Source organism: Canis lupus, chromosome 9 (genome assembly GCF_003254725.2).
Source record: "Canis lupus dingo isolate Sandy chromosome 9, ASM325472v2, whole genome shotgun sequence".
NCBI classification, from domain to species: Eukaryota; Metazoa; Chordata; class Mammalia; order Carnivora; family Canidae; genus Canis; species Canis lupus.
In genome coordinates, this window is record NC_064251.1 from 27,226,264 (window position 1) to 27,479,890 (window position 253,627).

Below are 253,627 nucleotides of genomic sequence, written 5' to 3' on the forward strand. Positions count from 1 at the left end.
TTTTCAACTCACTGAGCCAAGACATTTGTCCCAACAGGATCCCAGGCCTGGGGAGGGGACGGGGGGCAAGAGGATATTTATGAGACAGAGTTGGCCTCTCACTCACCTCTATGGAGTTCTCTGTTTTAGGGCCATAAAGAGAATGTGGCCAAGTGGATTCGGCTGGACATGCGGTGGGCGAAGACCTCCCATGTCCGAGGGACTGTCATGAGTGCTAGAAATGCAGGTGTACTCAACAGTGAGCATAATTACCACACAGTGAGGGACTTCTGGGCCCCGGTTGTGCTGTGTTCCCACAAACCTGTGAGTCTGGTATCTATAATCACACTGCAAGCCCAGACTAGAAGTCATTGTAAAGGCTGGAAGATTCGAGAATGACTGCGTGTCACCCCCACTGCGCCCCCCTCCCGTTGCCCCACAAGCACCAGCCCTAAGATACAACACGGTGCATGTTTAGGTTGTTTACATGTGAGAGCTCTCCGAATGTGGGGTCAAGATGAGAGCTCGGCCTCCCCGAAAAATGTCCCACTTCATCTTGGACACCCCTGGGGGTCCTCAGCTCTGTGCCTGTACGTAGTAGGGTGTCAGTGAATGTTTGAGGCTGACGGATTCTGAGCTAGGGACTGGGCGCCTGCCCTGTGGTATCTAGGTCACAGGAGAAAGGAAATCTGATAAACCCATTCATGCTTCACTGCTCCTCCTTCCCTCCTCAGTAATTTGCATTTGCGGATCAGAGATAGTGACCTGAGTCTTAATTCAATAGCAAAGATTTGGTCCTACTTGGTTCAACAAATCTTCAGCGCCCTGGGACACACGGGATGCCGGCTAGGGAATAATGAGAACTCACATCCAGCCCTTTCATTGCACAGATGAAGAAATCGAGTTTTGGAGGAGGAAAGTAACTTGATGAAGGTGAGAGGGCCGAAGAGAGCCTGCACTCAATCCACAAGGCACGCCGATTCTGCTCCATGTTTCTTCTCCAGCTCCCTGTGCACAGCCCATCTGCACTCCGATCTTCCTGTGAGAAGTGAGGGAGCAAGCAGTGTAGTTCAGGGCTCCTGGAGACTGAGATGTGGGTGGCGGTTACTCAGACGAAGGCTGATGCAAACCTAGCAAGCCCTGAATAAACCGAGGCACCTTTACAGAATCTTGACGTTACCATTATTGTAACTGAGAAAACTTCACCCCAAACCAGGTCCCAACTCTTCTGCTTTCTTCTCTCCCTCCGTTCTGATATTCTCTCTCCATCTTGCTAGTCCTTTCCTTCTCCCTTGTCTGGATACTCCTCCAAGAAGCCTCCCTGCCTCCACAACAGAACCCACAGTTGGCTTGTTGTCACAGTCTCCTGCAGAAGCAGATGGACCCCACCCAGGGTTTTGCTTGATGTCAAGACTGATGACGCCACACATGCCAGGAGGGTATGAAAAAGTTTACTATTTACATAATTGAGGTCTCTGGGGAGAGCAGGGCTGGCCTTTTGAGCAAGGTCTGAAATGGTGTGAGAGAGCAAGAAGAGATTGCTTCACTGTGGCTAGGGACTAAGCAAGGTGAGCCTTTATGCAGGAAAGGGGTTTGAATCCCCCTTGGACACCAAAGGAGGGAACATGGCCCCAGGCTCTGTTATCAGCTGATCCAGGTGTGGGGCCTAGAGGGAGAGGAAGAGGTGGGGCTTACGGCTATCAGCAGTCAAACATAGAAAAATGGACTCTGATTCCTTCACACATGTTATTCCATGTGCCCTTGTTTCTCTCTACCTTTCTAGGTGAGGCTCTTCTCCATGGAGAAGAGTTGACACAATAAAGTCAGCTGATGGACGAGATGAGGCTGTGGATGATTTGTCACTGGAACCAGGGGACTTCAGACCCTTGTCATGAACTTTGAGGTTTCTCCTGCATCTCTTCAGCTCAGAGACCTTTCCAGGGTCCACATCTCCCAACATCCCTCCTCCAGCTCTGTCTCCCCCCACCCCCATCTATCTGACACTCCTCCACATTCCTTACCTCGAGCCCTCCCCCACTCCCGGGCGCCCTGCTCCCACTCCACATTCCCTCAGGATACTCCCCTGGAGTGGAAAAACCATCCCTCATCCCTTTCCTGCTCCCAGCCCTGGGATCGGACATGCTGGTCATTCCTGTTTGGGATGGCCCAAGAGATAATGGCTGGCATACAGCCCATCTGTCATCACAGGATTCTCAAAGCTGTTTCAGGTAGGACCCCTTGCCCACACTGAGCATCCACCCTGGCCCCTGCTTTCCTTGGCCCCTGCTGTCTCCCCTTCTCCAGAAACAAGGTGGAGGACCTGGCAGCCAGCCCAAAGGAGAATAAGGTAACTTCAGGGTCAGCTTTCTATGCCTTGCCCCCAGATGTCTCCTAATCCCTGCACACCCTGGGCCACAAGGCAGACCACGGGGAGAGGTTGGGTGGCTCTGGGAGTCACAGCTCAGGAACGTATGCTGTCCTAAGGGCAGATAGGGATGAGCACCATAGACCACGCTGTTATGCAGTTGCTTTTGTTCAGATGCATCTGGCTATCTAACCAACATCTGCTCGGGACTCGTCTCTTACAGACACAGGTGTGGTCAGTAGCTTCCAGTGCTAGCTCTGCCTGCCTCGAGCTGCCTGACCTTGGACATCCAGGTTTCCTCATAAGTCAAATGAAGATGATAATACTGACCTCGCAGGGAGGACAGGAGGATGAAATGAGTCTTCACATGAAACAATTCATACACTATAATGTTCAAGTCCCCCTCCAGGTTCTCAATCTAATTCTGTACTCCAGAACTCCTTTTTCTTTTCCTTAGGGAGGGTGCCAAATTGTACAAGTTTAGGTCCCCCCCCCCAAACTTAGACCTGCCCTGAGTAGTGTACAAATGTTAATGATTAGCACAAGTGGTCAAGAAGGACTCTGAGGTCAGATAATACATGATGAAAATCCAAGCTGTGTGGTCTTAACCAAGTTGCTTAGCCTTTCTGAGTCTCAGGTTCCTCATGAAGCAGATAATCCTCAAAGATTATTGTGAGGTTTGATCTAATAATCCTCGTAAAGTACTTAGCATAGTTCCTGCTGCATTAGCACTTTTTCCTTTTTTTTTTTTTTTTAGCATTTTCTACATAGTAGTTTTCATTTTATTATTATAAACTTCCAGAAACAGGGACTCTAAATCAAACTGCAAGAGAGTGAGGGCTGAGGGCTGAATTTCTGGGCCAAAAGAAGAAAGTTCCTTCAGCCTGGAGAAAACAATGTTCAGGGGAAGTGGGTCTTTGTACTTGCAATATGAAAAATCTGAGTTAGATTCAAGAAAGTACATAGTGACCTCTTGAAGTTCCCTTTCAATTAGATTCTTCTGAGGATGACCGGGCCTTTGGGCCCTGCCCACCTACCTCCACCTAGTGCCACTCACTACACACCTACGGAGGCTGGCGTCCCCGCCCCATCTCCAAACACTCAGGCTGAGCCCGGGTAGGAGGAGGAGGAGACATTTGGGATTCTGCTGTGCCGGGCCCTGAAGGCAGGAGCGGATGAGATATGGGTGCAGTCTGGGCCCAGTTCCCTGGCCACACAGTGCATTCTAAGGAGAAGGGACTCATTTACACGCCGGAGGGTGTATGAGGGATACCAGAAGGCGGAGCCCTGTGGGGGAAGTGCTGTCTTGCTGCTCATTACAATTAGCAACGCTTGGTTAGTACCACTGCTAAATATCTGTCGGGCTTTGCCGAGGGAACATATCCAGCCCGGGTCAGGGTGGGTGGGTGCGGGCGGGCCAGAGAAGCACATCTGGACAAGGACAGCGAAGGGCCTGGGTGCGAGGAAGAAGGCCCAGAGACCGCCAACCGCCTCTCAGGGATTCACAGCGCTGCGGAGGCGAAGCCGGCATTGCCCCGAGCGGCGCGCAGATGTGGGCTCCCAGATGCGCCAACGCCGGGGCTCTCCAGCCGGCCCGCCGAGGTGGCCGCGCCGGGAACGGCCTTGCCAGCAGCAGCAGCGGCCGGAGCCCAGCCTCCAGACAAATCCCACCCCCGGCCCCGCCCGGCCAATCCATCTTGCTCGGGAGGTGACGCTTCCTAGGAGAAGCAAGGGGCGGAGAGGGGAAACCCAAGCCTTTGGGGGCTCCCGACAGGTGTTTGGGGGAGAGGGCGGAGCCTGGTCGGGGAGGATGAGGAGGGAGGGGCGGTGCTGCCCCTTTAAGAGGCGGTGGCGGAGCCGGGACCTTTTCTCTTTCCCCGGAAGGAAAGCGGAGCCCCGGCTGGGCGCGCAAGGTGGGGAGGTGCGGGGCTGGGCGTGGAGGCGGGGCGCGCGCGGAGAGGACCGCTCCCTCCCGTCTTCCTCGCGATCCACGGGTCTGCGTTCCCAGATCCGCCGCGGAGCCCAGGGCGAAGGGGGCGCGGCCGGGACGAGCCGGGGGCAGTGCCCGGGGCGGGGGGGCCGTGACCGGCGGCTGGGCAGGCGGGACGGTAGACCGGCGAGCCTCGGAGAGGAATCGGGGCGCGCAGACCCTGGGCGGACGTGACACCGACGCGGCTGAGGGCCAGAAACTTCGCAGCGCTGCGGGGCTCCGGGACGCGCCCGCCGGAGCGGTCTCCGCGGTCCCCCGCCGAGCGCGCGGCAGGTGGACGGGTCCTGGCTCCCAGCGCCGGGCGCCCCGCCCCGCCCCCGCCCCCGCCCCCGCCCCCGCAGCCATGGGCCCGCGCGCCCGCCGCGCCGCCTGCGTCCCGCGCCCGGTGCTCTGCGCGCTCGCCTTGATGGTGGCCGCCGGCGGCCGCGTCGCCTCCGCCTTCAACCTGGACACCCGATTCCTGGTGGTGAAAGAGGCCAGGAACCCGGGCAGCCTCTTCGGCTACTCGGTCGCCCTCCATCGGCAGACGGAGCGGCAGCGGCGCTACCTGTAAGTGAGGCGGGCGGGGCGGGGCGGGGCGGGGCGGGGAGACCGTGCGCGCGCCGGTGCGGATCCGAGCCTGGGCGCAGCCTGGCTTCCAGGCCCGCGGGCCGCCGGCTCTAGTGACCGGGATTAAGGGGGCGGGGGCCTGGGCAGCCCTTCTGCGGCCGAGGTCTGGCGGCAAGTGGAGGGAGTGGGTGTGGGATGGGGTCAGCAGTCATTAGCAAGTGCTGACCGGCCGGAACCTGCCTAAACTCAGCCCCTCAACCCTTTAAACCTCTCTTGAAAGTGGAAGTGGGGTCCCCGTTTCCCAAGCCCCCTCCCACTCTGTCGACCTAGTATCTAATCTATGAATACTTCTCTCCAGGGCTGGGACCTGGGGAAAACTGCAAGGTTAACACTCAGTGGAACCCTCTATCCCCTTTCCTGGGAAGAACCTGTGGGCATGTGTGTTTAACACCTCCCCCCTCCCGCCCGCCGGCCTTTACACCTTGCGTTTAGTCTGCCTGCCTGCGGGCCATGCCAGCCACACCCTCTGCAGAGCCAGACTGGAGGGCCTTCTAAGGGGCTTGGCGCTTGGCGGTTGCAGGGTGAGGTGATGGGCGAGTCTGGGCATTTGGAGCTGTCCGGGAGCTCCCTCTGACCCCTTGAAGATGGGGAAGTAGAGGGAGCTGTCCGGACTCCTGCTTGGTCTCCTGCCCCCACCGCACCCCCAGCAGGGACGCCCTCCCACCAGACATCTTCCCCACATTCCACAGATTCATGTTGAATCTTCAACCCTGAGTGTGTTTGTTTTGGTTTGAAGAGGGAAATGGTGTTTTTCTCTTCTGTTAGACTTCCCCCTCCCTGACAGCTGTAAGGAGAAGGAGGGGGGGAGAGCTACCCACAGGAGAGAGGAGAGAAGGAGATTGCATCCAGCTGTTTGTTTCCTACCCTGCTTCCTGCTTCCCGCTGCCACCGGCACTCTCCTGCCTAGAGTCCAGGTTTCAGGGATTTTTCTTCTGTAGGCTCCGGTGCTGAGGTTGACAGCCAGGGGAAGAAGGCCGCTGGGGGAGGGGAGGGGAGGCTACCCCAGGAGAGAAGGTGTTAGGAAAGGTCAGGCAGGCCCCACCTAAGTCTCTGGGCTGGGGGACCTACCAGACAGCTATCCCTACCTGGTGTCTCACTCCACTGAGCAAGAGGACATGGTCTGATACAGGGTGTATTGTAACCTTTCTCAACTCTGGCTGGAGCCTGCAGAAACTTGAGGAAGCTTGGAATGTCCAAAGTCCAAACTCTGCCCCAGCCTTGGCCTCTGCCCTGTCGGCCCAGCCCCTGCCCAGTCTACCTATCTACCTGGGCCTCCATCTAGCTTCTGCAGAGGCTAAGGCCACCACATCCTTCCCAGCGCAGCACCATGCCCCCGGCCAGCCTTTCATCTTTTGCAGACCTTAAAAGTGACCATCAGCACAAGTTTCTGTATTGGCGCTTTTTCTGCCCCAGCCCAGAAAAAGATTTTCTGACTTTCCAGACTGACTCTGCATGATATAAAGCAATGCAGTGTAAAAAGAAGATCAGGAAAGCAAGAGTAAATAATGAAAAGCTGGAGTAGATAATGGGCTCTGTAAACCCCGCTCCCCATCCCCCCTACCCACCATGTGACCTTGAGCAAGACATTTCCCTTCTCTGGGCCAGTTTTCTCCAAAAAGGGGTTGGACCTGGATCTATAGAGTCCTTCCTGCCTCTGTTGGCCTATAAGAGGCAGCTTGCGATTGGAGAGAGAGAAGAGGCGAGGCGCCGGAGTCCCACTGCCACATTCCAGTCTCGGAACTGTCACTAATACCTGAGTCTTAACGTCTCTACATGTTGGCGGAAGGAGGCGGGGCAGCATGCCTTCTTCATGAGGTGCCAGTGGGGCTCTCTAGTGAGACAGCGTGTGTAAAAGGCTCTGTACATGCCTGTGTCTCCGGGGAGCAGTTAGTGCTCTTGTGCTGAAGCCAGGCTCTTACTACCCATGTGCCTCACCCAAGATGGCTGAGCAGAGGGGCTTTACCTTTCTTCCTGGGTGGCTAGAGATGGCATTAGACCTGCTAAGAGCCCAGGAGGTTCTAAAGCTAATGACCCTTGGAGAGGCAGGAAGTTCTAAACAGAGGTCTGGGCCATTCTCTTGGGTATCCTGTCTTTCCCCAGGGTAGTTCTATATCTTGGTTCATCTCCTCTTCTTGCTGAATTTTGCCCCTTGGCCCTTTGGGAGAGCCAGCTGGGCCATCTGGTCTTAGTTGCAGCCAGCTGTATAGCCAGATGTGAACAGCTGCCTGAGTGCACAGCTTAGGGCAACCAACAAGTCAAGTCTTATATTCTGTTAGTCTACAAGTCCTTTTGGAAGAGGGGAGAGGTTTCATGGTCATGAATAAAAACTCTTAGCCTGGGGCTCATAGAAGGTTTGCAGGAGGTGCAGGGACCCCTGAAAATACATGTAAAATCATGCATCTGTGCGTTGTTCTGCGGGCAGGAGGAGGGGAAGAGCACAGTTTTCATCATATTCTCAAAGATGACCTTATTCTAGAAATGGTTAGAAACCCAGGTGTGGACCCTCTTTGTTCCCTATCTCTTTTGTCTCTGGGCTGGAGTTCACCCCAACCCAGGCCCCAGCTCCCCTGGCTCTGGAAGCAAGAAGTGAGGAGCAGGCCCAAGGCCCCAAGAGCTTTGGGCTTCTGTGAGAGGCGTGAAGAGCCCTGGGGAAGCAGAGGGACTGTTCCTCTGGGCAATGGTCCTTGCCCCCAGCCCCTAGCCCATGCTCTGTAGCTCCCTCCTGAGAATCCAGTTGTCCTGGTTTGGTCTGATGCTGTGGGCTAGGGAAGATACCACTGGAGCTTTCTCTCCCCTTTGCCCTAGCCTGGAAATGAGGGTGTCTGCGGAGCCTGGGGCGGGGGTGGCTGTGGCTCCCGGCAGATGAGGTCATATCTAAGGTAGGTAGGAACCGGGCTTACCTGCTGTGCTCTCCTAAAACATGTTTCCCTGGGCAGGGCAGGCGCCTGGCAGCCTCCAAGGCTCGTGCTGGAGGAAACAGACAGAGCAGCTGTGGCTGCAGGCAGAAGGCCTGTACCCCGAGTGCCCTTCTCCGTTCCCTCCGGTGACCAGCCCAGGCCAGGGAGCTTTAAATTGGGGAGAAGGCAGGGGAAGACTCATCTAGTAGAAAAAGAAGTGAAAGGGGGTTGGCCGGAGCTGAACAAAGGAGGAAGATGTCTGTTGCAGCATGAGGGATTGAGGCTAGATAACATGAAGAACGCCCCAAGGGATCAAACATGGAAAAGATACTAAGGAGCCAGCAAGAGGGAGAAGAAATGAGAAAAACAGCCTTGTTTGGGGACATGGCCTCTTTCTCCTGTCCTCTCTCATTCTCTTGCTTCCTCCAGCCTGTTGCTCTGGTTCTAGGGCTGAGTCACCAGTGGGGAGAGGGGGCTGGGTGGGCAGAGTAAGGGCGATGTGGGGGGAGGATGGAGAGGGCTGCGGCTCAGCTCACTGGAGCAAGCAGCCTCTGGGGAGTTGGCTAATTCGGGCAGCAGGATGGGCACAGAGCTGGGATCCAGCATCTGAGAGCTGCCCCCACCCCCACCCCTGGACTCAAAACTGTAGCAGTGCCCTGCGCCACTGCCCCCCGCCCCCGCCCGGCCTGAGGAGTAAGGCATGGGGCGTGTGGTCTGAATGCTCCCCCCTCTGGCCCCCCCACGATAACTAAAAGCTTCCCAGGCACCTCCCTGATGAGGATCCTGGGAAGTTGAATCTTACAGGCAATTTCTCTGAGCATCACCCCACCCCAGTGTCCCCCAGGGAGCCTTCTTCTCTGCAAGGAGAGCCAACCTGGTGTCTTGAATGCTCCTTAGCTCCATTCCCCAGCCTCCTCCCATACTGCCGTTTTCAGCTTGGCTGTTGCATTAGCTTTGAACACCAACCCCCACAGCCCCCCACCCAAGGAAGAGTGATGGAACCGGGTTGAGGAAGTGCTTTTATGGAACTTGGAGTTCAAGGGGCTCCCCAGAGGCCAGGATGAGCTGTCTGGCTGGAGCCAAAGAAGAGGCTGAGAAGCTGTCAGAAAGCCCTTGAGAGGTCATTTCATCCATCCCCCTAGCTCCTGGAGGGGTCCAACCCGGCTCCAGGAGAGGGGAGGTCAGATCTCCTTTCTTCTGTGCTTCAAGAGCTGGGCAAAGCATCCTACTAGCCTCCCTTCTGACCACAGCCTGGAGGTTGGACTCCGTGGCGGTCTGGGAGGGGTCGGCTTCTGGACTCACTGATCTGGACCAGACCCAACGGCAGGCAGCAGAGGTGCTCCTTTGCATATATGTTTTACATTTCACTTACATGCCAGCAAGGTCTCTCCCACACCTGGCTGCAGCTTAAGGAAGCTGGACCTGACCCTCTGCACATGCCTTTCCCCATCTAACTCCCGGTCCTCTGGCTGTAGACCCATTGGATCCCGGGCTGGGAGCCAGAGGGCCTTAAAGGGCCTCTGAGCAGGCCAAGTAGAAGCTAAAAATACTCCAGGGGGGCTGGAGGAGGGGGGCTCCTTTGGAATCTCTGGGGAGGGAGGGGCCTGGGATGTGGGGCTGGAATTAGGGCACTCGCCCTGCCCCATAACCCATCAGTGGGCACAAAGCTGGAGCAGGGTGAGGGCTGAGTGGGTATAGATGGTAAAGGGGTTTATTTTTTTTTAATATTTTATTTATTGATTTATTCATGAGAGACAGAGAGAGAGAGAGAGGCAGAGACACAGGCAGAGGGAGAAGCAGGCTCTATGCAGGGAGCCCGACGTGGGGCTCCATCCTGGGTCTCCAGGATCAGGCCCTGGGCTGAAGGTGGCGCTAAACCGCTGAGCCACCCGGGCTGCCCAAAGGGGTTTATTTCAACCCCAGTTGCCATTCTTGTTTGGCTTTGCCTGCTCAGTACCCCAGGAGGCTAAGAGGAAGGGTCCCTCAGCCCACTCCCCCTGAGATGAGCAAAGCTGAGAGGTCATGGCCACCCTGCTCCTGAGCTGTCTCATGCCCCAACAGCTTGGTCAGGGCTGCATCTGGGGCAAAGCCATACTTGCACTGCATTTCACACCCTGGAAAGCAACCAGGGCTCCCCAGGGACTCCTTGCCACCCGCCCCCTTAGGCCTGGACCTGTCCCTTCAAATTCATGATAGCCAACACTCAGCCTCTACCTCCAGCCAGATCGGGACAACGACGCTAGAACACACCCCGCCTCAGTGATTCCACCGCCACGAAGTACTGCTTAGGTCCCCTCCTCTGCTCCCTGTAAATAGCTGAACCAGTCTGCTGTTTGCCCTCTGCTCTAGACTCACTAACCTGATGGGGCAAAGATTCCTGGGTGCTTGGAGGAACACCTGGGGGTGAGCCAGGGCCAGTCCCTGATGCCGCCAGAAACTGGACAGACAGTGCTCACGTTGGCCATGACTTCGGAGTCAGAAAGCTCTTGTGAAGAATGAACCTGTTTGTTCCCCTCAACAGCCCTGGAGGTTGATGGGACAGCTGCTGTTCCCATTTCACAGATGAAGCACTTACAGCTCAGAGACGGAAAAAATTGCCCCAGGAGGCAGAACAAAGCCGAGAACCAGGCCCTTAGGTTCCTTTCCCACAGGCTCTTGCTTCCCTCTCTCACCTGTCAGTGGCGCCGGGGCAGATGTCCATGGGTGGTCAGGCAGCGGACTCACCGAGCACCCTCTCCAGCCGGGCAGAGGGTGACTAATGGGGCCTGGCTGCCACCCTGGTGCCCTGCCAGCTTTCCCCCAGCCCCTCCTAGCACTGCTCTGCTTGGAGAAGCTGCACCCTTGCCCCCAGGGATGCTTCCCAGGGTGAGCTCTGAGCTGAGATGTGAGGCGCAGGCAGAGATCCCACCCCTTCCCAGCACCCCAGGCAGTGCATTCCTCACAGCCAGTGGGCGGAGGCACCCCAGGTCCCGGCATGCCCAGGCCCTGCCCTGCCCACTCCCTGGAGCCCTCACTCACAGGTCCCAGGCAGGAGTTGCAGGCGGGGCCGTTGCTGTGTACCTCCAGACTCTGGCAGGAAGCCCAGAGCCTCGGGGTGATAGTGTTGCTGGAGCTTGATCGAGGGGTACCTAGGAGGTACCTGCCACCCAGGAGGCTGTGTCCATCAGGATCTGGCTGGCAATCCTAGCAGAATGTCTAGAGGCTACCAGGAGGTGATATCCCGAGAGCAAAGGGTGGTAGAGCTGTCTTCTCAAACTGAGGTGCACAGTACTTGGGATACATGTTAAATATGCAGGTTCTAGGGCCCTACCCCCAGATGCAATGCAGATGGTCTGTGGTAGGCTGAGGAATTTGCCGTTTTTTAACAAATATGCTGGGGATTTCTCATACTGGTGGGCCAAGGACCTTGTCTTCTGAGATACTGCTTCCAGGCTGATCTGCCTTCCTCTCCTCTAGCCACCTGTCTGGGATGGGGTGGGTGGCGAGGGCCCTAAGCACCCTTGTAGGAACTTGCTTTGCAGTCATTTTCCCCAAAGATGGGTGCTGGGCAGGTTGGGGCCAATCCCCACTCTCGTGCCCACCTGCCAAGAATGTGGCCCTGTGGCCCCACTGTCCAAAGGGCCAGGTACCCAGCACTCCCAGCCCTTGTATGCCTGTCTCAGGGTAGTGGCAGTGACGTGCCAGGGAGAGTAGACCTCACGCAGGTCACTCAGGGGCCTTGCTGGCTGCAGCTCATGCGGCTCCAGTTTTGGGGACACCCACTGCATTCAGTTGTCATCTCCTGCTGCCATTCTTCAGTGCTAGCCCCTAGACCTAGGAGGGACCCAGGCCTCCAGCACTGCCCCTACCCCCTTCACGTGTTCTCAGGCCGCTCTGGAAGTTGATCCCTGTGCGGGGATTCCCCTGGTCATTCTCTCTTCCCGTCTACCTTCACCTCAGAGGCCAAAGCATTCCTTTCAAAACCCAGATCTGACCATGTCATTCAGATGCCAAACATTCCTTTCAAACCCCAGATCTGATCATGTCACTCCCTTGCTTAAAAATCCCTTCCCAACCTGCCCTTCTGGGCTCCCCTTCCACCCCCCACCTCCCCCCACCCCCCGCCCAGGTCCCCCTGCCCCCTGGGTCCCTCCTCCATGTTCCCAGCTCCTGCTGTATAAAGAGCCTTGCAAATCCTGAGTCACCCTGCTTGCTCATGCTTCCTGCCCTTGCACATGTCATACCTTTGCCTGAAGTGCCCTTCCTTCCTTTCTCCTGGTGAGCCCTGGTCATCATTCTCAGACTCTGGCCAGGTTCCCCTCTTACGTGAGCCTCCTAGACTACCCCCCCAACACTGGGTCTGGGCAGGTTTGCACCCTGCTTTCCTCTCCCGAGGCCCTCACTGCAGATATCTGTTTTCTTGCCTGCCTCTCCTGCATTGGCCACTCCTGGAGGGCAGGGGCCAGGATCCATTCATCTCCCGATACCAGAGCCTGGCACACAGCCTGGCACCAGGGACGCAGCAGACGCTCAGCAAACATATTGAACAGAAAGTTGTTTGCAGCAGGCTTTGGGAAGTCTGAGCCCAGGCCCACCAGCCTCATTGCCCCCCACCCCCCACCCCAGGCTCCTGGCTGGTGCTCCCCAGGACCTCGCTGTGCCTGATGGCTATACCAACCGGACCGGTGCCGTGTACCTGTGCCCACTCACTGCCCACAAGAACGACTGTGAGCGGATGGACATCTCAGAGAAAAGTGAGGGAAAAGGCGCTGAGGATCAGCGCGGGGACAGGAGCCTGGTCGGGGAGGGGGGCAGGTAGCACAGAGGGTGACCTGGAGGAGCTATCAGGCTTACCTGGGTTTCTAGTCTTCTTGTCCAGCTGGGGGGAGGGAGCTCTAGGGGAAAGTGGGACTACATGGGATTTGTAGAGCTGAGATTCCTGGTGAGCTGGAGGAGGGCAAGGGAGGGCTGCCTACAGTAGTGGAAAGCCAGGAAGACCAACTCCTGCCCACTGGAGGCTCCAAGCACCAGGAAGATGGGTGCCCTGGCTCATGATCCCTCCCATGCCCACAGGTGACCCTGACCATCACATTATTGAGGACATGTGGCTCGGGGTGACTGTGGCCAGCCAGGGCCCTGCGGGCAGAGTCCTGGTAAGTGGGCACTTACTGTCCGCTCCCCCCACTCCTGCCCTCTCCTTCATTTCCCAGGAGCTGGGGAGGGAAGCAGAGGGTGGGAGAGGAGTCTTTAGTGAGTGAGCTGGGACCTTGCAAATGTCCATTTATATGACTGTATGTCTCCATGGGCCCAAGTGTCCCCTTGATCCTTCACTTATGGCATGCTTCCAGGGCCTGGCATGGCTTGGGTCCTGTCTGAATCACCCACTTCCTTTCCCCTCCTGGGGTGCTCACCCTTCATGGGAATGAGCTGAGGGAACTGAGGAGAAAAGGGCAGAGAGAGCCCGGGGCAGCGTGGCCTGGGCCCGCTCCTTCCTGACAGGCTGGCCCGCGGAAGAGGCACAGCCCTTCTGACCCCAGCTCACCCCCTGGGCTTTGGGGGCCACTCCCTGCTGTCACTTGTCACTTCCTGGCTACATTCTTCAGTGTCAGCCCCTGGGGTCTCAATTTCTGAATCCCAGATAGGCGATTTTCCTTTTTTTTCCCCCCCACTTAAAAAAAAGTGTGATGTGAAATTTACAGATAGCAAAATGTACTGATATTGAGTTTTAATGAGGTTTGACAAATGAAACACCTGTGTAACTGACACTCATTAAAGAAATATTTACATTACTCCAGAAAGTGTGCCCCCCTTCTAATCAATCGCCACCCCCATGGTCATCCCTGTTGCATTTCTTTCACCTTTGAACACTGTTTTAAGCTCCAGGGGTTTGCATCAGTTCACTGAAATGCCATTTTTAGAACCATGTTATGGACAGCAGGTGGTCTAGCATTCCATTTAAGGCAATTGCAGGTCCCAGGCCCTTCAGCAGTTGTCTGCTTACCCAGTTCAACAAATGTCCAGGGCAGCCTGGGTGGCTCCGTGGTTTGGCTCCGTGGTTTAGCACCGCCTTCGGCCCAGGGCGTGATCCTGGAGACCCGGGATCGAGCCCCACATCAGGCTCCCTGTATGGAGCCTGCTTCTCCCTCTGCCTGTGTCTCTGCCTCTCTCTCTCTCTCTCTCTCATAAATAAATAAATAAAATCTAAAAACAACAACAACAACAACAAAAAAAACAAATGTGCAGTGAGCCCCTACTGTGTGTCGCGCATCTGCTAACATTGGAAGCTTAGCAGTGACTCAGGCCTGCTGCTGCTGGAGCTCACAGCTGGCAGGAGACACAGAGAGCAAGCAAGCAAGACCCAAGCCCAGTTCTGGGTTTCGCCTGCCCCTGCTGTTTTACAAATGCCCTGTTCTGCCTGATTTGTCCTGCAGCTGTTTGTTGAACACCTCCAGTATGTGGGGAGAAGCTACCAGAGAGGTGGAGCAGCCTAGCGCTTAGGAGCTCAGACTCAGGAGCCTGACAGCCTTGGTTTGAGTATTCTCCGCTTCTCTCTAGATGTGAGATCTTAGAGACTTAGTTCTCTGTGCCTCAGTTTTCTTATCTAAAATGGGGGGGTGGTGGTAGAAATTGTCTCTACTCCCCAGGGATATTGGGAGGCATCCTGGAGGCAATATGAGAGGAGTTTAGACTTCTGTCCAGCATACAGTAAAGACTCAGTAGGTGTTAGCTGTTATTTCTGCTGTCATTGCTATTATTTTAATAATGGCCCATCCATGAAGAGGGCACAGCAGAGAAGTAAGTTCCTTAATCTGCTTTGTATCTAGGTTTGTTTGTTTGTTTGTTTGTTTGTTTATTTATTGAAAATATTTTATTCATTCATGAGAGACACAGAGAGAGAGAGGCAGAAACATAGGCAGAGGGAGAAGCAGGCTTCCTGTGGGGAGTCTGATGTGGGACTCGATCTTGGGACTCCGGGACCACACCCTGAGCCGAAGGCAGACACTCAACCACTGAGCCACCCAGGCGTGCCCCTAACTAGCTCCTTTTAGACCCAAGAGCCTGGACCCACATTCCCTCATCCTTTCCCCTTTTCCTTTTGCCAAGATCTGTAAGGCTCTCAAATCCAGGACCTCCTGGCCTTCCCCAAAAGTGTTCCCAGCCTTCAGCGCAGATTTCTGAATCCTGGAAAGGAGACACAGGTCCAGGTGTCACTGTGGGAAGAAAGAAAAGCCCAGAGACCTTTTCCAGCTCCTCTCCAGCAAAGCCAGAGGTGCAAAGGGCCAAGGAGACAACTGGCCACAGGCTCAGGCTGTGTGTGTTGGGGGGGTGTGTCCCCAGGTCTGCGCCCACCGCTACACCCAGGTGCTATGGTCAGGATCGGAGGACCAGCGGCGCATGGTGGGCAAGTGCTATGTGCGGGGCAATGACCTCGAGCTGGACCCCACTGATGATTGGCAGACCTACCACAATGAGATGTGTAATAGCAACACTGACTACCTGGCAACAGGCATGTGCCAGCTGGGCACCAGCGGCGGCTTCACCCAGAATACCGTGTACTTCGGTGCTCCCGGTGCCTACAACTGGAAAGGTAGGGGCCGTGGGGGATGGGGGGAGGAGGATGGGGAGGGTGAAGGAGGAGCAGAGACCACCCACTCCCAGGTAGCTACAGGGACATCTGGCTCAGACCCTCCACACTAGAGGGCAGAAGAGACGTCTTTGCCCACATCGCTTCAAGCGCTTATTATGTCTATTAATCTTAAAAGACTTTTATGAGGCAAGTGTCCTTGCACCCGTTTTATAGAAGACTGAGCCTCCGAGAAGTGAAGTCAATTGCCCAAGGCTGACAGTAAGTTACCAGACCTGAACTGAAACACACGTCCATCTGACTCCACCTCAAGCACTTAAAACCTTATTAAAGAAAAAAAAAAAAAAAAAAAAACCTTATTAAAGTAAAACATGCTCCTGGTACAACTACTAACTGGGACAGTAGGATTTGGAGAAACAAAGAGTAAAAGTGCCCCTCTTCTCCCACCCACCTCCCTTGTCCTGTTTCCCTGTGCAGACTGCCAAGTGTCTTGCGGAGCCTCTATTTTAGAATATATAGATATCTTTAAAACCACACACATACACAGAATCACATTAAACATGCTGTCCTGCTACTTTCTCTTCCCACTTATCAACAAGTTGGGGCATTTGTTCTCGTCAATACATACAGGCCAATCTTTGAGGGGACCTGTGGAGTATTTCTTTGTATCAAGAACCATGCTTGTAGCTGCATGGCCACACTACCACTCGGCGGGGGGCTGGGGCTCACCCCGCCATCTCTGCCTTTCTCCACCACACAGGTTATAGCTACATTTGAGCCTTCTCTCCTTACTGCATCCTTCTTTTTTTTTTTTTTCTATTTTTAAAAAATATTTTATTTATTTACTCATGAGAGACACAGAGAGAGAGACACAGAGACACAGGCAGAGAAAGAAGCAGGCTCCGTGCAGGGAGCCCGATGCGAGACTCGATCCCCAGACTCCAGGATCACGCCCTGGGCCAAAGGCAGGCGCCAAACCGCTGAGCCACCCAGGGATCCCCTGCATCCTTCTTAATTGCAGAATCAACAGGCAGAGGGAGCCCTGAATCATCTCCTCTTGACCAACAGGTAGCCTAGGGCATAGTTGTAGCTCCAGACTCACTGGAGGCAGAGGCCTCTGCTCAGTCCTCTGATCCTGCCTCCCCTACTCCTGGTCCTTTAGAATCTCGCCAGGGCAGGGCAGGGTAGCAGGTACTCTCCAGCAGCAGCCCCAGGGCACAGGGGCAGGTACGCAGCCCAAGCTTGGGGGCAGGATCAGGAGATAACAGCATGGAGTCTGGCCTCAGTGTCTCCAGTGAGGGAAGTGTCACTTAGTAACCAGGAGCCTGGATGACCAGATTCCAGCCCTGGCTCAGCAACTATCCCCTGTCCCTGAGCCTTGCTTTCTTCATCTGCAAAATGGGCATTATCATTCTACTTCACAGAATGACTAAGATAAAGTGGATGTGATTTGCCAAAGGCAAAATGCTCACAAATAAAAGATGTTGTTATATTTTTCTTGGGTGGGGGCGGCAGGGGGACCTGGATGTGGTGGTTGAAGGGAGTGATTTCAGCTCCTCCCTTTCCCCTCCTGAAATTCTTGTGAAGGAAACAGCTACATGATTCAGCGGAAGGACTGGGATTTATCCGAATTTAGTTATAAGGACCCAGAGGACCAAGGAAACCTCTATATTGGTGAGTCCAGCTGTGGTGGCTCCTTGGGTGGTGGAGGAAGAAGGTGACCCCATTCCCAGCACACTGGCCTCTCACCTTCAGTGCCTGGTGGAAGAGTGACACCATGGCATATGTGTGACTAGTGGCATTTAGTTCAACTAGCACACACTTGTTGAGCACCACCTGTATGCCGGGCCTGTTCTGAGCACCCAAAACTCATCCAGAGTCCACTTTCTTGTCCAACTTGGAATAGAAGATATTTGGGGAGTCTGAGGGGCTGGATCCAGAGTGGAAGGGGCAAAGTTCACTGGGCCTTGATTGACCACCTTTCCCCCATCCCAGGATACACGGTGCAGGTGGGCAGCGCCATCCTGCATCCCACGGACATCACCATTGTGACAGGTGCTCCCCGGCACCGACATATGGGTGCTGTCTTCTTGTTGAGCCAGGAGGCAGGCGGAGACCTGCGGAGGAGGCAGGTGCTGGAGGGTACGCAGGTGGGCGCCTATTTTGGCAGCGCCATTGCCCTGGCAGACCTGAACAATGATGGGTGAGACTCCAGGGACATTCTCTGGGACCAGGGAGAATGGGTGAGGGGGGCAGGCTTGCCCAAGAGAAATGCTTTTTTTTCCCAGAGAAATGCAAGGTTGTGATTGTTCATTTGTTTGCATGCTGTTTACAGGGATTTGCAAGTCTAATTTGCATATTGATTTGCAATGAGACTTGATGCGGTTCTGGGTATTTACATGTCAATTGCATGACACCTGCATCTCCTTTTGTCATTTTATGGTTCTAGGGGATATGGGTTGTTTGGGTGTGATCTGCCCTCCATGGCTTCTCCATGACCTGTGTTTCCTATTAGATGGGTCATGTTAGCATTTCCATGTCCTTCCCGTGAACCATGGCCAGAGATGCCATTTGTATAGCCTTGTGCCCTGGCACAACTGTGTCTGCTAAACAAGAGTTATGTTGTATATTGGAGGCTGACCCCACACTCCTGTTTCTCCCTCCTTCTCTCCTTTGCAGGTGGCAGGACATCCTGGTGGGAGCCCCATACTACTTTGAGCGGAAAGAAGAGGTAGGGGGTGCCATCTATGTCTTCATGAACCAGGCAGGCACCTCCTTCCCTGCCCACCCCTCCCTCCTTCTTCAGGGCCCGAGTCGCTCCGCCTTTGGCTTCTCCGTGGCCAGCATTGGTGACATCAACCAGGATGGATTCCAGGGTACGAGCCAGCACTCCTAACCCCAGCATACCCACTAATGGAGTGTCAGCTGCATACCAGGCTTGACATGGCCCGAAAAGGAGACGGGATGGGGCCCGAGTCCAAGGAGCTCACAGCAGTAATAGAGAGAGGCTGTGCAAGGGAGCCACGAGTGGTGAGCTCGGTGGGCCTCCCGGAGGACTGGATATACCACTCCTCCCGGCATCAGGGGCTGGGCTGAGTGTGCACAATGAGGGGCACAACATGAGTGTGGGATACTTGTCTGATCTACCCAAATTTAGTAGATGTAGGGTGTTCACATTAGAGATGCATGAGGCTGGAGGGGCAGTGTGGAGATGGAGTGGATGCTTTGAAAGCCAGGCAGAGGAACTGGGGCTTTACATTTGGAAAATGGTGGAGGGGCGTCCAGAAAAGGTTTTGCGCAGGGATGTGATATCATAGCTTGGTACCTTGAAAGCTGATCCTGGAGGGTACATGGGATAGCTGGGGACAGCAAGGCTGGAGGTGTTAATATCAAGAATGTATTATATCAAGTACGGGATTTAAGGGCTGGGATAAAGTGGGAACCCCAGATATAGAGGATGTCCAGTGCTCTGCAGGACTTGGGGACCAGTCAGACCTGGGGTATCAAGGAAAGAGATTTAGGAAGAGCCTGGTTGCCATGGGAGCACCTGACTTATCTGGAAACCACTTTTTTGACCACCTCAATTTCCCAGAACATACCTGAGAACCAAAAGGAAGGCAGAGGAGTCTCTAAAGAGCCAAAGTAGGTGCTAGAAAGTTCAAAGTTCAGTTAGCAAAGCCTAAGCATTTACTGATAGAAGAGGCATCCGGTTTCTACTCAGGACCTGCTTACTCTTTCCTTTACATACTTTTCTAACAAGCTTGGCTTTCTGGTTACCTAGGCCCTATCAGATCAAAAGCAGTGAACTAGCAAGAGTTTAGTAAAGTTTAAGAAGATAATAAAACATTTGGGGTTTATTTGTGGCAATGATGGTTAGAATTTTTAGAAGTCTAAAGTCTAAAGAGTTTTAACATGGAAAGTTATAGTGTGATTAAAATTCCAGCCCCTGGTGTTAGATATGGACTCAACTATCCTCTTTTCTACTCATTAGCTGTGTGACTTTGGTTTCTGACTCTGCTTCCTCACCTTTAAAATGGGACGGCAGTACCTACCCCCAGCAATCTTGTCAGGATTAAGTGAGATGAGTGCTTGATAACTGCCTGGCAAAGTCACCAGTGGGGAACACTTCCTTTTGTGGCTCTTCTGGTAAATGTCATTAGAAGAACTGGGTGTCTGAAGGGGAGGTTGGTGGTGGGGATGGAAGGTACCATAGTAAGGGAAAACAAACACTAGGCCAGTGGGCAGGCATCTGGAGTTTAGGCCTGCTTGTGATATTAACCGGCTGTGTGACTTTAGGTAAATCACTTGCCTCTCCTAGACCTACCTTCCCACATAGAAAAGGAGCAACTGGGCTCACAGTGGTCCCAGTTTTAATCTTGAGCCGCAGAGCTCTGTTCCCTGATGTTCTGAGCACTGTCTGGCAGTGTGAGGTCAATTTCCTGCTGGACCCCATGACCTGGAGTGCAAGGTCCGGGGGACTTGGGGCCCATCATACTCAGGGTGACCTGTCCTGCCTCTCTTCCCCAGACATTGCTGTGGGAGCCCCGTTCGAGGGCTTGGGCAAAGTGTACATCTACCACAGCAGCTCCAGGGGGCTCCTCAGAGAGCCGCAGCAGGTATGAATGGACAGGAACAAAGGGAGCTTTGCCTCCTTCCCCTCACCCGCCCTCTCCCTGTTACCACTAGGCCCCACTCCCCAGGGCTCACCCTGAGCCTGTCCTCACCATTTCCCCCTTTTCCCAGGTAATCCATGGGGAGGAGCTGGGACTGCCTGGCTTGGCTACCTTTGGCTACTCACTGAGTGGGCGAATGGATGTGGATGAGAACTTGTACCCAGACCTGCTTGTGGGGAGCCTGTCAGACCGCATTGTCCTGCTGCGGTAAGCCAGGGGCCTTTTTCTCTTCCAGCCCTGTCTGCATGCAGTCCCATCTCTGCCCACCTTCAACACCAGGCCCATGCAAGCCTGAGCCACAGTCCTGTCCTGACAGGGGGCAGGCAGGGGGCACTGGTATATGTGTGTTTTCTATGTAGGGCACGGCCTGTCATCAACATCCTCCACAAGACACTGGTGGCCAGGCCATCTGTGCTGGATCCTGCACTCTGCACAGCCACCTCCTGGTGAGACTCTCAGCCCTTGTTCTGTCCACGCACCCCTCCTTATGTATGGGCATGCCAGGAAGGACCTTGGCTCCCAGCCCCCTCCCTTGGCTGCTCCTGATATGAGATGAGTGCTGGGGTAAGCATTGCCCCTCCTACCCAACCTTATTAAAAAAGCCAACTTCCTTGCAGGAGGTCATGGGCAAACTGGAGGGATATTAGAGCATGGTGGTTAGGAGTAGGGGCTCTAGACCACCTTGTTCAATCCCAGCAATTCCCATTGCAGTGGTAGCGGTGGACTCTGGGGAGTGAGGTCCTGGAGGAGGAGGGAAGAGGGAGATAGGTGGGTGGGAGAGAGAGCCACCTTGAGCAAATTGTTAATCTGAGTCTCAGATTCTTGCCTGTAAGACAAAGTTAATAATAATAATGAATTTATAGGATTGTTATAATAATTTAATGAGATAATGTACAAAAAGACCTTCACAGTGGTACCTTATACACCCAAAGTGCTCAGAATATATTAGTTGCTAAGATAGTGTCAGTAATGAGGGTGATGACCCTGAGGCCTTTGTGTGAATGAGGCCTGATCAGACAAGCAAAGGGACCCAGAGCAGAAAGCAGGGGTGAGTGGGAGAAGGAGATCTAGACAGTGCATCCTGTACAAGACTGTGCAGGGCACCAAACAACTGATGACTTCAGGCAACTCCTTCTGAAGGAGGGAGCTTCAGTTTCCCCATTGGTGACCTCTCACCCCGCTGAGTGCAGAGTCCAGTGAGGGGCTAGATTTCATGATCCTGAGCTTATGACCCAAGCCAAAACCAGGAGTCCAGCACTTAACCAACTGAACTACCCAGGAGCTCCTCTAACCTGTTTTCTATGGCTTTAGTGGGAGTGGGGAGGGAAGAGGCCCAGGACACCCCCAAACCAGCTGTGTGGACTCCCCAGGTTTGCCCCTGCCTTTCTGCCTAAGGGCCCTGGTTTTCCCTTGCCCAGTGCAGGGGTGAAGGCCAGGGCCTGGATGACTGGGTTCCCCTGTGACCTCCTATGTGTCTTCTGATTCCCAACAGTGTGCAGGTGGAGCTGTGCTTTGCTTACAACCAGAGTGCTGGGAACCCCAACTACAGGCGAAACATCAGTGAGTGTGGGGGTATGGAGCAGGGAGGGGCATGCTTACCTGACCACTGGATAACACCCCATCCATTTCTAGCTCTGGCCTACACACTGGAGGCCGACCGGGACCGCCGCCCCCCTAGGCTTCGCTTTGCACGCAGCCAGTCAGCTATCTTCCACGGCTTCTTCTCCATGCCAGACATGCACTGCCAGAAGCTGGAACTGCTCCTGATGGTGAGAGAGGGGCAAGGGGCAGGACACCTGCTCCAAGTTCTCTGGAGGAGGTATCCAGAGTCTGTACAGGGCAGGGGTGAGGGACTGGAGTTTCCCCAAAGACAGATGTGGGGGACGTTGGCCTGGAAGACCATAGGGTTACAGGAAGTATAGGGCACAGTATGTGGTAGGAAGAGATAGAGAGCCTCGGAGTGGGGATAGGCGCCATAGGGCTCATCACCTCTGAGATAAGTGAGGGGTGTGAGACTCTTGATTTAGTTGATGTCTGGGGGGGAAAGAGGTTCGTGAGTGGGGGACCAGCTCAGCCCCTCTCTAGGATATCATGGTTGAAAGAGCTGATCCTGGGGGCCACAGGGATAAAGGGAGGCTCAACAATCCCCCCTTTCACCCCCACCCCCATATCTGGGGAGGAGTCCCATCACCTCGCTTGTGGATCAAAGTTGTGGGAAGGGGGTCAATTTTATGACAGGACCAGAGGGGGTTCAGTCTTACTGGGGTTTTTCAGGGTGGGGGGACCTCATCTCTTTGAGGGTCAGGGCGGTGTGAAGAGTTAACCTGTGTGGCGGGGGATGGGAACGCATTGCTGGGTTCAGCTCCCCCTCATTTCCCAGGACAACCTCCGGGACAAACTCCGTCCCATCGTCATCTCCATGAACTACTCTCTACCTTTGAGGATGCCTGAGCGCCCCCGGCTGGGGCTGAAGTCCCTGGATCCCTATCCGGTCCTGAACCAGGCGCAGGCTCTGGAGAACCACACCGAGGTGGGTGGGGCCGGAGCCGGGAGGGCGGGGGGGGGCCGGGAAGGCTGTGGGGCCAGAGGGCGCTGTGTGTGTGTGTGTGGGGGGTCCTCACGCCTCTGGCCACCCCCAGGTCCACTTCCAGAAAGAGTGCGGCCAGGACAACAAATGCGACAGTAACTTGCAGATGCAGGCGGCCTTCGTGTCCGAGCTGGGGCAGCCGCTGAGCAGGTGCGCTCTGGGCCTCGCTGATTGGCCAAGGGCAGGGTGGGGCGGGCCTTCATTGGCCAACAGGAGGTGAGGGGCGGGGCCCTGGACGATCTGAGGGGCGGGGCCGCAGGGAGAGGCGAGTTGGGGGCAGGGACATTGACTGGCGCGGGGGGGATGCTCCCGGCGGCCTGTGCTGGCCAGGAAAGGGGCTTTCTTCTCCAGGGGAGGCTAGAGGGCTGGGCCTGGCTGTCCCAAGAACGGACTTTCTTCACTCAGTAGACCTGAGGGGCGGGGCCTAACTGACCCGGGGCGGGGCTCCGGGCTCAGGCCTGGGGTCCTGCCCCTCAGGCTGCAGTACAGCAGAGACGGCCGGAAGCTGTTCCTGAGCATCGACGTGACCAACACCCCGAGCAGGGAGCGCGCTGGGGAAGATGCCCACGAGGCGCTGCTCACCCTGGCGGTGCCTCCCGCCCTGCTGCTGTCCTCAGTGCGCCCCGTGAGTACCTGCCCCCGCACCCCATTTGTCCTGTGCCCACCCTACCCACTTCCTCTCGGCTGGGCTTCCTCAGGCGTCTGCAGTATCTCTAATGCTACGAGCACCCAGTGCTCGAGCCCCTAGGGCATCAGATCCAGTGCCACAGGAAAGGGGCGGGAGATGCCCTACTCTGACCACTCAGACCGGATTCTTCTTTCCTCAGGCTGGGATGTGCCAGGCCAATGAGACCATTGTCTGTGAACTGGGGAACCCCTTCAAACGGAACCAGAGGGTGAGTGCTGGTCCACACCTTCCCAGACCTGTGGATCCCAGGCTCTTACTCTGATGAGCCCCTTAACCTTGGGTCGGCCTGCCTGCTTCCCAGGCTTCCTTGAAGCAAAGAGCCAGGGTGGGGGACAGGGAGATACAGGAGGACATGGGGAGAGACCCGGAGACTAAGAAAAATGGGGCCACTAGGGAGCACAAAGCTAGAGCAGGAGGAGGTGAAGAACTGGATTTTGCTGAGCACCTACTATGTGCCAGGCCCTGAGTCCAATGCTCACGCTTTTTTTTTATGCTGTTATTCTCACAACCTTATGAGAAAATAGATGATTTTCATAGAAAGAAAATATAGATTTAAAAAGTTGGAGTAACCAGGACACCTGGATGGCTCAGTCAGTTAAGTGCTTCACTCTTGATTTCAGCCCAGGTCATGATCTCAGGGTGGTGAGATCAAGCTCTGCTTGGGGCTCTGCATTCAGCAGGGAATCTGCTTGAGATTCTCTGCCTCTCCCTCTCCCTCCCCTTTTGTCCCTCCCCCTAGCCTCTTACACACTCTCACTCACAAATTAATAAATATTTTTTTTAAAAAAAGAAAAGTGTAGTAACTTGCTCAATGCCATGTAGTTGAAAGCAGAGAGGGCATGGACAGAGAAGAAGGGGACAGGGAAGCAAGAAGAGGCTAACAAGGTGAAAGAGTGGACACAGGTGGGCAGGTGGAGACTCTGCCCAGAATGGGGTGGGAGGAGGAAGCTGGAGAACCAACTCCCAGCATAATGTTCAGCCCCTCTCTCCCCCATGGCATCACCTCTGCCTGGCCCCAAATGCCCCTCTCTGCCTCCCTGGCCCTCATGGCAGATGGAGCTGCTCATTGCCTTCGAGGTCATCGGAGTGACCCTGCACACAAGGGAGCTCCAGGCGCAGCTGCAGCTCTCTACGTGAGTGACCTCAAGAAGCCAGTCTGCGGCAGGAGGGAGGCACCCTGGGACTTCCTCCAACCCAGGCCTCAGCTGATACCTCTCCCCTACTTCCTGCGCTCCCTCCCCAGGTCAAGTCACCAGGACAACCTGTGGCCCATGACCCTGACTCTGCTGGTGGACTACACACTCCAGGCCTCACTCAGCATGTGGGTACCACCCCTACCCCAGCCTGCGTGTCTGTGCTACGGCCTCTCTGTCCCCGTGGCTCCCAAGCTCCTTGGACACCTCTCTCTAGGCCTGGTATCCTCAGGCCTCTGCTTCCCCTGGGTTACACTTTCCCTTAACAACAAGCACTATCATTATTGTTGTTACTATTATTCCCCTTGCGAGGGAGGTAGCAGTGGAGGAATCAGCCACCCTGGGGCCAAGATGTTGGTGTGGCCCTACATTTCTTGAGAGCTCATGGTGCTAGGAATTTAAAAAAAAAATATTTTTTCTATTTATTTGAAAGAGAACAAAAGCATAGGGAGGAACAGAGGGAAGAGGTAGAAGCAGACCCCCTTGCTGGGCAAGGAGCCCAACATGGGACCCAAGATCATGACCTGAGCTGAAGGCAGATGCTCTACCAACTGAGCCACCCAGGTGCCCCACTAGGAATTTTATATACAGCAGTCCACTGACTTCCCACAGCAGCCCCATGCTATGTATGGCAACTGCTATGAACTCCATTTTATAGATAGAAAAACTGAGGGTCTGGGGGGATAAATAATTTGCTTGAGCAATAACTAGCACACAGATAGTAAATGCAAAGCAAGGATTTATCTCAGATCTTCCTGATATAAGAAGAGCTGGAGTTGGCCTGCCTTGATGTCCACCCCTTCTGGCCGGGCCCCTCCCACCTCCTTAAACTTCAGCATCTTTCTTACCCTTAGAGTGAATCACCGGCTACAAAGTTTCTTTGGGGGGACAGTGATGGGTGAATCTGGCATGAAAACTGTGGAGGACGTGGGAAGCCCCCTCAAGTATGAATTCCAGGTAAGGGGGCTATGGGGACCCTGGGTGGAGACTCCTGGGAAGGTGGGGATGGGTCTGGGTCTGAGGGTGTGAGGGTTGGGGATGGGTGAGATGGAGGGCGTTTTCCAGGAGGCTGTGGCCATGACACCCCCTTGTGCCCACAGGTGGGCCCAGTAGGAGAAGGGCTGGCAGCCCTGGGGACCCTGGTCCTAGGGCTGGAGTGGCCCTACGAAGTCATCAATGGCAAGTGGCTGCTGTACCCCACAGAGATCACCATCCACGGCAATGGGTCCTGGCCCTGCCGACCACCTGGAGACCTTGTCAACCCTTTGAATCTGACTCTCTCTGTAAGGACACCATTTCGGGTTGAAATACATTTACATCTCATTTGCATTATATCTCATTTGCATGCTGCAGGGCAGACCAGCCAGTGTCTTGCCCTCCCTCTCCTCATATACCTTTAGGAGCCTGCCTCTCCCCTGACTCTGCTCCCACTCATTCCTCCCAGCCAACATCATCTTCCTTTCTCAGGTCCCTGAGGACAGACCCCCATCTCCACAGCGGAGGCGGAGACAGCTGGACCCAGGGGGAGACCAGGGCCCCCCACCAGTCACTCTGGCTGCTGCCAAAAAAGCCCAGTCTGAGCAAAAGCTGGTGAGTGGCCAGGGCAAGGTTGGAAGGGATTGTCACTACCAGCATAGGGTGTGTGGGCACCAGGGGGCACTGAAGGAAGGGAGATTGTGTTCTAGTCACCAGGAGACCCTGGTTTGATGAGATGATGTGACCTCTGTGCCTTTAGGAGCCCCTAGTCAGAGGGAGGAAGACTCATCTCCTACCTCGGTGGGTATCCCCACTGCTCTTGCCCTTGGGGAGCAGTCAACACATTGGGCCAAAGGAAGAGATGCTGGCTTATTCCTGAGAGCCCCATCCTGTTGGGGGTGATATAGCTGCTCAAAGTCTTGGACATTAGGGCTGGAAAATGGGAGAGGCAGGATGAAGGGGAGGCAGGGAGACGTGGGAGGTGTAGGAAGCCCCTGTGGGGAATGAGAAAGGAACAGGCCTGGGAAGCAAGTTGAGGCCTAGCTGGGTGGAGAGGTAGGAGGTGGTGTCCAGATGGCAGGAGCTGGCATGAGCAAAGGCTCAGTGTGGGGGGTGTGAGGTGCTGGGCCCCATTTATACCAGACTGTCTCACATCCTATATTCCCTGCCCCCCTCAGACCTGTGGCAGTGACCACACGCGCTGCGTGTGGCTGGAGTGTCCCATTCCTGATACCCCTGTCATCACCAATGTGACAGTGCAGGCGCGAGTCTGGAATAGCACCTTCATTGAGGTCAGTGCCTGGGTCTAGAGGCCTCCATTGCCCCACCTTCCCGCCAGGGTGGGGAGACCAACAGGGAGAGGGTGGAGCCTGGGTCACAGCAAGGCCTCACATGTGTACGTGTGCCTCTGTGCGCATGCGGGTGTCGGGGACAGCATCGTGTTTTACATGGGAATTATTGTATACCTGTCACAGTATGCCCGTCCTTGTTAGCTTGTGTGCCTGGGTGCCGACGTGACGTAATGCTCATCTCCAGCCAAACGACCTTCTCTCCTGTGTCCATTATTTCTTCATCATCTGTTTCTTTCCCACCTCCATGTCTTTGCAGTGCTGTTTCTTCCCCTGGAATGCCAGCTCCCCTCCTGTTATCTCTGCATGTAAACTCCTAATCAGCCTTCAAGCTCTCCCCAGCCGCTTCACCTCCAGTGAGGTCTTTTCTGAGATTTCCAGCTGCAAGCACCCTCTCCAGACACGGAACTTTCTCAGAAGCCGCGCATACCACCTATCATGCTCTGCTCTGGGCTGCACTTAACTGCCAGCCTTCTCGTGCCACCTAGACCAAATTTTTCTGTAAATGACTAGATAATAAATCTTCTCAGCTTTTGTGGGGCATGTGCTGCCAAATCCCCAGTCCTGCGATTAAGCACAAGCTACCATAAACAGTATAGAAACAAATGGGCGTGGCTGTGTGCCAAAAATATCTTATTTACAAAAGCATGGGACAGGCCAGATTTAGCCCAGAGACCTGACCCTAGACCGTGACCTTCCTTGTCTCTGCTGTCCCCAACATCCGGCCTAGAACCTGATGCATGAATGATGTGCATTTGTGTGTGGAGATGCCTGGCTCTTGGATCCCTTGGAGTGCTGCTTAAAGATGCTATGTGGTGGGAGGGTGCCCTGGGCGGGGATGCTCAGGGTCAAGAGGGAGGCTCACAGGGGTTCACCTGCTTCTTTTGACCCTTTCCCCCCTTTTCCACCGCTTACTGTAATCCAGGATTACAGAGACTTGGACAGAGTCAGTGTAGCCAGCTGGGCTACCTTGTTCCTCCGAACCAGCATTCCCACCATCAACATGGAGAACAAGACCGTGTGGGTAAGTAAGTGTATTAAGGAGCAGCAGCGCCTGGCCAGGGCATGGGAGCGCAGGGTATGTTTTCAGAACACTCTCATAGGCTTTAGCGATATGGTTCTCAATCTTGGCAGCACATGGGAATCCTCTGGAGGACTTCCAGTGTCTGGACCATACCCCTAAGCGATTCGATCTGAGTCTGTGGAGGGTGGGATCCAACCAGGTTGGGTATTTTTACAAGTCCCCCTGGTGATTCTAAGGTGTAACCAGGACTGAGAGCCTCTGCTTGAGCTTTTTTGTTTTTGTTTTTGTTTTGTTTCTTGCTTGAGCTTATTTGATCCCTACAACTTCTCTGTGAAGTTGTTCCATCTCCGTGGAAACTTGAAAACAAAGTTCTCAAAATTGATTCTGAGTTACATCTGAGAGGAAAAAAAAATGATAAAACTGTTCATCATTTTTTGTGAAAAGGTAGTGGAGATATGGAGGACATAATACAGGAGACGAAGGGAGGGTTGCTTAAATATATTGTGGCACAGCTCCTAAAATAAATGAAGGTAGTGGAGGAAGGGCCAGAAAGACCAAGGGAACAGAATAGAAATTTATTATATGGATGGCATTTTAAAAATTTATTTATTTATTCATGAGAGACACAGAGAAGCAGAGACACAGGCAGAGGGAGAAGCAGACTCCCTGCAGGGAGCCCAATGTGGGACTTGATCCCAGGACCTGGGGATCACGACCTGAGCCAAAGGCAGACGCTCAACCACTGAGCCACCCAGGCGTCCCTACAGATGGCATTTTTAAGCAAAGGGGAAAATTAGATTATGAAGTGGTGTTGGGAGAACCCATTTGAAAAGTAAAGACAGACCTTTACCTCCCATGATAACCAAAACTACAGTGGAGTTGGATTAAATATTTAAATAGGGGAAATAAAACTTAATATACCAGAAGAAAATTCAGAAAATAACTTAATAGTCTTTAATTATGGGAAGAGGGAGTTATTTTACTAAACCCAGAAGTTCCAAAGGGAACATTTGACCAATTAGATGGGATGAAATTTTAAATCTGTATATATAGCAAAAGAAATGATCAACTAGAAGGGCAAACGAAAGATTGCTTTTAAAAATGTTTCTAGGGGGATCCCTGGGTGGCGCAGCGGTTTAGCGCCTGCCTTTGGCTCAGGGCACGATCCTGGAGACCGGGGATCGAATCCCACGTCGGACTCCCGGTGCATGGAGCCTGCTTCTCCCTCTGCCTGTGTCTCTGCCTCTCTCTCTCTCTCTCTCTGTGATTATCATAAATAAATAGAAGTTAAAAAAAATGTTTCTAGGGCACCTGGGTGGCTCAGCGGTTTAGTACCTGCCTTCAGCCCAGGGTGTGATCCTGGAGTGCCAGGATCAAGTCCCACATCAGGCTCCCTGTATGGAGCCTGCTTCTCCCTCTGACTGTGTCTCTGCCTCTCTCTGTGTCTCTCATGAATAAATTTAAAAATCTTAAAAAAAAAAAAAAAAAAAGAAAGAAAGAAAGATGGGGCAGCCCCGGTGGCGCAGCAGTTTAGCGCCGCCTGCAGCCTGGGGTGTGATCCTGGGGACCCTGGACCAGTCCCACGTCAGGCTCCCTGCATGGAGCCTGCTTCTCCCTCTGCCTATGCCTCTGCCCCTCTCTCTTTCTCTCTCTGTTTCTATGAATAAATAAATAAAATCATAAATAAATAAATAAATAAATAAATAAATAAATAAATAAATAAATAAATAGATGTGTCTTTGCTTTAAAAAAATAAATAAAAATAAAAATGTTTCTAGCTTATATGACAAAGGATTGATATATATTTTTAGTATGTCAAGGTAAACGACAACATAAACATAAACAGGCAGTTACAAGACAAACTAGAAACAGTCACCTCAATAGTAAGGACAAAAATAACAGCCACAAGATTTTTATTTTCCTATCAGATTGGAAAAGATTAAAAACAATAATGCCGCCTGGTGCTGATGAGGCAGAAGGAAATGCTATTGGCTAGAGTATAAATGGATGGATTCTTTTCGGAAATGAATTTATCAATATCTATTAGGGTTTAAAATGCACACTTCCTTTGATCCAGCCCATGATAATATATCTTAAGGAGCTAGTAGGACAAATAATGTGAATATAAATATATGGAGATATTTTAAAGTGTGGTTTATAATGGCATGAAATTGGAAACACTCCACGTGTCTTTCGGTAGGAGATAGGTTCAATAAATTGTGGTACATTTTCTAGAATGACTATGCAGTCATCAGAGGACATTAGGTTGATCTTCCTTAATTGACATCAAGAGATGATTATTATAGATGAAAGAAGAAGCAGGTTGCAGGAGGGTTTGTGTAGCACACAGGGACCCTGTTTATGTGGAAGAAGAAAGGATGTGTTACATATGCATTAAAAAATATGGAATGAGATTCACTGAAATGCTGAAGAGTTATATCTAGGGAGTAAAATTACTGGAACCTTTCATTTTCTTGATCTTATTTATTTAGATTTTTTATTTATTCATGAGAGACACAGAGAGAGGCAGAGACACAGGCAGAGGGAGAAGCAGGCTCCATGCAGGGAGCCCGACTTGGGACTCGATCCCCAGACTCTAGGATCACGCCCTGGGTTGAAGGCAGGCGCTAAACCACTGAGTCACCCAGGGATCCCCCATATCATCTTATTTAAACAAAAATAATAGTCAAAATATTTAAAGAGGGATGCCTGGGTGGCTCAGTGGTTGAGCATCTGCCTTCAGCTCCGTGTGATCCCAGAGTCCCACATTGAGCTTCCTGCATGAAGCCTGCTTCTCCTCCCTCTGCCTATGTTTCTGCCTCTCTCTCTCTCTCTCTCTCTCTGTCTCTCATGAATAAATAAAACCTTAAAAATGTTTAAAGAAATAATCACATATAATCATAAAAAATTTTTTCTCTCAATATATATAAAATATACTATATGTAATATAATCTTGTTATAATACACATGATTTAAAAACTACATATGATATATAACATATACTATGTATGTTACACATTATAATAGTATATAATAGACAATATTGTATAATATATCATAATTATATTAATAATATATATTATATGTATTTTACATTGTATATATTATAATGTATGATTATATATGTTGTAGTGTATGTATTATAATTTTATAATGTGTGTGTGTGTGTGTGTGTATCCATTGTAGGGAAGAAAAATAATGGTACTATATACTCTGCATTCTTTGTTTTTATGTAAATATTTATGGAGTGCTGCTTATGTACCAGATATTGCTCAAAGGAGTTTACTGACATTAAACACATTTAATCTTTACCAGCAACCTATGAAGTAGGTATCATTCTGATAATCCCCATTTTACAGGTGAATAACAGAGAGGTTAAGTGACTTGCCCAAGGTTACACAGCTGTGAATAGCACAGTGGAGGCTTGAACCCAGGTAGTCTAACTCCAGAACCCACTTGGCTTGGTCTAGCTCTTGACCACTTGGCTATACCATAAGGTAGGCGTTATAATCTCCTTATCAGAGAGCATGAAATGGAGATTCAGAGAGGTGACCTTACTTGTTCAGGGCCACACAGCTCATCAAGGATGGAGCTGGTACTCAAGCCCCAGTGTGTGGGTTTCAAGGCTGCATCCCAGATCTGAAGCTGGTCCTTTGGAGTCAGGTCTGCACCTAGGGAAAAGCAGAGGTTGGAGGAATCTGCTGCTGTCTGGTGGCAGGCAGGGGCTTTTTCTGGTCCCTGAGTGCCCCCTGCTGGTCATAGGTCAAACAGCAGCAGGGTCCTGGGCCCTGCTGGGACAGGATGGATGAGCTTGGGGTCTAGGGGTGGATACAGGGCTGAGCCTCTCCTTACTCCTGCCAGTTCTCCGTGGACATTGACTCTGACCTGGTGGAGGAGCTGCCAGCGGAGATCGAGCTGTGGCTGGTGCTTGTGGCTGTGGGTGCCGGGCTGCTGCTCCTGGGGCTGATCATCCTCCTGCTGTGGAAGGTTAGGACCCCCCCAGACCACCACTGAGACTTCCACTCTAGGACCTCTTGCCAGTGGACCCTCACCAGCTCTCCCTTCATCCCATTCCTCACTTCCACCCCACCCCCACCCATCTCCCATGTTGACCGTACCTTCTCCCCAGCTTCCAGTGTCCTGCCCCCCACCTTCTATCCTCACCTCACCCACCAGGACATTCCTGCTTGGTTAATGGGGGGACCTGCAAAGCTGAAAGGGAAGCCAGGAGCTCTGGCTGCTGGCCAAACCACCAAGCAGGGCTGGGACCCAGGTATCCAGGCTCCCCAGCCCTCAGCCCCAGCGCCCCCCTGATGGCCCATCCCCACCTCCTCCCCTCCGTAGTGCGGCTTCTTCAAGCGAGCCCGCACTCGCGCCCTGTATGAAGCTAAGAGGCAGAAGGCGGAGATGAAGAGCCAGCCGTCAGAGACAGAGAGGCTGACCGACGACTACTGACGGGGGACAGCCCCCTGCCCCCAGCCCACCCGGGTAACGCGGCCTCCGGGCCCTCTCCCCTGAGCTGCACAGCTGGCTGGGGCCTCTGACTCTGTCCTATCTGCTCTTCTTCCTTGTGGGCCCTCTCTGCACCTCACTCTACCCTGCCACCTCCCCAAAGAGCAGGCCACAGTCTCCTTCTACGCCCTGGCAGAGTTCAAGATGTCTCAAAACTGCCTCCCCTGGAGAGATCTGGAGCCCAAGAGGGAGCCATAAAATGCTCTCCATGCCCCCCCTTGCTTTTTGGGGATCGGAAAAGAAGCAAAGCCCAAGCTAGGCCCCATCTCTAGGTCACACAGCAAATTTCCAGTGATTCTGTGCTTCCATTTCCACCTCCAGAGATGGAGGCCTTCTCCTGGAACTAGCACCTTTGCTCCTCGGAGCCCCTCCAGGGTGACACACTGACCCCCCCTGACCCCCACAGTGTGGTTGGGTCAGCCACCACGCTCTCTAGCCATCCTGTCCACAACCTCAGTGACCGCCCCTCTGTGTCCAGCTACCTCCCTTTCTCTGCCTTCCTCAGCTCCTCCTTCCTCTGGGGCCGAGGGTGGGCAACCTGGCCCTCCCTGTCACAGTGCAGGGAGATGGCACATGCTTGGGTCAGGGGTCCTGGCTCTGGCCTCTGGGTGGGAGAGGAAGGGGCTAGGCACATCTTCCCACAACCTCCAGAGCTGGATACTGATGCCCCTTCCTCGTCTCCCCCTACCCCCACTCCAGTGTGACTTCTTTAAACGGACCCGCTATTACCGGATCATGCCCAAGTACCACGCAGTGCGGATCCGGGAGGAGGAGCGCTACCCACCTCCAAGGAGCACCCTGCCTACCAAGAAGCATTGGGTGACGAGCTGGCAGACTCGGGACCGATACTACTGACGTCCTTCCTGATTTCAGCCCTGCTCCCCCCATGCCCCTTCTATTTATCATAAGTTATGCCCCTGACAGTCCACAGGGGCCACTGCCTTTGGCTGGCACCATCAGGTGCGGGCACACACAGCTCTTCAAGCACGTGTATGTGCTGTTTGGCCACAGGCTTCTCCCCACAGGAGGGCTAAGGCCATGGCCCCACAGTGCCGAGCATACCGAAGCCCTGTGCCCTGGACACATGGGGGTCCCATCACTTGTGGCCTATGCTGTGCACTGTGGATGGTGCACGGATGTGTGTCCCTGCCTCTGCCTGTGCCAAAATCAAGCCAGAGGCCTCCACCAGAGCCAGGAGGAAAAGGCCTGCACTGTGGTGACACCCTCCCCTGATTCACACTGGACCCATCTTGAGCCATAGTCACTGGATTGACTCTGCTATTAAGACTAAAACTACTGACAGGGAACAGGGCACCAGGCCCCCAGTCGAAGCTCCCGGTAGTCGTGCCAGAGTGGGGGCCCGCCTCAGGTTTGCCCACGGTGGCGTTTGCAGGACCTGGCATTCTCAGACCCATGAGCAGAGTGAACTAGAAGGAAGGTCCTGGGATGGCTTTCCTTCTCTGTGAAGCTTCTCCTTGGAGGAGATTGCATTCTGGCAAGGAATGCAGTCTGAAGGAAGAAATACAGACAAGCCACCGGACAGCCTGGCAGACTGCAGCGGGACTTCCCTGGGAGCACGGTGGGATGCTCAACAGAGGAGAGGACCAGTCCTGGACCAAGGAGCTGTTGGAAGGCTAGAGGAGATACCACTTCTCACTGACCACTACCATCCAGGCCCCTGAAGGCCCGGAGGGACCACCCTTACCCCCACCCAGACAAGATCGTGGAGGGAGCGACGCTTGAATGTAGAACAGGGAGGGAGCCCTGTTCCTGCGCCATCGGCTGGAACCTATTCCGCCCTCACTGACCATGGGTAGGGGACCTAGAAGTGGAGTTCTTGGCTGTCCTTGGCTTTCAGAGCCAACTTAGCTCTGCCTCCTCCCCCACTGGCTAAGTTCTAAGGCCCATTCTAGAACTTGAGGCTGGTTCCAGGAAACCTCTCCTGACCCCTGCCTTTTGGCAGTCCCCCTTTCCAGTCCTTCCATGGTACTGTAGCAGGGAGCTCCCTCCCCCTCCTTGTGCCTTCTTTGTATATAGGCTTCTCACAGCAACCAATAAACAGCTCCCGGTTTGTATACTCTGCATTGGCCTCTACTCACTGCCCCCACTTTGTTCCAACCCCACGTCAGTCTGTTGGATAGTGATGCCATCCACCTGACCCTAGGTGGACAATGCTGGGTGCAGGGATCTTAGAGATGGGGAAAGTAACGATGTATACAGGACATACCCATCCCTGCTTTCAGGGATGTCCTGATCTACGGGGTGGTTGTGGACATATACCTGAGATCCAGAACATAAAGTCAGGGACGAGACCTGAGTAGATTGGATAGAATCCAAAAGGCCTCCTTGGTGGACAAGGAGGTGATATTCAGGATCCAGAAGAGGCAGGAAACTACTTTGCTATAGAAGTGGGTAGTCCTGGATAGTGGTGGAGGGAGGCTGGGTGCAAGGGTGGAGAGCCAAGAGCCCTTATCCAGTGGCTCCAGTCAGATAAGAGCCTGTTTTTCAATGGCTCAATTCCACCCCCATCCCTGGACACCACGATGAGTGGATCCAAGGGTAAACCAGTGACCTAAGACTGGAAAGATTGAAACATCATGGTATCCCCCAGTGTCCGGGAAGGAGTACCTGGAGTCCTAGTCTTGTGGCCTTTCCTCTGGGAGTGCTTCAGTACCAGCCTCCATAGCCCACTGCACTGCACCAAACCCTCCACTTCCTAAGGTCACCCTTCCACACAGGCCTGGGAGGATGAAGCAAGGCTGCTGTCCCCATGACTTCTTTGTCCTAATTGTGACATAGGTCCTTCTGTTAGTTGTCCTCAAAGCTATGACCTTTGGAAGACTTCACTGAAGGCTGAAAATTACTACTCAGAGAGAAGCCAAGGCTCAGATCCTCGATTCAGCTGCTCTGAAAGTCCATGGACCCAGGCTCTTCTCCCAGGAGCCCCTCCTGATGTCTGCCTGGGTGTCCTCCAACCTGCCTCTTAGTGGCAGTGTCTGCCCTCTGCTGCCCCTCACTTTCTATGCTGGGACTGTCCTTTCCAGGGTTGATTAACGGTGGAAGGTCCCATTCCTCCAGGAAAATCCCAGCCTCTACCTGGAGCTCTCAGAACCAGTAATGGAAACCCCCAATTCCTGCCTAAGAAAGATGGGATCTAAGGGATCTGCACATCCCTCTGGCCAGCTTCACAGGCTCAGCACCTAGTCCTTTTTTAAAAGATTATATTTATTTATTCATGAGAAGCAGAGACATAGGCAGAGGGAGAACCAGGCTCCCTGTGGGGACCCTGAAGCAGGGACCCCAGGATCCCAGGACCCCAGGATCATAACCTGAGCCAAAGGCAGATGCTCAACCACTGAGCCACCCAGGTGCCCCACAGCCCCTAGTCTTTTGTGTGTGCTTGAGTGTATGGGTGTGTGACAGTTTATGCTTGGATAAGAACAGTCTCTCCTCCCCACCCTCCCAGTATAAGTAGTTGTTTCCAGGACTGGTGTTACACTGTTATGAAAGAAACATAATGGCAGAGATGCAGCAATACCCACTTATATAAAAGGGTCCTCAATAATGTCAAGCTTCTAGAGCTCCTTGGAGCTGTAGGACCTCCAAACTGTTCCCAAAGAAGGTCTTGGCTTTTGTGTCACTAAAAGGACCCATAAGGTGATTCTCCCCCTCTAGACACAGAGCTGGAATGCACTTCCTGGGCCCTCCTAGTTGGGTAAGGTCATGTGACTAAATTCTAGCCAATGAGTTGTGAGCAGGAGAGAAGTGGCTTAATTCTGGGCTCATACTGTTAATTGCTGGGTGGGAGTCTCCCAGTTTTGTTTTCTCCCTTCTGCCGCTGTAGAACCCTGCCTTGAGATAAAACGTCTGCCAATCTGAGTCCTTTTTTTTTTTCCCCCAATCTGAGTCCTTGAGAGCAACCCCCAACATTCCTTGTACATGTAGTGGGAAATTAGGGCCATGGTGGGGTGTGGGATGGGAGGTTGGTGGGAGTTTAACCTCAGCATCTTCTAACCTAGCTTGACCACCCCATACCACTCCCATTATCACCCTGCAGCAATCTCTGCAGAAGGAATTTTGATCCAAGCAGAGGCCACAATATAAAGGTCCAGCACTAAGGAGAGGATCAGAAGAAATCTCTCTCTCTCCTCTACCTTGCCTCAGAGTTTGCTGCCTTTTCCTCGTTACTTAACAATTTTTAAGATTAATTTTTAAAATTTATTTATTCATGAGATACACAGAGAGAGGGAGAGACACAGGCAGAGGGAGAAGCAGGCTCCATGCAGGGAGCTCAATGTGAGACTCGATCCCAGGATCATGACCCGATCCAAAGACAGATGCTCAACCGCTGAGCCACCCAGGCGTCCCATATTTATTTATCTTTTTATTTATTTATTTGAGAGAGAGACAGAGAGAGAGGGAGAGAGAGCATGCACACGGAGAAGGGCAGAGGGAGAAAATCCTCAAGCAGATACCTTTATGAGCTCAACATGGGGCTCAATCTCATGACCCTGAGAACATGACCTGAGATAAAACCAGGAGTCCAATGCTCAACCGACTGAGCCACTCAGGTGCCCCTCCTTGCTTAAATTTGGACAACAGTAATAGCTGTTATTGATTATTTACTATGTGCCAGGTACAGGACTGGGCTTTTTACACGCAAGCATCCTGTATGCTCCTCTGGGCAACTTGAAGACTGACTCACCAACATAGTGCATGATTTAATTGCTTGCTGGAAGGATATTCGGTGGTCCTCCCTGATAACTCTGTGGCATGCCTCCCTGGTGGTCCCAATTCTTTATTCATGCTCTTTTCCCTTCTATGTGCCTGGTGCTGGAGATAGAGCAGTGAATTACACAGACACAGACAGCCCTGCCCTCCTGGAGTTTAAAGTCTAGTGGAGGAGACAGATGAGTCAGCAAACGATTTCCAGATTTCCAGATTTGATAAGAGCCAAATGGTGTTAAGTTTGGGGAGGTCTGGGACACCTGGGTGGCTCAGTGGTTGAGCGTCTGCCTTTGGCTCAAGGAGTGATCCTGGGATCCGGGATCCGGCTCCTTGCATGGAGCCTCCTTCTCCTTCTGCCTGATCTCTCTCTCTCTCTCTTTCTCTCTCTCTCTCCTTCTGTGTCTCATGAATAAATAAATAAAATCTTTAAAGAAAAGTTTGGGGAGGTCTAAGAAGCCTTTAGAGGGAGCCCATAACCCAGCCTGGCAGGGTCAGAGCCTTGAAGAATGGATAGGCAGTGAGGAGAAAGAATTATCCAGACAGAAGAGACAGCATTTGCAACGGTTTGGAGCCTGGAGGTTGCTCAAGGCGGTAGATAAGTATGGCTGGGAGTCAAGCAGGGCGACGTGGAGAGAGGAGGCTGGAGACTTAAGCCAAAGCAGATCGTGCAAGAGCTGGAAAGCCTCCAGTAAGAGAGCCCCTGAAAAAGTCTGTAAACAAGTTCAGATTTGCTTTTGAGAATGATCCCTGAGCCTCAGTTTCCTCATCTATATAATGGGGATAATAAAGCACAAGAGAGACACCTGGAGAATTAAAGGAGCTAATGTATGCAAACAGTGCCTGGTACGCAGGCTATTATTCAGTTAAGAGTCCCTTCCGTGGCAAAGCCTTGGGCACAGCTGGTGTTGACCGTAATCACATTCTGTTACACAGTAACGACCTATTTACTTAGGCCGCTACCTCCCAAACTGAGAAAACAAATGGCTGAGGGAAAAAACTACTTCCTTATCCTTTGTGGTTTTCCTGTTCTCAGCACAAAGCCCAGCACATATCGGGCACTTGGTCGGTGCGGCCCAGGGAGCGAACAGGTGAAGAAGGGGGGACATCAAAGGGAAAGGCGGGGGTCAGCACGTACCACGTTCCACCGCAAGAACTCGCGCTCCTTTCCTGCGAGAGAGCCGGAGAGCGCAGGACGCTGGCGCAGGAATGGCTCCCAAGTCCCCCGCGCAGATCACCTGCCAGGACCTCTCTCTAAGGAACCCCAGTGCGAAGATGGTCGCTTTCTAAGGTCAAATGATTAGAGAATAATTAAAGTGTTGAGAACTGCACTCCCAGCGCCGATGTTAAGGGTGCCCCCGCCGCCGCCAGGCCTGCGTTGGGGTTTCCACTCTGGGCGCCGTGTTTTCCGGAGCCGCTTGGATCTTTGTGGAAGTGCTGGGGTGCTTGTCTACACGGAGGGTTAGCACGGGCGTGCATCCTGACCCCGAAGTTTGCAAACTTTCCCAGTCTGGATGACAGTGACCCGTCCCCCCAGGGAGCGCAAGCGGGGAAGAGCAGCTGGAACAGGTCCCTTCGGGAGGGAAGGGATTCGTTGAAAGCTGCCCAGACGATCGCAGGGAAGGCGAGTCCCGGAGATTTGGGGGCGGGGGGCGCGGGAGAGGCCGGGGACAGGCAGGAACGACCGACGTCGGCGGAGCCTGGGGTGGAGCGGGGCTCGGCCGGGAGGGGGCACGGGCGGAGCGAGCGCGCGGGAGGCGGACTCTCCGCGCGGCCTCCCGAAAACAACAGGCCGCCCGGGCGAGGACGGGGTTAAGGGGGCGGGCCCAGGGGAGCCACGTGCCGGGGCGAGAGGCGATTGGCTCGGCCCGGGTTGTTTGTGAGCGCCCATTGGCGCCGCCGGGGCGCCGCGGCAAGCCGATTGGCCGGGGCGGGGAGGACCGCCCGGGCCGGGGCGGGGAGGAGGCGGCGGGTCCCGTGTGCCGGCCGGGCTGGGCCGAGCCGAGCCAAGCGGCCGCGCCGCTCGCGGGGGGGACCGGACCCCGAGCCGGAGCCCGAGCCGGAGCCCGAGCCCGAGCCGCGGCCGCCGCCGCCGCCGCCGCCGCCGCCATGCGCTGGGTCCGCGCGCTGCTGAAGAACGCGTCCCTCGCAGGGGCGCCCAAGTACATCGAGCACTTCAGCAAGTTCTCCCCGTCCCCGCTGTCCATAAAGCAGTTTCTGGACTTCGGTAGGGAGTGGGCGGGGGGTGGGGTGGGGTGGGGTGGCGGCTGGACTTGGGGGCCAGCGGGGCGCGGGGGGGGCGGTGAGTGAGGGAGACCCTGGTCTTGAAGGATCAACGCGGAGAAGAGAGGCCCTGCGTGACTGGGAAGGGTTGCTGGGAGGGGTCCAGGCAGGGAAGGGTTAAGGCGTGGGGTGGGGCAGGGGCCGGCCCTGAAAGGGTTAAGGTACCCTGGGGGAGAGCTCTCTACCGGGCTGTCAGTGGGAAGTGGGGGCACTGAGAAGGAGGGGTCCCAGTGTCTTGCTGGACTGTGCAGAGGTCTTGCAGAGTAAGGGACAGTCAGGCAAGGTGGTGATGTTAGGGCCAGAAGGGAGTGGGGTATATCCAGACAAAAAGGGTTAATGGTGGTTGTCCTAGTGACTCAAAGAGTCTGGAGATGGAGAGGAAATGGGGTGGGGATGCTGGTGGGAGTAACAAGGCAAGATTAGTAGATGCAGACATCTGGAAGGAGATCTGGGCTGGGCTGGGCACCCCGGGGTCAGGTGGGGACCCCGCTCTTTCAGAAAATGTCAGCAGGAAGGAGGTCGATGATCAGTATACCTCCACCCCCTGAAGGAGCGGGCCCCGAGCTGTCCCAGTAGGCAAGGACACTTGAAGAGCAAATCTGTTTGGGCCTGGCTTCCTGTCCCCAACTGGGCGCAGGCCTGGAGCACCATGAGGTGGAGTCAGGAGGCTGGCAGCCTTGGCTGCCCCTAGCTTCCTGGGCCAGGATCACCCACCAGCAACGCTCTGGGGGGGCCTCTGGAGCAGAAGCAAGGCTGTGCCAATGTAGCCACTGAAACAGGCATTGTGTGGGCCCTGTCTGTCTACGCGGTATTTCCACGGTGCCAGCTGGGGATTAGGAGGGGGTGCCCAGGTCTCTTAGGAGTTGAAGAGACAGTGCCTGGCTCAAGTTACAGCTGCGTCACTGATGGGAGGGGGGTGGGGAAGTGACAGTAGGACAGAGGGCCCCTGTTCCCCAGGACTTGTCTGCCTGTCCCCCTGCCCTACTTGAGCTATTCCAGAGTAGGAAAGCCCCCAGGGCCCATTCCTAGCCACCAGTAGTTGTCCGGTTTAAACTGGACCCTGCTTATATAAATGGGCCAGGTGGGGTTCACAGTAGCGTTTGGTCCACTTGTAGTACAGTGGGGGAAAGAGATCTTCAGAAGGGTAGTCACATGCCCTAGGTGGCAGGCTCAGAAGCAGAACTTAGACTAGCATCTAGGTCTTCTGACTCTAGGCCATGGCCTCAGTCTACCACCCCATCTTCATCTTGAAGCCAGACCAAGGACCAAGGTACTTGGGTTCTCATTCTTGGGCCCTGTGTGCCTCACACATGAGCATTAACATAAGGACAACTCTACAGTGGTCATCAAGACCAGCCTGGGTAAAGATGGACTGGGCCAGAAATGACACTGGGTCCCTGTAGCTGCTGTGGTCGAGGCATAGCATCCCTTAGGCAGGCCCAGACCTGGGAAAGGATGGTTTTCCCAGGCTCCTCTGCCCACCCGGATCCACCTCTCCCCTTCCACTCCACAAAGCAAGTATTTGCTAAGAGAGACAGAAAGTGAAGAAGTGAGGTAACTGAGGCCAGAGGTGGCTCCAGGTAGGCCTGGAAGTGGCCCTATCCCCTGCGGTTGAAGGCCAGCAGGGGGTAGGGGAGGGGACACAAGGCCAGGCCTGATTAGGCAGGGTGGTGTGGAGGTGGGAGCACTACAGGGGATTAGGAGAGCTGCCTGGCTCTGTGCCCTGATCACTTCTCTGAACCCTCAGGAAATGAAAGATTTAATTGTCCTGATCCCTGAGATGACCTCTGGCTCCAGTGGTTTGCAGCTCTGTTGGCTCACTTCTCTCTCTCCCTCCAGGGTCCAGCAATGCCTGTGAGAAAACTTCATTCACCTTCCTCAGGCAGGAGCTGCCTGTGCGCCTGGCCAACATCATGAAGGAGATCAACCTGCTTCCCGACCGAGTGCTGAGCACACCCTCGGTGCAGCTGGTCCAAAGCTGGTGAGACCCCTGGCCAGGTCCCTGCACCTCCTTTCATTCTACTGCTAGATGCTGCTAGGCTCCCAGAATCTCTGTGCTCCTGGCAGCCTTGAGGGAGGTGGGCACAGAGGGGAGTCACAGGGGCTCTAAAAGGCTGAAGAGTTGCCCAAGGCCAAGTGGAATGCTAAGCCAGAGCAGGGCCTGAGATAAAGTTCCTAGCCTCCATGCCTGTGGGCTAGCCCTATACTTACCAGTCTTCTTTCTCTAGAAACCCAGAATCCCAACCAAAACAAGGCAACATTGTAGACAAACAGAAACAGGGAGAAATGAATTTTCAAATTATATGATCCAAGCTACCAGTCATGTTGGAAAACAGACACAAAGATGGCACAGTACCTGCCCCCGAGAACTTTGGAGGGGCAAAGACCAAAAATCACAGCAGTAGCAGCAGAAAATCCTCTGTAAAGGTCACTCTAGAACTCTGTCCCAGGTTAGGTAACTAGATGACATTAACCAACGGCTGGTCACGTGAAGAACAAAGAGGAGTTTGCTGTGTGACTGGCATGCAAATGGTTAATCTGGTTGGCCTTTGGTGGCACCTGTGCAGAAACCCTTTGCTAGTTCTTCTGGCAATGGTGTGGTATAACTATGGTTCCCTATGGATTCAGGAGCAGGGGCCTACACCTGCCATGAGCCAGCTCCACGCTGGGAACAGTAAAGCAGTAGCAGTGGCTACCCTCGGGGAGCCTGTGATCTTGTGGGGAGCAGAAGGGTGGGTAAACTGAGAGCCCAGGATGGTGGATGGTGGTAGGAGCAGTGAGCTGCTAAAGAGCTACTTTTACTTAAGAGTCAAACTAGTATTTAAAAGTAACAAAATTGGGGTTCTTTTCCTCCTCACTGTGGAAGTGTAACATGTCCCCTTTGATACTTGGAAAACATAGGAAAACGGAAGAGAATGCCAACCACTGCCTTCCACCCCATGACCAAACACTTAGAGTTTGGTAAGATTTTATTGGTGCCCTTCCAGCGTTGTTTCTATGGATGAATATGCATATGCAGGACTTACTCTGACTTAATGAGACACGGTAAGAAAAGTGTTTTGTGCGGGAGGCCAGGCACATAATAGGCGCACAGTGAATGTTAGTTGAATCGGAGAGTTGTAGGGAAGTTGGAATGGATGCATGGAGGAGGTGGCATGTCTCTGGGCCTTACAGGGTGCCTGAGTGAGCCTAGACCTAGAAGGAAAGGATGGGCATTCCAGGCCTTGGAACTGCTTGTGCCAGGGTGTGGAGGCAGGTAAGGGCCCAGTGAGGGCCTCCACAACCTCACTCTGTGCCTGTAGCGATTTCGGTGCGAGCTGTGAAGGGGATGGGGTAGTGGGCAGGGCCTGGCATTCCTATAGCTCAACCAGGTCACCCCCCGCTGGGCTCTGGCCCTCAGAAGTCCAGGACATCTGAGCCAACCAGCATTTCCCACTGCAGGGTGGTAGGGAAGTCACGGGGAGGAGACAGAAGGTGCCATCTGTTTGCCCACTCCTCCTCCAGCTCTGCTTGGCTGACTGGCCTGGCTGCCTCTCCAGCGGGCCCCTGACTCCAGGACAGGCCCTCTCGGGCCCCTCCCTGGACGCTGTGTTCCTAGGAGAGCCAGGGGATGTGTGTTGGGGTGTGGGGGAGCAGGGAGCTGCCTAACTGCCCATGAAGCCCCAGGCCCCTGCAGAGGCCATTCCTGGAAATCAGTTACATGTGTGTGGGATTGTGTTGGTCATTACTTCCAAGCTTCGAGGGAGGAAATGTCCAGCAACAGCAGGATGGAGTGAAGTTACACAAGAGAAAACACTTCCCAGTGGATTCAGCTTAGTGGAGAACAGGCCGTGGAATTGCTGGAGTGTCCTGATGCACTGACCAAAGCCTGCTGAAGTTGTTTCCAGAGAATGGGCATCATGGGCTGCAGCAAGAGAGTGAGGTCTGAGAGGAGGAGGGACTTTCTGATGGGGACAAGGTGGCCGCCTGTGAGAGAGTGCAGACCTCCTCCAGGAGAGCCCATTGCCAGCTTGGATGTAGAGGTGGTACAGGTGGGTAGGGTTTGCACGAGAGGAGGGGGGACACCGCACCAAGGAGCCCGGCAAGAGGACCACTACCCTCAGAGTCTGATGAGTAAGTAGCAAATGCTCCCCTTTGGAAAATGGAAAAGTCTGGTACAAATGCTATTTGCAGTAGTAGCGATAAGATGTGCTGATGGCTAATGGAGTTTTTCCTCAGCTGCAGAGAGGCTCTAGGCAAGACTCACTGTGGACAAGTTGAGCATTCCTGGTTTTAAATAAGCCTGATAAATTGTTTCAACCAGACAGACCTGGTGCGGAGGGAGCCTGTTTTGGAAGTGACTGGAAGATAGTAGGAAGCCCTGGCCATTGGTGGCAGTGTCCACCTGACTTTGAGGCTCGACTTTGCTGCTTGCTGGACACTTAATCCTTAGCAAACCCTCTGGCCTCCCTGAGCCTTGGCTTCCTCACCTGTAAAATGGGCTCCATTCTGTTTCTAAGGGCAAACACCACAGTTAGTGCATGGAACTGTCAATACAAGCGGATGGCAGTGCCTCCAGGCCACAGATCTGTGACTGTGGCCAAGGTTCTCTTAGACAATGTGGTCATCATAGCGATGGCAATGGCGAAAGCAAACAGACCTGGAGGGCCTGCCGTCCTCCAGGAACTCTTCTTGCCATGTCCCTGTATTAACTCAATTGCTGTCCCGACAGCCTTCTGACGTAAGCTTTGTCATTACCTCCATTTCATAGATGAACAGACTGAGGTTCAGAGAAGTTAGAATATGTGTCTGAGATCACTCAGGCATCAGGTGGGCAAGCTGGGACTCCAGCCTAGGCTGTGTGATCTGATGGCTGCGTTTGTGAGGGGAGAGGAGTAGTGCTGTGTTCTGGGGCAGTGACCTGGATCAGAGATTGCCAGGCTCCCCCAGCAAGTGCTCAAGACAGTAGGGTTCACCTTACTGGAACGTGCTTGCCGGCTAGGGATGCTGGAGCACAGAGCAGGGTAAACAGCCAGCCTGAGGAGGGCCTGGAGCCGGTAGGAGCGTGTTTCCAGAAAGCGTGTGTGGGGAGGTGTTAAGTGAGAGCTGCAGAGTAGAATCAGATGACAGTGAGTCACTCCTCTCACTAAGAGCCTTTCAGGGGTTGTAGGGAAAGGGGCAGGAGGCAGTATGGCTAGCACTTCCTGTTGGTGAGGAGTGTGGACCCCAAATGCAGCCTGTGGGGGACCCACATCCCCACCCTGTGGGAACCACAGACTTTGAAGAGAACCACCACCATGGTAGAGGCTCTAGGCACCCAGGGCTCGAGCCACACCAGGCACAGGACCAGGGCTGGAGTCAAATCTTCACCAAACCCCTTGGCCTCTCCTTCCATAATCAGAGTTGACACTGAGGATGTGCTTTGAACCCCATTTTAGAGCCAGAGACCTGAGCAGTTCAGTGGCCTCTTGGCCACAGGACCCAAGTCTGCCTGGCTCAGAGCCTGCACTCAGCACCCCTCCAAAGAGCAGCTTCCAGGTGCAGGACAGATCTGTCACCTCCCCTCAGATGGCCATTGCCTTGTTCATACTCTTTATTCCCAATGGCTATGGATAGTAGTGCAAGGTACACGCACACACACACACACGCACACACTACCAAGCACACACCCCCTCCACCTCTCTACACTTTCCAACCCCTGCCTCCCAAATCCAGGGCTCTGGGCAGACTAGAAAGCCCTAGAAGGCAGGAGTCCTGTGTGGTCTGATTTGCTGCTGAGGTCAGCAGGCCCAGGCATTCCCGAGGGCAGCCTATGCCGGGGGCAGTTGGGCCCCCACTGCCTGCTGGGCCTGCTCTGTCCGGCCGAGGGGGGAAGTAAACCCCGCATCTCTTACTGCACTGCCATTTCAGGCCTCCCAAGTCCAAGCCCGGTTCTTTTTCTGTCCCTTGCTGCAGTGGGCAGCCGATGAGCCAATGTTACTCCTTCCCCAGTATCTCTCCCTTTAGGACCAAATTTTGCCTGCAGATAACATCAGGGGTGCCAAGCCTCCGCAGGCTTCAGGCCAGGGTCAGGGTCCTCTGGGAAGATCCTTCCTGTCTTCTCTCCCTCCCAAGAGCAGAGCTGGGACCACTCTCCAGAAGGAATGGCCCTGCGAGGGACGCGGGCAGGGGTTCTAAACTAACCCTGCTTCATAGTCCAGGAGACCGGGGCCTGAGGCTGGCCACTCTCCCCGTACTCATGGACCTGTTGCCAGTCCATCTTGGCACCCTACTCTACTTCACTGGCCGTGTGACCAGGCCCCACTGCTGTTCCCTAGGGTCCATTAGGCAGCCTTGGAGGGGTGGTGCCAGTAGCTACAGCCCTGGCCTTACCCCTGCGTTGGGACTCTGCCCACCCCTTCACCTCCTGGCCCAGCAGGCAGGGCCTCCTATCTCCTACCCCTTCCCTCCCTGCCTCCCCCTCCACCCCCACCCCCATCTTTGGAAGGGGTTCTGGGCCCCACTCTCCAGTTGGCTTCTTCCCCTTGCTCTATCTTCCCCAGCCTTACACACTTGCAGGTTTTCTCCCCAAACCCCCTCTCCTTCCCAGAATCATGAGCCTGAAGCTTAATCCTGGGCGTGGGTGTGGTGGGCAGGGATTTGGAGGCGCACGGCCTGTGGGCGAGAAGCCCAGCTCTGTACAGTAACTGCCTTATCTGTAGAATGGGGCCAGCAGGAACACCCACCTCACTGGGTATTAGGGGAGCAGGCAAGCACAGAGCCGAGCCCTGTCCAAGGCTGGCGACAGCCATCACATTGGGCGCAGCACCGTTAGGACCAGTGTAGATGGTGAGTGAGCAGTTGGCCATGTGATGTGGACTGGGAGTCAGATAGACATGGGTTTGAATACCGGCACAGCCCTTTGCTGTGTGGCCTGGGCCATGTCACCTGCTTTCTCTGGGCTGGTTTCCTTGTCTACACAAAAGGGAAATACTGCAGGCTCCTCAAGCCTGCTGGGAGATGGGAGACCCTGTGTAGACCCTGGGCACAGGCAGGCACTAGCAGTCACTCCTTAAGTGACTTAAGCCTGACTGTCATTCCTCTCCAGGGAGCCTGAGGCAAGGCCTTTGGAGTGCTTCTCTGATTATCTGCTGGGGCTACAGGGATGGGGTGGGGTGGGGGGTGGGGTGGGAAGCTGGTCTCTTCGGCTGAGTGGGGAGGGCTGGCAGGGAGCACCAGGCCTGGGACACCCCATTCCTGCCATCCAGAGCATGGTGGCTGTCCAGAGCTTGATTAAAACGAGACTCAGAACCAATGCTCAGTACGACCAGAGGGAGGGTGTCAGATGTCTCATGGGGGCTCAGAGGATGCGCTCAACTGGGACCGATGTTCAAACCACCATTCATAACAAGGGCATACATCTAGAGAGTGCGCACTGCATGCTGGGCACCGTGCTAATTATCACCTTTGACCCTCACTGAAGGGCAGTGATAGTGGTAGGTACGAAACCTTCTACTTTCCTGAGGAGGAAACTCAGGCCCAGAGAGGCTCCATGACCCACCCAGGCCACACAGCCCGAGTGAGACTCAGCAGAACCAGCACCCCAGCCAGCACTCCCACCCTCTCCTCTAATGTCCGAAGCGAGAGAGGGAAGAGCAGCGGTTCGTGGGGGAGGTATTTTGGGCGGAGGGACCCTGAGGGACATGGAGATGAGCATTCTGAGCAGACCCAGTGCTTCGTGGCAGCAGGAGTGCTGGAGGATTGAGTCTTCAGGACTCCCCCTCCCAGCCACATGTAGGACTGCTCTGGGCTTCCGTTGAGGGGCCTGTAAAATGGGGCTAATCGCTGTCCTTCTTACCTGTCAAGGTCAAAGCACCTTGACACAGGGATGCTCCTGCCCTGGAGGGGCCTTTTCTAAAGAGACTGTTAGGCCACAGAGCCCTCTGCCCCAGGGCTCTTGGCACCCCCTCCTTCCTGCTGGCTCGAAGTGTTTCTACCAGAGACAGGCTCAGCTTTTTGGCCTTCCCCAGGAGAACAACCTGTGGACCTGGGCATGTTAGCAGGGAAACCGTGGGGGTCCTGGCTTATGGGGGCAGGGGGACAGTGGCTCTAAGTTGGTACTGTCTGCTGCCACAGGTGAGCCTGACCCCCTTGGACAGGCTGGCCCCCCTGCTGCCCCAAGTTTAGAGTTTCCCAGCACCACTCCACTGGTTACCCAGGTTCTGGGGAAATCAGCCTGCCAACCACGCCTGCAGGTGGGGCATGCAGAGGAGGGCCACACGCTTCTGCTGGGCCTTGGAGTGGCAGGGGCTGTCCTGGTTCTCCGCGGGCTCCAGCCCCACCTGTGGTCAGAGCTGGGCATGCCTGCCCCAGTCCTGTGTCCTTCCCACCTGCCATTTAAAATCCAGTTCCCTGGGCAGATTGCACAGCCCCTGGTACCCAGCCCAGAGTGTCAGGCTACAGTGCTCACTGAGCCCCTCATCTGTGACAGGCCCTAGGCCAGCCACTCTGCCAGCCGTGCCCCATGGGATGCAACAGTAACCTTACAGGACAAATATTAGGATCTGTTTCCATGAAGGGGTTCATGGAGGTTAAGTGACTTGCCCCAGCTTCTCTCACTGTGAACTCTTGGTCAGTAATCCACGAGCCCCTGGGGATGGGATGATCTCCAGTGCCCTCCTAAGGCTGCTATTCTTAGATTCCAAAGCAAAGGTGCCATGAGGGGGACCAGCAAATGAGAGATGTTCTTACATAACTCACTGTGTTGTCAGGGAGACTTGCATACAGATGAAATGAATTGAGAAAAAGTGTGGCTTAGCCTGTCAAACAGGGCAGCTCTGTGTGCTGCTGCCCAGGGTAGGGGCAGGGCAGGTGCGGGGGTGGCTGAGTCAGGTGGGAAGAGGGCTGAGCTTGGCCTGGAGCTGAGGTGATGTCCCCTTCTCCCCTGCGCACAGGTATGTCCAGAGTCTCCTGGACATCATGGAGTTCCTGGACAAGGACCCCGAGGACCATCGTACCCTGAGCCAGTGAGTGAGGGCCCCAGTTGGGGGCAGAAGGGCAGGTGCAGACAAGGGGCACTGGGTCACAACCCAGAGGCAGAAATGTTAGGAAGATGAAAAAAATGATCCCTAGCCTCAAGGATATCTAGTCTGAGGAGGAAGTTAGCCCTTGGCCTTGATGTCCCTGAGTCTGATTGAGAGTTCCAAGCTCCTGCTCCTGCAGAGCTCCCAGCTGTCGGGTTGGCAGTGGGAGACTCAGGGTGGGCTCTGGAAACAGTGGGGAGGGCACTTGTGTCCGTCAGATTGGGAAGGGTGGAGTGAATGAATACCCGTGGAGGAGTCAGAAGTGGGGATGCATCTGAGGGCACCCCAGGGTTGGGCCCAGGTGGGGCCCAACGCTGCCACGTCCTGCAGGTTCACTGATGCCCTGGTCACCATCCGGAACCGCCACAATGACGTGGTGCCCACCATGGCGCAGGGCGTGCTGGAGTACAAGGACACCTATGGCGACGACCCAGTCTCCAATCAGAACATCCAGTACTTTCTGGACCGCTTCTACCTCAGCCGCATTTCCATCCGCATGCTCATCAACCAGCACAGTGAGCGGGGCTGAGGGGGCTCCGGACCTGAAAGGGCATCCCTGGTTCCACGGCAGGAGGAAGCAGGCAGCAGGGTTGAGGTGTATTGGTGTAAACGCTTACAGAATGCGACATTCTGTCGCCTCTTACCAAGTGTTCGATGTGGTATTCGTCAGAACTCTGTTGTATTCAGAAATAGTTTGTTGTTTTAAGTTTCCTCATCCCGGAGTATTCACTGTGATTGTTGAGAAATTACAACCAATTGAAAATTATACAAGTTCCTCACGCTCACATAACTTCAGATGCAGGATGGTAAAATTATTTTTAAATGGTGGAGCAAAAGGAAGTAGAAATGGAATGTGGGCTGTGTGGGGGACGAGGCCCTCTGAGAGGAACACTTCAGGTCTGCAAACAGCCCAGACATGGCCCAAGTCTGGGATGGAGGGGCCCTAGTGGTGGGAAGAGAGGTGGAGTTGGAGAGCTCTGAGGGCAGGGGATGAGCCCCACCAACAGCACCCTTCCTTCCCCCCACAGCCCTGATTTTTGACGGCAGCACCAACCCAGCCCATCCCAAACACATCGGCAGCATTGACCCCAATTGCAATGTCTCTGAGGTGGTGAAAGGTAAGCCGTCCCCACCATGCTGGCCCACGGATGAGCTCCAGAGACTTCCTCCAAGCTGCCTGGCCAGAGGATGAGCCTTTCCCCACTCGTCCACTTGGGTTTAATATTGGTGATGCCCCGTGCCAGTACCAAGAGAACTGCTGCTGGGTGGACAGCCCCATTCCCTGAATGTCCCTCTCTTTTCTCAGATGCTTATGATATGGCCAAGCTCCTGTGTGACAAGTATTACATGGCCTCTCCTGACTTGGAGATCCAGGAGATCAATAGTGAGTGAGCAAGGCTCTGTGTGTGTGTGTGTGTGTGTGTGTGTGTGTGTCTGTCTGTCTGTCTAAGGGGCTTCAGAGAGAAAGGAAGGTGAGATGAGGAGTCAGGAAAAGAATTGGATGGGACAGAAGCAGAGCTATTATTGACTTATTATTAGCAGTATTATTACTAACTTATTTGCTAAGTATTTATTAAGCAGTAAACACACAAGGGAAGGTTCCTGTTCTCATGGAGGTTACATTCCTGATGCCAGGGAGGTTGGGGAATGCTTCAGTTAGCCAGTGAACAAATAATAAACAAATTGATTTCAGAAGGTGACAAGTGACAGGGAGGAAACAAGACAAGGTCACATGACAGGGATGGGGCATGTATTTGATAGGGTTTATTATATTATTATATATTATTAATTATTTATTAATATTAATAATATAATTATTATAATAGTAATTATTATATATTATTATTTATATTTGTTTGGCTGCCTTTTCAGAATCCAGATAACAGTGGCTTAATGAAAAGAGAGGCCTCCCTCTTTCCAGCCCCTAGGGTGGAATAGTCAAAGCTGGCTACCCACCCTCCTGTCTCAGATACAGCTGGAGAAGAGGAAGAAGATGTAGAAGGCAGGGCCCAGGGGTGGGACAGTCACTCCCTTGTCACCTGGCCATGCCTAGCTGCCAGGGAGGCTGGGCATTCAGTCTCTAGCTGGGCGGCCACGTGCCTGTTGGAAGTTTGGGGAAGGGGGTATCTATTACAAAAGAGGAGGGGAAGAATGGATAGGAGAGGATGGCTGCGGCGGTCCTACTTTGGGTGGGCTGGGTGGTCAGGGACCAGCAGGACCTGGTGAGGGGTCTGGGAGATGGGTAGGGAGGGGTTGGAGACAGGGGCCGAGGCATGCAGAGCCCGTGGGCCACAGACAGGAGCTGGGATTTTGTGTGCAGCAGGAAACCCATTGAAGGATTCTAAGCCCAGTGATGCCAGGGTCTGACTTACGTTCTAAAAATATTTAGAGGAAAAAAAAGAAAATAAAAAAATAAAAAAATTTAGAGGTTGGAGGGGGTGGGCGAGACCTCAGGAAGGCCAGTTAGGAGATCACTGGAGGAATCCAGGGGAGGGGCAGTCAGCAGAGATGGAAAGAAGGGGGTAGATTTGATAAATATCTTGGAGGTAGAGAGGTCAGGACCTACTGATAAGCCAGGGGCATAGGGGAGAGGAGGATCAGGGATCTGAAAGTTTCTCTACCCTTCCCTTCCCCCTACCTGCTGCTCGGCCATCCCCAGCCTGTGCGCCAGAAACCTGAGGTGATTCATGCCTGGAAGTCACGATGCCCACGTCCTTAAGGCCCAGTTCAAGTCCAGGTCCTCCAAAAAGCCTTCCCAGATTTCCCAGAAAACACAGTTAAGCACCCAGCTTCCTGGGGTGTGCCTCTGTAATGCACTGTCTAAATTACTTGGGGGCAGAGACAGGCCACTTTACCTCAGTATCCCTAGGGTCAAGTGTGGAGCCTAGCATGCACTCCGGGTACAACATGCAACATAAAAGTCAGTTGTGCGTTTGTCTAGACGCTAATTTCTGAGAGGGTAGGGCGGAATTTTAGTCCTCTTCATGCCCCACTCCCAGTATAGGCGCTGAGATTCCTTCACTCATTAATCCGTTGCAGTTATTGAGCTCCCGCTACAAAGCCCTGTGCTAGGCAACAGGAAATGACATGCAGGCCCTAACACCAAGAAGCTCTCCAGGCTAGAGTGATCCTTGAGAGGCAGAGTGCTGGTGTCGGGTGCAGCACCCCTCCCCTCTCCCCACTGTCTTAAAAAGCTCTCCAGGGGATTCTGGTGTCCAGGTGAATGCTAGTAGGCTGCATATAGGCTGGATAGGTGCTTTTTGAATGGATGAAGGGGCTAGGTAAACAGCGGATGGATGGAAGGCTGGATCTGTACTCTGTGAATCAATGGGTCGATGGGAAGGATAGATGTTTGAACAGATACATAGTTGAGGGACAGTTGGATGGTTGAATGGACCCTGGATGGGTAGATAGAAGACTTAGTGGATGTTGAATGGATACAGTGGTTGGATGGATGGATGAACGGATGGATGGATACTGTATGGATAGATGGTTGAACGGACACTGAATGCATGGATAGCTAGATGAACACATGCCAGATGAATGGCCCAGCAGATGGTTGGAGGATAAATGGGTGGTTGAGTGCTAGGTGCTAGGTGCTGAGTCAATGAATGCTGAATGGTGACCTCTTGACAACTTCCTAATCCTTGGTCTTGACTTACAGCAGCATCCAACTCCAAACAGCCAATTCACATGGTCTATGTCCCCTCTCACCTCTACCACATGCTTTTTGAACTCTTCAAGGTAAGGGGAATGGTTCTCGGCGGTGTTGGGGGGTGGTTAGGGCCAGGCCACCCTCACTCGTCTCTTCTGCCTTTCCCTCCACAGAATGCCATGCGTGCAACTGTGGAAAGCCACGAGTCCAGCCTTGTCCTCCCACCTATCAAGGTCATGGTGGCCTTGGGTGAGGAAGATCTGTCCATCAAAGTATGTGACCCTTTGATTCAGGAGCCAGAGAGCAGTGGGGTGGGGACTTGCCAGGAGATGGGCTCAGAGAAGACCCTGGGGTGTCAGAGGGTAGGGGGCATGAGCACTGAGGCCATGTCTGTCTCTCACAGATGAGTGACCGAGGTGGGGGAGTCCCCCTGAGGAAGATTGAGCGACTCTTCAGCTACATGTACTCCACAGCACCCACCCCCCAGCCCGGCACTGGAGGGACCCCGCTGGTGAGATGGCTTTCCTCCAGTGCCCCCCACCTCCTATAGGATGCATGTCTTCTCAGCTCTTCATATAAAACCGTCACCGCCCTCCCCTCTCACCTCCTCACCTTCCATGGTCTTCGTTCTTGTGTGACCGTATGTGGTGTCCAATCACCTATTCTGGTCCAGGCCCCCTGCATCTGCCACCCGCCCACACACACCTGTGGGTCTGTCACCTTTCCTCAGCTCTCTCTCTCCCCCTAGTGCCTACAGATGCCACTCATGAGCACCTCTCTCTCATTCCCAGCAGAGCAGGTGGGGCCGGGCTTGGGAACTTGAGACCCACAAGCCCCAGGACCCTTCCAGACCCACTGGCTCCCAGGGCTGAGCTCCTCTGCCATCCCTGCTTCCTGCCACCCCCCAGCTGAGACTGTTCAGCCTTTCTGGCTCCATCTGACTGGTTTCCCTCACCCCTGGAAGATTCTAGGACTCCCCTGGTCGGACCCCAGCTCAGCACGTTGGTGCTTTAGGAGCACCAACACCAGCTTTAGGAGGCTCAGCACCAGCCTCCTCATGACGCTCCCTTCCTGCCCCCTCCCCCACCCTGTAGGCTGGCTTTGGATATGGGCTCCCCATTTCCCGCCTCTATGCCAAGTACTTCCAGGGAGACCTGCAGCTCTTCTCCATGGAGGGCTTTGGGACTGACGCTGTCATCTATCTCAAGGTGAGTGTCCCTGCAGGGCCCGGCTTGCAGGAGGTGCTGGCAGGTTAGCCTGCTGTTAGGTTTCTTCTCCAGCCCTCCACTCGTCTCCTGACTCCAGATGGAGAATCAGAGCAAAGCTACTGTTCCCTAACCTGTAGACATTTCCCAACTTGGCAGGCAGTTTAAGGAAGTCTGTGGCCCATGGCTGAGCCCCCTGTTCTGGGGGCCTTGGACTCCTTAGACCCAGAAGGAGGGGGGATGCCATAGAGAACCTATCATTCAGCTCAGGGCAAGACTGAGGCTCCAACTTGGTGACCCTGTTCAAGGTCACGGCCCACCTTCCATCTAACTCCCTGACCTCGTGAGTGGGTAGCTTTCCTGAAGGTGCAGGAGCAAGACACGGAAAGGACGGGTCCCCCCATGGGTCCTTCTGGGCCGGGGCTGGTTATCTCAGCCGGTGGCTGGCACCAAGCTGGGCTGACTGGTCAGATACCACCACAACTCACCCTGGGCAAAGGTTTGACCAAAAAGTGGGTAAGGCCCTGGGCAGCAGGACAGACTGACCCTGGTGCTCTCTAGGCCCTGTCCACGGATTCAGTGGAACGCCTGCCCGTCTACAACAAGTCAGCCTGGCGCCACTACCAGACCATCCAGGAGGCCGGTGACTGGTGTGTGCCCAGCACAGAGCCGAAGAACACGTCCACGTACCGCATCAGCTAGGGGCCGCCCCAGCCCCCTGCACTGGAGAGGATGGACTGCTGCCTCTGGAACTGGCCACCATGGTGACCCTCCCCGCCCCCCCAGGTGTGGGGAGGGCTCTCCTTGATGACCAGCTTCTGTCTCTGTGGAAAGCGCTGCGGTAACCAGTCTGTGGCGGTCCCTAAGTGCCAATCTCTGTCTCCATGGAGACCCCTAGGTGGTCTCCCTGGTGTTCAGTCTCTGTGGGCAAGGCCTACAGATGGGGGGATGTCTCCAACCTGATGGGGTGTCCCAGACCTATGTTTCCATGGCAGTCCTCCTCCTGAGACCAGAGCTGCCACTTTTCTGCCAGGGGTCCTGGGTCTCCTTCCCGGCCCTCCACAGCCTGGGCCTTCCAAGTGGATACCCTGCTGGCCTTACCCCCCGCCCCAGCCCGTGCACCCCAGACCTGGTCCAGCGTCAGCGTTAGGAAGGGGCTGGCTATTCCTGGGTAGAGAAAGGGGCTGCACCCTTGGGCCCCTGGGTGCGTACCTGGTCCTGCAGCTTCTCCCTCCACCCAAAGCTTGAAGGTCAAGGTTAGGAGGAGCCCATTCTCACCCCAATCTCTTAAAGTGGAGGAACCTGGGAGGACCCAGAGACCAGCTGTCTCCCAAGCCCTTCCCTGGCACGTCCTCACATGCACAATGCTCACCTTCCCCCCCACACCAACACAGTCCCACCTGGGCTCCAGACCCCCACCCCCACCGTGCCTGCACATGCACGTGCTTGGGGTGGCTTTCTCCTGGAATGCTCTGTGTACATAGCTAGTTTTATAGCCCCAAAGGCCCCTACCCTTCCCCTCGGTACACAGGGGTTAAAGTTGTGTGCCCCTCCACGTGGCTGTGATGATGACCGTGACATCCACAGTAAAGAGGAGATTGAATGAGACCGTGGCCTGGCTGCTTTCCTGGTGGGCAGGGAGTTCCAGAGGCCAGGCACACGCAGACCACAATCCCTGTGACTACCGCGTGACTCACTTGGGACGCCCAGCCCCAGGCATGACTCAGTGCACCACACGCACACCATTGGGCAGAGCCGTCCATTCAGAACACCTGACAGTACAGCCCCTGGTGACAGACATGTCACCTCTCTGTACTCAGGGCACAGCACAGCCTCCCCACCCACCCCTCACCCCTGGCTGGGGCAGACAGAGGTCACTGGCACATCATAAGTGTTTATTGAAATAAGTTGAGTACTGCCCCCCCTTCACATGCAGGTGGGCACCCATATAGCTCCTGATAGTTTCAAAGGCCTGGGTGCCTTCTAGCCTCCTCACCAGCTCCTCCAGCAGGCCCAGATGGTGCTGGTGCCCCATTATCTCAGTTTCCTCTGAAGCTCTTCTCCCCACACAGCAGAGGGGGGTAAAGGACCAAGTCCCAGGGACAGGGCCCTGATCACAGCAGGGATGGCCTTGAAGCCACAGCCCCTGAGCGGGAATGAGGAAGGTTGGCATGCATTGGGTCCTGTCCACCACTCCAGACAGGTGGAGGGGGAGGGGGACTTCTAAGTAGAGGGCCCCCAGCCACACTGATAACTGGCCCATCCTCCAGAAGCTAGGCCAGCTGGCTGGCCAGTCTGCACCTGAACACTCCCTCCTCATAAGGATAGATGTCGTCCCTGGGCTCCTGGGATAGATGCGTCCCCCACCCAGGGGCCTGGCCTCACCCTTCCTTGTGGCCCAGGGAACCACACCCGCACTGTCTGTCAGTTCTGGAACCCACTGAGGCCCCAACAGGGACCAGAGCCGATGGGGGAAGGCTGATGAACCCTTCCAGGAAATTCCAGGGGAATTCCCAGATTTTACCCCTCTACCAGGCAGGGGGTGAGAATTCACCCATTCAGTGCCACCTAGGTATTGGCGGGGGTGTCCTCTGTCACCCCCAGCTCCCGAGTTTGCTCTGTCCCCAGAGAGGGCTCTCAGCTGTCCTCTGAGGGTGAACAGAAGTGGGTCCTATGTTAGAATGCAGGTCAAAGACCAGGCCTTGGGCGGATCCCAGGAGGGGCGGACCTGTATGGATGTCATCTCACCATTGGGACCCACAGGACAGGGAAGGGGAAGGAGGCGGTTTTCATCCGCCCTTCCTGCTCCTCAAGTCCTGGCAAAGATTTCATGGGATGACCGTGCCGCCCTCTCTCCTCTCCTGCTGAGTGCAGGCCAGAGTCTACCCTGAGTGCAAGTTGCCGTGGTGCCTGCCAGCCTCCCTTGGGAGCACAAGAGCGCTCTCTCAGCACGCAGCCACCTTGGAGAGCCAGAGAGAAACCACTCCATCCACCCACCCTTGCTGAGAGGCTTCCTATCTCTCTAGGCCCTGGGACCCTGCCCCATCTCAGGACCTCTGGAAGGCAGGCAGGCAGGTGTCCTACTCCTTGCCGGCCAGCGCCGCGGTGGCCTGAGGGTAGAGGGTCAGACTGACCCAGGTGCCTCAGGGTTCCCGGACTTGCTTCAGCCCTGGCCTCTCCATCCTCTGCCCATCACCTGCCAGTTCCCCTAGGAACTCTGTGCCAAACAAGTCCTTAAAACTGGATTTATTACTGGGCCTCTCCTGGGGTCTCCCTTTCTGGGGGATCTGGGCCCAGACAGAGCGACAGGGTGAGAGAGGGCATGTCCCCCCTGAGTGGGGCCCGGCTAGCCCAAGCTTGGTGCCCAGGCCCTGCCTCCCGCTGAGGCCTTTGCCCACCGAGCCCGGCGGCCACCAGCGCCTGGGTGCCAGTGCCTGCCCCCCGCCCTCCCCTAGCTCTTCTTGGCCTCCTGCTCCCTGCGCCGGAGCTTCTCACGCTGCCGTGCAGCCTTCTCCTGGGCCTTGCGCTCCTTCTCAGCGGCGGCCGCCAGCTCCTTCACCTTCCGCTTCACTAGCGCCCGGTCATGCGAGTTGCTGAGCCCCAGGCTCTGGGGAGGAATTCCAGGGTGAGGGCAAGAGCCCCAGAATCACTCGGGCCCTGGCCAACCCAAGCCCTGGGTTCTCTGTGCCCAGGTGGATGCTGCCTGGCGCTCTGCCAAGTCCTCCCGGAAATGTGGCCTCCACCTCCCAGACTGGCCCGTGGATCGGAACCCTCAGGGCAAGAATTCTGAATGGGAGCATTTGGGAAAGATGCTGATGAAGGGTACCAGACTTTATGCCCTCTGGCCCCACCCCTGGTTATCCTCAGCCCCTGTTCTTCACTCAGGATTTCAGCCTTGGCACCATCCTGCCCATCCCCTGAGGCCCCACAGATAGACAGTGACTTGCCCAAGGTCACACTGCTAGTCAGTGGCTGAGGCCCCTCCCCGCTCCAGAGACTTCCTGGGGGACTCTCCTCACCACCTCTTGCCTAAGCAATGTAGTGGAGGGTGGGGAACGGGCCAGGAGCCTCCCAGCACAGAGATCCAGGGCCCCCACTCCTGGTCTCCCCTGACTACCAGCAGCCTCTAAACCTGAGAATCAGGCAAGGTGATCAGGGAGGGACCTGGTTTCTTGTGACAGTAGGAGACTCAGAATTAAGAGTCAGGTGATAGGACCATCCTAGAGGTCAATGTTAACCCGGGCTGGGGCTTAAAGGTCAAACTGAAGAACCAGGCTCAACTTTCAAGTCAGATGGGGACCCATGCTAGAGTAGAAAGGTTAGGCCAAGGACCTTGCCCAGAGGTCAGAGGTCAGGGCAGCGGCCTTAAAGGAAGTGAAGAGATCAGGGTGGGGGGACCACAGTCCTGGAAGGTGGTTCAGGCTCAGGCTGGCTCACGGCTCTCCCCCTCTGACCCACCTTCAGTTTGCTCCCATCCAGCTGCAGGAGCTGGGGCCCGTCCACCTGCCGCGCAGCAAACTCTGCGGCATACTGCTCCAGGTTGAGGCTGTGCAGCCACTGGCCCACCTGCTGGCTGGTCCAGTGGTGGACAGTGGGGAGAGGTTCATCCAGGAACTGGGGTACAGACCAAGGACAGTGAGGGGGAGGACATGGCCTGCAGCCTGCACACCCAACATCCAGAGGTCAGGGCTTACTTACCTCATCTGAAGACTGGGACAGCGTGTGGTAGGGGTAGGAACACTTGGTCTCCTGCCGGGGACCACTTGGGATCTTGGGGCTGCTGCTAGGGGGTGTGGAGTCATCGCTCAGGGTGGATTCCTAGAAAGGAGGGGTGCGTGCCGCTGAAGAGAGCTCACCCTCTAAGCCCAAGGGAGTCCCCCCACCCAACCCACCACTCCCCTTTGGATGGGGCTGAAGTTGGGGACTGGGTACCAGCAGTTGCTCAGTGACTCATGGGAGGTATCAGGATGTAAGGCTCCTAGGAGGACATGGGGCTAGAACAGAAGCAGAAGAGTTGGCAGGGATGGACTAGGTGTCACTTCCTGCAGGCAACTGGCCAGGATTCCCCCATGCTAGGTCAGGCCCCCCCCGCTTTGTGTCTCCCCATTATAGCCTGTAGCACCCTGGCTTATAAGTGCCTGGGTAGAGATCAGAAGCTCTATGAGCCCTAGCCTATCTGTTCACCATATTATCCCAGGGTCCAGCACAAGGGAAGCAAGAGAGGGGAAGAGAGGAAATAAGGAAGTCTCAAGTCAAGAATTCTTTCTCCCAGCTTTCTGATCTCCTCAGCCCCAGCAGCACATAAGGAACAACCACAGAACAGGCATGGAGCCTGGCAACTAACCCACGCAGCAAGTTCCTTCTCTCCAGCCTTCATTCATTCATCTCTACAACTGGGGTACGCGCGCCTGCGCTTTGTGTGTAAAGCAGAAGCACGCAGTAGGAGCCTTGTCCACGGTAGAGTGCAGCAGGAGCAGGAGCAGACCCTCAGGACTGCCTCTGATCCCCGTCTCACTTCTCCCACAGGGCTGCAAGCTTCCTGAGCACTAGCTGAGCACCCTAGTATGGGTCCCCTTCATCCCAATTTCCCCCAAGCCCCACCCCACCACAAGGTAGCCCCACTCCTATGACAGGACATCGGGAGCCAGGCAGAAGAGCCAGCACGAATGGAGGTGGCCTTGGGCTGGGTGGGTAACACCTCATGATCAGTGACGTGAGTTGAATGGAATGAAGGAGTCCACGGAGCTACTCAGAGTACGAGTGAGTGAGCAGTGAATGAATGAGCTCAGAGAATGGATGAACTAACGAATCACTGAATGACTCCATGGATAGAGGCCTGGATCCCAGCCCGAGCCAGGGGGAAGTGTGCCCTCACATCACCTGAGTCTGGGGCCAGTACAGGGGCAAGAAGGCCATGGACTCACCTGAGAAGCTGACTTCTTAGGGCTGAAGCCCTCGTGTTTTGGGGAGCACGTGGGGGAGGTGGTGCTGCCAGAGGATGCCGAGCCCTTGCCGCTGTCAGTGAACCAGGAAAAGGGCAGGAACGGGGAGCCCCCTGACCTGCCAGACCCCTCCACTGACTCCCTGTAGAGAGAGCACCCTGCATGGGTGTGGGCACCGAGGGGGAGGGCCGGGCTCACAGGGAACTATGTGCAGAAGCTGTGGGTGAGGCGTGGTGGGGACCACTCACCTGCTGCCCATGGATAAACGGTTGCTGCCCTTGTCCTTCCGGCTCTTGCTAGTGGATGCTCGGCGTAAGGTGACCCTGTGAGGGAGGGCAGGGGGGAGTGGGGCAGTGCTGCCCACTGGGCTACCCTGCACCCCAAAGCTCCGAGCCTTTGCTTCTGCGCCTCCTCTACTCACCCCAGGTCCAGGAACTTTCGGCGAGTCTTCTTATCCAGGCCGATGGTGGGGCTGGCAGGCTCCGGTGGGCTGGCATCCCGGCTGTCATCTTTTGGAGAAGAGAGGGAAGGAAATGGCCCTGCCTCCTTCAGCTGCCGCGTTAGGTGGTAGAAACTCTTCTGACTTAGAATCATGCAAGTTGGCTCTGGTGCCCTTGACCGGCTGTTGGACCAATCACTCTACCTCTCTGAGCTTTCCTTCGTCTCAAATATAGGGGTAACACCTGACCTACAGTAACACCTCCTTTTTCTATTCTTTTCTTTTTTAAAGATTTTATTTATTTATTCACGAGAGACACACAGAGAGAGGCAGAGGCATAGGCAGAGGGAGAAGCAGGCTCCCCGTGGGGAGCCCAATGTAGGACTCAACCCCAGGACCCCGGGGTCACGACCTGAGCCAAAGGCAGGCACTCCACCACTGAGCCACCCAGGCGTCCCAACACCTGCCTATTTCACGGATAGTTACGAAAGCCTTACACAAACCATGAAAAAGTAGGGACCGCTACAATTCACTGTCCATCTTATCCTGACCATTTTAACCAGCCTTCCGATCTTGGCTTCCGATCTTGGCTCACACGTCACTTCCTCAGAGAAGCCTTACAGGATGCTCCCAACTAGGTCCTTTCATCCCGCGGTGGGTCCCCCTCCCCGCCGTCGCCCCTCGCCCCTCGCGCCCCGCCCCCCTGGGTCCTGCAGGGGTCGCTGCAGTCCCGGCGCTCGCCAGCAGGGGGCGCCGCGCCGCCCGCCGCTCACCTTCGCTGTGCGGCTCCGCTCGCGGGTGGCGGCGCACGAAGCTGGGCGAGCTGTCCGAGGAGGGCGCGGAGCGCGGGGGCGAGCAGGAGGCGGCGGCCAGGCCCTCGTGCGAGGCGGCGTTGTGCAGGGGCCGGTAGCGTGTGAGCGGCGACGGCGGGGGCTCGTCCTCGTCCAGGCTGCGCCGCAAGCCCGGAGGCTCCAGGCAGAAGGAGCCCCCGGCCGGAGACCCGGGGCCCGAGTGCAGAGGCGAGCGCAGCCGGTGCAGGGGGCTCCCGCAGCCGTCGGTCACCTGGCGGAGGGGGCGGCCGCTCACTGCCAACCCTCCTTCCCGCTTCCCCGAGGGGCTGGGAGCTGGTTTCACCCCGCAAACTGCGAGGGAGCCTCCGGCGCGAGGAGCCACCAGGGCTCGGGTCCTCCCGGGACCTGGAAGGGAGGGTCTCCTCCTGCCTGGGGCCCAAGGGCGGCTGGGCAGTGAGAGGCGGGCGACGGGGCGGAGGGCCTTCAGTCACGTAGGCTGGGCTTGAATCCCACTTCCCTCATTTCCTAACTGTGTGGACTTGTTACTGAACCTCTCGCATCCTCAGTTTCCCCACATGTAAGATGGGAATGATAATACCTTCCTTAAAAGTTTGACACGAGCCAGAAGTGAATGCAGGTGGTCCTTGTTGGCATTACTATGTCAGAAGCCTGGGAGTGTGGTTTCCCTGGAAAAGGGTTTGGAGGGATTGTCTGGGGGCAAGAGGGTGAGTAGGGTAGGTGTGATTGCGTGGGTTGCCCCCACCTTGCCTCCGGGCCCATCGGAGCCCTCGCCGTCCTCTGCAGAGCTGGCACTGTCCCGAAGCCTGGAGCGGGAGGGCCGGTGTCTCCGGCCCTTGGCCAGGAGTTGGGCTCGGGCCTTGTGTAAACTGCTGTCCAGTCTGACGGTCTCTGGCACAGCCAAGTCCAGGTCTGGGAACCAGGTGAAGGGGGCAGAGACCAGACCGTGAGGACAGCAAGTGCAGAGGCCGAGCTCAGGCAGCCGCCAGCACTCACACGCCAGACAGTCGACAGATGTTTCTGAGTGCCGGGGGCTAGGGGTACAAGTGAAATGGAGAACGGGGTCGCTCACAGTCCCCCAGAAAGCCAGACATGTCAGCACAGAAACACGGCAGATGGTGGGACCTCTCACAGGCGCAGAGGAGGACAGGACAGGATGGTCCCGTTTGGATGTGTCGGGGAGGAAGCACCAAAGCTGTCTAAGTTCTGGTTGGGAGTTTACAAGAGAGGGGGGGCGTTGGGGAGCTGGTATATGCAATGCTGCTAAGTAGGGAAGCGTGGGGGGAGGGCAGTGTTGTGGGGGGGGATTGTTGGGAGGGAGGCCTCCAAGGCGCTTAGAGGGTAGGTCTGTGGACAGGAGGGCTAGGGAGGAACAGACGGATCATAGTAATGAGCTACCATTTAAGAAGCACCTACTATGTGCCAGAATGTTCATACAACACCTCATCCACTCAAAACAACCCAGTGAGCTAGGACAGCTGGAATGCACATTTTACTCTTTTTTACAGCTGAGCCTCCAAGAGGTTCAGTTTCTTGACTGAAGCCCCCAGCTAGCCGGGGTCCGGGAGCTGAGCCTGACTAGTCTGGCTCCAGAGACTGGCTAAGCTGGACACTGGCTTGCTGGGCCATGCTCAGGGCTGCTCTCAGATACAGATACTGCTGAGCTGGAACATAGCAGCGGTATCAAGGAAGACGCGTTCCCCAGGAGGCCCATCTCCCATCCTGGGGTCAGTGGTGTGGGGCTGGGTCCCGGATGAAGACATGAAGAGAAGGTAAACCCAATGGATCATGCATAAACCCAACTACTCCTAGTTTCTTTTCTTTTTTGCTCCAGCCAGGAATGAAGCCTTCACTCTGCAGCATCCCCAAGCTTGGGGTCTCTAAGCAGAAGAGGTTTTTCCCAGACCTCAGAATGGGTTAAGACCTTTCTTCCCCACTCCCCTGCCCCATGATCTTGGGGTTCCCCCATCCCATCACCCATGCCTGCCCTCCCTTGCCTGCTCCTCGTTCCCTTGTCAGCAGATACCCCCTAAGCCACCCCAGGTGCTGGCCTGGCTTCACTACCACCTACCAGCTCAGCCCTGACCCCTCCCTGAATCCCAAGCCCAGGCACTTCAGCACCTGCCAGGGAACTTGTCATGTCAAAGGCTCCCAGGCTCCTCAAATAATCCATCAAAATGAATCCACCACCTTAGCCTCAGCCTGGCTTCCCCTTTGCTCCTCGGTTCTGTGAAAGGCCCCATCATCCACCCAGCTACCCAATTCAGGCAGCCCTAAGCTACCCTCTGCCCTCAGCCCCAGCCGGCAGTTCACGTGTCCAGCTGCCTCCTGGATGTCCCGCAGCTAGCTTCAGCATCATGTCAAGCTGTGACTGGCAGCTCCAGCTCTCCAGCTGCTCAGGCCAAGCCCTGGAGTCGCCCTTGGCTCTCTTTCCCTCCCACCCTACCAACTGATCTAGCCACAGTTCCTGTTAGCTCTCCTTTTGAAATACATCTGGACATACTGAAATATTTATGGTGAAATGATGTTTTGGATTAGGTTCAAAATAATCCGGGGGGATAGGAGTGGATAGAGATGGAAGGCTGGCCACGAGCTAATGATCGTTGAGGTCGGGTGACAGTACAAGAAGAATGCATGATGGAATACATGATGCTCCTCCACATGCTTCTCGTTTCCCACAGGAAAATTGTTATCTCTATGTGTCTGTGTGTGCACACATGCACATACGTGCATACACATGGAGAGGAAGAGGAGAGAGAGCGGAGGAGGGAGGGAGGGAGAGGAGGGGAGAGAAGCGTGGGATGCATAGCCTCCCTGGTCTAGGTCACTATCACCTCCTGCCTCAATTATTACAAAAGCCTCCCAGCTGGTCTTCCTCTTTCCTCCCTTTCCCACTTACAGTCTATTTTCAACACAGCAGCAGCCAGAGTGATCCTGATAAAACATGTCAGCCCTTGTCACTACTCTGCTCAGAACCCTCTGGGGACTTCCAGCTCACACAGAGTAAGTGCCAAGTTCTCCCAGTAGCCTTCCAGACTCAGTCTGGGCTCCCCTTACCTCTCTGAACTTCTACTTCTCTCCCTCCTGCTCCCTCCACTCTGGCCGTCCTAGCCTGCTGGCTCTTCCTCACCCAAGCCTCACTGTACCTCACTCAGGGCCTTTGCACTTCCTCTCCCTGCAAGGCTCTTGCCATAGATTTCTGCAGGGTTCTCTCCTTCACGGCCTTCAGGTCTTTGCTTAAATGCTTTCTATCACTGAGGGCTTTACTGACCACTCAATGTATAACTTCCCCCAGAACCCCAACATGTTATTTCCTTATGTCATGAGTCATTCTTTCACATGCTGTATATTTTACTTAGTTTACTGTCTCTCCACTCATTAGAACGTCAGCTCCATGAGGGTAAATGTTCCTCTATTTTGTTCACTGCTCTAACCCAGAATGGGGTCTGGCATATAGTAGGTGCTTAGTAAATACTATTTTAATGGAAAAAGCAAACAAACAAACAGATCCCACACAGTTCTGCAGATTTGCCTTTATCACAGCCCTGGAGTCTGGCCTCTTTCCTCCCTCGGGACTGAGCTGCCTTACTCAGGTCTTCACAGCCCTTTGCCCAATTCCTGCTTTGAGCCTCTGGTCTGCCTCCCTCCCCATGTCCTACCTGCTAGAATAAACTTTCTAGAACACATTTCTAACTGTGTCCCCTAATTGCTTGCTTTTGAAACCCAGGGCAAGGCTGAGGTTTCGGTGTAGGTCAGAGCAAGGGGGGTGGGTCCCAAAGCCATTAACATAAAGTCCATGCCCCTCAGCCCTCCAGTCAAGGCTGGCTGGCGCCACTCACCCTTTCTGTGTTCCCCACTTCCCTCCTCGGCACAGCAAGCTCTTATATGGACCCTGGTTAGGAGCCGGCTGGCCCAGGGCTGAATCCAGTTCTGCCACTTGCTGGCTGGGTGACTCTGGGTAAGTTACTGACATTTAGGGATTGGCTTCCTTATCAGTAAAATGGGGTCGTTGGAGGGTTGTGTGTGCATTAACTGAGATAGCCATATAAAGTGCTGCACCAGAATGCCCATGGCTAAGTGCTCAGCAAGCACGAGCTGCTAGTGGCGGTGGTGAGAACGGTGCCAACTTGCTGACCACACCTCGATCCGTCTCCACCTTCCCTTCCTGCCTCTAACCCTGCACTCTGGCACCTCTCTCTGCTCCATCACTCCCCCCACCCCTTCTTCATCTGGCTGCCACTCAAATCCCTTGTTCCACCTGCCCTGAGGGACAGCCACACCTCTCGAGGCCTGGCTCAAGGCTCTGGTCAGAAATGACAGTCCTGTGCCACACTGTGCGCTGTGGAGGGCAAGGCTTCGTCATCCACTGTGTCCTGTGAGAGCCTGGTGCCGGGCCTGGCAGAGAGCAGGGGCTCAGTGGGTGTTTGACGAACTAAACCCAGGTCCCACTTCAAGGGCCAGCGCACAGCGAGGCAGAGATGGCCTCAAGGTCCAGGGGAGATGATGGTGCTCGCCCTCCGCCACACTGGGCACTTAAATCGTCTGCGGAGCCCTCCTCCCCATGACTTGTTCCTCCTCGTCAAGGGTGCTCTGGTGTCAGTCCCCCGCTGGCCCCTGTATGGGAACTCAGACTCTCTGGGGGTGGTGACTTCGGCTTGTTTAGTGCTGCCTCCCTGGGGCCTAGCGCAGAACCTGTCACACAGGAGGGGCTCAGTGGTATTTGTGGAGGGGATGAAAGAGACAGGCAGGGGCTGGGGGCTCTATTTTAGAGTAGGTAGTCAGGCTGTGGGCTGGGTGACAGTAAAACAGCCAAGGTTGTAGGAAGAAAAGGAGCTTTGGAAGGAGAAGGAGTGGGTGGGCCAGTGGAGCCCAGCAAGGCCTGGCCCCAGGGGAGGGTGGACCTCCAGACCTGCTACGTTGTCCAGGGGCAGTGGTGGGGGCTTGGCGAGGGAAAAGGTCCTGTCACAGGCCTGCTATCTGGGACCCCAGCCTTGACACCACTCCTCTGGCTCCTTCCCTGCCCCTGGGCTGAGCTGGGGGACAGAGCCCTCTGACCCCTGCTCCCTGATGACACAGAACCTCAGTATTATCTGCAAGCAGCAAGGATTGAGGGTGGAGCCACAGAACAATAATTGCTAATACTTACTGTTCTCTCACTGGGCTAGGCACCAGTTCTAAGTGCTTTACAATTACTAGCTCATTTAAACTCTCCACAACCCCACTAGGAAGAGATTCCAGGAATCCCCAGGGCAGCCTTAATTTGCCTGAGGGCATCTGGGGTGCTAGAGAGAGGGGCCAGGGTTACAGGCAGTCTGCCTCCCAAAGCTCAGTGTGGAACTACCAAGCCTGTATACATCCTCTGAGGAAGAGATGAGAGCGACCTGTGAGTCCAACCCCTCATTTTACAGGTGGGTAAACTGAGGCTCAGAGAGGAAGGGTTTGGCCAGAGGTGGAAAGGGACTTAAGGACAGCATCCAGGCCTTACAGCCATCAGAATCTTGCTGTTCTGGGCAGGGCAGGGAGCTGCCACCAGACATCCTCTCCATCTCCAGTGCTCACCTGGTGCCCAGGCCCCCAAGGGCCCCTCGCCCCTGACTAGGGCCACATCAGGACTGCAGGGTGGCTTACCTTGGAGGGATCAAAGGAACTCCTAGGGGGCTGAAGTGTTGAGGCAAGTTGGGGCCTGCCTCACCTCTGGTCCCTGCTCTACCTGGCCTCCTGCCTCCCCCTCCATCTCCATGTGGGTCTGTCTCTCAGTCTTTCTCTCCCCAGCCCTGGGCAGTGGGGAGTCATGAATATTTAATCACCTTTCACATCAGGAAGCAGGCAAGGGCAGGCCAGCTACCTCAGCAGGTCAGGGAGAAGAAAAACAGGAAGACATGGGGTTGAGGGGGTGGTGGAGGCCCAGAAGCCTAGGAAAGGGGGAGCTCACTTCCATCAGGCCAGGGCTGGGTACAGAGGGTGAGACCCAAGAGTCTGAGGCCCAGAGGCAGCTGGAGGCTGGAGGAGTCCCAGAGGCAAACCCTCCATTCTAGGGGCCCCAGGGAGGCCAGGAAAGCAGTGTTCCCAGGAGCCGGGAGGCAGCAGTTCCTGGCATTGCCAGGGCATGTGGCCACGCAGGGGAGAAGAGGGTGAGCTGGGGAGGGGAGGGAAGATAGAGATGAGGAGAAGGCTGGGGAGGAGAAGCTGGGAGCCCCCCTAATGCTGCGCACACCAACCTGAGAGTCCCAAGGGCCGTGCACATGCTGCAGGCTTCAGGGGCCACCTGTCTCCCCCTCTCCCTCCATGCTCCCTGTGATCCTCCCGGTCCCTTACTCCCTGACTCCTCCCTTTACTCCCTGACTCCTCCACCAGGAGGAGGGGACTCCTTTCCCCAGCTGGGAAACAGCCTTCCCACCCAGTGCATGCTGGGAATTCTGCCCTTTCAGGTCATCTTTCCCCAAACCCTCAAGAGAAAGACTGCAGGGGGCAAATGATGGTGCCAGCAGGTGTGTGCCAGCACCCCACCCCAGTATGTAAAGAGGGGGTCAGCCTGGAGGTACTGAGGTTGTATGTTCTATGCATTTGATTTGCATGCACATCCTGCGGGCCGAGGTCCCCCACCATGCGATGTGGAGGTAATGGGTGTCACCTTTGCTGGGAATCCAAGTGTATAGCAGCACAGTGACACAGAGCAGGGATTAGGCAGTCCAGGCTTCTAGTCCCAGCTCTGCCACTAACCTGCCCTGCAATCTTTAAAGCGAGTCACTTTAGCACCCTGTGCTCTAGGCTCCTTGTCGGTACAATGAGCACGCCTCTTGGCATTATTGTGGGGATTAAGTGATATTGCGAGATGGGGGTGTTAGCCTAGTACCTGGCATGAGACAGCACTTCATAAATGGAGACCCTTATTGTTGTTGTAATTGGCAGAGAGTATTATGACAAAGACTCAGGCTGCCAGGCCACAGTATACACACACACACACACACACACACACACACTAAAGTCCCAGAGAGAATCCCCCCTCCCAAGTGCTGGTGGTTTTGGCAAATAGAACTTACCAAAAACCTCATCCGCAGGTTCTCGTAGCTTTGAAGAAGCCATGACTCAAGAGAGCTGAGGAGAAGGGAGGGAGGGAAAGAGAGAAAGAGAAAGACTGTAAGAGGTTCAGGTTGGTGGAGACAAAGGAGCTGCCACTGGCTGCCTGCTCCTGGCCTTCTGGCCCTTCACCTTCCCTTAGAACTCTTTCTCCAGCCCCTTGGAAAAGAAGTTGTCTGAAGCATCCCCCAGATGGTGGGAGGTGGGGCAGGAGGCAGAAGTAGAAGAGTAAGGGCAGAAGGAAATCCAGGGTGTAGGCACAGGCTGAGTCCTCTGGTTTTGGTCCAAGCTGATTTGCTGTGAGCTTTCACATGGTTCACTGAACTCTCCCCCCCTCAGTGTATTGGGCTTTCCATCAGCAGCACTCCCTCAAAACGTTTGATCGTCATAAATTGTCCAACATCGAACCTGGGAGAAATCTTGGGAGATTATTAAATCCAATCCTCTCATTTTCCAAATAAAGAAACAGAGGGGAGAATGTGACTGGCTTAAGGTCAATGGCAAAATCAGGAGCAGAATCCAGGTCCTTCCATCCATCCATCTACCTACCCACCTACTTAGCCATCCATCTACTTGCCCATCCATCCACAAATCCATCCATCATTCCATCCATCCATCCACCCATCCATCACCCAGTCCTGCCTGTCCCCCACCCCCCAGCACTGGTGTGCTCACCACCTGCCTTCCTGAACATGAGCTGTTCAGGAAGCTGGCACCATCAACAGGGCCCCTGTTCTTGACAAACTCGCAGTTCTCACAGTTCCAGACAGACTCACAGATGCAGAAGGGTATGAGGAGTACTCACAACAGAACAGTGGACAGCCAAATCTCTGTGATTCAAGTATGTTCTGGAAGGAAGTGGGTTGGGTAGGGGTTTGGTTTAGTTTTGCTTTTTTGGTGGGAAGCAAGAAGGGAGGCAGGTGGGAAGGCAGGATGTACACCGCTGAAACAATTCAGACAGGCTTCCTAGCAGATGTAGGATGGCAGCATCCCTAATCCAAGGCCTGGGTGTTAGAGGGGAAGGGGAATACTGAACAAGGGGATGGGGTGGGGAGGGGATGCCCAGTGGCAGGGGCACACTGTGTGGCTGGGACATGATCTCCAATTACTGTTAACACTCAGGTGTCCATGAGTGAGGCAGGGCACTGGGATGGAAATGTGTTTGACAGGCATGGGAAGGCTAGGCCTCATGCTTGCTGGCGTCTTTTCCAACATTCCTCTCCTGTTATTACATACACACCATCTCGTGGTGAGCTGTCCAGGTTTGAGATTCTTAGCATCCCCACTTTACAGATGGGAAAACTGAGATACAGGAGACAAGAGACAGAATTCAACCTCCGCCTGTCTCCTGCCCTCCAGCCCTATCCTGGGGGATGATCTGCAGTTTTGGAGGGTGCACATGAGGAGAGGACCCTGCAGAGAGAAAGGAAAAACACAGAGGAAAGGGAGCTGGCCCACACTGTCTGGGACTGGGAGAAACTTCTAAACCACCTCCACCCCAAGTTCCACTGGATGCTTGGGGCTGAAAGCAGGAAATGAGGTAGGAGAAGGGGCCAGAGGACATGAGTCCTCCAAGAACTCCCTTGCTATTCTTCAACTCTAGGTGCCAGTAGCAAAGAAATTCTAGAACCTCTCTTCCTGCCTGAAGGGCCATCTTGGAAGGGAGGCTGCCCCTTAGAATAAGCAAAATTCCCTCATTCAATCACACAGCCTCATCTGACCAGGATTGGGCTGCCCCTAAAAAAACCCTCCTCCTCCCATTTGTCCACACAATTTCTAAATTCCCCCTTCCCCAACCACTGGGAATTAGGGGTTTTTCATACTTCACTGATTCCCTAAATGGGTTATATCTCCCCTGCATCAGATGGGAGCTCCCTGAGGAAAGGAGAGGGTATTCCCCATCCGATTAGGGACTCTCTGAAGAGAAGAACTGCCTCTCCCATCAGAATGGAGGCTCTCTGAGGTCAATAGTGGTGTCTCCTCTTCGATTAGCTGAGAATGGAGATCTCGTGCATTCTTTATTCAAAGTCCCAGTCCAGGGTGAAGACGTCCATAGGGATAGTCCTCTTTCAGGGGTCCTCTGGGACAGGCTGGGCCTTCCAGCTCACACCTGTGCCTAATCCAACCTGATTCAGCACAAATGGCTTTCTTTCCCTTCCTTCAACAACTAACTCCTTGGTGTGTGTGTGGGGGGGACAAAGTCCCATGGGGAACTCTGGGAAACAGGCCATCCAAGAGGTCACCAGGCCTCCCTCACCACAACTGAGCTTTGGAAAACACCCCCCCCCCAAGACTTCTACACACACACACACACACACACACACACACATTCATATGCACACATTTAACCAGGAACTGCCACAAGATGGAAATGAACCTGTCCCTCTGGGAACTGGAGCTACCAGGTCACTCCTTCCTCCCAAAGCTTCCAATTCCCAGAGAAGTAGCACTTATGACCTTTGACTCTTCTCTGGGAGTAAGGGAGGCTTCCTGGGAGCCAGAGAAGAAGAAAGAGAAAGGGTGCACAAGCCCCAGAGGGGAGTGGGAAGTAGGGACAGGGACAGACAGGTTGGTGGAGACTGTCCACAGAGCTGCAGAAAGAAGGAAGAAAGAGCAGGAAAGGGATGAGTGGGGCGGGGGAAGCAGTGGTGGGGGCCGGGTGCCCTGGTCCCGAGGGAGGCCCCTAGGAGGGCTGCCAGGAGAGATCAAGGGGGGCTGTAGAGAGAGGGGCGGGACCCAGCGAGGCAGGCAAGAGGGAAGGAGCCCGGGAAGAAGAGAAAGAGACCAAGACAGAAGTGCCACCGAGAAGGACCGGGGAGAAAAGGCCTGGAGGGGAGGCTGGGGGCAAGGGGGCAGTGGGGGGCTGGAGAAAGCGGCGGCCCCTGCCCTAGGCTCCGGCGCCCCCAGCGCCGCGGAGGCCGCGCACCTACCGCACCCCGGGTCGCGGCCGGGCGGCTAGTTTCTCTCCGCTCCAGCCGTCCAACTCCGCGCCGGGTAGGAAGGAGTTAAGCCCTCCCCCCTCCCCCCACGCCAGTTTTTTTTTTTTTTAATTAATTTCTCCGGGAGGGAGAGGATTAGGGGCACAAATCCTACCTCCGCCCCCCTCCCCCGGCAGCCCAGCACCCAGGGATGGGGAAGAAAGGCCCTATCCGACCCCACTCAGGGTCCCGCCGCGAGTCCCCGGTGACCCCGGCTCTGCTCCCGGTCCACGTCGGGGTCCTCACCTCCAGCATCAGTCATCTTCAGCGTCGGGCGCCGCGGGAGCCCCTCGGGCCCATGGTGCTCGCGGCGCGCGCCAGGCGGGGAGGGGCGGGGGCCGTCACCCCGGCCGCGGGGGGCTGCGGGCGGGCTCGAGCCGCTCCATCCCGGGAGAGGGGCGGGCGCGGGCGCGGAGGGTCCGGGAGCCGGAGGCGATGAGGAGAGCGGGAGAGGAGGAGAGGGTTTGCGGGGACCGGGAGGCGCGGGCGGGGCTGGACCAGAGCCCTGACGGGAGGATGCTCCGTGCGCGCGCGCGTGTACGCGTGTGCGCGTGTGTGTGCGCGCGTGTGTGTGTGCGTGTTTGTGTGTGCGTGTGAGCGAGGGAGGAGGCAGAAGGGAGGGAGAGGGGGAGAGGGAGGGAACTACCTCCCCGCCCCGCCGCCCTCCGGCCCGCGGGACGCAGGCCCCCAGCCGGGCAGGCAGACACGCGTCGCGTCGCGTCCGCGGGGATCCGCGGGGTCTCCCGGGAAGGGCGGCGCGGGGGGCGCGTGGCGGGGAGGCCGGCGCCGGGAGACAAAGAGCGGGAGGGAGGGAGAGGGGGCGGAGGCGGCAGGACGGGAGGGAGGAGGCGGCCCCGCGCGGCGGCCCGGCGAGGGGATTCCGAGTTGCCAGCTACTACTCGGGCCGCGGAAGTCCGGGGGAGGGGGGCTCTGGGGGGAGCGGCCCCGCCTCTGCACCCACGGGGCCTCCGCCTCCACTGCGAGGTCCGTGGGGGCTCGGGATTCATCCAGTCTCCGGACGTCCACCGAGCCCTCGGTGCGCCAAGGCCTGAGGGCACCGCGGGGAACGGAACCACCGGGCCAAGCCGTCGGGGCTCGTCTGGATGTGTCGGGGGCGTGGGGGGGGGGAGACAGACCAGTGGGGGGCCCCAAATAGCCCAGGTGCCCCGAGCCCGGGTTCACAGAGCACCGGAGGACGCCGGCGCAGCCTAGGGACGCGGGGGGTGGGGGTGGGGGGTGGAGGTGATCCTGGGGGCTTCCAGGTAGAGGTGGTGTGTTGGCTACCCCAGCCGGCCAGGGCTGGGTAGAAGTGCTAGTGGGGCTGGGTGGGGGTGGCGGGCTAGAGTGGAAGAGGAAGCTGCGAAGGTGCAGGGGTGGAAGAAGTGCTTGCAGTTTATCCTGGAAGCCATAGGGGAAAGGAGTGAGGGGCTCATATTTGCTTTGAACCCTTTGGCTCCTCTGTGGAGAGTGGACTGGAGAGGGCAGCGCGAGGCTGGAAGAGCCCTGGTGAGGCTGATGAGATGGAGGCAGTAGGCATGAAGATCACAGATCAAGCTGAGGGCTGTCCGGGACATAGAATGGAAGAAATTGACCAGATTTGGGGATCGCTGGCCACTGAGAGAGAAGGAGGCCTTGGCCCGAGGCTGGAGTCCTGGAGGGGGCTCTGGGATGAGATCACACTTGGAGCGGTGAGCCTGAGGTGGTGGCAGGCCAGGGCAGATAGTGTAATAATCAACAACTAGTGGCCATACTGTGATGGCATAGGAGCCAGGCACTGTACATTCCCCTGATTGTTAATGTCACCTCACAATAAACCTGGTTGTTTGTATTACCCCCATTTTAAGAGAGGAAAACAGAGATCTCGAAGAATGAAAGTTTTGTTCAAGAGCAAATGGTGAGGTTGGATAGAAGGATCCAGACCTGAGGGGGTGGGGGGAGAGGTATGCCACCTAGGGATAGAGTTCCCTAAGGGCTGGCTGGAGTCTCTGTAGTCACGGGTCTCCAAGGAGCTGTGGGAGGTGGTATGTTGAGCCAGGATGGTCTTCGGACTGTGGATGAAGACCAAATTAATAGGCTTTGAGGGCTGAAGGTATTCTAGGAAATCTGTGGGAGTTTTGGGGTCTCTGTGTGTCTTTAGAATCTGCTGGCAGCCATGGAATGCTGGCTAGATTGTGGAGATCTGGGGACCCAGTTGGGACTCTGGGTGATGTCCTACAGGGCTGAGTCTGGGGTCTTTAGAGAAGACATGGTTTTCAGGCATCTGGTGAGATCTGAGTGGGGGCCAGGGGGGTTGATTATATAGGCCCTGTCAGTTCTGGGTGCTGGGTGCAGGGGGCAGGTTCTATGGGAGGGTGTCTGCTAGGCTACAGGACCAGGGAGGACCCCTGTTTCTAGTGATGCCTAAGCTTCTGAGAGTTCAGAAAATGCCCTTCATTTGATTTCTCTCCCCTAAGGCAAGTGTTGGGGTTGTGGCAAACCTGCTCAAGCCCCTAAGAATGGGGCAGGTGACAGGGCAGGGCTGAGGTAACAAGCCTCACACAGACCTCCCCATAGCCACTTGACATAGCCCCAAATGTGGACATGGCTCATGGTCATGTCACCTCTTCGGCCTGAGAAACTCAAAGCAATGCCACACATAACACCTCCCACCATACAATGTACTCAGGCTTAGGCATGGGGAACCACCTGGCCCACATTTTGGAACATACTATGTATAGGCCCCTCACATAATACACAGGAAGATGGGGGAAAGGCAGCAGGACCTCACCCTGGAATCAGCCCCAGTCAGACCAGCAGAAGTTGCCACAGCCCCTATATCTGCCTTCCCACTCAGATTGGTCTGGCCACTTCACTTAGAATTTCTTGGCTAGGTTTCCTGAGCAGGGTCCCAGTGACCATGACTTATAGCCTTGTGTTTTGGTGGTCTCTGATCTTGGGATTCAGCCACCTGGATCTTTCTTCCCAGAAGTGTCCCAAGGATGACCCCCCTGGAGAAAATGACTTGAGAAGCAATGGTCACCATCCCAAGGTTTCCAGGTGACCCCCAAGTGAGCAGCAGGCTGGATGGGTCGAGACTAGTCATCTCAGATGTTGTCAGAATGACTTTGAAGGGCCCAGATTCCTTTGGGCAAAGGGGAACATGAGAATACCCTTGGGGGGCTAGGCCACTGAGCTTGTGCTTCTGTGCTTTCACACCTAAACACACCAGCACCCAGAGCAGGGCAAGGCTGGTGTTGGGGACTGCCCCACTACGCCCCCCCCCCCCACTCTCTCTGCTCTCTGGGGCTTCACAAAATATTGTCCTTAGGACCCTGGCATTTGGACTGCCAGACCCATTCTTTTCTTTTTCTTTCTTTCTTTTCTTTCTTTCTTTCTTTCTTTCTTTCTTTCTTTCTTTCTTTCTTTCTTTCTTTCTTTCTTTCTTTCTTTCTTTTCTTTCTTTCTTTCTTTCTTCTTTCTTTCTTTCTTTCTTTTCTTTCTTTCTCTTTCTTCTTTCTTTCTTTCTTTTTTTTTTTTTAAGATTTTACTTATTTATTCATGACAGACACAGAGAGAGAGGCAGAGACACAGGCAGAGGGCGAAGCAGGGTCCTGAAGCAGGATCTGTGCAGGGAGCCCATGCAGGACTCCATCCTGGGACTCCAGATCATGCCCTGAGCCTAAGGCAGATGCTTAACTTCTGAGCCACCCAGGGATCCCGACCAGACCCATCCTATTAGGGCTGGTGAGTTTGCAACCAGACATGCTGGAGCAGAGCAGGGGGCTAGAGCTATTTAAATTTTCTAGGGCAGAAAGATTCTCAGGACCCCGGTCACAAAACTGCTCTGACAGGTCACCTCCCACCCCCGGGAGACCTTTGATCCTTCGGGGACTTCAGGTAGGGTGCCTCGTGAGAGGAGAGGCCGGCTATTCTCCCTGAGGTTAGACTTCTCAGGGGAGGGGCGCGGTTCTCCTCATCCTATCCTACCGAATCCATTCTCTGAATTCTGCCAGAGGCCTCCTAAAAAGAGGAAACGCGAGGGGGCTAAGGAACTCTCTAGAACCCCCAGCCCTGCCCAAGAGGAATGGATAGAAGAGCATGGGTGCTGATGGGGGAGATGGTGGCAAAAAGGGCGTTTGCTGGAAGCGGGAATATGGGATCTTCATAATCATGAAGGGTCTTCCCAGTAAAGGCAGCACCGGGAGGAGGGGACCACGGGGCACCGACCGACGACCCTGCCCCTCCCCCACGAATCAAGAAACCAGGCAGAGAGGCTCTGGGGGCTGCTTTTATGGGGACGACCTGACAGAGGGCATGGTCCGTACAAAACCGGGAACAATACATACATATATATATTATGTACAGAGACGCAGTCCTGCGGGGGGCGGGGGGGCGGTGCCGGCCGAGAAACCGGAAGCGCTCCGAACCCCCGCCCACCTGGCCCCGCCCCCTCCATCTGCCGCGGCGACGGGGGTGAAGCGCGTGGGCCCGGGCACCGAGACAGCCAGCTCTTTGAGGGGTAGGGGCACGTCTGGGGGTGGGAGGGGGGCGCCCGAGAAATACTGATCGATGGCGTGGTCTATTTACAGGGGACGAGAAGCCCAAACAGATGTGATGGGAGTTGTCTGTTTTTAAAAACTGAACATAAATCCAGTCTGGGGCAGGGGCAGTAGGAAGAGGCAAAATGAGAGATGGATCCTGAAAGGGGAGGGGACCTGGGGGGGGTCTCACCTCCCTTGGTCCAAGCCCCAATTTGGGGTTAAAGTGGGGGAAACGGAGCAGATTTCACTTAGGAAGCAGGCTGCCAGCAGGGCAGCCCTGGTCTCCAGAAAGATGAGTAGTAGTAAAATTTTGCCCTCCAGTCAAAACCTGTGGGTGTGGGCGGAGTGAGGCTGAATTTGCGATGTTAGTACAAGGCTTCCAGGTGTGGCCCTGGGCAGGGCAGGGCCTGGCTCTCTGGTGGGAAATGTTCCCCTTGCCTAAGACCAGGGGCTCTGCAGCCAGGCCCCCAAAGCTGACCTCTCCTCCCTGGCATTCCCAGTCTTGGCCAGGAAACCTGGAGCCCTGAGAAGCCACAGAACTGTTCCAGGAGGAGGTTATGGCTATTTGGCACCTGGGGGTGGGGAGGCACAAGGAAAAATTGAGGGCTGCTGCCCTAGGAAAGGGGGAGCTGGGGACCAGGTGTCCTGGACTCTCCCCTTCTCCCGAAGGATGCATGAGAAATCAGTGCAGGGCCAGGCCCAGCCTCCAGGCTCAGGGGTGAACTCTGTCCCTCCTGGGTGGGGGGACCGGGATGGGTGGAGGTGTGGAGGCAACCCCTCCCAGCAGGAGGGTCAGAATGCAACAGAGACAGCACAATGATGGGGGACAGGGAAAGGGCCAAGAAGGTAGAGAATCTCAAGTCAAGAGGCCCAGGGCCCACCTAGGAGCCCCATGGGCAGGGAGCAGCCTCCAGGTGGTGAGATGCTGGGAGAGCCCCCAGCCCCATTCCAGTCCAGAGACAAAGGCTGGAGGTTGATTGTAAAGTCTGGCAGTATGGTCTGCAGGTCCTTGTGTCCATCTACCACCCAGGCCAACCCTCGGCATTCCTTGGCCTTTGTGCCTTAGCCCCATTGGGCAAGAAGGAGGCCATCCTTCCAGCCACCTCTGTCTGCCCAGGCCCTCTGGTCCCTGAAGCTGGGGGAGGTGGGGCAGAGGGTGGGGGAGTCGGGGCACCTGTCCCCAGGCTGGTAGGGGGCGGGGGGGTGTGGGAAGTATTGAGGACAGGGGAGGGAGGACAATGGGAGGGGATTAATTATTGTCCGGTCAAGGAATGATTCCTGTTAAGTAGAATTGGAATTCCTCAGTGTTTGCAGGTTTCCTTCCAGTTCTGAGATCTGGCAAACAAAAGGGAGAGGGGGTCAGGCCTGGAGACCAGGATGGGCCCTGCCCCTTCTGATCCCCTAGTGGGGACATGACCCTGAGCCAGCAGCATGACTCTCCTTCTCTCCCTCCAGAATCCACAGAGGGGTGCTAGAGGGGGGGATCACCTGCTGCCCCCTCCGTACACCCCGGTCTTACCTTGTCCAGGAGCTTATCCATCTCCTCCTTCCTAGCCAGCTCCGACTCTTCCAGAACCCGGCGCTGTGCGGTCTCCTTTTTCAGGAACTCGATCTCCCTAGGGATTGGCAGGGGACAGAAAAGACCGTGGATAAGGGTGTGTAGTCAGATTCTCATCTAAGGGGTCTCGGGTCCTCAGCCCTGTCCTTAGCCCCACCTGGGCAGCTCTGTTCCTCTCCCTTAGGCCTGGAGGCCCCAAGGCTTTTGGGGCCTGACTGCTGGCTCTGGAGCCCAGTCATTCTGGGCCCAGTACCCCCATTGTGGGGCCCTCCCAACTTTTGTGCTCCCTGCCTCCTGACTCAGCAGGGGTAGGAAGAGGCTGCCAATAATGGCATCTCAGCCGGTCCTCCCTGAGCCAGGCCCCCTGGCTCCCAAGCCCCTGGCCACGTACTTCTGCTGGTAGTCCTTGATGAGGCGTTTGGCCTTGCTGTACTTGCGCTCCAGAGCCTGGTACTGGGCCTGGGTCTCCCGCAGGTGCTCATCCACAGCCTGGCACAGGCTCTGGGCCTCGCCCCAGTAGCCCTCCAGTTTCTCCATGCGCTCCTTGTTCTCCTCCACGCTCTGCTCCAGCTGGGCCTTCTCCACCCGCCACCGCCCCTTCTCCTGCTCTAGGCTCTGCAGCTGAGGGAGGAAGGGTCAGCTGGGATTGCAGGGGGCCGCAGGGAGCTGAGAAGCACCCCCATCCTGGCACCAGAGCCAGTGTCTGGATGGCTGCTGCATTGTGGAGCCCATGGCCCGCCAACTACTCACTCTCCTTGGCTGAGCCTGAGAACTCAAAGCTGGAGAGGGAAGAAGTGGGGGCTCAGCCTCAGAGCCCTCAGCCAGCCCCCCCACCCCCCCGCCACTGTATTGCGCTCCCATCAGGCAAGAGACCAGGTCAGTCACTGACTAACTCTGTGACCCCAGGCAAGGTGACTTCTGTCTTAAGCCTCAGCCCTCACATCTGTGAAAGGAGACTGACCCCTGGCAGGCTTATGGGACTACAGTAAGATGGCAGGTGTGAAAGAGTAGGCCAGGTGACGGTCACCATCGCCCTCTGGCCCTGCTGTGCCTCTGGGCCTGCTGACCAAGCCCTGGTTCTGTGGCCTCCTAAGCAATCCTGGCTCCTCTCTCACCTTGTCTCCCAGCTCCCCACAGGCACCCCGCCCCAAACCCAACCCCACCCACACAGACCTATGCCTCTTTTTCAGGACCTCACTGCTGTGACTTCACTGCTGCACCAGAGCTCAGCTTCAAGCCCCTGCCTGCCCCACCAACCTCGTTGTCTGCAACACCACTTGCTATCTGTCTTCCGGCACAGAGGCCTGCCCGCAGATCCTCAGACTTGCCACAGGGCCTTTGCCCATGCACTTCCCTCTGCCTGGAATGTCCCTACCTCCTCCCCACCTTGCCCATTATTTCCCACTAGCTCACCCTTCAGCTCTCTGCTCAGTGTATCACTTCCCCAGAGAAGTCTCCTGTGATTCCCTCCAGCAGCATCCCCTCGAGCACAAACACACCCTGGCTGGATCAGACTCCCTGCTGCACCACTCTGGGAGCTCAGCAAGCCTGCACTCTCCTGCAGAGCACCATGTCGGTTGGTAACAGTATGGATGGACATCAGTGTGCACACTAAGCTCCACAAGGGCGGCAGTCAAATCTGCTGCTGTCCCCCGCAGGGATTGGAAAAGACTGGGGCACTCAGAAGGTACCCTATAGGTGTTTACAGTTGAAAGCATGAACAGATCTTTGACTCGCCCCTCCTTCCTGCTCTGCATCCACCCAGGATCGTCTCGACCTCAGAAATGCAGCTCCAACCCACCCTTCCAATCCATACCCTCTGCCTGCAATGTGGGCAGCCCTGGCCACCATTCCCTCCAGGACACCACTAGGGCCTCCAAATCCTCCCCACCCTCATGTCCTACCAACTCGTAGGCAGCAACCTTTGCCCCTGGTGAGCCCCATGTGGCCACAGGACCAAGGCCAGAGTCTTTAGTGGGTTGGTTCCCCTGCCAGCCTCAGCCTTCACCAAAAGGCCAGCTCAGCCTCCCACCTCGTCCCCACAGGAATGGCTGCCAGTCAGTGGGCCTCCTCCGAGCTCAGCCTCTCTTCCCTGGGTGGTGCCCTTCCTTTGCCTCAGTCACCTGCCTGCCCCACAAGGCTCAGCTGTGACCTCTCCTCTCTCCATGTATGGTGGATGTACCATGGCTGCATGGCCCCCATGCACCCCTCTCTCCCTACCACATTGGAAGCCCCATGGGAATTGGGACTCCTAATGTCCAGGCTCAGCTGGGGGCCCAATGCAGACTTTTAATATGAAGTCTGTGCAGGCTGAGTATGTTGGCACCCAATGTGCTTTGAGTAGGTGTCAGTGCGTAGTACATATGCGTGTTTGTGTATGTCATGTGTGTCACCATCTGGGAGCGCCAGCATCAGCCCCTCAGTGAGAATGCACATGTCCTGTGACACTCCTCCTGAGAGATGGCTGTGCCTGTCTATATTGCAGCAGACAAATGTAGAGTCTACATATCTAGGCTAAAGCACCTGGGTATAATGTCAGGTGAAGACTGAGTCCTGTGTCTCGAGGTCCACATAGAGTGGGCATCTCCAGAGATCTTGGTGAGCAGGCCTGGGGGTGGTACGTGCCTCAGGTGCAGGCTGGCATGAGTCAGTGTGTGTATCTCTGAGTAGTTTGCATTTATTGCTGGGCCTGTTTGTAGAGGATAGGTATGAGACAGAAGAAATGTGAAGACCTCTAGAGTGACTTGGTGTGTCAGTATAGTAGCTAATGACTTGACTTTTTACTCCGTACTTTTTATGAGCCAGGCACTGTGCTAAGGATTTTATATGCCTTCTCTCATTTAATCCTCACAATGGAACATACAGCATTGGCACTATTATCATCCCATCCCATAGGGGAGGAGACTGAGGCACAGAGCAGCAAGTGGATGGTGGCACACAGGGGTCCACAGCTCAAGCTTTTAACACTCCTCTCCCTTGCCTCAGAGCAGCTTGTTCTGTATCTGCCTGTGGGTGACCTATGAGCGTCAGTGTAAGCAGTTGTGAGGGTGGAGGGGTCATCCCCCCAGCCTTCCGGTCGCCCCCTCCCTCTGCCACATTCTTACCTTTCTTTTTAGCTGCTGGATCTCTGCCTCAGTCACAGCATGCTTGATCTGGAGCTGGGGTGGGGCAGAGAGGCAGGCGCTCAGCTCCAGCTGGAGTAGGCAGTGCTTCAGGGCAGGATAATGGCCTGCCTCTGCCCTCCACCACTTTAGGGACCCCCTCTTCCCACCTCCTTGAACTTGTGCACCAGCTTCTCAGGCTCCATGTCCACAGGGGACAAGGCATCCTCGTTTTCTGCCAGCTCAAACACCTCGATGGCCATCTCGCCACCCGGGAACGTGGGGCTCAGCTCCTCATCCTCGTCGGTGGCATATTCTCCTGTCTGTGAAGAGAGCAAGGAAGCTGAGCACCCTGCCCACCTCAGCCTCCCTGGGCTCTGATGAACAGGACTTGGACTGGCAACTGTCTGTCCCTGTCAGTCTGGGAGCTACCCAGAGCTGTGGGTCACGCCTCCCCCATCAGGCTGGGGTCACACTGTGGCATAGTCTGCATCTTCACCCAACAGCCTGGGGAGTCCCCAGAAGGCATAGGTAGTTCCTCCCGGAGACTGAGACCCCTGAAGAAACAGCCTATGCTTTTCCCCTCACACCACAGGTCCCTTGAGGTCTGGAGCAGGCTCATTCCTCAGATTAGGCCCCCTGGGGGTAGAACTATGTCTTCCCCTCAGAGTGGGGACTCTGAGCCAACTGAAGGTGAGCAGGAAGGCTCTGTGAAGACAGAGTGTTACTCCTCCATCACACTAAGGGTTCTCTGAAGGAAGGGTCTGTATCTCCTCCATCACTCTGGGGCTCCCCCAGGATAGGGAATGGTGTCCTGGCCTCCCTCAGGAGACCTGGGAAAGCAGCAGAGGCACAGGATGGGTGTAATGCTCCGTCCAGCCACCAGGGGGCGATGATGCGGCCGGCCAGGCCCGGTGTCCCTACCTCCTCATCATCTTCCCCGTATTGGGCGTATCTCTGCTCCATCATCTCCCGCTGCCATCGCTCCTGTTCCAGGGTCTGCTGAATTAGCTGGGCCACCTCGCTCTGCTCGCCTGGCCGCTCCCGGCCAATCATAAACCTGCAGGAGCAATAGCGTCATCCACCCTGCCTCTGTCTTCAACTGGGTGATAGCATCATCCTCTAGGCTGGTGCTCCCGTCTCCACACCCAGACCCTCCCAAGGGAGGTGAAATGAGATGGCTGAGTCCAGAGGCTGTGGGGTGTTAATAATGAATGGGGGAACTGGGGGCCCTTACTGGGTTTCTTTCCTGGGACAGCCAGAAGGCCTGCTAACCCTCAAAGCCAGTTGTGGGGGAGGGGTGACGTCAGCCAAACCCCCTGCTGGGCTGCAGGGGACAGCAGTTCAGGAGCTGCCAGGGCAGGGGGCTCTTCCCCCACCAGGGGACAGAAAGCGAGGCTGGGGAATGGCGAACCTGACCCATCCCAGCAGCCTGCTTCGCCATTCCCCTGCCCTGGGGCTGTGCAGGGGTATCTAGCGTAAGCTCCAAGCCCCCAGGCTTCAGGAAGGGGCGGGATGATGGTGAGTGGAGATTAGGATGGAGAGGAAATAGTGGAACTTCCAGGCACTAGCCCCTCCTCTCTGTGGCCACCCACATCCTGTTTCTCTCCACCACCCTTTCCTGGGGGCAGTGCCCCTTTTGGAGAGGTCAGGGAGTGGTCCCTGAATATTATGCCAGAGAGAGACATAAGGAGCTTCTAACCCAGTTCCCTTAATTGACAGGCCCTCCCAGGGCCTGAGAGTCCTCCCAGGATTACAGAGCTGGTGAGGAGGGAAGGATGAAGTGCCTGGTGGGGGGACCCCAATTTGGCATTCTCCTTGCACATCTTGGCTCTTCAGTGAGTGAGTCACAGACAGGCAGGGGAAGGAGAATAAATCCAAGAGGCCAGTTTGGAGGCGCAGCAGACCATGGGCCTCAAAGCCTGAGTGCTGGTGGCCAGCAGCATTCAGGGGTTTGGGAGGGGAATGGCGAGCGCTGGGCAGGGCTATGAGCACAGCAATTCCTTCCAGCAGGGAGGCCAAGGAAGCTCCTTTATGAGGTGGGCCACTCAGAACCTTATGTGGGTGTGGGCAGGCAGGCAGAGTGGCGGGATGAGGCCAAATCTCCTGTCTGCTCCCCCTCCCCACCCAGCCCTGCCTGGCCAGTGCTTACCGCACGCGACCCTTGGTGTTCCGGAGCACGGAGGCTGCGAAGCTCTGGGTGACTCCAACCAGACTTGTGCCATCCACCTCGACCAGGAGATCATTCACTTGGATCCTGGGAGAGGCCACATTGGTTAGGGGGGGCTGTCCCAGGGGAACTGGAGCAGAGGTAGTGGTGGTATCCCCCAATCAGAAACTTGAGGCTCGGTCCCTGCTGGGTCCTGGTACTTTGTCTACTTGTATAAAATGCAGGAGGCCAGAGGGTCAGGGATCGGCCGGACCCACACCGGGCAGTGAGACCCGGCCAAACAAAGCAGACACAGGAAGGACCAAGAGGGGTAGTGAGCACACTTCCTGTGCTAATCACACCCTTGTCCCCTCCTCCATCGACAGCGCGGTGTGATATCCACAGAGTTCGTTACCACCATGCACTCCAGCAAAGGCCCAAAGCATAGGTAACACACAGTCCTCTTACGTGTCCATTTCTACAGACTCAGGTCTGCAGATTTTCTCCCAAATGCCGAGACCCACATAGCATACTCCTGTGCCCACTGCACCCCGATATGGGTGCACAGCCCCTACCACATCTAGATGAGGCACCAGAAGCCCCGGCTCTCCACAGTAGGAGATAGATGGGGTTGGGTTAGCCTGGCCTGCCGACAGGACCCTTGGCCACCTCCTTCCTTCACTGCCACTTCCCTGCAAGCTCCAGGCCTTCTCTTAGGGCTCCTCTGCGGAAATGGAGGAAATAGCCTATTGTGAGCAGCTCACCCGCCCCCCCCCCACATGCCCCGCATGCGGCTACTCTCTCACGTGGGCACACACCCCCCCACGCTGCCACCGGGTGACCACAGGAACAGCTCTGGAAGTCCAAATTGGGGGAGGGGCAGTAAGTGAAAGAGCAGGGGTGTCACCTTCCTTTTGTCCATCTCACACGCCACCTGGGCCACAGCAGGCAAAAGCACCCTGAGGGAGGCAACCCAAGCTCTACAAGCATGACCCCAAAGTCACCAAGCCCCTACAGGGATACCAACTCATCTCAGTCACATGGAGGGAGTCTGGGTTTGAAGGTGCCACCACAAGGCACCCCTGATACCACTTCAAACAACCCTGGGGATGCCCGAAGCCCTTTCCCACTTCCCCTCTGTGATAGACACAGTGGAGTGGTCCACATTGGGGTCATCAGGCTCTCCAGGGCTCCAGGAGGTCCTCCCAACCCTTCTGACCCCTTCAGCCTCAGGTGCCAAACATAGGTACACATGCTCACACGTGCACACACACAAGTAGCAGCCCCCTCCCCAGGCACACCACACACCTGGGTCCCCCTTGCTCTCTATGCTCCAGCCACACCTGCCTGCTTTCCGTCCTCTTCCTGGAACCTTTTGCACATCCTACTCCCTCAGCCTGACTACTGCTCATCCTCAGGTCTTAGTTCCACTGTCACTTCCTCCAGGAAGCCCTCCCTGCTATCCAGAAAGAGCAAATCCTGCTTCTGATGCCTTCACGGCACCCTGTACTTTTCCCACATTTTTTTTTCCCGACATTTTTTGTGTGTCCACTTGGATGTCTGCCTGCTTCACCACAGCCTGTGCTTCCCAAGGGCAAGGGAAGTCCTCACTGACTCCCCAGGGCCTGGCTCCAGCCCCACCACAGAGCCAGGGATTCGATATTTGCCGAGTGAGAAAAACAAAAAGCTCACATGTATCCACCAGGAACTGAGACTCCGTGTCTGTGTTCTCCCCACCACAGCCCAACACACACTTGAAACCAGGACTTATGATGCCTCCACACAGCCCCCCTCCTCACCCTGCAAAGGATGTAAGTGCCATGAGGACAGGGGGCTCACTCAGTTTGTTTACTGCTGTCCTCCCTGGACTGGCACCTCCATCAACACCTGAGCCCTGCAGTGGCCTGGCCTGGCTCAGTGGCCTGGCTGGCAGCTGGCTGCTGTGGGGAAGGGGAGCTGGTACCTGCCATCCCGGTGGGCTGCACCACCCTCGGTCACCGTCTTCACAAAGATGCCCAGCTTCTCGAGGCCCATGTCGGCTCCAGCCCCCATGCCAATGATGCTGATGCCCAGGCCTTCGGAGTCTGTGGAGCAGAAAGTCATGAGAGGCTGGTGTTGGGAGGTAGAGGTGAGGTGTTCTGGCCAGGGCTTGTGGGGGACAGAGTAAGAGACACCCCCTGACCCCCTACCTCACCCCAGGGCCCACCCGACCTCAAACAGCAGTCCCCATGCTTAGGGGATGTCCACAACTGGGGAAGGGACACCATCCTGTCCACCCCCTCTTTGCCAAGCCAATTAGGAAGCTCTTGGGTCACCCCCTGCCCTTTGCTCCCCCCAAGAACCAATGAGCCGCAGGACACACTGAAGGTGGAACTAGGAGGGTGGGCGGGCCAGAGACTGCCTACACGCAGATGAGGGGTGCGGAGGGATGGGACGGTGTGGGGGTAGCCATGATGGGGTTGGTCTTCTCTACGCACGCTCATCCATACTCACGGCCTCAATGACCGAAGACCTCCTGCTCTTCTCTCCACAGCTGTCCCCTCCTGTCTCACGAACCTCTGACATCCAAACTCTTATCTTCCCCCACAAACAGGCTCTTCCCGTCTGCCACTCCCTCATGGGGCCTGGAAGTCACCTGGATTCCTCCCTCCCCCTCATGGTCTCAGCCAGAGCCAAATAACCACCAGATCCTGCAGATTCTACCTCCAAGGACCTCTCAGGTATACCCACTTCCCCCATAGCCATCATCTTGTCCACACCACTGTGGTCTCTCGCCATCCACTTAGGACCCTTCTCCCCACAGCACAGCCTGATGTGGTCTTTCTAGAATATGTTTCCCACGCCTTACCAGTTTCCCGTCCATCTTAGAAAAAAGGCAGTGTCCTCCACATAGTCTACAAGGCCCTGCATACTCATCTTGTCCTCGTGATCAAAATCTAGCCAAGCCTCCTCTCTCTTTCCCACATACTCCCCAAAATTCCCATCTTCAGAGCTCAACGCAAGTGCAAGCATTATTTCCTTGGGGACCCCACTGACCTGAGTCTGCATGTTGTGGCGGCCTCTCCCGTCCCTGCCCAGCACCTACTATAGCATGTAAGGACACAGTTAGCGGGCATTGGTGACTGCTCTGTCACCACCAGGCCCCAACAGAGCCCGGGACCCTGCCCACGGGGCCCTGGGGACTGGGCACCTAAAGGGGCAGAGTGTGGGCCGGCGGGGGGCGGTGGGAGGAGCTCTGGCTGCTGGAGTCCCTGTGGCTGGGGGCAGTGGCCTCAGGGGCCCAGGGTGGAGCTGGCGCCAGAGAGGAGATTCCCCCACGCTCTGTGGCCTGGCCCTGGGCCTCTCACCCTTCTCCAGCTCTACAGGGAACAGCTCCAGCCTCTCCACCCGTTTCTCCAGCTCATACTCAGCCGAGGCGGCCATGGGGTCCACGTCCTCGTTGCGCCGGTCGTAGTCTTCGTTGGAGTAGGTACTGAACACCTGCAGAGGGGCCGCTAGTCAGAGGGCAGGGGTGGAGCTGGTGCCCAGAGGCCACTGAGGCAGGCAGGTGCCCACTGGCGATCCTCTCCTGCTTGGGCCTCCCCCAGCCCCAGCATGACCCCAGCTGGAATGGCAGGCCCTTCTGGGGCTCCAGCGCATGGGGCAACAGAGAAAGGGATGCGGTTGCCCCAACCACACCATTACTTTCTTCCGCAGCCCCTACTGGCTTGAGCATGGCTGCTGGAGGAAGGAAAGATGGGCAATGCCCCAGAAAGCAGCAGACTCAGGAAGCCGGGTCTCTAGGTCGGGGACAGACCAACAGACCGGGACACAGAGAAACATGAGGACCCAGAGAGCCAGACGGGGCGGACACAGACGGCAGAAGAGTGGAAAGAACAGGCTGAGCAGGAGCAGAGGCGCAAAGGAGGAGGGAGGAGGAGGGGAGGAAGAATGGAGAAGATCCTGGAGGATGCCAGATGGGGAGAGAGGGGGGAACGGGTGTGAGACGCAGGGACAGGGGAGGGAGGAGGAGAGGGAGGAACAGAGGAAGATAGAGGGGCACCCAGGACCCAGCTGACCTGAACCTAAAGTTGAGGCCAGGGTGGGGGAGGGAAGCAGGAAGGATCTGTTCCGCCCCCATGGAAAAAGGGCAGCCCCCCCCACTCGAGGTGCCCCTCAGGTGGCAGGAGGTGGGTGGAGGGGAACGCCAGGCCCCTGTGGCTTTGCCTGCGTGCCCAGGCCTCAGTTTCCCTCCAGAGAAGCAGTGCTGAGGTGTGCCCCTTGTCCCCAATGCACTAGAAGGCCCTGATAAGAGCAAGGAGCTCAAGGAGCAGCAGTCTCAACACTGTCCCCAGTGAACCCAGCCTACATGGGGCCCCAAGGCCTACCTGTTGTCCCCTGTGCCCCTCTGCTGTTTCCTTCCTATGTCTCCCAGTGAGAAGGGGAATTCCAACCCTCCTCCAGAGAACAGAGAAGCTAGGACAGGGGCTCTGTGGGAGGGCCTCACTCTGGGTCCAGGTGGGGGTACCCCCAGTGGGAGGTTAATGAGCACCATTTGGGGTACCATGACACGTTCATGCTTCATTGCCTGCAGCGACAGGTTGGCACCACTTGGAGCCAAGCGGGGGCGGGGAAGGGTGGGAGCAGCTCTGGGCCAGAGGCCTGCGCAGCTGGAGTGGAGCACCGTGTCCCCTGAGGCCCCTGCCAGGGCCCCCTCTCTTCCAGGAGCAGGTCCATGGGCACCCTGGCAGGCAGCAGACTTTTGTCCCAGCCTTTGTTTGGGCTCACTCAGTGTCACTCCCCACCAGAGCCTCACTCCCAAGGTGGGATTTCATAGGATGAGAAGTGCAGCTGGGAGGTCCCTCAATGTCACTACATCAGAGAAATCCAAGCTCTGGCCCTTAAAGCTCATCGTTAGTCCTGCAGCGGTCAGACTGCCCTTCTGACATCTGGCAATTGGCCCTCAAGCCCCCTGGAGGGATGGGCCACCCAGTCTGTACATAGGATAAGATGCGAGGTCTGCTGCCAAGGTCAGGGCAGGATGAGACTGCACCCAGCTGGGCCCTGGGGAATGGGTCACCTGTGACTGTCCCCATTGCACTCATGCCTGGGGCCTGGCAAATCGGCTCTGGCCCACTTTTGCATCTGAGTCCCCTGACCCTCACCCTCTGCTCCAGCAGACCGGGTCCCTGCAACCCTCAGTCTGGTGGTGGTCTGGATCAACCAAAGCAAGCCCTCCCCGATGTGATTCGTGTGCATGAGCAAGCCAATACACTGTGACCTCCAAAACACTCTCCCAGCCTGTCCTGGGCTTTGCCCTCTCCTCTCTTATTAGCCGCTCAAATCCTGCCCCCTGCAGGAAACCCAGGCCTCAGGCTCAGAGGCCCAGACTGCCCCTAACATTGCCCACCAGAATGTGCCCAGCCCATTAGAGGGTTGGGCCCAGTCCCCTGCCCCAAGTGACAATGTGGCATTGAGCTCTCTATCCTCAGCAGAAGCCTTCATAAAGGCAACAACTGGGTCATCCACACAAGACCCGGGAGTCAGTGTCAATGCAGGGTGGGGGCAGGGAGGGGGAACAACAAGGACCTGAGGTCCTGGGGCGGGGTGGGGGGGGAGGAAATCCCCAGTAAGGTCAAAAGTCAGACACACCAAGGAGGCACCACATACCACTGGCTCCCACAGTCCTGTGAGCAACAGTCACCAGGGAGTCGGGGAGCACTGCTCCAAATCATGCGCTATTTTTTACCCAAAAATCAGGGTAAGGTGTCAAATATAGACAGTCAGAGGCCTAGGACTGAAAGACTAAACTCCATCTCTGAGGGGATCAGGCAGCTCAGAGAACTGATGAAGGGGGGGTGGGGGTCCTGACTCCCTCAGTGGTCCCCACCTCCTCCCCAGGTCCCAAGAAACACCCTCATCCTCTATCCAGGATCCCATAGCTCTCAGGACAGGGAGGCCGGAGGAAAGACTTGTAAGGTCGAAGCCTCAGAAGGGGGAGGGCTGGCCTGGGAGTAGCACCTTTCAGGCCTCAGCTGGGGTGAGAGGTGGGAGAGGGGCCACTGATATTCTAGGAGGGCTGGGAGGAAACATGGGCAGCCTCAGAGTCCAGGACCAGTTACAGAAACTTTGAGCAAAGAGATGAGGGCTTGGCTCTGGAGGGGTAAAGACAGGGTCCAGGCCCTGGACAGCCCCCTGCAGTGGATCTAGTGCTGGGCACAGCTGAGCCTGAGAATAGGGCCAGCTAGGCTGCATGTGCCAGCCAAGACTGGAGTGGCAGGAAGGGAGGAGGTGACCAAGGGCTCTTAATTCTTCCCGGGGATGTCCCCACCACTCCTGTTGGCACTGTTCTGAGGATCTCAGGGCACTGGCACCAGCCACAAACCAATCACAAGCGTGGTGGCAGGGATGGGGGTGCTGAAGGGCAGCTCCCATCCCTCTTTCAGGGCACCCGGAGAATGTGGCAAGAGGGCTTGGGGTTTGCCAAGGCCATGGGAGTGTGCCCTACCCAGCAGCCAAGAGCAAAGACATGTGGGCAGCTGCCAGGGCCCTGGGGGCTTTCCCAGCTCCCACCCCCTCTCTTCGGTGTCCCGCCCAAGGCCCAGCCCCCTCACGGGCCAGGCCAGGCACCTGCTCCCTGCCCAACACCTCCACCTCCCCAGCTGGCCCAGCACAGACCCCAGGGAACAGGGCCCCAGCGCCAGACTAGGCCTTTCCCCCCACCCTGAGTCACATGGCCCCAGCCTAGCTCACCCTCAAAGACCTGCTTCCCTCTTTCACTTCTGCAAACTTTGGGGTGGGGGCTACAGACAGGATGCAGGAGGACTGTGGTCCCCTACACCTCACCTTCTTTTAGGAAGTTCTTGGCTTCTCCCTCCTCTCTAGGGGGAGTGCAGGGGGGTGTTTCTAAGCTCTTGGTCCTCTCCCGCCCAGTGGGGTCAGGAGCAAAGTGGGGAGGGTCTCCTGAGGACACACACACACAGACACACACTTCCCACCACCCAAGCCCCCAAGAGCCTCGGGCGGCCTCTGGGAGGAAGAGTGCCTGGGAGAGGAAGGGGAAGCAGGTGTCCCAGGATGCAGGTGCGGCCGAGCCAGGGCGGCCAGGGCAGCCAGGGCAGCCAGGGCGAGGCTGCAGGCAGAGGAACCTGAGGGCAGGTCGGGGCAGGCCGCCCTCTGACAAACAGCTGGAAGTCCCCCACGCCCCCCTCCGGGTGGTAACTTCTGGGAAGGGGGCTGGGTGGCAGGGGCTGACTCAGCCTGCCAAACCCGGCTGGCTGGCGGGCTGGCGAGGCGGGGGCGAGGCGTGCACGTGGCAGGGGCGGCGCGGGGGCGGGGGCGGGGAGGGGGCTCACTCACTTGGATGGGCGCCGTGCTGAAATGGATCTTCCGGCTCGGGGCCGGGTCCTCTTCTTCCGAGAGCCCCGGGATCTCCACGCACCCCGACTCGGGCTCATAGGGGGCCTCGCCGTCCTCCTCGTCCTCCTCGTCGTCCTCCTCCAGGGCGCTGCCCCCGGAGTCCTCCCCCAGCCCGCTGTAGGCGCTCACGTCCACCAAGTCCGCCTCCGAGAAGTCCTCCTTCTTGGACTCATCCGCCTCCTCAGGGGCCACGTCCGGGGCCCGGCCGTCGCCCAGCGCTCTTTCGGGCGCCGCCACGGTGGCCGCGGCCTCCTCGGGGCCCGCCTGGGCCTTCTGCGGCTCCTCGGGCGCGGGGCTGGCAGTGGTTGCCAAGGCGCTGCCATTCTCTAGGGCCGCGTGGACCGTCACCTCCGCCTGAATCACCTCCCCGGGCGCCGCCTCGGCCTCCGACTCCCCGCTCTCCTCCACCTCCACCGGCTTGATCTTGCGCACCTCCCGGGGCTTGGGGGGCGGCCGGGCAGGGGCCACCCGGTGCTGCGGAGGCTGCTGCCCGCCGGGGCCGGGGCCGGGGCCGGGGCCGGGGCCGGGGCCGGGGCCGCGCTCCTTGTCGGCCGGCGCATCCCCCGACGGGGCGGGCGGCGGCGGCGGCGGCGGCTGGAACACGCGGGACCGCCTGCTGACCAGCTTCGAGCCGGCGTGCGGGGCCCCGGCGGCCGCGGCCCTGGGCAGCGCCGGGCCGCGGTGCAGGCCGGTCCTCGAGTCGGCCTTCTCGAAGACGGCGCTGAGCTGGCTGACCGTCGGCGACACGGCGTCGGCGTCCAGCTTGTCCAGCGCCTCGGTGCTGCCGTTGAAGCGCACCACGACGTCCAGCTTCCGGTCCTGCAGGCCGGCGCGCTCCTGCCTCAGCAGCCGCCGCGCCGCGGCCTCCTTGTCGCCGCCCGAGGCCGCCGGGGCGCTCCGCTCGAACAGCTTCCGCGTCTCCTGCAGCCGGGACGGCGGGTGCGGCGGCGGCGCGGGCTGCGCCGAGGGCGCGGGCTTGGAGTCGAAGCGGCTCACGCGCTCCGACACGCTGGTGCCCAGCTTGAGCAGGGCGCTGTGGTCCACGTTCTCGTTGAGGCTGCTGGCCCGCGGCAGCGACAGGCGCACGCCGCGCTCGGGCGCCCGCGGGGCCTCGGTGGGGCCCGCGCCGCCGCCCGCCTCGCCCGGCGGCCCCGCCGTCGTGCCCATCTGCAGGAACATACTTTTGATGCGGTGGACGTTGGAGCCATATTTCTTGTGGTGGGCCGCCTTGGGCGCCTCGTCGGGCCCGGGCGCGTCGGGCGGCTTCAGCGCCTGGATGCCCGCCTCGTAGGCGCTGCGGTGCGGGGAGGCGCTCCGGAGGGGACCCCCGGGCCCCCGCGGCTCCGTCTTCATCATGGTGGGGGGAGGCGGGGGCGCATCCCCTCGCTTCCCGCTCCCCCCCTCCGACAGGCGGCTGGCCAAGTCGGGACCACCGCCCCCTCCCCCCGAGAAAAGAAACCCCGGAAGGCCTTTTGTAGGCTCCCCCCAACCAGGCTGCCAAAAACAGTTAACCCCGCTTAAAAAAAAAAAAAGGGAAAAAAAATCTCCGAGCGCCCTGTGTGGGTCGCCTCCCCCAATCCAGCTGCCACAGCCACCGGCCCCTCGTTCAGAGCCCGAGCGGCCTGCTGCGGTCGCCCCCACCCAAACGCGACAAGCGGCGGCCGGGGCCGGTGGGACCGCGCGCCCTGCCCGCGAAGCAGCGGCGGAGGCGCCGGCTCACATCGTCCGAGGCGGTGTCAGCGGGGCTGGCAGCCCGGGAGTCCCCCACCCCGGCCGGGGGCCTTGGCTCTCGGGGGGCCCGGCACCCCGGCGCCCATGGCTGCTCGGCCGGCCCCGGCCGCTCCGCCGCCGCCGCGCCACCCTCCCTCCCTCCCTCCCCCCCGCGCCCCGAGCCTCGGTCTTTCTCTGGCTCTGCCCGAGCGGCGGCTGCCCGACTCCGAGCGGCTGCCCTTCTCGCCGCCGCCGCTGGGGGACTGGCACCTCTGGGTCCTAAAGGGATCGGATTTCCGGGGCTGGAGTCTGTGAGCCCTCCCCTTCCCCTCCTCCCGACCGTATCCCCTCCCCTGCCCCTCCCGCTCCGACAGCCTGACGCTGACCCCCGCTCCCGGCCCGTCCTCTTCAGCCCTTCCATCCCAACCTCTGACTGCGGCTTACCCAGACCCACCAAAGTAGGCCCCCACCAAATACTGGGGGAAGCGGTCCAGCCGCAGTGGTCTCACGGGGGGGGGGGGGGGCTCTTCACCCCAAACGTGAAGGGAGAGTCGTGGGGGCGGGGCACAGGATTATTTCCTTCATGGTCCTTGTAGTTCTCTAGTGTGGTTCAAGACCATCGGCATCAAAATCGCTGGGCACTTTAAACATTTTTTAAATTCAGATTTCTGGGCCCTCCTCCAAACTTTGTGAAGCAGAATCTCAGAGGCCGGCCCAGGAACCTGCATTTTAACAATTTCTTGTGGAGAACCTTTTGCAACCTTCTAAGGTGTGAAAGCTCCGCTCAGTGTTGCTGGCCTTGTGGTGGAGGAGGAAGGAGAACGGAGAAAGGAAATGGTCCTCATACCCCCCAGGTGGCGGCCCGAAGCTGGCCTTTGCCCTTTGGAACCCTGTAATGGGTTGTCCAGTCGCCAGCCCACTCTGCACCCAGGCTGCCAGGGAAGGGGTGGAATCCTTGTCTTCCACCCCTACGGGGGCACTCGCCTCTCAAACAGGGAGGAGGAATTCTGGAGGCCTGGGGCCAGAGTTTCACCAGTGAGAGCTCTGGCTCGGGTGTCGGACTGGAAAGGATCCTGGCCACTGTGTGCAAGTGTGTGTTAGCTAAGGAGGCAGGGGGAAAGCTAGTAGGGACTACCCATCCTCGGTCCTGACAACCCAGGAAGCTACTGTGAAGCTCTCCCCAACCCCCATATACACAGCAAGGAGCCTGGGGTTGCCCCCTACCCGTCCCCCACTGCCAGGGCTGGGAGTTAAGGTCCACTCCCTAGGCTGTGACAGGTCCAGATGCGCTACTTCACGCCACAGATCCCAGAAAATGATGAACAGTGTGGACCCTAGGACCCAGAGAACAACTCAGGCACAAAGCCTCCCCCCACTCCCAGCTGCTTCCTGCATCTCAGGCCTTCCTGCGGTCTCTGCCTCCTCCCCCGCCCTCTTCTCTTCCATCCTCTTCCTCTTCTTCCCAATCTCCCACTCTCTCCCCAGCTTGCCTAGAAGGGCTGTTGTAGGGAATCCTCCCACTCCTCCACTGTAGGGGTGTCTGTGGGTTTTGCGGGATGTAAGCCGGTTCGCACGTGCAGAAGAGCGTGGGGGATGGGGTGTGGGAAGCTGCCTGGGAATCCTGAATATTGGGACAGGGAGGGGCCAGGAACCACGGGACTGGATCCCGAGGCTAGGGGGAGAGGGAAGATTTGGGCTCTGAGCAGGGACCGGAAATGAACCCAAACCTCAGGCTTTCCAGTGCCACCTGCCTCTTTGCCCAGTTGCCCAGGACAGTTACCCCTCCCCGATTTTATACTTTGGGATGGGACAGACTGAAGAAGCCATCCTCCACCTCTCCGCCCTTTCTAGAAAACCTTTCAGGAATAAGCTTCGGGACTTGGGTTTCCAAGTTCAAAGTCTGGGACTTGAAACCTGCCTCCACCCCCCACCTCCCCTCAGACCCCCCAACCCCACTGTGGAAGTTGGGGGGAGACTGAAACCTCACCTAGTTGAGGGATGGGAGTTTGGGCATTGTCCCCAGAAGTTCTTGTGTGGACTGGAGGAAGGCGCAGGCCCCTGGGTGTTCTGCCCAGAATCTCCCACACCCTTTAGTGAGTCATCTTAACTGGTCCCAGCCCAAGGGGTCTGGGCCCACGCTTCTGGCCAGGTGGGGAAGCCAGCTCCTAAGGGTAGGAGGAGGAGCTGAGAACTAGCAGCCAGGCCTAGTGACCCTGGGACACCCCACCCCTAACACCTCCAGCAGCAGCTTCGGGTGAACTGGAATTGCTGGGAGGCTTGGATCTTGCTTGTCCTGAGACTTCCAAGGAAGAAACCCTTTTAAGTGCTTTGGGATGCACGAGGGTGGAGTCGGCCCAGAGCATGGATGGCTGAGGCTAATAATGACTGGGATTATTATTTCATGGGCTCCTGGTTAGCTCAGCGACACCCTCAGCCAGAATTCCCGAAGAAGCTTTTATGGAGCAATAAGTGCTTTACCATCACTCCTTCCCTGGGGTCAGGCACCAAGCTGGTTGGCCTGCCAGAATAGGGTGGTGAATGGGGTATTCTCTCCTCTGTCCCCTCCCTGCTTGCCTGGAACAGGAATCCCCCCCAACTCCCACTCCCCGCAAGGAGGGTGGGGAGAGCAGGTTGGGAGGATTATCATCCACCTGGAAAGGTTTAAACCTAATTTTCATTCCCCTGGCTATGATCCTCACCTCTCCTTTGGTTCAGCAACCCGGTGACCTAGCCATCTTTCCTATTGTCCTTTGTGGCGTAGGCCTTGGGGGTCAACAGTGCCTGATGGTCTTTAAATGGTGGTCCTTCCTCACCTCGCACCGGGAGAGAGGGTGAGGTGGTTCCCAAAGTTGACCCGCGAGCTAGGTTGCCAGAGTTCAAATCTTGGCTCTATCACTTGCTTGCTTTGTGACCTTGGAAAAGGAACTTAGTGTCTCTATCCCAGAGGATAAACTGGAACTGGAAAGTGGCTGGAACACAGAAGGTAGGGGGAATGGGGACAGAGATGCCTTTTCTAGTCCTTGCTAAAGGGGCTGGAGGCTTTCATGGGGAGAGAGAATCTGCCCTCCACCCTTCTCCTGATAGAGCCGCTGGTTTTCCCCCTACCCCCAAATCTGATGAGGACCCTCCTCGAGGCTTGGTAGTTTTAAACACCGGGTGTAACGGGTGATGAAGGCAGAGAGATCTGTGATAAGTCCTGAGCCTTCAGCGCCCTGGGCTGGGGCCTGGGCTGGGCGCCAGGCTGGCTTCTCTTCCCAGCCCTGGGGCCTTGAGACTTGGCCTCTGAATGTTGTGTTTCTGTGGCCACAGTCATCTGAGCAGAGGCTGGCCTAGACACTGCCCTTCGACCATTTTGTGGGGAGCCAGTGCTCCCTGCCCCAATCATTCCCCTTCATCTGTCCTCCTCTGCCAGGGACTTGGGCAGATAAGATGCTGGAAAGGCATGTGTGTTGTTACACGACTGCATAGAGGAAAACTCAAGTCCGGGATGTCGGTGCTAGAGGGTCCTTTGAAGGCCCTTGGTTGACCTGTTCCCAGGGGGAATGGGGAGGGCTGAGACTTGCCGGAGGGAAGTGACTTATCCAGTTTTAGAGGAAAGACCAGGCTGTGGTTCACAAGGTCTGAACTGAATCATAGCTTCACCCAGTTGCTGGGTTACCTGGGACTAGTCATTTCCCCTCCCTCAGCCCCATTTCCTCAAAAAGCTCAATTTGAATGTCTGAGTGTGTCTCCTGAGTGTGAAGACCCTTGGTCTCCCCCACTCCATGTGGAACAGAGCAGAAGAGAAGCTCTGAAGCCAGACTGTCTTTCTTCCTAACCTGCCATTTCCCGGTTAAGGGACTTCAACAAATTTTTTCATCTGTAAAGTGGAGACAACATAGCCTTAGAGTGTTGATGATTAAATGAGTTCTATGAGGGCCTTATGCATTCAGAACAGCTCTTGGCACAAAGCAGGAGTTCAGTGAGTCTATGGTTACGGATTGCATGTGTATCTGAACATGTATGGTGGTGTGTGCACAAGTGCGAGCGGGTGTGGCCAAAATGGGCATCAGCGTTTGCATCTCTATGTGGGTCTTCAAGAGACTTGGAGCCTCTCCTCTTGCCTCTGCCTCTAGCCTTTTGCCTCGTTTCCTTCTAAGGTCTATTATATGGAAACCTGAAACATAAGCACCCCCTCCCTGCAGCCCCTCCGGATCTTCTGGGGTCATTCCTGGAATGAAGGTGACCTCCCTTCTCTATTTGCCAAAGGGTTTTTATTTCTGCCCCTTGATACCTCAATTCCCCCCACTGCCTGCACAGGAACAAGGGTCCCTTGGTATCCACCTACAGAAGGAGGAGTCAGGGTGTGTGTGTGTGTGTGTGTGTGTGTGTGTGTGTGTGTGTGTATGTTGGGGAATGGGGAAAGGGTGGGACAGAGGAAAGATTTCTCCAACTCATCAGTTGCCTTACAAGAAAGCCTATATTTAGCCAGGCTTAGAGGGCCTGTAAATATGTATTTTGCAATACAGACAGCCATAGCTGTGGGAGCTCCAGAGATATGCAGGGAGGTCAAAGAAAAAATCACCCGGAAAGATTGGGCAATGTAGTTTGTCATCAGCAGATTCGAAGGACTCTTTCTACTGCCTGCTCCAACTGCTAATAATATACATTCCTGTGTTTTGATGGTGGTTTCTATTTTTCATCTGCTCTCTGGATCTTCCATAGTGGGTGCCTGAGGAGGAGACTGGCTCTGAGTTACCTTCCGCCACCAGCCTTTGTCTCACCTGCTGTGGGTCAGGGAAAAGAGCATCTTGCCCATGCCAGCTCCCTTCCCGACTAGCTCTGCCAGGCTCAGCCTGGCGGGGCACCTGGCACACGTACAGCCTCTGTAGGCCAGCTCTCCCGTCTCCCACACTCAACCCCTTGCATTTGAGGTGACCTTGAGGGGACAAATCCTGCCACTTCAGAGCAGTTCTCTTTGAGAAAACTCTTCTTCTTAAAAAAAGAAAGAAAGAAAGAAAAAGGATGAATATATATATGTATGCTATATATGTAATTTTAGTTTGAAAAGTTTCTTAAAAAATAAGAAAAGTTCCCATGTAATGAGCAGAATTTATAAGTGCTCTAGCATTGTGTCATTTTTGCTTTATGTTCTTTCACAGGAAAGGACATGAAAGTTGGTGCTTTCTCTTTGCCCGGTCCCATTGTCCACCATACCCACCATCGCGAATCTGGGATGCATGCACCCTTTATAGCTCACAATTTATTATTATTATTTTTATAAGATTTTATTATTTATGAGAGAGAGCACACGAGTGCACGAGAGGGGGAGGGGCAGAGGGACAAGCAGGATTCCTGCTGAGAGGGGAGCCCCGCAAAGTGAGGGGCTTGATCCCGACCTGAACTAAAGTCAGATTCTTAACCAACTGAGCCACCCAGGCACCCCTATTATTATTAATTGTAAAATACATGAAATAACATAAAATTTGCTACTTTAACTCTTTTAAGCATTCAGTTCGGTAGCATTAAGTACCTTCACACTGTTGTGCAACCATCACCACCACCATCTCCAGAACTTTCTCATCTTCTCAACTGAAACTCTGTCCCCATTAAACACTAACTCCCCATGTCTTCCTCCCCCAGCACCTGGCATCCTACTTCCTGTCTCTATGAATGTGACAGCTCTTGATACCTCATGCAAGGGGGATCATAGAGCATGTGTGCTTTTGTGCCTGGTTGACTTCACTTAGCATAATATCTCAAGGTTGACCCGTGTTGTAGAATCCGAATTCCCTTCCTTTATACCTCTAGCCCATAATTTGATATTTTCCCTACCCACTGAAGTATTCATAAAATAGCAGACACTAATGCTTTCTGTATTGTCAATATGTATATAAAACAACCATCCTATTGTGTGGATCATTTTGGTCTTTTTTTTTTTTCTTTCATTTGGCATGTTTTTCACAACAGAGCCACACTGATACATGTGGCTCTGATTCCTTCACTTTAACTTCTGTTTGTTATTTCATCATGGGAATAAGCCACAATTTATTTATCAGTTCCTCTACTGAAGGGCATTTGAGGTGTTTCTGTGTTTTGCTATTATAAACAGGGCTGCAATAAACACCCTTGTACTTCTGTGAACACATCTCAAGAGCATATACCTCTGAGCAGAGAGCCAGAGTCGTGGGCAGGCACACTTTCTACTTGTCTAGTACTGCCTGACCACTCTCCAGTGACGGCTCGGCTTTATGCTCTCGCCACCAGCATTTGTACAACATGTCCTGTCTGACCACATCCTTGCCAACATCTGCTCTTGTGAGACTTTTTATTTTTGCCAGTCTGATGGGTGTGAAGTGATACCTCATTTGAATCTGCATTCCCTGCCTATGAGGTCGCACATCCTATCATGCTCATTGACCATCTGGGATTCCTCTGGGCAAATTGCTTACGTCCATATACTTGCTATCTGTTGCACCATTTTTTTTTCTGGTGCACCTTTTGATACGAGTATAGAAAGCCCAACTAGACGTGGTTTAAGCAAAAAAGGAATTTTATGATCTCACATAACAAGAAGCCTTAGGGTTGGTTAAATTCAGAATCTCAGCTGTGACAACCAAGAACCAGGTTCTTCCCATCTTTCTACAAAATCCTCCTCATCATGTTGGCTTGCCTCTTAGACTGGCCCCTTCATGGTCCACAGGGGTGGCCTCAACTCCGGGTGTCTTGTGCAGACAAACGTCCAGAGGCAGAAGTGGACGTTTCTTCTCAGTGTCATTTTCCCAGAGGCCCCACAGGAGATTTCCCTTCTGGGCTTGGTGGCCAGAATTGCATACATGTCCACACCTAAGCCAACCACTGGCCAGAGAAACTGTATCACCATTCACCTGGTGCATCTGGAGAAGGCCCAGCCTCCCCAAAACCTAGACTCTGGATTCCTGAATCGTACCAGGGTTCCAGTAGGCAGGGAAGAAGGGAAGGAATGCCATTTGGGGTGGTACCCAAAAGGTCTATGCTTTCCTTATTGACTTGTAGGAGTTCTTTATATATTTTGGATACTAATCTTTTAGTTGTTTATTTTTAATTCAAATAAAAAACATTTTCAGTGCAGTTGACACATGTTACATTGTTTTCAGGTCCTTTTATCTGTTTCACATGCTGCCTACGTTGTCACCCAGGTTGTTGCTTGCCTTTTAACTCTGTTTATGTCATAGCAGAAAGCCTTTTCGTTGTCTTTTTTTTTTCTTTTTTGTAATGTAGTAAAATTGATCAGTCTTTTGTGAGTTGCATCTCTTGTCTGAGAAATCTTTTCCTATCCTGAGATCTCCTACATTTTCTTCTAAGTATTATAAAGTTTTGCTTTTTTCACTTTTAGGTCTTCAGTCCATCTGGAATTAATATTTATGGATGGTGTGAAGATTTTTCATTCGAAAAGCCAATTGTCACAACACTTTTTATTAGTCTGTTCCCTCTCACTGAGTCGCAATGCCACTGACATCATAAATCACATTCCCACATATGCTTGGGTCTGTTTCTGGGCACTCTATTCTATTGATCTCTTTGTCTAGCCCAGCACCAATACCACATTGTTTTAATTACTATCCCTTTCAAATAAGTCTTGGTATCTGTTAGGAGCTTATTCTTTTTCCAAATTGTCTAGGCTCTTCTTGGTCCTTGGCTTTTCTGTATGAATTTTAGAATCGGCTTGCCTAACTGAAAAATCCTATCGGGATATTTATTGGACTCTCGTTGAATCAGAAGATTAATATGGAGAGAATTGTCTTCATGACATTGAGGCTTCTCATCTCTAAATTTAAAACATCTCTCCACTTATTCCTTTTATAGCCTATAGTTTTTATAGTTTTACAGCCTATCGTTTTTCTTCATAAATATCTGTGAGTTTTTTCAAGGTTCAGTACAATTTTAATTTTATTTTTAATGATTTATTTTTAAAAAGACATTACAGTTTCTAATAACTTATTGTTGGTGTATAGAAACACTATTGGATTTCCTATTTTATTTGTATTGGATATTAATTTTTGTCCAGCAACCTTGCTGATCTTAATAACCCTAATAACATGCCTGCAGAATCTCTTGGATTTTCTCTGTAAATAATCATACCATCTGCGAAAAATGTCAGAGATTTTGTTTCTTTTATTTTCCTAATCCTTCTATCACTGAGCGGTAGCTTCTAAATCCAACTTCTCCCAGCTCTCAGGCAGTGCCAGTGGGCTGGCCCTGGGCAGCTATAGTCTTGCCCCTTCAGCTATAAATAAATAAAAGACCCCTTACTTTCTCCAGAGCTTTACAGTTTACAAAGCACTTTCGCTTTCATTATCTCATTGATCCTGATTACTCCCCACGTTACAGAGAGGGAGCATCTTGGCTCCCAGTCCGGAGACTTGGTTGGGCCCCGAATACTGGGCTGTGAGACCTCTGACAGTCCCTCCCCTTCTCTGTTTCGCCTGTAAGCTAAAAAGTTTGGCCAGGGCTGGGTCTCTGGTATTCTCAGATCCATGACTGATGATTGCTCTGGGCGGTCACAAGGCTCAAGGAAGCTCTTTGAAGACCAACGATAAAAATAATAAAAGGGGGTGGAGGATTCTGGTACACTTAGATCCTCAGCACCTCCACTGGCGCCCCCAAACATCTAGGGGAGTGGGGAAATATGGACGTGCCCTTGCAAGTCGGAGGGTTGATACAAATGATGGGGACCGTGGGGAAGAGGGCATTGTGTCCAGCCCCCGCCCCCCCCGCCTGCAGGCGCATTCTCCTCCCCGCTGGAAAGAACATCCTCTGGTCCCGGAAGGGGAGGACGAGGTAAGGCTTGAGGCCGTGGGCCTCCTCCTGCGTCGCCCCCTCTAGCTGCAGAGCTCAGCAAACACTTCTGACGCGCATCCCCAACCGGGGCGGAGCGCTCCCTCCCCTGCACCCGACCCCCCCCACCCCCGGCCCTGTCCTCGCTCTGCCCCAGTACTGCGCAGGCGCAGGTTCAGGAGGCAGCCGCGAACGCGCCCTCTCGTGGCGGACTGACAGATCGCATCCTTTGTTGTGGTGCTGGGGGCGGCAGAGAGGAGGGGGGAAGATGTGGGTGGAGTCTGGGAGGCAGATGCGACAATCAGATCACAATGATGAGAATCCCTTTCCTTTGTCCCTCATGACAACATATAATCCCCCCGTTGTAGGTGCAGATGAAGAAAATATGGGCCTCAGAAATCAGGAGGCTCATATAGACAGAAGTGGAAGGAACGAGTTGGGGAGATGATGCATTCATTCATTCAATCATTCATTCATTCAGCAAATATTCACTGAAATGGGGACAGCCAGAGACAAAGGACCAGAGGAATTAAATGGAGACACTGATAGGGGGAGATCCGGCAGAAATATCCTCATATTTCGACGAGTGTGGAGATGCAGAGGCCTGAGCCACCTATCCCCCCAGAGGGATGCTTCAGCTGGTGAGAGCCACATGGGGAGCTCAAGAAGGGACTGGACTACTCGAGGGCCAGAAGGGACACTAGTCACAATGGACTGAAGCAATCGAATATGTTTAAAGCCATCAATTCTTAATTATGCTACTGTTTTTAAAAAACTAACTGGCCCAAGTTTGAAAGGGGCTAGAGAATCAACTCATTATTTCAAAATTCACAAATGCAGGAACAGAATTGAGTATTTATCCCATCTTTGCTATATGAGCCACCACACTCAGTAACCAAATAGTAAATGAGGGGCAGTTTCTGTGTCGAGAATTATTCCAGCTAATAAAGGAAGGAGTGATTGAATGTGGTATCACCATTGGGGGCGGGGAGGGAGGGAGACTGGTGGATGAGGCATGAAGCATCCATGGTTGCTATGCTTCTGGATGGAAGAAGCAGTACCACCATCTGTGAAGTGGTCTTGCCAAAGAAAATAGAACCTACACCTGATCAGGACTTTCAATCCAACTACCATTTACAGGAAATAACAATGTACAGGAAATACAATTTACAGGAAGTACAGAGGGTCAGAGAGACTTGTTAAAGAACACACTAGACATGCAATCAGCGAAACCCAGACTGGAAGATTGCACACCAAATAGCCTGGTTCTCTCAAGGAAAGAGACAGAGAGAAAGAGAGAAAGAGAGAGGTTTTAATGGGGAATCTATGGATTTAAAGAGATTTAAAGGAGACATATCCATCAGTTGTAGGGTGTGCACCTTATTTGGATCCGGATTCAAACAAATATATTGTAAAAAACAAAAAACAAAAAACCAAACACATTTATAAGAAATTGGAATTCTGAACACTATAGGTCTGATATTAAGGAATTATTAACTTTAAGGTCTGCTAATGTACTAGTTGTAATAATTGTGATTGTTTAAAAATGAGTCATTCTATTAAAAAATAGTAAATTAGAAGAGTCATCATCTTTCAAAGTTACATGCTAAAATATTGACGGAAGAAATTAAATAGGGAAACTTGGGTGGGTACAGGTGAAGCAGATTGGCCACGAGTTGCTGACTGTTGAAGTTGGGTCATGGATATATAGGGGTTCATTCTTTTATTCTGCAGACTTTTGTTTAAAATTTGCAAACTAAGGGGCACCTGGGTGGTTCAGTCAGTTAAGTGGCTAACTCTGGATCTCAGCTCCAGTCTTGATCTCAGGGTTGTGAGTTTTTAAAAAATAATAAAATAAAATACTTGGCAAACTAAGAAGTTCAAGGGCCCTGTGACCCCACTCTCTACCTGTCAGGCCCCAACAAACAGAGATACTGAGCAGTCTAGCAGCAGCTTGCAGTCCAGATAGCTCTGAGGTGCAGAGATCCTCTCGTGGGCCATAGGGGACTTCCAGGGGACTTCCGACTGGCTCCTGGCACAGTCCCTGGTTCCCTTGGTTTGGGGGAGGGGGAGAAGGATCTGTAAGGAAATGTGTCTATAGGCCCTGTGGCACTGGACACTGCTACCTCAAGACAGCTGAGGGTATGAGTAGGTGGCTCAAATAAAATAGCAGGGGAGTCACATGGAGTCACATGGAGCCACTGAGGTGCTGAGGCCTGGGCAACTGGCCCGACTGTCAGCTCTGCTTGCTCCCCCGGAGCCCTCTGACTCTCCTTCTGCCTCCAGAACCTTTCTTCCTCATGCCCTCCATTTCTGAGAAGGCAGAGAGGTGCCAAGGTGACTCTGGGACAAGCCTGAGAGCCTAAGTGGAAGCTGACTCTGGAATTTGGTGGCTCTCCAGGGATGGATGGGATGGTCAGGTGGGAGAGAGAAAGAAAGATGAGGACTCAGTAACCTGCCCACGGGTCATTCTGGCTGACAGGCCAACAGACTGCCCCTCAGGCTCCACCAGAGCTGTTCCCGGGGGTCCTTGCTTGGGGTGCTGAGCATGGCGGGGAAGTAGTAAGGCCCAGGAGGGAGGCTCACGCACACACCAGGAATTTTGGAACCCTGGCACCCTTGAGTCCCAGCCTCCTTCTCAGAACGTCTAAGGAGAGTCCTCTCTGCCTGCTCTGAGTGAGAAGCCCCCAAAGAGAAGTGCATCCCTCCCCTTTGGGGTCAGCTGTCCCTACCCACCAGTGTGCAGGCTCCACGGGCCCAGCTTTCTGCCCCTCCCTGCCTCCTGCCCCACACTGCGCAGGCTCTGTAAATATGCGCAGAGTTCATGATGTTGTGGCTTCGTCACAAGGACTCACAAGGACATGAGAGGTGAGCACTATCTCTGCCACGTTGTAGTTGTAGGAACAGAGCCTAGAGAGGACAGCTGAGCTCTTCAAGGCCAACGTCTCCAGGGAGGGGTCAAGGTGGGAATTGCATCCAAGCTGGCGGGCCTCCAAGCCTGTGCCACCTCTTTTGCTCCCCTGTCTGCCTGGCTCATCCTGTCCAGGGCTGTCTCTCTTCCCAGACCTGGGGTACATGCCGAGCGTGATTGGTCTGGGGATGACAGCTGGGGAGGTGGGCAGCCAGCTGTTCTGTGTGCAGTTAAGGAGGCTGTCACTTAGTCCCCCCTACACCTGCTAGTTGCCAGGCCCGGTGCCAGGTCCGGGATGCAAGGATAATAAGGTTCCAGTCCACCCCACAGTGCTGTGCACTGTGGGACCCGGGGGGAGCCCAGCTCAGCCTAGTGGAGGAAGCCAGAGCAAAAAGGCTTCAGAGAGGAGAGGAGGCCTCTCTTGAGGCTTGCTAGGCAAGTGGCAGTTTGCTGGTCCCACGAGGGCAGGAAGGGAACTCCAAGCAGAGGGAAGGGCTTGTGCAAAAGACTGAGAGCATGGCAGATAGGGCGCTGCAGAGAGAGGCTGGGCAGGAGCCTGGGATGGGGTGTGTGTGTGTGTGTGTGTGTGTGTGTGTGTGGTTGGTTGGTTGGCAAGGGTGACAGGAGGGGATGCTGGACAGGATGGCCAGGTACGGGCAGGGTCTGAAAGCCACCAACAGCTGGGGACTTAGGGCAATAGGAGCCCTTAGTGTTTTCAGGGCTGACTTGGGGAGTCAGGTTGGTGGTTTAGAAAATGTTCTCTGGCCACTGCAGTGAAGGGGGGATCATTGGAGGGACCCTGTCATGTGAGGGGAGTGTCCACTCCAGATTCAGTGCCTGCTCTGGGGGGGAAGGGGAGGGACCCACTGGCAGAAGCTGGGGCCAGCTGCTCTGGGACACCTCCCTCTCCTCGTCCCTCCCTCGTCCCCTCCCTCGTCCCCTCCCACTCTGCCTCCCTCCCTCCTCCCCCCCTGCTCCTGTCTCTGTCACTCTCAGGGCCCGGGCAGGCTGGGGCAGCCATGGCAGCAGCACTAATCTGGATTCTTCTCCTTGTGGGCAAGTTGGGGCCTTCTTCTGGGATAGGCCCAGGACAAAGGGATGGGATTTAGGGGTGAAGAGGTGGAAATAGAGAGGCCCCTCAGGGGAGGGGTCTGGGGCAGGGGCCAGAGGACTTTGGGGTGTTCATGCTGTGTCCAGCGGGAGGCCCAGGGAAATGAGGCTGGACATGGGGCTCTGGTATGTGGGGGCCTGGGAGCTCTGACTGATGGTGTGTCTGAGGTCAAGGTGGGCCTGATGGCACAGGCCCGGAGTGTCGTTGGCCCTTTAATGGGCTGGCTGGTCTGCCTCCTTTCTAGGCTCAGGCTAAATTTGGCCTTGGGAGGGTGTGGGGGCCCGTTGGGGCAGGTCCTTCTCCTGGGGCTTAGGATCCCATTTGCTTAGCTTTTATTGGCTTCTCTTGTGGGCCCCTTTCCTGCTGTGTATTAGGGGAGTTGGAAGGGGTCCTAGAATGGCTACCCACCTTCCTCAAAAGTTCGTTCCGTGCCCCCCTCCCCTCCAGCCTCCCAGACACTCAGCATTCTTTTTTAAAATTTGTATTTATTAATTTTTTTTGAGAGAGAGAGGGTGACCAAGCATGCACAGGGAGGGAGGGTGGTGGGAGGGGCAGAGGGAGACGGAGAGAGAATCTTAAGCAGGCTCCATGCCTAGAGTGACAGAGCCCAACATGGGACTTCATCTTGAGACCCTCATCAGACCATGACCTGAACTGAAATCAAGAGTCGGATGCCTCACCCCCTGAGCCACCCAGGCACCCCTGACACAGCATTCTTTAGGGATTTTTTGCAAGTACCCTTAACATGCATACACACCCCCATACCCCACACACCCCCTAGCCAGATAGCAGTCCCTGCCTGGTGTGACCCCTTAAAGGGAGCTTAAAATGAGGACAGAGGGAGGTGGCTCCCATGAATCCAAACCAAACAAAGGTCAAGTCCTGTCACTGATCCAAGTGTGTGGCACAGCCAGGGCACCCCCTATCCTTTCCTGGAGGCCTCCCACCACTTCTCCTGTCTCTTAGGGGCACCAGGAACTTATCCTCTCCCTGCCCAGGACTAATGCTGATGTGTGGGTTTGGGGGTTGTGGGGTCCCCACAGGTCTCTTGGCAAGGCAAGGGGACACCGAGGCCCAGCAGACCACCCTGCAGCCTCTTGTGGGCCGTGTCTTTGTGCACACCTTGGACCGGGAAACCTTCCTGCATCTTCCTGAGCATGTTGGTGAGAGGGGTCTGAAGGGCATCGAGTGGGCTGCTGGTACCTGGCCAGGGGCTAGTGAAGCCTCCTATCACTTCTCCAACCCTCTTTCCTTCTACCAGATGTCCCCTCCACTGTCCCAATCACCTACCATGCCCACCTCCAAGGATACCCAGACCTGCCTCGGTGGCTCCGCTACACCCAGCGCAGCCCCCACCAGCCTGGCTTCCTCTACGGCACCCCCACTCCAGAAGATCGTGGGCGCCAGGTCATTGAGGTACCAGCAGGGACCCCAGTGGCTCTGTCCCATGTGGGCATCTGTGCCTGTCCATTTACATAATTTAGATGCCTCTAATTTGTGGGTATCTCAGTCCCCTCCTTGTTTCTCCCCTCAACCCATCCCTCCACCCTCTTCCCTCTACCCCATCAGGTCACAGCTTACAATCGGGACAGCTTTGACACCACCCGGCAGAGGCTGGTGCTGTTGATTGAGGACCCAGAAGGTACTACTAGCCCCACCGCACCCCTGCCCCACCTCTACCCCCTCAGTGCCCTTTTTGAGGGATTTCCCTTGGAAGGAGGGAAGGGGTGTGTGTGAAGGGGACACTCACAAGTGGGAATAGTCGGAGCAAGGCATCCTGGAAAGACTTGAGCTGTATTCTTGGCTGTTGTGCTGACAGTCTGTGGGGCCTTGGGAAGTTGTTGAAGCTGTGGGCAGGGCTTTTGGGGCCTGTGAGGGATGGGAAGTTAGGGAGTAAGGAAGGAGTCTGATGGGGCCTAGGGAGGAGCTCGAATGGGGCGAGTCTTGGGAAGGATCCATGCAGTACTCCGTGCAGCCTCAAGTGCCAACCTGGCACTTCCAGGCCCCCTGCTGCCATACCAAGCTGAGTTCCTGGTGTGCAGCCATGATGTGGAGGAGGTGCTGCCCTCAACGCCTGCCAGTCGCTTCCTCACATCCTTGGGAGGGCTCTGGGAACCAGGGGAGCTCCAGCTACTCAACATTACCTCTGCCTTGGACCGTGGCGGCCGTGTCCCCCTTCCCATTGAGGGTCGCAAGGAAGGGTAAGTGTGTGACCCAGGAGGGCTTTCTGGAGGAGGTGGCGGCAGCTGGCCTTCCAGGTGGTGGGGCATGGAGCACCTTCGTGCACCTTCACACCCAAATGTATCTCCCAGTGTCACATCACTGTCCACTTTCCTCCAGCCACCCCTTCATCTTTTTGCCCTTCCTGGGCCCAAACCGTAATTACCCTAAATTCTATACTCCCTGATATCCCATGAGGACATAAAAGATCCAGCCATCAAAAGACATTCCTCGGAGTGTTAGGCCTCCTAGAAGACTGGGGTGCTCTGTGTACTCTCATCATAACCCAGGTCTCAGAAGTGGCCCTGTAACCCCAAATCTCCAGTGCCCAATGGCACCCCCTCCCAGTATGCTAACCGTGGCTTCTATCTGGGCCCAGGGTTTACATCAAGGTGGGATCTGCTTCACCCTTCTCCACCTGCCTGAAGATGGTGGCATCTCCTGACAGCCACGCTCGCTGTGCCCAGGGTCAGCCTCCACTTCTGTCCTGCTATGACACCTTGGCACCTTACTTCCGTGTTGACTGGTGCAATGTGACCCTGGTGAGGAGGGATCCTGGCTCCGGGGGCGGGGGATAGGGCATCGCAATCTCCTCCGTACCCCTCTTCCCACTCCATCTCTATTCCTGTTTCTTTCTCTGATTACACACACACACACACACACACACACACGCACGCACGCACGCACGCACACTGAAGTTCCATCTCATCCCATAAGGGGGCGACAGAGTCCATAATCCAGAAAAGGGCTCTCCAGGTCCAGAAGTCTCAGATGGGCCCAACCCAGCAGCTAGAACCATCACTTCCATAGGGCAGTTCCAAAAATCCTTTTCCCACCACTGGACACTCTGGGACAGTTCTGTCTGCTTCCTTCTAAGGTGTCACCTAGCAAATCTGCCTGCGACAAGGAAAAGATAGCTCTCACTCCCAAGTTACAAACCAGAGATGCTCACTACTGCTTTTTGGGATATTGAGCACAATTATCTGAGGATCTGGGGTCCTTAGAGACCCTGACTCCCCAGTCTGGGAACCCCTAGAGTCCTCTGTTCAACTCAATCAACAACATCTTTGAGCACTCGCCATGGGCGAGGCACTATCCAATCAAAATGTTTTACCCTCACCACCCACCGTCCCAGAGACAGGTACCACTATTACCATTGACTTTACAGGTGAGGGAGAGGAGTCACCTGGAGGTAAGTCATCCAGCACAGCATCTGTCTGAATCAGGATTCAAACTTACACAGTAGGGCCTTAGAGGTATGCTCTAACCATTGTACAGACCTGCCTCTCCTCGACCTTCTCTCTGGGGTCCTAGTCCAGTGCTTGTCCTCCTAACTCGCCCAAGCTGGGGGAGGCAGGCAGAAGGAAACCCTGTGGTTGTATGGGTCACCCCTGCCCTGGCCCCCGGGGGTCTCTGTGTCCAGCCAACTGCTGCTAGTTTAGCCCTGGGCTCTCTGAGCAGGTGGATAAGTCAGTACCAGAGCCTGCAGATGAGATGCCTACCCTAGGCGATGGGATCCTGGAGATTGACCCATTCTTCTGCCCACCTACTGAGGCCACGGCCCGAGACTTCCTCACTGACGCACTGGTCACCCTCCTGGTGCCACTGCTGGTGGCTCTGCTTCTCACTCTGCTGCTGGCCTACATCATGTGCTGCCGGCGAGAGGGACAGTGAGTATGGGGGACAGAGGGTGGGGAGGGTACTGTGGCTGGTGCTCACATCCATGGGACTCCTTGTGGCACTTGTGCTCCCTGGGGACACAGACCCCCTCAGGGAGCGGAGTCCTCAGCCAGGAAAGAAGTGGGGACCTCTTGCCTGGCCTGGCACCAGGAGGGGGTTGCGGATAATAACTATTACCCTCCCTCACTTTTCCACAGGCTGAAGAGAGACCTGGCCACCTCTGAGTGAGTAGGGGAAAGCTGGGGGCTGGGTGGGAGCACCCCTAGACTCCATGAGCAGCGCAGACAAGCACAGATTACTCTGGGATGATGGGAGCCATGCCTGGCCTCTGAGCTCCAGCTCTGGGCTGGCTGATTGCTGTACCTGATCTATCCTGGCCTGGCCTTCTCATTTGCTGGTCTCCATAAAGGACCCTAATCTGGGATGGGGCATGGGAAGGGACCCAGCCGGGTGTGGGGGCCTGCTGCCACCCTGGGGGGGAGAGGGTTTGAGAAGCAACTTGAGGGTGCGTGCCCACACACATGCACAACATGTGCACACACGCACACACATACACTTCACTGAGTCAGACACTATGTATGGTTCCAGGCTGGGTTATGCCACACAATCAGTGGGACGCTCTCTGGCCCTGGTTTCTCCATGTGATGTCATATGCTTTCAATTCCTCCAGCCCTGGCCAAATCCATCTTAGTCTTTCGCTCAGGTTTCCACACCCTCCCCACCAAGCCAGCTTTACCTTTCCCCTGTCCCAAGCCTCCTTCCACTCCCCTTCCCTTGAACCCCAAAGATTCCAGGAGGCAGGTATGAGATAAGTTAGGCTCCTTTTATTCTCACCGCACTGAGCCTGTGGCGGGCCTGGCACCCTGCCTCCTCCTTGCCTGGCCTGCCCTGTTACTTGCGGTGGCATTTGGCCACCCTGTGAACCCCCTTGGGTAGCCGCTTGTGCCCCCTTTGGGAGCCCGCTAGCAACCTGCGCTGCCCAGGCCGGTGCTGCCCAGGCCGGCGCTGCCCAGACCGGCGCTGCCCAGACTGGCGCTGTCTCTGGATCCTGAACTTGAACTTGGAGGCAAACTTCTTGCCCATGCGGAAGGAGCCTGAGGCCCCCTTGCCAGTCACCTGCTTGAGAATGCCCTTGTCCACCAGCCCCTTGAGCACTCGCTTGAAGCGCCAAGCATTCCGGGTCATGTTGTAGCCCATGGTGGCGACCGCCTTCTTCAGGGTGGCTAGAGTCACAGGATTGTGCATCCCCTTGTCCTCCATGACCCCCAGGATCACCTTGGATATGCTGGGCTTCCGGTGGGCTTTGGTGCTGGTGCAGTGCCCATTCTCGCTCTTGCTGGGGGTCCCAGATACGCTGGCCTGCCGGCTCGCACCCTGCACAGTGTTTGAGATCACAGGTGCAGATGGGGGTGGTACCAAAGTGTCTTTCTGCATCTCTCCCTGGGGCGGGTGGAGGGAACTAGGCGCAGGGACCTCCAGGGTGGCGGCTGGAAGTCTCTACTGGGTGGCTCTTCCGTGGGTGAGGCAAGTCTCTGTTCCTGGTTCCCTCGGAGCCTTCCCCTGGGTGGCCAGAGGAGGACCAGGGATGATTACCCTCAGCTGGCCTCAGCAGACTTGTGTCTCAGGTGCAGGGGGTGGCAAGGTTATCTCTGCAGTGACCTCAGGGGGACATTGTGAGGCCACTAGAATCCTGCGAGGGTCACAGTGGTCCCATTGTTCCCATCTGGGAGGTGTGCACGGAAGTTGACAGATAGTGTGGGCATCTGACAAGTCAGGTGCCCCAGGAAGAAGGGCTGAGGCTGTGTGGGTGGATGGGTGGACCCCACATGGCGTGTTGATGCAGGCGCATGTGTGTTTAGAAGTGTATTCATTGGCTGATTTCAGGGTATTCTGAGACCCCAGGGTTGGTTGTGTGTGTGTGTTTTTGTTTTTGTTTTTTAGATTTTATTGATTTATTTATTTGAGAGAGAGAGAGAGAGAGAGCGCGCGCTGGGTCGGGGAGCAGACAAGCTGACTCTGCACTGAGCGTAGAGCCTGACACAGGGCTCGATCTCAGGACCCCGAGATCATGACCTGAGCTGAAATCAAGAGTCAAGCACTTAACCAACTGAGCGCCCAGCCACCCCCCTGAGACCCTCCATTTTAAACCTGCCATCTCAACCCACTGGGTTGAAGAATACAAACATTTGTAGAATCAGACTTATACCAACATTTATGAATTTTTTACGGGGGTAACATTTTCCAGAGTGAACAAAAATGTAATTCCTTGATCTCCCTAGGTCAATTTGATTCCTTGGTCACTTTTGATCAGAAAACAGTGGAAAGGCTCTGCTTTGGTTGTTTTTTGTTTGTTTGTTTGTTTTTTCATTTTTATTTGATAGAACTTTTTCCCATTGGGATGAGTGATTTTCCATGTAAGTTTTTCAAGGAACATTTTATTCCTCAATTTTTTTGGCCTGTGCCAAATTTGATCAATTACATCTTCTGCCATTGTGGAAATTCTCTTCTGAGCAGTTATTTCCATCATGGCCAGCTTTCCTGGCTTGGTTTGGCAGCTCTGAAGCTATCAGGAAAATCTGCTTCCTCCATCAATGTTGAACCAATTACCAGGTTTACCATGTGCCACATTAGCCCTTGATGGTTTGGATTTTGTGTTGATTTATTTCTACAAATTCAATTTTTTTTTTTTTTTTTGCTTGTTCAGTGTCTGCTGTTTTCCAAATTATCCACACATTGTGATTCTATTGCCTGTATCAGAGCGTGCTGGTCAGAAAGTCCTCCAGCCTGACCCTCTTCTGTGGTCTATGTGTCAGAGACAGGGCTCGACGGGTGTGTGTTGGTGGTGGGGAGAGTGTGCGTGCATGCATGTGTGTGTGTGTGTGCGTGTGTGTAGGAATGCCTGCCTATTCATTTTCGGCTGCCCAAGTGCTGATGTGGAAGGCAACAGTGGGTCTGGCTTCTGCTCCTGCTCTGGAAAAATGTCCCGGGAACATTTTCCACCTGTGTGTGTTGCCAGAGTAATGAGATCCAGATGCAGGGCTGGGGGCGAGGGGGAGTCGTGAGGGGGGGGCATTAACTAAGAGCCCTTCCCCTGCCAGGGCATTACCTGTCTGGCTGCCTCTAGTCCTAAGCATCCATATGCTGCTTGCTTCCTTTCTCTCTCAGCCTCCCCTTGCCTGGGAATGGAAAATTGTGTTTTGGACAATTGTGCTTGCCAAATTCCAGACTCAAGAGCTCATCTTGATCCTCCCCTGGCCTTAGAGGGTGACTCCACCTCCTCCCGCCAACCAGACAGGACTTGGTCCTACTCCCCCCAGGAGGAATGTGGCCCATTCAGCACGAAGCTAGCCAGTCTGACCTGTAGTCTAATCTCTTGGGCTCTAGCTGCTATTGGTGTCTTTAGAGACTTGGACTGGGGTGGGGATCATGGCCCCTTCCCCATTTGATCAGTAACCCAGAGGCAAGTGGGGTAGCTTCCACCCTGCCCGGGGCCCCTACTCCTTTAAGGAAACTAATATATATATATATATTATATATATATATATATATAATATATATATATATATATATAGCACAAGCTATATAAAGAGCACAAGCAGGGGGAGGGGCAGAGGGAGACGGATAAGCAGGCTCCCCACGGAGCAGGGAGCCCAATGATATGGGGCTCTGGGGCTCCATCCCAGGACCCTGAGATCTAAACCAAAGGCAGACACTTAACTGATTGAGCCATCTAGGCACCCCTCTTTTTTTTTTTTTTTTAAGATTTTATTTGTTTTGAGAGTTGGGTGGGCAGAGGGAAAGAAGAGGGAGAGAAGCAGACTCCTGGCCGAGCAGGAGCCTGACTTGGGCTCAATCTCAAGACCCTGAGATAATGATCTGACCCAAAATCAAGATTGGGATGCTCTACTGACTGAACCACCCAGGTGCCCCAAGGAAAACTAATTCTTATTGTTTGTGATGAAGAGTCCCTGCTATTTCTCACCTGGCAACCAGGTAATCTAGGAAAATATCTCCAGGCTGGACCCACAAATGTGGGTGGATTCATGTAAAGGGGCTTGGAAACATCCCTTTACTAGAGGTCAAGCACATCAGTGGGCCTACTATAATAAAATAACGCTGATGATGATTATAGCAACGTTGGCCTTCCTATAATATTAGCTACCACTTGCTATGATGCTGACCAGGAGTGTTTTTTCCTGTATTAACTCATTTAATATGCACAAAAACTGCATTACGATGGAGGAAATAGTGGCACAGAGAAGTTAAGTGACTTGCATAAAATCACACAGCCAGTAAGTAGCAGGACTCACATGTATATTCAAAGCAAGTGCTGATGTTGGGTTACACCGTGCTACCCTACTTCTCAGAATGAACAGAAGCTTGCCCCAGGCAGCAGAAGGCAAGCTCCTCAGGATCTCAAATGAGAATGAGGCTGAGCTTTCTGAGAAGACAGAAGCAAGTCTCCTTTCTGACATGAGAGCTCAGAAAGGGCTTTCTGACGGCCACAGGGATTTCAGGCCCACTGAGGGCAGATCCCGGGGTCGGCCTCATGGAGTTTTGATCTGGAATAAAGCCAGAGAGCAAAGACTTGGTGTCCAGAGCTAGTCAGTGGTGGGGGGCAGGCTGGGGAGGGGTGGGAGAGGGCCGGGTACAAAGGCCAGGGAGGCTAGATGGGAGGAGCCAGAAGATGAGACCACGGAGGCATGGCAGGAAACAGCCCGGGAGCCAGAGGAGGAGGTGGGAAGAGATGGAGGGGGAAGTTTGCCAGACTAAGAGGGATGAGGCGGGGAAGACTGGATGGTCAATGGTAGGAGAGAGTATTTGGGGAGGGAGCTGAATGCTGGAAGGGACCGGGAAGGTGATCGGAATATAAACCCCAGCAAACGCCGGCCTCTGGAAATAGCAATCCACTGCGGGTACCTATTCATGGCTGGCACCTCAGGAGTTCTTAGCAGGCACCAGGCACTTCTCTAAACATTTTTCTCATTTAATTCCCACCACAGTGCTAGGAGGCAGATTCTAGCATTATGTCCATCTTACAGTTGAGGACACTGAGGCACAGAGTGGTTCAGCAACTTGCCAGGGACACACAGCTTGGAATCCAGGCTGGCTGTGCCCACAGCCTATGCCTCCTCACTGGACACTGAGCTGGCACCAAAGACCTTCCTTGTTTGTCTTCCCCTCACCCGTCATGTGTGTGAGTTTCCCCTACATACCAGGTGGGGAGGGACTGCAGGGTGGCTCAGAGGCAGTGCCGCGCCGAGCCTCAGCGGAGTTGGCTCCCGGGACTGACGACTGTGCCGGCCCGTGCCCCCAGCATCCAGATGGTCCACCACTGCACTATCCGCGGGAACACAGAGGAGCTGCGGCAGATGGCATCCAGCCGCGAGGTGCCCCGGCCCCTCTCCACGCTGCCTATGTTCAACGTGCGCACGGGCGAGCGGCTGCCTCCGCGAGTGGACAGCGCCCAGGTGCCCCTCATCCTGGACCAGCACTGAGGGGACATGCAGGTGGGTCTGGCGGAGTGGTGTCAGCCTCATATCTGGGAACAGCGTGGCTCCTGTCTGGGGGCTGGGGCCGATGGTGGGGAAGGGGAGGTCAAAGAGAGGGGTCAGCAGACCCTCCTGCTCCTCTGAGGCAGCCGTGAGGGTTGTTCCGCAGGGCCAGGGCTATGTCCCCGCCCCCCATGCCAAATGGTCGGAGGGCTGGGGTGGGGACGAGGCAGGAGGACCAAGGCCTGGGCATCACAGCCCCTCACCCCCTCCCTCTGCTGTTCCAGTTCCAGCCCCGGCCTCCTCTGCCTCTCCCTGCCTCCCACAGAGCAGCTGACCCACAGCCACATCCTTCCTCAGGATTCTGGCTCCTGGCCTGATGGCCCCCAGGCTTGGAACAAGCAGAGAGATGGTGGCAGGGGAAGGTGAGGGGGTTGAGGGTCAAGACCCCTGGAATAAAGAGCTGCAGCTCTGCTCACCTGTTGTTACCGGCGCCTTCTTCTCAGCAGCCTCCGACTGGCACTTGCTGCCTCAGTTTCCCTTTCTGCCTTCTGGGAGCCCTCAGAGTCAGCCAGGGGCTACCAGCCTGCCCTTTGGACTCTGGGCATTTTGCTGTTTTCTCAACCTCTCTGGAAGAAAGAGGGAAGGACCTGCTATCTGTGGCCCTGGTCTTATTCCTCCAACAGAACCTGACAGTGAGGGATTACTGGTCATCATCCCCATTTTATAGAGGAGGAGACCGAGGCCCAGGGAGAGTAAGCAACTTACCTAAGGTCACAGAGCAAGCAAGTGGCAGAGTTTGGCTCAGAACCTGGTGTGCCCACCTCCATGCTGCCTTCTGGAGGGCTGAAGGATTCTGGAAGCAATAGGTCCAGGCTCTTACTTAACTAGATCCCGGAGGGGAAGGATCCCCTTTGTAACTCATGCTATGAGGGGTCCAGTCTGTACATGGAGAGAGGGGTCAGGATAAGTGACCCTGAATGCCTCGGCTCAATGACCCCTTATTGGTGGGCCTCCCCAGGGGTCAGGCAGAGGTCAGAGGACACCGCATGACCTGGAACTTTTGTTGAGCTGAGTGTCACCAGCTTGGTCCTGGAGAGCTCCGCTGGCTAGGAAGAGGCCCTGGCTTGTTTCTCCCAGGTGGTTATATCTGCACCAGACCAGTTGGGCCCCTGCCCACTGACATTCTGAGCCACACCCAGTCTCACATCTGACCACTCCCTTGGGAGGACAAGCCAGATTTAGGCCCAAGAAGGGACCCAGAAAAAGGAGGCATAGCAGAGGAACAAGGACTTAGGGTCTAAGTCTCAGGCCCCTGGATCTGGGGGGCAACTCCAAGAAAATCCAAACCAGGACAAGAAAACTTTATGGTGACCTCGAAATCTCTTTTAGAGTTCAACCCACCTGGCCTGGGATCCACCCACTGTCCTGGAGCTGACTCTCAACTATCCCTCTCCTTCCCCCAAGGGGGTGGTAGAGATGGGCAGCTGCATGTGGAATTTTTCCTTACCTGGAGATAGGGGCCCAGGCTTGGGGCTGATAGAGAAGGCAGCCCCCAGTCTTAAGCAGGGAGGGCGGGTTCCTGGGCCAAGGACCCTTGAGGACGGCTAAGTTTCTGAATATCACATCCGGGTGTTCAGAAATGTACGGGCAAGGGGGTGGTGAGCGTCCCCTCAGACCCCTCCCCTTTCTTTCATTCCCCGGAATCCCCACCTTCACGTGTGTCCTGAATCCATCCACTTCTCATGGCTTCCACTCTCGTCTTCCCGGTGCAGCTCCAGGATCTGGCTCCTGGGCCCCTGCAACAGCGCCCTTGCCTTCCTGCCCTCCAGTCTCAGCTCCAGCAGGAGCCAGGCCCATCCTTTGAGAAGAAAGATCAGGACATCTCACCCTCCACCCCTGCAGCTTTTAACTCTCCAACGCCTTCTGGTCACACTGAGAGTAAGACCCACACACTTGACCCAGGCCTGCTGGCCCTGCCCAGCCCTCTGACCTCATTCCTACTCTTCACACGCCCACTGCAGCCACACTGCCTCGTTAACTCGCGCCTGCTTTGGGGGCCTTTGCCCATGCTGTTCTCTCTGCCGGGATCCCCCTGTCCCCTCCACACCCCACCCACACAACTCCCCCCATCGCAGTTGTCCTGGTCTTTGCCCAAATGGTAGCTCCTCAGAGAGCCCCTTCCAGCTCCCCTGTTTCCAGAGCACTGTGTACCCTCCCTGTGCCTTATTCTAGGCTGGCTTCTTACCCTAGATATAAGCTCCACCTCCAGATATAAAATCCAGGAGGGCAGGATTCTGTGCGCCCACTGTGGATGGGGGCGCTGGGGTGCCTGCACATAGCAGGTGCTCAGGAAAGATGTTTGGAGGGGGTACTCTGGTCTCGGTGTGCTCAGAGCTCTTAAGAAAGTTGTTCCTCCTTTCTGGGCAAAGAAGGTGCCCAAGGCCATCGCTAGCACTTCTAACATTATGTTCCTGTCACCCTGCCTGCTGGGCATCCCACACCTGTTAGTTAGTTAGTTAGTTAGTTAGTTAGTTAGTTAGTTAGTTAGCTGTTAGTTAGTTATCCCATAAGCATCTGTGGAGGCAGGCACTTGGGAGGTGCTCAGTAGATGTTTTAGACTGAGTGCCTGTTGGGGTGGCCACCCCCTAACCACATGTGTCCTCTGACAAGACAGTGCCTCTGTCTCTTCGTTTCCTCCTTTGCCTTGAGGCCCCTCATCTGGCCGAAACTTGGAGCTGCACAGAATGTGCTCAGGCCAGAGGCTCTAGACTGCCAGGCTGCTCTCCCGGGGTGCTCTTCCTCGATCGCTGCCCCCTTGAGGCAGGGGCTGCCCTCTCCTGGTCTCTGCGCTCCTGCCCAGGTAGCCAGGGCTGGGAGAGTTCCTCAGCCAGCCCCTTGCTTCCCTCTGCTGCCTGGCTTTGCCTTGACATCTTGGCTCCGAGGAGCACACGGGAGCCTGGCTGCTGGCCTGGGAGGAAGCAGCCCAGACAAGTAGCTGGGAGGATGGCGTGACTGCAGAGGACACTGAGCCGTGCCCAGGCACATGCACGCGCACACCCAGGCGCCCCTGGCAGCGCGTGGCAAAGGCACTGCCGGACTCAGCACCTCTCCTCTCGCTGAGGGATGAGGCTCATGCCTCACAGAGCAGTCACGCCCCACAGTCTATAGCCAAGGAAAAATAGCCACAGTGTCCCCCGCCCCACCGAGATTCAGCTACATGCCCTGCCCCACCCTTGGCTCCTCCAGTCCCACAGCAAGCGCTACCCTGCGATCTAGTGTGGAGGGGCCCCTACCTTCACCCTAAACAGAGCCCCATGGTGGCCTGACCCTAGACGTTCCCTCAACATCTCAGTCTGGGAGGAGGATCCATGTCTGAGTGAGAACACAGAGCCCTGCCCCATGGGGCCTGTGTCTCCCTGGCTCTTCACACACGCACACACACATACAGCATTTATAGGGTGTGTTTGTTGGGATTTGGGCTCAGAGTGAGCAGGACTCAAATCATGGCTCTGACAGCTCGTTTACTCATAAGACATTAATCATAACTGCCTGGGGGCTGTTGGGAGGATTTGTGAGCCCCGGACGAGTGCCTGGCATCTGGCAGCTCCTGAGAAAGGAGACATTATTACGTAGGAACTCTTGAGTGACCACTCCCAAGCCAGAGGCCCATAGGGTCCCCCTGCCCACTAAGATCCAGATTAAGTGAGCTCCATTTACATTCTGTGCCCTGTGAAGGCTTCATGCTCTCCCTGTGAGTTTGGAGTGGAGGCTGAAATTTCCATGTTTCCTGGCACTGGTCTGCTGGCCAGTGAAATGAAATTTTGGGATATGTGGGTTAAATAAAATATGTTATTACAATTAACCTTGCCTGTTTCTTTTTTGTTGTCTTAATATGGCTGTTAGAAAATGAAAAATCATGTCCGTGGCTCGCATACTATCTTTACTGAACAGCGCCCGTTTCACAGCTCTTCCTTTATCTCCACTCCAGATCAACCCAAACCCAGAACTCGGCCTCTTTCCTCACTTTCTCCAGAACCACCTGCTGGTACCAGACCTCTATGCATGCATGAGTTTTCCAAAGCCTTGAGGAGTTGCAGGGGGTGGGAGGTGGCACCACAACAGTGAAGACACTTAGAACTTGAATGTGTGGTCTTCTGGTTCTAAAATGTGCTTTGGTCCCCATCCCGCCCCATTCTCCTTTTCCTCCCACTGCCTTATGCAGAGAAAACCTCACTCTCCCCCCCCTGCACACACCAAACTCACCTCCCTCCAGGCCTTGCTGTGCACGTGCTCTGCAAAGGCGTTGAAATCTCTGTGTGCAGAAGGGTCTGATTACCCTGCTAGATCAGGGCCATCTTTCTTCCCGGGTCTTGCCTCGCAATCCGTGGACATCTCTTTGCTCTACTTGGTACCCTCTGGAGCACATACCAGGAAGAGGACAGAGACACAGTGCTCATCCTTGAGAGGGCTCCACTGGCCCTGGCACTTTAGGGTGGTGGTCCCCCACACCCACCCACTCCTGATTTTTCCTCAACTCCTCCCTGTTCAGCTGCCCCCACCCATCTGCAGGCCCTCCTATGTCCTCTGTCACACCTATGCCCACACACGTCCCTACTGCTAGACCCTTACCTTCTCAGTTCACAGAGCATCTCCTCTGCTGCTATATGTGTGTGGAAGCGGTCCTCATATATGCAGACCCCCCCACTCACCCATCCCCAGCACACCTGTACGCGTGTGGGGCCCCTCTGACCACAGACACACTTGTTTATGAGGCAGCAGAGAGTGAGACACATTCTCATGCACACAGGGATGTCTGGGTGGCATCCACCTCACCCATTCACACAGCCTCCCACACTCACAGTCCCCAAGCAGCTTTCCACTGTGGGTCCTGGTTTTGAGCACAGCCCCACATTAACTCTCCTGTTCTGCACACAACCCCACAGACCCCCACCATTGCCTGAGGCTCCTGTACTCCAGCTCGGCGGCTGCCCCCAACCTCTCCCCTCCCCAACCTCACCCATATCCATCCAGGAAAGTCTTGAAGGCTCTGGGGCAGCGGAGGGTGAAGAGCTGACCCAAAAAAAGGAGGATGCCATATTTCAGTCATAAAAAAATCCTGCCAGGAGATGGACTCATACCACAGAAGGGACTCGGGATTCTGAGAAAGCGGCAAAAATAAAAAATCCAGATGAAACCTCCTTCCTTTCTAGAATTTTCCATCTGAAGTTGCCTGAGAAATCAGCCCTAGGAATGCGGCCCATCTCCTCAGAAAGGAGACAGAAGTGAGTTCCGGGGAGCAGCAGTGGAACAGCCGGCGCCATGCCACCATGCAGGGGGCAGCCAGGGCCTGGGGGAGCGGGTCTGGGCAGCTCTATTTAGGGCAGCGGTGATGTCAGCAGAGAGGAGGGCTTGAGTTGGGAATGTGGTACAATGGCCCCTTTGTCCCCCTCCCCTCCTGTCCTGCACACACACTGAAACCACATTCTGGCCTCGTACCACATGACACAGGCTCAGAGCTGCCCAGCACACCCCTGCCACACACGGCGTCACCTCATATGCCCTCATATGCGTGTGTGTACACACCGTGCACACACATACACTTGTGTCTCTGTGTGTACATTCGTACCTATATAGTAAGAGACATACTCACTCGTGTGTCTAGAGACGCGCTGCCCAATGTGGTGGCCACTAGCCACTTGCGGTTCTTAAAACTATTACAGTTAGGGACCCCTGGGTGGCTCAGCAGTTGAGCGTCTGCCTTCAGCTCAGGGCGTGATCCTGGGGTCCTGGGATCGAGTCCCACATCGGGCTCCCTGCAGGGAGCCTGCTTCTCCCTCTGCCTGTGTCTCTGCTTCTCCCTGTGTGTCTCTCATGAATAAATAAACAAAATCTTAAAGAAAATTAATTACAGTTAAATGCAATCAAAAATTGAGTTCTTCAGTGGCACACCCATGTGTGGCTAGTGGCTATGGTATGGGACAGCATAGGGAGAGTGCGCTTCCAGGTTGCAGAAAGCACTGGCCTAGGGCCTTCCACGCTGTCTGCTCTCCCACATGAGCTGGTTTTCATTGCTCCTCCTCTCACGCCTGCTCACTCTGGTTCACACAGGCACCCACCGCTCCCTGAAAGCCCCCCCTTCCTACCTCACGTTCTCACTGTCGTCTCCCCAGTCTCCAAGCGGGGCCCGGTGCTCAGCCCTGCATGGCACACTGGTCTCTGGTCTCAGTCAGCCCTGCTGGGCCTGGAGGACACAACAGGGAACTGCGAAAGCATAAAACGGTGCAACGGTGTCTACTGTTAAGACTAAAATTAATTCTGTAGATGTGGAGACCTGTGGAAATTCAGAGGGGACAGACCAGGCCTGGGGTGGGCGGGCCAATGAGGAGGTAGAGGAAGAGGCATCAAGAAAGGCCTGGAAGTGGAAAGTGTAGTACACACCTGGGATTTGTGGTCACCTTTTTGGCTGGTGTGACAGGTGTGGGCAAGGAAGGGGACAGTGAGAAGGGACAGGTGGGTAGCAGCCAAGTAGAGCCTTGGTTGCCCCCAGGAGGCGAGGTGCAGCAGAGGATGGGCTAAGTCAGCGCAGAGCCCTCTCCTGCCCCCGCACCCCGGGGCTGGAGGCCTGGGTAGATGGGCCTCATCACCACCCAGCAGTTGCCACACAGGTCGGGTAGTTTGCATATGAAGAAACCTTCATTTATTTGTCATAATTTCTTAACCACTTGAGACAAATTCCCTTTCTACACTGTCCAGATTGTGGTAGAAGTGCTAATGATGAATTATTAAAAGCCACAATTAATCTTCATGACCGCTTGATGAGAGCAATGGCGTTAGCATTGCTGACGGTGGCCTCTCTGACTCTGTTTCTCTGAGACTCAAGGGAGGGATATGGGCCTTTCCTCCTGCCTTTGAGATTTAGGCCCCGAGACCTTGGGTGGGTGGGTGGGGGCACAGCTTCAACTTCTCCCTGTCTCCAGGTCTCCGGGTACCTGGTCTACTCCAGACTTCCAACTCTCTGGAGACCTCTGTGTCCCCAGTGACTGCTCACTGCTGTCCCCCTTCCCTGAGCCTGGGGAGCTGACCAGTCAGCTGGGGGGTGCTCAGGTTCTCAGGCAGGCAGGAGGGAAGGGCAGGCAGAAGGGGAGGCAGAAGGGAAGGGAGGGAGATAATGAGGCAGAGGAAGTAAAATTTTTTTTAAAGGGATAAGGAATGGGCAGGATGCAGGGAATGGGAAGAGTGACCCTCCAGGCCACTCTGCACGGAGGGATTATGAGGACTTAGAAGGCCAAGAGCGACCTGGTACATACCCCGCAGGGTCAGGGTCAGGGTCAGGGTCTGTTGCCTGCATGACAACACCCTGTAAGTGCCTGACTGCAGCTCTCCGAGGGCCCTGGGGAAGCTCTTCTGAGGGCAGGTCTGCTGCCTCCCCCTTTCCCTGGGACAGAAAGGCCAGAGCCCTTCCTTTCCTCTCTCAGGCCCTCAGGGCAGGCTCAGCGACCCTTCTTGAACTGTCCTGCTTCTTGCTCTTTTGGGGGAGCTCAGAGTGAGCCCTGAGGAGGGAGGAGAGGCCAGATGACCCTCTATGTTTGCCCAGGGAGAGGCCCTGCTGAGAGGCTTCCAGGTACTCCTCACCAGCCCCACCCTCTGTCAGCCATGCGTGGGACTCCCAGTGCCCGCTGGGCGGTGCCTTCCACCCTACCCCCAACCCTGCAGGGTACCCACAGCTGCACAGAACAAGAGCAGTGTCAGTGATGTTAATGGAGAGTAGGCCTGAGGTTTGGGCAGCCAAGGATCTGAAAGGAGGCATGTGCACAGGTGCGTGCTGCTGCACATGGGAGTGGCCTGTGTGGCACTGTAGGGAAGAAGGCATTTGGGAGACTCGCCAGGAAGACTGCATGAGGGAGGGGGAAAGGGTCAAGGCATAAGAATGGCAAAAGGGGGCACCTGGGTGGCTCAGTGGTTGAGCATCTGCCTTCAGCTCAGGGTGTGATCCTGGGGTCCTGGGATCGAGTCCCGTATTGGGATCCCGGTGGGGAGCCTGCTTCTCCCTCTGCCTGTGTCTCTGCCTCTCTCTGTGTCTATCATGAATAAATAAATAAAATCTTAAGAAAAAAAAAAAGAAAGGCAAGAGGAAGAGGGGAGCCACTGTGGAAGATGCTAGGTGAGGAGTGGGTGGGTGGGGGAAGGGGCAAGAAACAGGAGAGCCCACCCCCCCACCAAAACGCCCTCCCCAGGCTTTCCCCCCCAACCCCCAACCCCAGACTCCAAGGCGAGAAATCAGGAGGCCACTGCAGATATGTTTGGGTCATTTCCACATGCTTTATTCCAGCAATCAAAATAATTAAAAACATCTCAAATTATTATACACATACAAAATAGGTACAGAGTCTTGCTTCCTCCCACCCCTAGGGGGAAAAACTGCTTTGTGCTTTGGGAAGTTGTGCTCTGAAACCCAGAGAGAGGACACAGGACAGAGAGGCCGTGAGGATGGGGTGCAGCTGAGGAGCGGGTTTCAGAGAGAGAGAGAGAGAGATGGAGAGAGAAGCGGCCAGGGGGGCGGAGAGGGGGTGGAAGGGAGCACCGAGCTGCGACACTCTCTCCCCCCAAGTTAAGTAGCACCTTTAGAAAATTCACGAGTCCCCATCCGCAAGGAAAAAAAAAAAAACAACAACCAAAGAATAAAAAAAGACTTTGAACAAAAAGGAACATTTGCTGGCCTGGGGGTGGGGCGCCTTGACTTCTATAGCACCAGTGATTCCTTCTCCACCCCACCCCATCACAGAGATGTAGCACCTTTGATATAAAATGGGGAGCCCCTTCTGCCCTGCCCCCACCCCCACCCCCACGCAGTTGCCCCGGTGACACATGAAGACAAGAAGAGGTAGTCCTTCAGCAACACAATTACACAAGGAACAGAGCAGTCTCTCCCACCCAGCCCTGTCGCACGGGGGGATTGACACGTGTCCCCGAATGAATCCGATGTTTCCTTCCGCACGCTGTCGCAGCCCCTCCTGACTTTCCTCCAAACCCGGCAGGCAGCAAGGGGCCAGTGGTCCCCCCAGCACGCCCCCTTGAAAACGAAGAGGGGATTGTTGCAGGAGCCACGGGAATGCCAGATGGTGAGGTGTCCTTGGCAGTCTGAGAAACTCAGGTCCCCCCAGGGTTTGGGGGTGCTGGGTGAGGGGAGTGGGCTGGGAGCGTAGGGGTCACTTTGGTGTTTTCGCATTGCCTTTGGTTGCTGGGCAGACAATGCATTGTTTCCTGTGTCTTTTGGGGAGACTTCGATATGGGGAGCAGTGGAGGGGAGGCCCAAAGGAGGGATGGAGAAAGGAGCAGAAAGGGCAGTGTTGGGGCATCATAAGCCCAACGGGCAGAAGAGGACTTACCCCCATATGGGTCTTCAAGCAAGTGGACCAAGCTTCCTTTTTTAAAAAGTTATTTATTTATTCTTTTTTTTTTTTTTTTTTGGTAAGGTTGAATGTGCTTTTGGTTTTTGGTCATGTTCAGTTGGTCAAAGATAAAAACTAAGTTTGAGAGATGAATGCAAAGGAAAAAAATATTTTCCAAAGTCCATGTGAAATTGTCTCCCATTTTTTGGCTTTTTGGGGGGTTCAGTTTGGGTTGTTTGTCTGTTTCCAGGGTCAGGGGTGAGGGGGTTGGGTGGGAGGGAGCCAGGTTGGGTGGGAGGGAGTTTACAGGAAGCAGACAGGGCCAATATCCATGCCGAATTCCTGGTCTGGGGCGCCAACGTCCAATGGTGCCACATCGATGATGGGCAAACGGGAGGTCTTGGTGGTTTTGTATTCGATCACTGTCTTGCCCCAGGCTCCAGTGTGACTCTGGGGTGAAGGGGAGACAAGCGGAGAAGGGTGTCACCGGGTGGGAGTGGCAGGGTGAGGGCAAGCATGGCCTATGGAGAGAGCCCGGCCCGGGACTCACCGTGCAGCCGTCGTAGGTGACACTGTAGGTGAAGCGGCTGTTGCCCTCGGCCCGGATCTCGATCTCGTTGGAACCCTGGAGGAGCAGGGCCTTCTTGAGGTTGCCGGTCTGCTGGTCCATGTAGGCCACGCTGTTCTTGCAGTGGTAGGTGATGTTCTGGGAGGCCTCGGTGGACATCAGGCGCAGGAAGGTCAGCTGGATGGCCACATCGGCAGGATCGGAGCCCTGGCCACCATACTCGAACTGTGGGGTAGGAGGGTGGAGGGAGAAGCGAGTGAGTGACTATGCTGGAGCCTCTGGTGCTGGCCTCCCTCCCTGGGGTCCTCTCTCAGAGCATCCCAGTGAACCCCTCTCCCATCCAGAAGGAGGACCCCTTGCTCATCCATGGGCATCCAATGTCTAAGCCAGTATCAAAGACCCAGAACTCCCGCTACCCAGGACCTCCCCTCTTGCCCCTTCTGAGCTCTGCACCAGCCTATCTTGGGAGAGTGGCTGTAGGTCTGGCTTCACGTACCTGGAATCCGTCGGTCATGCTCTCGCCGTACCAGACGTGTCTCTTCTCCTTGGGGTTCTTGCTGATGTACCAGTTCTTCTGGGCCACCTGGGGCTGAGTGGGGTATACGCAGGTCTCACCTGTCTCCATGTTGCAGAAAACCTTGATGGCATCGAGGTTGCATCCTTGGTTGGGGTCAATCCAGTATTCTCCTGCAGTGGGACGGAGCAAGACGGAGTCAAGGGAGCTATGGGAGGTGGGGCACACCCCTCAGGGCTCAGCGCTGTCCTGGAAGGAGGAGGAGGAGGAGAAGGAGGAGGAGGAGGAAAGGCACTGCTGGGGCATGCCCTCACCGCTCTTCCAGTCGGAGTGGCACATCTTGAGGTCGCGGCAGGTGCGGGCAGGGTTCTTGCGGCTTCCTTCAGGGCTCCGGATGTTCTCGATCTGCTGGCTCAGGCTCTTGAGGGTGGTGTCTACCTCGAGGTCACGGTCACGGACCACGTTGGCATCATCGGCCCGGTAGTAGCGGCCGCCATCGTGAGCCTTCTCCTGAGGTGGCTGGGGCAGGAAGCTGAAGTCGAAACCGCCGCTGGGAGGACCGGGGGGACCAGGGGGTCCAGGAGGGCCGGGGGGACCCTGCACAGAGAGGGAGAAGAGCCGGGATTACCAGGGTCCAAGTGCCCCTGGGGCTGAGGGCCACAGGCAGATAGGGTAGGGGGCTACGTACAACAGGACCGGCATCACCAGTGCGACCACGAGGACCGGGGGGGCCAATGGGGCCTGGGAGACCGTTGAGTCCGTCTTTGCCAGGAGAACCAGCAGAGCCAGGGGGACCCTGCCGAAGGGGAAGATGGTTAGAGAAAGCCCGCTAGAAAGCGAATTTCCACCAGCCCAACTCTGTGGAGAGGCCCACCACCCTCCCTGCCTGTCTTGGGCTCCATGGCCTCATGAGTGTTCATTCCTACAGTCAGGCAAGGTTGTCCAGCTGCCTTCTTCCCTTCTCCCAACCCTTGCCCCAGACCCTTGTACAGACATGTGGGGACAGCTGTGTCCCAGGCAGAGGGCTCTGATGTGAGCGTGGACTTGGGCCCCAGCAAGAGAAGATAGATAGAGGCATGACTTACTCGGGGACCAGCAGGACCAGAAGCTCCAGAAGGACCTTGTTCACCAGGAGAGCCCTGAAGGACAGATGCAAAGTCAGTGTAGACTCCGTGTGGGTGGCACGTGGCCAGCAACCTACCCTCTGCCCTGCTATTCTGGACATCTAGTCCCAACGGGTACACCCCAACCACTCTTTGTGTCCCTCGTCCTCCCAGAAGCCTTTTGGAAATGCCCATAAATCTTCACACTCCAGTGCCCACTAGGGAGGAGGCTGTCTAGAGGGGATACTGAGGCAAAAATCCCCCCTCATTGTATAACAGGGCTCAATGGTAGCTGGAGGTGCTAGGCATACTCACGGGAGGGCCAGGAGGACCCTGAAGACCAGAGAAGCCACGGTGACCCTTTATGCCTCTGTCACCCTGTTCGCCTGTCTCACCCTTGTCACCACGGGGGCCTTGGGGTCCCTAGAAGAGGAGAGAGAACAGGCTGTCAGACAGAAGTTCCATAGCACTGAGTGGGGTGCAGTCCACACCAGGGCCAGGTACTGAGGACATGAGGGCCCGAGCAGGGTACTTACAGCAGGACCACGAGCACCAACAGGGCCGATTGGGCCAGCAGGACCAGCAGGACCCTGGAGGGGAGAGGGAGCAAAGAGCGTGTTAGATCCTGGTACAGCCTGAGCTGCAGGATGAAACCACCCCTCGGCCACATCCATCCTTCCTCATGTCCTTTCCCACATGTCCATCCCTCCCGAGCCCCAGATGAGCCTTCAGGTGAATTCAGGCCTCATGTGAGCTGGGGCACCTGGGGCAAACCCCAACCCTCAGGGGAGGCAAGGTCCTATCTAGGAGAGGGGCCTCAGGTTGAGCTGTGGCCCAGGTTTTCAGGAAGGCCAGGGGCCCAGACATCCTGCAGGACACCCTTTTCTCCCCTAGCCCAGGCAAGGTCAGATGTCCATCTGCAGGCCAGTAGGCAGGCCCGGAGAGTCCCTGCCCCCCCGACTTCGAGCCAGAGTCTGGCTACTTACAGTCTCACCGCGGTCACCGTTCTTGCCAGCAGGGCCGACAGGGCCAGGAGCACCAGGGGCACCGGGGGCACCAGGGGGTCCAGCAGGGCCGGTCTCACCACGGTCACCCTGGGGTGGGGGTGGGTAGAGGAGGGGAGAATGAGTTGGTCCCAGCTAAAGGGAATAGGTGGGGGCAGGGAGGCGGCAGCTGGGGCTGCAGCCCTAGGGTGCTGCCATCTTACCTTGGGGCCAGGAGAACCATCTCGTCCAGGGGAGCCTTCAGCACCAGGAGATCCCTGCAGAGAGGGGCCAACAGGTGAGTATTAGGCAGGGGGAGGGAGGCTCAGGCAAAGGCCAAAATGGCCTTGCTGAGGGCACTGGCATGGGGCCGGCGACTGCTCACCTCCCGTCCAGACTCGCCAGGGGGTCCAGCTAATCCAGGGGGGCCCATGGGACCAGGGGGACCACGTTCACCACTTGCTCCAGAAGGACCTTGTTTGCCAGGTTCGCCCTGAGGGGGAAGAAAGAGTCAGACCAGAGGGGGTGGTGGGGGAAGGCCCTAGGGCCCCAGGTTCATCTACCATATCTGGCCTCTCTGGACCCAACGCCCCCATCCTGTGGCCTCCAAGTCCTGGGATGGTTCTTCTTGGGGTTCCCCAAGGTGAGGGGGGCACTCACAGAGGGGCCGGGAAGACCAGGGAAGCCTCTTTCTCCTCGTTGACCGGGCAGACCGACCACACCACGCTGTCCAGCAATGCCTTGAGGTCCGGGAGTGCCGGGAGCACCCTGTGGGAGGGAGATGAAGGTGAGGCACCTTGCAGTGGCCGGGGACCCTTCACGCCCCCGCTCTGGACCCTCCACCCCCCTGCCCGGAGCTCGAGCTTACAGCGGGTCCATCAGCACCAGGGGATCCTTTCTCGCCAGCAGGGCCAGGGGGACCAGGGGGACCGACTTCACCGGGACGTCCAGCAGGGCCAGTCTCACCACGGGCGCCTTTGCCGCCTTCTTTGCCAGCAGGGCCAGGAGGGCCAGGGGGTCCAGCATTTCCCTGGATAGGGAGAAGAGGTGCTGTCAGATTCCACAGGATTCCGGGGTACCACTGAGGGACTCAGATGGACTCACCACCCTCCCCTCACCTGTGCCCCTCACCCCCCAACTCCAGAGCTGTGGAATCCCCACCACAGGTACTTACAGAGGGGCCGGGGGGACCGACGCGGCCAGCAGCACCAGGGAAACCAGTAGCACCCTGGCAGGAGGAGACAAAGAGATCAGAAGGAGAACAGGCCCCTCAGCTGGCCCGGCCACCCCTACCTCCCCACGCAGGTTGCAATGAGCCCCAGTAGAAAAACAGACTGAGTTACTCACAGGGGGACCGGCGCTGCCACGAGCACCTTTGGGTCCAGGAGCACCAACGTTACCCTGTAGGAGAGCACAGAGCCGTGAAGAACAGGCCAGCCCAGGCCTGCCCGTCTGCCACTCGGGACCCAGAGGGTGAGATACTCACAATGGGGCCGGGAGGTCCAGTGGGTCCAGCAGGGCCAGGGGGACCAGCGTCGCCTTTAGCACCAGCATCACCGGGTTCACCTTTAGCACCAGGTTGGCCGTCAGCACCCTGAGGGGTTGGGGAGTGTGGTGAGCGCAGGAGGGGGACATGGTGTGGGGAATCAGGTGCCTCCACAGGGCTGGGGAAGGACAATGACACCAGGCAGAAAGATGCTAGAGTGGGACACAATCCACCCTCATCCCCTGACTCCGGCCGATGCCACTGTCCTCATGCAGTCACCCAAGGTCCTGGGTCCCAGTTGGTGATGGAAAATGATAGGGGTCTTGGTACTCACGGGGGGCCCAGCGAAGCCAGCAGGACCAGGGGGACCAGGCTCACCACGGTCTCCCTAGAAGACAAGGAGGCAGGTTGGAGAGGGGCCCTGGGTGGGGGAGGGCAGGGCAGGGTGGAGGGGAAGATGGGCCCTGAGGAGCCTTCCCGAGGGCACAGAGCAGGTGAGAGTGGAGGGAGAGGAGGCCTAGACAGAGGGCCAGGAAGTAGGGCAGAGTGTGGGTCTTCTGTACTTACGGGGGCACCACGAGCTCCAGTGGGACCAGCAGGGCCGCTAGGACCAGCTTCACCCTGAGAGGGAGGGACAAGAGGCTCAGGTCAGGGGCACACCCTGAGTACTCCCAGCGGATGATCCCAGACAGCCTCCCCTCCCTTCTGGTCCTCCCACTTCAGGTGACCAGCTCAGAATGCCAGGAGCATGGCAGACATGCTCAGGCCTGCTGGGGAAGCTGTGTTTGGGAAGATGGTGGGGCCACCTCACCTTGTCACCAGGGGCACCAGCAGGGCCAGGAGGACCAATGGGGCCAGTCAGACCACGGACACCATCTTTGCCAGGAGAACCATCAGCACCTTTGGGACCGGCATCACCCTAAAGACACACGAAAGCCTGAGACTTCCAGTGGGGGTCAGAGAGGTGACCCAGAGCATCCTGCTCGTGTCTGGGACTCCTCTCCAGCTCTGCCCCTGTCTCGACCTGTGCTCAGGACTCAAGACCTTCCAGAGGCAAAGGTGCCTGCCTGGGGGCTGGTGGAACTTAGGTTAAGAGGTCCGTGCCTTGTGTAGAGGGATGAATAAGGGATCCCTCATCTAGGAGGTCACTCTTCCTCTTGATACCATGGTAATTCATGGGGAGGGAAGCAGATTTACCCACAAAGAGGCCAGAAGGGAAGAAGGGAGGATTAAGGAGAAGAGGGAAAGACCCCAGGGAGGATAAAGAGAGAGGCTGGAGGATCTAAAGCAGAGGGAGAAAGAGATGGGAACCTACACAGCTCGAGGTGGGGGTTGTTGAACTTACTCTGTCACCCTTAGGGCCAGGAAGACCAGCTGCACCTCGTTCACCAGGCATTCCCTGAAGGCCAGGAGCGCCCTGGCTACCTGGGGCTCCAGGGGCACCAGCATCACCCTAGGTGACAACCAAGAGGATTGGCATGAGGCTTGGTGTCCCAGGAGTGGGTCACAGCCCTGAGCCCCCTCTTGATATCTCCCAGTCTCAGTGCCCAGGATAAGATCAGCACCAGCTAAGAGGAAAGGTTCCTAGCCCAGAACCTGAGGACTCACATGGCCCCCACCCAGTCCTGTCCCCCTCCCATCCCTCAGCCACACCTGGGCAGCTTTGGCCATAACCAAGCACCCCTGACTCCAGAGGGGCTGGACCCAGTCCCCATGCTGCCCTCACCTTAGCACCATCATTGCCAGGGGCACCGTTGGCTCCTCGGGGACCTGCAGGACCGGGGGGACCTTGCACACCACGTTCACCAGGAAAGCCTCTCTCGCCCTGGAAGGGAAGGACAGAGCAGGTGATGGCTGTTCCAGGGACAGGGCTAAGGGCAGGGCATCTTGGCAGGAGCAGCAAGAGGCTCTACTTACTCTTGCTCCAGAGGGGCCGGGGGCACCAAGGTCGCCAGGAACACCCTGAGGGGGAGGAAAGGACAGAGTGAGCCAATGCCACCTTGCCCCTCCACTAGAAAGCATTCTTGTTCTCTTCCTGGGGGCTGGCCCTTGGGGTCTGTCATTAGACATCAACCCCTTCTCGTCACTGAACTGGGGCTATCCCTCTCCTCCTCCTAGGGATGTGTCAAAGACAGCCTCCTCTCCAAACTCTGGGCCAAGGGACAGTCAGTTATCCCCGCAACTCTAAAAAAAAAAAAAAATTCCTCAGGACCAGCAGCCACAGAGAGACTTCCAGATCCTATCATGCTTCCCTCTGTGTGGCTCCCTTCAGGACCGGAAGTCCTTTGGGGCATCTAACCTTGATCCCTCTAGCTAAGAGTTATCTGCTTAGCTAGGGAGGGCTGGCCTCTCACCCTGCATTCCCCACCTCTCTGGCCCAATGCTGTCTCTTACCTGTTCACCAGGTTTGCCTGCTTCGCCGGGAGGACCAGCAGGGCCAGGGAGACCCTGTAGGTGGGAAATGGGGGAGGGAGGAAGAGAGCAGGATTAGAATCAGAAAAAGGACAAAGGGGACCCCATAACTTAACTGCCCCATCTGCCCTCCGCCACCCATGAGGCCTCACCTGGAATCCGGGGGAGCCAGCAGGACCTTGTTCACCTCTCTCGCCAGCGGGGCCCTGTCACAGAGAGAACGCTGTGGTCACTGGAAGGCCCTGGAGCAGAGGGGGAGGGGTGTCTCCACGGTGCCCCCACCCCAGGCTGTCTGTCGGGGACACTTACAGCAGGGCCAGGGGGCCCCTGAGCTCCTGCTTCTCCATCTTTGCCAGCAGGACCCTGTGCAGAGAGAGCAGAGGTGAGGAGGGCAGCCACTAGGAGCAGACAGGTGGATGGGGTGCCTGGGCAGGTGACCTGGTGAGGGGCTGTGGCCTCTGTCCCCCTCCCTGCAGGAGGGGGTTGTGTCATGAGCTGGGGCAGTGAGGGGACAGGGAGCCTGGGAAGATACTTACAACAGCACCAGGGGGGCCAGGGACACCACGCTCTCCAGCCTTGCCAGGCTCTCCCTGTGGGGGAAGAATCATAGTTAAGGGGGCTTAAGTGGGAAACCAGGCCTCCTGGGTTCTTCCTGTTTACCCTGAGCAAAAAAATTTTTAATGGTTTTCTTTTCTCCCAGCTCTGGTCCTGGGAAAGTGCTTTGCTGGCTTTTATTGCTGGTCCCTTGGTGTCTCCCTGAGCCCTCTCCCCTGAGACTTCTCTCCTTCGGACTGCTGTCCCCTATCCTCTCCCATCCTTCTTGCCACCATGTATCTATGGTGACCTGAACTGCAAAGGGCTTCCATCTCCTCTGACACCTCTTTTTCAACCTCAAAGAACCCAGAAAGATTTCAGGGTGAGTATAAAAGGCCCAGTCTACCCGTGTGTGTTTGTGTGTGTGTGTGTGGGGGGGGGGGGGGCTCCAACAAAACTTATATCCCAGGATAGAGCAATGGGAATAGAGCCAGGAGAAGTCTCCCATTTTATGGATGGGGAGACTGAGGGGCAGTGAGTGGCCTCAGGCCACACAGCAGGCCAGGGGCAAAGCTGGAGCTGGAGCCCGGGACACTCCTCTCCTAGGAGTGCCCGTCCCTGGCTCTGCAATGTTCCTCAATGGATACTCACAGCGGCACCTTTAGGCCCAGGGAATCCCATCACACCAGCTTGACCACGGGCACCAGGGGGGCCTGGGGGTCCGGGACGACCATCCTGACCAGCGGGACCCTAAAGACGGAAGGCACAAGATTGGGAGTGAGAGGTAAGAACAGGGCAGTTGGCCAGCAGAGTGGTAGGGACCCAGAGGGAGTCATACTTACAGGGGGGCCAGTTTTGCCATCTGGACCGGGGCTGCCAGGACTTCCAGTCAGACCCTAGGGGGAGGCAGAGAGTCGTGAGGCAGGTGAGGGGAAGGGGGGAGACATAGGAAGTGACAGGGCACCTCGGAGGGCAGACCCACGGTCCTGCTCCAGGGCACCTTGTTCCAGAGCCCACACAGGATGGGCAGGGTCTGGGGACAAGCTGAGCAGAGAGGGGCCATGGCTCACCTTGGCACCAGGCAGACCAGCTTCACCAGGGCGACCAGCTTCACCAGGAGAACCTTTGGGCCCAGCGGGACCAGGAGAACCACGTTCACCAGCGGGACCCTGGTTGGGGGAGTCACAGGGACAATTAGGGTCTTAAGGCTGGGCTTCTTCACCATGGACCAGTGTCTTAGTCCTCCTGGTGAAGGCAGGGTGGGGAGTGCTCTGAGGGGCACTGGTGGCAGTGGGGAGGTCAAGGTGAAGCCCGGTGTGAACAGCATGGAGTGCTGACGACTAGGGGTGGAGGTGGGAGGTGACTGCGTGGGGAAAGGAAGGTAATGCCCGCAGAGCAACAGGGTCAGCATCCCAGCAGGTGAAGAGAAGTTACCTTGGGACCAGCGACACCATCTGCACCAGGGAAACCACGGCTACCAGGTCCACCCTGCAGGAGGAGAGGAGGCCAGTGAGCTCTGACACGGGGGCACCAGGCTGGCGCTGGGGGCAAAAAGAGGTGGCACTTACACGCTCGCCAGGGGGTCCGGGCAGGCCAGTGGGTCCAGGTTCACCTCGGGCTCCTCGCTTTCCTTCTTCCCCAGCAGGGCCAGGGGGACCTTGAATACCAGTGGGGCCCTAGAGAGGGCAGAGAGCCGGGGGGCGGCCTGCAGTGAGAGGCTGACCCGGCACCCAGGCTCCCATCCTCCCAGGATCTCCCTCAAGGGGTCCCCAGGGCAGATAGGCTGAGCCGCAGGAGGACTTACGGGCTCTCCCTTGGCACCAGTGTCTCCTTTGTTTCCGGGAGCACCAGGTTCACCCTGCAAGATGGAGCAAGAGAGGATGAGTGGGTTGGAGGGTACTCAGCTGGTCTGGATCCTCCTGCTGCTCAGGTGAGGGCCACACTGGAGCAGGCATGTGGGGCAGGGCACAGGTGATACAGTGATACTTACGCTGTTACCCTTGGGACCAGGAGGACCGCTGGGGCCCTGGGGTCCAGAGGGGCCTCGGGCACCGGGGAAGCCGGGAGCACCAGCAATGCCAGGAGCGCCCTGTGGGAGGCAGAACAAGTTGAGCCCAGGGGGTGGAGGGCACGTGGAAGGGGGTCCTGGGGGGCAGCTCTGCAACCTGCAGGGTACTTACGTTAGCACCTTTAGCACCAGGCTGTCCATCAGCACCGGGGTTTCCCTGTGGCACAGATAGAGAGGTGGATGAGTGACAGGCAAGGACTCGGAACTGGGGAGCAGCCCTGGGGGAAGGAGGAAGTGACACTCACGGCAGGGCCGGCAGCACCAGCAGGGCCAGGGGGGCCGGGCTCACCACGCACGCCCTGGGGACCTTCAGAGCCACGGGCTCCTTGGGGACCAGCTTCACCCTGGATGGGAAAAAAAAAGGACATGTCAGGAGCCCAATCTCACGTTTGGATGTCAGGGTTGTGGGGTGTGTGGAGGGCAAGGATGGGAGACCAAGGATCAGGACTCCCAGGTCAGAGAAGGGGATTCCAGGACAAAGGTGTTGGGGAAACAGGCTTCTCTGGGTCCCTCTGGTTTGGAGAGTAGGGAGATACCCCTCCCTCAGCCTGTGAGTGTTGCGCTCAGAGGAGGGTGGTGGGGGCAGGCGTGGGTAGGGTGCTCACCTTAGCACCAACAGCACCGGGGAAGCCAGGAGGACCAGCGGGGCCAGTGGGACCCTGTGAACAGCATGGAAGTGTAAGCAAGAAGGCAGGTGGCAGCTGCAAGTCACACCCTGGGACAGCAGAGGTCCTGGGACTCTGAGCAACGGGGCCCACCCCAAGAGCTGACACTGAGAGCCCTCCCCAGTCCCAGGTACTGAGGTCCAGAGGCCGTACTCACAGGGGGCCCAGCAGCACCAGTAGCACCATCGTTTCCACGAGCACCCTTTTAGAGAGAGAGAGAGAGGGCAAGTCCGGGTTACATTCACTGAGCACTGGCCAGGCCCTGTTAACTCCCCAGAAACCCCTTCCAGAACCCAGGCATCCCCCTGCCAAAAGGGACCAGGAGGACTTACGGCAGGGCCAGGGGCTCCAGGGCGACCTCTTTCACCGGGCAGACCACGGGGGCCCTGACAACAAAAGCCAAAAAAGCCAAGTGAGATGGGAGACACATACTTTCCCCCAAACCTCACCTTGCCCCTATACCCTGTCCCCTCTCTTCCTTCTAGAACTGAACACACTCACCATCTGGCCAGGAGCTCCATTTTCACCGGGGCTACCAGGCTCACCCTAGAGAACAAAAAACAAAGTTAGCAATTCATTGGTGTAGTGGGACTTGGGAGGTTAGGAGGGCGTGAGGACAAGGCCCATGACATTCGGACAACCTCTTACCTTGGGACCAGCAGGACCAGCATCTCCCTTGGCACCATCCAAACCACTGAAACCCTAAGACAGGAAGAAGGACCAAGGTGAGTGCATATGGAAGGGATGGACCACCTCAGTCCCCACTCGGACCTGAGAAGGTAACTCAGAGGGTCAGCATAGCCTCTGTCTCTGCAAGTAGACAAAACCCCAACTGGGCCAAGATCTCACCCAATCCCTTTATTCAGATTTCTTTCCCAATGGAGGGAAGTTCTTTTAGATGTCTATTCTCTATTCCTTGGGACTTCTGTAGCTGCCACCCACCACAATGCACACAGGATCCCTTGGGGAAAGGGGCCCAAATGGTAGGATACTGGGACTTTGGAAGCTTAGATGGCTCAGAAGGGACTTACTCTGTGTCCCTTCATTCCAGGAAGGCCAGCTGTTCCAGGCAATCCCCGAGCACCCTGGAGATAAAAGAAAAAGAGGAGAAAAGCAGGGCCATTAGAAGAAGCAACTGAGGACACAGCTCCCAAGTGAAGCCCACCTGCAGGGAAGGTCCCGGCGGGCCCGGCATTCCTGCTCACCTGAGGCCCAGGAGGCCCACGCTCACCAGGACGACCAGGCTTTCCAGCTTCACCCTGAAAGGGAGAGAAAAGGCTATCATGGTCATGCCCCCCATGGCTGGGAAAGTGTGGAAGGTCTGTCTGGGTTTTCTTGATATTGTTGAAGATCAGGTTTAGGAGCTCAGAATCTTATCTTTGAATTTAGAGCTCAACTTAAATCTACTGTGAAATCTCTGTTTGGTGACTTTTGACTCCCTCCAAAGGTATTTCTGTTTGTTTCGGTATATATAGAGGGCAAATCTGAGGTACCCAGAGCCGTTAAGCCTAAGGAAGTCATTCACCCCGAGGGAGGTGGTTGGAGAATGCTTTAAGGTGGCTGGGATGAGGAGAGGGCCAATCACCTCCACTGGGGAGATGGGGAAACATCCCACAAAGGGTAAAGATCATTGTTCAAGGGCAGTCCCATGTATTAGGGAGAACTCAGCCTCCTTTCTCTGGGCATCACTCCCAAAGGTGGTGGGACATTGGCGTGGAGATTACAGGGACCTAGCCCACGGAGGTGTGTGGGGGTGGCTAGATGGGATCTTCCCGCCTGGGCTACTTACGTCATCTCCGTTCTTGCCAGGGGGGCCAGGGGGACCACGGGGACCCATGGGACCCTAGAAGAAACAGGAAGAAAGAAGATTAGAAGACCAAGATAAGGGGAAAAAAAAGAAGAGGAAGGCTGGGATTGGAAGGAGGAGGTAGGGAAGACCCCAGACGCTTGGGGTGGAGAGGTCCTTTAATAGGAGAATCCACATATATGTAGAGGAGGTGTGTATTTGTATAGAACACAAGTTGAGGGGGTCACTTACTGAGGCTCCAGGCTCGCCAGGTTCACCAGGGGGGCCTTGGAAACCTTGAGGACCCTGGAAGACAAGGAAAGAAGAATTTGGTTGAAGGACAGGTTCTTGCCAGTCTTTCCCCAGATCACCAAGAGCTCTCTTGGAGCACTTACCCTGCCCTCTTCCCAATCCTCCCTCCTAAAGACCAAAGCCTACGGTGGTACATGATGACATCCTGGATACTCACAGGTGCGCCAGGGGGGCCAGGGAGACCACGAGGACCAGAAGGACCCTACAGAAGGGAAAAAAAAAAAAGAGAGAGAGAGAGAGAGGCCACAGTGATACCTCTGTGGAAAAGTGCAATGTGTGTATGGTCTTGCTATCTCTCAGTGGTTCCTATTGGGAACACCCAGTTGCCTTGCATCCTCTCTAGATTTCAGGTTCCAAAGGTCATCTCGACCTCCTGAATTATCTAAACTACCCCCATTCACCATCACTGGCCCATCCTGTCTGGATCCCCACCGGCTCTTCTGTAATCTCTGCCCCTGCTGACTCACCATGGGGCCAGGCACGGAGATTCCTCCAGTTGATTTCTCATCATAGCCATAAGACATTTGGGGAGCAAAGTTCTAGAAAAAACAAGAGAGAGAAGAGAGCATGAGATATCAGTGAGTTCAAAGGTGGAAGACGCCAGCGACAACGGGATGTTGACATATGCCTCCTGATGCGATGCGCTAAGAAGTACAACAACATCACTTGTGAGCTATTCCTGCCAAAAATGCATGGCCCAACTCTAATTATGGGGACACATCTGGCCAACCCAAATTGAGAGACAGTGTACAAAAACAATTGGCCTTTCCAAAGCAACTGACTTCTTTAAACAATTTCAGTGTCGTGAGAGACAGAAAAAAAAAAAAAAAAAAAAGTCTGAGGAATGTTCCAGAGTAAAGGAAACTGAAGACACTTGGCAATGAAATGCAATTCATGATCCTGGATCAGGAGAAAAGATGCCAGGAAGGGCATTATTGGGATATTGTTTAAATTTGGACAGGGACTGTATATCAGATAATAGTTATGTATCAATGTTGGAATTTTGAAATGCAATCATTGTGCAGTGGTCATGTAAGAGAAAGCCCTTGTTCGCAGGAAGCACACACTAAAGTATTTAGGAGCAAAAGGACATAACAGCAACTTATCTGGGACCAATGGTTCAGAAAGAATTATAGCAATAATCATATGCATACATAGAGACTGATAAAGCAAATGTGACAAACTCTGAGGTGTATATGAGAGTTCTTGGCACTAGTCTTGAAACTTTTCTGTAAGTCTGAAATCATTTCAAAATATAAAGTATGCCTGCCATCTGCCAAAAAACACACCAAAAAACCCAGAACAGGAGTTGAAGGGGAGCACACAGGGCCTGCCAGGCCTGTTTTTTACGTCTTCACTTACTCCTCCGAGGCCAGGGGGTCCAGGGGGTCCGGGAGGTCCAGGGGGTCCGGGAAGTCCAGGCTGTCCGGGGATGCCATCTCGGCCAGGGGGCCCGGCAGGTCCCTGCAGCGGAGGGGAGAGGGCAGGGGCAGGTGGCGGTGAGCGCAGGCCCTGAGCCACGCCCACCTCCAACCCGGACCACAGAGCACGGGCCGCGCTTACCCTTGGACCTCGGGGGCCGGTGTCTCCTTTGGGTCCCTATGGGGTTGGCGGGGAGAAGAAACAAGAGAAGCCGGGTTAGAGACGGGAGACGCTTAAGGACCCTTGGGGGGGCGGGTGGTAAAAGTCGAGGGCAGATTACCTCGACTCCTGTGGTTTCTTGGTCGGTAGGTGACGCTAGGGGAGAAGAGACGCGCGTGAGCCGCGGGTCGCACTGGGGGCTCCCGGCGGCCCCCCCCCGCCCCAGGCCCCGAGCCGTACCCTCGCCGTCGGGGCAGACGGGGCAGCACTCGCCCGGGGGGACTTGGGCGCCGGGGCAGTTCTTGGTTTCGTCGCAGATCACGTCATCGCACAACACGTTGCCGTTGTCGCAGACACAGATCCGGCAGGCCTCGGGTTTCCATACGTCTCGGTCATAGTACCTGAGGCCGTTCTGTACGCAGGTGACTGGTGGGACTGGGGCGAGAGGGGAAAGGAGGGGCTGTCGGCGGCGCCCGAGGCCCCCCCCCGGGGCTCCAGGGACCCCGGCTCTACCCGCCTTTCGCGTCCGTCGTAAGGACACGGATTTTCCGTTTCCCGCCTCCTCCTTCTCCCCCTCCCCGTTTTCCCAAATCCTTAAAAGCTCATCTGCTCCTCATCAGAGCCAGTGACAGCGCCGAGGCGCCTGGCCAGGGCGGCTATAACTCTTCCCAGTTCTCAGGAATTTAAACAAAGCTTTAGGCCGGAGTTGCTTCCAACTCCAACCCCAGCCCATCGGCGCTGAAGCCAAGTGAAATAAAAAGCCGCTGCGTGGGGGAGGGGAGAGAGGGGAGTGGGGTGGAGAGAGAGCAGGAGGGGCCCCACCAAGCCCGAGGCTCGGGGGGAGTGGTTTGGGTGGAGACGGGGGTGGGGGGCGGGGGCGGGGGCAGGGGGGGCGGGTAGGAGGAGAGAGGGAGGTCCAGCCCCCATTCCGCCCCATCCCAGGGCAGGTGGGACAGCGTGGGCGGGGCCAGGAGGATGGGGCGGGGCCGACCGGCTTGAGGTCCCGCCCAGAGACTTGAATCGTACCCCCCAAAGTAGGATACACCCTAACCTCCAGCGCCCAGACATCTTAAAAGCCTTCTCTCGGGACAACCCCCTCTTTCCTAAAGCTAGTCAGGACCTCTGGGTCGCTCCTTAGCCAAAGAACCAAAAAGTCCGCAAATAGTAGTTAGCTAACCACGCCCACCGCGCGAGCGCCCACACAGACGGCCACTAGGTGGCGGGCAACACTAAGCAATTTCCTGGGACTGACCAGTTCTTTTAGAGACTTGAGGCTGCCCAGTCCCCAGCTTTATTTTCTAGGTCTAGAGGTGGGGTCCCCGACCGGCAATAACGCCGGGCCACCCCGCGCAGCTCGGCGCGGGGAAGCGCTGGACGGGCAGGCGCGGGGCTCGGTGTGGATCAGCAGAGGGCGCAAGGACCCCGCCCTGCCTAGCCCGCGCCAGTTTCTCATCCTCCAATCCGCCCACTCTCCGCGCCCCCTCCCCCCTCAGCCCCGCACCCCCGCGGCCCCAGGAACACTGTCTAGCCTGCAGAGAGGGCAAACAATCTTTCCTTATGAATCATCCCCCAGCCTTCTCGATGGCTTTTACATCTTGGACCTCGAACTCCCAGCGCGGCGCCCCCATCCCATCTTCGACGTAATTTCCCGTCCCCCGACGCCCAGACCCCCATGTCCCACGTAGCACTCCACCCTGAGCGCTCGGGACTCCCTCCTGTGCCGACTCCCTGGGGCGCTCCATCCTCCCCGCCCCCCCACACACTACCCGGGCGTTGAAGTTCATCCTCCACCCGGGGCGCACTGCCTTCTCTCCCACGGCGCGGCGCGAGGAAGAGCCCTCACCATCTCCCTTCCATCCCGGAGACTCCGGAGCATCCCGAGTCTCAGTTTAAGTCGCGGACCCCCGGGACTGAGCGCAGGGCAAGGTATCAAGTAGCCCTGGACTCCCCAAAAGTTTGTGACTTACTGTCTTCTTCTTGGCCCTCCTCTTGGCCGTGCGTCAGGAGGGCGGTGGCCGCTAAGAGGAGCAGGAGCCGGAGGTCCACAAAGCTGAACATGTCTAGATCCTAGACATGTAGACTCTTTGCGGCTGGGGTGGGGGTTAGCGTCGGCTCATGCGTGGCCTCACACTCCGCGTGCCTCCTGCTCCGACCCCGAGGAGAAACTCCCGTCTGCTCCGACGACTGGCCCGGGCCCCTTTTATACCATCCTGGTGGAGAGCTGGGAGGAACTCTGCCCAGGGGAGAGGGGGAGCCGGCGGCCCGTCCCCCAGCCAATCAGAGCTGCCTGGCCCGGCCCCCAATTTGGGAGTTGGAAGGGAGAGGGGGAGGAGGAGGGAAGGGAAGGGAGTCCACCGCACATCTCCCCCCTTAGCAGGTCTGCCTCCCCAGCCCCCCAGCCCAGCCTGGGCCAGAGATGCTACTGCTGAGGTGCGACTAGGTCCTCCGTATAGTGTGGGCTACAGAGTGGGTGGTGGTGCCCCTTGGGCTTTCTTCCGGGGACTCCCCCATCTGGAGGAACTGGAACTGGGGAGTTGGGAAGGGAATCTTCCAGAGGTAGAAGGAATGGGGGTGATCCGGGAGAGGGTAGTCCTGGCCATGCCTCATTCACCCTACTGACATCCTTGGCAAGAATTAAGGGATGGGTATGAAGAGGCAGGGATCTCCTCTAAAATGGGGGAATCAGAGAATTTAAAAGATGTGCCTGTTTAGGGGTGTCTTCTTGTACAGTGGGGATATGGAGCTTAGGCGTATTTCGGAAACAAGCTAGAGATTCCTTTGCATATATGAGGAATGAGATGCTTGGGTGGGAGTGGTTGGCAAGAAGGGGATTATAATGAGGATGTCAAGTCTGCCATGCTTGAGGCCCCACAGTGGACTTCAGTGCTCTCCCCCAGACCCAGGGCATGACTGAGAGGGATGCAGTAGGGACGCTGACACACTGGGTGAGAAATTTGATTGTGTGATCTGTCCAGAAGGAAGCTCTGGGGGTTAAGTGATAGGGCAACAGAGTGGTGGTGGGAAGTTGCTGCGCAGTGAGGTTGCACAGGAGCACTGTGATTGCTAGTGACCTAGAAAAGGGTCTTGGGTGAGGGTCAGCCCAGGTGGTGGCCAGGGCCTGGTTAGAGACCCACCTACCCCCTGCTGAGTCAAACCAGGGAGCACTTGGGTAGAAGACATTAGACCAGAGAAAGGGTGCTCCTTCTGGGAGCTGCAGAAAGCCCTTCCCTGATTGTACCTAGACTTAAGGTTGAGAACGGGAGAATTTGGGTGTCTGGGGGAAACTTGCCTTTGGGCATTTGGGATGGAATTCCAGGGAAAGTTAAGTGACCTTATTTTAGAGGATGTTCCCCACTGCCCCACCTCTTTCCTGAAAACCCCGGGCAGTGCTCTCTGCCCCTGGAACTGGGAGAGAATAATCTGTACCCTGAAGGGGCATAGAGACCCCAAGAACAGCAGATGGTATTTAGGGGGATGCCCCAGGGGCCAGTGTCCTCCCTTGCCCACGTCCTAACCTCTCAACAATGCTCTACTCTTGGCCCTCCGGAAATCTGTGGGCCCAAGAGAAGGCAGTTGGGGTCCCTTTGCAGTGCCCATCAACTCCAATCCCCCTTGCCCGGGTCCCCCACCCCCATCACTCCAGAGCTGCAAACGTGGAAGCGGGGAGTCCCGCCTCCCCCAAACCATCCAAAATTCCATTGCCTCCCCCCGCCCCTCTCCACGCCCTCCCCCAGCTGGTTTTGTGCAACGAAGGCAAAGGAAAAAAAAAAAAAAAGACCAAGGGAACAGAAGGGGAGGGAGCCACGTTGGCCGTGGGCAGCCAGGATGAGCGGTGCGGGTGGGGCAGCGGGGGGAGAGCACAGGGGCTATAATTAAAGGGAAAATATAGAGTTTCCGAGAGGCAGGGCTGCAGACAGCAATGGAGGGATGGGCCTTCATCAATTATCCCCACCATGTGGCAGCAACTTGCGGCCCAGGACCTGCCCCCGCCTAGTGCCAGCGACTACAGGGCACAACAGCACTGGGCTGCTGAGATGGCAGTTCCTGTCCCCCCACCTTGTGGGTCAGAGATAAGGAGCACCCCTCCCCAACAGGGGAGAAGGATTCTGTTACTCTGCCATGGCTGTCTGGGGCCGGGTGTCACCGGCTCAGGATGAGAGTTGGTGTGACCTGCCCACCTCCCTGGCTGAGTTCTCGAAGCCAGGACTCCAGCCTCCAATCCCTTCCCTGGGTGCTCCTGGTTCAGGCTGTCTCAAGCCTGCCTTAAAGGAGAGATTAAGCCTCAGATGACAAGGAGGAGTTGTACCTCTTGGGCCTGGGGTTCTGAAGGATGTCTGGGGACCCCTGGGGCTGGGGGTGGGCTTTGTGTGTGTGTGTGTGTTGTGTGACAGCCAGTGCCCCAACATCCAGTGTCAGACCTCTGCCCCAGGAATTGTGGGCAGAGGCTTTCCAAGCATTCTTTACACGTGGCATTGAGCTGAGGTCCTGGGCCTCCTCTGCCACTTTCGACTTGAAACGCTTGGCGGGCGCCCAGCCCGAAGATGTGTCTTTAATTTCTGCAGCATGACAGTGAGAGGAAGAATGTGCTTGGGGTCTCCTCCCAGCCTGGCTGGGCCTCCTTGGGCTTGAGACTTGGGGAAGGGGGGCGGGGAGGGATGAGGGAGGGCGCTGGGCGAGGGGAGGAGACGCCACCTCATCTTTAGGAAACTCTGAAGCTCTGGCTTCTTGTGGAATGTGAGACTTAGTCGGGCATTTGGAGTTGGGGGGGAAACAAAAGCCAAAATCTCCCCCACACACACACCCCCAAGTAATGGTAAAGTCATCAGCACTTAGGAGAAAAAAAATTCCTCAAGAAGAAAAACAGAAAGAGGAAAGTGCTGAGCTCTGAGTTCTCTCCCTCTCCAAATTTCCCCAAGTGCCCTCCTCCCGTGAGAGAGGAAGCAGGCCTGTGACCCCCAGGTCCCCCTTCCTCCGGAGCACCCCAAGCTCCCAGTCTGGACTCTGTGATGTGGGATTAGGGAGAAGTAGTGCATCTGGTGGTGGTGGTGGTGAGGGGGAATCAGCCCTTCCCAGCTGCTCTGAAGTTCTTGCCCTCCCTCTGCAGTCTGACCTTCCAGCATGCTCCTCTCCCCTAACCCCGGCCCCAACTGGTGGTTGGAGAGAGGGTCCCTAGGAGAGGGTTGAGGAGAGAAGGGGAGGAGGTCTAAGAGTGTGGCTGAAGAGCACAACTGGGTCTCCACAGGTCCCCATCACAGAGCTCTGCTCTGGTCCTACCCCTCCCTCGGGGGAATGTCTGGGCCAGATCTCAAGGGTGTGGGGTCCTCTCTCACTCCCTCTCTTCAGCCTCACAGGGGCTGGGCCCTTGGGTCCTCAGCTAAGCTCCTTAGCTTCCAGGCACAGCTCTGCTTTTTCTCAGCCTCAGCCTTTGGAGATGTCCCTCTGTCTCTTCATCTTTTCCAGGTTTATTATTTTTTTTAAAGATTTTATTTATTTATTCGTGAGAGACACACAGAGAGAGGCAGAGACATAGGCAGAGGGAGAAGCAGGCTCCCTCTGGGCAGCTGGTTGCGGGACTTGATTCCAGGACCCCGGGATCACGCCCTGAGCCAAAGGCAGATGCTCAACCACTGAGCCACCCAGGTGTCCCTTTGTCTTTTCCAGGTTTAGAGGGAAGATGAGGAATGAAGTTTGTCCATGTGGAGTGTTATATATCTATGAGACATGTGGTCAGAAAGGTGGGGGCAACCCTTGGGTGTCTGAGTCTGGAGCTCAGAGGGAAGACAAACATAGGCCCCCAGATGATGGTGTGGAAGGGGTGGTCTCCGGAGCAAGCATGGAGGGAGGAGAGAGGAAAGGCTGGGACACAGCCTAAGGACCTCCAGGCTGAGGAGGCAGGAAGGGGTGGAGGAGCCCCTCTGCACAGGAGACAGGACAAGAGTGAGAATAGAAGGGCAGAGAAGAGAAGGATGGTGGGTGTCATGTGTGCGAGGGAAAGTTTTTCTAGAAGGAGAGAGAATTAGATGCTGCAGAGAGAATTAGTACAATAAGGGGCAAAATGCTCCCTGGGTTTGGCAGCACGGTGGTGATTAGTGCCCTAAGCTTAAGCTTTGGTGGAGTGATGGGTGAGGAAGCCAGACTGAAGGAGGCTGAGGAGCAGGTGGGAGGCCAGGAAACGGGGTCAGAGTGCACACAGCTCTGAGGAGCAGTTTAGCTGTGAGGGGAGATGATTAGATGCCCCATTCTCCCTCCTTCCTGGTTCTTTCTTCCCCCGCTCTCCCCCACCCCCACTCCTGTCTGTGTGTCTGTCCCCTGTCTCCTTGTCTTTCTCTCCCATGGGACTCTGGTTCTTTTGCCACCCCTCCTTCTCCTGAGCTCTTTCTCTGAGTCCCTCTTGCTTTTGGCTCTCCCTTCCCTCAGATCCCCACATCTGGGCCCAGCTGGCACCTCATTTCTCTTCTCTTGAAGAGAAGGCTTGATTTCTAGTCCTGGCAGGTCTACCCCATTCTTGGTGGGGCGTCCCCCAGTCCAAGAGTGGGGAGGGGAGTGGAGCCAGAGGAGCCAGGGAAGGGGCTGGGATGCCTGGCAGGGGGCGGGGGGCTGGACTGTAACCCATCAATGACATTAGGGCTCCCCAGGCCCACTTCAGCCACCTCACCAGGTCCCCAATGGGTCGGGGTCGTCGCAACTGAGAATAAGGTGCTGAATAGGCTCTCGCTTCCACTCCTCGATGATCTCAAGTGAAGAGTCAACGCTCATCTTTCCTGCTGGAGCCTGAGCTCCTGGGCCAGGGACCTGGCTTGATCGCACCAGGTTTGGGGGCAGAGCAGGTTTCTCTGAATTGTGATTTGCCCCTTTCTGGTTTGGTTCCGTTCTGTACCTGCTTTAGCCCCCTTCTCTTTTCCCGCTTCCTTCCTTTTTCCTATTCTCTTATCCCCCCACGCCACCCGCATTTCTCCCGCTCATGTATTTTTCCTTCCTTTTTCTTAGATCTTTTTCGTCTCCTTCTCCTCACTTTCCTCTGTGTCTGGCCCAGGTCCCAATCTCTCCACCCACACTCTCCTCCTCCCTCCCTCTCTTTCTCTCATATTCTCTTCCTTCTCTTCCGGTATCTCTTGCTCCTCCATCCCTTCTCGGGGGCTGTCTCCCTAGGCTTCAGGGCTGCCTCCACCCTCCACGGAGAGGCCAGCCGCCAGCCAAGGGGGCAGGGCCTGGACCGAGGGGCCTAGGGGGCGGGGCCTGGGCTGAGGGGGCCGAGGCTTTTGTCACAGCCAGACATCTGGTCCAAGTGCCTAGGAGGTGTGTGCAAAGGCTTCTTTGAAGCTTAGATTTGAAAAGAAAAAGAGCAAGGGGTGGGAGGAGCCTCTGTGAGATGGAGGCACCTGTCCAGAGCCCATCTGCTTCCTTTACCCTCACCCCCACCCCTACCCTCATCCCAAGGAAGCCTTGGCCACAGGTGTCTGGTGTCGTCCTCTTCTATATCAGTCACCAGTTCTTCCTGGAAAATCTGGGGTTCTGGAGTTTCTGGGGTGAAGGTTGAGTGGAAGATGGGGGATCCCAGTCTTCTCACTTGTACCAGTCCTGGACAGAGCACCCCTTTGGACAGAGTGTGACTTGGACACAGAAAGGATCCAGAATTGTTCATTCACCAGTATTTATCCAACAGGCATTTTGCATCGGGGCCTGGCCAGTCAGAGCCTGCTCTCATGGAGCTTGGGTCTGTTAGAGACAGACCTGAATGAAATCACATGAAGAAATATGTTGTTGAAAGGTCGTGAAGGAAAGGAACACAGAGCTCTGAGTGGCAGGCATCCCAGAGAGTCATCCCTAGACCTGGGGGCCCAGAAAGGCTTCCCTAAAGAGGTTGGCAGATGAGCTAAGGGACACCTAACATAAAGAGTAGGTGGTAGGGTGAGGGTTTGCAGTAAGTGTCATGGTACCATAGTGCAAAGGCTCTGGGGCAAGAAGGAGTATGGCAAGTTCTAGATGCCTACAGAACCCAGAGAAGACTGGGGTGACTGGAGCACAGGAAGCAAAGGCTAGGAGACCAAGGAAGCCACACCAAGGGGTTCAGTCTGTTCCTTACAGCTCTGGGCCCCAGTAGAGGGTCTGCAGCAGGGAGGGACACAATCAGCTCTGTGCTTGTAGAAGATGGTTCTAGTCACTTGGTGCAGTAGTACAGATGGGAGGGCTATGGTAGAAGTTGGCCACTGCAGGGCGGAGAGACGATGAGAGCCCAGGCCAGGTCAAAGGGGATGGAAACAGAGAAGAGAATGGATTCAGGAGCCCTTTGAGAGGTAGAGTTTATAGGCGCTGGGGTTGGCAGATGTGGGAGTGTGGTGGTGAGGAGCAGGGATGATTCCTGGTCCTCTGAGAGACTGGATGGCCTGGTACCCTGGAAAGGAGGAGATTGGGCGAGGGCCCCACGTAAAGGAAGAATATCCTGAGTTTGATGCCTATTGCAAACACTCTAGTCAATTCTATGCAGTGGATGGTTACCGTGGACCTCCTGAGGTCAGCCCTGTGCTGAGGAGAGCTCTGGGAACAACAGCTCCTGTCCTCAGACAATGGGGAGTCCAGGTGGGGAATAAAAGACAGAAATGTCTCTCATCCAGGGCAGCACTGGCTGTGTGATTTTGTGTCAGTTTCTCCATCTCTCTGATCTTCATCTCCCCAGTATGTGGAATGGGTAGCAGTGAGACCAGCTTGCTGGCCTGCATCATGCTCGGTCAATGGAAGCCTCCAGAGAGATGCAAGGGTGATGAGAATGCCAAAAGGAGATGAGGCAGGTTTAGGGGAGGAGCTGCTTTTGAGCTGAGCCTTAGAGGTGAGGCTTTGAAGGCAGGGTTGGAATGGGAGGGAGGGCATCGCCAAATCTAGGAAACCTCCCTCCCCCTAACCCCAACAGAGCCAGAGGTGGTGGGGAGAAGGCCATGGGCAGAGGAAACATGGAAGGTGAGGCTGGAAAGGTAAGCTGGGGCCAACTTCTAGAGGCCTGGAATTCTAGCAGAAGAATTTAAAATCTGTTCGGTGGCCATGGAGAGCCAATGACTGCTTTTGAGCAGGGTATGGTTGTAAGCCTTTTGCCAGGGACTTGCCAGGAAATCTTACACCTCGCTGGCAGCAGAGCTCAAGTTAGGAGCCCTTGGGAGAGAGGGGGAGATGCAAGGAAAGTGGGTGGGATTTGTGTGTCTCAGACCCTCAGACCATCGAGGAAACACAGGTTGGGAGTGGGCAAAGAGGTAGACCAGATGACCCTTTCAAAGTTGGTGTTCCATTGTTACCAGATCTGGAAAGTTTATCCTCTTTCAAAGTGGGAATGTGATACAACCACAGATGTTTAGGTAGAATGACTCTTTGAGCTCATTCTGCCCTACTCTCCCCCTCCTTGCACAGATGAGAAAACTAAGGTTCAGAGTAGGGAATTGACCTGCTTCCGGTCACACAGCTGAGCTTGAGGGGTCAGAGGTAAGATCCCTGGTGCGCTTCAAGATCCTGGGTGGCAGTGGCTGCTGGAGGGCTGGAGGGGCCAGGGAAGGAACTGGGGGTAGAGGTCAACACCTACAGAGATCTTACATGATACCAGTCCAGGCCTGGGGAGGACAGGGCAGGAGAGTTGTTCTCCAACTCTCAGCTGAGCCGTGTGGCCAGAGGGGGAAGGGAGCCTGGTGGGCAGGGTGGAACTGCCACATGGAAGAGGTTTGATGGGAACCATCTGGCCTGGCTGGAGTGTGGGCTGCAGGGAGGGGAGGAGCAGGAGCCGGGAGACAGGCCATGGTGGGCGGGTGGATGGCGGGTTGGGGCTGGGAGTGGCCGGCCTGGAGGCCCCTACCTTCCAGACTGCTGCAGCCCAGATGCCTTCACAGCCACAGCCTGGCCCATCCAACCCGCTGACCTCATTCCCAGCTCCCCTCCCTCGCAGGCCCCCCTCTGCCTGCCACGTAGACTAAAGGCTTTACTGCCTCTTCTGCTGGGGGGAGGAGGAACTGGACATGGGCACCCTGAGCCCAGCACTCCACCAGGTCAGGCAGACCTGGGAGGGAGCAGTCGTGTTTCCTGGACCTCCAGACCACTCTGGGCCTCAGTTTCCCCTCCCCAGAGATGAGGCCCAGCAAATGGAGGGGTTTGGGGTCACAGGAGGAGCATGGCAGTAAAGGAAGTTGGAGTGGGTAAGGACTAAGGGGGGCTCTGTAGAGACCATCGAAGCCAACCCCCTACTCTTTAGGGCAAGAATGTGTGATTTCCAGTCCCAGGAAGGGGTAGAGGCAGAAAGTTCTCCTATTCTCAAACAGTTCTCTAGAAAGGGAGTTCCCTGAAGGTCGGGGAAAGGGGGTGTCTTCTGTGGCATGCAGCCTTCATTGCTCCTGCTGCCTCGGGAGTGTAATCTGTGGCTAACATGGAAGTGGAGGGGCCCATGGTCTCCCTTCCCTAAGGCACCTCTCAGTGACCTTCCCTGAGCCTCTCTGGGGCTCTTTCTTGACCTTCCGCCTTCCCCTCACCTCCCTGCCGCCCACCCCCCGGGCGGGGTGGGGAGGCTGGGGCCTGGGTCCTCTCCGGCTGCCCCAGCTGAACAGAGGGCTGTCCTGCTGCCTCTCAAGGCGTTCCGGGCCCGTGAGTCATCGGGAATGTCTGTTCTGGTTGCAGCTTCCCTTTCCTGGCCATGGACCCTCTTTCCCCTCCTCCTCCCCTCCCCCCCATCTCAGGACAGAGGGTGCTCCTCCCAGGCAGGGGGCTCTGGAGGAGGAGCAGGGAAGCCACATGCAAGACCCGGTGAGGGCCTGCTTAGAGAATTCCTCCCGATTCCACTTAACCCCTCACAGACAGAATTTCCTGTCCTCTTTCCCATTGCCCAGGTGGGGAAACTGAGGAGGGACAGATGGGGGGGGGCAGAACTTTGGTGGGCTCAGGCTCCTCCCCGCTCCATTTTAGGGCTGAGCTTGGCCAAGCTGAGAATGTGCCCCAACCCCTTTCTGAAGGGCCCTCCCCACATTCGAGGCTGCAGCTACCGTCATGGGCTCCAAGGATGACACGTCCCGGCTGGCTGGGGTGGCAAGTCCACGTCTGCAGGAAAGGGGGAGGCCGGATGCTGGACCCTTCCCACAGGGGCCCTGCACCCTGCGAGGCTGCTTCTTGCCCCTCCTCCTCTACTGTTGCTGGGGCAGCGCTGTCCTGCCCCCCCACCCCATCCTCCTCCAGCTGGGGGCCACAGGGGAGACCCAGAGTAAGGGCAGGAATTAGGAAGATTTCCCAATCCTCTTCCTTCAAAACGTATCTTCCTGGTCCCCTTCTTCCTCATCTCCGCCCCCCCCTGCCCCCCCGACCCCGGCCTCCAGTCCTCGGTTAGTTGTCCAGGGACCCAGGGTCTAGTACCCGACTTGCCCAGGGACTGGGTGGACATTTCATTCCTGAACCTGCTTTCCCATCTGCAGAACCGCAGTCTGGTCCCTGCCGGTGGTGTTGGTCTGTGATTCTGTATCTTCCTGGTCAGACAGACAGACACTGGGGCACAGACACACATACCGCCTCACACACGTTGACTCACACATTCCGGCAAACATTCTTTCACACATAGAGCTGCGCGTGCACAGGAGCCTCTGCCTGCCTCGGTTCAGCTGACCCCCATACTTCTATGTCCCTCTCCCTAACCGCCCCTCCTTTCTTCTCTCATTCCTATCACCCCCTACCACACCAGCGCCCCTTTACATTTTCCCACTCTTGGTTCTCTCCTCCTTCTGAGGTCACAGGCAGGACCAGGGCAAGCAGGAGCAGTGGGAAGGGAGATCTGACCCTGCCAAAGATGATTCCCCCTACCCACTCAAGTCACCTGCCTCCTTGTGAAGTTCCGGGTGGGATGGGGTATGAGAGGGGTGGGGAACAGAGCCCAGAAAAGCTTATTCATTTCCAGCCAGCTGGGGACCTGTAGAAGTATGTCCCCCGCCTCTCATTCCTGAAATTCACTAACATTCACTTTCAAAAATATCTGTCCCACCGACATCCTGGGCCTCCTGTAAATGTGATTATTTTAGCAGCTTGTGCTGGCTGCTGTGCCTCGGGCTGCACCCTTCGAGGAACTTCTGCCTCAGGGAAACTGGTCAGAGCTCAGAAAGGACGGTTCCAGGGGATGAGCTATCTGTTGGCCAGGAAAGACGTGGGAATTGGGCAGCAGAGCGCACCCCTCTGACCCAGCCCGACTCAGGAATAACCACAAACATCTGTACCAGGCTGTGCCGCAAGCACTTTACACATTTGAACAGTGTACCCCTCACAAAGGCCTCTATGGGGGTGCCATTCTCGTCTCCAGTGTTGGAAGAGGAAAGAGAAGCACAGAGAGGGTAAGTCAGTTGCCTGGAGTCACAAAGCTAGGAAGTGGCTGAGCTGGGATTCACACCCTGGCAGCCTGGCTCCAGAGCCCACAGGCTTCACCGCTACTGGACAGGTCCAAGGGACCCAGGATGGATGCCAAGGGATGCCCCCCTCCTGCCTTGCCTGAAGAGATGGCTCTTTGCACAAACATTCACACTCCCTCTGTGCCCATGTATGGGAAGGATCACAGTGTCAGGTGGCTGGAAACTAGCCATAGGGACCACGGCATCTGGAAAAAGCTCTTGAGAAGTGCCGTTTGCTGGCAGCACCTCACACATCATCTCATCTGATCCTTATGACAGCTCTGAGAGGTCAGTCTTAACACCTCTATTGTACAGATGAAGAACCCGAAACCCAGAAGGATTGAGGCGTGGCTCTGAAACACCCTTCCTAGAGCTAGGAGGGAACCCAGGTGCCCTGAGTGCCAGATCAGGCTTCTTTCCATTGCCTCATGTCTCCCGTATTTGCAAATCCACGCAACCACCAGACACGCAGAGCCACGTACCACAGACCACATACAATATGGGAAGAATTACAGCCCTCTGTCATGCTTCCAGGGGTGCTTGGCTCCTCCTCACTGACAATCCCCTGAGGAAGGTCTTATACATGTTCTGTAGGTGAGGAGAAGCCCCTTGCTGGGGACCCCCAACCCCCATCCAGGAAGTGCTGAGGCTGTGACTAGATCCCATGCCTGCCTGGCCTGACCACAGAGCCAGCACTTTTCCCACTGCACTCCGCCACCACCACCCTCACCGTGATCCAGCCCAGAAGCCCCCCCTTGCACACACCACATCCACACTTGAACATACATGCAGATAAGAGATGCAGACAAATCATAACCCATGACACACCCACATAATATAAGCTGAGTGAGTTGGTGTTTTCTGTATGCCAGACACTGTCCTAGGAGCCATATACATGTTAGTTCACTGAATGGCCACAACAATCCTATGATATAGTTTTTGTTAAGAGCTTTACCCTCATTTTCTGGATGAAGAAACTGAGGCTCGGGGCGGGGGGGTGGTTAAGTAACTTGCTCAAGGTCACACAGCTAGGAAGTTGTGAGGCTGAGATTTGAACCCAGGCTCTCACCATCATGCTATGACCCGTTCTCAAAGATTGACCGGGTACAACTCATTCAGCTGGTCAAGAACCACTACATACTGCCCTGTTGCGCTCAGCCCTGGGCCAGGCCCTCAGCACACTGAGGGGGATGGGTCCTGCCCGCCTTCTCCACCTACCTCTGCCCAGCTCCACACAGCAGAGGAAGGCTGCGCCCGCTCTCACCCTCCTTCCTTCCCAGGGAGCCACCTCCCTAGCCAGCTAGGACATGTGGATTTTGGCTCTAGTTTAAATTTGACACCTAATGAGGGAAAACATTGGGGCAGTGCCAGAGCCTGAATGAGAGCACTGAGGCAGGGAGATGCAAATGGGGTCGGCCAGCTGGGGGCCAGGGCTAGGTCAGCTGGGGGTCAGGGCTGGAGTGGGGGCTAGGGGCGGGGGCGAGGGTAGGGGCAGGACAGGGGCCCTCTGCTTCTGCCTCTTTTTTTGATCTTACTCTCCCCTCTTTTCTGTATCCCTCCATCTCAGATCTTCCCCTGGCATCTCTGGCTGGTTCTCTCCCTACCCATCTCTCTGTGTATCTATCCTGTCCTTCCCTGCCCCTTCACTGCTTGTCAGTTGCTCTTCATCCTTGTGAGGACAACAGATCAGAGGCATGGTCACTCACCATCAGAATAGATATCCATATCTGAGAGGGCCCACTTCCGGGGGACCCATCAGATCGGTCCCAGGACCCTTCCCACTGGTTTCTTTCTAGAAAGGACACAATCCTCTCCTCTTCTAGCCTTCCTCTCAGTCTCCTCTCCTCAAATACCACCATCTGAAAGTCAGTCTAAACATCACTAGTCTGCACACCTGGGATGTATCCTGCCTCCCCCTTCAGACTGTGTCCCTCCCATCAGACAGGAGGCTCCCAAAGATAGGGACTATGTCTCCTTATTTAGAGAAGGGCTCCTTGAGGGCAGGGACTGTGTTTGCTTACCATATTGCGGTTCCCTGAGGTAATAACCAGGGTTTCCCCCATCAGACTGGGAGCAGGGCCTGTGTCTCCTCTTTCCTCTGGCTTCTCCTGGGCTTAACTTGGGTTCTGTTTTGGGGAGTATTTAGCTGGAATGAAGGGACTGAAACACCAACCAGCTTCTCAATCTCCCTTCAAAGTCTGTTCAAATTTTAATGTTTCAATGGTCCCATCCACTCCAGTGAGCCCAACTTCAGATCCCTCCTTCCCAGGTGGGTCCTTACTTTCTTGGAGAAGCTGGAGATAAGGAAGGACAGGAATATGAATATCTAACATTCCAGATGGAAATCTGTGGGCAAGAATCCTACCGATCACCCTCATTCTGACATCCCAACCCCACCTAATATCCAAGCTTGGCCTCTTCTTGGACCAGAAAACCCCATCTTTCTCCTCATTTCTGGAAATATTTAGAATTTTGTCTAAATCAGCCCTGTCTGATAGGCTTCTAATGAAATTTTTTAAATTGCCCTTTTTAGGGGCACCTGGATGGCTGAGCATCTGCCTTCAGTTCAGGTTGTGATACCGAGGTCCTGGGATCAAGTCCTACATCAGGCTTCCTTGAGGGAGCCTACTTTTCCCTCTGCCTATGTCTCTGCCTCTCTATCTGTGTCTCTCATAAATAAATAAATAAATAAATAATAAATAAATAAATAAATAAATAAATACAATCTTTTTTAAAATATAAAAATAACCTTTTTATTTTGGAACAATTATAGATTTACAGGTAAAGTTGCAAAGAAAGCATAGAGTTTCCATATACCCTTCATCCACTTTCTCCTAATGTTCATAGCCTACATCACCATGATACATTTGCCAAAATGAAGAAGCCAACGTTGGTACATTACTAGTAACTAAACTCCAGACTTTATTTGGATTTCACTAGTTTTTCTACTAATGTCCAGGATCCCATCCAGGGTGTCATATTGTATTTGGCTGTCATGTCTCCTTGGTCTCTTCCTACAGTTTCTCAGTATTTCCTTATTTTTCACCACCTTGATAGCTTTGAGGAGTCCAGATTAGGTATTTTAGAAAATTTCCTAGTGTTATTTTTTGGCCGCTAAAGCCTTTCTGCAGACAAAACCTTATGCAGAGCCCTAGCACGTGAGCAGATAGTAGTGGAGTTATTCCGGTCACAGCAGTGATGGGCAAGGGTGCAGGATGAACCTGAATACGGATCTCAATGCAGCCCCTTGAGAACTCTAAGAAACCCTTAAGGTGTCATGGAACCCCATTTGAAAACCATTAATTGAGTCCAAACTCTGGTCTGTCCATGCTTTTATTCTGTAAAATCTTGGACAGATCATTATAGACTCAGGCTCACATACTTCTGAGGATGGTGCCATCTCTACTTTTCAGAGCAGCTCTGATGGCTGGAAAGGCCATTGAAATCTGCCCAGTCCCAGCCTCTGCTATAGGCACCCTCGGGAGGTGCTGTCCAGACACACCTTCCATAGGACTGAGACACCCATGTGCCCAGTGGAGAGCAACGTGGGAGACCTTTGGCTCCCCAGCCCTCTCCAAGAATCATTGTCAGCCAAAACGATTCACTTCACCAGGAGTCATGCTCCCTCCTTAGAGGCAGTCAACTTATGACTGGTTGATATGAGGATATAAAAGCCCCAACCCCTTGTCTCAAGGGGGCCAACTCCGAAGGGCCATCTGAGCTCCAGAGCTCTTCATGGGATCACCTGAGGTGTCTGTTTGGAATGTGTTGCAGCAATCAATCTCCCTCTGTGAAGTCCTGGTTCATTTACTCTCTAACAGATTCCTTTACACAAATTTCCATTTCAGAGTCCATTTCCCAGGGACCTGTCCTAAGACACTTGGTGCCAAGAGTGGTCCAAGGAAGCAGAATTTATTTGTTAAGACTTTATTTTTTAAGTAATCTCTATACTCAACATGGGGCTTGAACTCACAACCCTGAGATCAAGAGTCACATGGTCTACTGAGCCACCCAGGTGCCCCAGAAAACAGACTCTATAAAGGATTTGGGACCTGGATCCACTGTGGGCCAACTTCACACTAAGCAAAGTAGAAATGCTAGAATTGTCATAGAAGACAGGAAGGGGTCCAAAGGTGCAGAGAAGTGGGCATGCTAGAATAGATATGTCGTGTAAAACCAGAAAGTCACTAAATAGCTGCTGGAGGAGCACAGTAGATACGACCAAGTACTAGTCCCATTGCAGCTGCTGGGCCAGGTGGGATAACTTTACTAAAACAGATGAACACAATTTGGGTGCATGTTATGTGGCCACCGGTCCAGCAAATATATTCTTTTTCCTATCAGGAGCAGCAGAAACAATTATCATTCACTTGGGATGGACTGTGGTACGCATTTGAGGTTCTTGTCCCAGGGCATATTATACTCCCACTCTCTCTTACAACATAGTCTGAAGGGACCTGGATCATCTGGACATTCTACAGAGTATCAGATTGATCTATATTTTGACAGTCCACAATTAACATCATGTCAAGTGGACCAGAAGAGCAAGAAGTGCTGGGAGCTTTGGTAAGACATGGGCATTCCAGGAGATAGGAAGAAAAAATGCTGCAAAAGTGGAGAAGCTCATAACATCAGTGAAGCCTTTAGGAGTTTAGAGGTCTGGGGCATACGTGGACATCCTTCCAAAGAAAGGAAGAGATAATTGCATCTTGTACTTCTCACCGCAAATAAGAAAGCACACCTGGTAGGGCTTTGCTAGCGCTGGAGAAAACATATTCTACATTTGGGAATATGACTCTGATCCACTTAAAGGTAACATGAAAGCCTGCCAAATTTGAGTAAGACCCAGAGCAGGAAAGAGCTTTGTAATAGTTCCAGGGATGGCCACTTGCACCATAAGACCTGCAGACTCTATGATATTAGAGGTATTTGTGACATCAAAAAAGACTTTGACACCGCAATAGGAGAATCACAGTGTAGACCCCTACAGTTTCGGAAAAAGGCCATATGTATTGGAGGAGTATGTGCTGTTTGAAAAACAGCTTCTTGTATGCCACGGGGCCCTGGTAGAGGCAGAGTATCTAAGCAGAGGCAGCAGGTAACCATGCGGCTGGATCTACCCATTACAGGCTAGGTTCTGACAGACCCTGCATGTTTCCATGAGACTCCTTTAAACTGAGCTGCCCAGGTTTCTGGTCATTACATTGTCCTACATCTCTCCTGGATGCCCGCTTATGTGTCTATCAATGTTCCTCCCACGTAACATGTCACTTAGCCAAGAACACTCACTTCCAGCTGGAGATGGCCGGAGACCAATTTAACAAGACATCACCACCCTCCATCTCGTGACTCAGACAGTAGGTTTGCTGGCTATAGAAATTTTCCTAAAGTGTGGTCCATGGACCGTTGGGGGTCTCTCAGGGTCTACAAGCGATCCACAGGCATTGGAGATCTTTTAGAAAAAAAGGATGGAATTATTTTACTCATAACATTCAAATGCAAATTGATTAAGATTTTCACAGCATTCCCATTATGTCCTTAATTACTGTCACATTCTTCAACATCGTGCATGTGCTATAAGGTTTGGATTTGGTTGATCCATCTTGGCAGTTTGTCTGGGGCAATATATTTTCATGTCATTTATGGGGTTTTGGTTATTAATTTTGTGATGTGTAATATCCTCAACTCAAATAAGTCAATGGCTCAAAAGTGGCTCATTAAAGCTTGAGAAGAGTGATGAAAATAGTAATCCAAATACTACAACTGAGTACAGTCTTATAAAAGTAAATAGTGAACGAGAATTTAGTTTGAAAAAATGTAAATCTCTAAGAACTGGGACATGTGTGAAGATTTCACACAAGCAGCTGAGAAAGAAAAGTGTAAATAGTGAGTATGATATTGAATATCCAACACTAGACTTCACTGGACTAACTAACCAGCTCATCTTAATCCCCAGTGTGTTGTATGTTATGAAACTTTGTCAAATAGTGGCATAAAGCCATCAAGACTTTAACATCATTTTTAAACAAAGCACAGTGACCTTTCTGGTAAACCATTAGAGCATTTTTATTTTTTCCAGAACAAGAGTAAAATAAGCTTTCCAGGACAAAATTGATGGATTTTTTTCTCCCACTAAAGAAAAACAAAATGACACGGGCAGCATTTAAAATTGCACTCCTCTTAGTCAAACACAGATACAAGTAATATTATTTGAGAAGTTTGTGAAAGAACTGTTTATTCATGACATATTTTTCTCAGAGAGAAAGCAGAAGCAGCTTTTGGCGAACTTCCTTTATCGAATGATAGTATTGGACATCATAAGTACCAGATGCATACATTATGAGAAAATAATTTGATTTTAATAAACCCAGTCATCTTACACTCCTCATTAAAAGTCAAATATTTGTGCTCCTCTAAGGTTAGATTTGGACTATGACAAATGAACATACCACCATCTGAACAAGCTGGTTTAAGATTTTAGAAATGGTGTCAGGTGGCATGATCTGTGATTTGAAAAAATGGTTTCAACTCACCTCTCTTTTCCAAAGTTCATGTGAGCCCATGTGTGTGACATTGGTTTAAATAAATGATGTGTAAGAGCGCCTGCCTGGCTCATTCAGAAGACTGAGTGGCTCCTGATCTTGAGGTTTCGAGTTCAAGCCCCATATTGGGTGTAGAGATTACTTAAATAAACTTAAACATTTAAAATCAATAATGTGCAGAGTCCAACCACACTTGGTATGTGTGTGCTTCATATATCTGAGAAAAGCATTTGATAACTTTTAGTTTCATCACTAAAAATTCATGCTTCAGGAAAAAAGATTCTTTGCTTATGTGAATTATTTCATGAATCGTGATATGAATTGAAAGGATGGTTTGGCAATCACTGCTGAGTGACCATTAGGAAGGGCACCCCTCCAAGGAAGAAAGAGGCTGTGCCTGAAAGCCGGTTCCTATCTTTTTCCTGATTTCCCCCCACATTTTGGCAATGTCAGCTATTGCTTTCAATATCCCTTGTCCCCTTTTCTCTCTATTTTTAGCAGGATGCATGACCATTCAGAATAAAAACTACATTTCCCATTCTTTTAGCTAAGTGTGGTCATGTGACAGTGTTCTTGCCAATGGCATATGAGCTGAAGTATGATTTTCATTTCTTTCTAGGGAGTGGGCATGTCTTTCCACTCCACTTTCCTTCAACTCCTGCTTGGAATCTCATGTCATGGTGAGCCACCTTGAACCATCCCAGTGACCTAACAGTAGCAGAACAATAAGATAGAAGGAGCTTGCATCTCTGGACACACTAATGGGGAAGAACCATCTTTCCACCCCTGGACCACGTATCTCTGGACTATCAGCCAGAAGAGAAATTGATTGCTGTCTTGTTTAAGCCACTGTTGTTTTGGATCTCCATAATGAATGGCCAAACCAAAATCCTCCCCAATACAGAGTCGAAGGAAATGGTCAAAATCATGACTATGATCCAATCTCATTCACTGACCATACTTCTTTTCAGCATCCTATGCAAAGACAGGGCAGCAAGTCCAGGAGTCTGCTCTTCCACCATGAGAAATTCTGGCTTTGGAGAAAAAGGTGGGAACCTTTGAAAAGAAGCTTTGAAAAGAATGCTGAGATAAAACCGTTTTCTTGTGTTGATAATGCCTCTCAAGACCTGTTCCAAAATCTTAAGGATCCTCTCACATGGCACTATGTTCAATGTCTGTATTGCCCAGACTTCGCCAAACTATTATGTTCACTGTTGAGGATCCACTTAGCCAAATTTCTTCAAACCAAACTGCATGCAGTGTGACTGCTCCATTATTAAGAGTTTGATTCTGTGACGCCTGGGTGGCTCAGTGGTTTAGCGCCGCCTTCAGCCCAGGGCGTGATCCTGGAGTCCCCGATCCGTTCTCACTCACATCGGGCTCCCTGCAGGGAGCCTGCTTCTCCCTCTGCCTGTGTCTCTGCCTCTCTCTCTCTCTCTCTGTGTGTGTGTCTCTCATGAATGAATAAATAAAATCCCTGATACAGGATTTGATCCCAGGACCCTGGGATCACAACCTGAGCCAAAAGTAGATGCTCAACCACTGAGCCACACAGGCATCCCAAGAGTTTGATTCTTTTTCAACACTTGGTGATTTTTGTTTCTGAGGAGGAGAATGGAACCAATGACATATTATTAAGGTTAATATAAAACCACATCCAAATATTACATCAGAACTTAAAGAATTCTTTCTAGAGTCAAATTCAGTCAAAGAGAAGATTATAATTCCATCTGCCACATGCTGTCTCTCAAGATGAAACCCTCAGTCTTCTAATTTTTAGAAGCTTTGTACCTGTTGACTTAGTGTCCAGAAGAGTGGAAAATAGTCTGCAGAGAGAAACAGTTCTGTGATCTCTGGATTCTCGCTTGGTCTGAATCCACAACCATCTGACAGCCACCAAACATTTGCTGCCATCTCTAATGACCTGTAATTGTGGTTTAGGATTTTCTAATTTCGTACAAATAAGGAGTAAGAAAAGAAACTGACAGGATATGAAAACTCTTATGGCTTCTTGTTGTCACAGGGCATAGATATACTGGTGGAGATTTTCAGAAGATATCGTCCCTCTCATGATACAAAACCATTATCTTTCTTTTGTCTTTTTAAGATTTTATTTATTTATTTGACAGAGAGAGCACATGCAAGAGGAGTAGGTCATAGGGCTCCATCCCAGGACCCTGGGATCATGACCTGAGCTGAAGGCAGATGCTTAACTAACTGAGCCACCCAGGCGCCCCCAAACATTTATCTTTCATATTACTTTTACAAAGTTGCATTTTTATTATTTTAGAAGCACAATGTTCTTTTAAAATTTGCTTAAACTTGGTGGTTGGTGTGTGAATTCAATGCCTATTAAGGGATTGTCCATGTAAGAGTGTGAGAAACATTCTTCCCTGTTGCCTAAGACTGCCGGCACATTCCACTGCAGATAAAGAAATCCTGAAAGTGAATCCAGGGAAGCCCCTAAGACCTGGCAGCCCTGCTTGTCTGGTGCAGGCCCATGTGCCAGCTGGACTGACCCTCCATCCCAGCCTCTCCTGGTAGGTCACAGGCTCCCGCTCACGCAATATCCCATCTGCTCCACTCCAAAGCCGGGGTGGGAAGTATCAGTGTTCCCATTTTACAAAGGAGGGCCCAGGAGCCCCGGGGAGCTCCCTCCACCCAAAGCCACCCAGCTTGTCGGGGAGGAGCATGGGCAACATCCTATGACTCTTTATGTTCCCCAAAAAGCTCTTTCTGCAAAACCAGCTCAACTACAGACTAACAATGACTATAATTTACTTAGAACTTACTGAGTAAGGGCCCCCCCTTGCTTACGTTGCCCCAACCTTTACAACAGCTCTATAAGATAAACAGATCATTAGCTCCACTTTACAGAGAAAGAAACTGAGGGATCCCTGGGTGGCGCAGCGGTTTGGCACCTGCCTTTGGCCCAGGGCGCGATCCTGGAGACCCGGGATCGAATCCCACATCGGGCTCCCGGTGCATGGAGCCTGCTTCTCCCTCTGCCTGTCTCTCTGCCTCTCTCTCTCTCTCTGTGACTATCATAAATAAATAAAAAATAAAAATAAAAATATAGAAACTGAGGCTCAGAGAGGTTAGGTAACTTGCCCTGTGTTGCATTGCTAGGAAGTGGCAACATCTGTCTCAAACTGAGGTCTGACAGCCAAGTGCTGGCTTCTAATGCTCCTCCCGTCAGACTCTCATCTCTTGGGCCCAGGGTTCTGATCCTTGGGTTGGGATCCGCGCTCCGGCTCCTCTGCCCTGGCCCGCGACAACCCGCTGCTGTGAGTCCCCTCCTGCGCACCCCCTTCACCACCCCTGTCCAACCCTTTATCCAAAAGGCCTAGGTGGTCTCCTGGGCACGTGTCCGTTCATTAGCCCCCTACCCCGCCCGCTCTCAGGCAGTGTCTCCCCTCCCCCAGCCTGGGCAGGACCCTAGCCGTTGCTCCCCACAGGGCCCTGCCTCCCCAGCTCCCACGCCTCATGCTCTGGGCTCCGAACGTGAGGGGACCCTGGGCGCTGCCTCCACCCTTCCCTCCCCCGCTCCATCCTGCCTGCTCATGTCCCCTGCACCCCCTTGACCCGCCCGCCCACGTGCCCCAAGCTGGGATTCCCTCCCCATGAATCCTGCCCAGCTGGATCCCGCCCCTCTCCTCCCCGATCCGCTGCTGGGGTACCCGGTTCCCCACCTCCACCCCTGCCTGTGTCCAGCCCATCTGGACTTGCTGTCCCCACCCCACAGCCCACAGTGAGTCCGGCTGTCCGAGGACCTCTGCACCCCTGAGGGCTGGCCCCCTGCCAGTGAGCTACCGGTGGCCCCACCAGGCCGGCTTTCCTTGGTTTGAATCTTGTGCCTGGATGGCTCCCTTGGCTCATTCACACACACACACACACACACACACACACACACACACACTTCCACTACCACCACCCTGCTCTGGCCAGTCACTGTGCCCAGTCACCTCTGTAGGCTCATTTTCCCCAGTATCTCTAGAATCCGGGGCCTGTCCTGCCTGTCCCCAGCAACACCCCCCACCCACATTTCAGAACCGGGCACCAACCGCCTCCCAGGGCGGTTCTAGGCAACATGCCCCTGGTCTAGCTATGCACAAGGCTCTGGGCCTCTGGGTGAGGTCCAGGAGCCCCGCACTGCAGGAGCCCCCTTAACCTTACCCACCCTCCAGAGCTTCAGGGGTGATTTGAGGCCTTGGTGCCTCCTGCCCCTCCTCTGCTTGGAGCATTCTCCTCTCCACCTACTGGACTCCTCATCTTTCTGAGACTCACCCTGCCTACTACATCTGTAGGAAGCAGTCCCTGACTCACGGGCATCAAGCTTGTCCCACAGGACCCACCTCCAGCAGAGCAGCCCCGGGGAGGACTGGGGCTGTCATGTTCACCCTGGCTCCTAGCACAGTGCCTGGCATGTAGTGGATGCTCAGTGAATCTGGTAGGAGCGGAATAGGAGATCTTGAGAGCTTGGGCTCAGACTTCCAGCTCGAACCCTAGCCCCTCCTTTTCTAGCAGTGTGATTCAGTTCCTCACCTCTAAAATGGGGATAATAATACATCTTTCTCTTGGGGTTGTGGTGAGAATTTAAAGCACTTAGGACTGTATGGGGCATAAGTAAGCAGATGTCATACATTGGATAATACGTATTTATTATGAATCTCACTTGTGTCATTAGTTTATTGTTCCTTATATGTGTCTTTCACCAAACAGCCAGCTTCTTTCATGTGGGGTCCAGTCTACTCCTCTATCAATTCCTGACTCCTTAGGGCCCTGCCCAATGCATGGCATGGGGCTATCCTGCCCCTGGAATGGAATATTCTGTGAAGCTCCCCTACCCTGCCCCAATCAACATCCTGACCCCTGACAGCATTCCCACTTGGCTCCCCTCTCCTGAAGATTCATGTGTCCCTGAAAGCTGACCCACTCCCCAAACACTCAAAGGCAGTCTCAAAACCTAATGGGAAAATTTCTGTCTTCTACCACACTTCCCATATCAGGGTAGAGGTGCCATCCCTTGGCCCCAGGACAGAAATTCCAAAGTCCAGAGAGCTCTAGAAAGAGCTGTGGACTTGGAGAGAGGAGCCCTGTCCTCTAGTCCTGGCTCTGCCCCTAAACTGCTGTGTGACTTTGGGCACGTTGCTTTATTTTTCTGAGCCTTACTTTCCATACCTGTAAAATGGAAGTCATCCCAGCCCCATCCCAAAGGGTTGTCCCGATGCTCAATTGCACAAACCAGAGACAAGGTGCTTTATAAAAGGAGGCAGCATGAAGAAATGCAAGGCAAAGTTGCCATGGAGTTGGAAGAGAGGAGTAGGAGCAAGTCTGGAAAGGGCTCTGGTCAGGGTTGTGCCAAGGGTGTGGCCACTGGGCTGTGGGCTGAGCAGCAAGCTCCTGTGAGGAGGGGTTGATTGGGGATAAAGTCTTAAGCCCCCAAGCTTTGTCCAGAGTCACTCAAGGACTTCTGTTTGGCAGTTGTCTCCCTACCACCTGCTTACCACTTCTCCAAAAGTACCTTCAAGTGCGCCAGAGAGCCCCACACCCGCACTGAATCCTGATGCCCAGAGGCCCATCATGTCTGGCTGGCAGCTCCAGCTCTCTCCCTTCCTCCTCCTGAACTCCAGCCCAGCTGAATTAGGAATTCCTAACATTAGTCATGATTCTTTTAGCGGTAAGTGCCAAGAGCCTAACTCAAAGTGGCTTAAGCAGAAAATTAAAGATACTTGGCTTAGTGAACCCAGAAGTCCAAGTACAGCTGGGTTTATGGGCTAAAATGATATCAAGAGGACTTGGTCTCTCTCTCTCTCTCTCTCTCTCTCTCTCTCTCTCTCCCCGTTTTCCTTTTCTCTAAAATGGCTTTCTGTCCCCTGAAACAATCTGGCTGCATGTGGTGGTCTCAAGCAGTTCCAGGTTTATTTTTCAAAAGTTAAGCAACCCCAGGAGAAAAACAGCCTCTTTCACAATAGTTTCAGAAAAAAACCCTAGTGTTGACCTATATTGGGCTGACTTGAGCCCTTCCCTAAAGCAATGACAGTGGCCAGGCGGATGAAATATGCTAGCCGACCTTGGCATGTGCCCATACCTGCAACACATGGACCCAGTGTGGGGGAGGGGCAGCTCCCCGAAATAAAATCTGGTTGCTGTTTCTGGAGAAAGGAGGAGGGAGTACGAGGGAAGGCAGAAGCCATAGACATCTAAAACATCCTACCCCTTGGCTGTTAGCGTATATACACACACATACTTTTTCCATACACATAATTTTTATAAGCTTTTTTTCCACCATTTTTTTCCTTCTTGTTTGGAAATAAATTCAAATTTATAGAGAAGTTCCAAGAATAGCACAAAGACATTTTTTTCCCCTAAAGCATCTGAGAACAAATTTTCAACATGATGTCCTATCACCGCTGAGTAGTATAAATCCTGCAAACAGTGACGTTCTCCTAAACAACCACTAGGCAACCACAGAAATTAAGAGATGCGTTATTGTAACTTTTTCTTACTTCGCCATTTGTCCCAATAAGGTTGTTTGTAGCCAAGAGATCCAATCCGGTATCACGAATGGCATTCACATGCCACACTTCTTTAGTCTCTTTTATTTTTTTTTTAATTTATTTTTAGTCTCTTTTAAAACAGAATAGTTCCTCAGTCTTTCGTTAATGATTATGACTTTGTAAACGTCGAAGATTTCGGGCCGTGACTTTGTAGCGTATCCGGTTTGGATTTGTCTGATGTTTGCTGGTGATTAGATTCAAATTGTGCATTTGGGGCAGGAGCGTCACAGAAGCGATGCTGTGCTCTCAGTGCACCTTATTGGGCGATGCATGACTTTGCTTTCTCCCATTATTGAGGGTGCTCACTTTGATGGTTTAAGACTTTGTCTGCCAGGTTTATCTATTGTAAGTTTAGCCCTTTTCCTATTTTAATTAGTATGTTTTCTCATGGGGAGGTACTTCGTAAAGTACCATGCAAACTCCCATTCGTCATCCAACTTGGACATTAATTTTAGTAGCCATTGCTCTCTCTTGGCTGAAATATTGTTATTATGATAGTTGCCAAATGGTGACTAACTAGTTCCACCATCCTTTTTGTTATTTTACTCAATGGAAAGCTTCATCTTTTCTTCACTTATTTCTTCATTTATGTATATCAGTATTAATATTATTTCTTTTGATGTTCAAATTGTCCAGATTCTGTCAGTGAGAGCCTCGTCAAGCTGGCATCTGTCTCTTTTTGATTTGTCCCTGTTGTGGATTAAATTATGTTCCCCCAAAATTTCATGTCGAAGTCCTAACCTCCAATGTATTTGGAGATGGGACCTTTAAGGAGATAATTAAAGTTAAATGAGGTCATAAGGGTGGGACCCCAATCCAATAGGACTGGTGTCCTTATAGGAGGAGAAAGAGACACCGGGATGGCCAGAGGAAAGGACATATGAGGACACAACCAGAAAGCTGCCATCTGCAAGCCAGGGAGAAATGCCTTAGGAGAAACCAAACCTGCCAACACCTTGCTCTTGGACTTCTATCCTCCAGAACAGTGAGAAAATAAATTTCTGTTTTTTAAGCCACCTAATCTTTGGTATTTTGTTATGGCAACCCTAGAAAACTAATATAGTCCCTATCATTCTTTGACCAATTCCTTTACTTTATGGCACAAGATGTTCCAGGTTCATTTTGTATTTTCCCTGCCCCAGGCCTGGAGCCAGCCATGTCTCCAAAGAGTTCTGGTTCCTTTTAGTGGAAAGTGGTACTTAGAAACCAAGATGTAGGTGCTGCTAAGTGCTCATTGCTATTGGAATATCACTGCTCCCAAATCTTCTGAAAGGACAGAACTAAGGAATACATGTACCTAGACATAGTCACATTGGTATTTATTTCTTTTCTATTTGTATACATGGAAAACTATAGATTGATACAGACACCTCCAATTCTAATCCCAAACCACAGGGTTCATTCTAGTTTTCTCCTTTTGCCTACATGTAATGTCTTTCTCCAATTTTCTTTAATATATTTACTTTTGAGATCTATTCCCCTATTTGTAACCAATGTCTATCTCTGCTGCCACTTTCTCCTCATGTGGATTCCATCTGCTCTCTGCTTGGGCTCTGTTACCCATTCCAGGCCACCTCTCTGCATAGATGCCATGTAGGCTGACTCCTCACACTTAGTTGCCTCCCTCTGTGGATGCCCTCCTTACCCTTCTCGGTCTAACATCCCATACCTCGTCACCCTGTATGCATGGAATACTTCTTAAACATACTGTGCATGTGGCTTCCCATGGCAGGTCATCCCTATGCTGGGATCCCCTCCTTAACCAGGCTCCTTAACCAGGCCATTCCAGTGCACGGATCACTGTCACCCTTGTCAGGCTGACTATCCATGCCAGACAACCCCTCCCTGACATGGATGCCCTCATTGCCCTGCTCTGCCTCTGACCCCTTTCTCTCGACCACTGTAGTTTCCACCACCATGACCACTGACACCTACCTTGCTCTGGCCTACCTGATAACTTTAGGGCTAAATGTTCAGGTAGAAAAGAAAAGAGAAGGGAAAGCAAAGGAAGGGAAGGGAAGGAAAATAAGGGAATGATGGAAGAGGAACAAGACAAGAAGAGGAGTTTTAAAAATTGAGGTATAGCATACTTACTATAAAGTGCACAAATCTGGGGTGCCTGGGTGCCTCAGTCAGTTGAGCATCTGCCTTTGGCTCAGGTCACGATCCCAGGGTCCTGGGATCAAGCCCCACATAGCGCTTTCTGCTCAGCAGGGAGTCTACTTCTCCCTCTCCCTCTGCCCCTTCACCCTGCTTGTGCTCTCTTGCTCTCAAATTTTTTTTAAAATTGCACAAATCTTGGGGCGCCTGGGTAGTTAGTTCAGTTGGTTAAGCATCCAGCTCTTGATTTTGGCTCAGGTTATAATCTCAAGGTTGTGAGATTGAGCCCTGTATTGGGATCCATACTGAGCATAAAGCCTGCCTAAGATTCTCTTTTGCTCTCCCTCTCACTCTGGCCATCCTTTCCTCACTCCCATGCACCCTCTCTAAATAAATAAATAAATAGCACAAATCTTAAGCACATACTTCATGAGCTTTTACAAAGTGGAACTTTACCAACAACTTAGAAGTCTCCCTCATATACCATCCATTATTGTCTTCCCCAAGGTAACTAACTTCTATCACTATGGAATAATTTTGCTTATTTTTAAACCTTATATAAATGGAAACACATTTCATATTCTTTTGTTTGTGACTGACTTCATTGATTCAATGCTATGTTTTTGAGATTTGTCCATGTTTTTGTGTGTAGTAGTAGATTGTTCTTTGGCATTCAATATCCATTGAATGAACATACCGCTTTGTATCTACCCATTCCATTACTGATAGCTATTTGGATTTTTTTCTAGTTTTTTACCATTAGGTGTAATGTGACTAATATCAAACTTGCAATGACCTTTTGGTTCATATATGTGTGCACTTCTATTGGACATGTACTCAAGAGTGGAACTGTTGAGTTATAATGAATGCATATGCTCAGCTTTGGTAGTTATTGCCAGGGTTTTTGTAAGGTGATTGGACAAATTTCCACTTCTCCCAGCAGTGTGAGATTCCCAGTGGGCACATCTTTGCCAAGACTTTGTATTTTTTTTTTCCAAGACTTTGTATTATCAGTCTTTTAAATTTTAGTCATTCTGGTGAATGTGTAGTGGTATTTCATTGTGGTATTAATTTGAATTTCTCTGATAACTCTGTGAAATGCCCTTTCATGTATATATATTAGTTATTTATATTCCTTCTTTTATGAAAAGTATGCTGTCTTTTCCCATTAGAAAATCAAATTGTCTATCTTTTTCTCTTATTTTATTTTTTTAATTTAATTTTATTTATTTATTTATGATAGTCACATAGAAAGAGAGAGACAGAGACAGAGACATAGGCAGAGGGAGAAGCAGGCCCCATGCACCGGGAGCCTGACGTGGGATTCGATCCCGGGTCTCCAGGATCACGCCCTGGGCCAAAGGCAGGCGCTAAACCGCTGCACCACCCAGGGATCCCTTCTCTTATTTTATAGGATAATTTTAATATATTCTGGATACAAGATCTTTGTCAGATAAATATATTGAAAATATCTTTCACTCTGTGGCTTGCCTTTTCACTCAATCATGTTTTTTAATAAACAGAAGTTTTGGTCTTATAAAAATACAATATTTTCTTTATGGTTAATTGCTTGTGTTAAGAATTCTTGGGCAGCCTGGGTGGCTCAGCGGTTTAGTGCTTGCCTTTGGCCCAGGGCATGATCCTGGAGACCCAGGATTGAGTCCCACATCGGGCTCCCTGTATGGAGCCTGCTTCTCCCTCTGCTTGTGTTTCTGTCTCTTTCTCTCTGGATCTCTCATGAATAAATAAATAAAATCTTTTTTTTAAAAAAGAATTCTTTGCTTAATTCTAAAATAATGAGTTTATTTTCTTTTGCTATACTTCACTGTATTCTTCTAGAAGCTTTCTTTTTCTTTTACTGTTCACATTTAGGTTTTTTTTAGATGCAGTTTTAAGTTTTACCAAGGATATATATGCACATGGTTTAAGAGGAAAAAGTTTACAGGGCATGTAAGGAAAAATAGCAGTCCCTGATCCCTTCATACTTAGTTTTTGCTTCCCCAGGTCATGATTTTCCATTCAATCAGCTGATTTTTAAAAAAGATTTATTTATTTATTCATAGAGACAGAGAGAGGGGTGGGGGGAGGCAGAGATACAGGCAGAGGGTGAAGCAGGCTCCACGCAGGGAACCCAATGTAGAACTCGATCCCAGGTCTCTGGGATCATGCCCTGGACTGAAGGCGGCGCTAAACCGCTGAGCCACCCGGGCTCCCTAGCTGTTTTTTGTTTGTTTGTTTGTTTTTGTTTTTTGTTTTAAAAGAAATTCTCCTTATCTCTTAATAAGAAGTCTTTGTTTTCGATTCTTGATTTTTCACTTGTGACCATTCTCTTTTGACTTCCCAATATGGAAGATGAGGATTTAATTCTTTTTAATTCCTTACCTCTACCACATTTAATCACACTTCCAGTCCCACCAAATCTCCCAATATGGTTATGTGATAGTTTGAGTTAGGCCAGTTTTCGGTGTTTACCCTATTACAACTATGTAATTATTATTCATATCTGAGCTGTATAGTATACTATGATCACTTTTGCTTTTCCTTCTGGAATCAACAATTATCTTTTTGTGTTTCTGCTGATATTTATTTAGTTTTCTAAGTAATGACCACTATTTCAACCCTGTTTGTCCAAATCCCCTGTTAAGATGTTCTGACACATCAGACATTTTGTCAGTTTCCTCTTCTTGATGCAACCTCTCCTGCAGACCGTTGATCCACCCCAATCCCATGGCTCTCTAGCCCCCATAAACAGCTCTCATACTGAAACCTTCCAGTATCCTCCTTAGGGTTTCCTTTGCCTCTTTCCTTCATTTGATTCCCTCATTTCCTGAAAGCTAGTCTTCCTCTTTCTTGTTTTATTATCTCGTTTTTAGTAGTACATCCTCCAATAGGTTCTAGAGAAGGTGTGCAAAGGGGATATAATTTCTGAAGCTTTGAACATCTAAAACCGTCTTTAATCCACCTTCACACTCAATTGGTAATTTTACTGGGTGTATAGTTCTAGGTAACTAATGTTTTCCTTCAAATTTCAAAAGCATATTTCTATTGTCCTTTACATTTGTATTAATGGTATACCTAGGATGAATTTTCTGTATAGTTTGAGGTAGGAATCAAAGGGGTTTCTTCCCCAAATGGATAGTAAATTTATCCAGTACCATTTATTGAAAAGATAATTCTTTGCCCACATCATATCATTGGACCATGTAAGTGTGGGTCTGTTTCTGGACACTCCATTGTATTCTTATCAATCTATTTGTATATAAATTTTAACTGTTTTAAGTTTTGTAGCTTTGTAATAAGTCTTTCTAACAGCTAGTTTATGCCCTTCAACCTCATACTTCTTTAAGACCATCTTTGTTGGGCAGCCTGGGTGGCTCAGCGGTTTAGCGCCGCCTTCAGCCCAGGGTGTGATCCTGGAGACCCAGGATCAAGTCCCACGTCGGGCTCCCTGCATTGGAGCCTGCTTCTCCCTCTGCCTCTCTCTCTCATTCTCTCTCTCTCTGTGTCTCTCATGAATAAATAAATAAAAATTTTAAAAAATGATAAAAAAAAGACCATCTTTGTTATCCTTTGCCTTTTGAATTTCCATATAAATTTTAGAATCAGCTTAACAATTTCTACCAAAAAAAAAAACCCTTCAGAAATATTTGAGTTTTTGAAAAATGAATAGCTTTGAGGCTTAATTCACACGCCATACAAATCATCCACTCAAATAAATGTATAATTCTGTGGATTTTAGTATGTTCATAGAGTTGTGCAAACACTAACACAGTAAATTTTAGAACATTTTCGACACCCTTCAAGAAAAACACAATGCCCATTAGCAGTCACAACTTCTCACTCTAACCTTGGGCAATCATTAATTTTATTTTCTGTCTTTATAGATTTGCCTATTCTGGATATTTCACATAAATGGGATCATTAAGTCTGTGGTCTTTTATGACTTGCTTCTTTTGCTTAATGTGATATTTACAAAGTTCATCCATGTTGTAGCATGTGTCAGTATTTCACTCTTTTTAATGGCTGAATAATATTTGATTGTACAGATGTATCATATTTTATTTATCTATTCATTAGTTGATGGTCATTTGGGTTGTTTCCATATTTGAGCTCTTAGGAATAATGTCACTATGAACATTCATGTGCAAGTTTTTGCATGGACATGTTTTATTTTTCTATTTTTTTAAAGATTTATTTATTTATTTATGAGAGAGAGAGAGAGGCAGAGACACAGGCAGAGAGAAAAGCAGCCTCCCCACAGGGAGCCTGATACAGGACTTGATTCCCGGACCCAGGATCATGCCCTGAGCCAAAGTTCAACCACTGAGCCACCCAGGTGTCCCTGTGTGAACATATTTTAATTTCTCTTGGTCCTATACCTAGGATTGGAATTGCTGGATCACATAGTAACACTATATTTATCCTTTGTAGAAACTGAACAACTATTTTCCTAAGAGATTTCACCATTTTTAATTGTTACCAGCAGTGTATTAGGTTTTATTAAAGTTGAATTGAATCTGCTGGCTGATTGGGGGAAGAACTGACCACTTTACAATATTGACACTACCCATCTATGAACACAGTATATCCCTATCTCGTTTTTATAAGTCTCTTTTGGGGTGCCTGGGTGATTTAGTCAGTTAAGCATCCAACTCTTTTTTTTTTTTAAGATTTTATTTATTTATTCATGAGAGATACACAGAGAGAGAGAGGGGGAGGGAGAGAGAGAGAGGGGCAGAGACACAGGCAGAGGGAGAAGCAGGCTCCATCCAGGGAACCTGATGTGGGACTCGATCCAGGACTCCAGGACCACTCCCTGGGCTGAAGGCAGGCACTCAACCGCTGAGCCACCCAGGGATCCCCAAGCATCCAACTCTTGATCTCAGCTCAGGTCGTGATCTCAGGGTCATAAATTCAAGCCCCATGTTGGGTTCCACACTGGGAGTGGAGCCTACTTAAAATAATAAATAAATAAATAAATACATAGTCTCTTTTCCTCTCAGTAACACACTATAGAATTATAAATATATTTTGTCAGATGTTATTCCTAAGTTTCTAGGTTTTTTTAATTTAAAAAATGCTGTTGGTTAAAAGAGAAAAATGCTGCTGGCAATGAATTCTTTTTTCATTTTCTAATTGCTTATTGTCAACTTATAAATATACAATTGGTTTTTGTGTATTGATCTTGTTTTTAGTAAATTTGCTAAATTTATTCATTCTTCTGGCATACTTATAGATTTTTTTAAATTCTCAACATAGGGGCACCTGGATGGCTCAGTGGTTGAACATCTGCCTTCAGCTCAGGTCATGATCCCGGTGTCCTGGGATCAAGTCCTGCATCAGGCACCTGACAGAAAGTCTGCTTCTCCCTCTGCCTGTGTCTATGCCTCTCTCTGTGCTTCTCATGAATAAGTAATAAAATCTTTTAAAAAAATTCTCAACATGCATAGTCATGCCATCAACAAATGACCACAGTTTTTTTTTTTTTTCCTTTTCAAATCTTACACCTGATTTCTTTTTCTTGTCTTATTGCAATGGCTAGGGCTTCCCATAAAATTAAATAGAAGTGGTGGTAGACATCCTCATTTGTTCCAGTCTCAAAGGACAACCTCTAATACCTTACCATCAAGTGTGATATTTGTATAGCTTTTTTTTGCTTGATATTATCAGATTAAGAAAATTTCCTTTTATTCCTAGCTTGCTATGAAGTTTTTCATGGGTTAATGCTGAATTTTTATTGAATGCTTTTTTCACATCTATTGAAATATGACTTTACTCCTTATACTTTTAATGTAGTAAATTACATAATTGGTTTTCAAATGTGAAGCCAACCTCACATTCCTGAAATGGAGTCAAATTTCTTGTGTACATTAAAAGGATGGTAAAGGAATATGATGAAAACATATGCCCACAAATCTGACAACCTAGATGAAATGGATAATGCATTATCATCTTTATATAACACTGGATTTGATTGTTATTATTTTGCTTAGAACTTATATCCAAGTTCTAACAGATATTATTCTGTAGTTATCCTTTTTTGTAATGTCCTAGTTGGGTTTTAATATCAAGATTATGTCACTTTCATCCAAAGTTAGGAAGTTTTCTCTCTTTCTCTGTCTCTCTCCTCTGTAAGAGTTTGTGTAAAACTGGTGTAATTTCTTTCTTTAATGTTTGGAAAAATCCACCAGTGAAGCCATCTGGACTTGCAATTTTCATTGTAGGAAAATGTTTAATTACTGACAAATTTTTCTAATAGATATAGGACTATCCTTTATGTTGTCTTCTGTAAGATTTGATAAGTCATGTTTTTCAGTTAATTTGTCCATTTCATCAAAATTTTCAAGTTTGTTGACATAGAGTCATTAAAATATCCTCATAATATTTTAATTGTCTGTAAGATTTATAGTTATGACCCCTTTCTTCTGATGTTGGTAATTGGTGCCCTTTCTTTTATTATCATTCTTGGTCTTTATTATTTCTCCCTTTCATTTTATTAGGTTTGTTTTGCTAAGGAGTTTGTTTTGCTATTTTAAGTGGTTTTTCAGACTTTCTTCTTTTCTAATGTATGTAAGCATGTCCATAAATATCCCTCTAAGAACTGTTTTAGTTACATCCCAAAATTTTAATGTGTTTAATTATAATTTATTTAAAATATTTTCTGATATCAAGCATAATTTTTTCTTTGAGTAATAGATTATTTAGAAGTGTATTGCTTAATGTTGAAACATTTGGAGATTTCAAGTTATCATACTGATTTCTAGCCCAAATTCATCATTGTCTGATACCATATTCTGTATGATTTCCATTTTTTGACATTTTTCCCAAGACTTTCTTTGTAACCTAGTATAAGGTCAATTTTGGTAATTTGTTCCATGCACATGAAAAGAATATGTATCCTGAAGTTATTTGCTACACACACACACACACACACACACATATAAATATTCTATATTTGGTTTAAATTCTCTGCTTACTGGTTTTTTTCTTCTGCTTTTCTATCAGTTGCTAAGAGAAGAAGCTTCCCTCTCTTTCTAGTTTACTGAGAGTGTTTTTATCCTGAATGGGTTGGATTTTGTCAAGTGTTTTTTCTGCATCTATTGATGATTCTGTGATTTTTATCCTTTAGCTCATTGATCTTATGGAATACATTAATTGATTTTCAAATGTCCAGTCAGCCTTGCATACTTGGGATAAATCTCACTTGGATGTAGTGTATAATTCTTTTTATACATTGTTGGATTTGATTTGCTAATATTTTTTTGAGAATTTTTCCATCTATGTAGATGAGAGATGTTGGTCTCTAGTTTTCTTTTCTTGCATTGTCTTTGTCTGGTTTTGCTGTTAGGATAGTGCTGGCTTCATAGAATGAGATAGAAAGTAATCCCTCTGTTTCTATCTTCTGAAAGAGATTGTAGAGAATGGGTATAATTTCTTCCTTAAATTCTTGGTAGAATTCAACAGAAAACCCATCTGGGCCTGGTACTTTCTGTTTGTGAAAGTTATGAGTTATCGATTCAAGTTCTTTAACAGATATAGGCCCATTCAAATTGTCTATTTTTCCTTGTGTAATTTTTGGCAGATTGTGTCTTTCAAGAAATTGGTCCGTTTCATCTAGGTTGTCAGATTTGGGGGCACAGTTTTTCATCATATTCCTTTATCATCCTTTTAATGTACACAAGATATTTCACAATGATTTCTTTCCTCCTCTCCTTTCTGAAAACATAAGGGGAGTTTTCTCTGATAGAACCCTTTGGAGCTCTGGGAAGTAAAATTTACAGAAGTTTAGGGCTCCTCTATACCTGGGTCCATCTGAAATTTTTAACTTTCAGACTTTCCACACTGAGCCTCCCTAAGTTCACCAGTTATAGCTCAGGTTTTTCTACTGTGGCACTGCTCCCTGCACAGATTTCTGCTCAGGTAAGTTGTGATTCTTTGTATCTGCATATCTGTCTCTCCAATACTGGGGCAAAGAGTTTGCCCTGTCATAGATTTGAGAAGAGCTGTTCATTTTTTTTTTTTCCAGTTTAGTCAGCTTTTTAGTTGTTTTTTAGGATGGGATTATGACTTCCAAGCTTCTCACATGCCAGATGGGACTCACCTTTATCTTTTAAAGATATTTTCACTTTTTTTCAGTTATTTTATGGTGCCTCACGTATGCAATTTTATTGTTTTCTCATTTCCACCATCCGTGGAAATATTAGATGTCAGTCTTAATGATAGCATATAGTTGGGGCTTGATTTTTAAAGATCCAACCTGATAATCTGTCTTGGAATATTTAGATCATTCACGGTGATGTAATGATCAGTATGGTTGGGCCTAAATCTACCATCTCGTTATTTGTTTTCTTTCTTTTTTTTTTTTAGATTTTATTTAAATTAAATTAACATATAGTGTATTATTAGTTTCAGAGATAGAGTTCAGTGATTCATCAATTGCATATAGTACCCAGTGCTTGTTATATCATGTGCCCCCTTTAATGCCCATCACCCAGTTATCCTATCTCCCCATCCACGTCCAGCCCCCTCCAGTGACCCTGTTTGTTTCCTATGGTTAAGAGTCTCTATGGTTTGTCTCCCTCTCTGATTCCATCTTATTTTTATTTTTACTTCCCTTCCCCTATGATTCTCTGTTTTGTTTCTTAAATTCCACAAATGAGTGAAATCATATAATTGTCTTTCTCTGATCGACTTACTTTGCTCAGCAAAATACCCTCTAGTTCCATCTATTATTATTTGTTTTCTATGAGTCCCATGTATTCTTTATTTCTTTTCTCCTGTTTTCTTGCCTTGTAAAATAGTGATTATTTAAAAATATTCCTTTGATCTTTACTAATGTCTTAATATCTATGTTGCTTTTAAATATTTGTAGTGGTTGTTATAGAGTAGGGGTCAGCATATGGACCATGAAATATGAATTTTTTTAATAACAAACTTTATTTTGTAGAACAGTTTTAGGTGTGTAGAAAATTGTGAAGAAAATATGGAGTTTGCATATATCCTGTGCTCAGTCATCTTTATTATTAGCATCTTACCTTATACTATGGTTCATTTGTGAAAAGTAATGAACCAATACTGATATATTATTATTAACTCAGTTCCAAACTTTATTCAGATTTTCTTAGTTTTTAAAAATTGTGATAAAATACACATAACAAACACGTTACCATCTTAGCTATTCTTAAGTGTTCAGTTCAGTAGTATTAGTGATTTGTTAGTATATTCACATTATTGGGCAATCAATCTCCAGAAGTCTTTTCATCTTGCAAAACTGAAACTCTATACCCATTAAACAACATCTTCCCATTTTTCTTTTTTCCATCCTCTTGCAATCACCATTTTACTTTTGATTTTAATGAATTTAACTGTCCACTATACCTTATATAAGTGGAATCACATAGTATCTATCTTTCCATGACTGGTTTATTTCATTTAGCCTAATGTTCTCAAGGTTTATCCACTTTGTAACATGGGTCAGAATTTCCTTTCTCTTTATGCTTGACTTATATCCTATTGTACATATACCCCATATTTTGTTTATCCACTCAACCATCAATGATTACTTGAGAGATTACCTTAGTTTTTACCTAATGTCTTTTTGTCATTCCAGGATCCAATCCAAGATGCCACACTATATCTAATCATCATATTTTCTCAGGCTTCTCTGGTGGTGACAGTTTCTTGGACTTTCCTTTTTCTTTTTTCTCTCCATTCTTTCTCTTTCTTCTTTTTCAGTCATTCATTTTTTATGACTTGGACAATACTGAAGAGTATTGGTCAGATACTGTATATAATATCCCTTTATTTGGATTTGTCTGATATTTTTCTCATGCTTTGAATAGGGTTCCGGTTTTTTTAAGGAAGAGCACACAGGTGAAGTGTCATTTTAATCACATCTAGAGTACATACTATCAACATGACTTATCATTGTTTATATGGATCTTGATCATCTGGCTGAGGTAGTGTTTATTAGATTTCTCTAAAGTTACCCTTTCATCCCTTTCCATACTGTTCTGTTTGGAGGGAAGTCACCATGCCAGCCTACATGTTAGGAGTGCTTATGCTCACCTTGAGAACACAGTATCTACATAAATGATCTGGGGCTCTTCTGCCTGGGTGATTTGTTAAGAATAGTTTTTACACTTTTCAAAGATTGAAAAATTCAAAAGAAGAATAATATTTTATGATTTATAAAAACAGTTTGAAATTCAGATTTCAGAATCCACAAATAAAGTTTTATTGGAATACAGCTATGCTAACTCATTTACATATTCTCTATGGTTGCTTTTATATTATAACAGTAGATTTGATTAGTTGCAACAGAGACTGTATGTCCTTTGACATCTAAGATATTCACTATTTGACCCTTTACAAGAAAATTTTGCCAACACTTTATTTAAGGTTTACAATATGGATCTTTAATTTATGGCAGTTTTCCTCCAATTAACATTATATCACTTTGTGTAAAAGTTAGAAACTTAGTGTAGTCCCATTTCCCCCTCTGATACTTGGAGCCATTGTTAAACATTTCATTCTACATGTTGCAAGCCCTACAATAAATGTTATTCTTTTTTATTTAAATAATCAATTGTCAGGGCACCTGGGTGGTTCAGTGGTTAAGCTTCAGCTTTTGGCTCAGGTCATGATCCAGGGGTCCTGGATGGAGTTCCGCATCAGACTCCTTTGGGAGACTGCTTCTCCCTTTGCCCCCCTCTCTGTGTCTCTCATGAATAAATAAATAAATCTTTAAAATAAAATAAAATGTCAATTGTCTATTAAACAAATTTTTAAGTGAGAAAAATATATTTTATATTTAACCACTTATTTTCCATTTCAGGTTCTACTCATTCCTTTGTGTAGATCCAAATTTCCATCTGGCATCATATTCCTTCTGCCTGAAAAACCTTAACATTAGTTATAGTGAAGGCTGACAAATGATAAATTTCTTCACTTTTGTGTGTGTGGAAAATTTTATTTCACCTTCCTTTTAAAAATATTTTCACTAAGCTTAGAGATCTAGGTTGATGGTAACTTTTTTTACTCACAACTTTAAAAAATTGTATTTTATTGTCTTTTGGCTTGTGTAGTCTCTGACAACAAAGCTGTGATAATTTTATCTTTGTCTCTCTGTACATAATGTCTCTTTTCTAGCTTCTTTTAAGATTTTATCATTGTCACAGACTTTTAGCACTTTTATCATAACAGACTGCGCTATCATTTTATTGTGAGTGCTGAGATTCTTGGATCTTTGGGTTTCTAGTTTTTGCAAATTTGGAAAATTTGGGGTCACTATTTTTCCATTTCCCCTCTCTTTCATGGTTTCCACTACAAGTATGTTAGAGCACTTGATCCCTCTCGTAGGTCACCGGTTCTCTTACGTTTTCAGTGTGCTTTTTTTTTTTCTCTCTGTGCTTCCTTTCAGAAACATTCCGCTGATATGTCATCATATGGCTTCAAGTCTACTGACCTCGTCTGCAATGTCTAATATGCTGTTAATCCCATCTATTCAAAATATATTCAAAACACATTTAGATTGTGTATGTTTCATCTCTTCAATTTGTCAGTCTTAGGGTTGTTTCTTTGAAGTTATGTGACTCTTAAGATTTATCTGTTTTTAATTTTTAGCAAGTTAACGACAATGTGCCTAAGTATGGTTTCATTGTACTTACCTTACTTGGTTTGATTCTTATGTCAAGTATAGAGTATTTTTGGCTAGTATGTTTTTGCCAGTAATATTATTTCTACCCTATTATTTCTCTCTTTTCTTTTTTGGACTTCTGATATAAATATATGCTAGAACTTTTATTGTGTTGCATCTAACATCAGCGCTGTTTTCTGTGTTCTCCACCTTTTTGCTTCAATCTAGGTATTTTCTACTGAACTCTCTTCCAGCTCACTATTTGTTTCTTCTGCTCTATCTGATGCCTTTAGATCTGTGTAATAAATTCATAATTTTAGTTATTGTATTTTTTCCATTCTGGGATTCTGTTTGATTCTTTATTGTTCATTAATCCCAATTCTTTTATGAAACTCTACAGCTTTTTATCTATTTTGTTACACAATATAATCTTCTTTTCAAACTGTCTTAATGAAAATAGCCAAATTTGAGCATCAGAAGACCTTCCAGTCTACCTAATGTATGATCTCTGTAGTTCTGAGAAGCAAATACATAATTTAAAACAATAAGGCTTATGTCTGGTGTGTGTGTGTGTGTGTGTGTGTGTAAAGGTGACAGTGGATAGCTAAGGACTTGCTGATGGATGAATGAGAATGGGGGGATATGTGTATAAAAATGCTAATCAGTTCTGAGCAATAATGAAAAGGTTTTACTACTGATCTTTATAATTGTGAAGGTTTCAACATTTGATCTGAGCTCAGATTTGAAAAAACAACAAAGTATTTGCTTCATTTGAAGCAATCTCAAACTTATATGGTCCCAAATATAGTTAAAAAACTCTTTTCCTGACTTATCTGAGAGTAAGTTGCCACCATCTCCCAAATACTTCTGTTTCCTATGAAGAAGGACATCCTCCTGGAAAACCACAATATCACCATCAAAGTCAGGAAATTAACACTTGAACATTACTACCATCTAACCCACACCTCTCATTCACATTTCACCAGTGATCCCAGTAATGTCCTTGTAGTAAAAAGATCCAGTACAGAATCACATGGTACACTTGGTTTTCAAATATCTTTAGCCTCCTTCAATATGAAATGGAGTTTCAGTCTATTCTCGACTTTGATGACATTCTTGTAGATTATAGGCCAATTATTTTGTAGATAGTCTCAACTTGGATTTGTCCAATGTTTCCTCAAGATTAAAGTTGAGCATATCATGTAGGAATGTCACAGAAGTGATACCATGTCCCTCTCATTGCATCCTATTGAGTAGTACATGATTGTTATTTGTCCTATTACCATGATGTTCACTTTGACTACTTGATTAAGTTGGTGTCTGCCAGCCTTCTCTACTGTAAAATTACCCTTTTCCCTTTCAATTGATAAATATTTTGCAGGAAAGCACTTTGGGAATATGTAAATATCCCATTCTTCAACAGAATTTCCATGTACTCATTTATTTATATCAGTATGGAGTCATAGATCCTATTTTATTCAAAATATTAGAATCTATTAATATCATTAATTATTTTGATACTCAAAAGAACCAGATCTAGCCAGTGGAAGTCCTTTCCAGCTGGCTTCCATATTCTTTTGACATGTCTCCATCATTCTTTGAGTACTTATTTTTAGAAGGGCTTTATTGAGTATAATTCACATACCATACAATTCACCCATTTAAAGTGTACAATTCAGTGGTTTTTAGTGCATTCACAGATCTGTGCTGCCATCACCACAGTCAATTTTAGAACAGTTTCATTGTCTCAAAAGTAAACCTTGTAATCTTTAGCTAGCATCCTTGTATCCTCCTGTCCCCACTTTAGCCCTAGGCAACCACTAATCTACTTTCTGCTCTATACATCTCCCTATTCTGAATGGAATCATATAATATGCGGTGTTTTATAATTGGCTTTTTTCACTTAGCATAATATTGTCAAAGCTCATCCCAGATGTAACATGTATAATTATTTCAGTCCTCTTTATGGCTGAATAATACTCCATTGTACGGATATACCATGCTTTGTTTTCATCAGCTGATGGGCATTTGAGTCATTTCCATCTTTTGAGTTTTGTGAACAATGTTGCTATAAACATTCCCGCACAAGTCTTTGTGTGGACATGTGTTTTTATTTCTCTTGGGTATGCTTAGAAATGGAATTACGAGGTCATATGGTAACTCTATTTAATCATTTTCGAGTACTTCTTTATTTTCTGGCACAAGATGATTCAGGCTTGTCTTGTACTTTCCCTGCCCCAGCCCTGTAATCAGCCATTTCCTGCAAGGAGTCCTGGTTTCTTCTGGTGGACAACGGTATTTAGAAATCAAGACTTTAGCATAGCATAACCTATAGAGTTGTCGAATCACTGCGTTATACACCTGAAACTAATGTTAACTTCGTCAACTACACTTCAATTTATAAAAAAGAAAGAAATCAAGACTTGGGTGCTAGCTATGCTCACTGTTATTAAGACGCCACTGCTTCCAAACACTCTCAGTGGGTTAAGCTAGGAAACATATGCATGTATATACGTAAATGCACATGCATTGACACACACGATATAAACACCTGTATACACACTTACATCAACATTTATTTCTATATCTATTTATTCTGAAAATCACGAGTTCTCACCAATACCTCTAATCCCAACCCAACACTGTAGGGGGGTCATTCTAGTTTTCTTCCTTCCCATATTTGTAACATCCTTTGACAACATTGAGAAACATGACTCATTCCCTCAACATATTCACTTACTGGTGAACCAATGGCCCATTGTGACTGCTCCCTATGCAGACGTCTCTTCAGCGTTCCTGGGCTCCAACATTCTGCCTCAGGCCACCACCACAACCTCTTCCCCTACATGGACATGCTTTTCACACCTCAACAGGCTCTGACCTCCCATACACTTTGGATGCCCTGCCCCCACCCCCTTTTCAAGCATGCCCTCATCCCCTGTGGACTCCATTTCCTGGTGCTTGGCCACTACCTTGGTCAAATGACCCTTGACCCGCTCAGGGTCCAACCCATCTCCCTCACCAAGCTGGCCCCCACGTGAATATCTTCCTTATCTTGTTTGGGCTTTGATATTTCACACCAGGTTGCCTTCCTCTTTGGATGCCCTCCTTTTTCTAAACTTTTTTTTTTTAATTTTTATTTATTTATGATAGTCACAGAGAGAGAGAGAGAGAAGCAGAGACATAGGCAGAGGGAGAAGCAGGCTCCATGCACCGGGAGCCCGACGTGGGATTCGATCCCGGGTCTCCAGGATCGCGCCCTGGGTCAAAGGCAGGCGCCAAACCGCTGCGCCACCCAGGGATCCCTGGATGCCCTCCTCTTTCTGCTTGAGCTCTGAAATTTGGGTGAGGCCATCTGTTTGTATGATTGAGCTTTGACTCTCTTCTTTCTTTCTCTTCACCTTCCCTCCACCCCCGCCACTGTCTGCCCTGCTCTGGCTGTCCCCCCAAGCAGAGAAGCCCTCCTTACTTCACTTGAGCTCCAAAACCTTTGCTGGACCATGACATTCCCCACCTCTCACCCCCAAGAACATCTACCTTGCTTGGCCTATCTTAAACCTTCTGGACTGAACTGTTCTTAAAGGAAAGGGAACCAAAGGGAAGAGGAAAAGAAAGAGGAGGGCAAGAAGAAGGAGGAGGAGGAAAAGGAGGAGGAGAAAGACCCCTGCCTGACAAGTGTTTATTGTAAGGTGGATGTTGCATGTGACAGGTTGTAGAGGCTCCGGTTGATGTCATCTTCTTCCACAGAGAACTTCAGTTCCTTCTGCAGACTGAGTCCCTTCCAGGGTCCCAAGGGTAAGCCAGATTGGAGCAGGTTGAGGCATGAGCTCACTGGCCACTGAGACAGCCCTTATAAGAAGTGTGCTGGGAGGGAAGGAGGACCAGGAAGGCGATGTGGGGCCTCAGGAGCGCAGCGTGGTGAGAGACACTAGCCTGTGTCTGTGGGTGGACAGAAAGGAGGCCTGTCCAGTGGGAGATGTGGGCAGCACCCGGAGAGCCAGGGAGGGAAGCTGGGGCAGGAGTGTGGGGCCCTGAGCCTGGGGAGGCAGGCTTTGGCCAGGAGAGGGTACCACCTCATAGGGTGAGGAGAGGAAACGCTCAGGCCTGCCAGGTCTACCGGCCTTTGGCGGGGACACTGCACTCATCTCTGTTCATCTCTGTGCGGCTGCTACTTCCTGCAGTAGCTGAGGTGAGCTCACTGCAGAGAAGGGTAGCCCAGGGTGGGGGAAGGAGGGAGAGAGAGCTGGATGCATGGGGTGGGTGGGCGACTCAGTGAGGGGGTGTCATTGAAGGAGGGAAGCTTGGTGGCAGGAAGGAGCACAAGGAAGGGAAGGACTTGGAGGAGGTTATTAATTGGAAGGGGGCTTGAGGTCTCATCTCTGTCTAGACCGCGAGCACCTGAGAGGGGTAGCTGTCCCTTCCCCTCTGATAATGGTCCCAGCACAGAACCTTAGAGTGGGAAGTGGCAAGGTGGCTACTTTTCTCAGGCTTTTCCAAGGCTGGGGGAGGGGAGAAGCCAGAGTGTGAGCCCTTGGCTTTCTGCCTCAAGGCGGGTGTGGGGAAGTGAGGGTCCCTCCCCCGGGCTCCCCTCCAGTCCCCTCCTCTCCCCAGTTAGGCCTGTGACCCCTGGATTCCTGGAGTAAGCCAATGTCCTGGATGAGGGTAGGGGGGGAGGAAGTAGAGGTAGGGAAGGGGCTGGGGGCTTTCTCTCCCCTTCCCTTCACACCCTATGGGTCAGGCAGGGGGACCAGCAGCCCCAGGCTGGATTTGTTTCCCATTTTGCTCTTGGCTCTTGTGGTGGAAAAATCGAAGCTCTCCCCCTGGTACAGCAGAGGCGGAGAGAAGGCTAGAGAGCGTGGCTGGGAGGCAGTCCTGGCGGGGAAGTTGAGGGGCAGGCGGGGCCTGGCTGGGAGAGACTGCCCGCCCCCTACCCCCCCCCCCCCCCCCCCCCCCCCCCCCCCCCCCCGTCCCCTCTGCTTCTACGTGGCTCTCTAGGCCCAGGCTTAGGTCCTGCAGGGCTGAGGCAAAGGGGGCGGGGCCTGGGAGGAGGCCAACGCTGGCTGGGGTTCAGCCTCAGGCTTATAGCACCCATCCCCAAGCTTATCTCCTAAACAGCCTCCAAATTGTCACTTAAAGTCCCCTTGATGTCTTAGAAGGAACCACTGAGAAGCTGCAACAAGAGGGAGCTGAGTCAGGCCGGGCTGGGGCTTTTTCCTAATGGGAAGGCAAGCTGTGTGCTCAGAGGGTCTCCCAGGCAGTCACTGGGCATTTCTGGACACCTGAAGGCACAGGAAGACTTTCTGTCCATTATCCATGTCACCTTCATGACCATCTCAAGCAGCATAAGCATCCTCATTTTACAGGAGGGTAAATCGAGGCTCTAGGAAGTCAAGGTTTGCAGAGCCTCTAAGTGGCAGAGTCAGGATTTGAAACCAGTTATGTCTGGCTCATTGGATGGTGTTCTTTCCCCAGCACTGGAAACACTGGAAAACCTTCCTCCCTCCCTTCCTCCCCAGGAAAACCTAGAGTCCCCCGAACAGCTCTTAGTGGGCTGTCCCACTGGGGAGAGAACCTGCGGGAAGCCACAAGGTGCTTTGGGCCATGCCCCTGCCCCCGCATGGCCCTGCCATCTCTCCCACGGACCCCAGCACCTTATGTGGCAGAGAGGAGCCTGGGGAGATCTCCCACCCTCTTCTTGTGGAGTTAGCACCACCCCCACTCCATTTTTCCAGCCACCCCAGTCCCTCACCCAGGCCCCCTCTCCAGCCTGGTGGAAAGAGGAGCCCAGAGAGGAGCCCAACCACTTTCCCTCTGGAATCTGCTGCCTCGGCTTTCGGATGGAGAAACCATCTGGAGTGTATTACGGGCGGTAGAGAAAGCCGAGAGCAGGAAAATGTGAGTTGGCCCCCGAGGCTCCCGTCTACAGGAAGAAGGGGCTCAGGGCTCTTCAAAGGATGGGCCAGCAGCTGCCCCCACTTCCCCAGTCCTTGGACGGGGCAGATAAGAGATGTGCTGGGGAGCAGACAGCCTATGGGAGACAGCACCCAGGCCTCTGGACACCACCGAGGAGCCCTGTTTGAACCTGCTTATCTTACCTACTCTCCCATTTCACAGATGAAACTGAGGTCCAGAGAGGGATAGTAACTTCCCCAGGATCACACAGCAAGTCATGAGGAACAAGATGGGAGTGAGAGCCCTTGCACATATATGTGTACCTATCAACGGACTGGATGTCCCCCGAGTTGGGGGGAGGGCAAAAGTTGAAACACGGGGGCAGGCTAGAGGCTGGATGATTTTTCTCTCCCTCAGCCTCAGATGAGTGAAGCAAGGGGTCTTCCCTCTTTCTGGGTGAGGAATATCCTCCACTCTTTCTGTATCTCTACTCATTGCCTCCCAATCCCACTCTGGCCCCTCTTGCTGCCCTGCCCCCTGCCTGGTTCCGGGGATCCCCTGAGTGCCCAGGTGAGAGGGTGAGGGCCCTTTAGGCTCTTCCTCTGGGCCCGGGAAGCCCCTCCCCTGCGCGGGCCCCAGCTCCAGACGTGGCAGGGCCAGCAGGAGTGAGGTTTCTCTGCTCCCTCCCAAGTGCTGCGCTGGCGGCTCCCGAAATAAAAATCAAATGTGGGCTTGGCAGAGGGACGGGGTGGGAGAGCAGCCGGCAGCGAGTGGCGGCAGCGCTGGGCTTCATTCTTTCCATTGTAACTTCACCTCCTAACCTCTGGCATTTTAATTATTCTCCTACCCGCTTGCTTCTGCACAGGCCAGAGGGTGAGCTCACCCTTTCCTCTAGCCTGTGAGGGGACGGCGGCTGCCTGGACCCCCAACCCCCAGCCTGCTCCCAGGAAGCTGGGGGGGGGGGCAGGTGGGGGGGGGCACAGGCCTAGATGCTCCCTTCTGCTTCTGCAGTCCCTGGTCCCCAGACACCCAGCCTGGCACCTAAGGTTCCATGTGTGAATCACTAGGTCTTCACACCCACGGCTCCACTAAATGGTGGCCACGGTCTTCAGCCAATGCCTTCCCGGCCCACCGCCCATTCTGTGGACGCCGCAGCCGTGCCCAGTGTGTGTGGAGCAGGGCCTAGGACCTGGGCCGGGGCTCCCAGTCTGCGCTTTTGCCAAACCCACGAAGAGGGCAAGAACAGCTCAGCCCTGATCATTTGCCTCATCTCCCCAGAGTGTCCATTTTCCCCCCCAATGGTAAGTGATTTAAAGCATTATTTTCGTATTAAAACATACAAGGACACAGTATGAGATAGGAAGTAAAATGGCCTATGAACTTTTTTGTAATTCTCGGAGAAGATCTCCACTTGGGACTGTCCACAGTCCCCTGTGCCTGGCCATGAAGCATGAGACACTGGACATATCTGTGTGTGGCCAGTTTGTTCCGCCTCTGGGCTGCTGCTGGAGATGCTGGTGGGTGAGGGTGGGCAGCCTTGGCCCATCCGGGAGCCAGAGGCCTATAGCTGGAGGCCTCTGCTGCTTCTTGTTCCTCCTGAGGAGGTCAGGTGCCACAGGCCCATGGCAGCCTCACCTTGGACCCCAGGGCCAGCACCCTAACCAAGGCCTCCTGCTTGCCCCCAGGTCCTGGGAGCTCTCCCACTCCACTGCCTCACTGCCCAGCCCTGGAGGGGTCTTCTGCCTTCTTCCTTCTTGCCCTGTCAGTCTCCCTGGGATGAATGTTCTACCAATAAGCAGTTCCTGGGCACCTATCCTGGCTGTGCCAGGCCTCGCTGTGGGCAGTTACAGTCTCTGGCCCAGCAGAGCCTCCAGAAGCAAGGAGTGAAGTGCAATGCAATGCACTCAACACAGGGAGTGCCGAGTGTCTCGTGGTGGGGGAGCTCCAGGCCAGGGCAGCCCCTGGGCGGGAACTCCGGAGAGGAAACTCCTGACCCAAGCTCAGGGAGCAGAGCATCAGGAAAGACTTCCCAGATGAAGTGCTGCTGGGGAAGAGTCCTGAGGGAGAGTGTGGCTGGTCTCGGGAGCAGCCCCTGCAAAGGCCCAGCATGAGAGAGAACCCAGCATGGAAGGTGCTGGAAGGTGCCCATGTAGAGGCTGGTGGAGAGGGAGGAAAGCTGTGGGGTACCGGGGGAGATGCAGGAGTACTCAGGGTGGTGGTGAGGGGCGGTACAATGGCAAGATGATCAAATGCATGTTCTAGGAAGATTTCAGGATGACCCATGGAGGACTGACTGGAAAGTGATCAGAATGGTGGTGGGGTGGCCCCTAGGAGGCTGCCACAGAGGTCCAGGTAGGAGGTGACAGTGGCCAGGCCAGAAGCAGCAGAGTGGAAAGAGGAGCCAGATGGACCGAGATTTAGGAGGCCGGAAGTCACAGGACTCTGCAACAGATGGGCAGAGGGATAAGGGCTGGTTCCTGGCTTTCTGGCTTGAACATCTGGCTGGGTGGTTTGCTGCGGAGCATGGTGACTTTCATACACCTGCACGCCATCCAAGGGGAGCTGCTCACCGGGTGGCTGGAGGTGGGAAGGGCCCCTGGAGAGAGCGCAGAGGGAAGAGGCCAGGCCCAAAGCCAAGGGAAGACAGAGTAGACACAGCCTTCTCAGGAGCTGGAGAAGGAGCAGCCGGAGAGGGAGACAGGAAACCAGGAGAGGAAGGGGCTGCCAAAGCCCCCGAAGGAGGTCTTCTTTTTTTTTTTTTCGAAGGAGGTCTTCTTAAAAGCCAAGATGTCAACTGCCACACAGATGAAGCAGGCTGAGGCCCGAGAAGGGACACGTGGTCTAGGGACCAAGAAGCCTTTGCCTTTTTCTGACCCTCTGTCATGCCTTCTCCCTGACCCAGCCTCCCTGACTCTCTGTTCCTGGTTCCCCTCCGTCCTCTCCATCCCCAGCCTCCCCCACTCTTCAATGCCCCTCATTCTTCCCTGGGCCCTGTTCCACCTCATTCCTTCTCTCTCTCCCAAAGGCTCAACATCTTTCTAAGAGGAACTCCATGCCACCCCTACCCCACTTGGGTCCTGGCTGCTGTCCCTGGTTCCTGAAATCACCTACTCCTCCACCAACAATGACATACACCATCACGTACACCTGTCACCAGAGAATCACCCAGAATCAGAAGCTGGGGCAGAGAGGAACATACACGCCTCCTCTGGCCTCCTGGGTGGCTCACAGTCTCCTAGATTAAACCCTAGTGGGGTGCCAGGCTCCAGGCCAGCTCTAGGCCAGCCTGGTCTAAAGGAGGGGGACTTCTGGCCAAAAGGAGGGGACTCTGGCCTAAAGGAAAGGGCTCTGCCTGGGATCTGAAAGGACTAGCAGGATTTGGTCAAGTGGCCACGGCAGCCAAAGGAACCATAGGAGGAGGGGAGGGTGAGAAAAGGTGTGCATGTGGAAAGGAGACCACATTTGCACGGCAGCCCCTAGCTCAGGGTGGCTGCTGACCCCCAAGAGGGGGCAATAGACTGCAAGGTGTTAGAGCCAGAGCATAGAGGTGTGGGGTGCTGAGGGAGAAGACCCCCGACTGTGTCCACCGCTGCCTCCTGACCTGGGGCTTTCTGACCTGGCGCTGTTTCCTTACAAATTCCCTCCAAATTCCTTTGTTCATTTGGGAAATATTTATTGTGCTTCTCTGTGCTAGGCAAGTGCTAAAGACACTGTGAGGGACAGAATAAAGTCTCTATGGCCCCACAGCCTAAGTTCCAGGAAGAGACATAAACAAATAAAGACTAAAAATGAAGATCATGATAGGGGTTGCGAAGAAAGTAATGACTGGCCACTGTCTGACATTAGAGCCTGTGACCGAGGGCTCCCTGTGGGTAGAGCCTGTGTCTCCTCCATCAGACTGGGAGCTCTGCGCCTCTGTGGAAGGGCAGAGAATGAAGCATCCTGGAGCAAGACCTGAGCTGCTCAGAGAGCTCCCAGGAACAGCCGCTTGCTTAGCCCCGAGAGGCTTTCCCGGCGGGGTCCCCTCTTGCAGTGCCCACAGGCCGACTGCTGTGTCCACCACAGCCACCACCACTTCCTTCAGCAGCCACTGCTTTGGTGCCTGGTGGCTAGAGGAGGGCTGGCACCCATGGGCCCGAGCCCCCGGCTAGCAGGTGTAAGGGGGTCCAGGGAGGGCTCCACAGAGGGACCCAGGGTCCAGGGGTGGCGGCAGTCTTGGAAAGGAACGCCCCTCTTCGCAGATAAGCCAGAGGGGGAGGGCTTCTCTTCCCCCTCCGACAACCCCGCCCCATTAAGCCCTTAAATTAACCTCTAGCCCCACCCAAGCTGGAGAGAGTGCCCCAAAATAAATCGTAAATTACATGCTGCCTGGGGGCAACCACAACTCTCCTTCTTCCCTCTCCAGCAAGCAGACCCACCCTGCCCACTGCTGGGGGGCCTCCCCCCAAAATGGCTATTTATACAGCTCCCCTCTTTGCTGTCTGGCCCTGTTGTCCTTGGGCAGGTGAGGCCCAAGCAGGCTGCACAGCTCTCCTAGGAGGCCGAAGTGGGTGGGGGAGGCTGTGGGACCCTCTAGGGCCTGACCGGTGTGTGGGGATATCATTTATAGCTCCTGGCAGGATACTTTGGAGGTGCTGTTCACAATCACACCCAGACAGTGGCATAAATCTGGATCCTGGACACCCTGGGCATCTGGCTCACCCAGGAATGGGGCCCAGACTGCACTCTTTCCAAGTGCAGGTTTCTCAGGAATGACAGAGAGAGAGAGAGAGAAAGGGAGGGGGGTATGCCTTCACCCCATGGTTGCCAAGTGAGTAGTTCTGAAGATGGGCACTCCCCTCCAACCTGGCAAGAGCAAGACTGCTCCAGCTCCAAGGACCCCAAGCACATGGGGGATCCTGGGGCAGGGGAGCGGACAAAGAAAGTGGGAAGCTGGACGTGGTTATTTTGAGACCACAGGCCCAGGCCAAGGACCTCCCTGGAAAAGCCACCTTGCATTCTGGGAACCTATTTCTGGACTGGGGCTGCTCCCCTCAAGGAGTACAGAAGGGAGGGAAGGGAAAAGGCAAGAAAGAAGGAACTCAGGAAGCCAGTGGGAGATCAAGAGAAACAGTGCACACACACAGGAACAGAAGGAAAGGGAAAGACCCAGAAACACTGAGGTGCTGGCACATGGAGACTGGGAGGACAGGGCGGGCCCAGGCATCACTCGGCCTACCTCGGCCTGGCACCCATGGGCCTGGGACGCCTGCCCCCTGCCCCCTGGACCCCTCTGTGCGGCTCTCCAGGAGGGAGGGTGAAGGGCCTCCAGGCTGCTCCCAGAGGGAGACTCCCCTGCCGCTCCTCCTTGCCCCAGCTCTGCCCTGTGCCCCCTCCCCACCCTCACTGCCTGGGGGTTTCGTGGGGGTTGAGGCTTCTTCTGCCTCTTTGCTGCCCTGCAGGTGGGGGCATCAGTGGGTTCAGAAGGTGGATGGAAACAAGTGCCCCTCTCATTGTGGACTCAGCCGCAGAGGGAGGGAGGGGATTGGTGCTGAAGGAGGGGGTGCAGGGGTTAAGGAATTGGGGGGAACCTGCAGCAGAGGAGCAAGCTTCCCGGCCTGAGTCCCTAGGAGCAGAGAGTGAGAGGGCCCAGGGATCAGGCGGTGGGTGCAGTACTGCTGGGTCTGGAGGACCAGGTACCCATCCAAGTTTATACCTCATGTGTGTGATTTAGGGGACAGGGCTCGCCCATGGACTGTGAAGAGAGAAAACAGGACAGCACAAGAGGAGAGGCCAGTGGGCCACCACTGAGGGGACATTTGTATTCACAAATAAAGTGGGTGACAAGAACTGTGCTGAGAGCTCTTAAAGGAGGGTAGGTGGGCCCCAGCAGGGTGGGGGGCAGGGATAGAAGATTCCACTAGTGCTGCCTGGGAGGGGTGAGACCCCTGCAGCATGGGGGGTGCTAGTCACAACAGCCCCCCCTTTTACAGGTGATGATATGTTGTCTCCCTCTTAAACTTGATTACCCGTCTGCTTACCAGGTCCCCATAACCACAAGCCTGCCCAAAAATCCTGTTTATGGGGTCTGGGGCATTGGACCTGCCATTCACCTGGAGGAGGCGACCCAAACCACAGCAGAGCCTGGAGTGGAGAAGCAGTGCCCAGCGTGGCGGGCACCGGCTCAGACACTTAGTGCCCTGTTTACCCTGGCATGGGCAGCTGGCACAGGTGGGGCTCTCCAGGGAGCGGCCAGAGGCGCAGCCAGCAGACCCACCTGGAGGCCAGAAAGGAGGCCAGGACTGCAGAGCTGGGGGAGGGGTGCAGGGAGAGCCATCCAGCATAGCTGCAAACCTGGTCCTCGCACTGCGGCACACGGGGTGCTAGTGCCCCAAAGCTCAGCAACCTCTCCTCTGTACTATAAGAGATGATCTCACCAGCCAAGCCAGGCGGGGGCCCAGGGACTGGGGAGGCTGGAGGAGGTGGAGGAAGCCCCAGGACTCTGGAGCCCTGTTCTGGTGTGCCTGGGCACCTCTGACTCCCCAGGTCCGAGGGACTGCCCCACAACACCCAAAGGCACATGGAGCTTCACTTAACCACATGCCATCACAGCCCCCCACCCCACCAATCACTACACAGATGCTGTCCCCACATTCTTTCTCCATCATACAGACCTAGAAGCCATGCCCCACAGCCCACCGCACCTGACATGCACAGGGTCTGCTAACACTTAGCTCACAAATACAGCTCATAGGTGTCAGATGCATGACACTCACTCCGATACCCCCTACCCCACATAGAACCTACACTCCTGCAGCAAGGTCACACACACACACTCTCTCTCTCTCTCTCTCTCTCTCTCTCTCTCTCTCCTCCCAGTACCCAACACCCCAAATCAGCCAAGAGAGGTCTAACATTTCAGTCCTGAGCCTCTTCCTACCTCTCTTCCCCCCATCTCCATCCTCCCTCCCACCTCCTCTACCTACCCCCTCCCCACTCACTGTACCCCACCTTCTGCCTCTGCCTCTCAGTCTCTGGGCGACTTCCTAGCTGAGTCCCTTGCCCTGGAGTCTCATTCTCGCCTCTCCCCATCTGCATACAGGTTGCACATCTGGGCAGCCACCGGCAGCTACCACTCCACCAGCTCAGTCTGGGGGCTCCAGATGAAGGGGAGCAGCAGCTGGCCTTTGTTGGAGGGGCCTCAATTCCCCCTGCCTGTCATATCCCCTCTTCCCCCCCACTCATGGACCGCCCACCCCTCCCCATTCCCGGCTGAGTCATCCCCACATCTGGAACCTCAGCACATCTGGAAGAGCTGAAGTCTGTGCAGCCCATTCCACGTGGACACCCCTCCCCCCAAACTGCATTTCACTCCCACCCCTAACAAAAGCTGGGGTCTGGCCCCTCCACCCCACCTGGCCCAGGGCCCCAATCACCTAGCGGGCGGGCAAACAGCCCAGTGCCAGTCTCTGCAACAGGACATCCATTGAGCACAGGCTCTCTCCCAGGTGGCAGTAATAACCGTGGCCACTTGGTGCCCACTGCACTGGGCAGGCAGGACAGCACTGGCTTTGGGGGAGGCCAGCCCCAGGCTGGGGGAGGCAGGCGAGCCAGGCAGTGAGGAGGCAGTGGTTTGGCCCAGCAGGCAGAGGGAGTTTATCCTGGCGCCGGGCCCTGAAGCCAAACATCCTTCACTAACCTCGCAGACACATCAAAGCTGGCCAGGAAGGGGCCCTTCGGTAGAGGAAACCTGCAGTCTTGGCGGCCTGACAGCCTGGCTCGGGGCATAGGACCACCCTGTCCCACTCAGCAGCCCAGGCTCAGGCCCTGGAGCTGCAGGCAGGTCACTTCTCCCGCCTTCAGCCTCCCCCAGTGCTGCGGACAGGGCGATTGCCCTGGTGAGGGTGGCACGGCTGGCACCGGGACTGAGCTCCGGCCCCTAGGACCAGGCTCCCTCCCAAACCTGACCCTTCCCACCCTGTGGGCAGGAGAGGCGGAAGGGCTCACTTGTTGCCCAGCCTGGAGGAGGGCATGCTCACTTGCAGGGGAATTGACTTCAGGCCCCAGGCCCTTTGTTCTGGAAAGGACCTCTCTCCATGGAGGAGGCTGGATGGAGGGGGCAGGGGGCTTCGCCGTTGGGAGAAGAAGGAAAAGAGCAGCCCAAGTGGAGTGGGAAGACAAGAACTGGGCTGCAAGCCACGGGGCCTCTCTCCAGGGACATCAGGGGCTGGAGCCAGGAAGAGGGGCTGGGAGGCGCTAACAAGGGAGGGAGGAGGTGCTAACAGGGCCACTGTGGTGAGGGGGATCCTGCAGGCCGCCCCTAATGGCTGGCCTGGCTCCCCTAACGGCAAGGCGGAGGGGGGGCATCACATCAGCGGGGGAGGTGTGTGCACACGTGTGCACATGGGTGCATGCACACCACTGGGGCCGAGTCTGTCCTGGGCCGGGGCCAGATGATGTGGCTGCTTAGAGGAGCTACGGTTTGGTTTGCAGAAGAATGTGGTCTCTGCCCACCTCACTTCCCCCCCCTTCTGTTCGCCTTCATGCTTTGCCTGACCCCCAAGTTCTTAAGACGTGATCGGCTTCAGGGATGTCTCAGACTGTCTTCTCTGCACTTTAGTCTGAGCCCCCAGGCCCAGGAGAGGCCCTCTGGTTGGTCGCTGATGAGCCCAGATCAGCGCCCAGCCTTAGGAGGGGCTCCTTTTTCCCCTATTTGCCGCAGGAACTTCCAGCTTCTTTGGGACTGGGAAGTTCTTCTGAAGTCCGAGGACGACGACAATCCCTGGTAACATCTGGATGTGCCACAAAGGCACCAACCAGCGGGGTGCAGGAGATCCCTCTTTCAAGGGGCCAACTAGGGCAGAGCTAGAAAAGGGGAGATACTAGGGGATTCCCAACCCCTTTATTTCCTCTCTGGCTACAGGGTTCTCTCTCAAACAGCACAAGGCTGGGGGTGGGAGTGAGGCTGCAGAGAAGGGGAGGGCAGAGAGGGGACTAGGGCTGGGGGGGTCTCACTTGGGGCCCAGACAGCCACAGCTTGCTAGCTCAACCTTCCCACCCCAACTTTCCACCCCACATCTTGGAGGTTTTCTCTCTCTCCACCCCTGGCCGTGCCCCGGAAACCTACACTTTGGAAGGATAATGGCTCCCAAATGCGGTTTTTGTCTCTGCTAAGCCTCTGGGAAGGTGAGTGTTGGTTGAGCTCCTCCAGCCGCTCATTAGGATAATAAGCTCCCTGAACCGTTAATTGTCAGGTGGCACGCCTCCCTCCACCCTCCTGGCCCGCAGGTTGGTGGCTCTGACTTGGGATCAACTCATGAAGTCACCTCCCCACTCCATGCCTGCCCATCACCCCAAGAATGAGTGAGGTGGACTTTAGTTTCCAAAGGAATGCCGGGAAGAAGGCTCAGACCCTGGTCCCATGGCCAAGAATTCCTGTTGGCAATCCAACTTGCATCTTGCCTCCTCCTGGAAGGTGGACAGTGAACCAAGCATTCCTTGCAGCTCGCCCTGTAGGAGCTGCTCGATCCCTAGGGAGCCGTCTTACTCACTTAGAGGGTATGTGTACACTAGAGGGGGGCGGGAAGCAGAAGAGATGGATTGCCCAGAACACCCAGCTGGTGGAGATAAGAAGCCCAGTCAGCCTGGGCGGACAACCCCCACCCCCCAAGATGAGTGCCCCCCACCAAGGGTTTTGGGAATTCATTCCCTATCCCCTTAGAGAAATCTGGCCCCTGATCCTGGGAGGCCCCCAACCAGTTTCATTTCAGTGACAACAGAGCCAGTGTTTACTTGGAACAAAGCGTCATGGGGAAATGAAAGATGAATCAGAACTGGGCCAGCCCCCACAGCCTGGTGGGAACATTAGAACATGTATACACATCTTCTAGGGAGAATGGCCAAGGGCCAGCAGAGAGGCCCAGAGAAAAGGCCGGGGTGTGAAGATCCTGGAAGGCTTTCTGGAGGAGCTGGTATTTGAGCTGAGCCTTGAAGAATGTGTAAGACTTTCTTAGGTTTTGGGGAGGGGTCTGGGGACAGGTGTTCTAGGTAGGGGGAAACTGTCCACACAGAGGGAAGAAGGGAAAGAGGGGAGCAGAAGGGGTCTGCTGTGTGGCTGGAGAACATGTGGGCCGGACACAGAGAGCATATTACAAAGCAGGTGGGGAGCCACAGTGTGTAAAGACAGTGACAGTGGAGACGCCTGTGACAAGCACAGTCCATAGTCCCCCCTGGACTCTCAGCCTGAGGGAGAGGTGGGCACCACAAAAAGGCCAACGCAGGCAGTGCTCAGTTGGCGGTGGGGGAGCAAACCAGGAAGAGAGAGAATCACTCAAATCTCTGGTCCCAGCACCACTGCTACAACCTGTCCCCTCTGGCTCTCTAGGAAGAGTGGTCAATACCAGGTCACTCTCCGAGTTAGGTCATGGGCCCTGCCCTCTCTCACCTGGCCCTTGGGTGGGACCCAGATTCACTTAGTGGACAGCAGAGGGGGCTGGATTTCAGAACCCCCCCCACCACCACCCAGAGAGGGTTCTCAGAGGGAAGCAAGGCCCTCATTCCTTGGCATCTCTGCCTCTACATGAAATGGAGAAAAGGAGCTTTGGGCGCCTTTCCTCTGCCAGGATTTAAATGCTTATTGCTTGTTATGATTCAGCTAACATTTATTTACGTCACGGTATGCCAACACTGAGCAGTTTATGTCATCCTCACGATGACCCCCTGCGACAAAGGAGGTACTGTTTATCCACCCCCACAGAGAGGCCAGAGAGGCAAAGAGGAGGTTCATCTCTTGACTAAGGTCACACAGCACACGGCAGTAAGTGGCACCCGTACCAACACAACACAAGACCGTCTGTCCCTCCCTGCAGGCAGAGCTAGGCTAGAGCAGAACATCGTTCTGCATTCTGTGGACTTTGAAAAGAAAGATCCTGGCCCAACGCCCTAAGTTATTATGGGAATTGGTGTCCGCTGCAGTCCAGGGGGGCCACTAAGAGGAAAAGAGCTCAGCCTGGCTCTTCCCCCTCACCCAGGCCAGGGCAAGACCTCCCACCTCACTCCGGCTCCTGTGAGTTCCTTCCTCCATTGCAGCAGCTCCCCGGCAGCTCCCTCCTCCCAGGCTGCTTCGGAGTGTGGGGTCTCCAGACCTGCATGGTTCTGGTCCTGACTCAGCCCCAATGTCCCGTGTCACTTGGCCTTCCCAACCCTCTGGGCTCCGGTTGGCTTCTCTGAGAAGGGAGCAAGTGGACCAGCTGACCTCCAAGACCCTTGCAGCTGGGCCCTTGCAGGACACAGACAATCAGCTCGTTCTTCGGTGAATGGGCCGGGGAGGCAGCGAGCAAGTATGAAGACATTTGGACTTTGCTGCTTTTGGGAAACCCCAGATGGAATTTGGCGTGGAATCTAGAGCGACCCACTGACTGCCTGCCGCCTCCGGCCTCCCTGCGCCTGTGTTCCTGCACGCCTAAGCACACACGTGCATGCATACGGCCACTTCCCTCCCGTGGCCAGACGAAGGGGCCAACAGAAGATGGTGTCCCCGTGCAGGACCCTCCTGCCTCCAACAAGAAAGGGCCCTGTCTCCTCAGCCTGGGGCCCCACTGTGCCCCTACCCCAGCCTTCCACGTCCACCCCTCAAACTCCTCCATCCCGTTCTCTGTTCTGCCATTTCATTCCCCAAGATACCCTCTTCCCCTAAACACACCCATCTTTCCTAAAGGCATACCTTGGCGGGACTCCAGGTCTAGGCAGAGTGGCAGGGGGTCCAGGGCTTGGGTGTAGGAGGAACACGGCAGGGGCAAGAGGGAAGCCCAAGTTAGCAAGAACCTCACTAAGGAGCAGTGGTGTGGGTATTGCTGGGAGAAGGCTCCAGCACTCTCTAGATTAGCCCCCCCTTGGTAGAGGGGCTACCTGGGGCCAGAGCCAACTTTGTGAGCTGCCCCTGCCCATGACCTTCTCCAGGCTCAAAGTCACCAGGAACTGGAAATAGAGGCCATTGTGTGGGGCCAGACCCCAATTTCACTTGGATTAGGAGACTGGAAGATTCGGTCCTTAAGAGCAGAGCAAAAAGGGCCAACAGATAATGAGAAACAGAGACAGGGAAAGAGGGGCCCAGAGAGACCCGGGGAGTTGGTGAGAAACACAGTCAGGGAGACACAGGACCAAATCAGACACAAAGGAAATAGAAACACACGCACAGAGAAACAGACTCCCAGGGAGACAGTGATTCACAACCAGAGATGGGAAAAGGAGCAAACACGCAGACGTGGAGAGGAGCGTCGGAGGCAGCGCCGGGAACAAACAGGAGGATGGACCGGGAGGGATGGCGAGGGACCAGGAGAGGTTAGAAGGCAGAGATGAGGACAGACATAAAGAGCAAGCGGGGAGAGAAAATGAAGCGGCAGCCAGAGGAGGAAGTTCCGTGCGTCCCTACTAAGCTGGGGATCTTTTTCGGGGGCAAAGTCAGATCTGAGGCGCGGCAGGAGACGCCTAACAGGCTGGTTGCTGAGCCTCCCCGGGAGCCCTCCGCGTCTCCCCGGGGCCGGAGCAGCACCCACCCAGCATCTCCCCTTCGCCCCCTCCCCGGGGGTCCGGCCTCCATCTCTCCAGCTCCGGCGCGGGGCCCCCGCGTCTCCTCCGCGTGCGGGCATCTGGCTGTCGCCCGGCGCCTCTGCCCCCCGGAGACGGCCTCCCACCCCGCCCACCAGCCTGCTCCCCCAGGGCGGGCGCTCGCGGGGCCCCGGCCCCAGGTCCCGGCCGCGCGGCGCTGGGCTCCGCGGGAATCCGGCGTTGGGCGATGCTGCCACCTGGCGGCCGGACCCGGGAAGCGCGGCGCGCCCGGAGGGCTGGGGCGCGGCCGCCGAGGGTCGGAATCCGGCCCTCCCAGCCGGGACCGCCTCCGCGGGGTCTTTCCAGGAATCCGGATGGGCCGGCTCGGCCGCGCCCCTGTTCCCCCGGCTTCCGCTTCGCCCCGGGGGCCGACCCCGGGGGCCCATCCCCGAGTCCTGGGCCATAATTTCCCCTGGAGTCAAATAGAGGAAGTGCACTAGCACATCCCCCCGGCGGTGCGGGGGACCCCGGGGGGACACAAACGTACTAGTGCTGTGGCCCTGAAATCTACCAGGCCGCCTGTCCCTCTGTTCTTGGCCGAAAATAAAGGGGACACATCCCCCGCCACGCGCCCTACAGTGCCGTCTATCCACCCCCGGGCCTCCGCCTTCCTCTCCGCAAACTCTGCCCCCCGCGAGCGCAGATGGGAAGGGCTTGCAGCGGCAGCTCGCCCTGCCCGCATCCTTTCCCCCAGCGCCCCCACCCCGACCCCCGGCCGGCGCAGCGCCGCCTCCCCCAACCCCGGGGCCACGGAGGGGTGGAGGAGCGACGACTGGCAACGAGTAGCTCTAGAACTGATCGCACTTTTTTTTTTTTTTTTAACCAGCTAATCTCTTCTACCTCCCCGTTCCGGAGACCCAGGTCTCCTCTCCCCCCGCCCCTCCCCTCCCGCGCCCTCCCTGCCCCAAGTCCGGCCCTTCGCGGGTGCATAAGCTCCGCCCCCATCCCGAGGCGGGGCCCCATAGGTGGAGAGACGTGGGAGAGGTCGCGGCCCCGCCTCTCCCCTCCTCCCCCTACACACGGAAGCTCGGTGGCCCCCATGCCAGGATGTCCGACACCTGGGTCCCCGGCCTCCTACCCACCTTGCTGCTTGGCCTGCTGACGGGCCCCCAACAGGTGAGCGCTTGGGAAGTGAAGCTGTAGAACTTTCGGGGCCCTACCCCTGTGGGGTCAGGGGCCTACTCCTGGAGCCCGGTCACCACCTTCCATTGTCAGGGTTTCCTCGTGACCCGTGTGCACTTAGCGACTTCCTTTCTCTTTTTGCCGGCGAGGTGGAGGTGGCGGCAGCGGAGGGAGGTCCCGAGGAGGCCTGGGTTCCTATCGCCTGTGGGGGACCGTGTGGAGGAACCTGGCCCCCGCCCACCACCCTCTGACACCTAGTGCTCCACTGTGAGCGGGACTTTGACCTTCCTATTAGTCTGGGCTCGTCCTTCCCGCTTCTTCCCGCGGCGTCAGGACAGGGACTAGGGGGGGCCGAGGTCTGGACGCCTGGCCAGCCTGTCTCCCTAATTCTGTTCCTCCAGTGCTGGGTGACCTTGGGGGAAGCTCTGGCCCTCTCTGGGACTGTGTCTCTCTGCTTGTCCCTTAGGGGAGAGAAGGCTCCTTCCACGCCTTCTAGGAGTGGGCGTAGGATTCCGGCCTGTGCAGAATTTGATCTGGCTGCCTGACCCAGTGCAGGGCTGACCTCTGAAATCAGTGATTCTGAGCGGGAGGTAGGGTTTATGCACCCCCTCATTCCTCCATTCCTCTGTTAAACTCTGAATTGTTGGGCGAGTCCTGTCCAGTCCTGGGATGGGAGATTATCCTGGCAACTGACATGAGTCTAGTCTAGCCTAGAACAGTCTAGAATTTTTCACTTCTGGTAAGAATGCCAGCGACGTCCCAGGCCCCCTCCCCAGAACAGGGCCCCATCACACAACTGTGCTCACTCCCCAGCCTCTGCCCCTGGAGCCCGGGTGCTCCTTCCCAGCCGGGAGGCAAGCCGTTTGTGCCAGCACTCAGCTGAGCATCCTCTTGATTTCTCCCAGCAACGTCAGGGGCCAGGTGCTTATAATGTCCCCACTGCACGGGTCAGTAAGCTGAGGTTCTCCACGACCACACAGCCGCTCAATAAAACTCAGGCTCAACCACCTCGGACAAGACCACCCCCAGGTTAAAGGGGGGTAAGAGAACCTCTCCAAACAGCAACTCAGGATTCACTTATTTTACCTGTTCATTGTCCGTAGCTGGGGGCCAGGAGAGCGGGGAGAGGCGGGGTCTGGAATCTGAAGGGGGAAGAGGGTGCCTGAGTGTCTGGACACCTTGGTCTGCCCCCAATTCTGCATTAGCCCCTATGTGTGAAGTTCCCCCTCTCTCTGGGCCGGCCTTCCTGCTCTAGTCCCTGGGGTGCCAAGGTTTGTGGGAGGGAGGCTTCCAGGTGGAGCTGAGCCCAGAGATGGAGAATCAGCCCAAGTGTTAGTGGCTAGCATCAGTTTTCTTGGCTTTACTGTCGTTAGCAATTGAAAGGTGATTGAATTATTTCAAGTAAAGGTATGAAGACGCGGTATCTTGCCAGAGTCGGCATCTTACCCTTATGCTGCGGTTGTTTGTCACCTGGGGGTTGGAGGGGAGTGACAGATAACTTCCCATTCCCTCCTGTGTTCCCACCCCTGCATTCCCTGCCCCCCCACACCCACCCCACAGTCTGGGAGCAGCCAGGAGGAAGTGAAACCAGGTAATCAGCGACTGCTCTTTCATTCATTCTGCCAATATTGTGGTGGTTGGATTTTTCACCAGTGATGACAGGCAAAAATCCCTGTCCTTCTGGAGTTTACATTCTTCTGATGAGACAAACAGTTAACAAGATAAAGGGAAACATATAGGATATTAGCTGCAGGTAGGAGCTCTGCAGAAAACTTAAGGAGGGGGAGGGGCAAGGAATGCTTTGGGGGACTAGACGTAATTTTAAATAAGATGGACAGAGAGGGAGGTGTGGGAGCCAGCCTCACAGATACCTGGGCTAAGCATGTTTCAAGGAGGGTTTATACACATCGTTGCTAATCCGGTTAAATTCTGGACCAATACCCTGGATGCCCAACAGAACTGGTGCAGAAAAGGGAGGGAGGGATGGTGAAGCTGGGTCCCGCAGAGGAGGGTCTGGGTGGCTTCAAAGAGCAAGGAACACGCCCCCACACACACCCCTAGGGAAGTGAAAGATGAATGGGGTTCGGCTGACCATGCAGGCAGGAGGAAGAGGGCCTGCCCTTGCATGCGGGTGTAAAACAACTAGGCATGTTCAGGGAACTGCTACCAACTGTGTGTGCAAGGGGTACAGGGGGCAGACACTTGTGGCTGGGGGTCCAGGCACCAGGGAGACACTGAAGGGGGAGCTTCCAGCATGGTTTTAGGTGATCAGATTTGCTGGATAGGAACTTGCCTTCAGTGTGGGGAGTGATTGGAGTGAGCAGGAGGAGAGGTGCTGGTGCTCTGGACTGTAGAGGAGGCATGGAAAGGAGATAGACTGAAGGGGTGATCAGAGGCACGTGCTTCCAAATCTGGGGGTGAGCAGGTGTGGTGCAGGGGTGTGGTGTGGAGAGAAAGGAGAGCTGGGGGCACCCGTGTCAGCTGGGGCTCCACTCACAGACCTTCAGTGATATGAAGAAGCAGGCTGGGGGAGGATGTTGATCCATTGGGGACCCGCTGCAGGCTCTCAGGCACCTGGCGGCATGTGCTGCGTAGAGATGCCACCCCTCGGTTTATGACCGCTCCCCCTAATGTCCACCTCTTTTCTTCCACAGGCTGCAGCCAAATGTGGGCTCTTCTTGTAAGTCTGGGATTTGGGCTAGAACTTCCAGTCTGGGGAGGAGACACCCCAAATCCTGCCCTGTCTGCCTTCATGGGAAGGGGGCCAGAAAGGCACCTCATCCATCACATTCCCCCCACTTCCTGCCCTTCTCCTCCTGCCAAGCAGGGCAGAGTTGCACTTGTGGGCGTGTCTGGAGTCTAATCTCCACCCCTCTTTCCATCTTCTAGGTCTCAGGCTGTCTCTCCTCCAGGAGTACCCGCCCCCAGGGGATGGGGCAGGCAAACTGTGCCAACCTTAATATATAAATGCCCAAAGGCCTGAGCGAATGAGGAGGGACTGAGGGGGGCGGCCCCTGAGCAGGTGAATGTTTCCATCAAATCAGCCCTGGATGTTCCAGGAACACCGTTTCCTTCCCACCTTTTACTCCATGGGCACCAGCAAGGGCTCCTCGAGTTCGCTTCAGGACAGCCCCCACTGCCGGGGACTGTGGGCAGGAGGGCCCTGTCCCTCTCCTTAGAGGGCTCTTGCAGGCACTGCAACATGCCATCCCCACACCTGCCCAGTGAGGTCAACAGGACATTCATCCCACCCGTTTTATAGATAAGGAACGTAAGACCCAGAAAGAAGTATGACTTGGCACAAGTAGTGAAGTGAGCCTGGAATCCAGATCCTGGGTCTTAGACCCAGCTTTGCCCACAGAGCCCAAGGAGGACTTCTCCTTCCCACCCTGCTGGGGCATGGCTTGTGCCCCGAGTGTATGAGTGAGTTGTGTGGAGGCTGGGATCTTTTTGCCACCTTGGTACCAACAGCCTTTCTTTGCCTCCCTCCAGCACCTGCCCCAAAGGATTCAAATGCTGCGGTGACAGCTGCTGTCAAGAATATGAGCTCTTTTCCAGTCCTCTGAGGTGAGCCCAGGGCCAGGGCATAGTGGTTGGGTTGCCTGGACCTCCTGCCCAAGGGGTGGTGCAGGTTGGTGGGGGAAGGGACAGGGACAGCCCAGAGACTCAGGGAGATGTTGGTGGTTCCTTACCCCAGGATTTTTGTCATCACCTTCCTCATCATCATACCCCTTTTGTGCATCTGCTGCGTGGCTAAGCGGTTCTGTCGCAACTGTGGAGACCAGGAGCAGGACCCCCCAGTGGATCGTGAGGAGCCCCCGGATCCGCCCTCCATTGCCCCCCCAGAGAGGGTCAGGACGTCCACCTTTGAGCCCCCACCCCCCTACAGCGAGGTGAGTGTCTCTGTCCCATTCCTTGCTCTGTTCCTCAGCTGGCCATACCTCCCTATTGTCCAGATTTTTAGAGCAACCAGTGACAGCGAGGCCCTCCTTCCACCAGGCCTCCGGACCTAGAGAGGGCTCTGCAGCCACCGTCGCGTCACCCCCTCCCTGGGAAGGATGCACAGCCAGCACTTGGGTGGTGATGGCTGGTGCCTGGCCCTGAGAAGACTCTGTGTCCCCTCTTTTACCTGCAGATCATTCTGAAGCCTGTTCTGCCCCCCATGGAGCCACCCCCTCCCTACAGCTTCATGCCTGAGGAGCACCCTGGGGTGCCCAGGGGCATCGACAACCCAGCCTTCTGAGCCACCGCCCTCCTGGAACTGCAGTATCAGCCCCTCCTCTGCAGTACCTCCTGGATTAAGCCAAAGACTCCTGGGACCCCTGTGACACCCCCACCCCTCCTGCCATGTCTCTGCTGTTCTTGATTTTAACTTATTGTTTTTCCCGTCCTCTTCCACCTCAGCTGCCTCTCTTGTCCCAGATGCTGGCCTGGAGTGTCAGCCTCCCCTCAGCCCCCATCTCATGCTAGAGGCTGCCAGGAGGAAGATATCGACACTTGAGGTGCCTTGAGGTGCCCACCGGTAGGGTGGGCTACTCTGAGGAGTGGAGAGAACCCTGTTTCCGAGGGGTATACAAATCTCGAGATCTTGTAGAGGGCACTCCTGTTCCTGGGAGATTGCACTGCATGGGCTCTTCGCCACCTCCAGGTCTACTTGAATAGAGAAGACCCTGTTGTACCCTACCCCCCAAATGTGTACTCACTAAATTTTACCTGGTTGTCACTGGGAGTCCGCCTCTGGCTGTGTAATTGGGGAGTGAGCCTAGGCACTGCTGGAGGACTGGCAGGGAGGAGGTCACTGCACCCCAAATCCTACCATTGATGTGTTACTGATGAGCCTGGGTGGACAGTACATCTGTGAACCACCCTCTGGGAGAGGATCTTTGCAGATGCTTTGACCCAGACCCAGGTCATGGTGCTAAAGAGCCTGGACAGGGAGCTGGGGATCCCCTGGGAGCGACTGTTCTGTTCTTCACCATCCTATCCTCCTACTGCTCTGCCCGGTGGAGCTCAGCTCCCTGCCATCCTGGCCACGGGGATGGGGAGGGGGTGAGGGGAAGGGGGTGGGGGAAGCTAGCCATCTGTGGGGTGGGGCCTCCCACATCTGCCCCACCCTAGAATCTTCTGGGGGAAGAAGAGGAAAGGGCAGATTCTCCCTCTCTTCCAGCCCCATGTGTGTTCTGGGCACTCCCACCTCAGCTCATCTGTGGGGTTAACCCCTAAGAGGAAAGAAGCATTCCCCATTGCACCATGGGAGAGAGTCCTCTCGAGGAGCATTCATCCCCATGGGGCCTGCAGCGAAGCGTGGAGCTGGGGGACTAGCATGGGGTCCACGGCGGGAGAGAGACCCTCCACGTCAGCGTCTCAGGGCCCAGGTAGGGCTGGACTCTGATGCCGTGACCCTGCCTCTGCCCTGCAGCCCGTGTGTGCCAGCCTTCCTCCGCAGACGGGCACAGCAACAGCACTGACCGAAGCTCCTGGGGAGATCGGAGGTAGGACTGGCCCTGCTGTGCTGGCCACAGGGCTCTCTCAAAAATATCCATTCTTAGGGTGTCACAGCCCAGGCTGGTGGCAGAGCCAGGAGCAGGGAAATGGCACAGCCAGCCCCGAAGATGCTAAGAACAGGGGCTGCCTGACTGGGGCTGGGTACAGAGCTCCAGAGGGAGCACAGTGGTTGGTTGGGGATAGTATCGTGTCAGATGGAGTTGGCAGTTAGGAGAATGAGCACAGTCACAAGAAGGTTCCCATGAGTTTCAGGGATTGATGAGGGGGAGGAAAAAGAAGATATACGTGCTTTGTGCAAGGGTGGCAGCTGGCTCCAATTAGAGAGGTCACAGAGCTGATGTTGCCCTCACTGGGTAAACACCTACCTGGGTGGGAGGATGTTAAAGCAATAGGCTTTGCAGACCTGGAGGAGGTCGCCTTCAGCCCCGACGCCACCTTCTTTTCATCAAAGATGGCATGAGGCCTTTAAATCTTCCCCAGATGCAGCAGAGTGGCCTGAGGGAAAGTAAGTGGTCATCCTGAAAACTAGCATCGCTGGGACCTGGTGGCAGAAATGGCCAGTTCTAGGTCTCTCTGCTTATTGTTGTGGGAGGGGGGATTGTGTGACCCTAGAGGGCAATCTAGCAGCATCTTTTCACCCCATGGATCGTTACAAAACTCCTACTCTGTGTCAGGCACTATGCCCAGCGCTGGGTATCCATTCTGATGGAAAATGCACATGACTCAGCAATTCCACTTCTGGGAATGACCCTCCAGAAATGCTCATACGGAAGAGCTCAGAAAGATGTCCATTGCAGCAGCATTGTAGCTGGGGGAGGGGGGGAGGGTAAATAAAAATACGCTAAATGTCCATTGATGGGAACCAATTAAATGTACTGGATCCTTCCATATTGTGAATGCAATTCAGCCTTTTAAAAGGATGATGAAAGAGATCTGCCACAACCAACTGGCATAATGCTCATCATTTATTATCACGGAGGACAGGGAAGTTGTAGAATAATGGTCTATGATCTCAAATTGTAACTACATACTCGATCGTACATATATATATATATTTTTTTCATTTGCAAATGTATAGAAATGATCTAGAAGGATACGAACCAAACCATACCCACTCCACTACTTCTAATAGTGGTTGGCAATGTGGGGTGGAGGGGCTGAGGTAGTCAATTGTAAGGGAGGTCTTTTACTTTGTATGCTTTGTCATATTTTTTACAATAAGCAAGCATTACATTCCAAAAAAATTGTCATGGAAAAATAGACAGCTTTAGAAGTTCATGAAGACTCACCTTGTAGACTTTGATCAATAGCAGTTCATATATTATCAGCCCCGCTATGAGGAAGAGGCGGGAAGAGCTCTGACATTTGGCACACACATGACATGTGCAGCCGAGGATGAGATCAGCAATGGGCAGGAGAAAGCCTGGACACCTGCCAGGGGTTTGAGGACATGTGATACCCACATGTTAACCCGAGGCTGTTCTGTGACTGGCTGGCACTCCGGACATATCCAATGTCTGCCTGGTTGGTTGGGTGGATAAGCATTTTCTCAATGACTGAGAATTCATCCTTTGCGCTTGGTTTAAGAGCTTGAACCTAATGAAAGGATAATGAAAGATGGAATCATGGGATGGATGGATGGATGGATGGATGGATGGACGGACGAATGAATGATTAACTGGGCAAATGAATGAATCAATGACAGAACAAGTGTACAGATCTGCCACCGGACATTTGTAAAGACACATGTGGCGTGGTTAACAAGAAGGCGCTCTTTGTGGCTATAGACTTCCATCTGCAGGAGACTCTCCAGAGGATGGGGAGTACAGGGAAAGCTGTGGGGCAGGGGAATTGCTGGAGGATTGGGGGAGGGATGACACCAACAAGAATCTCCTTTCACCCTGGGACTGAGATTTAGAACTCTGGCTTCCGGCCTTGAAGTTTCTGCATTTGGCATCTCCAGGTCTCAGTTTCTCTGTACAGTGAAGAGGTTCACCCCTTCTAGCTCTGGTAGGATGTAGCTCTTGGACTCCCACAGGGAGAGGACTGAGGAAGTAAGAGAATTCAGGGATCCCCCTTGATTGTAATAGCCTCACCTCTACCCCTGTATCATCTGCACACTCCAGTGTGTCATCCCTGGTAACCTCAAACTTCTCGCTCCCTATCCTTCCAGCTCACGCACCACAGTAGCCCCAAGGCAGCAATTCTCTGAGCCTACTGAGACCTCCAAGCCTTAGCCCCGCTGCAGTGCCAGCCACCACGTTCTCACTGTCCTCCTTACCCAGCCTGGAGTCCTTGATCCAGCCTGATCATCACTGCCCTGCATCTAACCCCTTTACCCCCTTCTCTGTCCGTCGTGCTCACCTGGCAAAACCCCAAACCAAAGATCTAACCAATGTTGGATCCAGCTCAAGAACCAGCACACCTGTGCAATTGGACTCACTTTAGAATCAAAACTTGCAGATCCCATGTGGGCCCCCAACTCTTCCAACATGCCTTAGAAGCTTCCCATCCTCATTCTTGAGATGACTAATTTATACTGTCTACTCTCTCAATCTCCCACACTCCCAGCCTCAATTTCAGCTGGTGATGGTATCACCAGAAACAAAAATAGATACAGTCACAGAAGAACTTGCCACACACCCTCCCTTCACCTCTGGTGATATCCCCCGGCTGGGCTTCACCCCTCGTGCCTTCTCAGACCTCGTTCCCGCAGTGATGCTGCATCAGCTATTTCTCCCACACTGATGGACCTTGGTCATTATCTTCTGGGCATAAGTGCCTCATCACCCATCTCAGAGAAGCCCTGCCCTGATACCCTCATTCCTGCGTCTGCTATTCCACGCCTTTTCCTCTACCCCCATCCCCAGCCTATGCCATCCCTCTCCAGCCAGCCCTTTGTCCCCATCATCACCTGCAATGGCTCTTGTCCACAGCACCAGTGACCTACATTTTGCCAAAGCCGAAAGCCAATTCTTGAGCCTCATTTACTCAGTCTGTCAGTGGCATTTGACACACTTGGTTGCTTCCTCCTTCTTGAAAAACTCTCTCTTCTGGATTTCTCTGACACCACCTTCCATGAGTTTCCTCCTATGTGCCCACAGCTCCCTCTCAGGCTCCTTCCTGTTCCCCTCCTCCTCCACCATCTCTGAATGTTAATTGGCCTGAGGGACCTGACTTGGCTTTGGCTCTGTCTTTATCTTCATTCATTCCCATAGTGACTCTCATCTGGTTGTGTGCCTTTAGAGACCATCTGTTGTCTGATGGATCTCAAATCTTTATCTCTGGCCAGGGCTTGTCCCTTGAACTGTGGACTTCTGTCTTTAACTTCTGTTCAACTACCTGACACCTCCACTTGGATGCCAGGTGAACAAATCACAGCCACGACTAGGCTCTAACTTCCTTCTATCCTGCCCTAAATCTAAGTCCTTCCCAAGTTGTCCCATCCTAACTAGGTGGCAGCTGGCCAGTTGTTCAGGCCAAAAACCAGTGATTGTGATTTCCCTCAGTCTCTTCCCTTCTCATCCTGCCTCCAAATTAGACCATACGATTTTTTCCATTTCACTGTTTCAGCCCTAGACCAAGACATGGTCAAGTCTAGCCTAGGCCATCTCAGTGACATTCTAATTAGCTTCCTGCCTCTGCTCTTGTGTCCATTTTGCCCCTGCTGTTCATCCTACACACTGAAATCAGGGAAACCTTTCTAAAGCACAAAAAAGGGACGCCTGGGTGGCTCAGTGGTTTAGTGCCTGCCTTTGGACCAGGGCATGATCCTGGGGTCCCAGGATCAAGTCCCACATCAGGCTCCCTGCGTGGAGCCTGCTCCTCCTTCTACCTATGTCTCTGCCTCTCTCTCTCTCTCTCTCTCTCTCTCTGTGTGTGTGTCTCTCATGAATAAATAAATAAAATCTTAAAAAAAAATAAAGCACAAATAAGACACATCGTTCCCCTGCTTGAAAGCCTCTGTTGGTTGCCCATTGCAGTCAAAATTAACTCCAAATCCCTGACTGGAGCCTGTAGGACTTGGCAGGTGTGGCCCCTCCCATCCCCTGTCAAATCACCTCCTACTTCTCCCCTCCCTCCTCACTGTATTCCAGCCACAGTGGCCCTCTCTCTGAGCCATGACTGTCCCAAATTAACCTGGCTCAGGGCCTTTGATGGCCTTTCTGCTTGGAATTGTCATCCTCCAACTTTGCCCACAGTCTTCACATGGTGGCCACCTTTTCATCATTCTGGTTCCAGTTCAGCCATCACCTTCTCCAAGAAGCCTTCCCTGACTACCCCCACTCTATTCTTCACGATGCTTCCCAGTGCTGGAAGTCATTTATTTGTGTGCTTGGGTGTTTACAATCTAGTTCCTCCCTCTGGACCCAGACTCCTCAAGGACAGTGTTTTGCCAGGTTCACTGTCCCATCCAAAGTCTAGAATAATGCCTAGCATGTAATAGGCATCATTCTTCATTGGCTGACTCACCCTGTGGCCATAGTGGTCATGGCCACCTTGAAAGCAAAGCTCAAACCTTCCTGCAAGAGAAAAAGAGAAAAACCCAGGTTAAGGACCTCCTCAGGTGTCATTTATTTCACCCTAAAACCCGTTTTCCTTTTTGTAATCCCTGTGGAACTTCAGGATCCTATCATCCTCTGGGAATTTGAGAGAAATGTTGATATAGTCCAACCTCATCTTATTATAGATGAGATGGATAAAGTCCAGAAAAGAGAAGTGACTCATCCAAGGTCACACAGCTGGCAGGGTCAAAAGTTGGATTTAAAACTCAGTCTCCTTAGGGCACCTGGGTGGCTCATTCAGTTGAGTGTCTGACTCAATTTCCCCTCAGGTCATGATCTCAGGGTCATGAAATGGATGCCCACATTGGGCTCCACACTCAGTGGAGAGTTGGCTTGAGATTCTCTCCTCTTCTTCTCCCCCTGCCACTGTGCATGAACTCATGCTCTCCCTCTCTCTCTCTCTAAAGAATAAATAGATCTTTAAAAAGGTAAAAGTCTCTTCAAGGAGATAGAGATGGAGAATGAATTAGCAGGTGCCAATGGTCACAGGTGACATGGGGATAAGAGTGAGAGGGAGTGGGTGTCACGATCAAGGAGTGGCAGGAAGGATGTCTTTGCCATGGGCGACTGGCTCTGTACCCTGTTTGCAGTGGTGGTTACAACAAATCAACATGGGTGATAAAGTAACACACACACACATTGTCCCAGTGTCAGCCTTCTGATCTTGATACTGTGGATAAGATGTAGCCACTAGGAGGAACTGAGCAAAGGGAACTTGGGACCTCTTCCTATTGTTTTTGTCACTTCGAGTGAACTGGTAATGATTTCAAAATAAAAAGATTATTTAAAAAATCGGTTTCCTGCCTCCACATTCAAGAGCTCTTTTTTTTTTTTTTTTTTTTACATTATTAAAGATCATTAGGTCAAATTTAGGTTCAGTTTATGTGCTCAAGGTCCAATACAAAGCCCCATTAATTGCTTTTTATAATTTGCAGTTCATATAAACTAGTAATTTGGGTGTAGAGGGATGTAATTTGCAGATGCTCCACTGCAATGGCAAATGCAAAGTTGAATGGATCTTCTCCCTCCTTCATACCTGACCATGACTTTTCTTGTAGCCAAGTTCCTGCTCACACTGAGACACAGATAAGAGGAAAAATTCTCAACTTCAGGGATGAGTTTCCTGGTCATCTGGGTGCACCTCCGTGGGGCATGATATATGCATATATATACATGCAGTTACCAATTTATATAATTTGAAGACTTTTGAACTATAACATAAGTCTTACTCTTCCATCTCTTATCCCTACGCATCTTGTTTGTGCCATTTGGTTGTTTTTCTTGTGGTTTCGTTGGTTTTCCCACTTTTGTTTCCAATTTTTAAAAATTGTGGTAAAAGATACACAAAATTTACCATAACCGTTTTTAAGGGTACAGTTCAGTGGTATCAAATGCATCCATGATGTTGCACAGCCATCACCACATCTGTGTGGGGACTCCATCCATATGCATAGCTCCTGTCATCTTTAAAACTGTATCCACTAGAGAGTAACTCTCCATTCTCTCGCCCTCTCCCCTCCCCCAGTTTCTGGCAACCACCATCATGTTTTTTGTCCCTGTGACTTTGACCCACTCATATGTGACTAAGTACTTCATATAAATGGAATCATATAGTATTTGTCTTTTGGGTCTGGCTTATTTCACTCAGTATAACGTTGTCAAGCTTCATCCTTGTTGTATAGTGTGTCAGAATTTCCTTCCTTTTCAAAGTTGAACAATATTCCATTGTATGTATATACCACATTTTGCATATCCATTCATGTGTTGATGGAACTTGGGTTGCTTCCACATTGCAGCCATTGTGAATAGTGCTGCCATGAACTTTGCTGTACATACCGCTCTAGCTGTCAGTTCTTTTGGGTATATGCCCACAAGTGGAATTATTGGATCATATGCTAATTCTATGTTTAGCATTTTTTTAAAAAAAAGATTTATACATTAGAGTTTCTTGGCTACAAGAAACTCAACCACTGAGCCACCCAGGCGCCCCTCCCTCTGTCCATTTTAAAATCAGGCTGTTCGGTTTTTTTGTTTTAGAGTTTTAGGAGTTCTATGTATATTCTGGATATTAATTCCTTATTAGATATAAGATTTGTGAATATTTTTTCTAATTCAGTGGGTTGCCTTGTTACTCTTGATATCATCCTTTGATACACAAAAAATGTTAATTACCACAAAGTCCATTTTGTCTTTTTTTCCTCATTTTTTGTACCGTTGGAGTCCTATCCAAGAAATTATTACCAAATCCAAAGTCGTGAGGCTTTTGCCTTCTGCTTTCTTCTAGGAGTTTTACAGTTTTAGGTCTTACATTTAGGTTTTTGACCCATTTTGAGTTAATTTTTGCACACAATGTTAAGTATGGCTCCAACTTCATTTGTTTGCATGTGGATATACAGTTTTCTCAGCACCATTTGTTGAGAGACTGTCCTTTCCCCTATTGAATGGTATTGGCAGCCTCGTCAAAAATCATTTGACCTGGGACGCCTGGGTGGCTCAGTGGTTGAGCGTCTGCCTTCGGTTCAGGGCATGATCCCAGGATCTGGGATTGAGTCCCACATCAGGCTCCCTACGAGGCGCCTGCTTCTCCCTCTGCTTGTGTCTCTGCCTCTCTCCGTGTGTCTCTCATGAATAAATAAGTAAATCTTAAAAAAAAAAAAAAAAAAGTCATTTGACCCATACGTGAGGGTTTATTTCTGGGCTCTCTATTCCATTCCATTGGTCTATGTCTGTCTTTATGCCAGTGCCACACTGCTTTGATGACTATAGCTTTGTAGTAAGTTTGGAAATGAGGAAGTGGGAGTTCTAGGCTTGTTCTTAGTTTTCAAGACTGTTTTGGCTCTTTAGAGTTGCTGAGATTCCATGGGAATTTCAGGATGGACTTTTCTATTTGAAGAAAAGATCATTGGCATTTTAAAATTTATTTGAGGGATCCCTGGGTGGCGCAGCGGTTTGGCGCCTGCCTTTGGCCCAGGGCGCGATCCTGGAGATCCGGGATCGAATCCCACATCGGGCTCCTGGTGCATGGAGCCTGCTTCTCCCTCTGCCTGTGTCTCTGCCTCTCTCTCTCTCTCTCTCTCTCTCTCTCTCTCTCTGTGACTATCATAAATAAATAAAAAAATTTAAAAAAAAAAAATAATAAAATAAAATTTATTTGAGAGAGAGTGAGCATGGGGGGAGGGGCAGAGGAAGAGGGAGAGAGAGTCCCAAGCAGACTCTGCACTAAGTGTGGAGCCCGACATGGGGCTCCCTCCCTCGACCTTGAGATGCCTTTTATTTCTTTTTCTTCCCTAATTTCTCTGGCTAGAACTTCTAGTACTATGTTGAGTAAAAGTGGCAAAGGCAGACATCCTTGACTTCTTTCTGATCTTAAAAGAAAAGCTTTCAGGCTTTTACCATTGAATATGATATCCCCTGGGGGTTCTTTTTCTCAAACCCAACTGATTTAATAAAACTATTTGACAATAAAAGGAACAAAAGCATCAGACTGAATTTCAGGATGCAACTATAAATTTAAACTCAATTCTGTGTTTGTGATATCACCATCCATGCTTCAGTATAAAGAAAGACCCAATGTAATAGTGGATCTTTTTGTACTCTTAATCCCTTTCACCTATTTTACCCATCCCTCTACCCATCTCTCCTCTGTTTGCTCTTTTCTGTTTGCTCAAACCACCAGTTTGCTCTTTTAGTTTCAGAGTCGGAGGGGGGGGTATTTGTCTCGTTTTTTTCTTTGTTCATTTGTTTTTTTCTTAAATTCATATATGAATGAAATCATATGGTATTTGTCTTTCTGACTGACTTATTTTGCTTAGCATTATAACCTCTAGATTCATCCATGTTGTTGCAAATGGGAAGATTTCATTCTTTTTTATGGCTGAGTAATATTCCATTGTTTGTCTAAACCACATCTTCTTTATCCATTGACCTATCAATGGATACTTGGGGTGCTTCCATAATTTGGCTCTTTAAAATAATGCTGCAATAAACAGAGGGGTACATATATCCTTGTGAATAGTGTTTTTGTATTCCTTGGGTAAACACCCAGTGTGGGATTACTGGATCCCATAACTCTATTTTAAATTTTTAAAAGAGCCTCCATACTGTTTTCCAGAGTGGCTGCACTAGTTTTCATTCCCACCAACAGTGTACAAGGGCTCCCCTTTTTTTCTGCATTCTTGCCAACATCAGTTGTTTACTGACTTGTTCATTTTAGCCATTCTGACACATGTGAGGTGATATCTCATTGTGGGTTTGATTTGCATTTCCCTGATGATTAATTATGTTGAGCATCTTTTTATGTGTTTGTTGGCCATCTGTATTTCTTCTTTGGAAAAATGTCTCTTCATGTCTTCTGCCCACTTTTTAATTGTTTTTTTTTTTTCCTTTGGTATTGAGTTTGTATAAGTTATTTATACATTTTGGATACTAATCCCTTATTGCCTATGTCATTTGCAAATATCTTCATGCATTCAGTAGGTTGTCTTTTGGCTTTGTTGCTTGTTTCCTTTATTGTGCAGAAGCTTTTAATTTTGATGTAATCCCAATAGTTTATTTTTTTTTGTATCCCTTTCCTTAACAAACATATCTAGAAAAACATTGCTTTAACTGATGTCAGAGAAATTACTGCCTGTGCTCTCTTCTAGGATATTTATGATTTCAGGTCTCACATTTAGGTCTTTAATCCATTTGGAGTTTATTTTTGTGTATAGTGTAAGAAGCAGTCCAGATTCTTTTGCATACTGTCCAGGTTTCCCACAACCATTTGTTGAAGTGATTATCTTTATCCCATTGCATAGTCTTGCCTCCTTTGTGGAAGATTTTTTAAAAATATTTTATTTATTTATTTGAGAGAAAGAAAGCACGTGTGTGTGCAGGCATGTGCGTGCATAAGAGGGAGGAGGGGCAGAAGAAGAGGGAGAGGGAGAAGCAGATTCCTTGTTAAGCTCAGAGCCCAATGTGGGCCTTGATCATGAGACCCTGAGCCCAAGTCAGATGCTTAACCAACTGAGCCACCTGGGGGCCCCTTCTTTGTCAAAAATTAACTGACCATATAATTGTCGATTTATTTCTGGGTTTATTTCTACCCTGTTTCAGTGATCTATGTATCTATTTTTTTTTCTATGTGTCTATTTTTGTGCCAGTGCCATACTGTTTTGATTACTACAGCTTTATTATGTATCTTGAGATCTGGGATTATAATACCTCCAGTTTTGTTCTTTATCAAGATTGATTTGGCTATTTGGGGTCTTTCGTGGTTCCATACAAATTTTATGATTATTTGTTCTAGTTCTGTGAATCCCGTGGGTTTATAATATATAACTTTTATTATGCTGAGGTTGTTTCCTTCTAATTCTAGTTTGTTGAGGCTTTTTATCATGAAAATATGTTGAATTTTGTTAAATTCCTTTTCTGTACCAACAGAGATGATCATGTGTGTTTTTTCCCTTCATTCTGTTAATGAGTGTATTACATTAATCAATCTTCATATGTTGAAGCATCCTTGCATTCCAGGAATAAATCCTATTTGATCATGGTATAAAATCTTTTTATTCTGCTCAGTTAAGTTTGCTAGTATTTCACTGAGGATTTTTTAAAAAGATTTTATTTATTTATTCATGAGAGAGAGAGAGAAGTAGAGACATAGGCAGAGGGAGAAGCAGGCTCCCTATGGGGAGCCTGATGTGGGACTGGAGCCTAGGACCCCAGGATCATGACCTGAGCTGAAGGCAGATGCTCAACCACTGAGTCACCCAGGCATCCCTCATTGAGAATTTTTGTATTGATGTCCATAAGGGATGTGGGTCTGTAGTTTTAGTATCCCTGTCTGGCTTTAGTATCAGGGTAATGCTGGCTTCATATAATGACTTAGCAAGTGTTCCCTCCTCATCATTGTTTTTGGAAATTCTTGAGAAGAATTGGATTAATTCTTGGAAGTATTGAATAGAATTCACCTGTGAAGCCATCAGGTCCAGAGCTTTTTTTTTTTTGCCTAAAGATTTTGATTACTGATTCAAACTCTTTCCTAGCCTAATAGATCTATCCAAATTCTCTACTTCTTCATAATTTCATCTTGGTAGGTTTTGTGTTACTAGGAGAGGCCCTCCCCCTTGTGCTTCTGAGATCAGACACAACCATCAGCAGTCAGTGCACAGATTTCTGATATTTGGATGACAGGGTCCTTTTTGCCCACCAGTGTTCCCACAAGCTATGTACAAGACTCTCTAGGAACACAGGCACAGCTGCCTGCCACCTGGCTGGGGGGTGGGGGATGGGAAGCTGCTATTGTGCTTAATGCTGAAATTGACTGAAATTAACTGTAATTTACTGCCCAAGCCTTCCCCTGGATCTTGCAAGCCATTAATGGACTCCAGAGTTCCAAAATAGTTACATCAACAGTCATTGCCAGTGCAACTGTTGTCTAGGTGAGGAGATAGATTCCTGCTGCTTCCTGCTCCATTATCTTCAGAGAATCCTCTCAGCAGGATTATATTTTAATCGTATCTGTTTGAGCAAATCAATTGTGTTAGCTGAGATTTGACCAATAATTTATTCGAAATTTGCTTTAGTTTCTGCCAACATTTTCACAGAACAAAAGATGTTAAGAACTTTGATCAGAGACTCAAAAAGACAATGTTGACTGTTTTGACACAGCAATAGCAGAACTTTCATTAACAATTAAACCCCAAACTTATTATACTGCACAGTTTCCCATATGTCCTGTCCCCTAGATTTTCTTGGATCTGTGTCCACCTGCACCCCACTCCCCACTCACATAATCACCTAATCATAGGATTAGGGAGCAACATTTTTTACTACGTGGCTCTACAGCTGACCTGTTCAGGGTGGGCACTCATCCAATCTGGGCCCATCAGAGAACCCTTGCATGACAATTTTGGATCTGGAACTCAGTTCAGTCTGTCTAATCACTGGATTGCTCAGGGAGCACAGGTGTTAGGTGGAGGACCTGGGTCACTGGACCCACATTGGCCACTACACGAAGAAACCTGGTGAGTGGGAAAGAAGCCAACATTCAAAAGAAAGTGGACACAGGAGACAGAAAGTCCCGATGACCATCAAATGCCTGGCTCCATGTGTTCCTGAGGTCCTGCTGCCTTCCCATAGTCTGGCCACGCCACTCTTCTTTGACAACCAATAACTAATAGTCCCCCACTTTGCTCAAGCTAGTGGGAGTTGGTTTATTGTCATTTGCAACCCTAAGAGCCCAGAGTAACCTCCTAGACCCACCCTCTCACTTTACAGAGGAAGAAACAAATTCTGAGAAAGGCTCTGACTTCCCAAAGGCTGTGAGGTTAGTGAGTGACTAGGCTAAAATTAAATCTTGAGTTTCCAGACTGCTGCTTCCATGTGTTTCTAAACAGCTGCTGCTACTGCAGTGCCATGTGACATTTCTAAAGCCTGTAGATTTCCAAAGTCCTCAGTTGGAGGGAAATGCCTCTGTACTTCCTCCTATCTGCAAAATAAAGGGAAAAGGATAAAAATAGGAGACCACCAAAACATAACTGGAGACCTAGGACCTGGAGGGTTGGCACAGGAAATTGAGAATGGGAAGAACAAAGTCAACCTTGTTAGAGGTAGAAACTCAAAGGACACCACAGTATCTGTGGCTGAGCTCTCACACAAGGAGGATGGGATCAAAGGAGATCTTTATCTCTTTGCAAAACTCTCATGCAGTATTCAGATGAAACTGAGCCAATAAATATCCTCCTAACCAAGGCTAAAGGGAGACTCAAGACCCATTCCAGGCTCAGCTCCCAATCCTTCCACTCTTTGAAGTTCATCCTTTGTAAAATAAGATGGCTTGGTGGGGAGGTCCAGATGCCTATCTCTGCAGAGTTGCACAGCCTCGCCAGCCCTGTGAGGTCCTATAGTTGAAGATCCCCTGTTCCCTCACCCTACCCTCCACAGGCCTCCTTCCTGCTTTCCACCTCCCAAGCACCACTGACAAAGTCGTATGTATGTGACTTTCCCTGAAGGTTTGGGGTAACAAGGGTTATGGGCCCTGGAAGGTCACATGATACATATGCAGGAGCAGAGTGGTCACTGCTAAATAGATGACCTTACAGCCTGGACTGGATGTGCATAGCAAGATGATGTGTGCAGACAAGCAAGAACTTGTCTCCGGAACCCGTCTCCCTGTTAGTCCCATCTTGCTGGAAGAGGCTTTGACAGCCCCAGGAGGTAATTCTGTGGGAGCTGCAGGAAGAAGTGGTTAGGAAGACAGGTTGCTTGGTGAGCCCCACTTACAGCTACCAAGGACATGGCATATCTTTGCCCAGGACAGACAGAAGTGCTTGGTCAACACTCCAGTCATCCAGGGTGACCCAAGACACCGCAATCCCTGACATCTCTCAGCCCACTGCCCTCTGGTGCCCTCTGAGCCTGCCACAGTCACATGGTGCTTTGGTGGTTTCCTGGATTAGAGGGCAAGTTCTGGGCTGCCCCAAACCCCATTCTCTGCAGAACCCACCTTTCAAGGGTTACATTTTAAACACGTGCATGATGTGTATTAGTCAGCCCTGACCTCAGGACTCCAGCCCTCCCAGCCCAGGTCCACCTCATGCCTCACCTGGAGTTTCCCTGGGCTCTGCCTGCTGCTGGGTTTCTCTTCCTCTCCTTGCGTCCCCAAACTGCAGCCCACTCTGAAGAGCATTTTAACATTTTTTTTTAAAGATTTTATTTATTTATTCACGAGAGACACAGGCAGAGGGAGAAGCAGGCTCCATGCAGGGAGCCCAATCAGGACTCGATCCCAGGGTCCTGGAATCCCAGGACCCTGGGATCGAGTCCTGAGCCAAAGGCAGACATCCAACCACTGAGCCACCTAGGTGCCCCATCATTTTAACTTTTTTATCCAAGACTTTCCATTACTCTGAGGTCTTGTTTTCATGAACAAAAAATGTTAGTGAAGGTGCTTTTCCTAATCCAGGGAGTAGCTGTCTCTGTGAAAGTGATTCCACTTGATTCTAGACCAACAAATATAATTCACAAACACTTGCAAAAGTTTTCATATAGCAAAACAAATGTCCCCCCATCTCCAAAACACTAACCTGATCCCCGTGTGTGGTTACTGCACTTCCCATACCCAAAAGCGGGACATAAATTTAAAAAATGTATTTAATTTAAAAATAACATATTGGTTTCAGAGGTAGAGTTCAGTGATTCAGCAGTCTTACGTAACACCAAGTGCTCATTACATCAAGTGCCCTCCTAATGCCTATCACCCAGTTACCCCATCCCTCCACCTGCACCCCCTCCAGCAACCCTCAGTTTGTTTTCTATGGTTAAGAGTCTCTTATGGTTTGTCTCCCTCTCTGATTTTGTCTTGTTTTATTTTCCCTCCCTTTCCCTATGATCCTCTGTTATGTTTCTTAAATTCCACATATGAGTGAAATCATATGATAATTGTCTCTCTCTAATGGACTTATCTCACTCAGCATAATATCCTCTACTTCCAAAAATGAAATAGCAAGATTTCATTTTTCTGATGATTGAGAAGTATTCCATCATATATACCACATCTTCCTTATCCATTCATTTGTGGGACATATTCTGATAACGGCACAAAATCTGCACCATCGGAACTATCCTAGAATATCCAGGATGTGCTGTCTTATTTATTTTTCCATGTATCACAACACGCTCATACCAGTTATGGGAATGGATCGATTGTATGATTCTCCTTTACCCGGCAAATATTGGGACTGCCCAGGGAAGGTTCTCAGTCTCAGACACAGGAGAAAACTCTGGGGAGCCTCTGGAATCCTAAGAATAAGCTGCTAGAATTGGATGGGTTCAATGTGGAGAGTGCTTGGCAGCCCCTCAGAAGTCCTCAGTGACCATGATCTGTTCCAACCAAGTTCCCGGGAGCCCCTGGACACAACCTACAAGGCTGATGACATCCCTCCTTGGGCTTTCCCTTCTTTTTTATCTCCTATTAGATATCATTCCCACCAGGGCCTCTGCACTAGACCCACAGGACTCATGGAAGATTCTAGCTCCACCTCTGTGGGGAGGCCCCTTCTAATCCTGGCCACGAGGGGTAGAGGGATAGAGGGGTAGGATGCCCCCACTGGTTCTGGCCTCCTGCGGTGATCAGTGTCCACAGCTTCAGAGCAGATGGCAAAATGCCTGCCTGGTGATGAAGACCTGTTTCTTCCTCCTTCCAGACCCAACAGAAATTAAGCCTTGCCAGTGTACCACTCTTCTTCACTGAGATTTAAACATTTTACCTCCTCGATGGAAAAGAGTCTTTTTTTTTTTTTAAGATTTTATTTATTTATTCATGAGAGATAGATGCAGAGACATAGGCAGAGGGAGAAGCAGGCTCCCCACAGGGAGCCCAATACAGACTTGATCCCAGGATCACCACCTGAGCAGAAGACAGAGCCACCCAACCACTCAGCCACCCAGGTACCTCAAAAACGAGCATACAGCTGAATTCCTACAGCCAGGATAGACTGTTTTCACAAGCTGTCCACAGTTTTGTATGGTGGCTGGAAGGCAGGTTTGAACAATGAGGTCCATGGACGACCCCCTCCCCCCAAGAGTTTCCTGAATAGAATTCAGGGAATCTGTGAACTGAAATGGGAAAGCTATTATACCTTGATTTTCACAAACCTCTAACTGAAATTTGGCATGAAGGGAGGCAACAAGCCATGGCAATATTAGCACAGTAGTACCTATGGATTTGTCTCCCCGAAACCACAGATGTTGTGTCCTGCCTTACAGACATTGCCAGTGTCTTGAAATACCATTTACACTCAGAACTACTTTAAGATTATGTCAGTTATTAGACTCACGGCGAGATCTCTTTATTTAGCATTTTTATAAAGAAACACATGCATTATTTTATCACAATTTTCCCAAATATTTTGATTATTGCATTTTAATACAATTTGTTTATTTGTCCCAATGTCTTTAATTTTATTTTTATTTTATTATTATTTTTTAAAGATTTTACTTATTTATTCATGAGAGACACTGAGAGAGGCAGAGACAGGAGAGGCAGGCTCCATGCAAGGAGCCTGACATGGGACTCGATCCTGGGACTCCAGAATCACGCCCTGAGCCAAAAGCAGAAGCTCCGAACGTCTTTTATTTTATACAAAGTACATTTCTGTATTTTTCTGAGAAGGGGTCCATAGACTTCAACAGATTGCCAAAAGGCCCAGCGCAAAAATAAAATAAAATAAAAATGATGTGGGCAGCCCAGGTGGCTCAGAGGTTTAGCACCACCTTCAGCCCAGGGCGTGATCTTGGAGTCCCAGGATCAAATCCCACATCGAGCTCCCTGCATGTAGCCTGCTTCTCCCTCTGCCTGTGTCTCTGCCTCTCTCTGTGTGTCTCTCATGAATAAATAAATAAAATATTTAAAAATAAATAAAAATGATGTATCTCTGAACTCTGGGAGGAGGGTCGCGGCATAAGACATTTCGGAGGGGGAGGGGTGGAATTCTATTTTTTTAAGAGAAAGTAGAAGCTGTCTGGGAAGGGCATTGTTTGTGCAAGGTAATGAAGAAGGCTCGGGAGGTATGGGCAGCAGCCTTCCTATGGGGCTGTGATGAGTCTCTCTTTCCATGTGTTTGCCTCCTGTACTGTCTGATTTGTCATGTGTCCCTCAGGGGACTCGGCCTGGGCCACCACCTGCCCCTCCCATGTATTTTGTGTCCTGTCACTTGATTTACATGTGTCTACACATGCACTGCATATTCCCTCTGTCACATTTTGGTGCAGTGCCTGCAATGATGGGTTACACATCCTGCACGTGTCAGCCACATGTACACACATGAATTTCACATGTGAGTCACTTGTTCACTAGGGAGCATTTCCCTATTGGGAAATCCCTAGTGTGTCTGACATGTAACTGTCAGGGTAGCTCATGTATTCATTCATTCATTCATTCATTCATTCTTGAGTTCCTACTCAACGTGGCTGTCCCTATTTCAGGATTCGTGGATACAACAATGAACAAAAACCCATAAGCCCTGCCTTTCTGGAGGCCAACAGTAAATGTCAGAGGAATAACTAAAGATTCTATTAAAAATTATTATTCAATATAATCGTAACAACACCAACATAGTAAACATATATACAAATAAATAGGTAGAGTATGTAAATAAATGATGTAGTATGCTACCTGGTGATGAGTACTGGGAAAGCATAGGGCAAGGGAAGGGGTCCGGGGTTGTGGAGTGGAGGGGATACAACTGTGACCCAGAAGGTCAAAGCAGGCCCCCTGAAGATTCATTTGAGCAAAGACTTAAAGGAAGCAAAGGCATGAGCTTTGATGTTATTAAGGAAATGTGTTCCCAGCAGAGGGACAGCAGGTGCAAAAGCCCAGGGGTAGGAGTGTGTTTAGTATGTTGGAGGAACGTCCAGGTGGCCAGACTGGAGGCAAAAACAATAGGAATTCCAAGTTGGCTTGTTATCCTCCACCCTTGACGCGATGTGGCACACGCCCATCTGTGTGACACAGGGCCTAGAGCCTGCGCAACCGTCCTGGAAACCACCACTCATTGTGGTGCTGGGTCATTCGACACAGTCTGATGAGTGTGATCTCAAGGGATAAAAACAAAAGACAAAAAAACCTTTCTGCAAGGGTGGGTATGGCAGCTGGACCAGAAAATGAAAATCCTGTCACTAGAGGGAGGTGGAGGGAGGTAAGGGAAAGGTCCCAGCTAAGGGGCAGTGGTCACCAGGCTGGCCTCGCTGAATCTGTTTCCACATATGCAATGGGGCGAAAAATCCCTGGATCTGTGAGGCTAGAATGCAAAAATAAGCCTCCAAGTCCCAGCCTGGCTGTAGCTTGGGCAGCTCAGCACACAGTCACCCCCTCCATTCCTGGCCCCAAGGCCCCCGTGGGGCCTCACCTTCCTTGAATTCGAACTTGAGGACCTGAGGGTCAGCTCAGGTGCAAAGTAAGATCTCCGAGTGGCTTCTGTTCCGTTTTTAATCCTGAATTCTCCCACTTAGCATAATGCTTCAGATCTTCCTGGGGAAAAAGCTGGAGCCTAAATCCTAAACAAATAAAAATGTGAATTAGAACTGGCACAATTAGTCTCCTAAGCATTTGAGAGTACAAGGCGGGGGGGGGGGGGGGGGGGGGGGGGGGGCGGAGCTTAAAAGCCCTCCTGTCACCTGCTGGCAGGCCGCCACCCTCTGGGACTCCTTGTCCTCTGCCGCCATCGTCTGGAGGGAGGAGGGACTGCGGGGACACAGAGGGATAGAGACAACGGCAGGCAAGGCTGGGTGATGGGGTGGGCAACGGGGACCGGGACGAGCCTCCTTCCGCTGACTAGGAGACACAGGGCCTACCCCAGAGAGGCTGGCGGGGCACTCACATGGAGAGGCAGGGAGTGCGGCTCGTTTCTAGGCCCAATTCAGGGCCCAGAGAGGGCCCAATGTCAGAGGAAGGAGTCCCAGTGACGACAGGTCACTGGTACTTTCCTTTCCTTCTATGAAAGAGGAAAGCAAGATAAGACAGTTTATGTATTTATCTCAAGGCTGAACCACACCTTAGAGTCAGCATTCAAACGCAGAGCCCTGAGCCAAACCCAGGTTGAGCCCGGATACTCAGAGTATTGTCCTTGGACCAGCAGCCTCTGCAGCACGTGGGGGAGCTTGTTAGAATATCGCAGGATTGGGGATCCCTGGGTGGCGCAGCGGTTTGGCGCCTGCCTTTGGCCCAGGGCGCGATCCTGGAGATCCGGGATCGAATCCCACGTCGGGCTCCCGGTGCATGGAGCCTGCTTCTCCCTCTGCCTGTGTCTCTGCCCCTCTCTCTCTCTGTGTGTGACTATCATAAATAAGTAAAAAAATTTTTAAAAATCCTTCTAAATATTTTCTGTGCACATCCACGCATTTTTATAAAAATCGGATTGTATTCCCCATGCTATCCTATATGCTTTGCCTTTTACTTAAGGTACTAAATATGATATCTGTGTTGAAATAGTAATTGTTCAATGAATATTTGCTATACAAAAAAATTGCCTAAAACAATAGGGGTGTATTTGTCATCTATTGCTGCATTCGAAATTACTCCCAAACCTAGCAGTTTAAACCAACAAATCTTTATTACCTAACAGTGTTCCTGAGAGTCAGAATGTGGGAGTGGCTTAGTGGATAATTCTGGCTCAGAGTCTCTCTCATAAAATCTTCAACCTGTTGCAGGAGCAGCCACCTGAAGGCTATGTCACCTCACCTGCTACAAGCCAGCATTGTCGCTTACCTGAACCCATACAAATGCCATTTGCCTTTTCAGGGTTCCCTGCATCTACTCTTACACTGCTCTCAACCATCCATTCATTTACCAGCCACAGTGAACTTGGAAAAAGACAAATCCAACCTTGTTGCCCCCTGCTTCAAATCCACCCAGGGTTTATCACGGCTCTTCGAGCAAAGTGTAAAAAACAAAACAAGGAGCTCCTGGGTGGCTCAGTGGGTTAAGTGTGAGACTCTTGGTTTCGGCTCAGGTCCTAATCTTAAGGGTCAAGGAGATTGAGGCCCCCGTGGGGCTCTGCTGTCAACAGGAGTCTGCTTGGATATTCTCTCCCTCTGCCCTTGCCCCACTCACTCTCTCTCTTCTCTCTGTCTCTCTCACATAAATAAATAAAATCTTAAAAATAAATAAGTTAAACAGAGGTCTACAAGGCCCTGGGGGTCTGGTCCCTGCTGGAGGCCCTCTCTCCTTCTGGCCTTCCCCTTCCCCTGCCAACCACCCAGCTTATTGTCCCCCCACCCCCACCCCCCGCTGGGCCAGGTCCTTATGGATCTCCTCCCAGCCTGACTAAGCTCTGTCCCACCTGGACTTTCTGTAATCGGAACTCATTCCACACACACATCTACATGGGTGCACATATACCCACAAGGCAGCTTCGCAAACTGTGCTCCCGCCTCAGTTCTGTCTCCCAATGCCCAGCAAGTGCTAGGCCCTCAATAAATATTTGTTGAACACACTATCTTTCAGCCCTTGTATCGGTGGCAAATGTTTTCCCTGGATTGTGGTTTGCCTTTAACTTATTGTTTCTTTAACCGCCAGAAGTCTTAACATTTGACATAGCCAAATCTGTTGATCTTTCTTTTGGGATTTCTCTGTGGCTTTGTGCATAGAACATTCCAGAGTTTTGTAAGAAGAACAGGTGCCTGAACAAGGGCCCCAGGTTGAGGAATTCAGCTTAAAAGGAACAGGGAACAGACAACCTTGATGAAAACTGGTGGAGGGAGTTAAGAGACCAGGCTCAGTGGCAGCAGAGACAAGGCTGAGTGTGTCCTGGGCAGGGGAGTCTTGGCCTACAGGTCTCCATGGTGCTCACCTACTCCCTAATGGACTGGGAAAGTGTTGACACCCTAGGACATGTCAAGAGAAAACAGGTCAGAGCCCACCATCTGCTAGACATTGACTTTTCAGGTAAGAATTGAAGGACCAGGGCAGCCCAGGTGGCTCAGTGGTTTAGCACTGCCTTCAGCCCAGGGCCTGATCCTGGGGACCCAGGATCAAGTCCCGCATCCGGCTCCCTGCATGGAGACTGCTTCTCCCTCTGCCTATGTCTCTGCCTCTCTGTCTCTCTGTGTCTCTCATGAATAAATAAATAAATAAAATATTTAAAAAGAAAAAGAATTGAAGGAGTATTTATTAGGTACAGACTCTGTGTGTGTGTGTGTGCATGCATGCACACTCATGTGCACACACACATATACATTTGTGCATGTGTGTTCACATGCATAAGTGTGTCTGTAAGAGCTTTCAGACAGAGAACAGTATCTTTGAAGAACCCAAGTTGGGATGTGTTCAGATGGTCTTCATTAGGTCTCCAAAAGAGGTCCTCATTAGATCTCTGGAGGTCTTCATTAGGTCCCCAATCACCTGCTGTCCCATCCAAAATCCCACCAATGGGGCAAGAAGAGGATGTTACTGATCAAGATGTATGGCCATGTTCTTTAGGGCCTCCACTTAGCCTCGGTTTCCACTGAGGGCTGGACCAGCCAGCTCGGCTTCTCCCCTGCGTCTCCACACCCCTGCTGTGAGAATTATGGGCAAAACTGTCAGTGCAACACAGCAGTTGTCCACGGGAAGCCCTTGTCCCCGGGCATCCTTGGCTCCTGGCTGGCTGGCTCCCCCTTGGCTGTGAGAAGGGGCTGCCTTCTGGCGTTCAGAAAAATGCCTGCCTACTGCAGCCATCTGGGGACAAGGTGCAGCATGTAAGCTAATGGGGTGGGAATGTCAATAAAGGTGCAGCTTAAGCTTGCCCAGCCCTGAGCCCAAGGCAACATGCAGAGGGGAGTCTCTAGAACTGTTTTCTGGGGACAAGTTAGAATATAATCGTGATTCTGTGATTCCTGGTTGTTGGCAGGAGCCAGACCTTGTGCTTTCCTTACTACACCCATGGGTAGTAGGTGTAACTCATATTCCCACCTTACAGATAAGAACCAGGGCTCAGAGAGGTTTGTAATTCGTTCAAGGTTATTCAGCTGTCCCTGGAAGATCAGGATCCAGGTTGCTTAGCTCTAGAGCCCATGAGGGGAATCCCAGTGCCCTGTGGTCTCTCAGATCATTGTGGAGCAAAGGGTAGGAGCCTGATGCTGGGGGAGGGACTTTGATTCCAAAAAAGGAGAATTTCTTGGGGGAGGTGGGGATGCAGCCATTCAGACAATTCTTATAAGATGAGTACCTCCTTTGCCCCATTGTGGAACTGGAAGAGGACTATTTTAGTAGTAGCAGAGCTGTGTGGGCCCCAAATAGTTGGCAGGGAGCCAGCTAAGCCAGGTCCGAACAGAGCTGGGTGGGAAACACTGGAAACCGTGCCTGTTAGAACAAAATGTAACCTGCAAGGAAGGCCGATGGGGTTTGGGCTGTGTGGCAGTTGGCAGCAGGAGGCCAGCCCCCAGGAGGACACAGGGCAAGGTGCCGACCTGGGCTGTGAGAGGCACAGACAAGTGATGAAGAACAGAGGAGGGCTGCTTCCCCCTGCAGCAGGACCCCGGCTGCCTGCCTGGAGGAGGGGAACCTGCAACGTGGACTCGAGGCAAGAGGGGAAAGCAGTGGGGTTAAGCAGCTCAGGCAAAGACCTGGGAATGCGGCAAGCACCCCAGACTCCTTCTCCGGTGATCCATTCCCTCCACCCCCCATTCCAGGAAGCCGGTCAAAAAGTTTCCTCACTGACAACTTCAAAAAAGCAAGACTCCAGGAAGCATGTGTGTGTCTGGGCGTCTGTACGTGTCTATAAACTTCCCCACTCCCACGTTGGAATCTAGACTTATTTGGCAAAGAATGTCATCTTGGGGAAGGAGACTGACTGCCCCGAAACAGGGACATGTAGGTGGATTCATTTCTCAGAGCTCCAGATATGGCTTATTTGTCCAAGGCTCTGGTATTTTTCTAAGATAAATAATGGAATTGTTGAAACTGTGAAAATGTGTACTTGTGCAAACTTTGAGAGATTCTGAGCGTGTAAGTCCAGGGTCTGTGTCAGTTAAAGCCTGTGTATATATAACTGATGTGAAGTGTGATAAAACTGTTTGATTTTTTTTCTTTTTTTGCAGAAAATAGTCATGTGCTATTGAGTTTTAACTGGAAGGAATTAGAAATAGGAACTTGTGTTAATGGATTTGTTTTGTTTTAATTAATAGATTTTATTTTTTTAGAGCAGTTTTAAATTTACAGAAACAGGTAATGGAAAATACAGAGTTCCCATGTACCCCTCCCTTCCACTGGCACACACTTGCCCCTTTTATGAATATCTTGCATTACGTTTGTTACAGTTGAGCCAATACTGGTGCATTATTATTAACTAAAGTCCATATTTACATTAGGGATCACTCTGTGTGCTGTACATTCTATTGGTTTTGGCAAATGTATAATGACATCAATCCACCATTATCGTATCCATTATAATACCACACAGAATAGTTTCACTGGCCTAAAAACGCCCTATGCTCCTCCTATTATTAATAGATTTTTTAAGGAAGATTTTATTTTTTTACTTTTTATTTTTTTAAGATTTTATTTATTTGAGAGCCTGAGAGCATGAGCAGCAGGAGGGGCAGATGGAGAGGGAGACACTCCATCCCAGAACCCTGGGCTCCTGACCTGAACCAAAGGCAGACACTTAACCAACTGAGCCACCCAGGTGTCCCTAATAGGAAGACTTCAGATTTAAGTGATTCCTTCTGCACTTTCTTCTAAAAAGTAGAAGTTATATTGTGTTCCTTCCCTCCCCATGCCCACCCCCTCTGCATTCCAGAAAGCTCATCAGAAATGGTTCCTCCTGACAAACTCAAAAGAGGTAGCCAGGAAATGTTCTGGTACCTTAGTTCTAGGTGGCAATGTGGGGGGCCTCTGAGGAACTGAGGGGACGTTTGCACCATGGTCCCCTGACATTGCAATGAAATGTGGTTACTCACAGTCCTAGCTTAAGAGCTCCTGGGTGGAGCCCATTCAGTTCGTCCACATGCCCTGTCACTTCTGGATGGAAACAACAGAAACCCAACTTCAGCTAAGCAGCAGAAGAGCTTTAAAAACCATAACAAGGAAAATACTTAGAGCTGGTCCCAACCAGCTAAACTCTCAGTGGTGTCCAGCATTTAGTGATCGTCCCCATAGGCCCTGCGATCCTGCTGAGTGGGGATGACGGGGGGCGAGGGGGCTGTCTTAATTGGAAGGGAGGTTGCACTCCTCTCCAGCTGGGGTTGCCTCCAGGTGTGCAAATACAACGTCAGGTTCTTACATCCCTCCTTCCTCTTCTTCGTGCTCTAGTCCCGGGCACAGCCCCTCCCCGGAGCTCTGCGGGATGCCAGCTGAGCCATCTTACAGGGAGGGGCTGGTTGGCTGGCTCCAGCACGTTTCTCCAGGGGCACTGGTGGCTTTGGATCCCAAGGCCTCACACTCGCCACAGGGATACACTTTAAACTGGATGGGCGGGGTGCCCATGGGACCAGCGCTCTAAAGCAGCTCTCTGGTGGTTCCCGCTGCCTCTCTGCCCTGCTAAGGGCAGAAAAACCCACTTAGGCTGCCTGGCAACTCTGGGCATCCCTTTCTCCACAGTGTCACGTTAGTCATGAAACATCTCATTCCAAAAAATAGTGGAAATACTGGTCTTCCTTTGGAGGAGGTGGCTCTCCAAGCTGGGTCGCAGACCTGGAGAAAGCCATGAGGGGGTGGAGGCCCACCACCAGCTCCTGCTTGCTTCAGGCAGGGGCTTGTGGCCCAGCTGCTGGGAGCCTGCTCATGTCCCGCAGGGGCTGAGGCCTCACCAGCAGCAAATCCCCACTTCCAGTGACCAGTAGAGGCACACAGGCCCCCTGGGAGGCATCACACCTCACCTGACTCCTCTGCCCTCTCTTGCTCCTGCCCTTGCCTTAGTCAGGCATCCTTCTTTGATAAACTTCTCTTAGAAATGTCCCACAGGCCAAACTTCCCCACAGCCTCTGCTTCCAGAGAAGCCACCCTGAGAAGCCCTCCCCACCTCTCTGTATCTGCTGGTGGCGATTCCAGACTGTCTAGGGCCCATGCTCAAGGAGGAAAGAAAGGGAACCTGAGGGCTCCTTCACTGCTGCTGTCACGCTGAGCTGGCCACTGCACTTTCTGGACTGTGATGTATCTCAAGACACCTCTCTCTCCCTGGCACATAACATGGGTTTTCAGGTTGGGGCTCTACCCACTTCCCCATCTAGGGGAATCTCCCATATTAGTGTCAAAAGTTGGCTCCCCAAACATTAGCATTACCATTATTGTTGAGCAGACAAAGCTAAGATTATTGCTCATTGTAGTTGCTCATCACAACCAGATCACCACCTTGCAAAGCTTGGTAGTATCTCAGAAGGAAAGATAAGGTCAGGAGGTACTGAGTGGTAAACTTGGTTTAAAGCAGGCCTGGGGGTGCTTCATTAAGAGTGGATAAGGGGGGGATCCCTGGGTGGCGCAGTGGTTTGGCGCCTGCCTTTGGCCCAGGGCGCAATCCTGGAGACCTGGGATGGAGTCCCACGTCGGGCTTCCGGTGCATGGAGCCTGCTCCTCCCTCTGCCTGTGTCTCTGCCTCTCTCTCTCTCTCTCTCTCTCTCTCTCTGTGTGACTATCATAAAAAAAAAAAAAAAGAGTGGGTAAGGGGGCACCTGGGTGGTGCAGTCGGTTAAGCATCTGACTCTTGATTTTGGCTCAGGTCATGATCTCAGGGTCGTGCGATCAAACCCTGAGTCAGGCTCCACTTAGCATGGATCTGCTTGAGGTTCTCTCTCTCCCTCTTCCTCTGCTCCTCCTCACTGTGCTTCCTCTCTCTCTTAAATAAATAAATAAATAAATAATTTTAAAAATTATATTTATTTTTAAAAAGACTGGGTAAGAATCATGATACAATAGTCCAGGATTGGCAGGGATGGCCAGGAATAGATTTTGAGCCATGGAATCTTAAGGCACAAAAATTGATGTTTCCTATTGGAGAGCTAAAAGGTCTTTCTGGAATCTCCTGTAACAAATCAAGTATTTGCTTGGGCAGGACAGTCCCAGGAGTGCAGAGAAATACAAATTAAGGCCCTGGATAGCCATGTCCTATTAATGGAGATGATGAGGCATGCTTTCCACTTCTTGGCATCCACATTGAGTGTGGGGGAGATAGTTTGGGTTCTGATTAGCTCCCTCAACAAGGCAAATGCATCTCAGCCCCAGCCCTGGGCCCTGGCTCTACCTCTAGCATCTCTGCCAAGATGTGTTTGCCCCCTTGGACTGGACTGCAACAACCCCTTCTCACAGCTTCATCTGATCCGCAGGAAACACTCACCCTTCCTCCCCACACCCCCCTCCCCAAACCCTGCAAGCTGCCACCTATTCTTGGTCCCACCCTTTAGGTCTTCTATCCAGGAGTCAGATGCCCTGGACTCCGAACTCCAGGGGACACATACTAAGCATTCGAAGTGGTTGGCCTCTAAACTTCAGGTAAGAGGCAGGCACCCCCACCTATACCATCTTTGTGGGGGTGTGGTGAGGGGGACTCATGGCACACCAAAGCTTTCTCTAAAGTACCTTTCTCATTCAGCTTCCGGCATTTTCATATATATACTCTCGGAAACCATGCTGTTGTGTTGGTATCATGGTCAAACACCTCACTCTGAAGCGAAACATCTATTTGCTTCAACCAGAACTCCCTTCCAGTAACCTTTTAATGGCTTCAGGATCTTGTGCCTAAATGGCATGAAACTCATACTAACTCTTTTACTATGGGTTTTGTTGAAGGCCTCTCAGCCCAAAGATGCTAACACCTGCCCTCATCCCTCTCTCACCCAGATGCCCACCCTCAGAGAACCCCTGGAAGCAGGGTCCAGAGAAAGATTCACAATGTCTACCATTTTGATGGTAATATCTACCATTTAGCAAGACATTATGCTGGTCATTTTTATGTGTATCATTTCAAACAGTCCTCAGAGCAATGCTGTGAGATGGATACTATTATTATTCTCATTTTATAGGAAAGTGGAATAACAGGAAACCCAGAGAGGTTAAGTAACTTACCCAAGATCACACAGCCAGTGATCAGAAGGTCAGGATAGGAAGCAGGTCCATAGGACTGTGGCAGACATGCTTCCTATCATCCTTTCTCTGCTCCTTCCAGCCCCAGGCCCTATTTTCAGTCAGCCCTCATGGTCCTGGTGGGGACTGCCACCAGCTACATGGGAGGAGCACAAGACCATCAAAGTGCACTCCTTGGAATTCAATCATCGGACCAGGAGACAGAGGTGTCTGAGGCCATAAAATCAGAGCACTTCCTGGGACGCTGCTGTTTTCAGCTGGACTTGAGCTTGCAATATAGGGTCTGGTTGCTGCTGGCAGCCACCCTGAAGAGAGAGCCTGCCTGAGAATGTGGTCAGCACAGAGGAGAGAAGCATGGTGACCTGAAGAGGGGGGTTGGTCCCCGCCAAGCTCCTGTGCCCCTGAGTTCAGCTCCACCCACACCGGTCAGACAGAGCCCACACTCTCCTTAGCCCACTAAACCCAACTGACTCAAGTTTTCTCCTATCAAGAGCAAATGAAGAATCCTGATTCCCTAACAATGGGCCAATGCTCTTAATCCCATTGCCCTACTGGGCATTTGCCTGAAGGGGTCGGAGGCAGAGAGCAAGGCTCCAGCAATGTTCGAGTGTCTGTTGGAATTTTAAGGATTCCAATAAATTATACTCCGGGACCCTCCCTCCCCCAGGTCTGAACTGGATGAGGGACTGGCAAAGAAGTTAGGCAGATGGTTACCAACACCAGCTTTATGACTGTGGCAGCTGGGGGACAGTGTTGTAGATCAGTAACGACAACCGGTTTTCTCATGCTGCACCCCAGTCATGGGTGGCGCTGCTCAAGGTCCTCCCCAACCAGGGGCTGAGCCTGACAGCATGTAGTGCAGAGCCAGAAGGAATTAAGCAGAGACATGCTTTCTGCTTCTTGACATCCAGGCTGAGTGTGGGGGAACTGAGTTTGGGTTCTGGTTAGCTCCCTCAACAAGGCAAATGCATCTCAGCCCCAGCCCTGGGCCTCTGACTGCTGGCTCCCAAGGAGAAGGGAAGGAGCTGAAGCCTCCTGCGTGCCCCACCCCAGCCACCCACCCCCAGCAATCAGAGAAGTCACAGCTCCTCCCTCGGAAGTTTCTCAACCTTGGAACTATTGATATTTTGGATCAAATAATTGAGGTGGGGGGGCTGCCCTGTGCCTTGGAGGAAGTTTATTTATAGTAGGCCCCTCACCACCCCCACTTCCAATCATGACCATCATGAATGATTCTAGACATTGCCAGCTGTCCCCCAGGGATGGAATTCCCCAGGTTAAGAACCCCCGTGTTACCTGATCACAAAAACAAGGAAGAACCACCATCCTGGATGCTCCAGCCCCAAGAGCTAGGGGAATGCACTGAGACTGAAAAGGTAGGGACCAGGGGCAAAAGGAGAGTGAAGATGTCTATCCCAGAGATGGTTCTGGTGGCCAGGATTTGGGGGCGATGTAGGAGTCCACAGCAAGTGGAGCAAAGAGGAATAAATGTGGTGAGTACATGCTGAGTCAGGCATGATGCTGATCCAGCAGGGCAGCTGGGGGGACTTCGATGATGGATGGGCAGCATCCAGAGATACCGACAAGGGGCCGCAAAGCACCTTTGGATTAGCATCTGCTGGGAGCTGTTATCTCCCTGATATCTCCTTTGGTGCCTGAAGGAGCAAGGGCGGACTCAGCCTCTGGACGTGAGCTGTGGACTGTTGCTGTAGGTAAAGGAATTCAGCCACTGGTCCCCCAGCGCATCAGATCAAATAAACATCCTGACCTCTCATCTCCAGATGGTGCCTCCCAAAAGGCTAAAGCCAACTGGAAGCTGGAAGAAAAGAGAACATGGTAGCTGCAACCCATAGAGTTCCACTCCCCAGAGCACTGAGCAAGGTGGAAAGTGGATCTGGGGGCAAGTGGGGAGTGCCCAGCACACACATCATGAGGAACTTTTCAGGGTTCAAAGTGATAGGTTAGATGCACACAGACCTGCATGAATAGATCTTAGAAACATATAACCTAACGCCATTTGTGAACATTTAAAATGTATGCCTATAAAAAAACACAAAATCCAAAGTAGCAATACTCTTTTCACAAGGACACCTACAAAGAAAAGATTCACTTCTGGAATATTTGCCTGTGGCAGGAGAGGAGGTACAGAATGGAAAAGGAGAGTGTGGATAAAAGAGAATAAATTACCACAAACAAAAGAGGGGCTTTGCATGGACTAGAGATAATAGAACGATATGAATTAGGCATACGATTAACTCAAATTTTTGCACAGGAAGTTGAAATGGGGCAGGGTGGAAAGGGGGTGAACATAAAAGCAAAGAAGGGAGGAAGGGGGATGGGAGGGAAGCCAGCTGATCCAGGAAGGGGGGAAGTGGGTGTGAGCAGGAGCTGCCCAAGAGCGCCCACCCTTGCTCCAGAGAGGCCTCAGCCCAGAAGGGGAAGCAATTGTCTCAGGAGGCCTCTCAGAACCTTCTTCACATTTCTTTGAAAATGGAAGTCACATCAAGAGGTTGTACAAGGTCCTCATTTCCCAAAATGATTCCAGAATTTTAAGGCCACTAAGCTTGACACCTTTGATTTTGGAATGAATTCAAGTCCAAAGACCCAAATCGAGCCCCGACTTTGCATCCAGCCAGGCGTGAATCATCCAACAGATGGTGGGTGTACATTTAGAAATGAGCCCGGCGAGCCCTGGGAGCTAGAGAGGCTCCTGAGACCAGCCCTGCCAAGGTAAGCAGCAGTCTTCTTCTGACAAGGGCAGTGGGATCAGGGTCGTGTGGGTCCCATTCTTTCTGGCTGCAAGGAGCTGTGACTCTGCACGTTCAAGCAGTGGGTGTGGGGGAGAGGGGTGGCATCTGTCAGACGAGGAAGGCAGGGCTGGTGTCTAATTCAGCTCCTCTTCCTTTTCCCAGTCTCTCAGGACCTTCCTCAGCACCTCTTTCTGTCCACTTCTCACCTTCAACCAATGAGAGAGGATTTCATGGGCTCATCCAGTCTCCAATATGGAGACTCCTGATGGGATAGCTTCCACTGGCTCTACCATTATTAGCTCATCCAGCAAGAACTGGTTCTCTTGGAAAATAGTGCAGGGCTATTTTCTCGTGCATGGCTGGGTGGCCCTGGGGCTTTGCACCTGCCCAAGTGACAGGTGATAGATACAGTGGGTCTTAATTTTGCAAACATCGCTGCAATTAGACCTGTGCCAGATGCTGGGACACCACTCCTCTGGAGGGCCAGTTAGTACAGATGACCCTTGAACAACACCCATATGGACTGCATGGCTCCATTATTTGTGGATGTTTTTACAGTACAGTAGTGGAAATGCATTTTATCTTCCTTATGATTTTAATAGCATTTTCTTTTTTCTGGCTTACTTTATTGTTGAGAACACAATATGCAAGACATAGAACATACAAAATATGTGTTAATCAACTGTTTATGTTATCGATAAGTCTTCCGGTCAAGAGTAGGCTATTAGTAGTTATGTTTTGTAGGAATCAAAAGTTATGCGCAGATTTTCAATTGTATGGGAGTCCGTGCCCCTAACCTGCACATTGTGCAAGGGTCGACTGTACAAGGTAAACATAAGCTCTTTGCCCTGTGGGTTGGCCCCACCGAGGTGGCCACACACCATCCCCTCCTGCCTCTGGCACCAGTCTCGGAGTGGAAGGCTCCCAGGTTCCTCCTGGTCCCCACTGGGGGCAGAGTTTAGTGGCCAGAACCTTCTATTTTAATCCCCTCTAGACTGAGCCAGACTGTTCCATCTAATGTTTCATATCAGTAAAGGTTCAGGCTTTATTGATTCCCACCCAAATACCATCCTCTAAGCCACCAGGGGAAGAATAAGGTAAAGACATTCGTGATGGTGACAATTTTGCCCAACAGTGTCCAGAATGACTTGGCAACCAGTACCCTTCAGACTGGTCTCTCTGGAGGGGTGGGTACAAGCATGGACACAAAAGTCAGGCCCTCCCCAGAGGGGCATGGGACTTGGTGAGGCTTTCCAACCCTGCCAACTGTGCCACTCTCTTCAGGGCAAAGATAGGATCTCCAGAACCATAGCAAATAATAACAGCAAAAATATCCCCTTTACACATGGCATTGCCTGTGGCTTTCAAAGGGATGAGCTTGATAATGTTAAGAAAGGAGACTTCTGGTCTTATTCTTTCCATGCTAGAGGTTACTGCAGAGATATCCGCTGCCCCTGTACACAGTTTCTGTTGTTGCACCCTGCCAATCTCGCATGCTCTGGCAGTCGTGAGCTGTGTGGATTTTACTGACCATCTCATAGAGAAAACTGAGAGGGTGGGGGTTGATGACACTCCCTCCATAGCAAACTCTTCAGATTCCTTGCCACCCATGTCTCTTCCCAGTCCCTGGTCAGTGGGTCCCCAGTGTGCTCCTCTGACCCTCCTCACAGAGCCCCTGGCGATGCCCAGCCCCCCACATCCTGCTTTCTTGGTCCTTTCTTGTTTGTTTGTTTCTCTAATCTTAAATAAATCTGGGTCCTCATGCTGACCCATCTGGGGCAGGGCACCAGGGGCATGCTAGGTGGGGACAGGCATGGGGCCAGGGCATGGCCAGGCAGGGTGAAGCCTGAGATCACCTGAACCCTCCCAGCCTGAGCCCTCCTAACCTTCTGAAGTTTCTGTCTCACAGGAGAGGAGAGAAACTGAGGACAAAGAGAGCATCACCCAGCCTTCCTGATGCCCCCCTGGGACCCCTACCCTCCTCACCATCCCACCTCACCCAATTACCTTACTGACTTTTATCCTACCAGTCCTGACTCTTTCCAAGGACTCTCTCTAGTGCTCTCCTTCCTTTTGTGGAATAGTTTGGCTTCTCCTTGGGCTTCTAACCACAATCCTGCCTACTTCCTTTTCCATCACATTGCTCAGGAAACCCCACTTATGAAGATCAGCCTTTAAAGCCAGCCCTTAGGTCTCCAGAGGGAAGGCCTCTGATTGGCCAGTATTTGTCACAGGTCCAACTCTTGGAACAGTCACTGGGTCCAGGAGGATGTACTGGTAAGTTAGGGACAGCCTGAGACATTTGTCCACCTCCTTTGCAGGAGTAGGAGGGGCCCAGTGATTGACAGCCCCCCACCAGGAAGACAGGGAATCAGGTGCATTTGCTCCTAAACAAAGGGGCGCTATTATTAGCAGGAGAAGGCTGGTAAGCACACAAAACCAATAGTTACCTAGCCCTGGGGGTCCCCTTGGAAGTGGAAGTAGGATATGGGAGAGGGGAGAAAGAATTCCCCTTCTTACTTTCCACCCATCACCTTCTCTGCTGGATTTCTGTCACTTGCAATAAAAATCTATACTGTTGCAGAAGCATTGCAGGAGAAAAAATATCATTTTTGCTTTTATTTTTAATATCTATCTGCTTTGCTAAAAATGTTTTTTACGAATTTTAAACTCTGTTAAAGTTCATTTGTTTTGAAATTCTGCAAGTTAATTCTTAACTTGACATGCATTGGAAGACACCCAGGGCACCTGGGTGGTTCAGTTGGTCATGTCTGAACTCTTGATTTTGGCTCAGGTCATGATCTCAGGGTTGTAGAATCAAGCTCCATGTGTCGGGCTCTGTGCTCAGAGGGTGTCTGCTTGAGATTCTCTCTCTCCCTCTGCCCTTCCCCCGCCACTCCAAATAATAAATAAATAAATAAATAAATAAATAAATAAATAAATAAATCTTTAAAAAAAAGATATGCTTTCAGTAGTTTATCCTCTCTCATGTCTTCCACATAAAACTTTTGAATTACTTACTGCAAATGTAACTTGCTTAAAGAGTCAACTTGGTGGTTTTTTAGGACGTAGATAGAGCATGACAGCCTGACCACAGAATTATCAACCACCTGAAGAATTTAGGTCCTTGTCATCCTGGCAAACATGTCTTGCCCCGATTCCCACAAGGAAACTTCTTGCTTCATCTGATGACCTTGCTTCTATAGTTTCATTTTAGCTGCAAGCACTTGTCTGAGCAAGCCTGTTTTTTCATGGATGGCTGAAGACCCTTTATGAAGAGGTACACTTTACAAGAGTTAATAACGGAAAGCATTGTGTCAAAATCCAAGACATGAATATAATTAAAATCACACTGTATTTCCTGTTGGCTGCTGAAGCAGACATTAAGAAAGTCTTATCTTCAATAGTACATTTAGAATGCCCTGTCATAGAAAATTAGTTTAAAATGATAGCTCAGAAAAGAAATATAAAAAGCTCTTATAAAAAAAAAAAGCTCTCATGCCATTTATTATTAATGTGATTTACGTTAAGTCTCTCAGTGGAATGCTGAAAATATGCCAATAAATTAGTTCAAAAAATGGTGCAAAATTAAATATTAATGAAGTGCTCAAACAAGCACCAATTATACTACAGTATAAGTTTGTAAATATTTCCATAAGTAATTCCCCCTCCATATACAGGTAATACTGCAGTCCAAAGGAAAAAAAAATAAGAATCTTCATTCATTTATCCTAAAACCTTTCTTCTTATGAATAAACTTTCCAATTCACAAATTAATCTTAGCTTCTGGTATCTAAAAAGGCAATAAAACGTTAGCGTGTGCACGTGGATCCATAGATCATGGATAGGCTTTACGTTGCCTGTAACAGAAAGCTCAAGTCACGTGGCTTAAACAAGGAGAATTTGCTTGTATGTTTAATTGAAAAGTATGAAGGAGATGTGACTTCAGGCAAGGTTCCATACAACGGCTCAAAGGATGTCACCAATAATCTGGTATCTTTCCTCTCCTCAGGGTTGCGATACTGAGAGCTCTACCTCTCACTCCAGGACCAGGGAACTCTGTCCCCAGATGTCAGGTGCCTTGATCCCTGATGGCTCACAGCTGAGGTATTGTTTCATACTAGTAAGCACTCATACTTCCCACCCAAATACCATCCTCTGCCTTGCCCAAGGTTACATGGCCTCCCAAAGAGTGGTCAGGGCAGGGCTACAATGCCAAGTCCTCTTGCCTAAATTTGAGGCAGCTGACAGGCCCCCTCAGCTCCAGAGCTCCCTGCAGGACCAGCTGAGCCCTCTGCTACAACCCTTTGGCAGTTTGTCTTCTTCTTCTGCTCAATCCTTCCTGGTTTACCTTCACTGTTTCCTGAGACCAGTGTTTTCCTGATACCATGCCTCACTCAGTTGCTGGCATATAAATTTCCACCACAGAATCCATTTCCAGGGACCGGACCTGTCTGGGAAGATCTGAACTCCAGTTTGGAGTTGGAAGGTAAAGCATAGCATGCTGAAGTGGTGCAATTGTTAAAATTCTCACTGGGGATGCCCTGGGATGGGAAACTAGAAGCATTTCCCAGATATTTCAGAGGTAGGAGGGAAGTAGGACTATAAATCACAGGGCTGGAGGCTATCAATGGTTAAAGAAAGGCAATGAAAGTTTGAAGACTTAATCATCAATTTAAGGCAAAGTGTAAAAGTCTTCTTGGCAGCAAGTAAAGAGAGATTCTTTTATCTTCTACAGCTGGAGGGCAGAAAACACTAAGAATCTGGTCTGGGAATTCACTGTATGAGTAATGGAGCAGCCACAGTGGAGACAAGATGGCTGCAATGGTGACCCTTCTCACCCACTCCTTCAGGACTCGACACTTTCCTCAGGGATGCCTGGACCAAGGAGCCAGTGCTAATTGTGTCCTTCACCCCTGGGGCCCTTGCTATAATTCTGCCCCCACTCAGTCCCTACACCAAGTATGCCATCATTATCAACCAGGCTACGCCCTACAGCTACCCAGCACCTACCCAGAGCCCCTTTGAAGTGATGGGAACATGTCTGAGATGCCCAGCCCCCTCAGCCCCCCCAGCCCCCCAGGGCCCAAGTTTGAAGAGGCTAAAGAAACTGTGAGCTTCTCAGTTGACAGTGAGGAGGATCCCTCCGTGGTCCCCAGTAACAATGTGAAAACCAACCCCAGGAGAGGAAGGAAAAAAAAAGAAAGAAATGAGCTCTAGAGAAAGTAAAATTCTCAACCAAGACAAATCTGTTCTGCCAAGGGTCATGCTCAAAGTAGAGAAGGATTGAGATTCAGAGACTTGATATGCTAACATCTGGGTCAATGCACTCAAAAATCTCGAGTCTCCAGGCTCCACTGAACCCTCTGGCCCTGCAGAAGGGCTCTGTCCTCCTGGTGTAGGGCTAAAGATCCCTCTTGCTTGAAGATGGTGCAGGGGCCTCTCCTCTGCATCACAGCATGCAACCCCTCTCCTGAGCAGGCAAAAAACACAAATCAAGTTACCATAAAACCCAGCCAGAAGTGTTGGGCCTCCTGTTAAGGGAGGAACAAGCCTGTACTGTACCCTGCAAAAGCTACCTCAACTTGCTAACATGTCCTGACAGGAGTCTGGAGAGTAGATGTGAGCCTGGGTCCCAAGGATGAGGGCCACAGGGCAGAACATAAAGTTTGACTAGAGAAGATTTAATAATATGGGAACACTTTGCTGTGATACAAGAGTATGCCCGCTGGCAAGGACCCCAAGAGAAGGTGCCAGCATGGCTTTTGAGAGCCTGAAAACAGCAATGGCTCAAACTAAGTGAAGTAGAAAAGCCGGAACTGCCGTGGCAGGTGGTAGAAGCAAAGATCAATGGCTCAAAGAAGAGGGCCTGTGAGGCTGGATTATCCTGCAGGGAGCCCAAAAACTCCCCAGGAAACTGTTCTCAGGAGACCCCATAGGACACGCTTAGCTTCTTTGAGAAAGTCATTGTTGTCTATATCCTCCATTGGCAGGGCTGAGGGTGAGAGAGCCTGCTATAGAACAGGCTCCCCGAGACTAGCAGGAAGAAGAGGAACCTTTCATAATAGAGACCAAGTGGTAGGTAGCACTTAACTGTGGGAAAGGGGGCACAATTCGCATATGAGCAGCCAGGCCAGAGAGGCAACCAGAGGTCCTGACTCTCAGAGAGCCACGGAAATGGTTGAGAGGACATGGTGTTCCTAGAGGCAAGAGAGATGGGAAGACACAAAGAGCACTGCCTAACTTATTTAAAAATAATCAGCCACCCTAATAAAAAGTTATGATCCTTTATCCAGTTTCCAGACTACGGTAAGATCTAGAACCTACTGAATAAAGAAGAACCCTGCATCACCTGGTACACGTGTAGGGTGAGGATCCCCCTGCCCTTCCATTGCAAGAACTTGGGTGATTTCTTGAAAAATCATACACTGGGGAAAGGGGACTATGCAGACATTTTGGGAACTATTGGACACAAAGTCCAAGTGGACATTGTTACCCAGGGACTTGAGACATCATCATAGCCCCCTGGCAGAGGGGAGACGTGGAGGTCAGGTAATAAGTGTCATCCTAGCCCATGACCAGCTTTACAGTAGGCCCACCAAGTCCGTAGACCCACTTCATAGTCTTTTTCCTGGTCTCTTAATATATAATTGGGATCAACATAGCTGAGAGTTGACCAAATCCTCACATTGAATCTTTGGCCTATAGGGTAAGGGTCATGATAGGGAAAGCAGGAGAAGGTGAAGCCAGCCAACCAATAATCCTGTCTCACTGGGGCAATGGCAGAGATGAGTGTCACCCTTAAAGACCTAAAGGACAGTCTCAGCATTTCTCCCATGTAGTTTCCCAGTGTGACTCTCTGCCATCAACCACTGTAAGATCCGTGCCTCCCCCTTTGACCACATCTATAGCCACCATGGGGTGGAGACGGTGGGCTTACGAGCAGCTGATGGAAGAAGAAGATGATATTCAGTTCATGGATGAGTTGGATTGGCATGTAGGGGGAACCCACAAGGGACTACAGCTGCCCTGGAGGTGGCCCTGGAATTGTAGGGAGGAGAAATCCTCCCCATTGTCAGACCTTCGGGTGGTACATCTAGTCATCCACTTCATGCATAAAGAGAAGTGGGCTGAAGTAGGGATGTATATGGATTGGCAGGGGGAGTGACACATGATTTGGCTGGTCAGTCAGGGACCTAGAAGGAGTAGCATTCGAAGATTAGGAGAAAAGAGGTCTTTGGAAAGGCATGTGGATGGACCCATGGGAGGGGGCACAAGGTGTGAAAATTTTCTATCACTCATTAATGTGATCACTAAGAGCCACATGGGGGGACTGGGGTGAAGCCAATCCCTCTCAGGCCAGAGAGAAGGGATAAAGGGCAGTGGGAGGCAGAAACAACAGATGCCCACTATAGTGACAGATTTGTTTGGGGTACAAGTGTCCAAGAAAAATTTCCCTAGATTCTTCCTTCTAGGAGATCGCTGCGTCCAATCTCTCACCAGAAAGGTAATTAACCCGCCTCCATGTGAACACTTTCAAGCAGGATGTTCATTACCTCTCTGGCAACCTATTTCCCTTTTAAGACATCTACAGCCATTCAGTAGGTTTTTTTCCTTATGTGGCCAGTCAGGGTTTTCTCTTCCTACCTTCCAAGGAAGTGTATCCACCCTCCTCCTTCTTTATGCCCCATGCCGAGCTAGGATATACAAAAAAGTATTTTGGTAAGAGAGAGGGATGACAGATACTTCATTAGCAGAATAACTCAGTGAAGTCCACTGCAAGAAGTGATCCATCTTAGCCAGAGAAAGGATTGTTTCACTGCTCAGTATTTTGCTCAGAGGAAACTAAAACCTTCTCCCTTACACACAAACCACCTCCACTTCCATTAAGAGAAAAACCAGAAAGAACCATCTGACTGAGAACCTGGAATGGGGAAGCGCATGGATAAAATAAAATGGCCCTGGGAATGGCTGGGGTGGGGATAGGGAGCGAGGGGAGGAAGAGAACAAGGAGAAACCAGAGAGGGAGTTTTCAGATGTCCACTGGTTTGGGCTCAACAAAAAACAGAGTAAACTCTTTTTTTTTTTTTTTTTTAAGATTTTATTTATTTATTCATGACAGACTCAGAGAGAGAGAGAGGCAGATACATAGGCAGAGGGAGAAGCGGGCTCCCTGTAGGGATCCTGATGTGGGACTTGATCCCAGGACCCTGGGATCACAGCCTGAGCCGAAGGCAGACGTCCAACCACTGTGCCACCCAGGTGCCCCCAGAGTAAACTTTTCTGAACCATTCTTGAGGCTCGGACTGTAGGGTTGATTGTCTAATGATACGGTTTTTCTTTCCCATCCTTTCAAATTTGAAGCTCCCTTCAAATATGAAAATACTTACCTTTAGCTTAAACTGGTACCAATTATTTCTGAGTATAACCCAATTTCTCCTGCTAGGGCCAGTATAAGAGGAAGACCAGCATGGCAATTGTTTGGGGGGGGGGGCTTGGCCTTAATCAGAAAAGCGGCACCAACTAACTTAGATTTCCTCAAGTGACTCCATACCGTAGAGGCGGGATATAAATGCTCCCCTCTTCTGCAAGAGTGGGCAATGCCCTTGACGCAAATTTTAAAATACTGTTCATCCGCCCTAAACAATTTCTGTTGAGTATTTCTTCCAACATGTAAATCTCAAGGTGTCGCCACGGCCACGTCACCAACTCAAGAGCAGCCGGCTTCAGGGATGTGCCTCCCTGAAGACAGCAGCTGCCGTCAGCTGGAATTATGAAACCAAATCACACAGGGGAAGGCGGTTCACCCAGAAGGCCAGATTTATTTTATTGTCTAATATTTAAACAGTTTAATATGCATCCCAGTGCATTATCTGAACAGTTCAGAAAAGAGCGTGTAGCAGATACATGCTCATTTTTAACATAAAGGAATTCATATCCAGATTTTATTGACAGAGCATCTATTTCTCCCCATCTACAATTAATGTGTTTAGAGGATGGCGGTCTGAAGCGGCACCCACCTCCCTCAGGCCTCCTGGGTCCTGGCCTCAATAGCCAGGTACAAAGGAGGCCATGTCATCATTAATGCCCAAACTGCAAAAACTTTGTGCTCTTGGCCTGCAGCACCCCAGATGCCCGGCCGCCCCCTTCCCAGCGTCTCTGAATGAGGGTCTGCACTGTGCCCAAGGACAAGCCTCCCCATCTGAGCCTCCTCCCCAGCTAGCCATGCCCACACGTCTCCTGGAAGGTGGGCCGGGCACCATGTCTACTTAAAGAGCTCTGCAGGCCTTGCCCTGAGCTGGCTGGTCTTTGCTGGGGCACCCAGAACCCTCCGGCTGGGAAGGGCCAAGGCCTGGGGAGACCTGGAGGTGGATGAGGAGAGACAGAAGGGCCTCTCTGCAGCTCTATATCACATCCTGTCCCCCAGGCTCTAGAAGGACAGGGGCATGTGCCACCTCCCTGCATCCTTCAGCTTCCAACCCTGCACCTGTCACCATCGAGGTTCTAAACCAATTCCTCGGCCTGGGCCAGTACATGGGCAACTCTATTCCCTCCCTTCTCCTCTCTCACTTCCTCTCTCCTGGATTGCCTCCCACATAACGTGTGCATGCATGTGTGTGTGCAAACATGACACATAGGCATAGACACACAGACACACACATGAATGTAAGCTCCACGAGAGCAGGTATTTTTGCCCATTTTATTCACCATTGTATCTTCAGTGCTCAGAATAGTACCCAGCACATAATAGATGCTCAAGAAATTTTGTAGAATAAACAGGAAAAAGTGAATCCAAGAGGTCATGCACAAAAGCCCATGCACCTGTGTGTAGCATACCCGCCCTCCACCCCTGTGGCTCTGCTAAGCTCACCTGGGACACCCAGTGAGGAGGGAGTATCATAGGTTATCGGCCTACCCCGGCCTCAGCATGCTGGGCCTGCAAAGTGAGCACAAGTCACCGGGCTTCCAGCTCCCGTCCCACTCAGCTATGGGAAGTCCAGCCTTCCAGGTGCTCCTGGGATCCACAGGGGAGTGTGGACGTGTTCATTTCTGCCCTCCTATGCCCACTACTGCCTCTCCAGCCTTCTGCCCTACTGCTGCTCTGCTCTTGCACCCACCTGAGGCCTGCTCCAAGGCCCCTGTCCGCTGCCTCCCTCAGCTGACCCTCCCCCCTCACCCCCAGCACCATCCCAGACCCTCCCAGGAATGTGACACAATAGCCGGAGACTAGGTTCCACCTTGTAAACACTTCAGTGAAAGTGTGAGGGGAAAGAAAGCCAGCAGGATACACGCTTTCTACTGCCTCTCCATGACCTGGGGCCCATTCTCCAGGGCCTCTAAGCTCCCTGACCCGCTGCTGGCTGCTGTGGCAGGGCAACTGCCCTCAAGTCCATGATCTGGCCTTGGCCGCCATGTCTATCTCATTTCCTCCCCTTGCCCATCAGCCGCAACTCCTTGCGCCTTCATCCTGTTCCAAGAACGCACCAACTCCCACTGCAGGACATTTTTGCTTGATCCTGGGTCACCCCTCCAGGATCTTTGCCCGGCTGGCTTCTTCTGATCTTTACTTCCTTTCTGAACACCACACCAGGAGGCCTCCTCTGAGCACACCTTCCATGGTAGCCACCCAGCCCCTCACTGTCACCTCTGCCTGTTTCATGGTCCTCACAGTATCTGTTGCTATCCAAATCAGATTTACTTATCTTGGTTCGTGTATCATCTATCTCTCTTCAATAGACAGTAAACCCCCTGAGAGCAAGAATTTTATGCTATTCACCACTGCATCCCAACCCTGAGAGTGGTGCCTGGCACATAGTAGGTGCTCATGTAAAATGTACTGGATGTTGAATGTTGAATACCCTCCCTACTTGGAGTCCTGGTCCGATAACCACCAAGCCAGAGAGAGGAGAGGTTTTTCCTCCTCCCAGTTTCAGGCCCACCTCAGAAGCTCTGGTGTTTTACGAGGGCATCTAGCTCTCCCCAGCATGTCAGATGGTGGAGCTGTTGACCCTCCTCAGGGAAGATGCCCCAAGGGGTATGGCCTAGCCTTAGCCCCAACCAAACCAGGCAAAATTCCCCAACATCAGGACATTTCCTAGTGACCATGAAGACTGAAGACCACTGTATGAGGTATCAGGGGCTTGGCAAAGTTAAGTCCTGCCAGATCCAGGCCAGTTTTTTTTTTTTAGCCAACGTCAGTCAAAGTCAGGCCTGTGTGAGCTTCCTCAGAGTCTAGACGCTCCTGTTCCATGAGTGTGTGAACAACACACACACACACACATCACAAGGCACAGACTGCTGAAATCTATTCTGAGACGGTTCTGAGTCTGTAAACTGAGGTTTGCGCCCAAACATATCCCATTGACATTTGGAAGCAGACCACTTACTCCATGGTCAGGGACGGTATGGTCAGTGACTCAAGGGTCCTCCCCAGGAAGGGCAGGTGGGAACCTGCTGGCCATCCATGTAACTCATGTCTCTTCCTCATGTTCTGCTGAGAGTAAGAATCAGCCTCGGTGCAAAGGAACTTCAAACATCCACCACAATCGCTGCCAATTTTCCAAAGGTGGTTTTGTCAGGTCCAGCCAGCAGGGTTTCAGGAGGTCTCAAGGCCTTCCACGCCACCCTGCCACAGCACTGCCACACATCTTCCTCCCTTGAAGTGCTCCTCACCTGCAGTGTTCCCCCTGCGTGCACAAATGCCAGGGGAGTCTTGATTAACCGGGAATGGCTTTAGCTGTCTTAGCCTCTCTGTGAGAATATTGAAAATGTTAAAAGCACAGAGGATGACTCTTTTGAGTGTTTTCGCAATCAGAAATCAAAGGGGAGGAGGAAATCTTTAAAAATCAGAAGAGCCCAAGAGCGGACCACATGGCCAACAAATGCACAAGCACACACTGACCGGAAGGGGTACGTGCACAGAGTCGGGGATAGGGGTGGGATCTGGACACATGTGGCCACTTCTGCCTGGGGAAGGGGGAGGATCCAAGAAGAGGACTGTAAGCTGCACTTAAAGATGAGGTAGTGTTGGGGCACCTGGGTGGCCCAGTGGTTGACCATCTGCCTTTGGCTCAGGTCATGATCCCAGGGTACTGGGATCGAGTTCCCCACTAGGGAGCCTGCTTCTCTCTCTGCCTATGTCTCTGCCTCTCTCTCTCTCTCTCTGTGTCTCTCAAGAATACATAAATAGGGGATCCCTGGGTGGCTCAGCGGTTTAGCGCCCGCCTTTGGTCCAGGGCGTGATCCTGGAGACCTGGGATTGAGTCCCATGTCGGGCTCCCTGCATGGAGCCTGCTTCTCCCTCTGCTTGTGTTTCTTCCTCTCTCTCTCTGTTTCTCTCATGAATGAATAAATAAAATCTTTAAAAAAAAAAAAAAGAATACATAAATAAAATCTTAAAAAAAAAAAAAAGATGAGGTAGTGTTCACAGCTGGCCAGCAGTATGAAGGCCAAGCAGGCCTGTGTCTTTTCCATCTGATGCCATTTACAGGCAGAAGCCTCTGGCCTCAGCGCCTGACTCATGAGAAAATCCTATCACAGTAATTGAGGGGAAAGGATCCAAAAAGCTTGGACTGTAGAATGTTAAGAATAGGAAAACATTGAGTTTTCTGGTTTTCAAATATGAATTATGAGGAAATAAGTAAGACGTGGCTGGGAATTCCTGGCAGGGGGGTAGCATAGACATTGCTCTCTGGATATTGGTCTAAGCCTCCCCTCTTCCTGTCCCAACAGAACACTCCTAAAACAGCCACCAGAAAAAAGGGAAGATTTGCAACAGCACTTAAAGGTAGCCATCCACACTGAGGAAACCAGAACTTTCTGTCAGACTACACTGTGTGGGGCCAAACAGAAGGCATCATGAGAGAAGCCAGCCTGCTACCCCATTGGACAGGGGGCATGTGTCCAGGACAAAGTAGGGGATGCTGGCTTCCCCCCCCGGGAAGGGGAGGGGGGTTCTGCCCTCACTCAACAGGCCAGGGCTGGAGGCCAGGGTGGCCCGAAAAATAGTGGGGTGTGGGTCCACCCCTAAGCTTCCCTCCCACCTCTGCCTGCCTGCAGCTTTCTGAGCACCCCAAGTGTACCCTGTGCGCCTGGCTGGTCACACCTGGACACAGCCACTCAGAAGCCCTGAGAAGCATCTGGTGGCTCTATGAAGTGGAAAAGCATGCTACCATGCTGCCAGGAATTCCCCCCCAAACCTTTGATTAACTTATTTGCAAAGGTTAGGTCTTCCTGAGAATTTAAAAATAATAAAACTTCATTTTTTTCCTTTCCTAAGAGTTCATCCGTGGAGGTGTCACTCATTCAACCGACAATGGCTGCCCAGCCTCTGCTTGCTGCCTCGCCTCCTGGGCTGCACCATGTCTGGCATGATCATTCTCGCGGCCCATTTGCCTGGATTCCTTTGGTCTGAACCTGATGACCCTCTGAGAAAGATTCAGGCAGGAACTCTTACCAACCTCCCACTGAATGTGGCTTCTTTTTTTTCCTGACTTGACTCATTGTTGGACAGGCCAAAAAAAAAAAAAAAAAAAGTATCCCTTTCTTCCCCTTCCCTCATTGAAGAAACAGGTCACAGGGATTAGTCAACCAGAGATCAAAATGCCAGGTTTATCACTGACAAAGGGACCCGCAGAGTGTGGCTTCGGCTCCTTAGACAAATGGGGTCCCTAAGGGTGGACGCTTGAACCGGACAGACGTGGCCAGGCAGTCCCTGATACAGTGCCCCCTGCAGGGCCAATCCGGATATTGCAGGCACAGAGCAGCCCAGGAAACACTCCGGGAAGGAACTGAGCCCCGGGTCACCAATGAGAGAAGACAGTCCTCTGAAGAGTGGGGCGGACGCTGCCCCTGCCTCCACCCTTCATCTCACTCCCACACGGAAAACAAAACCAACAGATAAGTAGTCTAGCCTGACTGCCATGCTGGACAGACTCCCCTCTGTGAGGATGAGGCAAATGGAAAGTCATAGATTCTAGGAAGTTTCTGCAGCTCAAAAGATAAACATCCCCTGAAGGTTCTGAGGAGGAAGCTGCCTCTCTGGGGGTAGTGAGGAGGGGGAGAATTTACTGCAGCACAAGTTTTCTTTTTTTTTTTATTTATTTTAAGATTTTATTTATTTATTCATGAGAGACACACAGAGAGAGGCAGAGACACAGGCAGGGGGAGAAGCAGGCTCCATCCTGGGAGCCTAATGCGGGGCTCAATCCCAGGACTCTGGGATCATGACCTGAGCCAAAGACAAATGCTCAACCACTGAGTCACCCAGGTGCCCTGAAGCACATGTTTTTAAATGCATATATATGAATATCTGATTTGAATTATCAATAAGAGTCCAGGGAGCTCTGGAAAAGATCTAGAAACTCAAAAAGATCATAATAAGGAGGCAGAAATCTGAGAGCAGGAAGTAGAGCAGGGAAACAGAAACCACAACGGCTAGGTTAAAACCCATGATGGAGGCTGTAAATAGCAGATGAGACACTGCAGACAATACAATTAACATGGTCAAAGGTAAAATGATAAAGAGATGAAAAGAAAAGAGGCAGGCAGTGGGGCACCAGGGATACAACCTGGGAATAATAGGAATCTGGAGAGAAAAGAGTGGGTACAGCAAAAGCAGTAATCAAAGACCTGGCAGGAGAAAACTTTGCTGGTATACAGAAAGAACTCAGTTGGAAGCTGAGCATATGTTCTGAGTCCTAAGCAAAGTTGATGAAAAGAAGGCCACATTTAGACACATTATGGTGGCATTCTCAAAGTTAAAAAAAAAAAAAGTTAAAATTTCTGGAACATACGCACACATACACACACATCCTCCTTGGAACGAAATCGAAGAAGGAGAGAGATTTTACTTTTCTTTCAATATCCTTTGTTCCGGTGTGTGTATTTTAAAACACACACACACACACACACACACCACATGCACACATTTATTTTAAAAATTTTAAAATAATCTTATATTGGAGGGAGGGGTGATAAATGAGGATCTCACAGACAAACAGGAGAAGTAAAAAACAAAAGCCTAAATTAAAATGATCTCAAACTTCTCACATCATCCAGAGAAGTAAATGTCATATTTGAGGTGCTTGGATGGCCAGTTGGTTAAGTGTCTGACCCTTGATTTCAGCTCAGATCCTGATCTCAGGTCCTGGGATCAAGTCTCATGTCAGGCTCTGTGCCTGGTGGGGAATCTGTTTGGTATTCTCTCTCTTTACCCCTCCCCCAACTTGTGCATGCTCTCTCTCCCTCTCTTTCTCTCCCTGTCTCTAAAATAGATAAATAAAACTTTAAAAAAGAAATATATTTTACTTTGTAACCAATAGAGAGATAGAAGACATAAAAAATTTAAATCTACCCGATCTTCAGACATTTATGATACAAAAATTACCTTCAAAATCCTTCAATATTTTCTATTCTTATCTACATCACTCTATGCTTTTCCAAATGCAGTCACAATCTATTAAATTGAGTGAGTTGTGACCTGGGTTTGAAATATATGGATCTAGAACGATCTAAAGGAAAAGCCATGTTGTCATTTATGAATGAAGGGAACAAAAAGGCCTTCTTAGGAAGTTGTTTAAAAAATAATCCTCCTGAGTACTTTCCTTGAATAAATCACATACTCCTCTTGCAAATGTATACTAGGACACTACCAAAAAAATCAGATGCAAAAACTCATGAATGGGAAAAAATTCCACCTTGAAGCATTTGCTTAGAAGTCTAGGAAAAGGAGAACTTTCATATATTCTCAGAAGCATTCATTTATTACAATCTTCTGGCAATATCTTTTAAAAATTGAAATGTGCATAGTCATTTCACTCTTGCAAATGTATATACAAAAGTAAAGGCAACAGTATGGAGGATAAATTAAGATTTTTTTTTAAGATTTTCTTATTTATTCATGAGAGACACAGAGAGAGAGGCAGAAAGAGGGTCTGTGTGGGGACCCCGATGTGGTACTCGATCCCAGGACCCCAGGATCACGCCCTGAGCCAAAGGCAGATGCTCAACCACTGAACCACCCAGGTGCCCCAATTAAGATGCTTCTTACCCCAGTATGTGTAATGGCAAAATAACCAGCAATGATCAACACATCCAATAACCAGTTAATCATTTAATAAATGATGGTACATCCATACTGAAGTACTACACATCACATAGCTATTTCTAATAAATCAGCTATGTATGTATTAACCTGGAAGAGTGTCCATGATAAAATATGCCTAGAATAATGTCTGTGATAAAATTATTTTAAACAGCAAGTAGTTGAATAATTTGGTATGATTCCATTTCTGTAAAACTTAGAGGAGGACCTGCTCATCTGCATGTACTTATGAAAGCAGAGAGAAAAATGTAGAGGGAACAAAACAGTCAAAGCTGGTTAATTCTCTATTATTCAGTTATAAAAAAAGAATGAAATAATGCCATTTGCGATGGCATGGATGGAGCTGAAGAGTATCATGCTAAGCGAAATAAGCCAAAGAAAGACAAATACCATATGATTTCACTTATATGTGGAATTTAAGAAACAAAACACATGACCAAAGGGCATAAAAAGAGAGAGAGACAAACCAAGAAACAGACTCTTAACTATAGAGAACAAACTGGTGGTTGCCAGAGGAGGTGGGTAGGGGCCTAGGAAAAATAGGTGAAGAGCATTAAGTACACTTGTTGTGATGAGCACTAGGTGCTGTGTGGAAGTGTTGAATTATTATACTGTACACCTGCAACGAGTATTACACTGTATGTTAACTGAAATTTAAACAAACAAACAAAAAGCTAGTTAATCCTACAGGGTGGGGGCACATGGGAAAGAAAGGAAGATCACTGGCTGCCCTGAAATGCTTTTGAGCTGATTTGTTGCAATAAATAGGCTTTACTTTTGAAATTGTTAATCTAATTTTTTTTTAATTTTTATTTATTTATGATAGTCACAGAGAGAGAGAGAGAGGCAGAGACATAGGCAGAGGGAGAAGCAGGCTCCACGCACCGGGAGCCCGATGTGGGACTCGATCCTGGGTCTCCAGGATCGTGCCCTGGGCCAAAGGCAGGCGCCAAACCGCTGCACCACCCAGGGATCCCCTGTTAATCTAATTTTAAAAATGATCTCCTCCGTAAAGAAGGGGCATTAAACTTTTTTTTAAAATGTAAAGTTATAAGTTATATAAAGTCAAGACACATACATTACTCTAAATAATTGTTTTTAAAAAATAGTTTCAAATTGAAGATCCAAAAAAAGAGTCTTTTCCTTTGAAAGAGTTTAGCTATTATAAACAAAGATAACAAAGTTTATAATCCCAGATGAAATTAAGAAAAAGTGGGAATGAATGGGGACAAACTGATTTTCCACAACAGGAGGTAAAAATTATAGTTCTGTGCAGACTATTATCATCAACTATTATATCAAAAACATCTGAAAACCCTTAAGGTAAACATGAGCAGAATTAATAAAGAATTCTAATTCTTTCCTTCAAAATTATTGAGCATTATATTAAGTAGTCTATACAGTTCTAGAAAAAAAAAACTAACAACAATATTAAGTGCTGCCTTGACATGTGGTGAAATTAGGAAGGCTTTGAACCACCTGACCACACATTCTCATCCCTACTTTGTTCTTCAGATCAGGTCCCCCAGCCAAAGAACTCTCCTTATCAAGAGTACCAAGAGCAGGTCCTGCTTACTTCTGAGGAACGAGTTTCAGTTTCCTGCTAGCCTGCGTCATTATTCAAACAAGCCAATAATATCCTCCCACAAAAACCAAAGGGGTTATCACACCTTTGATACTGTAAAGCCTGCCTCACACAGCCTCTGTTTGTACACTTTGTTCCTGAACTCAACCCCCTAAGACTCTGCACAGTGTACTGTTCCCCTCTCCCTGGGCAGTGAGTATACGGGACTAATAAACTGCCCAGTATTAGGTATCATGTGTTCAGTCATGCCCATAACCCTAGGGCAGGAATCCCTCCTTCACCAATGGGCTGAATAGAAGGCAACTAAAACACAAGAAGATATTTTTTTAAAAGCACATAGCATCAAGTAAGATGACAAAAGCAGTACCAATCCTGGTCCTTCTAGGAAAGAGAAGGAAAACATAAGATTTTCTCCATTTAATAGGATGTAGGAAAGGAGAAAAAATGTGGAGAAAATGGATGGTGAGCTGCATAATTGTAGAAGAAAGTCCAAAATAAATCATTAATAGCAATAAATGTGAAGGGCTTAAACACACTTAGGAAGATATGGATGATCAGACTGGATAAAAAATAAAATCTCTATTGTATGTTTTGAATTTTTTCTTCAATTCTGGAATAATCTCAGCTGTCATATCTTCAATATGATTTCCTTGCCATTTTCTTCATTCTTTTCTTTTGCAAGTCTTATTGGAAGCTCTCCATCTAGTCTCCCGTTCTTTGAACTATTTCTTTTATTTTTAAATTTCTCTTTCTTCTTGCTGCAGTCTGTGTACATCCTTCAGACCTATGTTCCAATTCACTAATTTTATCTTCAACTATATCCAGTCTAAAACTCATCCCATCTTTTGAGATATTTTTTATTTCATGACTATATTTTTATTTCCAGGATTTATAATTGCTTATATTTTATTTCTATATATTCAGTTTATTTTCATCTGCATTGTTTCATAATTTCCTGTTTGTCGAATGATGTCCTCATTTATCTTTGAACATCCTTATTTTCCAGTCTTTGCCAGATTAATCAAAAAAAATGAATTTTATCTGTGATTGCATATTTCAATGGTTGGTTTATTTAGCATTTAATTTCTTCATATGCTTTGGAATTTTGGTTTATAGTCTCCTCTCCTTATGGCTGGGAGTTTTTGCTTTTACTTTATGCTCTGTTTTTCTCTCCCTTCTTTCTATCTGGTTGATTTAATTTTGTGATTGTATGCATAAGACAAATCTAGGACTGGTCTTGTGATGGCAGCCATGAACTTGTGCTCTTCACTGATGTGAAGGTCTTGCAGACTTGGTCACGGGCTTAGGGGATGGCTTCACCCAATTCTTGACTGTGAGGCTTTCTTTGCTCTGCCCTTTGCTCTGCCTCAGGCTCACCGTTTTGGCGATGGCTCCTAAGAGCTAGTCAGTTGCCTTCTTTTCAGCCTTTTTTCACACATCAGGGGGGCTCACTCCAGTCCATGACTTCAGCCAGAGGGTCTAGCTCTATCTGCTATCCCATGTGCAACATTTTAGCTTCCACTACCCTAAAGGTCCTTGGCTTTGGCCCTACTTACCACCGTGGTTTCCAGTTAGTTCTTTCTTGTCCACTGAGATGTTTATCCAGTTGTTTTTTTTTTTAAGGCTGTTTATACTTTTTCTCTCTTACTATGTGTTTGGAACATAGGGAGTATGTCAAAGCATAAACTTTCCAACCTTCCTCATGTTAATGTTTTTGTTTCAGTCACTTGGAGATGGAATTTCTACTTCTCACAGTGAAAACATGCTGGCAGAGAGAGTTTGGGGGGTCAAGAAATGAGTATTGAAGCCACAACCCTGGGAGTTTAAGTAATGGGCATTTTGTCTGGGCTTAGTGAGTGGGCAGGGCTGTGGATCAAAAGAGGAAAAGCACATTTGGGGACCTTCTAATTACTGATCAGCTTCCTACAGTGACTCCATGTGGCAGTCAAATGATTTGCAGGAGCAGAATGTTCCAACCAAAGTGCTCTCCTGTTTAGGGGTGGAAGCCCAGCTGACAACCCCTTTGTGAACTGCATGGGTCCACCACAGCCTTTTTAGACAACTCAGAAGACCAAAGAAAAAGCCAATATTTCATATGGGCTCCCAATTGGCTTAACAGAAAAATAAAAGAGATGTGATCCTTTCATTTTTGGAATAATTCATACTGTTGACATATGATATAAACAAAATAACAGGGATGCCTGGGTGGCTCAACAGTTGAGCCTCTGCCTTTGGCTCAGGGCGTGATCCCAGTCTGGGGATCAAGTCCCACATAGGGTTCCCGGCAGGGAGCCTGTTTCTCCCTCTGCCTGTGTCTCTGCCTCTCTCTCTGTCTCTCATGAATAAATAAATAATATCTTTTTTAAAAAATAAGAGAAATAGGGATCCCTGGGTGGCACAGCGGTTTGGCGCCTGCCTTTGGCCCAGGGCGAGATCCTGGAGACCCGGGATCGAGTCCCGCGTCGGGCTCCCTGCATGGGGCCTGCTTCTCCCTCTGCCTGTGTCTCTGCCTCTCTCTCTGTCTCTCTCATGAATAGATAAATAAAATCTTTAAAAAAAATTTTTTAAATAAGAGAAATATAGTGGAGTGTTGAAATTCTTCACCAGAAAAAAGACTCACATGTTACAATACTGACCCAAAAAAGAAGCACAAAATTCTGAATAGACCAATAACCAAGAGAAAAAAAATAGAACTTATCAAAGAATTAGCTCCCTAAATACTTGATGCTTTTGCTGACAAGGCTTTTCTAATGTTTAAGGAACAGCATTGTCTATTGTTGTATAAATTATTTCAAGCACAGAATAAAGAATGCTTCTCAGTTTGTGTTGTAAACTGATATAACTCTCAATCTACCAAAAGAGAGAGAGAGAGAAAGAGAGAGAGAGCAAAGAAAACCATAGACCAGGGTTTGCAAATACAAGTGACTATAAGCCAGAAAGTAATATAAATGAGTGGCATTGCTTAGGTGTGAAATGGCAAGGGAAAGTGGGAGCCGCAGGAACCAGAGTGTGCTTTCCAGCATCAGGAATTCAAAACCAAACATTTCAAAGCCCTGTGCTGCTCAAATATACAAGTCCTATGAGTCACCAGTTCTGCAGCTTCTGGTGTAGGTCAATCTACACCATGTTACAATCTGTTGTAAACATAGATGCAAAAGTCCTAAATAAAATACTAGTAAGTTCAAGTCAATCTATGTTACAATTAAAAAAAAAAAAGAAAGTCTAGGGGCACCTGGGTGGCTCAGTGGTTGAGTGTCTGCCTTTGGCTCAGGGTGTGATCCCAGAGTCCTGGGATTGAGTCCTACATTGGGCTCCCTGCATGGAGACTGCTTCTCCTTTTTTTTTTTTTTTTTTTAAGATTTTATTTATTTATTCACGAGAGACACACACACACAGAGAGGCAGAGACACAGGCAGAGGGAGAAGCAGGCTCCATGCAGGGAGCCTGACGTGGGACTCGATCTCAGGTCTCCAGGGTCAGGCCCTGGACTGAAGGCAGGGCTAAACCGCTGAGCCACCTGGGCCGCCCCTGCTTCTCCTTCTGCCTATGTCTCTGCCTCTCTCTGTGTGTCTCTTATGAATAAATAACTAAAATCCTTTTTTTCAAAAATCTACTAAGGGGGGCTTCCTGCATGGCTCAGTGGTTTAGCGACTGCCTTCGTCCGGGTGTTATCCTGGAGACCCGGGATCGAGTCCCGTGGCGGGCTCCCTGCATGGAGCCTGCTTCTCTCTCTACCTGTGTCTCTGCCTCTCTCTGTCTCTCTCATGAATGGATAAATAAAATCTTTAAAAAAAAAATCTACTAAGGGATGCCTGGGTGGACTCAGTGATTTGACACCTGCCTTCAACCGGGGCATGATTCTGGAGACCCAGGATCGAGTCCCACATCTGGGCTCCATCCCTGCATGGAACCTGCTTCTCCCTCTGCCTCTCGTTCTCTCTGTGTCTCTCATGAATAAATACACAAAATCTTTAAAAGAAAAGACTAGGGATCCCTGGGTGGCGCAGTGGTTTGGCACCTGCTTTTGGCCCAGGGCTCGATCCTGGAGTCCCGGAATCGAATCCCACATCGGGCTCCCGGTGCATGGAGCCTGCTTCTCCCTCTGCCTGTGTCTCTGCCTCTTTCTCTCTCTCTGTGTGACTATCATAAATAAATAAAAATTAAAAAAAAATAAAAGACTAAAAAATCTACTAAGACCAAGTTATACTTACTCTAAGAGATGCAAAAATGTTTTGATATGTGATACTTTTTAAATAATCCATCATCTCAACAGGTCACATTAGAAAAATCCATATAAAAAAAAAGAAAAATCCATATGATCATTTCAATAGATGTTAGAACTTATTTTTTGACAAGCAGAAGCCCAGGGATCTGGAGCTGGGTTGGGCATGGACTGGAGGGGATGTCCCAAAGGTAGCATCTGGGGGTGAGGCCATCAGCAGGCCCAGCAGACAGCCCAGTGAAGTGTCAATCCAAGGAACTAGACAGACAGGAGGAAACCAGATTAAGGCAAGGAGGCAGAGCCTCAGGAGATGCTTGGAGGCATAGCCTCGGGGCTTTACTGCAGGGGCCTGCATGCCCTCTGGTCCTAAGTCAAGTTTGGACTCTAGCTGCTGAAAATGCATTTGAAAACATTCAGTATCCATGTCTCATAAATAGCTCCTAAAACTAAGACTTTAAGGAGAAAGCCTTCACACAAGAAAGAATATTTCATACAAGCAGCCCACTTAAACTTAAAAAATGCTTTCCTGTTCTGATTTTCTAAGGAGCTATTTTGTATTTTCAAGAATCCTCTACAATAAAAGAAAAAAAGCACAATGGCAGCTATAGGGGGAACCTAAAGGAAAGAGGAGACAGTGGGTTGCAATGAACCTCGAATTTTCTATGGTTCAACTGAAATCGATCTATGTGTGTTATACCTCAGTAATAAGTGTGTTACAAAAATTAGAAAATCTAAACAGGCACTGAGAGAGTGATCAGCTATAAGTGCTAAAAAAAGACTTCCACACCTCTGCCTCATACCATATACAAAACAAATTCCAGTGGATTAAGCCTTAAATGTAGGGGTGCCTGGGCAGCTCAGTTGGTTAAGCGATTGACTCAATTTTAGCTCAGGTCATGATCTCAGGATTGGGCTCCATGCTCAGCGTGGCATCTGCCTGAGATTCTCTCTGCTTCTGTCCCTTCCCTGCTCATGCTCTCTCTCTCACTCTCAAACAAATAAAATCTAAAAAAAAAAAAAAAACAGCCAAGGAGGTCACTTCTCACCTATTAGATTAGCAAAACTTAAAAACAGCAATAATACCTGCTGCTGGAAGGGATGCAGGAAAGTAATAGGCTTGTTCATTGCTGTTACAAGTGTGAATTGTCAGAGCATTTGGGGAAAACAATTTGGCAATGCTATTAAAATTTTAAATTCTCTTTTCTTGGTAAGCCCGTGGGAAACCCCACCTTAGAAATAAAAGCATCAGTGCATAGGGATTTGCATAGAACCAGGTTTACTACAGCCTGTGATAGTGGCAAAAGCTGGAAACCAAGTGAATGCCCATTCAAGAAAGGGTAGACTCTTATGCAGCCTTTAAAAAAAGAATGGATTAGGGGATCCCTGGGTGGCTCAGCGGTTTGGCACCTGCCTTTGACCCAGGGCCCAATCCTGGAGTCCCGGGATCGAATCCTGAGTCGGGCTCCTGGCATGGAGCCTGCTTCTCCCTCTGCCTGTGTCTCTGCCTCTCTCTCTCTCTCTCTCTATCATAAGTAAATAAATCAATCTTAAAAAAAATTTTAAAAAAAGAGAATGGATTAGATCTGTCTCATCTGACTTGGGGGACCTTCTATTATGTATTTATGGTTAAGGGATAAAAGCAAGATGCAGAGAAGTGAACATAATATGATTCAGCTTTTTAAATGATCACTTTTAAAAAAAAGTGTCTGTGCACACACACATGCACACACACACACGCGTGTGAATTATTAGGAGAAAGATGGAAGGAAGTTATGAAGGAAAGAAGCAAGCAAGTAAACCAAGCTCTGAACATGGGGGGAAAGGGAGAAAAATACTTAAAAATATTTAAAAACTATGTGTGTAATATGACCCTATCCCTCCGAAATCATAAACACATTAACAGATGAAGGAAAAGATGGTCACCAAAAT

At 52.2% G+C, this 253,627-nt stretch overlaps 7 protein-coding genes, 4 long non-coding RNA genes and 2 other non-coding genes across 23 annotated transcripts; 8 read left to right on the forward strand and 5 right to left on the reverse strand.

The window, feature by feature from the left end:
* Positions 1 to 4,662: 4,662 nt before the first annotated feature.
* Positions 4,663 to 34,480, forward strand: ITGA3 (integrin subunit alpha 3). The gene is made up of 26 exons (XM_025439808.3): positions 4,663 to 4,883; positions 12,446 to 12,573; positions 12,893 to 12,972; positions 15,158 to 15,407; positions 16,992 to 17,078; positions 17,400 to 17,607; positions 18,084 to 18,280; positions 19,932 to 20,020; positions 20,148 to 20,284; positions 20,437 to 20,523; positions 21,570 to 21,637; positions 21,710 to 21,846; positions 22,458 to 22,607; positions 22,717 to 22,814; positions 23,142 to 23,289; positions 23,492 to 23,560; positions 24,406 to 24,485; positions 24,596 to 24,673; positions 25,400 to 25,502; positions 25,646 to 25,828; positions 26,013 to 26,135; positions 26,699 to 26,812; positions 27,795 to 27,893; positions 31,755 to 31,880; positions 32,238 to 32,381; positions 33,105 to 34,480. Exons 1-25 carry the CDS (start codon positions 4,678 to 4,680, stop codon positions 32,346 to 32,348), a joined length of 3,156 nt encoding a protein of 1,051 aa, XP_025295593.1. The 5' UTR covers positions 4,663 to 4,677; the 3' UTR covers positions 32,349 to 32,381; positions 33,105 to 34,480.
* Positions 29,790 to 38,405, reverse strand: LOC112655054 (uncharacterized). Its single transcript, XR_007412890.1, has 2 exons — positions 38,269 to 38,405; positions 29,790 to 31,564 (listed from the first exon to the last, which is right to left on the reverse strand). It is a non-coding gene; the product is annotated as an uncharacterized LOC112655054 (long non-coding RNA).
* PDK2 (pyruvate dehydrogenase kinase 2) lies at positions 38,282 to 54,922 on the forward strand. Of its 5 annotated transcripts, none has more exons than XM_025439815.3 (11): positions 38,282 to 38,421; positions 41,253 to 41,394; positions 48,326 to 48,397; positions 48,785 to 48,969; positions 49,462 to 49,572; positions 49,761 to 49,838; positions 52,119 to 52,198; positions 52,283 to 52,381; positions 52,513 to 52,620; positions 53,204 to 53,317; positions 53,876 to 54,922. In XM_025439815.3, exons 2-11 carry the CDS (start codon positions 41,327 to 41,329, stop codon positions 54,014 to 54,016), a joined length of 1,056 nt encoding a protein of 351 aa, XP_025295600.1. In that variant the 5' UTR covers positions 38,282 to 38,421; positions 41,253 to 41,326; the 3' UTR covers positions 54,017 to 54,922. The 5 variants fall into 5 exon arrangements, with proteins under 5 accessions (XP_025295600.1, XP_025295597.1, XP_025295596.1 ...); XM_025439812.3 differs by lacking the exon at positions 38,282 to 38,421 and adding an exon at positions 39,113 to 39,357 and having other exon boundaries at positions 52,122 to 52,198; XM_025439811.3 differs by lacking the exon at positions 38,282 to 38,421 and adding an exon at positions 39,114 to 39,357.
* A 266-nt stretch (positions 54,923 to 55,188) lies between these two features.
* SAMD14 (sterile alpha motif domain containing 14) lies at positions 55,189 to 70,943 on the reverse strand. 2 transcript variants are annotated; one of them, XM_049114066.1, is made up of 10 exons: positions 70,806 to 70,943; positions 67,545 to 67,599; positions 61,255 to 61,416; positions 60,469 to 60,757; positions 59,678 to 59,765; positions 59,505 to 59,579; positions 59,239 to 59,398; positions 58,013 to 58,132; positions 57,773 to 57,928; positions 55,189 to 56,921 (listed from the first exon to the last, which is right to left on the reverse strand). In XM_049114066.1, the coding sequence occupies exons 2-10, from the start codon at positions 67,554 to 67,556 to the stop codon at positions 56,766 to 56,768; spliced, it is 1,218 nt and encodes a 405-aa protein (XP_048970023.1). In that variant the 5' UTR covers positions 67,557 to 67,599; positions 70,806 to 70,943; the 3' UTR covers positions 55,189 to 56,765. The 2 variants fall into 2 exon arrangements, with proteins under 2 accessions (XP_048970023.1, XP_025295595.1); XM_025439810.3 differs by having other exon boundaries at positions 61,250 to 61,416.
* A 3,870-nt stretch (positions 70,944 to 74,813) lies between these two features.
* PPP1R9B (protein phosphatase 1 regulatory subunit 9B) lies at positions 74,814 to 91,137 on the reverse strand. Of its 3 annotated transcripts, XM_049114064.1 has the most exons (11): positions 89,226 to 91,129; positions 85,235 to 85,367; positions 84,924 to 84,971; positions 83,851 to 83,971; positions 81,891 to 81,995; positions 80,663 to 80,798; positions 79,909 to 80,061; positions 79,742 to 79,795; positions 77,029 to 77,258; positions 76,599 to 76,695; positions 74,814 to 76,414 (listed from the first exon to the last, which is right to left on the reverse strand). In XM_049114064.1, exons 1-11 carry the CDS (start codon positions 90,639 to 90,641, stop codon positions 76,361 to 76,363), a joined length of 2,547 nt encoding a protein of 848 aa, XP_048970021.1. In that variant the 5' UTR covers positions 90,642 to 91,129; the 3' UTR covers positions 74,814 to 76,360. The 3 variants fall into 3 exon arrangements, with proteins under 3 accessions (XP_048970021.1, XP_025295594.3, XP_048970022.1); XM_025439809.3 differs by lacking the exon at positions 84,924 to 84,971 and having other exon boundaries at positions 89,226 to 91,127; XM_049114065.1 differs by lacking the exons at positions 74,814 to 76,414; positions 76,599 to 76,695; positions 77,029 to 77,258 and adding exons at positions 77,266 to 77,416; positions 78,051 to 78,195 and having other exon boundaries at positions 89,226 to 91,137.
* Positions 76,607 to 87,157, forward strand: LOC112655055 (uncharacterized). The gene is made up of 3 exons (XR_007412891.1): positions 76,607 to 76,734; positions 77,828 to 78,324; positions 83,630 to 87,157. It is a non-coding gene; the product is annotated as an uncharacterized LOC112655055 (long non-coding RNA).
* A 4,825-nt stretch (positions 91,138 to 95,962) lies between the features above and the next one.
* On the forward strand, positions 95,963 to 101,370 carry LOC118355795 (uncharacterized). Its single transcript, XR_004818940.2, has 2 exons — positions 95,963 to 99,794; positions 100,160 to 101,370. It is a non-coding gene; the product is annotated as an uncharacterized LOC118355795 (long non-coding RNA).
* Positions 101,371 to 103,596: 2,226 nt separating this feature from the next.
* Positions 103,597 to 117,070, forward strand: SGCA (sarcoglycan alpha). Of its 2 annotated transcripts, none has more exons than XM_025440092.3 (10): positions 103,597 to 103,758; positions 104,857 to 104,976; positions 105,075 to 105,229; positions 105,383 to 105,455; positions 105,816 to 106,014; positions 106,413 to 106,575; positions 107,495 to 107,703; positions 107,911 to 107,937; positions 113,031 to 113,223; positions 113,493 to 117,070. In XM_025440092.3, exons 1-9 carry the CDS (start codon positions 103,722 to 103,724, stop codon positions 113,209 to 113,211), a joined length of 1,164 nt encoding a protein of 387 aa, XP_025295877.1. In that variant the 5' UTR covers positions 103,597 to 103,721; the 3' UTR covers positions 113,212 to 113,223; positions 113,493 to 117,070. The 2 variants fall into 2 exon arrangements, with proteins under 2 accessions (XP_025295877.1, XP_025295878.1); XM_025440093.3 differs by having other exon boundaries at positions 103,612 to 103,758; positions 114,981 to 117,070.
* On the reverse strand, positions 111,299 to 118,540 carry LOC112655147 (uncharacterized). Of its 2 annotated transcripts, XR_004818638.2 has the most exons (7): positions 118,226 to 118,540; positions 117,472 to 117,623; positions 114,919 to 115,066; positions 113,974 to 114,147; positions 113,685 to 113,834; positions 112,930 to 113,284; positions 111,299 to 112,275 (listed from the first exon to the last, which is right to left on the reverse strand). It is a non-coding gene; the product is annotated as an uncharacterized LOC112655147 (long non-coding RNA). The 2 variants fall into 2 exon arrangements; XR_003133558.3 differs by lacking the exon at positions 111,299 to 112,275 and having other exon boundaries at positions 113,146 to 113,284; positions 113,974 to 114,061.
* A 2,967-nt stretch (positions 118,541 to 121,507) lies between these two features.
* On the reverse strand, positions 121,508 to 138,809 carry COL1A1 (collagen type I alpha 1 chain). 2 transcript variants are annotated; one of them, XM_025439941.3, is made up of 51 exons: positions 138,577 to 138,808; positions 136,850 to 137,044; positions 136,731 to 136,765; positions 136,592 to 136,627; positions 136,391 to 136,492; positions 135,496 to 135,567; positions 135,186 to 135,230; positions 134,969 to 135,022; positions 134,720 to 134,773; positions 134,136 to 134,189; positions 133,962 to 134,015; positions 133,579 to 133,632; positions 133,432 to 133,476; positions 133,263 to 133,316; positions 133,088 to 133,132; positions 132,871 to 132,924; positions 132,511 to 132,609; positions 132,378 to 132,422; positions 132,188 to 132,286; positions 132,002 to 132,055; positions 131,766 to 131,873; positions 131,632 to 131,685; positions 131,268 to 131,366; positions 131,040 to 131,093; positions 130,849 to 130,947; positions 130,200 to 130,253; positions 129,973 to 130,026; positions 129,816 to 129,869; positions 129,646 to 129,699; positions 129,169 to 129,213; positions 128,978 to 129,076; positions 128,597 to 128,704; positions 128,063 to 128,170; positions 127,819 to 127,872; positions 127,586 to 127,639; positions 127,252 to 127,359; positions 127,113 to 127,166; positions 126,940 to 126,993; positions 126,634 to 126,795; positions 126,426 to 126,533; positions 126,151 to 126,258; positions 125,990 to 126,043; positions 125,769 to 125,876; positions 125,319 to 125,372; positions 125,098 to 125,205; positions 124,765 to 124,818; positions 124,368 to 124,475; positions 123,994 to 124,276; positions 123,662 to 123,852; positions 123,148 to 123,390; positions 121,508 to 123,047 (listed from the first exon to the last, which is right to left on the reverse strand). In XM_025439941.3, the coding sequence occupies exons 1-51, from the start codon at positions 138,665 to 138,667 to the stop codon at positions 122,901 to 122,903; spliced, it is 4,383 nt and encodes a 1,460-aa protein (XP_025295726.1). In that variant the 5' UTR covers positions 138,668 to 138,808; the 3' UTR covers positions 121,508 to 122,900. The 2 variants fall into 2 exon arrangements, with proteins under 2 accessions (XP_025295726.1, XP_048970024.1); XM_049114067.1 differs by lacking the exons at positions 126,426 to 126,533; positions 126,634 to 126,795 and having other exon boundaries at positions 138,577 to 138,809.
* Positions 138,810 to 176,275: 37,466 nt separating this feature from the next.
* LOC112655684 (small nucleolar RNA U2-19) lies at positions 176,276 to 176,354 on the forward strand. Its single transcript, XR_003133822.1, has one exon. It is a non-coding gene; the product is annotated as a small nucleolar RNA U2-19 (small nucleolar RNA).
* A 147-nt stretch (positions 176,355 to 176,501) lies between these two features.
* LOC112655683 (small nucleolar RNA U2-30) lies at positions 176,502 to 176,571 on the forward strand. Its single transcript, XR_003133821.1, has one exon. It is a non-coding gene; the product is annotated as a small nucleolar RNA U2-30 (small nucleolar RNA).
* Positions 176,572 to 195,265: 18,694 nt separating this feature from the next.
* Positions 195,266 to 200,154, forward strand: TMEM92 (transmembrane protein 92). The gene is made up of 5 exons (XM_025440420.3): positions 195,266 to 195,425; positions 198,086 to 198,111; positions 198,924 to 198,998; positions 199,129 to 199,324; positions 199,567 to 200,154. The coding sequence occupies exons 1-5, from the start codon at positions 195,357 to 195,359 to the stop codon at positions 199,672 to 199,674; spliced, it is 474 nt and encodes a 157-aa protein (XP_025296205.1). The 5' UTR covers positions 195,266 to 195,356; the 3' UTR covers positions 199,675 to 200,154.
* The last annotated feature ends 53,473 nt before the right edge of the window (positions 200,155 to 253,627 follow it).

Excerpts from the sequence above, each read along its gene's own strand:
- SAMD14 (XM_025439810.3), bottom strand. The coding sequence starts at position 67,587 with ATGGCTTCTTCAAAGCTACGAGAACCTGCGGATGAGGTTTTTG. Across the intron at positions 61,417-67,544 it reads ACCTGCGGATGAGGTTTTTG|ACCTGGACTTGGCTGTGCCA; the intron begins GTAAGTTCTATT and ends CCTGGTTCCCAG. Across the intron at positions 60,758-61,249 it reads CCGATGGGCCCGGAGGCAAG|GTGACCGACGGCTGCGGGAG; the intron begins GTGGGGGCAACC and ends CCCCTCCGCCAG.
- TMEM92 (XM_025440420.3), top strand. The coding sequence starts at position 195,357 with ATGTCCGACACCTGGGTCCCCGGCCTCCTACCCACCTTGCTGCTTGGC. Across the intron at positions 195,426-198,085 it reads TGCTGACGGGCCCCCAACAG|GCTGCAGCCAAATGTGGGCT; the intron begins GTGAGCGCTTGG and ends TTTCTTCCACAG. Across the intron at positions 198,112-198,923 it reads GCCAAATGTGGGCTCTTCTT|CACCTGCCCCAAAGGATTCA; the intron begins GTAAGTCTGGGA and ends GCCTCCCTCCAG.
- PDK2 (XM_025439811.3), top strand. The coding sequence starts at position 39,240 with ATGCGCTGGGTCCGCGCGCTGCTGAAGAACGCGTCCCTCGCAGGGGCG. Across the intron at positions 39,358-41,252 it reads AAAGCAGTTTCTGGACTTCG|GGTCCAGCAATGCCTGTGAG; the intron begins GTAGGGAGTGGG and ends CTCTCCCTCCAG. Across the intron at positions 41,395-48,325 it reads GTGCAGCTGGTCCAAAGCTG|GTATGTCCAGAGTCTCCTGG; the intron begins GTGAGACCCCTG and ends CCCTGCGCACAG.
- ITGA3 (XM_025439808.3), top strand. The coding sequence starts at position 4,678 with ATGGGCCCGCGCGCCCGCCGCGCCGCCTGCGTCCCGCGCCCGGTGCTC. Across the intron at positions 15,408-16,991 it reads CGGTGCCTACAACTGGAAAG|GAAACAGCTACATGATTCAG; the intron begins GTAGGGGCCGTG and ends ATTCTTGTGAAG. Across the intron at positions 24,674-25,399 it reads CTCCAGGCCTCACTCAGCAT|AGTGAATCACCGGCTACAAA; the intron begins GTGGGTACCACC and ends TCTTACCCTTAG.
- SGCA (XM_025440092.3), top strand. The coding sequence starts at position 103,722 with ATGGCAGCAGCACTAATCTGGATTCTTCTCCTTGTGG. Across the intron at positions 103,759-104,856 it reads CTGGATTCTTCTCCTTGTGG|GTCTCTTGGCAAGGCAAGGG; the intron begins GCAAGTTGGGGC and ends GGGTCCCCACAG. Across the intron at positions 107,938-113,030 it reads AGAGACCTGGCCACCTCTGA|CATCCAGATGGTCCACCACT; the intron begins GTGAGTAGGGGA and ends CCGTGCCCCCAG.
- COL1A1 (XM_025439941.3), bottom strand. The coding sequence starts at position 138,667 with ATGTTCAGCTTTGTGGACCTCCGGCTCCTGCTCCTCTTAGCGGCCACC. Across the intron at positions 131,686-131,765 it reads CCGGACCCCCTGGCGAGCGT|GGTGGACCTGGTAGCCGTGG; the intron begins GTAAGTGCCACC and ends CTCCTCCTGCAG. Across the intron at positions 124,277-124,367 it reads CTGGTGATGCCGGTCCTGTT|GGTCCCCCCGGCCCTCCTGG; the intron begins GTACGTAGCCCC and ends CTCTCTGTGCAG.
- PPP1R9B (XM_049114064.1), bottom strand. The coding sequence starts at position 90,641 with ATGATGAAGACGGAGCCGCGGGGGCCCGGGGGTCCCCTCCGGAGCGCC. Across the intron at positions 81,996-83,850 it reads GCAGCCCACCGGGATGGCAG|GATCCAAGTGAATGATCTCC; the intron begins GTACCAGCTCCC and ends GGCCTCTCCCAG. Across the intron at positions 76,696-77,028 it reads ATCAAGGACTACCAGCAGAA|GGAGATCGAGTTCCTGAAAA; the intron begins GTACGTGGCCAG and ends GCCAATCCCTAG.